The 282,916-nt window shown below is 36.1% G+C and overlaps 3 protein-coding genes and 1 long non-coding RNA gene across 5 annotated transcripts; 1 reads left to right on the top strand and 3 right to left on the bottom strand.

Annotated features, from left to right (window-relative positions):
* Window positions 1–54,012: 54,012 nt before the first annotated feature.
* On the top strand, window positions 54,013–69,182 carry LOX (lysyl oxidase). Of its 2 annotated transcripts, XM_059916936.1 has the most exons (7): window positions 54,013–55,006; window positions 55,359–55,467; window positions 56,602–56,739; window positions 58,397–58,553; window positions 61,939–62,034; window positions 62,393–62,508; window positions 65,664–69,182. In XM_059916936.1, the coding sequence occupies exons 1-7, from the start codon at window positions 54,385–54,387 to the stop codon at window positions 65,668–65,670; spliced, it is 1,245 nt and encodes a 414-aa protein (XP_059772919.1). In that variant the 5' UTR covers window positions 54,013–54,384; the 3' UTR covers window positions 65,671–69,182. The 2 variants fall into 2 exon arrangements, with proteins under 2 accessions (XP_059772919.1, XP_059772920.1); XM_059916937.1 differs by lacking the exon at window positions 65,664–69,182 and having other exon boundaries at window positions 62,393–62,512.
* Window positions 69,183–76,136: 6,954 nt separating this feature from the next.
* LOC132362455 (uncharacterized) lies at window positions 76,137–98,293 on the bottom strand. The gene is made up of 5 exons (XR_009502379.1): window positions 98,056–98,293; window positions 87,142–87,277; window positions 83,855–83,895; window positions 82,881–82,984; window positions 76,137–82,065 (listed from the first exon to the last, which is right to left on the bottom strand). It is a non-coding gene; the product is annotated as an uncharacterized LOC132362455 (long non-coding RNA).
* A 742-nt stretch (window positions 98,294–99,035) lies between these two features.
* On the bottom strand, window positions 99,036–159,498 carry SRFBP1 (serum response factor binding protein 1). Its single transcript, XM_059919436.1, has 8 exons — window positions 159,326–159,498; window positions 148,918–149,006; window positions 147,764–147,836; window positions 122,804–122,875; window positions 105,823–105,904; window positions 104,334–105,045; window positions 103,013–103,050; window positions 99,036–99,758 (listed from the first exon to the last, which is right to left on the bottom strand). Exons 1-8 carry the CDS (start codon window positions 159,359–159,361, stop codon window positions 99,574–99,576), a joined length of 1,287 nt encoding a protein of 428 aa, XP_059775419.1. The 5' UTR covers window positions 159,362–159,498; the 3' UTR covers window positions 99,036–99,573.
* Window positions 159,499–265,444: 105,946 nt separating this feature from the next.
* FTMT (ferritin mitochondrial) lies at window positions 265,445–266,173 on the bottom strand. Its single transcript, XM_059919435.1, has one exon. It carries the CDS (start codon window positions 266,171–266,173, stop codon window positions 265,445–265,447), a length of 729 nt encoding a protein of 242 aa, XP_059775418.1.
* Window positions 266,174–282,916: the final 16,743 nt, after the last annotated feature.

Raw genomic sequence — 282,916 nt, 5'->3', positions numbered from 1 at the left:
TTTATGCATCTCTGTTTATAACCTTGGGGGAAAAAAAGCCTTTATTCATGGTGACAGTTAAACTGCTCACATGTGCTAAGTGGGCAACCAGCAACCAGGGCAAGCTTAAAGATAACGGTATTTCTCCTTCCGTTCCCACTCCAGACACTCAGCTCAACCTCAGATCAAAAACACTGAAGCCCTTACTTAAACAGAGCTAGTCAGGTTTGGTATTGCTTGAGCTATTCTCCCCTAAAACAATCGCAAGTTATTTCAAGTTATTTGACTTCCAATCATGTTTGTGTCACTGTAGGATATGCCAGCCTCCACCAATAATCCAGATCTGACCCCTTGTGGCAACAGCCCCACCACAAGGAATTCTGGCTTATTTTCCCCTCATTAAACCACAGCTGTTGTGCCTGCACAAGCCCCTTTTTTCATTAAAGGACTAAATCATGGTGATTTTATGGAGCAGGCGAAATGCTGCTCCTTGATGGTATCTCTGATTGTCCTGATGTCTCTTCATTGATGAAAAGCCCAAATCTTACTCTGAAAGTTACTGATAGTCCTTTTGAATTTATTTAAACTGTGCAGGGGCTACATTCTGGGTGAAAGATTTTTTTTTTTTTTTTTTAACAGCAGCAGCAGGAACTCAAATAGGATGATTGTGGAATTTGGCAAAATAGGTCCACTGGGCATCTTGGCCTCTTCTACCCAGTTATTGGCCTCTTCTACCCCTTGCCTTACCACCTAACTCAGAAACAGCCAGCGCCAGCCACCTGACATCAGTTGTCTCAGATCCTTTAGAACCCTGCCACAGGAAGCATTAGCAGCCTTGTTTTACAAATGAGGAAACAGGGGCTCCACCGCTTTACTCAGCTTGCCCCTAATTGCAAGGCTCATCCAAAGCAAATCTGGGATTGAAACGTATGTCTTTCGTGTGCTCAACGACTCTCCTTCCACTGCCTCCTGCAAGACCTCTCTTACAGACTGCCACACAGAACAGTCTGACCTCAAAAGAGACAGTCGTTTTTCAAGATATGCCTTTTGTCACAAGAAAAGTCTTTCCATAAAGTAAATTTGAAAATGTCTAAATTTAAAACATTGCAAAATGTGTCCTGTAGTAGATTAGAAAGAAAGGGGGAAGATATACTTTAAATATAGGCTTCTAAAACTTAAAGAAAAAAAAAACCTGTTGTATTTGATGGGTTAAAGTCCTACCCAAAAGATCTTACACCCCTACCCTCCCTCAGGACTCTTTGCCCAGGGCAGTGTTTCTCCATTTATTTTATTATTGCTCCCCTTCCAAGTATTTTTACATTTTTTTTTCTAATTCTCCCCCACACCATCACCATGAAATTTAATTACCACAGATATACCTTATATCTGTTTATGTATCGTGGCCCTTTGGTGGCCTACAAACCAATGTATTATCTAAGATTACATCACCCCCCAAACCAATTTTTACTGCCCCCAGGGGGAATGCACGCCCAGCAGACATATATCCAAAGAGCTGACAATGTTGGCCTCGGATAATCTTATGATCAAGCTGATGCACAGAAAAACTGAGCAAGAGGCCACAGAAACCATGGAAACCCTTCCTAAATTGCCAAAACAAAAAAGCACGGTAAATTGTCCCTAACGGTGTTCAAGAGAAAAATGGATTTGTTTGAAAAGGAACAATAAATGCATTATATTTTCTATGCATCAGAGTGGTTTTATCATAGACATAGAACTCTTGGAGCTCAAGTGGACTTTAAAAATAGCATCCAGCCCAGCCAACTGTCTTCAGGCAAGAAGATATTATTGGTCTATTTTAAACTGAGGAGGCGTCTAAGCTGAGGAGATTGTTATTTGTTTATGTGCCACAGATTTAAACTCAGACTCCAATAAAAAGTTCGTCAAAGGACTCCCTTGCTTTATCTTTGGCACGATGAAAACATTGCCAAGGCAAAGAGAAGGATTTCTTTCTTCTGATCTTCCATCCTACGGGCAGAGGATGTTTCTTCAGTATTATATCCACTACTCCACTGATAATAAAATATTTTGTATATACTGTGCTATAAAACCTCCTGTTTCAAGGGCCTGAGAGTCTAGGCTTTAAATATTTGCTGTGCATCTGGACCACTCATCACAGTTCTGGCTCTCCAGGCCATCCTGGCACAGCTCTCCACCCTGTTCCTCCACCTTTTTTCTGACAGCCACTAAACCAGGACTGAACACAGTACTTGCAAATCGTAGGTGCTTAGTCAATATTCAACCACTTAATTGGGCACACACACCTTTTTCGTTATAAGAGATAATAGTGACCAGCTTGGTTGAAGATGACTAAAAGTTACAAGATGTTAAGTCAGATTAATACTCAAAGTTTTCTATTTAATATAATGTAAACATTTTGAAATAGTTTTGTCTTTCTTTTCAGAGAATTGGCAGAAGTCCAAACGCTTAGGGCATGTGAACAATAAAAGTTTAATAAATACTTAATCACTAGTTTATTACCCACAGATTTCTAAAGCTGGTTTAAATTAGAGTGTTCCTGGCTGATAACAGTCTCATATTTTACTTTTTCATGTGCATTTCATGAAGGGCATTTCAACTTTTTAATTGAAGACAGTAAATTTTAGGGGAATTTCCTCTTATTCTACTTCTTTCCACAAGTCTCAAGGGGAGGGATGTTTCTTTTCTGGTATTTTGCTTCCTTGGTTGGTCCCTCCTCTCTAACACCTCTTCTATTCTACTGGCTTCTTCCCCTCAACTCTCAGAGTCTCAGGTGTCCTCTGTCTTAAAAACAATCTGTATATGCTGTGTGCACCCACCCTCTTCTTCATAAAGAGGCGTCTAAGCCACTGCCCCCATTCTCCTCATATCTCCCTTCATTTTAAACATTCTCTTTGCCTATCTTCTGGTTCCTATCCTCTTCTCTCACTGAAGCATCATCTTACAATATCATGAGTGCCATCCTGATCAACTCACCCTGGAGTATTTCTCAGTTCCCATCACCCAAAGTGACTCTGGTGCATCTAACACTGTCACCCTCCCACCTATTAGAAATGTTCTTCTCTCTTAACCATCCCACTGAGAGTACAAATTCCTCGGCTTGACTTCAAGACCTGATAAATATAAATATCCATCCAAGAAGAGTTCAAAACCTAAGTCACAGCCTGCGGTTCCTGACGTGGATGCTGTTGGTCACCAGCCTGACTGAGAGGGGAGAGATGGCAGTTGGTTGGCAGGGAGCGCTGTATTCTGAGACCTAGAAAGAAAGAAAGGAGAGAGATTACTCTTGTAGTTTGCCAGTTCTTGAGGCAGGCAGTTTGCTACTGAGTTCTCCCTTTTTATGGAATTTTCTGTCTTTCCTCACTCCCTGATTTCCTACAGAGCTTTGCTGAGATAGAAACTTGATTACAGTAATAACATGTGAAAGCTTTACCTAAGAGTTGGTCAATATCAGCAAGACCAAGTTTGTTTGCCTTGTAGGAGCTCTCCCTAAACTCTGAAAGCCTTAACTCTTGGGGCAACATGTTCCTGTCACCCTAGAGAGTTGCCTAATGAAGCTGGATTGAAGGCACAAGGTAAGGAACATCAGAAAAAAGACAATATTGTCCAGATACCCACCCTAGTCTGACTCTGTACGAACCAAAATGAAACTTGATAGGAAGATCATCCTCTGAATCAGTAGTTTTCAACTGGTGGCGATTTCCCCCTCCACCTTCAGAGACATTACATTTGGCAATGTCTGAAGTTATTTTTGGTTGTCACATATGGGTTTGGGGAAGTGCTACTGGCACCTAGTGGGTACAGGCTAGGGATGTTGCTAAACATTCTACAACGCACAACAACAGCCCTCCACAGCAAAGAATTATCTGGTTCAAAATGTCGATAGTGCCATGGTTGAGGCTTGTGCTCTGGATTCTCCGAGTGTTCAAATGAGAATGTTGCCTTTCCAGAATAGCTTGTGTTAACAGTTCTTTCCAGATTCATGGTGCATAACTAAGGGACTACATTACAAACAAAGCAGCAGGCATGGAGATTTTAAGCAGCTTAGTCATATTTCTACAGCCAAGTGAGGAAACCTTTGAAATGTGAATGCAGGCCCTGCCCGATGGGCTTTGGAGCTTAGTCTCTTTTCCATATTATCTGCCCCAAACTATGCGGCAGACATTCAGTCTTAGGTGACTAAGGGTGAAATCACTTCTGCAACTCAAAAGCCAGCTAGAGAAAGTGCAAGGACAGAGAACTGAGCTGTCTTCCCCAGTGGAAGCTATAATGGAACTAGAGTGGGTGAGAATAAAGTTAGGAGATGTCTGAATTGTGGGCAAGTGCGTACACTGAGGTATGAGGACAGAGCCCGGTTACAGGAAACTGCTAAGACAAGGTCAGCTGGGCTGGTCAAAGGCAGCCACACCGAAGTTTTTTTCCAGATAAAGCAAAGACGGGCAGAGGCTCTTGTGAAGCGATGACCCCAGCTAGACGAACATGGTCTTAAGCCATTCTGCCCATGAATGTGCCCTGTTTCGTATTGTCCTTTGGGCCGCTAGCCACCCTGCTCCCCTGTCCACCACAGCTTCCACCCAATAAGAAGCAACTTTTCTCTTCCCCTCTCACCTCCCGAATGTTCCTTCTCAGAGCAGCTGCTCAATATACAAACAATGAATTTTGAATTTTATGGCTAGTAAGTTATGGCTTTTGGTTCATATTATTATTATTAACTATATATGTTGTATCTCTCCAACATCAGACTCAGATGAAAATTTTTATTTTCTATAATTGTGGAGTCCCTGATTTAACAAATATTAGCTATTTCTCTAATCTAAACTCTAGGCCACTTCATTTTAGAAAAGAGGTTTCTAAGGTCTAGAGGGAGAAAATGATCCATCCAGTTTAATGTGGAGTCAAATACACACACACACACACACATATATATATATATATTATATATATATATATAATATATATATATATATTATATATATATACTCATATGTATTCTTTCTCACTCTGTCTTTTGATATCATTATTCATTTTCTTGAATGGGGTATATATATACACATATATATAAATATATATATATATATATATATATATATATAAACATGCAGAAAAGTTTAAAAATGAAAAAAGGGTATACACAAAGAATAACTTTTTTTCCCACCCTAGACTCACCAGGTTCCCACTTCAGGGCCTACTGCAGCAGTAACCTCTGTTACCAGTTTCTTGTGCATTCTTCCAGGAAGTCTATGCATTTACAAAAGTATACTTATGTGTGAATATCCCCTTCTGACCTGCAGGTTTATGCCCTTTCCATTCCTCTCTATGGCCACCACAGCTTCTATTGCTCAAGACCAGCCATGACAAAACAGATGACACATTTGTCCTGTTGAAGGAAAACTTGGTGATTCAGACACAAATTGTTCCGTACACCTTTCATCCTCATTACCAGGTAACTTTGCCAAGGTCAAGTGGTGACATTCTGATTTACTACTAAGCAGACTGAATACAACTCACATTTGATGAGAATCTGAAATTCAAAGAAAAAAAAAAAATATTTCCTTGAGTTTCGTAATCGAACTTGCTTTTTTGCTTTGTTGAAAATATTATTTTCCTTTTGGTTCAATGAATATGGTCTATCTGAAGGAATGAAAACAAGACCTCCCCCAAACCTCCAATTAATCACTAAATCTTTAAATTTAAGATCTAGTTTGACCACATTCCTGAAATCTCCATTTAGCAGCTCAGAGAGCAAGGACCAAGGAGACTCACTGTTTTCACTGGCCAGATTAGGTTGAGCCAAATCCAGACTCCAGGTATGAAATGCAAATTTGGCTGACTGTGGATTTGTCATTTACTAGAACCTGTATTCGAATAAATCAAAGGTACATTTCTCTTGGCTCTTATAGGGAGCCTTTTAAATGGTGACTTCAGCCCTCCTAAGGATTTTGTCCAGGTTGCCTGAAAGTGAACAATTTTCACAAGTTTGTTTTGGCATCCATGGCATAAATTTTTACTGAAAGTCACAGTTGTTTTAGTGGGCACCACAGTCTCCCAAGAGATCTCTGTAGAGGCCTCTCAGCCAACTTGATGAGAACTATGTGCACCTAAAACATGCCAAGTGTTGTAAGGACTGACCTGCCCTCCAACTCTTTGCTCGTATGTACACGACCACTGACTCATTTGTACTTTGGATTTAAGGACACGCTCTTGAGTGTGTCTGCAGCATTTCCAAAATCAAACAGCCATCTCTATACTGAAGATTCTTCTGTTTTTGTTTTTGTTTTTTTTCTGCAAAGATTTCTGTTTCTCTGGAGTTACACCCAATTTATTCTATCATATCAAACAGGTAAGGCAATAGCAAGATGGGTTCATTGGGAACATACATTTTCCCTAGAATTGAACAAAATAAAGATTTGGTTGGGAAGGATAGGAATGTAGCCCCAAACCCACTCTCAAAATGTCCTTTAAACAACCAGTGGGAAAGATCACTGATTTAGGAGACTTCAAACAAATATGTAGAGGTATTTTGAGACAAAAAAGGACATCTGTTATTTCTATACTACCACAGGTAAATCATCGAATAATCACCAGGAAGTCAAACCAAAGTTGGCTTAAATTGGAGTTTACAAGGTCCTTTTCCCATGATTGAGAGGTCCCCCACATTTTTCCTTTATTATTTTTTTCTATATGCCATTTTATCCTTGTGTTATTACTTTGTATGATTGGAAAACTTGTTAGAATTTTACTTTATGAAATACTTAAGAAGGCTTAGCTTATTAATGGCTCAACATTGAAACAACATAATTCTCATTTAAAAAATTAAACTAAAAACCTCTAAACCAGTTATTTCATATTTATAAACAACTTTCTTAACAAATTTTCAATAAGGCCAGAAAACTAATGTGTAGCAAGGAAAAAAAATGTACATGAAAATAAATTTTATTTGCGGCTTTCAGTGAAAAAAATGTTGCATACCAACCAGAGCAGAAGAGAAACCTGCTATTTTACAATTTTCACCTTCCCTTCAATTATACTAGCTTTAATATTTTTCCTTTGAATTCTCCTGGGTTAGACAGTGTTCTTAAACCTCAAGATTATAAAAACAAGAAACCATTCCAAAATCACACAGGTAAAGTCTCAACCTGCTTTTAAAAATACTACTGATGAGGTCAGTGCTTCCTTCTCTGGGTGGGTTTCATAGATTACATGAACCCAGAGAGCCACAGTGGGTAACACTGAACAGCAGGGAGCATGGCATTCTGCAACACGCTTTCTCCAGAGAAATACTATGACAGATCCTGGGAGTTGTTCCGCCAACAGTCATTCGCTACCTCATTTTCCCTTTCCTCTTTCCCACTAAAGAGGCTAAGAAAAGGAAGATTACTTTCCCATCCTCCCTTCCACCTGGGGATAGCTATGTCACCAAGTTCTGGCTAAAAAGACATTAGAAAAAGTTTATAAGGGCAGTGCTTCTCAAGCTTTACTGTGTATGAGAATTACCTGGGGATCTTGCTAAAATGCAGAATCTGAGTCAGTAATCAGGATAGGGCCTCGAATGCTGCATTTTATATTCCTAGGTGATGGACCATGCTGTTGTCTGAGGACCACAATTTGAGTAGCAAGATGTCAGAGGGCTTCTGGCAAGGATTTTCCCCCTTGATTTGGACAGAGGTGTGAAAAGAGAAAGCTGCTTCCTGTCCTTCTCTTCGGCTTCCTGCTTTGAATAGGATTGAAGAAGGAGGTAGGTATGGGGCTGTGTCAGCTATCTTGCATCAAGAGGGATGGAAACCAACAAACTGAGAACAGCAAAGTAGGAGAATGGAAAGTGTCCAGGTACTGTAATTATTTTCTTTTTCTCCATTTCACTCTAATTCAATTCTAGTTCAGTATCTTCTTATATCTGCAACATTCTTGTTAATATGATCAAAGAAACTCAGCAAGCTTGAAAAGTATTTGTAGGTGAGTACACAACTTGGGGCTAACCAATGATCACCCTAAGACAAGTGTGGAGGATGGATAGACTGCATCTATTAAATCATTACATGCAAAAGGGCCTATGGAGACTCCCAGAAGAGAAATTATCTGAAGAGAAGGAAACTTTTAGATGCATTGCTCTATTTGGGGTACTCATTGCCAGGACAGAGGGTAAGGATGATTCTGAGCATAGCCCCATTTATGTCTGTAACTGTGGTCTAGCCACCAAGATCTCATATTTGAGCTCAGAGACAAAGAGGATTGTAATTTAAAAAATGAATAAAAACTAATACAAATAAGATTTTTGAGTGTATATGGCATTGCTATATTGATGCTAGAAGCTTACATGACAATGTAAGGAGGCATTTGTATTAAATGCAACAGTCAGAGCTTTGGTTTAGGTGCCACTGTCATTGGCTTAGGGCACTGCCATCTTGGCTCAGCAATTGCTGTATTGTGGTAGAAACACCTCGGCTGTGCATTGTTAAAAGAGCGACTACTTTGTTCATTGCCATTGCCATAGTGATTTGGAGCAAAAGAGAAGATCACAGATGGCACATTGCAGCCAAAAGATTTGGCTGCAGAGCACAGGAAGAGTTTCCTCGAACTTTCAGGACTACTTTGGAAGAATTTGAGGGTTACCAGCTCTTCCACAAAACAGGTGACATGTGGCTAGAAAAAGACTGATTTGTAATCGTCCATTTTCTTCTTGTTATGATTATAGAAGTTCATTCTTCATTCAATGGTTCTCACAATTCCACATTTCCCAATGGCTATTGTATGGATATGGTTCAAATCAAGCCTGTTTGATTCCATCTTCCACCAGCTATTGCTCCCATCTGAAAAAGGCACACATCACTTTTGTTCCCATTCCATTGGCCAAAGCAAGTACAGCCTTAAGGAGGGCAGGGAATGAAGATAACTACCATATGCCCAGAAGGAAGAAAATCAGAATTTAACAGTAAAATGACTGCCACAGTACTTAAACAGTGAATTACTGTTTAATTACTTAAACAGTGACTATCAAATGTCATATGCTAGGACTGGAGATATTAGTTATGATGATTTTTATAACCAAATCAAAATTAAATTACTCCACCTAATTTTGGGGGTAACAACTGCATTAATTACCATCCTCCTCACCTAGCTCAGCTCTTCATGACTCCCTAAGATACAGGTTGTGCCTACTAATGTATGACCTAATAGCCAAAGAGTATGAAGGAAACCATGATTCTTCTGGTCTATATTACATTGAAAAATTGGCCATGTAACAAAAAAGGTCTCACATCTGATGTTTATAAGAAGTTACATTTCAAAAGTACTTTCCAGTTTCCCCTAGAATGGCTATTGTGGACAGGGCTCAGATGAGGAAAATTTGTGAATAGGGTATGATTTGGAGCCATTTCATTATTGTTTGGAGGTAATACCTTCTTTCCACTCTCTACTCCTGCTTTCCAAGTCTTCTACAAGTCTACGATCCACACTTAAGTTTTCATTTTTCTAAAGAGAAACCCTTTTTAGGAACTAATTTATTGAAATATTCACAATCAAAATTTAACTCTACTGTGACACATTCTTTAAGGACACAGCTCTTTGTTAATCAATATGAAAAGATAATCTATTATAAAGTGTTCATGGCCAAAAGGAATAGAATACATGATCCTTTCCACTAACAAATTTACAAATTAATATGGGCTTTCAATACTTGAAGCCAAAGGAGAGAGAAACAATAGGAATTTCAGTGTTCAGGAAAAGAATTATGGGATACCTTGCTGGATACAGCTTCCCTTGAGGGTTTCCCTCAACTCACTCCATAGATCTTGAAATGATACTTAAAACATAAATAATATCTTTTTCATTCTCCTGCTATCAAAATAACCTAAATGATACCATCTGATGCTGGTAAGTGTGCAGTTTAACTGACCCTCTAATACTTTGCTTGGTATTAGGATAGGATGACTTTTGTTGGAAAGGAAGCTTGGATTATCTGATCAACAGATATGTCAAGGTTTAAATCTGATTGTTGATGAATGTTAAGCAAAATGCAAAAGAAACCTTCAAATATTCCTACACACGATCCCCTCTGCAGGCACACTGCTTTCTTTTTGTTTTTTTTTTCACCACACACATTCCCTTGCTTTGTGGTCTTTCACATGCCATTAGTAGTGCCTGAAGTGCATTACCCTCTTTCCCTATCCCACCCGACATTTTTGCTGACTAATTCTTTATTCTTTACGCTTTATTTAAAAGTTACTTCTTCTAGGAGGCCCTAGAAGTTTCTGTAATTAGAAAGTTGAGCCCCATCTATGCGTTTTTATAGGATATCTATGTCCCCCATCAAAGTACTGTCTCTTCTGTAGACTAGTCTGTACCACCCATAATAAGGAAAGCTTTATCTGGACAGGGATGGTGTCTCCCTTGGTCATTGTTACCTTCCTAACATGTCAGGAATAGTACTTGACATACTGCTCAAAAAGGATATTTTGAGTAAATTAATTAATATATTTAAATTGTAAAATATTATCTCTTCCTAATATACTAATTGGCTGTACCCTTGCCTGATGTTAGGGTTTCAAATTTTAACTATCGTAGTAAATCAATAATAAATAGATATACACAGATATACTCTATTAGATTTAGATCTAGACAAATTAATAGATAGTCTATAAATAGATAAATAATCCCCCATTAAGTTAAACAAAATATGTAAAAAGCTATAAGCACAAAGACGCTCTTAAGAGTCTCGTTTATCAAACTTAAATACCAGATTTATTTCGTATGGTCACCAATAGGGAATTATTTAAATAAATTATAGTGTGCCTCTGAATAGAATAATATATAGTCACTGAAATGATGATTATAAAAAAGAGGGTTGAAGAGACTATGTCATAACTTGGAAAAGCCTTATGATAAAATGTTAAATAATTACAAAATAAGACACTAAATTGTATGGACATCATTATTATAGCTATGTGAAAACATGCATGGGAAAATAAATAAATTAGTGATTGCATTAAAGTGGTGGATTGTGGGAAAATACATTATATTTTCCTTCGGTTCATATTTTAATTCATGTGACTATGTTACTTTTATAACTAAAGTATGTAATAAAGATGTTCATGACTTTAAAAGCAAATTAATATACATTATGGGTGACAAAATAAGAGTTTGACTAACCATTATGATTCAAAGTTTGAAAGACACAATGCTAATAATGGAAACTAATGTTGACTGGATAAAAGTAGAGATTTTACTTAGTGTGACAAATTAAAAGGAAATAAATTACTAGTTTGATAACAACTTTTTCTTTGGCAGAGCTCTTTTTGCCCAATAGAATGAAGGCAGCTGCCTTGCTTACCAAGCAGGGAGGAAATGCAGAAGAAATGGAAAGGTAGAACAAGCAAATAGCTAAACAAGGGAGTGTTTCAGCGAGGAAATAATCATGTCAGGACTTGGCCCAAAAGTAAATGGACTTGCGAAGAGAAGTGTTCACAGCATCTATTAAATGCACACTCGATCCTCTCCATCACAAAACAAAACCCATCTGTTTAAAACTAACATTTGCAATAAACATTTTAAAGGAAGAAATGTAGAAGGCAAATATATATTGTAAAACAAAATCTACACTCTTGGGATAAGTAATATTTCCTTCAAAAGAATTGCAGTGCTCCAGAGCTTATTCTTTATACCAGAAGAAATAACAATTAGATGCACAGTGTTAACAGAGGCATATTTAGTTCTTTGAGAGGAAAGACTATTAAGCTGAGACTCAAGCACATGATTCCATTGTTTAGCATGCCAAACTTCCTTAGATGTAACTGACAAAAGAAAAAAATATGTAACTGGAGTGTATCCTAAAAATTAGAAACACAAATTGCACATCTTAAAACCATGACTTAGATATATTAAATTGTTTGGCTACCCTAAGAAGTTATTTGTCAGGAGCTTCAACACAGAATCATGATTTACTAATTTACATTTGGACACTAGCATTAAATGAATGTATAAGCATGTTTAAAAGGATGTATTTGAGAGAGCAAGGCTGGGGCAATAGAATACTAAAGGTTTAAATTGAGGGTTTTTCCCTTTTTCAGTATTTTTATGGCTAGGTTTCATGCACATGGACACAGACCATATTAGATACTTAGCAAGTGGAAAGAAAAAAAAAACTCCTGTTTTTTATACTCCTGTTTTTTAACTGTTCCTGTTTTTAAATATCTGTGTTGAGAAACACACTTTAATAAGCCTGTCCAGTTCGGAAAGAGTGGCCTCTTGGTCAATGTTGGATGGTTGGGAGCTGTGGTATCCAATATAACAACCATTATAATCGCCACATGTAGCTATTGAATGTAAATGTAAATAAATTAAAATTAAATGTGACATTTAATTCATTTCTAGTGCTCAGTAGGCACATGTGGCTACCATGTTGTATAGAGCAGATTATCGAACATTTCCATCACCACAGTTGGAGAGTGCTGATCTAGGGAAAGCCTGAGAGAGGAACTACTCTATAGGAATCTTAGATTCGAGGGACCAGTAAAACTCTAAAGAAGTGGCAAGGAGATGTGAAGGGTGGGGATGAAAGCTGCAGTGTGGGAGAGGCAAGGTTCTTATTAGAAAAGGGGACCTGTTGGTTATAGAAATGTCTGGAGTATTTTTACAAACACAGGGCTTTCCTGGTGGCGCAGTGGTTGAGAATCTGCCTGCCAATGCAGGGGACGTGGGTTCGAACCCTGGTCTGGGAAGGTCCCACATGCCACGGAGCAACTGGGCCCGTGAGCCACAACTACTGAGCCTGTGCGTCTGGAGCCTGTGTTCCCCAACAAGAGAGGCTGCGATACTGAGAGGCCCGCGCACCGCGATGAAGAGTGGCCCCCGCTCGCGGCAGCTAGAGAAAGCCCTCGCACAGAAACGAAGACCCAACACAACCAAAAATAAATAAATAAATAAATAAATTTATTTAAAAAAAAAAACAAAAACAAACACAGCTAATACGCAGTGTGAAGTGTTCCACCTCATCCTATCCATACCCTTTGTTCCAAATCTTCAGGAAATTCTCCCACACACACAGCAGTATTATTTAGGGGAGTATGAGTCAGTGTCATAGACTGTAGGTGAAATGAAAAGTGGAGATTAGAAATTCAATAGAAACAGGAGCTTAAGATGAAAGATGAAAGCCAGGAAAAAATGAAGACATTCCCCCTCCTCCCCTTACTTCGACCACCCCCAAGTGAGAACCTTCAGAGAGGGGCTTACATCAAGTTTTATTTAAACTAATCAAAGGATAGGCAATCCCAACTGATCCTAGAATTACTTCAGCTTGCCAAATGACACAGGTTATTACACATGAGGGGAAAAAAATTATAAATTACGGTTCCTTTGTCTTTATTTCCTGAGAGACAATAAACATTTTCTTAGGCAATAAGAAGGATAAAATAAAGAACCCAAATGCACTTTTCTCCATTTATTCAACTGAGAAAAGGCTTAAGTTAAAAAGATATAAAGATAATTCTTTTTTGAGGTGGGAATTCCTTGTTTGTTGGTGAGAGATCAATTTTGGAAACTTTCCTCTTAGCTTTATTTTATCTCTGTCTGCTCTTTGCTACCAGTTTCAGAAACGTTAAGAATAGAAAGGGCCTTCCTGCAGAGCCTACTTTTTGAGGTAGATGTTCCAACTCAGAAATAAAATAAGGTTTATGTCATGAGGTTTCTGGGTTATCAATACCAGAAAGTCCGCTAGCTTTTGGGGTTGGGTGCAAGCGTGACTGATTGTTTTTTTGTTTTTCAAAAACCAGTAACATCCACCATATTAAACAGGAATTTGATGTTTATTTGTGGCTTTTTTAAAAAGTCTTTTGGTCAGCCCTGCAAATAATGCAGACTTCCAAAATTAAAGGAATACCAAAATAACTGTGGCATTTCCTCAGTTGAGCAGAATGGTTTCTTCAGAACAGATTTGCTGCGTAAACACTGAACATTTTCTTTCCCTCCAGTAACATCTGTGAACAAGTTTACCACTTGGGAAAATGAAGGACTAATAACTACATCCAGACATGGGTGGGTACAGGTGCTTCAACACACAGTTCCACAAACACATCCCAGTTCTGACAAGTGGGCTATTTCCGACCGACCTCTTAAGACTTCAGTCACACTGTGCATTTGGCCTGGGAGAAGGGTGACCTGCTGGCATGGCTGTCAGCATCATCATCGAAAGGGACTGACTTTTTACTGGCAGAGTGCATTCCTGAACATATTGACTCTCTGAACAGAGAACATCAGCCCAACGATTTATTAAAAGCAATTGTGTGTTTCTTAGGTCTAGCCAAACATTTGGTGCATGTTATACAACCCTCCAAGACCAAACTTCAGTCGTACTTCTTTGAAGAAAATCTTCCCCAAGTAGCCCAGATTTTGATGAGCCTCTGATTTCCCATGGCAACCATTGTCTGGAAGGTTCATTGGACACTTAACCATGTACTGCCTTGTGAGAGGTACCGCTTCCACTTGTAATAAAAGTTATTTAAAAATTTTACTCTTTTTAATTTCTCTCATTTAAAACTTTCTTCTAGCTACCCTTCATACTCTTTAATGGCAAAGATAGCTTTTTATATTTATTTGTTTGCTAAATAATTCTTAATATGATAGGTTGTACCTAATAGGCCTTAATACATTTTTGTTGATTTTTTAAATCATAATGGTGTATCAAACATATATATACACATGAAAATCAATACCATAATCAAAATAGTGAACATGTTATCACTTCTAAAAGTTTCCTTGTCCCCTTTGTATCCCTCCTTCCTGCCCCCCATTCAACCTGAATCTACCATCCCCAGACGACCAGTGCTAACCTTCTGACACTATAGATTAGTCTTCATTTTCTGGAATTTTATATAAATGGAATCATATAGAACATATGTTCTTGCATTTAGCCTCTTTCACTCAACATAATGATTTTGAGATTCACCCATGTTGTGTGTTCATAAATAGCTCAGTTCTTTTTATTGCTGAGTAGTATTCCATTGTATGGATACACCAAATTTTGTTAATCTATTCACATTTCATAGATATTTGGGTCGTTTCCAGTTTTCTACTATCACAAATAAAGCTGCTATGAATGTTTGTCTATAAGTCTTTGTATGGACATACACTTTCATTTCTCTTGAGTAAATGCCTAGAAGTATAAAGGCTGGATCATGATAGGTGTATATTTAACTTCTTAAGAGACTGCCAACTTGCTTTCTAAAGCAGTTGTATCATTTTATATTGCCAACAGCAATATATGAGTGTTAAAGATCCTCCACATCCTTGCCAACACCTGATATGATTAGTCCTTTAATTCCAGCCACTCTAATAGGTGTATAGTTGTATCCCATATTTGTGGTGTAGCTTGCATTTCCTAATGACTAAGGATTTTTGACATCTGTTCAGATGCTCATTTGCTATTCATAGGTCTTTTTAGTGAAGAGTCTGTTAAGATATTTTTCCCAGTTAAAATTTTTGATTGTTTACCCATTTTTGAATTTTAAGAGTTCGTTACATAATTTGCATAGAAGCCCTTTATCAGATATATGATTTACAAATAGTTTTCCCCCTCTCTGACTTGTCTTAATTCTCAGAAGTTTTAATTTTGATGGAGTCCAATTTATCATTTTTTTGTGTGGGGGGGGGGGGGGTCCTGCTTTTGGTGTTGTATTTATGATCTCTGCCTAAACCAAGATAAAAAAAATTTTCTCCTGTGTTTTCTTCTGGAAATTTTATAGTTTTAGAATCTACATTTGAGTTCATTTTTGTATGTGATGTGAGATATGGGTTGAAATTTATTTGTTTGCATATGAATAGCTATTTGTTCCAGCACCATCTGTGGAAAAAACATCCTATCTTCACTCAATTACCTTTGCATATTATTGAAAATCAATTGACCATATACTTGTGGGTCTGCTTCTGGACTCTGTACTCTGTTACATTGATAAATTTGTCTACCTTAAAAGCAATACCACATTGCCTTGCTTTCTGTAGCTTTATAAATCTTCAAATCAGGTTGTGTTTGGTCTCCTGACTTGTTCTATTTTTTCAAAATTGTTGTGGCTATATTAAGTATTTTTTTATTTCCATATGAATTTTAGAATCAGATTGCCAATTTCTACAAAACAGCCTTCTGGGATTTTTTTTTTTTTTTCAGATTGAGCTGAACACATAGATCAATTGGGGAGAATTAACATCTTAACAATATCTTAACATCTTCTGACCAATGAACAAGCAATGTCTGTCCATTACTTTAGGTCTTCTTTAATTTCACTCAATATTCTTGTATAGTTTCCAGTGAATGGGAGGGACTTGTATATATGTTGTCAGATTTATATCTAAGTATCTCATATTATCTAAGGATATTGGAAACGATATTGTTTTTTTACTTTCAGTTGCTGACTGATTGTTGCTAGCATAAAAATACAGTTGATTTTTGTATATTGATTCAGTATCCTACAGCCTTGTTAAACTCACTTATTAGCTCTATGAACTTTTTTGTGCATTCCAATAGATTTTCGACAAAGACAATCATGTTGTCTGTGAATACAGTTTTTTTTATTTCTTTCCAAACTGGATGCCATTGTTTTTCTTGCTTTATTGAACTGGCTAGATCCTCTAGTATAATGGTAAATAGACATGGTGAGAGCAGACATCCTTTTCTTGTTGCTGATCTTTAAGAAAACATTCAGGGCTTCCCTGGTGGCGCAGTGGTTGAGAATCTGCCTGCCAATGCAGGGGACACGGGTTCGAGCCCTGGTCTGGGAAGATCCCACATGTCGCGGAGCAACTAGGCCTCTGAGCCACAGTTGCTGAGCCTGCGCGTCTGGAGCCTGTGCTCCGCAACAAGAGAGGCCGCGACAGTGAGAGGCCTGCACACTGCGATGAAGAGTGGCCCCCGCTTGCCGCAACTAGAGAAAGCCCTCGCACAGAAACGAAGACCCAACACAGCCATAAATAAATAAATTAATTAAAAAAAAGAAAACATTCAGAATTTCACCATTAGGATATTAGCTGTAGTTTTTGTTTTTGTTTTTGTTTTTAATAGATTTCCTTTCTCAGGTTGAATAAGTTTCCTTCTATACCTGGTCTGCTAAAGTTTTGGGGGCTTTTTTGTTTGTTTTTAATTAGGAATGGATGTTGAATCTTGCAAACAATTTTTCTGTCTATTGAGTTGATCATATGTTGTTTGTTTGCTTTATAGTCATATATTTTTTATTGTTTTAATATTTCTCTGCCTTCTTTAGAATTAAATATTTTTATGCTTCCAACTTAATCTTCTTTTTTTGCTTATTACATATAACTTTTGTTTTGCTATTTTAGTGGTTTCAGGTTTATGTATAAAACTTATCAGTCTACTCTCAAGTGACATTACACCACTTTGTGTATAATTTAATAAACTTAAGATAATATACTTCATTTTTCCACTAGGGTCTTTATACTATTGTTTTCATACATTTTTCTTACATAAATATTACTTTTAAAGTAATTATCATTATCTTGTAAAGAAATTCAAATAATAAGAAAAAATCTTGTATATTTGTCCATACATATTTGCATTTTTCTGGTGCTCTTCTTTTGTGTATTCCATATTTCCACTGCTGTTATTTTCTTTCTGAGAGGCTTCCTTTAAAATTTTATGTAATGTAGGCCTGTTTGTGATGAAGTCTTTCAGGTTTTGTACATTTTAGAAAGTCTTTATTTTGCCTTCATTTTTTAAAAACTATTTTGACTGGGTATAGAATTCTAAATTGACCAATTTTTCTTTCTTTCAGTACTTGAAAGACATTCCACTGTCTTCTCACTTGTATTGCTTCATTAAGAAATCTGATGTAATTCTTATCTTTATCCCTTGGTAGGAAAGTTTTCTTTTTTTCTTCTGGCTCTTAAAAAAAAATTTTTTTTTAATAATAGGTTTGGTACAATTAGGTTCTGATTATGATTATGTGGTTTTCATCATTTTTTTTGTGGTTTGGTTTGAAATCCTTGGACCTGTGAATTTATAATTCTCACCAAATTTGAAAATTTTCTGGTATTATCGCTTCCAAAAAAATTTTTTTTTGGTCTTCCCTCCTTTAGAGACTCCAATTATGTTGTATATTAGGCTGCTTGAAGATTGCTCATGGCTCCTTTATGCTCACTTTATATATTTTTAAAGTTTTTTTTCCTCTGTGTGTTTTATTTTGGATTGTTTCTAATGCTATGTCTTGAAGTCGTTAATCTTCTCTTCTGCAATATCTAATCTGCACTCCCTCCAGCTCCATCTTACAGAAGCTGTGACAGGCATTTTTAGGCATCCTAAGAGGGGATATCATGTTTCCTAATCCTCAGAGTAGAGCATCCATAAGATGAAGAAACCTTTTTCTTGCTGGTGTTGACCACCTTTTAGAGCATAATTTCTGTGTTATTATTAGGATAACCATATGTTCTAGTTTGACTGGGACATTCCTTGTTAATGCCCATTGTTTTGAGCTAATTATTAGTATACTCCCTTTCACTATTAAAAATCTCCCAGTTTGAAAATAAAGCATATAGTCACCAAAGCCAATGTTCTAAGAAAACACAATTTCCTTTACTTTCTTTTATTAGCCATCCTCTCAATGTTAAGCAGTATAACTAGAAGTTCCTATCATCTTGTTGGCTTCATGGTGTCTGTGTAGTTGAGAGAATACTGGCTCACTAGTGCTTCTATCAGTTTCTCTTTGGAAAAGCCTCAATGAAGTGGCTGTCTTATTTTATGAGGAAACACCTGTCTGTGGCACTATTTTCTTTATATCTGTGCTTTAATGGGTAAGGGAGACCAAGGAGAGATTATTAAAGCTACTTTGTGCTTGACACTTGAAAGAGATGCATGGGGTTAGTGTGGCAGTGGGTGGGGGGCAAGCTGAGAATCAAAGGGAAACATGTTACCCTGTTTTCCCAGTCTTAGAACCAGAGGGCTTATGTGAGTCATATCTCTCTCAGAATCAATGGGCTGTATCAGATATTGGATATATCCCACTTTTTGGTGTTTTTATTACTCAGTTTTTCCATCTCCCTTTAGTTCACTGGAACCCAGCTTCCCAGAGATCTTTGATTGCTATTCCTTGGATAAGAACAAGGAATGGCTTTGGGAAGGTGTGCACCCAGATAGAAACAATAGGGCTTATAGAAGGCAGGAGGTAATATTTTACCTGGGAAGAATAGGAATTTTTAAAATACTACTTAATGTATTTTTTTCTCACAGTAGTCCAGTTTTCCACCTTCCACTATCGTCCTTTAGCAATTAAGGCTAGACCCAAAGTTTTATTGCCCCATGGAAGGAGGAATAGACAGATATTCCTTAGATCAAAAATGTCATTGCTCAGATTTGAGTATAAAAACAGACTCTTCTGACTCCTTTGTGAAGTAATAGCATTGAAATCCAGGCCTCATTGAAACAAAGTTTTAAAAAAATTTCTAAACTTCCCTTTATATATCAAGAACAAAACAGGAGGGTCTGAGAATATTTAGTGTAAACCACAGTAAAGAGAAGAATGAAGATAGTTGTAAAGGAAGATTCCATCCAACAGAAATAAGGAAAGATTCTTCTAATTTTTGTGGAGCAGAGACAAGAAGGATTAGAGTTGGGCAAGTGGTCGTATGCAAGTATTCTAGCTCCTCTCTCACGTTCAATGTCCCTGGAGTAAGAAGAGGGCAGATATCAAACAGGTTGAGGGATACTTCAAAAGCATAGGAGCTAGTGGTCTATGTTCATAAAACCAAACAGGGAAACTATATTCCTTAACAAAGCCCCATATCCAGTTTGGTGTTGAAGCAACAGGGCTCATATGAGCAGAATAGCAATGGCTGAGTGAGGGGTCTTGAGCTTTCTCACAGAATCCTGTATCCTTCAGCGAGGTGTGGAGAAAGCAGGCAAAGGTTCTGGAGCTTCCCAGTGGAGCACTCATGTACAGGACCAGTAGACCAAGGAGGCCTGTGGTACAGGGTCACTGTACGTAAAGGCAATGGCTAAACCTATGATCATTGACCTGTGAATGCCTGCACAACACTATGTCACCAGTCCAGATAAGACCAGCCACAAATGAGCAGACACCAGTGCACAGCCTCCCAGGAACAAGGCAAAATGAGAGCATCTCATCAAAGGCTAGTGAGAAACAGACTGCCCTCCTCCAAAGCTCTAAGGCTGCATCAGCTTCCCCTTATACCCAGATGCCAGTCTGAGCAGAAAGAAAGGGAGTAAAAATCTTGAAAGTAAGAATTAACCTTCATAATAAATTTGAATTTTAAGAGAATATTTTGCCTTTAATTGACAAGTGCAATTATTTTTCTGCCATCAGCAGGAAAAGGATTTCCAAGGCAGGATGAGATCAATTTTAGAAAATAAAGAAACCACATTTTGTTGCAGACTTGAATCTTGGTGTATGTTTTTCAACCTCTCCCCTCACTGCACTACACATTCCTAAGTGTTAGCAGTCACCTTTAAGGCAGAATTCTGCAGGGAGAGAGCCTCATGGTGATGCAGATGCCTCCAGTTTCCCAGGGTCAGAGCCTGGAGCACCAGGGTTACTCCCCTCTCTGAGCAACTGATCATGCTGCCTTGTACACAACAAGAATCTACTGGAACTATTAAACACAGATAGTGATGCTTTGTTGAATCAGTTCACCCTTTTCTCAAACTTTTTTCTCACATAGGGGAAAGGCAAGAGAATTAGATCCTTGTTCTGACTCTTCTTCAAACATGAAAAGTATACATGAAAGAGAGACCCTAAGAAAGTTTATACAAAACTTTTATACCACTGTTAGTCCTATAAATAATTCTATGTAGAATATTTATTGAAATAACAGAATTTGTACTTAATTTTAAACTTTTAATTGGTTCTAATAGTCACATACAGTAGAAATCCTGTTGCAATCTGGGTCAATAGTTGGTCATTAATCAAAACATCCATTAAAATGCTTACTCATAAAAAATTATACATACCTTTAACTTTTTATTTCAACCTAAAAATATACATTTATTCACCATTGTGCAAAAGAATGCACATTTAGTCACACTCTTTTTATGTACAGCCAATAGGTCAAATGATTAAATACATGCTGTTTTTCAAAGAAATAAACCACTTCATCATGCATTATCTCTAATTTCTAATTTTTATTTCCTTAAGGTAGATTGAGATTTTGAAGATACTTGTAAAGCAATCTGAGCATAAAATCCTTCTAGAGTAAAATGAATCTCCCCTCTCCCTGTTTTTTACACTAATTATCCACATGTAATTCAACAGCAATTTTTTGTGACTCATCTCTCAAATCTTTTAAAAGCTTCAACTTAATTTTCATAGAAACAAGTACATTCCCCCCTTTCACTCATACTTTATTAATTTATGTAATAATATGTCCATTCAAAGTTATAAGTACAACTGACATAAACATATTTAGGAACAAACACAACTGACTATTATTTGTGTGTGTGTGTGTGTGTGTGTGTGTGATTTATTTATTTATTTATTTATTTATTTATTTATTTAACATCTTTATTGGAGTATAATTCCTTTACAATTGTGTGTTACTTTCTGCTTTATAATAAAGTGAATCAACTATACGTATACATATATCCCCACATCTACTCCGTCTTGTGTCTCCCTCCCACCGTCCTTATCCCACACCTCTAGGTGGTCACAAAGCACCGAGCTGATCTCCCTGTGCTATGCGGCTGCTTCCCACTAGCTATCTATTTTACATTTGGTAGTGTATATATGTCCATGCCACTCTCTCACTTCATCCCAGCTTACCCTTCCCCTTCCCCATGTCCTCAAGTCCATTCTCTACGTCTGCGTCTTTATACCTGTCCTGCCCCTAGGTTCTTCAGAACCATTTTCTTTTTTTTATTTTTAGATTCCATATATATGTGTTAGCATACGGTATTTGTTTTTCTCTTTCTGACTTACTTCACTCTGTATGACAGTCTCTAGGTCCATCCACCTCACTACAAAAAACTCAACTTCATTTCTTTTATGGCTGAGTAATATTCCATTATGTATATGTGCCACATCTTCTTTATCCATTCATCTGCTGATGGACAGTTAGGTTGCTTCCATGTCCTGGCTATTGTAAATAGGGCTGCAATGAACATTGTGGTACATGACTCTTTTTGAATTATGGTATTCTCAGGGTATATGCACAGTAGTGGGATTGCTGGGTCGCATGGTAGTTCTTGTTTTAGTTTTTTAAGGAACCTCCATACTGTTCTCCATAGTGGTTGTATCAATTTACATTCCCACCAACAGTGCAAGAGGGTTCCCTTTTCTCCACACCCTCTCCAGCACTTACTGTTTCTAGATTTTTGATGATGGCCATTCTGACTGGTGTGAGGTAATACCTCATTGTAGTTTTGATTTGCATTTCTCTAATGATTAGTGATGTTGAGCATCCTTTCATGTGTTTTTTGGCAATCTGTATATCTTCTTTGGAGAAATGTCTATTTAGTTCTTCTGCCCATTTGTGGATTGGGTTGTTTGTTTTTTTGATATTGAGCTGCATGAGCTGCTTGTAAATTTTGGAGATTAATCCTTTGTCAGTTGCTTCATTTGCAAATATTTTCTCCCATTCTGAGGGTTGTCTTTTCGTCTTGTTTATGGTTTCCTTTGCTGTGGCAAAGCTTTTAAGTTTCATTAGGTCCCATTTGTTTATTTTTTATTTTATTTCCATTTCTCTAGGAGGTGGGTCAAAAAGGATCTTGCTGTGATTTATGTCATAGAGTGTTCTGCCTATGTTTTCCTCTAAGAGTTTTATAGTGTCTGGCCTTACATTTAGGTCTTTAATCCATTTTGAGTTTATTTTTCTGTATGGTGTTAGGGAGTGTTCTAATTTCATTCTTTTACATGTAGCTGTCCAGTTTTCTCAGCACCACTTACTGAAGAGGCTGTCTTTTCTCCATTGTATATTTTTGCCTCCTTTATCAAAAATAAGGTGACCAAATGTGCATGGGTTTATCTCTGGGCTTTCTATCCTGTTCCATTGATCTATATTTCTGTTTTTGTGTCAGTATCATACTGTCATGATTACTGTAGCTTTGTAATATAGTATAGGGATCAGTAGTGGGATTGATTCCTTCAGTTCCGTTTTTCTTTCTCACTATTGCTTTGGCTATTCAGGGTCTTTTGTGTTTCCATACAAATTGTGAGATTTTTTGTTCTAGTTCTGTAAAAAATGCCATTGGTAGTTTGATAGGGATTGCACTGAATCTGTAGATTGCTTTGGGTAGTAGAGTCATTTTCACAATGTTGATTATTCCAATCCAAGAACATGGTATATCTCTCCATCTGTTTGTATCATCTTTAATTTCTTTCATCAGTGTCTTATAGTTTTCTGCATACAGATCTTTTGTCTCCTTAGGTAGGTTTATTCCTAGATATTTTATTCTTTTTGCTGCAATGGTAAATGAGAGTGATTCCTTAATTTCTCTTTCAGATTTTTCATCTTTAGTGTATAGGAATGCAAGAGATTTCTGGGCATTAATTTTGTATCTTGCTACTTTACCAAATTCATTGATTAGCTCTAGTAGTTTTCTGGTAGCATCTTTAGGATTCTCTATGTATAGTATCATGTCATCTGCAAACAATGACAGCTTTACTTCTTCTTTTCCGATTTGGATTCCTTTTATTTCTTTTTCTTCTCTGATTGCTGTGGCTAAAACTTCCAAAACTATGTTGAATACTACTGGTGAGAGTGGACAACCTTGTCTTGTTTGTGATCTTAGAGGAAATGGTTTCAGTTTTTCACCATTGAGAACGTTGTTGGCTGTGGGTTTGTCATATATGGCCTTTATTATGTTGAGGTAAGTTCCCTCTATGCTTGTTTTCTGGAGGGTTTTTATCATAAATGGGTGTTGAATTTTGTCAAAAGCTTTTTCTGCATATAGTGAGATGATCATATGGTTTTTCTCCTTCAATTTGTTAATATGGGGTATCACATTAATTGATTTGCGTATATTGAAGAATTCTTGCATTCCTGGGATAAACCCCACTTGATCATGGTGTATGATCCTTTTAATGTGCTGTTAGATTCTGTTTGCTAGTATTTTGTTGAGGATTTTTGCATCTATGTTCATCCATTATATTGGCCTGTAGTTTTCTTTCTTTGTGACATCTTTGTCTGGTTTTGGTATCAGGGTGATGGTGGCCTTGTAGAATGAGTTTGGGAGTGTTCCTCCCTCTGCTAGGTTTTGGAAGAGTTTGAGGTGTTAGCTCTTCTCTGAATGTTTGATAGAATTCGCCTGTGAAGCCATCTGGTCCTGGGCTTTTGTCTTTTGGAAGATTTTTAATCACAGTCTCAATTTCAGTACTTGTGATTGGTCTGTTTATATTTTCTCTTTCTTCCTGGTTCAGTCTCAGAAAGTTGTGCTTTCCTAAGAATTTGTCCATTTCTTCCAGATTGTCCATTTTATTGGCATAGAGTTGCTTGTAGTAATCTCTCATGAACCTTTGTATTTCTGCACTGTCAGCAACTGACTCATATGGGTAAACATACCTCAACTGGTAGGAGCTCGCCCGACTGGAGAAAAGCCTGATGATTGTCCACCTTTGGCTAACTGTGGGCACCAATCTGTGCTTTATGGAGAGGAGTGGAAAAGATTGGCTAGTATGGCAAGTTTGATCAAATAGTCATAAGTTAATAGAGCTTCTTACAAAATCATTCACAGCAAATTCATTGTATCATAGGAGCATTTTTTTTTTTACGGTGCCCACCAGCAGCATCCTTTATCAACAAAGTCAACTCTGTTTTCATTTACTTGCTTTGTAGTGTTCAGTTCAGGCACAGTATATACAATCCTATTGTGATTTTTTATTGCTGTCTTTATTTTTTATTTAGCCTTAGTCTAGCTTTGAAATACTAAGTTCTGTTCCTTTTATGTACATAGGGAACTTTTAGCCAAGTTTTTTAGTTATCTCCAGCTTGCTTTTCTGGGACTATTCCTTATTTTCCTGTCACTGTTTATCCCACCTTTCATCTACTCCCTGGATCAGTACTATACCATCTTCTAAACTTGATCAGTTTTTCAAAATGTTTAACAATCAGTAAGGCAGGGGCACCTATCTATCAGATTGAGGGCTGCTTATTGCTAGGACAGGGTCATCCAGGTTCTCGGCTGGGCTAAATTTTAACCTTTTAGATGCTGGATCATGGGGAGATCCAGGTGGCCTATTCAGCAGAAACACAGTCAGGAGGTTTAGAACAGCAGCTATTTACCTAGAAGTATTGTTATTTTATTATTTTAGCAAGTACAGCTAAACCTGTGTGTGATTACTGTATATAAGCCAACAAACTACAGAATTTTCTCACAACTCTAAGGCATTTTCACTGTGTGTTTATGCAAACACAAAAATATTGATACATAGGCACACTAATATAACTCTCAAAAAATGTTTCTACTGCCAACTGGACAGCTTAATGTAAAAGAATGAAATTAGAACACTCCCTAACACCATACACACAAATAAATTCAAAATGGATTAAAGACCTAAATGTAAGGCCAGACACTATAAAACTCTTAGAGGAAAACATAGGCAGAACACTCTATGACATAAATCACAGCAAGATCCTTTTTGACCCACCTCCTAGAGAAATGGAAATAAAAACAGAAAATAAACAAATGAGACCTAATGAAACTTAAAAGCATTTGCACAGCAAAGGAAACCATAAACAAGACGAAAAGACAACCCTCAGAATGGGAGAAAATATTTGCAAATGAAGCAACTGACAAAGGATTAATCTCCAAAATTTACAAGCAGCTCATGCAGCTCAATATCAAAAAAAACAAACAACCCAATCCACAAATGGGCAGAAGAACTAAATAGACATTTCTCCAAAGAAGATATACAGATTGCCAAAAAACACATGAAAGGATGCTCAACATCACTAATCATTAGAGAAATGCAAATCAAAACTACAATGAGGTATTACCTCACACCAGTCAGAATGGCCATCATCAAAAATCTAGAAACAATAAATGCTGGAGAGGGTGTGGAGAAAAGGGAACCCTCTTGCACTGTTGGTGGGAATGCAAATTGATACAGCCACTATGGAGAACAGTATGGAGGTTCCTTAAAACACTAAAAATAGAACTACCATACGACCTAGCAATCCCACTACTGTGCATATACCCTGAGAAAACCATAATTCAAAAAGAGTCATGTACCACAATGTTCATTGCAGCTCTATTACAATAGCCAGGACATGGAAGCAACCTAAGTGTCCATTGACAGATGTATCAATAAAGAAGATGTGGCACATATATACAATGGGATATTAGTCAACCATAAAAAGAAACGAAATTGAGTTTTTTGTAGTGAGGTGGATGGACCTAGAGACTGTCATACAGAGTGAAGTAAGTCAGAAAGAGAAAAACAAATACAGTATGCTAACACATATATATGGAATCTAAAGAAAAAAAAATAATGGTTTTGAAGAACCTAGGGGCAGGACAGGAATAAAGATGCAGATGTAGAGAATGGACTTGAGGACATGGGGAGGGGGAAGGGTAAGTTGGGACGAAGTGAGAGAGTGGCATAGACATATATACAATACTAAATGTAAAATAGACAGCTAGCAGGAAGCAGCCACATAGCACAGGGAGATCAGCTTGGTGCTTTGTGACCACCTAGAGGGGTGGGATAGGGAGTGTGGGAGGGAGACGCAAGAGGGAGGAGATATGGGGATATATGTATACATATAGCTGATTCACTTTGTTATACAGCAGCAACTAACACATTGTAAAGCAATTACACTCCAATAAAGATGTTTTAAAAAATGTTTCTATTGCCAAATTATAATATGAGGAGTTTTGAAAAAAATCAATATGGCCATTTTAATAGAGAAAAGTAATTATTTTTCGACCTCCTATCATAGAAGTCAAGTATTAACAATTCTACCCTGAAAATGGTGGTAACTGGAAAATATTCTTTTTTCTGATGGAAAACTTTATTTAGGATTGAAATGGTTTTATTTTGTTTCCATTAATATTGATCTAGTTAAATCAATACATTCTAAATTCAGTGATAATAATTAGGGAATTCCCTGGTTGTCCCGTAGTTGGGACTCAGGCACTTTCACTGTTAGGGTCTGGGTTCAATCCCTGGTTGGGGAACTAAGATCTCTCAAGCCATGCGGTGTGGCCAAAAAAAAAAAAACAAAAAAACAAGGAGAGCTTTAATATATCTCTCTGCTTGAGCAGATATTAGAGCTGACCATACCAAAGAAATAAAAGAACTAAAAAGTACTAAAAAGTGTGAAACACCACTTCTGGTCATGTTTCACTTGACTAGAAATATTAAGTTCATGACAGTCTTCTCTCATTTCTGGAAATTTTTATTCTTTTCACTTAAAAATGTGTTTGTTTTCAAGCATTTATAGATAAACTCTCATGCTCTTATGATTTGTTTCAAAAGAATTCAGTGGAGGAGTGGAGGAATAGGGGTTATAGATGAAATGAGATTGACCATGTTTGATAATTGTTGAAACTGGTTGGTGGGTACCTGGAGGCTCATTATACTATTCTCTCTACTTTTATATATGTTTGAAATTTTCCATAATAGAAAGCTTTTTTCTCTTCCATTTTCTGTTTATTACTTTAGGCATTATTATACTTATGTTTCTAATTCACTTTTTAAAATGGAAAAGAAAGATCATTGGAAGAGTATGTATCCAATTAATATAAAATCAATCTTAAAGGAATGAGTCCTTTTACCATAACCATTCCAGCCATCGTTTGTAACTTACTCATGATGGTCATTTTTATGGTAATTAGAGACATTATCTTGGGCTCATCATTACAGAGTTAACAAAATTTAGAGTATTGCTATTTATTCATTTAAAAATGTTAATTGAACACCTTCTATGTACCAGGAACAGTGTGGTAGGCTCTAAGGTTATCTGTGGTGACTGAATGTGTGTATTCCCTCTTTAAAATTTTGGTGAGGGAAACAGAGAATTATCAAATCTGTGCTGGATTTTAGCTATTTTCCTGTTTAGGGGAGCCAGGTGTACAGTATGTCTCATTAAAATTTTGCTAAAGTTTTGCTTTCTAAGAAGAAATATACTATTTATAAGAGTAACATATTTTTACATTCTGATTATTTTAATTTTATTTATTTTATCTTTCATATTGAAGTATAGTTGATTTACAATATTATATTAGTTTCAAGTATACAACATAGTGATACAGTATATTTATAGATTATACTCTATTTAAAATTATTACAAAATAATGGCTATATTTCCCTGTGCTGTACAATACATCCTTGTTGCTTATTTATTTTATACATAGTAGTTTGTATCTCTTAATTCCCTACCCCTATTTTGCCCCTTTACCCTCTCCTCTCCCCACTGGTACCCACTAGTTTGTTTGTTTTGTAAACATTGTTAACAAAACAATGTTTCTGTTTTGTTATATTAATTTTTTTCAGATTCCACATATAAGTGATAACATACAGTATTTGTCTTTCTTTGTCTGACTTATTTCATTGAGTATAACACTCTTTAGGTCCATCTATGTTGTTGCAAATGGCAGAATTTCATTCTTTTTATGGCTGAGTAATATTCCATTGTGTATGTATATGTGTGTGTGTGTGTGTATATATATATATATCTCACCTCTTTATCCATTCATCTGTTGATATATAATTAGGTTGCTTCCATATCTTGGCAATTGTAAATAAGGCTGCTATGAACATTGGGGTACATGTATCTTTTTGAATTAGTGTTTTCACTTTCTTTGGATATATACCAAGAAATGAAATTACCAAATCATATGGTAGTTCTATTTTTAGTTTCTTGAGGAACCTCTATATTGTTGTCCATAGTGGCTGCACCAATTTACATTCCCAACAACAGTGCATCAGGGTTCCCTTTCCTCCACATCCTTGCCAACACTTAAGTCATTTGTAGCCTTTTTGATGATGACCATTCTTACAGGTGTGAGGTGATATCTCACTGTGGTTTTGATCTGCATTTCTCTGATGATTAGTGATGTTGAGCATCTTTTCATGTGCCTGTTAGCCATCTTATATTTTCTTTGGAAAAATGTCTATCCAGGTTTTCTGCCCATTTTTAATCGAGTTATTCATTTTTTGATATCGAGTTGTATAAATTGTTTATATATTTTGGATATTAACCTGTTATCAGTCATATCATTGGCAAATATTTTCTCCCATTCAGTAGGTTGTCTGTTTATTTTGTCAATGATTTCCTTTGCTGTGGGAAAGATTTTAAGTTTAATTAGGTCCCATTTATTTATTTTTGCTTTTGTTTCTTTTTCCTTAGGAGACCGATTCAAAAAAATATTGCTATGATTTATGTCGAAGAGTGTTCTGCCTATTTTCTCTTCTAGGAGTTTTATGGTTTCTGGTCTTACATTTATATCTTTAATCCATTTTGAATTTATTTTCGTATATGGTGTGAGAAAATGTTCTAATTTCATTCTTTTACATGTAGCTGTCCAGTTTTCCCAGCAGCACGTATTGAAAAGACTGTCTTTTCGCCATTGTATATTCTTACCTCCTTTGTTGTAGATAAATTCATCTTAAGTTTGTAGGTTTATTTCTGGGCTCTCTGTTCTGTTCCATTGATTTATGTGTCTGCTTTTCTGCCAATAACATATTCTGAGTGTTTTAAAATTTGATTTCTATAAATAGTTTATTATCACAGTGGGATAGATGAATAAGATAAATGAATTAGCTTTTGGAACTGCTCTCATTTCTAACATATAAAGAAGGTAAGAATATTAATTATAGAATGCTACAGCGAAAAAATATTTTCAGCTGGGTGGGAGGCTACTGTCAGGTCTGGGATTTGATTTTGCTCTACTTACAGAGTAAGATATTAGCCTGTTACTGTTTCATGGGTGCTGGCTGAAGACACCAGACTTTGATTAGGAACACAGAACTCCATTACTCATGGCACAGCAAAGAGTATGAGTATCTGCATATTTACACGGGTTCTCCTGCCCCCAAGTCCCATCAACATGAACCAATATGCTCAGGTCGATTTGGATTTGATGCACACAGTGGGTTTGCATCACAGCTAAAGTACACTGACCTTGAGGAATCTACTGCTTTTTTAACAAACAGTGAGCAAGCCTATTCTTTGTCTGGGGAAATACACTTACCTCAGATCGAAAGTCTAATTATATCTTAGACTAGAACCTAGGTTAGGTGACATATGCAGTCACTCCCAACTCTGATATGCTAATCTCTCTGATCAAAAATTGTGTTTTTCTGTTGAAGTCATTAGGCAGAAGAGTCCCTCGTTCCATCACAATTTTTAAACGGTATAGAAGATAAAATTTTTCAGTAATAAATTTCACATAATTTCTCATTCTGCAACCACCCCCCATTCTGCCTGATGCCAAAAACTTAAAGTAAAATTCAGTGATTTCACAGATATTTAGGTTTAACACTCAGTCACATTGGGCTGCTCCCTTTCCCTGAGTTCTGTTGCTCCTAGGGCTTACACAAATGCTGCTGTTGTATGAGTGAGCATGGGAGAAGGGGAGGATGTTCATTTCCTCACCTGCTCAAGTTCTAGGCTGCCTTCCTGTTCCACACATCACTCTTGTCATGTACAAACAGGTCATATGCAGAATTCCCTTGGATTGATGGTGAAGTCATGAGAAAAAGAGAAGAGCACACTAGGTAACAAACAAAAGTATTACCCTCCCATACAAGGCTAATTAAATATCGCTTGATGGTCAAAGGTACTAGGGTGAGGGAGGGAAATAAGACGCTAACTTTTGTAAGGTTGAGAGTCACTTTTCTCCAGATTTCTTTCCTCATATAAGAAGCCCAGCATGGAGTACATGTATAGTTGTGCATACCATGTTTCATAGCAAAGCAGATCTAGAAAAAGAATAAGCTCCTGCACGTTACTCACAGTGACCAGGAGAGGGCACTTAGCACAAATGAATGAAATAATTCTGCCAACACCTGGTTCTAAAGCTTCCTCTTTGGCTCTACCATTTGTACAAATCAATTTATTTTATGTGTCCATTGCAAACTCCTTTGGAGCTAAGGATAATTGCAATTACACATTCTTCTTGATGACTGTCCTCAACTATATAATATCCCAGGTGGCTGAGATACTCATTTTTCCATAGAGAGCACAGGAACAAGTCCATATGAATATGAAAAAATTTCAGAGGGAAGAATTTATTTTGGTAGACAATTTCTCAAAATGAGCACTTTAGAGGAATTAAAATGTGTTTGAGCAATCTTTCAGAAGAGGGAAAACACACTTACTGAAACCTTCCTGTAAGGAAAGACTTCTGATATGCTCTCTTTCCGCCATTTCTTATATATATATATACGTGGTTTGGTTCAGATTGTGAGCTCAAAGAATTCACCTTTGAACACACTAAAACAAGGGAAAGAATACTATTCTATCATAAAACAAAATGAGACACTGCATTTCCTAGGGAAAAAAAAAAAAACCCTTGAATTCTATGTATTTCCTTTTAGGCCTACCATAGACAAACAACAATAAATTGGCCAACCATGTTCTTCAGGCATATAATTTTCTTTCTTCCCAAAGTGAACACTCCCTGGGAAAATACAGATAACTTCTAATTTCAAAGTCCTTAAACACAAGAAGAAAGTAGGCCACCTTGACCAGAGCACAAAATAATTTTTTCCAAGAGGACTTGAATGAGTACCTCAGTATCCAAGGAAAAAATACATACCAAGATTTTTTACTACTTTGTTTTGATTCATTTTCAAATACTTTTTATAGCAATGGGAAAAAAAATATCGATGAATCGGTTTTTCCAAAACAAAGCCATTTTGTCTTTTAATTTTAACCTGAAAGTGGCTCCTCATGGTAAGTATTTTAGAAATAATAACACTGTGGCAGAGAGTAGCTGAGAGACTTGCTTGTGGACACCTAATGTTTCCAAATTTGGGAGTAATATTTCCACCCGCGAAGCATTGATTTTTTGCTATGAAGTCACCTACAAATTCCAAACTGTTTCTGTCCTATTAGATATAAAGAAATGTCAATAATCCAAAGAGATTATGGTTTAATTTACATTTAGTTACTATAACCAGCTTTAGTTTGGGAACCTAATTCTTTCTGATTCAAAGGAAGTACATTTTGCTCTTGGTTGACAATTCACTTTCCATGTCACTAATAATAATTAACAATAACATTACTGAGCGACTGTTTTGTGCCATCATCCTCTCAACTATCTTCTAAGATAGTTTTTATTATCCCCATTTACAAAAGAAAAAACTAAGGGAGCTCAGAGATGTTAAGTAACTGTCCCTGAATACAGAGCCATTAGTGGCAGAGGCAGAATTGGTACCAGCTGTATCTGACTCCTAACCCTTGCTGTCTCCACCATGCCTCACTTCTTCTTAATTGCATAAATTATTTTACCAAATTGAAACACAAATGTCACTTTCTGTTAATAGCAACAGTAACTACTTTCTTGACTTTCTATTTTTCAATTTTGGGCAGAAAGGCATTACAAAGTGAATTAATTTTTTATTGCATCTGGTAAGAATCCAGAAAGTACTATGAATTCTTACTATAAAAAGTATACCTATATGACTAGGCCCAGTACACAGTACTACATACATTTTCTAAGAGATCTTGTTTTCAATCAATATTAAGGCACTTTGTCTACTTATTTATTTCATTTTAAACCAAGGTAAAAATCTTGCTGTTGGATACAATACTTAATAATCTAATAGTCAAGTTCTTGAAACAACAATATACAGTTATCTGAAAAAATACGGATTTCAGAAGGTTTAAGTAGATTCCCTCAGAAATCTATTCATGTGCTTACTCCCAGAGGCCCACACAATTTTTTTAAATCTGTTTCACACACTTTAACAAGTTCAAGCTAGGTGATATAACAGGCTTTAGAAAATCTAGGGCTTATTTTTAAAAGGTCAGGCACATAAAATCTCAGAGGTGTGTACAATCCTTTTGAATAGCTGCCATCTTCCTGAGAACCATCAGTATGAAAACAACAGGCAAGGTTTTCCACGTGGTCCCTGGTTGCCTGAGCCATTCCTTGGCAGGTGTGCTCAAGACCAGCTGAGCCTTTGGGAAAATACCCAGAAGATAGATTTCTGGGAGCTCCAAGCCATCTCAGACTAACCCCTGCCTCTGGTTCTGTCCCTCTCCCGTGGGTTGTAGCCAAAGACCCCAGCCTGATGCATGTGTTGAAGACTGTGTATGGGGCTGCTGTGCGGTCAGAGCGCTAGTCTGTTGAGCAGAGGCAAGGGCCAGCCTTCCCTAAACGTCTCCCTCCCTCCTTGTGGACCTGGATCAAGTCCTGGTCTTTCAGCGGGGAGCTGGCCCAGGGGCTGCCTAGCTGGGGGGCATGGCGGGAACTTGCATTCCCTCTGACCAGTCAGCCCACTTGTTCTCTTCAGATGACTACCCCAGTGCCTTAAGGGAAGGAATCCACCACACTTTGTCTGCTGGACCCACCCCAGCTCTGTCCTCTATACAGGGGTTGCCCAGGGGGTGGCTGTGGGGAGATGTGCCCTCCGAGGACCCAGCCCAGGCTCCCAGGCACCTGAGCGGCAGCGCTCCCTCTGTCCTCACTTGCTCCTTCCATCCCCGCCTGCTCACCTCTGAGGCCTGTGATTTCGGCAGCTCCAACCACTACCTCCAGTCTTCACCCTTTCTGTAGTCAGCACGGTAGAGCTGATCCAACCCCAGCTTCTGTACTTACTGCCTGTGTGACATTGGAAATGACTTCGCCTCTTGGCTGAGCTTCACACTTTCTGCAGGATACAAATGACACGTGACATTGTGGAAGTTTAACTTATACAACATATCAAATCAACATTTATGTCTCAATAGAAATAATAAATTAATAATAAAAGAAAATAAAGCTCAACTCTGAGGAAGCAGCTTGAAAGGCACTGATAAATTACTGGACCACGAGGGACACAAGGCAGACAGAACTGTTAAGTTGTTATCGTCTCAAGAAAGCAACATTGCATAAGTTGCAGAAATGGGAAGGTTTTTTTATCTAGAAAGGAAAGGAAAATGGGATCCCAATCTCACTCTTTACACCAAAAAGACTACCATATTTTAAAATACAGCAATAGAAACCATAAGTGAAGTGAAAATAAGATTCTGCCTAGAGTAACAGTACTGTGAACAAATGAGGGTAATATTGGTAACAGAGCAAAATAAAGTTTATTTCATTAATCTACAGTTAACTATCATAAATCAAAGTGAAAGGACTAACAACCCAGGAGATAAAGGAAATGAACGCTTAACATGACTGGAAATACAAATTACTTTTAGACTTAAGAAAAGATGTTCAAAATCACCCATAGTAAAAGAAAAGCAAATTAAACCTATAAGAAAAATAACCATTACCCTTTATCAGATTGATAAAGATCAAAATGTTTGATAGTACCCTGAGTTGAGCAGGATAGTACAAGAAAATAGGTGCTTTCAAATACTGCTGATGGGAGTAAAAACTGAAATCATCCTTTTGGAAGGCAATTTGGCAGTGACTAACAAATTAAAAACACACATACCCTTTTATTCAAAAAGTCTCTTTTTAGGACTATATCCTGCAAATATATTTAAATATGAGAAAAAAGCTATCTGTACAAAGATATTCATTGCAGCATTTTTTAATAATAGCAAAAGCTTGGAAAGAACTTAAAGATGTATAAGTAAGGCTAGTTACACGAATAAAGCTCTATATAGACAATAAACACTGTGTAGATATTAGCAAAATCAACAAGGCCATACTGCTTTACTAATATGTAGTTGTCACCAAGACAGTCAGATGGATATATTTTTTAAAAAGCATAAGATAATCTTATGGTGCTATCTTTTTGTGTTTTTAGGATAAATATTTGTGTATGCTTGTATATGTATGTACATATACATAGGGGATTAAATAAGAAATTGGTGACAGACACTCCAGGTAAACTGGTATCTGAGGGGCAGGGGTGAAGGGGCAATTTATTTTTTACTATATATTCCTTAACTGCACTTTTTAAATTTTATAGCATATGTGTGATTTGCTTACTTTGTTTTCTTTAAGAGTAGGGGCTTTGTGGTCAAACAGCTTTGTATGAAGTCCCATTTCTACCACTCTAGGCAGATTACTTAATCTCTCATCTTTACAATGAGGATAATCCACTAAGTAGAAAGTGTTTGCCGGTTTTTTTTGTTTTTTTTTTTTTGTCTTTTTCTAAAATTAATTAATTAATTATTTTGGCTGTGTTCGGTCTTCGCCGCTGCGTGCGGGCTTTCTCTAGCTGCGGCGAGCAGGGGCTACTTTTCGTTGCGCTGCACGGGCTTCTCATCGCAGTGGCTTCTCTTGTTGTGGAGCTCGGGCTCTAGGCACACGGGCTTCAGTAGTTGTGGCACGCAGGCTCAGTAGTTGTGGCTCGTGGGCTCTAGAGCGCAGGCTCAGTAGTTGTGGCATGTGGGCTTAGTTGCTCCGCAGCATGTGGGATCTTCCCGGACCAGGGACCGAACCCGTGTCCCCTGCATTGGCAGGCAGATTCTTAACCACTGTGCCACCAGGGAAGTCCCTGCCATTTTTAAAAGGGAAAATTTTAAACAACAGTAATTATTTGCTTGTAGTAGATTTTCAGTCATTATGATGGTATAAGGGATACATGGGGCAACGGCTACCTAGGTGGCATGACAGTTGTTTTGCTACCCAGAATTCCCTTCCCTTCTTCTGGCAATCATATTATTCGTTTGGAGAACTACCATCTGCCCACTTCTCAAACCATTTGTTTTGAGTGGACCCGATGCTTGATACTGAGGGTTGACATGGAACTTAGACCTGGCCAATGAGAGCTTTGCATTCCTAGTCATAGTAAGGTAGAAGCAACAATTTGGGAAGACTGTCATCAGCATACCGTGAACAGTGATATTCCCAATTGCACCTCTTTCTTCCCAGACCCATATATACATTGGTCACTGGTTGAGACAAGATTTCATGTTCTCTGTGGACCCCAATTCACAAGGACCCGACTTCTACCTACCATCGTAATTGTTGTCTTCAATAAGCCATTTCATTCTTGTATGAGGCCGGCTGCTTCTGTGCAATGAGCTACACAGTAAGATCTATAAATCTTGTGAGAATCAGCACATTTCTTTACTTCTTTTGGCAAAATTTTGCAGTGTTTTGAAGTGCAACGTATTTTCCTTTCATGTGTGGCTTTGAAATTGGGTCCCTGTGGGATCAGATTCTACTTATAGGTCCAGAAGGACTGCTTTAAGTAGAATGGAACATGAGGCAAATTAGTATCCCCTGGTTAGGTGACAACTTCAACAAAAGTCACCACAGCTTTTTAAAGCAAGGAAAGACTAGAACGCAGGATAGAAGGGGCTACATTTGCTGTCATTGGAAGGTCAATGGGTTTAGTTTTGGGGTAAACAGAATTTTCCAAATTCTTCCAAGGATCACCTCTCCAAATTCCAGAATCTTACTTTTTCCCAAGATATGCATTTTCACATAAGAAACCTGGCAAGTCTTTGAATTCAAGCCATGCTGTAATTTAACAAGCCGTAGGGTCAGACTCTGGTTTCCGGCAACCAGCAGCCACAAGAAAGAAGATTTTTTTAAAGCTAAAAATTTCCTAGTTCTCTAACCACATTGAGTGGATAATTTAAAGCCCTGAGTTTTTCATTTCTCTTTTTAATCTCTCTAACGCAGTATGCAGCAGCCAGTTTACCCCTACCCATCATGTCTTCATACTGTGCCACCTTATCACTCAGTTATCAAAGTCATGTTTCCTCTAGACACCTCAAGCCAGGTGAATACAGGTGATAATTTACCTATTTCACCACTAGCTTCCACAGATTATTATTGTTCCATTGTTTAATGGTAGGTCAATCCTCACTTCCTTCAAACCCAAGTAGGTTAGATACCTAACCTACTACCTCAAACACTATTATCAATCAGAATTCAGTCACAGATAACAGAAGACACTCTATTTCAAGCCGGAAGTAATTTAAATCAGGGAATTAGATACTTATAAAATCATTTACAGAGGCGGAGAATTGGACTCTAGAAATAGTTTCAGAATGATTCTGGCCCACTAAGGCAGCTGCTACCTTGACCACATTTAGGGAAGCTGGAAATCTGGAAGCTGTGCCTGGAACTTTTCCTCTGGGAACACTTACCTTAACTGTGCAATCCAGGGATCTGGAAGGTGTAGCTGTTAGCTCTAGAACCATTCTGCACCTCCTAGGCTCTGTACTATAACCTGGCCCTGCAAAGCTACTGAATAGACCTGGGGCCTTCATCTGAAGCAGGGAATCCTAATTCCTGCGCAATCATGCTTACCAGCAAAATCAGCAGAAACTGAAGAAGGGAAACTTATGCCTTAAGTAAGTTTCAAATTTTGGGCATCCCATCTGACTGCAGAAACTTATCCTTCAGCCCTAGCTTCAGCAGACTCTGAGAGGTGTAGATTTTAGCTTTCTCACTCCTGCAGTTCAGGAAGTCACACAAGAGGGGCCACATCCCCCATAAAGTCCCAAAGCAAAATTCTAACAAGCTTGAAACAGATGACCTCACTTATTCTTGGATTTGTAATAAATGTGGTTCTTGGAAGTGTCATATTTACAAAATGTTAATGAGCTACATTCTGAGTCTAAAATCAGCTTAAGCACAATGTTTTTCTCCGCTGACTTCCAGTGAGTTGGGACTGTACTACTTCTCGAACTTCCTTCTCTATGTGGTCAAGGGCTGAATTCTAAGCAAAGCAAATTAACTTCTAGGGATTTGTGAACTGAAAGGTTCTATAAACATCCCTTTAAACAATGTTTAAATTTATTTAAAGAAGTTCTGGGGTAAAGTTTCATATGTCTCAGTGCAAGGGGTAGGGAAACATTTCCTGTTATATAGGTATAACAGAGGAATATTATCTCCTTGAGTAGCTTTTTTTATCTGTTTCTTAGAAAATACAATGATCTTTTTATTTACATTAATTGACAAGAAAGGCAAATTATATGCTGATTAGGTACAGTAATTTCCTAAAATAATGAATATTAAAGTGACATGTGCAAGGGAAAAACAATGGATGAGAGCCCTGAGGCACATCGACATCCCTATACAGCAGCAGACCCATTGCAAATGGAGCCACATATTTGCAAATTCTCAGATGAGATCTGTACAACCACATCTCATGGTTTAGTGTTTTTAACATATGGACAAATCAAAGAGGAGAACAACTTTATACTATTTAATTGTTTATGTTAATGGCTGGAAGTTTAAAAGCAAAAATGAATTGTGTACAGATATGTTCAACAAACTGAAATAGAAAGGGGGAGGAAACTAAAGGTAGTGTAATCACTTTCAGGACCTAATAAATGTGCAGCGATGAAAAAAACCATTCAAAATTCAAAACTGTTCCTTAATTGTTCTCTGCACTGGGCACATCCTAACTAATACTTTGCAGATAAACCAGCCCATTCACAGATGAATGTTTTTGAATTAACTGTTGCACTTAGGGTGTACCATTTGCAATTTATTTGCTTACATTTATATCCTAAGTTTCTATAAATTTGCTCCACACATTGCCAACTTGGATAGAACGACAAGGAAATTCAGTTTCAACTCAAATTCAGTGAAAGAAGGATGTCAAAATCCAGATCTGGACATCGTGGCTGGGAACTGAGCGTTCTGTGTTGCTTGGCTGAGAAGTGGTATAGTTGTCCTCTGGTTCCTATTTTGCCCTAGTTCCTCATACCTTGTGGTTATTTCCAGTCAATGTGTGCTCTTAAATAATTGAACCCACCCTTCTTAACATGACCTAACTGTGGCCTTTGTACTTATATATCCAAAAAAGAGTATCATTTAATAAATGGATTATTAGTATGGTATAAAAAACACAAAAGGCAAGAAGAGTAGGAAAAAAAGAAACAAACAATCTGTTAAGAGAAAAGGGGAACCAACAGCATAGGTTAATGAAATTCAGTGTTTGATTTGAAGAAAACATAGACCATGTATTTCTTGGATTTCCTGCGTGAATCCATCGATAAATCTCTTCTTCCAGCATATGTGCTTGAACTAACCCACCAACATTCCAACAGACTAATGTCTCCACCCAGCTACTCATTCCAGAGTTATAGTTATTGAGTCAAATGCCTTGGCCATTCTAAGAAAATTCCACAAGTAACAATTACTGTACTTGGCAGGAAGCCTGGTAATACCCAGCTAGAACTTTTTTGTTGTTGTTGATTTAAAAAATATTTTTCAGATTTATTGCTACTTAAGAAAGTGTATCATCAAAATATAAAGTGAAGAAAGAGCTAAAAGAAGTAACTTAGGCTAATAAATATATAATAATATTCCAAGTCAATATACTTTTTAATGTAACCTAAATATAATTGAATCCCTGTCCCCAAATGGCCTATTCTCAAATAGTAAATAAAAGCAATTGGAATCTTTGCGAAGTCTCTTGGTGGGGGAAAAATGCCTGAAAACGGATGGCGTGTTTTTAATACAAGCCACATGACTTAACTTTTTTATTTTTTTGGATAGTTTTCTTGTTCCTCATCACTTTTCAATATTCAACTCAGTCACTTAACATGGTTCTCCCACTGCCACCCTTTCTCTCTCATTTTCCTCCTTCCAGAGGAGGGACCCTCCTTTCAGTCCCTTACCAATAGCTCTAGCTGCCCACAGAGACTTTCCCTGCTGCATGCAGCCCTCTGTCAAACTTATTCTCACCCTGTGCTTTGATTGCTTTTCTCATAAGAATTATCCCATCACTAAAATTCTGCATAGAAAATGAGATCCAATCAGTAATACTTTTTTCTTCTTGGAAGAAAACAAAGTGGTGAGGGAGGCTATGGATACTTTCAAAGTAATTCTATTTCTCTGTTACCCTTTCTCCCATCAGATATTTATGCACCCACGATCAAGAGGAGAATGCCATATGTGTTTGTACAACTCACCACCACCACTCATCACACTCCAACATGCTTTTCTCCTTCTTCACTTGGGTCAGACAGGCTTCCCATCAGGCACTCTGGAAAGTGTACCATACCTGTGTCTGTCTAAGTTTCTCCTAGAAAATTGGAAAGGAAATGCATCAGCATTAGGATTTTAATGCCTACCCACCCTCCTGGGGTCCTTGTTTTCATAACATGAGGATGAAGGTAATTTCACAGAATTCTTTCTATTACACGGGCAATTGACTATTAGATGAACTGTAGCAACATAACTGAGGCAGTATGGGACCAAGCTGAATAATCAAAGTTTTGAGAAATCAGAAGTCGTCTAGAAAAAATTTCTTCCCATCCTGGATACTATAAAATGAAGGGAGTTAGATAGCTGAAAAATCATACTGGAGTTTAATAAGGAGGGACACTCCCCAAAATGGAACTCCTTTGGCAAGACAGGGGCTCCTCAGGGTCAGAAGTCTCACTGTAGAGCATCGCACTTCAAGAGGCTCAGTCAGTCTTGCCCTGTCCCTTCCTCTTCAAGTCTTCTGCACATCTGGGGTTTAGGTTCATTCATCTGTGATTCTCCTTCAGGGCAGCTGCATTCATCAATTGGTCTACCTCAGCACTGTTTAGCTTCACTAGCCACAAAAATTTGAGGGGATTCTGGGGCACTATAATAAAGGTAAAGCCTATTTAAGGTTTTCTCAAGTCTATGACTAATCGTTCTTCATGATCAATCATTCCCTCAGGAACTTGATCCAGAGAATTCTGAGCCTGTACCATGCTCTATTGCCCCCTAGAGGATGACTCATTTTAGTGGTTTTCTGTAGGAATGCAAAAGCGGAGTTTATACCCACTCATAGCTATGAACTTGACATACGAATTCCAAAAAACTCCATCCTGCCATACACTCATTCTAGAGCAGTGAGGAAGTCCACTACAGAAAGGAAAAAACTGTGTGGCTTTGAGTCCACTAGACCTATAGACAGTGTTTTTCTGTCTCCAGGGAAGTCTACTAAAGCAGTTTTAAGTCATTTGCTAGCCACACTTAAAATTCCATTTCTTGGGTTCCTGGTGAGACACCTCCCATGAATTTCTCAAATTCCTAGTAGCAAGTAGCCTGTATCAGTAAATCCAGAAACTGATTTCAAATCTCTCAGCGGAAGCCATGTTCTGAGGACATGAAGTATTTGGAAGAGGACTAGAGACATTATAAGCACATGTCTGCTATAATCTTTTTTTTTTTTTCCTTTCAGGAACTATTACCAAAAATTGAGAAAAATTCCAAGAAATTGAGAGTCTGTTGAGAAAAGATTATAAATCAAGCTCATAGATAACCCCCAATACAATGCTGCATAAATCTAGTCCTATTTTTCGAGCATCCAGTTCCCAAAATTGACATTTTGCTTCAGTACATCTCCACAGCATTTCATTGGCTTTCAGTATTATTCTAAAACCCATTGGCACTTGTTCTCAGACCATTTCCTCCTTTATATCTATTCTGTTAATAGTTTGGCAGACATAGGGTAAGTGTTTAGTTCTAGCAATTATTATGCACTAGGCTCAAAATCATGAAAAAATAGTCCCTAACTTGTAACTCAAATAGAACTTGGGCTCCATACCAGCCCAGCAGGATGTCAATTCAATAAACAATGGCCAGTCATCCTAACAGGTAATTAAGCAATTAGAAACTTTACTCAGTCTCCAAGGAAAATGCCAAAACAGAGAGCACATACTTACGACAGCCAGTTTTCTTTAAAAAAAATTTTCTTCAGACATCACATTTAGTCTCAATATCTAGTCAACATGAAATAAACATTGAATATTTAAGATATATCTCCATTCTCTTACAAAAGTGTTATGGCAGAGCTGCTCAGAAATTAAGTTGGAGTACCATCATGAAAGACGTATCTTTTTTTTTTTTTTTAATATTTATTTATTTATTTATTTTATTTATGGCTGTGTTGGGTCTTCGTTTCTGTGCGAGGGCTTTCTCTAGTTGTGGCAAGTGGGGACCACTCTTCATCGCGGTGCGTGGGCCTCTCACTGTCGCGGCCTCTCTTGTTGTGGAGCACAGGCTCCAGACACGCAGGCTCAGTAATTGTGGCTCACGGGCCTAGTTGCTCCGCGGCATGTGGGATCTTCCCAGACCAGGGCTCGAACCTGTGTCCCCTGCATTGGCAGGCAGATTCTCAACCACTGCGCCACCAGGGAAGCCCCGACATATCTTTTTGTGAAAGATGATTAAATATACTGTAGCAGATATAGCAGTAGTTTATTTAGTGGTCCCTTAGTATCACATACAAAAAATGTATTATTTACTTCCAGAAATAATCAACTTGATAATATCCATTTATTCATAAGGAAATGGGTAAACTGTGTCAAGTTTTCTTACAAATCACTTGTTTATATAGCTGATTATTAGTACAGAGTTATAGCACAGTAAAAATGTATTGATAAATAAAACACTAACTTCTGTTTCTTTATTCTTTGTTCCTATAGCTAGTTGTAAGGGATATTTTTCTTTTGTGAAAGCAAGCCTTTAATGGAGACACTTAGAGAAAAGCCTCTTTGATTGTGTACATAAGTGTCAACACAAGCAAAGTCTGCTGTAGTAATTTGTGAATTTCCTCTGTGGTTTGCTTGAAAGATCACGAAATGATCATTTAGCACTTCTCATATGAAAATATCACCATTTGGATTGCAGCTGGAGCTGCTCTTAGCTGGGGTCCTGTTACTTCCAAGAACAAGTCACGGCATTTTTAAGAGCCCCGTTTCAATGCTCATGCATGCTTTCTGCCTCATAAACCTTGCAATTTAGTGTTAGATCACTTTAAATTATTTCTTCTCCTCATCTCATTCACAATTCACCATGCAGTCATTGTTGAGATGCCCAAACACCATTCTCAACAAAGGGCAGCTCATAAAATAACCAGAGTCCTAAGAAAATGTGAATACTCAGTTAAATGAATTATTCAATTTACAAATGAAAATTTAAATGGGATAACTCTAAAACTATTTAGTCTACTATAAAACTGCATTGTTTACAATTAAGTTACCTTTATCCTTTTTAAATTAATAAACAAGTAGATTTTGGTACATGAAATGTGAGGGCCTGACTAAAGCCAGTTTGGTGTGGTCAAGTATTGGGCAAGATTCCCCATTCACCTCCACCAAAACCTTGTCATTTTGGTGAGATTAAGGTTCCAATTGCTTCAGCCCAAGACCTCTCTGGAGCAGACGCTCTGCTACTCTGGTTAAATTAAGCCCGTTTCTCTCCCAAGTGAGTAAATACTTAAGTTCCCATGCTGAGACAGCTGAAGTGACTTTTCACTTGGCACACTGATTCTGGGAGTGCAATACATATTTGTTGAATCCATGCTAAGTTTGGGCAAAGTATTTTTATTATTACTACTTATTAACATGTATTGAGAATAGATATTGTACTTGGTCCACATACAATGCATAAAGGAAGTCCTCATTCCTACAGATGGAAATAAACAACTTGGATGAATATATATGGATGAAATTTATATCCTTATGGAAACTGTAGTTCAATTGAGAAGACGGGCATTGAGCACATAATTACAGGTGAGGCTAGTTTTACAAACAAGTGCAGTACACTATGTATGTGCAAAAAAGAAGGAGTTGACCTTGTTTTGGGGTGAAAGGAAAGTCTCCAGAAAGAAATGACATTTGTGCTGAGACTTGAAGAATGCGATAAAGTTGGCTAGCTAAAGAGTAGAAGAAATAGTGATTCATGCAAAAAAGACTCTGATGGGAGAGCGTATGACAGTTTGGTCTGGAAACTGCAATGAACAGTAGCAGTGTAGAGGAGGTGGGGCTGTGGGGATGTGGGGGTGGTGGTGGCATTGAACCTACATAAATTGGCAAGAGCAGAGTCCATTAGGCCATAGGAGGAATTTTCTACTTCACTCTAAGGGAAGTGAGCTTCTCCTAAATTGTTTTGATGACAGGAATGACATCGTCATATGTGTGTTTGTAAAAATAATCACCCTAGCTACAGTATGGACTATGTGAGGGTGGGCATGGGTCAATGAATGTGGGGAAATTGGCTAGGAAGTTATTGACTAAGAGAGAGATAATTGGTGACTTTGTTAGGGGTGTTTGAAATGGAGATGGGGAAAAGCAGAAATGTTAAAAGAGGTCCAATGGACCATATTCTAAAATGGATTGGATGTTGGGTTAAAGGACAGGGTGACCTGAGGGATGACTCCCAGGTTTCTGGACTAGCCATCTGGGGTTATGGTTACTAAGATAGAGGAGAATAAAGAAAAAATTTGCTGCAGAAAAATAATCAGTTTGGGACATGTTATATTATATATTAAAAGTATTGGACTAGACATATATGTATATTAATGCATTATTAACATTAATTTAAAAATCATTTCCTTTCTATCCATGATTAAACAAACTTTCATATATACAAATACTACTCCTGATTCCTCTTATGCAACTCTTTTATTGATTCTGTGATGGGTTAAATTTATTTAATAAGTAAATAAAATACTTTATACTTTCTTTTTGATTTTTTATTATGATTTTTTATGAATCACCATAATTAGTTTAGAAGTATTAATATTTTATATTAATTAATAGGTGAATATTTTTGGTATCTTATTATTTCCAATATTGTGGGTATGTGAAATGAATTATTCATGTTCTTTTCAATAGATTTTTTATGGACAAAATTGTTTTCCCCAATAAATTGATTCATTCACAGATAGAATAAAGTATGTACCAGATATGTTTCTGAGACAAAGGTACAGTTGAATGTATCTGTATGAGTGAGTCCAGCTGAAAACAGAATAACCACTCAGCTGACCCAAAGGGTTGTGAAATAATACTATGTGTATTATTTTAAGGCACCAGATTTTGAGATGATTTGTTACATAGCAATAGTTAGCAGATATGGTACTATGTTTTCATTACCTACCCTCTAAAATTGTTCATATACAATCATTCCTTGTGATCATATAGAATCATTCTTTGTTGTTCTCTTATTTACATCCATCAGGTTTCTTTCACAGTCTCTTATTATTCTCCTCCTTAAATCTTAACTAAAACAAAGTTTTAAAGAGGATATAAAGTCAATTTATAAAATCTACTGTGTTTCTATAAACTAGCAACAAACAATAAGAAAATTAAGTTTAAATATTTTCATTATAATAATCGCAAAACACATAAAATACTTATAAATTTAACAAAAGAGATGCAAAGTTTCTACACTGAAAATTACAAAACACTGCTGAAAGAAATTAAAGACCTGAATAAGTGGAGTGTATACCATGTTCATGGACTGGAAGACTCATATTGTTAAAGTATAAATTGTCCCCAAACTGATATATAGATTCAGTGAAGCTTCAATCAGAATTCCAGCAGTTTTTTGGGCAGAAATTGTCAGGCTGTTTCTAAAATGTATATGGAAATGCAAAGAACCAAAAACAGTCAAAATATTTTTGGAGGACTTTCACTATCTGATTGCAAGACTTAGTATAAAGCTATAATAATCATGACAATGTGGTAATGACATGAGAATAAACATGTTAGTAAAAAAGAATAGGAAGTCCAGAAATAGATCTGCACATAGAGGCAAACTGATTTTTGACAAAGGTGCAAAGGGGTGTCTTGGAGAAATAGTCTTTTCAACAAATTTTGCTGAATCAACTGGATATCCATATGAAGAAAACCTCAACGCCTGCCTCATACTATACTCAAAAGTATTTTAAAATGGATCATAGGCCTAAACATAAAGGTAAAATTATAAAACTTCTGGAAGAAAATCTTGTCAATTTGGGTTAGAAAAAGATTTCTTAGGATACAAAAGGAAAATAAATCGATCATCTGGATTTTATCAAAACTACAAACTCCTGTTCTTCAAAAGACATTAAGAAAATGAAAAGGTAAGCCCATGGATGGAGAAAATATTTGTAATACATATGTCTCACATAAGTTTTGTTTCCAGAATGTATAAAAAATTCTTACACCTTAATAAGAATATAAGAAAAAAATTGGGCAAAAAATTGAATATATATTTCACAAATGTATAGCACACAAAAAAGTATCACATGAAAGTAATGCTTAAAATCATAAATCATTAAGGAAATGCAAATTAAAATAACAATCAAATACCACATCACACCCAATGGCTAAAATGGAAAAAGACTGAAATATCAGGGGTTGGCAAGGATGTGGAACAACGGAATCTCTGTATGCGGTTGGTGTGAATGTAAAATAATACAACTACTTATAAAAAGATTTGATAGTTTCTTATAAAAGTAGACACATACCTAACTCTAAAGATGCAGCAATTCCACCCCTAAGTATTTACCAAAAATAAATAAATAATACATCCACTGAATAACTTGTAGATGAATACTCATAGCAGCTTTATTCATAATAGCTCCAGTCTGGAAAACAAACAAGCAAATAAACAAATTATGGTATGTTCATAGCATGAAACACTACTCTTATGAAAGATAAATGAACTGCAGATTGAGCGACAACATGGATGAATCTTAGACATGCTGAGCAAAAGAACAGACACAAAAGGATATCTGCTGTATAATTCCTACTTACATGAAGTCCTAGAGCAGATAAAACTAATCTAGGTGAAAAAAAATCAGATCTGTGGTTTCCTGGGGCAGGGGTGGGGCGGGCTCATGGGGACTTCATGGAATGATGGAAATAGTCTATATCCTGATTGTGGTGCTGATTACAAAGACATATGCATTTGTTAAAACTCATCAAACTGTGTACTTGCAAGTTATACATCTTATTTTATGTAAATTATAGTTAAATAAAGCTGACTTATTTTTTAAAGAGTCTTCTTGCCTCAAAGTAACAAAACAGGCACTTTAAAAATTAAATAATGTCTCTTTTTCCATGTTTAGAGAAAACTTCTTTCTGCATAATTGTTTATATACAAATAGTCTTGCTGACTTTTAAATTGTAATGTCCAAGCACCAAGCATTAACAACAGTTATCACCTACTTACTGCCTAATGTAAGCTAGATTCTCTGCCATATACTTACAAATATTTCATCCTCACAACAATTCCTGCAAGATAAGTCTTATTATCTTTATTTTTGGTTGAGAAACCTGAGTCTCAGAATAGTTAATTCGTCCAAGAACTCCCTGTTAGTAAATAGTAGAGGTAATAGTTATCCAAGGACTGTCTGTCTCCATCAACCAGTTATCCCAAAGCCATTTACCCTTAGGCACTAGGTAAATAGTCATTGCTAGTCATTTAATTGACCCGACCACAATCTCCTTCAGTGAGTCACTAAGCCTAATTTTCCAATAATTAAAACAAAGAAAGAAAATGAAAGAGACTATTACTTACCTTTATTCTACTTCACTTGGCAAGAGTAATATAGTGTTTATAACAGGATAAAACCTGAGGTTCAAGATCTAGTTTTGTCCATTTTTAACTGAGCTTGTTGCTTAATCTATCTAAGCTTCTGTTTTCTATTCATAAAATGGAAGTATTAATAACCAGCTCACAGGGTTGTTGTGAGAATAAAATGAGGTAATACATTTAAGCACTTTACACTGTGCCAGAAGCATTGCAAATGACAAGAAATAGAAATGCTTATTGTTAATGAGAGGACCGGTAGTGTCCTTTAAAGAGAGTGATTAAGTTGCTTATTTTTATTACTATTCATTTCCTTATTATTTCCTTCTTCTACTGAGAATCCATTTAGCAAGTTTGAAAAGGCCCTGTGTATTCAACTCATTATTTGGTCATGAGAGATTCCTTCGTCACGGATCATTTTGAGGTTGTATACATTGATTTACAAGTTTCACTTAATATTCATTTAATATTTTCATTTAATCAATTAATTTAATGTTTTCAAATATGCCATTGTATCATAGGCTCTTGTATTAATTATTTGCAAAAACTTATATAGACTGTTGAGAATAAAGTATAAGAGATGTGTCACTGGCAGAAAAGCCTGTCTTGTTCCCATAAGTAGCCCAGAATAGTGGCCAAACTGTTCAGTGCCATTATGTGATCTATAGGAGACAGAGTTCCCACAGACTTTATGAGCTTCAATTTTTCTCTTTTTATCTGCCCCTTTCTGGAAGGGATGGCTGTGATCCATGAAATAGCTGAAAAGTAGGAAAAGAAAATACATAGAAGCCAAAGAAACCCATGTTTACAACAATGTACTAACTATATAACTAACTGGACCTGCTTTAAAAGGCTCTCATAGCTTTAAGAGCCATGATATAAACGTCTTTGATTCTTTGCTTAAGGTGCTATATAATCAAGAAGAAGTGAGATGGTGAAATAAGCAATTTTCTAATAATAACAGAAAGAGAAAGAACAATGATTCTCAAAGCTCATCTCGAGCAACAATTAGTAAACAGGTTTTCACCTCTAGAGTCCCATCAAAATCCTTCTTCACTCCGCCTCTACTCCAAACATCCATAACACCCTCAAATGTTCTGAGAACTACTGTCTTACGGGAGAGAGAGAAAAAAATACAACTCCATATAATTTGCAATAGGTTGTTAGTAATCTGTGGTCTTAGTCCTCCTGGACACTAAATGAAGGCAGGGCACTTTGGGTTAAGTTAAAGCAGAGGGAAGACAATCTGATGGTGGACTGCAGTCATAGCATGTGACAAGTAGATGGGGACACCTTAGTTAAGCATAAATGTTCTCCTGACCTCTATCCCACCATCTCAGAGGATCATATCCAGGTTGTATTAAATAACTTTTAGGGTTCTGAGACAGTGAAGCTGAATCCAGGAAGAGCTGAGAAGCAGCAAATAAGGCAGGACATGAACCAAAGGACACACTTCATTATATCAATTAAAAACAAGAATGACCCTAGTACAACTCATGGCATGAAGAACAGTGGATTCTTTGTCATGGACAGTCCATCACGTCCAATCGAATCACTTGGACTTCATTTGTAGGCAGTTTTGCCAAAAATAAGGCTGATCCCTTATTTTTGTGGTCATTGTAACAAAATTACTTTGAATTCTGATTAACTGAATTTCAAAGACTCATTCTCCTATCATAACTTCACCCCTTCTCATCTTCCCATTTTGTTATAGTGACTAACATTATTCACTTAATCACATATGAATATGCATTAAAGACACTAGAAAAAAATACTTTTCCATTCCCTAGGGTTAAGCTCCACTTTTCCATTCCCTAGGTGGCCCAAGGGGATAAGTAACCAAACAAGATATATTTAAAATTCATTATTTCTGGAATTCTTCTATCCGGTCTGTTTACAGTTTTTTTTTCATTTCAGCCTTGACACAGAGACAAGTGTGTACCAACAGTCCACTTTTTATATTTGAGTGAGTACCTGGAAGTGGTATGTGGCAGAAGATAAGAACGAGGTGAGGGCTTCCCTGGTGGTGCAGTGGTTGAGAATCTGCCTGCCAATGCAGGGGACATGGGTTCGAGCCCTGGTCTGGGAAGATCCCACATGCCGCAGAGCAACTGGGCCCGTGAGCCACAACTACTGAGCCTGTGCGTCTGGAGCCTGTGCTCTGCAACAAGAGAGGCTGCGATAGTGAGAGGCCCACGCACTGCAATGAAGAGTGGACCCTGCTCGCTGCAACTAGAGAAAGCCCTCGCACAGAAACGAAGACCCAACACAGCTAAAAATAAATAAAAAAAAAAAAAAAGAACGAGGTGAAGGGAACACAAGCACATTGTTAACTTCAAAACTAACTTGCTCTTCTCCTCCATTTTACCCTCAGTAAGATGATTTCTGGTTCAAAGACTTCTGGTTCACGCTGTACTCCTTTCTAAATTACCTTCAAAAATGTGCTTAGTGTCTTCATTCACCTCTCAATTCATCTCCCTTGTGTTGGATATCATGCCTACCTTTTTTCTCAATCATTTCTCACTTACACATCTCCAACTTCCCACTTTCTTTGTTGATTTTATTCTCTGTGATGTTTTCAAACTGCATGGCACCAAAGCACATATGAACATTAGTCTACCAATGAACGACATTTGTATGAGCTTCCTGAACCCCAAACTAAAGAATCTGTGCTCAACCCAGAGTCCTTCCACCAAGGCATTAGTGTTCTGGCTTTCTGTGTAACTCTACTTTCCATTTATATGAATTATCCCACATATATGAATACAGTTTACAAATATCAGAACAGTCTTATAGCAACTTTCACTTTTTAAAAAAAATTTTAAAAATATTTATTTATTTATTCTTGGCTGCGTTGGGTCTTCGTTGCTGTCCGCGGGCTTTCTCTAGTTGTGGCGAGCGGGGCTACTCTTCGTTGCGGTGCGTGGGCTTCTCATTGCGGTGACTTCTCTTGTTGCGAAGCACGGGCTCTAGGCACACGGGCTTCAGTAGTTGTGGCATGTGGGCTCAGTAGTTGTGGCTCGCGGGCTCTAGCGTGCAGGCTCAGTGGTGGCGCATGGGCTTAGTTGTTTCGTGGCATGTGGGATCTTCCTGGACCAGGGCTTGAACCCGTGTCCTCTGTGTTGGCAGGCGGATTCTTAACCACTGCACCACCAGGGAAGTCCCAACAACTTTCACTTCTTAAGCAATGTGACAGACACTGCAGTTTAAATTCTTGATATCAATATTCTAGAACCTTGAAAAAAATAGCGTCATTCCATCTCTTTTCCTCTTATGCTATATACTGTAGAATTGTCAACAAAAGAAGATCTCAGAGTCAAAGTGGAATCAGCTATGGATCTTACTAAAGCTAAAAGCAAAGGTATCTTGATGTAGCTGCAGTTATTCTTGTCATTATTCATGATTATTTCAGTGTTGAGTAGAAGGAACTGTAGTTTCTCCAATTTTGTGAATAATAGCTTTGTCATTGAACAGAAGGCACAATGTGTGGCTAGACTGTCTCTTGTAGGGGTTGCAAACACTTTTATTTGTCCCCAATGTGCTAGCCACATGTTGTTTTCAGCTGGCTGAGTCGTAAGGCAGAGAGAGTTTAGAGAAAGGGCAAGAGAAAGAAAAGCAACTAAACATCTCATTAGGAAGTAAAACAAAGGGTAATGTGTTTTCCCCCCTAAAGTAGTGTTGTGTGTTTAAAAGAAAATATATAGTGCACACATTACTATTCTAGTTATTTTATTCTGACAAGAAATTTTTAAGTCTGTTGGAGCAAATTTGAAAAAAATGATGAACTTCATTCAGCCATAAATTTTGATAATGAGTTAATCAATTGACGTTCATTGAGTGCCCAGGTGTGCAAATCACCATTACGGTATACTACACTTCACAGTATAACTGTATTCAAGAAATATTTGTAAAACAAATGTACACTGAATTTCTGATGGGAAATATGTAAAAAGGGAAAATGGCAGTCTGCACACTCTCACACATAAAATACATCCAAAGCTTTAAAGTCCAACTAAAGGAGTTATTCAATTAAACATTAATAATCATAATGAAACATTATAGTGAATGAATTGAAAGTAACTGGAGTTACTTGGCTATTCACAAAAATCAGTGATTTTAAAACAGGGAAAATACTTTAGAAAGGATTTGAGTTAATCCTTGAATCCTACATAAAACTAAGAGCCAGGGAAAGTAAGTCAGCTGTCCAAAGATACACAGCTTTTTTATGTAAACACCAGGATTGGAAGCAAGAGTATTTTATCCAAGATCCAGGAAAAATTTTCTACCCTCCCATTAAGGGACACTCTGGTCTGCCACTCTGACAGTCTGAACTCCATAACAGAGGTCTTCCCTTAGCAATGTGTGGTCAAGCCCTAGCAGTTGTGGGCTTCTCTTTCCTGGCGAATGAGCTCTTCATGGGTGAACACAGAACATTTTTCTGATGAGAGATAATTACACTCTCTCCCTTCCTGATTCTCCTATAATTTGGCCCATCCATCCAAATTATATACACCTGCTTCTTCTTTTTACTCCTTCTCTTAGTGCGTTTGGGGAATTGAGTAGTTTAAGTTCTGCCGCAAGTCTATAACATGATAGCTAGAGATGTCTCTGAACTTCATACAGAGGGATAGCACTGCTGACCTGCCATCATCCATGGGATTTGCACTTGAATTTTTATCTTCAACATTTAAGTAAGAGATCTGGCAATCCATAGGCAAGCTTCCACCTGACACCCGTTTGTGATCAAGGATGGTGTGTGGACATGGCAGATCAAATCTAACTTGACTCAGTAAAAGCAAAACGCATCACCTTGGGTTCAAAATCATGAGATCTGATTACCTGAGAGAACCAGCCAACCCTCACCTTAGTGTCAGTCAGGGTTCTTGAGTGGTAAACAACAGAAATTGATTCTGACCACATTAAGCCACAAAGGAATGCAGTGGAAAAATGGAAGGAAAAGCTGAAGAACCAAGGTACTGGCCTAAGACACCTTAAGGGGGATCTGTGTAGCAACAACTCACAGAAACTTTCTTTACTAGCGGGAAGAGCGGGCTCCCACATTTCTGACCTTTGTGTACTTCTGCTCAAGATTTGAATTCTAGGGAGATGGCTTGATTAGCCATGCTTGAGTCTAATGACCACCGCTTGAAGTGGGGGAAGTCTCATGAATGCTCAGTCAGTCCCACCATGCAACTGGGTAGGGGAAGTTTCCAAAAGGAAAATACAGTCGTTCTGACCAGAAAACAAGTGAAATGTGTGTTGGGCAGTCAAATCAGCAGAGGTCCACAACACAACCCAAATGTGGTGGTTAATCATCAAGAGACAGAGACCAACAGTGATAGGTGAATATTGAAGTGTATCTAGACAACGGCCCAATCAATGATGAGTCCAATTAAAAGGTTAATAAAACCTGGTTCCGACTGTAGTTTTAAATCAAGCCGTTAAATATTTTTCTTTGAAATGCTTCCAGCACTGCCCAAACCCTGAGTGGCATGTGAACAACTCGTCCATTAAGCATCCCTTTCCAGTCAGAATTACCTACCTCCTACCCACATCCTCCTACACATTCTCCTCTGGCCACTCCCATTCCCTTCTCTTTACCAAAATCTGAAACCCAAGGCTGTTTCTTTTTTTTTTTTTAACATCTTTATTGGAGTATAATTGCTTTACAATGGTGTGTTAGTTTCTGCTTTATAACAAAGTGAATCAGTTATACATATACATATGTTCCCATATCTCTTCCCTCTTGCATCTCCCTCCCTCCCACCCTCCCTATCCCATCCCTCTAGGTGGTCACAAAGCACAGAGCTGATCTCCCTGTGCTATGCGGTTTCTTCATCAACCTCTTTGTTTAGCTTGGAAGATCAATCAAACACCAAAGGATTCTTTACTGACTTTTCAACATTCAACAAATGGTTATTTTTTTTTTTTAATCCAAAGTCAAACCTCCTTATTAAACATATAAAGAGAAAAAAATCAGATGAAATGCATATTTGAAACTGCCTTCTGAGTGCTAAGGCAGACTTGCTCTAGCCCCCTTTACTGAAACTTCCTGAGAGACACTGTGGAAATGAAAGATGGTTCTTCACTTCCACTTAAAGCACAATTCAGGCCGGCATTTTGAAAGAGACAGGTTTATTCATCACTTCAGCGTTAGCTGGCTTTGTTCCCTGTAAAATTTTACTTTTGGTTATTAAAATATTCACTGGAGGAAATAAATTTGTAACCCATTTCTCATATTACCTACACACAGAAAAACAAAATTTGATATCTTGGGGTTTATTTGCTGAAGGCGCTTCCCATAAAAGCGACGCGTGTGCATTGGTAAATTTGTGTGGTTAACTCCTTATGGATAAGTTAGTCACAATCATTCCTCCGCCCACCCCTCCCCCCTTCCCCCATCCCCGACTCTCGCCCCCAGCACCCTCCCCACCTCCCGACTTCCCGCCTCTGCAGGGCTGGTGACCTAATAGCATTTTTCTTCGTGCATATTTTGGCGTCGCCCCATGGCCTGGCTGGCTTTGCCTGTCTGAGTCTTTTGAAATTCCTGCATGTTCGCCCCAGATTAAGCCGAGTGTGTCTCAGGATGTGTGTTCCGTTTTGTTCTTTCCCCTTAACGCTCCCTGTGCAACGTGTCTGGGGGGAGGAGGACAAGACGGGGAGGGGAGGGAGGGGCAGAGGCGAGGAGCTGTCCGCCTTGCACGTTTCCAATCACATTACGTGAACAAATAGCGGAGGGGCGGCCGGGCCAGAACGGCTTGTGTAACTTTGCAAATGTGCCAGAAAGTTTAAAATCTCTCCTCCTTCCTTCACTCCAGACACTGCCCGTTCGCCGGGGCCGCCACGCCGCTCCCCGTCGCCTTCCAGAAGGACTGAGAAAGAGGAGAGAGGCGAGTGCCACGTCCCAGCAGCCGCCTTTACTGGAGAGGGTCTGTAGCCCACCCTTGGCACTGCTTGGTGGGGACTGAGATACACGCGAGCCCAGTCCGCCTCCCTAGTTGAAGATTTCTCCCTCCCTCGCGTGATTTGAGCCCCGTCTTTTTTTTTTTTTTTTTCTCCGAGCTACGTCCTCCCGGAGCGGGGACAATCCAGCAAAGGGAGCGATGCGCTACGCCTGGACCGCACTCCTGCTCGGGCCGCTGCAGCTCTGCGCACTCGTGCGCTGCGCCCCGCCGTCCGCCGGCCACCAGCAGCCCCCGCGCGAGCAGCCGCCGGCTCCGGGCGCCTGGCGCCAGAAGATCCAATGGGAGAACAACGGGCAGGTGTTCAGCTTGCTGAGCCTGGGCGCGCAGTACCAGCCACAGCGCCGACGGGACCCGGGCGCCACCGCCCCGGGCGCCGCCAACGCCACCGCCCCGCAGCTGCGCACGCCGATCTTGCTGCTCCGCAACAACCGCACCGTGGCGGCGCGGGCGCGGACGGCCGGCTCTTCCGGAGCCGCAGCTGGCCGCCCCAGGCCCGCCGCCCGCCACTGGTTCCAAGCTGGCTACTCGATGTCTGGGGCCCAGCGCACCGGTAACCAGACGGCGCCAGGAGAGCTCCCGGCGCTCAGTAACCTGCGGCCGCCCAACCGCGTGGACGTGGACGGCATGGTGGGCGACGACCCGTACAATCCCTACAAGTACACCGACGACAACCCCTATTACAACTACTACGACACGTACGAAAGGCCCAGGCCTGGGAGCAGGTACCGGCCCGGATATGGCACCGGCTACTTCCAGTATGGTAAGCACCCCCAAGTCGCCGGAAACACCCGCGCACCCTTTCCCCAACTCTGTGGCTCCCCGACGTGGCTGGCTGGGCGCGGCAGGCCTCAGTCCATGCAGATCCCATCCCTCCCCCTGCTCCTGCAGAGGCAGCCCTGGAATCTGGTGCAAACCGCGCGCCTGGCCCCTCCTGCTTTCTTTCCACATTGCTTTGCAGCCCTGGGCGTCCCCATTCTTCTGCTAGCCGCAGCCCTACAACCGCAGTCCGGCTGGGTGAAGGGTGAGGAGTAAGGGACCTGGAGGGACCCGGAGCCAGGGTGAGGGCCGCTGAGTTGTCTCACTGTTTTGCCTATCGCCTGGCTGACGTTTAGGTCTTCCGGACCTGGTGCCCGACCCCTACTACATCCAGGCGTCCACGTACGTGCAAAAGACGGCCATGTACAACCTGAGATGCGCCGCGGAGGAAAACTGCTTGGCCAGGTACCCGCTGTATCTCCTCTGCCCAGCTCCTCCGTCTTGGTTCGGGGGGTGCTGCTCAAGTGCCTGGCTCTGACCACTCTTGTTCCGTGCAGACAAGAGCTGGGAAGTGGAATGTGTTCTCCTGGGCATGCTGACCTGGATGGAGAGTTAATTGTGAAGATTTCTGTGGGTTCTGACTTTCAAACTGTGGCACAAGTCAGGGAGATGAAACAAACCCTTATCCTGAAGAGTGTGTGTGTGTGTGTGTGTGTGTGTGTGTGTGTGTGTGTGTGTGTGGAGCGGGGGTGGGGTGGGGGGATGTCTCCTATTCTTTTTCTAAGATCCTTAAACTCTGGAGCCAACTGTTTCCAATAAGGTTTTATTAAACTACTATAACGTGGAAAAAATACTGTAATGGAAGAGCTTGTCAATACCCCTTTAAAAGATTGGGAGCCACTTTGCCAGTACGGCGCCCCTTATTGGGCGTCGTAGTTTTCTTCTTTTATTTGAAGCCACAATTAACTTAGTTATTTTGGTATTACTTCAGCCAGAATAAGAGCATGAGCAAGAGCTTTGTTTTTGCATTAGTCCTAAAATAAAATCTTAGCAATTTGGGGAATGGAATTCCCTGAGTTTGCTGCTGGGAAACCAGCAGAGGGAGCAAAAGATGATTTGATAAGACGCATAAAAATATTTTTTAATGTAAAGTAAGGTCATCAATAGTATTTAAATATATATATTCACACAAAATAAATAAGAAAAAAATTATTTTGTAAATTTCTTCCACTTCCTTTATAACTGTCCAGCTAAAAGAAGAGAAGAAATCCAAGCTCATCATCTTCATTCTTGAGTCTTGCACCACACACCATTGCATTCCCTATGATATTACTACAGTAATGCTGTTGTTTCAAAGATAGTTACTAAATTATTTATCTAATCTGGGAATACTCTTTTATTAGAGTTACTTCCCCACTTTACATCTTATTTAACTGTTTAAGAAAAAAATGTATGCAAAATGCCCTGGTCTCTTGGAACTGATGGCCTAGTTGGGGGAAGGGGGTAGTGACCATTATAGAATGGAAAGGTTTTGCTTGTAATTTTGTCTTTAGTTAATATTCTGTGAAAATAATAATGTTTCTTTTTTCAAAATCACAGCTCAGCATACAGGGCAGATGTCAGAGATTATGATCACAGGGTGCTGCTAAGATTTCCCCAAAGAGTGAAAAACCAAGGGACATCAGATTTCTTACCAAGCCGACCGAGATATTCCTGGGAATGGCACAGTTGTCACCAGTAAGTGGATGGGCCTCTTGGGTACTTTTGAGTTGCTTTTTCATTTTACAGGTGATTCTTTTTTTTTTTTTTTAAATAAGGGTGAATTCTAATTATATATTTAGTTGTTTAATTAATTGTCTCCCACTGGACTGTAACTCCACACGGGCGGGGTCCATATGGGTTTTGGTTTTTTTTAAAATTATTTATTTATTTATTTATTTTTGGCTGTGTTGGGTCTTCGTTTCTGTGCAAGGGCTTTCTCCAGTTGCGGAGAGCGGGGGCCACTCTTCATCGCGGTGCACGGGCCTCTCACTATCGCGGCCTCTCTTGTTGTGGAGCACAGGCTCCAGATGCGCAGGCTCAGTAGTTGTGGCTCACGGGCCTAGTTGCTCCGCGGCATGTGGGATCTTCCCAGACCAGGGCTCGAACCCGTGTCCCCTGCATTGGCAGGCAGATTCTCAACCACTGCGCCACCAGGGAAGCCCTACAGGTGATTCTTGATATGACAAATTCTTACACAAAAGGAGAAAATTGCTGTTATTTACATTTAGAATTTCTCTCTATGTAATTTGACATAATCAAGGAAATCTATCTTTAAGATAGTACATCAACTACTATATCCTGTTATCTTTTAAACTGGAAACTCTAAGCCCAGCTTATTAAAACTGTTGATAGGATGCAGCAATTAGCTTCACTAGAATTTTATCCCAATACACTACAGGTAAGAGTTCTAAAAAAGCCTATTACAGTCAAGATCATCTACAGTTAGGTAGCATTTCATAGCATTTAATAAAGATCACACATTATGAAAAGGATTCCGATACCGTTCTCAAAGAAAGATGGAGATGATTTACTCCATGAACTGAGAAGGGCCTACCTCAATCTTTTAAAAGGCCTGTATCAACCCCAAGGTAGTTGCTTGTTTTATCCTAAATTTAAATATTTTCACATAAGGTAATTCTATAGTTTGACTTGGTAACTTGCCTAGGTGTTTATTGCCAGGAAATCCTGTTTTGTGCCCTTAAACTTTCTATAGTTCAAGCCATTTCTTCTTGTTCTTTCCTTATGTGAGAAGATGAACAGCTCTGCACCTTCACTTTAATGAAAGGAGGAGAATAGATATGAGCACCTAATTTGCTGATAAAATAGAATTATTTCTAAATAAAAGTTTATACTAGTTAAATAATAATGGTGGATAAAACATGCCTTTATTTCTCCTTTGCATTTTAGTAAGGATTTTAAACGTGTGAGAACACAGTTTTTTAAAATTTCACAGAAACCTCCCAAGAGACAAGTGCTCTTCTTTTTTGGAATGAAGCATTGGTAGTGGCAGCCAAAGGAGATATACTAGAGGACATATGGCAAGTTTCACTTAAACAAAGATAATTTACTATCTATCTCTATTTAATATTCAAAGATAAAACAGGGTGAAATAGAAAAGCAAAATACTAAAAGTAGATCTTTTTTTCCTAGTAGCAGAGTTAAAGCCTTACAATTTTGATAGACTTTTTGTCCTGGAAAAAAAATCTAGCATGAATCTACCTTTAAGAAGATCAACTTGATCTCAATTCTGATGTGAAAACAAGTGCGGGAAGCAGTGGGGATGTCATCTAGAATCCTCATTGCTTTCTCTGTATGTTACTGACCACTGTCTCTGTGTTGTGTGGGACATTAGACATTACCACAGCATGGATGAATTCAGCCACTATGACCTGCTTGATGCCAGCACCCAGAGGAGAGTGGCTGAAGGCCACAAAGCAAGTTTCTGTCTTGAGGACACGTCCTGTGACTACGGCTACCATAGGCGATTTGCATGTACTGCACACACACAGGTAGGATGGTAACCTGGAATCAAGAACCCACAGGCTTGAGAGAGAAAACAGTCTTCTATTTTCTTTCCTGCAGCCTGTCTTTGTGAAAAAACTATTTTATTTAGGGGGTCATCTAGTCCATATGGTAAATTATTGGGAAAAGGAAAGAGATGGCTTGATGATCCAAAATTACTTTTAAAGTATTTCATCATCACAGAAAGTCAGTGTGCCTACCTGTTATGTTCTACAGTGAAAAGCAGTAGTTTATTATCTGAAAAAATCCTAATGGTTTCCAGTTTCTGCACTCATTCTGTATTCTTTAACTTGATTGGTAAGCAATTGTGGAAAAGCTATCTCTGTTTTGTCACCTGCAAAACTATTCCTCCCTCTACCTATTAAACTAAAAATAGAATGGTGATTGGGATTAGCAAAAGGCCAGAAAATAAGTTTCTTAAAAAGTACTTTTAAAAATGTCTCTTTTAATCATCTGAAGAAGAGCAGAAGAACACAGTTTCTTTCTCCATGCATGTATATTTAAACCTACAGTATAATTGATGTCAGATGTCCTTTGGATGGATTTTTAAAAAGAGTGCTGTCCTAAGCAGTTTGTATGTCTTATAATGGGAAAATGTGTGTCATTTAAAAGCTGTGCCAGTATTTCCATAAGAAACCCTAATTTGTAAAAGGACATTATAATTTTACTCCAGCGGAAATCTTGGCAGGGAGTAGTGAATGTACATAACTCAGGGCACAAAAGGATCAGCAGCTGGCATCTTGGGAAGCAAATTCCAGGGCTGTGGCAGGAAGCTTTCTGGTGACCTAAATGTTATCGTTGCTTCTTTGTCTCAGCTTAGAACATCATAGCAATTGGAGGGGTAAGGGTTCAATTCCTCCCGCCCTGGGGTAGCACTTAGTCTTTAAGCAAAAGAGATGTAACCTACCCACACATTACACATATGTGTATGTAGAGGTCCCCTTTTCACTCAGTGATCTCCAAGTCCCCCAGCGCCCGGCCTGTGCAGCGGACCTGGAGTTTATTCTCTTCCTTTAGAAAAAGAGGCACTCTGGACAGCTCACTGCTGAAATATTTGAATCTAAGACTATAGGTGTTTATAGCATATGAGTCCCCCAGCTCCGTGGGGGGTGACCCTACTTCTTTTTATGTGGTAGCTTTCTTTTTTTTTTTAACATCTTTATTGGAGTATAATTGCTTTACAATGGTGTGTTAGTTTCTGTTTATAAGGAAGTGAATCAGCTAGGTAGCTTTCTTGTTAATTATCCTCCGTTTGTGTCCTATTTAACCATTATTCACTAGGTCTTACACTACAAATGACTAATGTATTTGTGTTTTCCACTAGACTGGTGTTTCTTGAACATGGGCTTCATTTAAAGGGAAAAAAAATTCTCACAAAGTCCCAGTACTGACTTAGATTAGTTGTATTATAAAGTTTTTAAATGTATCCAAAAGTAATACTAGATGTGACTTCTTTACATTTATACTTTCATATAAGTTATTAGATAACAAATTTACATATTAAATATATATGAAACTGGAAAGTTACATTAACCTCATTAATTTATGTAACAAACAGTTATGTTTTGCTAAAACCAAATAGTTAATCTCTACAGCCTTGGCTAAGGTTCTACATTTTTTTAAAAGTTTTAAAAGTTTGAATACAGGAAATGCCTGTTTGCTTACTGCCCTGAAAAACTCTTTTGTTTGCCAGTTCCAATAATCAAAGCTTATACTTAAATTCTGCCACTTGAGTAAGGTAGAGTGGCAATTTCAGCATTCTTTAAAGCTCTTTTGTTCACTTGAAGGTAAGATAAGCATTGTAGCATTATTTAAACGAGTCTTAAATGGGCATCTAATCCAGTGAATCCCTTACAGTGCCATGAAGGTGGTGGTGGTAGTAGTAGTAGTAGTAGTAGTAGCAACAATGATAGCTAACACTTACTCAATATATATTATGTGCCAGAATCAGAATTATGTGCTGGAAATCAGAAACGGAAAATTCTTCATAATATATTTACTACTCAACATAAGGTTAACGAATGATCACAAGTTGGTATGGACCAAAGTGGGAAAATGGTTCTCACTGCTGTGGCAAAGGTACTTTTTGAGTTTGGCCTATCTGTACTATTGTGTGCTGTATGAGAGCACAATTCTCCCCCATTCTTCCCAAATCAAACCACAGGCAAACCAGCACTGGTAGAACACGCTTTAGATGATTCTACCATCTCTCTGGTGACCAAGGTGATCTTAAGCACCAAACAATTTTGGGTGCTGAAATTAAATCGTGGTATTGAGTTTAAATGATTCTAGCCTATACTTTTTAATTCATTTTGACTACTATTAGGCTGCAAATACGACAGTTAAAACGTCTGATGAAGAACCAGTGGAATCAAGAATATACCTATGGACTCCAATTTGAGCAAATTTCACCAGGCTATAACTTTCTGGAGAGCAAGGACCATATCTTAGTGGTGTTTTTCTCTTCTCAGCCTGTAGAAGGCACTCATTTACTTATGGAAGTGAATATCTTTGCAAGTAGAGTTGATGTGGCAATCATCCCTTTAATACAACAAAATATTCAATGATGATGTGAAAAAGAACATAGTGTGGTGGTTACAATCAGGGACCCTGGACCCCAAATGCTTATACTCAAAACCAGCTCAGCCATTAACTAGCTGTATATTCTTGGGTGAGCTATTTGACCTTATAGTGCCTCAGTTCCTTTATTTGTAAAATGGGTTAATACTACCTCCTGCCTCGTGTAGTTGTGAGAATTAAATTTATATATTTAACATGTTTAATTGATCCTGGCATATAATACATACTTCATAAGTGTTAACTATTCAAAAATGCAATATAGACTCTGTCCTTGTGGAGCTTACAATCTCTAGTTAGATATATTCTTATATAGTATGATTTTAATATAGAGGAGAGAAGGATAAATACCATAAAATCTATACACAGAGTATCTTGGGTATTCAGAGTATAGGAAGGTAATTTCCAAGAAGAGAAATTGGAGAGAGTTCCACTGATAACAAGATATTTGAGTCAAGTTGATTATTACATGGCCTTTATTCCTAAACTGGTAATATTCAAGAATTTTGGTAGAGGCCTATTTTGTCACTAAGATTGTATTTATCACTAGTGATTTATGACAATTTTAAGAAGCGAGATGTACTACTACTTATATTAGTCCTGTATTTTTTTTAGCTGGAGGTGCTATAAGGCTGAGTAATATATACTTCTCAAAGGAGATGCAATATAAGTATAGTTTTATGTCAAACTCTTGTAAGTACTAACTTAAAATTTAATTTGCAAATAATAAGCATATTCTTTAGCACATTCTAGCCATATACCATCTTTTTAATTTTTGCATTTTATTTGTTTCAGGGGCTGAGTCCTGGCTGCTATGATACCTATAATGCAGACATAGACTGCCAGTGGATTGATATTACAGATGTAAAACCCGGAAACTATATTCTAAAGGTAGAGACCTTTGAATATGTACCCATAATTTATTTCAGTTGCAACTCATGGGCCTCTTCTCTGGATTCCAATGTTAAATAATCATGGTCCTTCAAGCAATTATACATCTTCCAGAAGTACTTCTAAACCAAGCTAGCTATATTTTAAAAATTCTTATTTGAAAGAACTTCAGGGAAAAATATACAGCCTCCTTCGATAACTTCTCCAGAGTTGAACCACGTGCCTAACTTAGACCCCCTCCCTGCTTGATTTAGTTGGAGCACATTGCCTCCGTTCTAGCCCTGTGAAAATAGGAAGAAATTAACCAGTAAACACTGTTGATCAAATCTGAAACACAGATGATGCTTGTGTTGCCTAGGTCAGTGTGAACCCCAGCTACCTGGTGCCTGAGTCAGACTATACCAACAATGTCGTCCGCTGTGAGATTCGCTACACAGGACATCATGCGTATGCCTCGGGCTGCACAATTTCACCGTGAGTCCTATTTGCCTAGCTAAGTAATTCTCCTGACAATGAGCTTTAGTTCATTGATAGGCATTATACACGTCTGTTTTCACTACTACTGCAGCTTCCTTGTAAAATAGACCAAAGGTAGAAAACGGTAGAGTCTGTACTATGACATAATTAGAGCTGATCTTTTTTTGATAATGCTAGAGAATGGAGGAGGGGATGTACTCAGGTTTTTATCACCCTGAAACTTAGCTTTTAAGACAAGACACAGAACACACTGTTTACCCTCAAAGCCTGTGGCAGCTGAGTCTGTAAAATATGCAATATGCAGGGTGGATAACCTTGTGGGAGCCCAGAGAGTTGGCTTTCCTGCCTCTTCCCCATAGTCCATGAAGGAGCCCTGAAGAAATTCCTAGAGTTCTTCAAAGTACACTTTGAAAGTGACTGTCTTAAAGTATGCAGCTGAAGAGGTCAGACCACCTGTTCTGTAGAAATCAAGATTTCACATATTTGAGTTCTACAAACACAAGTAATAGGGAAATACCCTGCAAAAGGTGGGTTGTATGGAAGTGCCTTCATAATTTTCCTAGTCCTGAAACCCTTCTTTGAATGAAATCTTAGAAGGAATCCCAGCACATAAATATTGCAGGTGTGGTGCTTTGATGAGAGGAATTAAAGGGTAGTTTTGCGTTCTTGTCTCTTTGTCCCACCCTGACCCCTTAAGCACTGCCTGCTCTAGTGATGCTGGGTTATAGATTCTAACTACATATGCCACCTGTGAGTGATACCTTCCCAACAGAAGAATATCATTAGAGTGATACTGAACACATGTCAGCTTTGCTGTGATGTGAGAGGCACCAGTCAGTGCCCATGGATCATGCAGAAAGGTGTCATAACAGAGCTACACTAGAAACTTAAAATTTATAGAAATTTCTCCCTGCTACACAAACCAGGACAGTGGTTGCTGCAGATGAACCTGTAGTTTGTGGGCTTTCCAAAGTACAGATAAACCTATCTGGTTGTGCATATTTTGCCCACTACTGGGGATCCTAGCCAGAAGGAAGGTGGAGCTTAAAGTGGATTGGGCTACATTCACCTTGGAGGGGAGCCTTTTCCTTATTTCCATAGAGGAGCAAAGCCTGTGCTTTTTAAGTGTCATCATAGCATTAGAGACAGATGTAGTCTATGACAGCAAAGGTGTAGCACTGAAAGAAGATTATCAAATATATTCTGAACATGCCTAAAATACAGAAAACCTGGCTGTTTGTGGCCCATATTGTGTGGAGCTGATCACTGTATAACTGAAAATCCCCAGAAGAGAAGTAACTTAAAGTAAAATAATTTAAAATAAGTGGATTAATTTCTCTTAATTTTTATAATTCCTTAATTTATTCACTCATTATGTATTCATTGGCACTTTCATTTTTGATACAATATGAAAATTCCATGGTGGGGGGTAAAATAAAATGCAGTCAAAACAGGATGACCTCTGCTACAATAAGCTAAGTGACTCTCAGGTACAACTGCTGCCCTCCCGTGAGGAAAAGGTCTGGTGAGGTGATTCTGTTGTTGTATAGAAGGTGTCTTGCTTGTCATCAGTAGAATCCATTGAATTGGATATTGCTAGATATTTAGAACAAATAAAAATTATTTTGTTCCAGCATAGTTTCTTTCTCTTTTTTTAGCCACTTGTCACTGACTATAAATTGCAAGAGTGGTTGATGTAAAATTTTAATGAGCAATATTGATCAGATGAAAATATGAAAAAATGAAAGGACCCATAGGTAGTGATTTATAATAAAATAACGAGCTCATACTTCTCTACGAGTGGAAAATCATGGGAGAAGTACAGAAACCTTGACTTGCAAAAGAAACCCTCACCTTTAGAATGATGCTCACCTCTTATATTTTGACTTTCACTTTCGCCTCCCTTGGTAGGGATCAGAGTTCAGAGGAAGGCGAAATTTTCTCTGGCTGAGATTCAGGAGTGGCTTTAGGACAGCATTTGAATTGGGCCTTGAGGGCTGAGGAGGACTGCACTGGAGAGAGTTAAGGAAGGAAGGGCATGCTGGGAGGAGTCAACATCACCTGCAACTGCATGGCAAGAAGAAATTGCAGGGCATGTTTGGAAAAGCAAGTCTTCTAGTCTGGCTAAGGCATAAGTTTCATGGGCGAAAAGAATGGAAAATTTGGGACCAGATCAAAGCGAGCACTGAAGAGCAAGCTAAAAAGTTTGAACTTCATCCTGGTGGCCACGGGGAGTCTTTGAAGTTTCTTGAGCAAGGTGTGTATCTTGCCTAAAGCCATGTGGTCAGTCCATGGCTCTGTAAGCAAGTGTGTGTGTGATTCCCTTGGTAACGTTATTGTAATTTTTTTTTAACTCTTAAAGACACATCATCTCTTAGTTCACTGATCGTTTTTCATGCTAATCAAATATTTGAGAGCATTCTATTGGTGTGTAAAAACCACCCAGTAAGAAAGTGTGTGCCTTTGATGTGTCCTATCTCCCTCATTTTCCTCACTGTAAACCCAACGTATGAACCAGGTGACTCTGTGGCCCAGTTCAATTCTAAGATACCATGATTAAGTTCTTTTTTCATAGAAATGACTATTTGGAAACTGATGGTTTATGATTTGGACTAAGTGATTCTTATTTCATTTACGTGGGGATCTATGATCACAACATAAATACAATATTAGATTTATTGGCTTTGACCCAGTCTCGGCCTGTTAATGTAACATTCTACATCCAGAACCATGCTGGGAAAGGACTAATGCAGGAGAGTGCAGAGGTCATGAACCTGCTTCTTAGTGGACATGCCACACTTGCTGCATGGAGTGAACTCACCTAGCCAGGGCTGCTGTTCCTATAAATCCTGCTTTAGCCTTGATTGTTTCAGAGGATGTTTCTTTTAACTCTAAACATCAAGTTTGTAGGTATCAGGCATACAATTTCTGCTACTGACGTAGTCACTTTCTTCAAATCAGTATTAAAATAATGTATTAATGGATAATTTCAGAAGGTGACTATCGCTTTGGTGGAGGGAAATTGCTATCTATCCATCTATCTGTATACACACACACACATATTTTAAAAAGGTGACTTTAAACTTCTCTACTATACTCATTCAGAGCATTATCAGGTTAATAACTTGTCTTATTTTGTTTTCTTAATCTAGGTATTAGAAAGCAAGCCAAAACTTCCAATGGATAAATCAGTACCTGGTGTTCTGAAGTGGGAAAAAATAGATTAACTTCAGTAGGATTCATGTATTTTGAAAGAGAGAACAGAAAACAACAAAGGAATTTTTGTTTGGACTGTTTTGTAACAAAGCACATAACTGGATTTTGAACATTTAAATCGGCATTATTTGGGAAATTTTTAATATTATCACTCACATTACTTTGTGAATTAATGCAGTGTTTCAAGTCTGTAATTGCACACTTGGCTCTTTCAAAGAAATCCAAATTTCTTATGCTCCTTCTGAATTTATAGTGCAAAAGGAAAAAAAATATTTCAATGAATGAGTCCAAATTATTTTAAACTGAGAATTTTCTAAAGTTCTGAAACTTTAGTGAACCATAATAATAACTGGCTTTATATATGTCCTAGCATAGATTACTTTAGAAATGAGGCTCCTACTGTTTAAATAGATATGGACACATTTGGTGCTGAGGAAGGAACAAACACGTTACCATTGGTGTCAAGAAATATTACTATATAGCAGAGAAATGGCAATATATGTATTCAGATAGTTACACCCTATATAAAATTTATGTTTACATTTTAAAATTAGTAGATAAACTCCTTTCTTTCTGTCAAGTGTAAAATTTCATTCTGACTTAAGTCAGCTTTTGTTTTGGAATGAATTAAGTAATTGAGCTGCCCAACTCCTGTCTGACCTTTGTTGATGCTCCCCTCTATTCTTTAGTTTTCCTACGGGCAGAGACCTTTTAATTGGCATTCTTAAAATTACTGTTCTGGGGACTGCTATACATAGGACAGCTATGTCAATGGGAAGTCATTCTGATGATAGATGTAATACATCCAGAGATAGTATGCATTTAAGTATATTAAACTATTAGCCAAAAAAGTGTCCTTGCTTACATGAAAATCATTCAAACAAGTCCCCCAAACCACAACTGTCTCTAAAATACTTAGAAATATTAATGAAAAACACCTTAGGATTTTCAACTTTTCTACATTTTTTAAATGATCAGCTTTAAAAAGGATAAGACTGAAAATTTTTAAATTATCCAGAATAAATGACAATGTATATGGATACAAGAACAGTATCCTAGGTCATCCAGGAATCAGTCATACATGTTTTTTTTGTGTGTGTCTGAAATATAATACAAATTAGTGAAGCGCATAGCATTATATACTTGAGATGTTGGTGAATAAGGAAAAAAAACACAACTTTCTGCAAAACCAAGGACTGTGTTGCATGAGACAGCTGTGATTTTATTTTAAACTGTGAAACCATGTGCCACAACAGAATTTGGAGAATTTCTATTTTTCCGAGATTCAAAAGGTACAGAAAGAACTCAAATTACACTTTTAAGTTAGTGGTGCTTAAGCAGAAGTTTTCCTCCTTTAACCAGTATTAAAATCTCAAGCAAAGTATTTCCAGTGCCAGGACACATTAGGTAGAATTTAAAAGTGAGTTGGCATCCCTGTATTATATGTCATAGAGTTGTAATGTCAACACCAGCTACAAATAACCGTTCTGCACTCAACGAGTGCCTAGCAAGGCAAGAGGGGCTAGAGATGGACAGTAATCAAGGGCAGATAGAGTGGGCCACATGATCCTCATCTGCCAGGGCACACACTTACCAAGAGACAATACAGACAGCTTGATAGAGACCCAGAACTTCCACTGAGCTAGTATCTGAGCTATGGAATAGCTTCTTTGATGTACCTCTTTGCCTTAAATTGCTTTTAGTTTTAAGATTGTAGAATGATCCTTTTAAATTGTAATCTTTTCTAACAGAGATATTTTAATATACTTGCTTTTTTAAAAACAAAAACTACTGTCAGTATTAATACTGAGCCAGACTGGCATCTACAGATTTAAGACCTATCATTTCATTAAGATTCTTACCCCTATACTAAAAACTAGCTAATATCATGGCCTTTGGATACATATGAGAAGATGTATTTACTATCATTCCATGGGCCTTCCATCTATCTGTACATCTATCATCATTTAAAGGCCTAATATACACTAGGCACTCACATGCTAGGCATTGGGATATGAAAATGATTGTCCCTAACCTCAATAAGTATTTGAAATGTCATTATTACCCGTGAGGTTCAGCTTATTTCATTTTTAACATCATAAGTACATGTCTAAAAAAATTTCTGTTTTAAGCACTATTGTTTTTCATGACCATATTTTATTTAAAAAAAGTTAAAAATGAATAGATATATGCATGTATGTGTTACTAATAGTTAAAACTATGTTTCCAATCCCTGAAGTGTCTGCCTTTTAAATATAACACGTACTATTTCATTGATTTTAGAAAAAAAAGTTTCAATTAAGAGGCTAAAGATTCTCGCTTATTCCTTATATAAATATTCCTCCCCACCCCTAAACACTCCCAAATAACTCACAAGTATTGATTTAACACTCAATATTTTTGAACCTCAAGGAATCTCTTCTCTGAATAACCACCAAGACCCACAGATAAGGATTACCTGGTAAAATTTATCCATTAATAAAATAAAAAATATAATCCAGTCTTAACAAATTCTAAATAAAAAATCTTTTAAACAGGAAGTAGAAATGATACAAATAATGTTGAGTACTGAAAAGAGACTGGTTTTTAAACTAATAAGAACTGTGAAAAAGTCGGCTAAATGGGAAGATAACTTAGTGAGTCTTCCACATGCCATATTAGTGGCCTCATAATTACTCAGACCACAGTCTGTATTAAAGATGTCTTGACCTTTGAGGCTAGGATTCAGTCTCACAACAGTAACCATAACATACAAACACATAACTTGCCTATTTCCAGGAAATCTTTATATTTTTACATAATGACTTTATTCACAATTGCTATCATCTAATTATTCACTAGGCATTATTTTTAATAATGAACAATTTTTTTTTTTTCTCCTTGACCTCATAGGAGATAATCACACTCATAAACGTTCCCAATACTTAGATTGTAGAGGAAATGCAGTTCACTAAAATTATCATGGTACTAAGAATTTATCTTTACCAAATTTGTTAAAATATTGAATTTCTGGTCAGAAGATATTTTGTTTTAAAAATAGCTTGTTTTGATAGTAACAGTATAACTGATAAGTAAAAATTACCCTTTTCTGTATTTTTTATGTTTAGAATTCATATTCGCAATCAATATGTTCAATCAATAGCCACATTTCATTCCCAGCTACCAAAAGTCCTGGGCCACTTTTGAACACTTAAAGCATTTCATTTATCCTTCTAGCCAAAATGGTGCTGAATTATTTCAACTTGAATGTAAAATGTGTTGTCTTAGCTCACAGGATATAAACATTTAATATATAACTGCTTGCTATGAACTGAGTAACATGTGATTTGGTATTGTAATGTTTTTAATGAAGTTTTAATTTCTCCCAAATTTTTCAGGAATTCTAGTTGTAAAACATTTTTAACTTTTTTGAAGAGCTCTTATTTTAAATGCCCAGACACTGGCTTTATATTCTTCTTTACACTCTCACATTCTTTTATTATATGCCTACACTATGATTGCAAGATTATGTAAAAATGCCTTGAATAAATGATTTCAAGTGTCTAGAGTGGTCATTTATTGTTACATATAAATAAATGATATGAATTTCACTTTAGATTAGGATCTTAAAGCCATGTGTATGGTTGGTGGTTTTGCTTAATTGCCTTTTGTATTAACAAATTGTTTAACGAGCTCACATGACTTGAAACTTGTCTGTGATGGATTAAAAATCTAGCTGATGTTTTGAAAAGAAACTATCATACATGAACAGATTCTAACTTTTGTCATCATTACCAACCACTTCCAAGGATGCAGGGTAAGCATTGTAAGAATAACAGCTCTCTATTTTGATTAGCATTTCTTAGAAATATACAAGAGCATATATACACCCAGGGGACACATCCAGCTCTAGATACAAATTATTTATATGAAGAAAAACATTGCTATCATAGTAATCCTTATTTAAACGTGTACCAGATTAGCCTGGAAGCTGGTAACCTGAGAGGACGAACAGGCCTCAAACTGTGGGCAAGTGTTTTGGGAGGACAATTGGAAAAATTAACCCACGAACAATTCACCTTTAAGGAGCTCTTGCAGGTAAAGTAGACGTAGGCTTGTGTCTGGCAATTTTCAGATTTGACATTAGCAGGACATTAGTGACACTGGAAACCACCAATTTCCTGCTTTCCTCACCTGCTCAAGGCAAAATATGTTATTAGTGTAAAAGATGTTTACCTTTCATCAGTGTTGAGTTTCAGACACTGTTCATTATTATTAGCTCATTAACCAAAGATAGGAGAAGGCAGGTTTTTCCTTCTGTCAGAAACTTTGACTGCCTTAAGTTACTCATTTATTAATATTTCTAATCCTTGCCACAGATATTAGTAGGGAATTAACACACAGGTTGAATAAATCACTTAAAGCATGTATTAAGGAATTCTAGTTTCACAAATACTCTACTCAAAAAGAACCCCACAGTAAAATAACTATGGGAAATGTTATCTTTATGGTGGCGATTCACAATACATATTACCATGTTAAAGATTCTGAGAAGTCCTGCAGGAAAGAAACCAGTTTGTTAGCCAGTGTTTCTCAAATTTATTTTGCCACAAAAGTCTTTTTTTTTTTAAATTTTAAATAGCACTTGTTATCCTGTTAAGCTTTTTTTTCTTCTTGGAAAACTCTGGAATATGACATATTAAGTAATTATCAATTCATAAAAATAAGATCATTTACAAATTACTTAAAGTATGATAGTGGTAGCATTTGTGCTGCAGGACACAGGAATACCTGAAACCCACCAATTTACTGCCTGCCTTGCTTCCAAAAAACTGCATGGTTAAATAGGGTCCTTTCAAAGGAAACGATTATTTCAGCTTCTAAATCATGTTCTCTTTCAGAAGGAAACAGAGATCTTTCTTATTTGTTAAGTAACTTGAAAGCTTTATATACCCCTAATTAAAATCTCTCCTCTCCTACATATTAGTTGTTTATAACATTCAGGATGAACCAGTCATTTTCTTCATGGTTCATTCATTTTGTATAATTGAAATTATTATGTTATACATAATAGCATAGCTTAAGTAAATTTCAATTAAATCTTAGTACTCAACAGTGGGCAGGGAAAAACAAAACTGGTAATGAATGACTTGGAAGGATATATGCATGTATTTAGAATTTGCTCCCAATAATTTGCTGTTTAAACTGTTGATAAGAGGCACCAGCTTTGGAGAGAGAAAAAATAGCCACAAACCACAAGGTGAACCATCAATACAATGACCAAGAACATGTCTTTGCCAATGTTAGAAATACAATATTTCCAGTTCCTAATTCCTTTAAATACCAAGTCAAGCCAGAGTTCATGACACAACTGTATATAACAGGGACTAAGGACAAATGCAATGATAGAAACTATTAAGAGATAACTCCTCTTAAAAATGAATCAATAATGCTGGATGTTTATTCATGTATCTTTACTGAACTAATGCATACATTTGGAGCTTGAAAAATTTGGAGCCAATATTGCCAATCAGTCTTTTGCAAACTAGTGAATTATACCATTGTCATATAGCAAACCATTAGAATCAACCATTTTCAATTATTACGAGTTTTTCAGTGAGATGGTTTTAGGAAAAAAACTTTTATAACAATCTATAGTTGGGTTGATGCTGGGGCTAAGATTCATGGATATATAAACAATCTGATAGTTGTGATCACTTCACTTTTGTTTTAGGGCTCTTTGGTTTCTGGTAACAGGAATATATTTTAAACTTGATTACTCCAAAGAGGAATTTTTAGGCTTATGTAACCAAACAGAAGAGGGGCAAGTTAGGGTTTGCCTCAGGAGCAGAGATGGAACCAGGAAATCAAATACTATCAAGACCACATTATTGCTACCTTTTCTCTGTTTGTGTGTCAACTTCATTCTCTTAGTTTAGTTTCTCAATAAGGATGGAAACCTTATTGCCTGCAGATCTGGGTACACACCAACATAGCTTGTTGATCAGAAAGAAAATGGCATTAGCCTGTTACTCAAGTGTGAAAATTCTAAGGGAAGGCATTTCATAGGCTCAGTCCGGGTCATGTGCCAATGTCAGTTCCAGTCATTGTGGATACTATGACAGGTCCAATTGAGTCAAGTTCTTTACCCTATTAAGTCACCAAAGTCAAGGAGACAGAGTCAAGTAAGAGGATGGCTGCTCCCATCCAAAGCACGTGACTGCATTTTTGGCTTCATGTGTGGGTATAAGGGGAAGGTGGGGCATGGACAATGATAACTCCAGAGGAAGAGGGTGAGTTATGATGGGTATTGTCAATGAAAAGATTACTGGGAGCCAGCAAGTCACTCAATTTATGTCCAGCAAAAAGACTAATAAAATCAGTATCTATAAAATTCAACTCATAACGTTTCCTTCCAAAATACTCACCCACCTAATTTCTGTTAAGAGAACCCAATATTCTCTGTATCTAAGGGCTGACTATTCACCCAGAAAGAAGTAATGCCATCTTGCTCTCCCTTTCAAGATTATTCACCTCCCCTATTGGCAAGTCTGAACAGCATGATCACTCTCACCCTGCCTTCCATTTCATGAAGTCTTTAGTAGGGCATTTCAGGAGGGAAGCTCATCTTTACAAGTGCGAGAAGATCCTAGTTCCTTTTTATTCAACCAGTCACCTTGAAGTTGCAAAAAAAAAAAAAAAAAAAAAAAAAAAGAAAGAAAAAAAAAATCCATCCAAAGAGGAAAACAAATAAGAAAAAGAGCCATTGTTTTAAGATTTTGCTCCTCCAAATGCTACCCATTCTCACTGACCCGTCTACTATCCCTCTTCCCTGTTGTTTGTCTTTGACCATCAGTGAGAGACTCCATCTGGAAGGGATATCTTAGAGAGGGAACATTTCCTTCTTTATTTCTGTTAGTTGCATTATGCTTCTAACACATTTACAGTCCCTGTAGAGTAGGTATAATTCAATGGCAGGGAAAGTGGGGAATGAAAACTCAGAGAAAAGCACAGCAAAATATTAGCGTTCTGGAAGAACTGCAGCTGTAATGAGAGGCTTGGGTGACAGTAATAAGTAGTCAGCTATACCCATCCCTCTCCCAATATTATCTTAGTGTTTTCACCGTTCTTTTTAATCCACAGTGTAGAAAAATTTACATGGGGTTGATGCTGGGGTGAGGCAGGAGTGGTGCACAGGTATGACAACTCATCCCAGATATTTCTGAACCTGAGTCCAAGAGCATCAGCAACTGGGTTAAATTTGCTTTGCAGATGAGGATGAGGTCAGAGGAATGGGATGGAAAACATACATGGTGCAACCTCTTCACTAATTTAGGCAACTAGCTCTCTGGAAAGTGACCTACAAAGTCAAGATATTCTCCAAGGCCTAGGCTGACCAGAGTTGCCTTTTCATCCGCAGGGAGTTATTCTGTTACTCTTTCAGAGTTTGAGAAGGTTTATCAGGAGCTAGGCACACATAACCTTATTTCCTGCCCCCTTCTCCCCAATTTTCTAAAAGGAATACTTTTGAGTATTAGAGATATGGAAAAAAATGACATTCTCCTCTTCTCTCTCATCATGTACAGGATTTCACAATTTAGCAACAGGGGGTCCTCTCTTAATGATCAACAAGAGGCCAATAACAGTGCTTTAACCTCAAACATTGGTCTCACTTGAATGTACTTAGAAAAAAAATCTAAGAGTTAGACTTTGCCCTATCAGAGTATTTTAGATCTTCACTCAAAATCAATACTTCCATCCTGGTTCCACTGAAATCCTTTAAGTTAGTTGTCATCAATAAATAATTTTCATTTCCCTGCAGTAATTACTAAGGTAACAGTTCCTTAATATCATCAGATATCTAGTTAGCATTCAAATTTCACCATCTCATAATTTTTTTACTTTTCTTTTATTTGATTCAGGAGCAAACAAGAACCACACATTGGCTTGGTTATTACGTGTTTTAAGTCTCTTTAAAATATATATATTTCCCTTTTATCATTCTTTATCTTGCTCTTAATGTGTGTGAAAAAATAGGTATTTTTATAGAATACCTACTGTCTCATAGAATTTTCCACATTCTAGATTTTGCAGACTGTATCCTGGTGGTGTCACTTAATACATTCTTCTGTTCCTTGTATTTCCTATGAAAAGTCAAATCTAGAGGCTTGACCAGATGTAGGTTAGGTTTGAATTGGGGGAGCAAGAAGACATGATACATGGTGGTGTGTCCTTCATAACTGCATCATATGAGGAAGCCCAGGATGTCTCTACCATCTATCTTTTGGTGATGTTAAGAATGACTAGTGGGTTCAGTGTTGTCAGTCTGATCCATCCAATATAGAAGTTCCCATCAGATTTTCACCTACTCATTTTAGCAGCCATTATTGATCACTGCTAGATCCATTATCAAATTTTCAAAATAGGTGATTTTTAAATTTTTTTTAAACTTTTTTTTTTACTTATTCCTTCTTTTTAAAAAAATTTTATTGGAGTACAGTTGCTTTACAATATTGTGTTAGTTTATACTGTACAGCAAAGTGAATGAGCTATATATATATATATATATATATATATGTATGTATATATATATATATAAAATATATATATATATATATATATATATATATATATATATACACACACACACACATATATCCCCTCTTTTTTGGATTTCCTTCTCATTTAGGTCAATAAGTGATTTTCTTAAAAAAAGAACAGTGAGTATTCCATAATGGTATATATGCTTTTTTTTTTTTAATTAATTTATTTATTTATCCACGGCTGTGTTGGGTCTTCGCCCCTGTGCGAGGCCTCTCTCTAGCTGCGGCAAGTGGGGGCCACTCTTCATCGTGGTGCGCGGGCCTCTCACTATCGCAGCCTCTCCTGTTGCGGAGCACAGGCTCCAGACGCGCAGGCTCAGCAATTGTGGCTCACGGGCCCAGTCGCTCCACGGCATGCGGCATCTTCCCAGACCAGGGCTCGAACCCATGTACCCTGCATTGGCAGGCAGATTCTCAACCACTGCGCCACCAAGGAAGCCCTGCTTTTTCATTTGAATTGAACTGTTTGTTTCTTTCATTAATGCACTTTATTAAATAACATTTAACATGAAACTTGATAACTGATCTTTTTTTTCTTTTTCTTTTAGTAATTTGAGATAGTTTTGGAACCTTATAAAAGACATTCAAGGTGCTGTGCTCTTTCACAAGAAAGGCCAAAATGTTGTTTTTGGAGCTGTTTTTCTCATGTGCGTGTATATTTTTCTCCCCTTAATGTCAAAGGTAATTTTAACCTTACACAAGTGATCTGTTGACTTGAAATATCATGGGAAAACTTTGACCTAGAACATTTTCAAAGAGGATAGTTACTGGAAATACAGAAAAGCTAAGGACACTTGGCAAGGAGGTTATATTACTTGCTTCAAATCTCTACACAAGTACATAGCTTTCTCCTTCCTCAAATTTTTCAATTTTAAATTTGGTTTCTCAATTTCCTGTAAACTAAATTTCAAGAACTTTAAATGACATTCAAGGCCTACCTTTATCTCACCCTAATTCTCCACTTTATTGGTTTCATATCTACTACTTTTGTGCATTGTCTTCTCTGGCCAAACTAGACAACTGACTATTCTCCTTACCCCTCTTGTCTCTCCAGGAGTTAAGTACTTCCTGGGGTACACACAGGGACTTCACTTCTCTATTAAGGTGTTTGTTTTTTTTTATAGATTCACATATATTCTTGCTCTCTTACTAGACTTGTAGTGGACAGCTACTCTTTCTTGGCTAACACTATGTCTTCCTACTATTTAAAAGAAATTAGCACCCTGATTTCCTTTTGGGGGAATACTTCTCCCATACTGCATTGTTAATGACGGTATCCTACACCAAGCAGGACACAGCTCCAGGTCCCAAGCTCGATGAATTAAAGGAGACTTTCTCCCTAAAATTTTAATTATCAGCAAAGTGACTAAAAGACTGATAATGGTTATAAAGGATTAACTGGCAGCCAGATGAGTTTCTCAAGAACTAATAGCTATTATTTACTGAGTGCTTGCCAAAGAACCCTATATACTATGTATAGACTCCTATTTGCAAATATAGCAGGGCTAGGTCTTAGTGTTTATTTTGTTGTTTTCAGGGTATTTCTTACTCTCTTTTCTTTCTCACTTATCCTCAATTTGTCATTTCTCTACTCCCAGTTCATATTCACTCAGGAACAAAGATTCCAAAAAAACTTACCCCTGAAGTGCCAGATGAGTTCTTTTCTTTTCTTTCTTTTTTATTTTTTTTTAATGAATTACAGAGATTTATGTAAGAGTTCCTTCTCTTTCCCCCATAAAACACACACAAAACACTTCTGAAAATCAGCAATCAGTCACTCAAAGGTTTTTCTTTTTCTGAATTTTATTTATTTTTTTATACAGCAGGTTCTGATTATCTATTTTATACATATTAGTGTATATATGTCAATCCCAATCTCCCAGTTCATCACACCACCCACCTCCCCCTGTTTTCCCCCCATGGTGCCTATACGTTTGTTCTCTACATCTGTGTCTCTATTTCTGCCTTGCAAACCAGTTCATCAGTACCATTTTTCTAGATTCCACATATATGCGCTAATATATGATATTTGTTTTTCTCTTTCTGACTTACTTCACTCTGCATGACAGTCTCTAGGTCCATCCATGTCTCTACAAATGACCCAATTTCGTTCATTTTAACGGCTGAGTAATATTCCATTGCATATATGTAGCACTTCTTCTTTATCCATTCGTTTGTTGATGGGCATTTAGGCTGCTTCCATGACCTGGCTATTGTAAATAGTGCTGCAATGAACAGCGGGGTGCAAGTGTCTTTTTGAATTAAGGTTTTCTCTGGGTATATGCCCAGTAGTGGGATTGCTAGGTCATATGGTAATTCTATTTTTAGTTTTTTAAGGAACCTCCATACTGTTCTCCATAGTGGCTGTATCAATTTACATTCCCACCAACAGTGCAAGAGGGTTCCCTTTTCTACACACCCTCTCCAGCATTTGTTGTTTGTAGATTTTCTAATGATGCCCATTCTAACTGGTGTGAGGTGATACTTCATTGTAGTTTTGATTTGCATTTCTCTAATAATTAGCTGCTCATTGAGCAGCTCTTCATGTGCCTCTTGGCCATCTGTATGTCTTCCTTGGAGAAATGTCTATTTAGATATTCTGCCCATTTTTTGATTAGGTTGTTTGCTTTTTTAATATTGAGCTGCATGAGCTGTTTATATAATTTGGAGATTAATCCTTTGTCTGTTGATTCATTTGCAAATATTTTCTCCCATTCTGAGAGTTGTCTTTTCGTCTTTATAGTTTCCTTTGCTGTGCAAAAGCTTTTAAATTTCATTAGGTCCCATTTGTTTATTTTTGTTTTTATTTCTATTACTGTAGGAGGTGGGTCAAAAAAGATCTTGCTGTGATTTACATCAAAGAGTGTTCTTCCTATGTTTCCCTCTAAGAGTTTAACAGCGTCTGGCCTTACATTTAGGTCTTTAATCCATTTTGAGTTTATTTTTGTGTATGGTGTTAGGGAGTGTTCTAATTTCATTCTTTTACATATAGCTGTCCAGTTTTCCCAGCATTGCTTATTGAAGAGACTGTCTTCTGGATTGTATATCCTTGTCTGCTTTGTCATAGATTAGTTGACCATAGGTGCATGAGTTTATCTCTGGGTTTTCTATCCTGTTCCATTGATCTATATTTCTGTTTCTGTGCCAGTACCATATTGTCTTGTTTACTGTAGCTTTGTAGTATAGTCTAAAGTCAGGGAGTCTGATTCTTCCAGCTCTATTTTTTTCCCTCAAGATTGCTTTGGCTATTTGGGGTCTTTTGTGTCTCCATACAAATTTTAAGATTTTTTGTTCTAGTTCTGTAAAAAATGCCATTGGTAATTTGAGAGGGATTGCATTGAATCTGTAGATTGCTTTGGGTAGTATAGTCATTTTCACAATATTGATTCTTCCAAGCCAAAAACATAGTATATCTCTCCATCTGTTTGTGTCATCTTTGATTTCTTTCATCAGTGTCTTATAGTTTTCTGAGTACAGGTACCTCCTTAGGTAGGTTTATTCCTAGGTATTTTATTCTTTTTGTTGCAGTGGTGAATGGGATTGTTTCCTTAATTTCTCTTTCTGATCTGTTGTTGTTAGTGTATAGGAATGCAAGAGATTTCTGTGCATTAATTTTGTATCCTGCAACTTTACCAAATTCATTGATTAGCTCTAGTAGTCTTCTGGTAGCATCTTTAGGATTCTCTACGTATAGTATCATATCATCTGCAAACAGTGACAGTTTTACTTCTTCTTTTCCAGTTTGTATTCCTTTTATTTCTTTTTCTTCTCTGATTGCCATGGCTAGGACTTCCAAAGCTATGTTGAATAATAGTGGTGAGATTGGGCAACCTTTTCTTGTTCCTGATCTTAGAGGAAATGGTTTCAGTTTTCCACCATTGAGAATTATGTTTGCTGTGGGTTTGCCATATATGGCCTTTATTATATTGAGGTAGATTCCCTCTATACCCACTTTCTGGAGAGTTTTTATCATAAATGGATGTTGAATTTTGTCAAAAGCTTTTTCTGCATCTATTGAGATGATCATATGGTTTTTATTCTTCAATTTGCTAATACGATGTACCACATTGATTGATTTACATATACTGAAGAATTCTTACATCACTGGGATAAATCCCACTTTATTATAGTGTATGATCCTTTTAATGTTTCGTTGGATTCTGTTTGCTAGTATTTTGTTGAGGATTTTTGCATCTATATTCATCAGTGATATTGGTCTGTAATTTTCTTTTTTAGTAGCATCTCTGTCTGGTTTTGGTATCAGGGTGATGGTGGCCTCATAGAATGAGTTTGGGAGTGTTCCTTCCTCTGCAATTTTTTGTAAGAGTTTGAGAAGGATAGGTGTTAGCTCTTCTCTAAATGTTTGATAGAATTCACCTGTGAAACCATCTGGTCCTGGACTTTGTTGGAAGATTTTTAATCACAGTTTCAATTTCAGTGCCTGTGAGTGGTCTGTTCGTATTTTCTATTTCTTCCTGGTTCAGTCTTGGAAGGTTATACCTGTCTAAGAATTTGTCCATTTCTTCCAGGTTGTCCATTTTATTGGCATAGAGTTGCTCGTAGTAGTCTCTTATGATGCTTTGTATTTCTGCAGTTGCCATTGTAACTTCTCCTTTTTCGTTTCTAATTTTATTGATTTGAGTCCTCTCCCTCTTTTTCTTGATGAATCTGGCTTAAGGTTTACCAATTTTGTTTACCTTCTTAAAGAGCCAGCTTTTAGTTTTATTGATCTTTACTATTATTTTCTTTGTTTGTATTTCATTTATTTCTGCTCTGATCTGTATGATTTCTTTCCTGCTACTAACTTTGGGTTTTCTTTGTTCTTCTTTCTCTAGTTCCTTTAGCTGTAAGGTTAGATTGTTTACTTGAGATTTTTCTTGTTTCTTGAGGTAGGACTGTACTGCTATAAACTTCCCTCTTAGAACTGCTTTTGCTACATCCCATAGGTTTTGGTTTGCTGTGTTTTCTTTGTTATTTGTCTCTATGTATTTTTTGATTTCCTCTTTGATTTCTTCAGTGATCTCTTGGTTATTTTGTAGCATATTGTTTAGCCTCCATGTGTTTGTGTTTTTTACTATTTTTTTTCCTGCAATTGATTTCTCATCTCAAAGCGTTGTGGTCAGAAAAGATGCTTGATACAATTTCAATTTTCTTAAATTTACCGGGGCTTGATTTGTGACCCAAGATGTGATCTATCTTGCAGAATGTTCTGTGTGCACTTGAGAAGAAAGTGTAATCTGCTGTTTGCAGATGGAATGTCCCATAAATATCAATTAAATCTATCTGGTCTATTGTGTCATTTAAAGCTTGTGTTTCCTTATTAATTTTCTATCTGGATGATCTATCCATTGGTGTAAGTGAGGTGTTAAAGTCCCCCACTATTACTGTGGTACTGTTGATTTCCTCTTTTCTAGCTGTTAGCAGCTGCCTTATGTATTGAGGTGCTCCTATGTTGGGTGCATGTATGTTTATAATTGTTATATCTTCTTCTTGAATTGATCCCTTGATCATTATGTAGTGTCCTTCTTTGTCTCTTATAGCATTCTTTATTTTAAAGTCTATTTTATCTGATATGAGTATTGCTACTCCAGCTTTCTTTTGATTTCCATTTGCATGGAATATCTTTTTCCATCCCCTCATTTTCAGTCTGTATGTGTCCCTAGGTCTGAAGTGGTTCTCTTGTAGACAGCATATATGTGGATATTGTTTTTGTATCCATTCAGCAAGCCTGTGTCTTTTGGTTGGAGCATTTAATCCATTCACATTTAAGGTAATTATCAATATGTATGTTCGTATTACCATTTTCTTAATTGTTTTGGGTTTGTTTTTGTAGGTCCTTTTCTTCTCTTGTGTTTCCCACTTAGAGAAGTTCGTTTAGCATTTGTTGTGGAGCTGATTTGGTGGTGCTGAATTCTCTTAGCTTTTGCTTCTCTGTAAAGCTTTTGATTTCTCTGTCGAATCTGAATGAGATCCTTACTGGGTAGAGTAATCTTGGCTGTAGTTTCTTCCCTTTCATCACTTTAAATATATCGTGCCACTCCCTTCTGGCTTGCAGAGTTTCTGCTGAGAAATCAGCTGTTAACCTTATGGGAATTCCGTTGTATGTTATTTGTCATTTTTCCTTTGTTGCTTTTAATAATTTTTCTTTGTCTTTAATTTTTGTCAATTTGATTACTATGTGTCTTGGCATGTTTCTCCTTGGGTTTGTCCTGCCTGGGACTATCTGAACTTCCTGGACTTGGGTGGCTATTTCCTTTCCCATGTTAGGGAAGTTTTTGACTATAATCTCTTCAAATATTTTCTCACATCTTTTCTTTCTCTCTTCTCCTTCTGGGACCCCTATAATGCGAATGTTGGTGCGTTTAATGTTGTCTCAGAGATCTCTTAGGCTGTCTTCGTTTCTTTTTATTCTTTTTTCTTTATTCTGTTCCATGGCAGTGAATTCCACCATTCTGTCTTCCAGGTCACTTATCCATTCTTCTGCCTCATATATTCTGCTATTGATTCCTTCTAGTGTATTTTTCATTTCAGTTATTGTATTGCTCATCTCTGTTTGTTTGTTCTTTATTTCTAGGCGTTTGTTCTTTAATTCTTCTAGATCTTTGTTAAACATTTCTTGCATCATCTCGATCTTTGGCTCCATTCTTTTTCCGAGGTCCTGGATCATCTTCACTATTATTCTGAATTCTTTTTCTAGAGGTTGCCTATTTCCACTTCATTTAGTTGTTTTTCTGGGGTTTTATCTTGTTCCTTCATCTGGTACATAGTTCTCTGTCTTTTTATTTTGTCTATCTTTCTGTGAATGTGGTTTTTGTTCCATAGGCTGCAGGATTGTCATTCTTCTTTCTTCTGCTGTCTGCCCTCTGGTGGATGAGGCTATCTAAGAGGCTTGTGCGAGCTTCCTGATGGGAGGGACTGGTGGTAGGTAGAGCTGGGTGTTGCTCTGGTGGGCAGAGTTCAGTCAGACTTTAATCCACTTATCTGCTGATGGTTGGGGCTGAGTTCCCTCCTTGTTGGTTGTGTGGCCTGAGGCGACCCAGCAATGGAGACTACCCAGCTCTTTGGTGGGGCTAATGGTGGTCTTTGGGAGGGCTCACACCAAGGAGTACTTCCCAGAACTTCTGCTGCCAGTGTCTTTGTCCCCGCAGTGAGCCAAAGACACCCCCCGTCTCTGCAGGAGACCCTCCAACACTAGCAGGTAGGTCTGGTTCAGTCTCCTATGGGGTCACTGCTCCTTCCCCCTGGGTCCTGACGCGCACACTACTTTGTGTGTGCCCTCCAAGAGTGGAGTCTCTGTTTCCCCCAGTCCTGTCAAAGTCCTGCAGTCAATTCCCACTAGCCTTCAAAGTCTGATTCTCTGGGAATTCCTCCTCCTGTTGCTGGACTCCCAGGTTGGGAAGCCTGAGGTGGGGCTCAGAACCTTCACTCCAGTTGGTGGACTTCTGTGGTATAACTGTTCTCCTGTTTGTGAGTCACCCACCCAGCGATTATGGGATTTAATTTTATTGTGATTGCACCCCACCTACCAGCTCATCGTGGCTTTTCCTTTGTCTTTGGATGTGGGGTATCTTTTTTGGTGAGTTCCAGTGTCTTCCTGTCAATGATTGTTCAGCAGTTAGTTCTGATTCCAGTGTTCTCGCAAGAGGGAGTGAGCGCATGTCCTTCTACTCCATCTTGAACCAATCTCCAGATCGTTCTTATAGGCGTACTTGTAGGACTGTTTTCTCTGGCTTCAAAAGAACAAATAAAACTGGAACTGGAAAAAGAAAAAGAAAGGTAGAGTGGGAATTCAACCTGATGAGGAAGATGGTTAGAAAGAGGAAGGATTAGAACTTTCAGAGTTTCGGGGAGCAGAATGAAAGTTTCTCTGATTTTTTACCTACAGGTAACCTGTCATTCAACAGTCCTGAATACTTGTGGGTCCTCCTGGAGAAAGGGGTGAGGGAACTTGGATACCTTACATGAAGATGAGGAGAAAAAACAAACAAAAAACACCCTTACTGTAACCACAATAAAATTGGAATAAAATGAATGGGAAATTCCACTATAAATGAGGCAGAGGCAGAAACAATGTTAATTTTATTTCTTCCTTTCCTGTTAGCTATATCTATTGTATTTCTTTTATTTCTAACTACACTGGCTTCAACTTTCTAAAACAATGTGAAGTGAAAATGTAATAATAGTATAATGACAGCCATCCTTGTTACGTTTCTAACTTCCAATATTTCTCCATTAAATGTAATATTGGCTATTAGTCTAAGATACCCATTTTCACATTAAGAAATTAAACTTCTATTTCTAGATTTTTTAAGTGCTTTGTTTAGAAATGGACAGATTAATGAATCTCTTGGGGTTTTAATGGGATGAAAAAAGATTTTTTATTGGTCTTACTGGAATGATGCATTTAGTCAAATTCAGTTCCTATCATTTAATTAACCATGGTAATACTGAACAACACTAAAAAATATAGAGAAGTTAGTTTGTAGTATTATTTGACATTTTCCCATTCACATTTATAGATGATTCAGCTCCTCCCACTCCCCATAATATAATCTTTGTTAATTTTATTACCAAGATTATCCAATCTTCCAAAAAATATGGCAGCATGATGTAGTCGTTAACAACACAGGCTATTCAGTTCACATCTTAGCTTCACCACTTACTGGCTGTGTGACCTTCAACAAGTCAAGTAACCAACAAAGATTAGGGTGATAGAACAGAATGTAAATTCTATAAACCTTCATAAGGTAGAAATGGTATAAATAACAAACAGTGAGAAGGGAAGAAAAAGCAAAGAAAAATTTGCTAGTTTTTCATATTTTTATAGCTGGGTCAAAATATGTAATTGAAATCAGATAAATATATCCATCTGCCTATTCTTAGATTTATTAGTATAAAGATAAACCCTAAGAAAGATAATATCACTGACTAATAGTCAGTAATGGAGGAAAGAATGCTGAAAGGAAGAAGAACAATTTAATTTAATCATTATTCAGAATATACTGTCTAAAGCAAGTCAACAAATATGGACAATTGGCTAAATCAAATACACCACCTGTTTTTGTAGATACAGTTTAGTGAAATACAGCCACACCCACTTGTTCACATATTATCTATGGCTGCTTTTGTGCTACAACACCAGAGTCAAGTGGCCACCAGAGACTTTATGGGCTGCAAGGCCTAGAATATTTACTCTCTCACTTGTTACAGAAAGTGTTTAATGACCCATGTTCTAAAGCAATAGAGTATTAAGTATGTCTGTGTATATATACGATTACAATGATAAAGATAGCCTCTATTAAAAAAATTCAAATATTTCATATTATACAAGAATCATTGACACACACGAAAGTTGCCTAGAAAGAATGACAATGTAACTGACAGCTGACTTCTCAATAGAAACAAAGTCAGAAAACAATGAGATATTTTCATACTAATGAAGAAAATAATTATTAACCAAGATTAGTTACCCTGCTAGAATGTCAGTTGAGAATGAGACTGAAATAAAGACATTATTCTAATAGACAAAAACTAAGAGGGCTTACCACTAACCGATCTTCACTATACAATGTTGAAAAACGTGTACCTAGGAAAGCAGGAAAATGATACCAGAAAGAAGGTCAAAGACAAAAAAAAAAAAATTGGTCAACAAAGAAATTGGTAAACATGTGAGTAAATCTATATAAACATTAACTGTATAAAACAATAATGATAATATCTAATTTGGAGATAAAGTTAAAAGGCAGAACTGAAATTTTTGACACAAATGCATGCAAGATAAAAAAGTGATCGAAGAGTTAGGAAGCTTATGTATTGTTTAGTAGGCTGGTAGAGTTACTGAGGTTAATTTTAATTTTTAAAAATATTCACTTTAAATTTTAAAGGGTAATTACCAAAAGAAATTCCAAAATAGCAGAGAAGGAAAATAGGAAAAACATCTGAAATGCAATTGGAAAAAGGTAGGAAAAGAGAAAACAAGTAGCCTAGAAATCACAATGTATCAGAATCTTTGGTATACGGCTAAAAGACCACACAAAGAAAAAACTGAATACCTTACTTAGGTAAACCATTAACTAATCTAGAAAAAAGTATAAAACATAAATACACAAAATAAAAGACTGAACTCACCCAAATTTGTAGAGGTAATTTTAAAAATCAAGAGATTACATTGTTTAGCTCTGCAAATAAAATATATATCATGGATGAAATGGTTACTTTTTTTTTTTTGTGGGTGCCACACTGTGTGGCTTGCAGATCTTAGTTCCCCAGCCAGAGATGGAAGCCAGGGCCCTGCAGTGACAGCACTGAGTCCTAACCACTGGACCGCCAGGTAATTCCTGAAAAGGTTACTTTTTAAGAAAAATATAAAATTGAGTTCAGGTGAAAATCTAAATAGATAAATTAATATAGAAAAAATAGAGAAATACACCAGGCAGAAATGGTTTTTTTAGAATTATTCCACTAAATCTTTAAAGAACAAAAGAGAAAAATCACATAGTAACTTTCAAAAATGCTTAAAAGGCATGTGTTAAAACTCAACATCCATTCTTGATTTAAAAAAAAATATGTTTTAATAAGAGGAATAGATCATAACTTCATAAAACATATCTTTCTAAATCTAAAAGTCAACTTCATGCTTAAGTGAAAGCACTAAAAGCATTTCCATTAATGTCAGGAATAGACAAAGAGGTCCACTTTCAGTGTTATTATTTTATGTTGTATTGGAGGTACTAGCCATTCTACTTAGGTAAGAGAAATAGAGTTACAAAAATTAGGAGCAAGTAAAATGATCATTATCTGAAGAAGGTATAATTCTGAACCTGGGAAGATGGAGGAGAAACAGTGGAGTTAACTATTAAAAAAACACTGAGAGTTTTGTAAGGTAGCTGAGAAAGTTTTAGCCTTCATATATACCAACAATAACCAGTTAGGAGGTTAAAAATTAGATATCATTTATCACATGAACAAAATCAAATACCTTATTTGGAAAAAAAAATCAAAGTCAAAAGACAAATGACAAAATGGAAATTCTTTGCAAATCATGGTAGGCACAGGGCTTATTTCACTAACATACGAAGAACTCCTACAAACCAGTAGCAAAAAGACTAAGAACCCCAAATAAATATGGTCAAAAAATAGGTCATAGAAAATGAAAATACAAATGGCTGTGCTAATTGTTTTCATTTTAAATTAATTACAGTAAACTTCAAATGGGCTTCTAATGCTGCCTAGTAATCATACTGTTTCTTATTTCAATTATTTTCATACTTTTTCTCCAGCATTAATTCATACTTTCTCCTCTATAATCAAACATTACCTTCTCTCCCATTCTCATCTCCACTGCTACCATCCAAGCCCAAGCCATTCTATCTCTTACCTGGATTATTCTAATAGCCTCCTAACTAGCAGCTTCAGGTATTCAACTATATGAGTCATTGATATGCTGAAAAAACTTGTATATATCCATGATTAGTTATTCAATAATAATATTTATTCAAATATTTATAGAATATGTATTTTAAAAGCAAATATTTAACTGAGCACTACCATGCACTTCTATGAATGTCACAGAAGAAAAACCAAGCAAAGAGGAAGGAATAATCGTTGGTTTCTAAGGGAAATCAGAGAAGCTCTCCCTAATAAGCTGACATTTGAACAGAGACCTGCAAAACTGAGGGAGGGAGCCTTGCAGATATCAAAGCGGAGAATATAAATTCAAGCACTAAAGTAAGAAAATTCTAAGCATTAGTAATGTAATTATAGAACTCACTAAAGTAAAAAAATTCTAAGCATTGATAAGGCAATTATAGCATTACAGGCCTTAAAAATTTGATAGGGCTTGCAAACCTCTCCTTTATCACAGGTGGTACCTATGATTCAAAAAAAAACAAAAACAAAATCAGAACTAGTTCACACCTATTTTAGACCTAAGTTAAACTGGTTGTTGTTGGTATATGTGAAGACTACGAACTCCCGTCCATTACAGAGAGAGCTAAGTTAAACACTGAATATTCATACCATGTTTAGTTTAAAAATAAACACAAATAATCCTCCGCCATTCATTGACCCTCTAAGTTTTGGCTGTCTTTACTGAAAAACATCCTTTCAATTATATCCTGAAGACAGCATGGAGAATGACTTTCTTTCAAAACAAGTTTTCCCTTGAGGAGAAACACATGTTCAAAGTACAAACAACATTCCAGTATTCAACTTAAGGCTACTTAATTTCTGCATGATGATGTCATACTTAGACTACTGAACTTGCTCCTGTTCATATCATTTCTTCTACAGTTCTATATTTTAGGCCCATCCATGGAAGCAGACCCATCATTTTATACAACTAGAGAACAACAATAAGAACATGTTTGCAACACAAATACCTCCCAGGTTACAAAAAAATTCTAAGAATAATCAGAATTAATATCCCAAGACAATTTTTTAAAATAAAACTTAGAAGCTGATTTTAAAATTTGTTTCTAAAGAAAAGACAAAAGACTTGCCAAGAAAATTCTGAGAAAAAAAATTATGCGTAAACAGGGCTACTGGGTATCTAAGGAAAATACAAAGCTATAATAATTTAAAATGTAATATCTGATCAGAGAAACAGATAAGCAGAAAAGAGAGAGAGCCTAGGAACAATGCTGTGCTTATATGGTGACATTTCAAATCAGTAGAGAAGGGATGACCCAACTACTCAAAAATAGCATTAAAACCATATTAATTTCAGAAAAACTAGAATAGTTAGATCCCAACAACATATCATATACTTATTAGCTGCAGTAACAGATAACACTCTAAATCTCAGTGACATAACCAAATACTTATTTCTTACTCATGTGAAGTTCAACAGGTGGCTGGGTAGGGTTGTGGGGATCTGTTCCATGCCACCATGCAGGAACCCTGGCTGATAGAAATTTCACCATCTTCAAAATCTATCTTGCAAGGTTGCCCAAGATGTCAACATCTAGCTGGAAAACAAAGAAAGAAACGTGGAGATTGCCTGGAAAGTTCTGTGGGGCATGTGAAAATCATGTAATCACTTTTAGCCATATTTGGTTACCTAAGTAAAAGAAGAAATAGATTAAGTGAACACCTTATAGCCAATTTCTAACATAGTATGTCCTTCTGGTTACCAGGTGCCCTACCACATAGAGCACATTCCCTCCTTCCCTAAGTGAGACAAGCCAAAATTCCATCCAGTTATTGCAACCAGCTCAATGCCCAGGATCTCTGAATAATGCATGGTTCTTTCCACCAGTTCCGGATATGGCCACTTGAGGTTCCAGTGACACTTGCACCAGCAACAGATGTTATAGAAATCTCTCTACTGCCAGCAGGCCCAATTTATCGTGGTGAAGCAAGGACAGGACAGTTGTAATAAAAACTGCCATCTGGTAAAGGGAACATGGGAGACACACAGAAGGCGATGGTCTATAGTAGTTATGACATCCTTCTGGCAGGTGTTTTGAGGTCCCTCTTATCTGGCAGTGGGACATTTTCCTGATTTCAGTTTTTCTATCTGGAAGAAACTACTTATTCAATGTTCTTCAAAGCTCTGGATCTACCTTTTTGGAGGTTTTTTGGTCCATTATTACATTTGATACAAATGATGGGGATCTTGCCCTCACTGGGGGCCTTTACAGTTTTTGCAACCCATTTCTTTCCTGAGCAAGTTTGGGAGCCCCAAAATACTAGTAATGATAGAACATTTGAAGGCTATTGAAATCCAGTCTTGCAATTTCTTTGGTATTACAAAAAAAGCAGATTACTCTTTTTGAGGGAAAGGTATCTATTCAGTCACATATGCTGATAGCACCCCCAAAGGTCTTTCCTAAATATAATTCTCAAGCCTGCCTTATTTTTTCCCTCATTTGCCAACATGGCTTAAAGTCATCATGTTTAGGAGGAAATGCCACACCCTTACTTAGAACTGTGTGGAGCCAGAAGTCTTAGTGGGCATTTGTCCATAATCTCTTATTATTTGGGGCTAGAAGCCATGGCTTTCTCATCCTTTTACTTTTTTTTCTTTTTTTCTGCTTTCAAACTAACAAGTTTTTGCTACATCCCATTTCTTGTTTTTTGTATCACTTTGATAAATGCAGGTAGTAACAATCAACATTCACTACCAACATTCCATTCTCCAGCCTCTCTCCGTACTATGATGTCAGTAAGCATGTGGTCCACCTTCCAAGTAATTGTAAATGACCATTTAAAATATTGTTTTGTTACTGCATGCAGAAATCTCCAGTTTTATAGCCCTGGATATTAGTTTCCATCTTGACTGTATGGTGGACCAATGCCAAGAATTTTGGATTTTTGTTACAGTAGCATCCTTCTTCTAGCAACAATTTCTGCATCAGAGTAATACCTTGTACTATCAAAAAACAAACAAACAAACAAAAAGCCCAAATTCTCAGTGGTTTTACACAATAGATGCTTGTTTGATGATAACTTAAGTCCAGTTGGCTTAAGTGGAGGAAAAGGTGGATAACTATGGTTTTCACAGTGATTGACGTTCCCACATTGATGGTTCTTTCTTCATCTTAAAAACGGGGTCCTCTACTGTCTCCCTGGGAACTGACACCCAGCTGAGGGACAAAAGAAGGGTGGAGGAGAGAAGAGGATTTCATGGGCCAGACCTGGAAGTGGTTTACATACTTTTCACCCATATTCCAATAAGTAATTCTTGTCACATGACACCAACCTAACTTCAGGAGAGGCTGAGAAATGCAGATTCATTGTAACTAATTGGTTTAAGCAGTTTGCCAATTGGGGTAAATTCCAGAAAGATTAAGGCCTAAAGGTAAACATAAACCTATACAAGTACTAGAGGAAAATATAGTAGAATTATTTAGGGCTGTCAAGTACTCAAAAGGGTATGGGAGTTCCATGGGCCTTCACTGGGCACTCAGGAGAAAGATGGGGGACAGAGCAAAGATAAGAGAAAACTTTCCTTGATGGTGCAGACCTGAAAGAGGAGAGGTTACTGTTACAGGAAGGACACAAATACCCACCAGGATCCTTCTTCCCTACTAAGAAAAAAGCCTTAAGCCACGGTAAGGTCATCAAACAATTAGCCAGGACCCAGGTATAAAGACTCACTGTGGCTTGGAAGTGTACAAGGGAAAACAAAAAACAAAAACAACTCTGTATCCCTGGGAAAGGTCACGAAGCCATCCTTCATCCAGATCTCCTAACTTGGGAAGGAGCAAGAAACTCTTCCAAACAAGATTCCCCACGGATGCAATGAAAGTTTAGCTGCCACAAGGAAGAGGGGCAGGATCTTTGTTCAGAAAGCCACAATACCAAGATCCAGTCATAATGTTTAATAATGAAAACCACAGAAAAATTTTTAAAGTATGAAAACTACAGAAAAAATATTTAAATATCAAGAGCTCAAATAATTCCTTCCATGAGTCCTTTTTTGAGGAATGTACTAGAAAATGAACTTCATCCAAACAAAACATAACTGGGAAAACTTCAGCAATTTAGCTTTAATATACTTAACTGCAAATCTAAGGCTAAAACTAAGGTGGGGATAAGGGCAGAATAATATGTTATATAATAATGTTCAATGTTATGTGTTGTATGTTCCAATGACATTATATTAATGCAATTAAAAATTGGAAGGGAATGCAGATGGAAGAAGGAAAGTAGAATAAACCCATTAGCTGTGATTTAGGCAACAAGTGATACTTAAGGGATGTCATTAAAAATGGACAATACAGATTGTGAATAAAAGAATAAGGGACTAAAGCCATTAAATAAAGGTATAAGCACAAAGATAACCACCAGAAATACTAACCTTCCTAAGTGCCAAATTTAGGAATTTCTTTTTTAAAAAGAGAACGCAGCAAACATTATGAAGAGGAACAAAATAAATATAATAATTACAGTATAAGATAATCTGACAGAATTGAAAGCAATCATAATCATCTTATCAACAAATGTGAAAAGGTTTATTATATGGAAAGATTTTCAACCTGGCTCATAAAGACCCAACAAAATGCTCTATTCAAGAGACACATCTGAAACAATGATTCAGAAAGACTAAAAATGAAAGGATAGTCAAAGGTATTCCGGACAAATGGAAACACAAAGAAAGCAGGGACAGCAATATTTGTATCCAAGTAGAAAACAAATAGTAGGGTAAGATTTTCTAACTATGATCCCAAATCTATATGCAAAAATGAAATAATAGGAAATAAAAAGAGAAACCAGTACATCTGATTACATATAAGTGGCAGACAAACAACATGATAGAAATGTAAATGACATAAATAAAATCAAAAGACAACTGACAATGGATGGACCTAGAGATTATCATACGAAGTGAAGTAAATCAGAGAGAAAAAGACAAATATCATATGATATCACTTATATGTGGAATCTAAAAAAATGATACAAATGAATTTATTTACAAAACAGAAACAAACTCACAGACTTTGGAAACAAACTTATGGCTACCAAAGGAGAAAAGGGGTGAGAGAGGGATAAATTAAAAGTTTGCAATTAGCAGATACAAACTTCTATATATAAAATAGATAACCAACAAGGACCTACTGTTTAGCACAGGGAACTCTACTCGATATTCTGTAATAACCTAAATGGGAAAGGAATTTGAAAAAGAAGAGATATATGTATATGTATAGCTGAATCACTTAGCTGTACACCTGAAACTAACACAACATTGTAAATCAACTATACTCCAATATAAAATAAAAATTAAAAAAATCAATTAGAAAAAGGCAGACAAAACAAAAATAGCTTATAAGCAAATAAAAAGACAATTGACAAAACAGGAAAAAATATTTGCAATACATATAACAGATAAAGGGCTAATATCCCTAAAACATAAATAAATCTTAAAAATTTGGGGAAAAGGACAAAAAGAAAAACCAACTCCTCACCAATGGGAAAATGGGCAAGACAGAAAATATTCACAAAAATTCATATAAAATTGTCCCCCAAAATTTAAAAAAGTACTCAACTATGCCCATAATCAGAGAAATGTATAGGAAAACTACACTGAAGTGACATTTCTCACCTATCCAATTAGCAAAATTAAAAATGTAAAACACCATACTCTACTGGAGAGGTGTTGGAAACAAGTCTGTCTTATATGCTGCTGGTGAAAATACAAATTGTTACAACCCTCATGGAAAAAAAATCTGGCAATTTTTAACTACATATACATTTACCTTCTGACATAACAGTGTTACCTCTAGGAACTTACCCCAAAGGCATACCTCCAACAATATGAAAATACATACTGCTGGTTCATATTTTGTTTGAAACACTGTTTGTAGCTGTAAAATATGAAAAATAATCTATAGGCTCCTACATAGATGAGTGAATAAGTTGATAGATAGGTGCAATGTCATTTTTTATTTATTTATATTCTGTAATGGCTTAAACAACAAAAATTTATTATCTAATAGTTCTGTAGTTTAGACCCATGTAGTTCTGACATGGGTCTCACTGGGCTAAAATCGGGGTGTCAGCAGGGCTGTGTTCCTCTCTAGAGGCTCTCGGGGAGGATCCTTTTCGTGGGTCGTTCAGGTTGTTGGCAGAATTCAGTTTCTTGAAGGGGTAGGCCTGAGATACCCATTTTCTTACTGGATGTAAACTGAAGGCTTCTAGAGGCCACCTGCATTGCTTGGCTTGTGATCCTTTTTCTCTGTCTTCGAAGCCAGCAATAGCGGGTGCTGTCCCTCTCACACATTTTTTTTTTTTTTTTAATTGAAGCATAGTTGACTTACAACATTAATTTCAGGTGTACAACATAGTGAATTGTTATTTTTATAGATTATATTCCATATAAAGTTATAAAATTGGCTATATTCCTTGTGCTGTATATTACATCCTTATAACTTTTTTATACCTAGTAGTTTGTACCTCTTAATTCCCTCCCCCTAAGCCTCTCCCTTCTGGTAACCACTAGTTTGTTCTCTGTATCTATTTCTGTTTTGTTATATTCGTTCATTTGTTTTATTTTAAACAAGGAAGGTCTCTATTGACAGATTTGTAGTGATTTCCAGAATACATTTTTAAATGAAGAAAGCAAAGATCATAAAATTATATAGGAAATGTCAATTTTTATGTAAGAAAGAAGCAGAAATAAGAATATATACATGTTTGTTAATCTGTGCAAACAGAAACACAGGAAGAATACACCAAGGACCAATGAGATTGACTATCTACATGGGGTGGGTGGGATTGGGGTGGAAAGGAAAGAAACAATTGGAAGGGCAGAGTTGGCACTTCTCTGAGTATACTGTTTTGTGCAGCTCTAACATATGGAACAATGTTAATGTTTCACATACATAAAGAAAAAAATAAATAAAATTACCAAGGATGGAGAAAAGAATACTTCAAATTAAATACCATCATAAATATATGAACTAAAATGCATTTCAAATGAAGTACTATATGGAAGGAAGGAGAGGGGGAAAAAAAAACCACTAACCCAGGTAACTTTTTATTATTATTATTTAAAAAAACTGAGATACAATTCACATACAATAATATGCATCCTTATAAAGTGCACAATTCAGTGGATTTTTGTATTCACAAAGTTGTGCAACCAAACTACAATCCAATTCCAGAACACATTCAATCCTAAAAGAAATGCCACACCCATTAGCAGTCATTCACTATTCCTCCTTCTCCCAGCCCTTAGCAATCACTAATCTACTTTTGATCTCAATGGATTTACGTATTCTAGACATTTCATATAAATGGAACCCTGTTTTGTGTTTGGCTTCTTTCTAAGCATGATGTTTTGTCTTTTTTTTTAAAACTTTTGGGTTGGTTTATTTATTTATTTATTTATGGCTGTGTTGGGTCTTCGTTTCTGTGTGAGGGCTTTCTCTAGTTGTGGCAAGTGGGGGCCACTCTTCGTTGCGGTGCACGGGCCTCTCATTATCGTGGCCTCTCTTGTTGCAGAGCACAGGCTCCAGACACGCAGGCTCAGTAATTGTGGCTCACGGGCCTAGTTGCTCCGCGGCATGTGGGATCTTCCGAGACCAGGGCTCAAACCCATGTCCCCTGCATTGGCAGGCAGATTCTCAACCACTGCGCCATCAGGGAAGCCCAGCATGATGTTTTCAAAGTTCATCCATATCACAATATGTATCAATACTTCATTCCTTTTTATGGCTGAATAATATTCCATTGCATGTACAAACCACTTTTAATTATCTAGTCATCAGTTGATGGGTATTTGGGTTCTTTCTTCTTTTTACCTATTACGAATAATGCTCCTATGAAATTCATATTCAGGTTTTTTTTTTTAAACAAGTTTTCAATTCTCTTGCAGGTATACAGCTATGATTGGGGTCATATGAGACTCCCATTATGCCTATGTTGGTACATTTGATGGTATCCCAAGTCTTTGAAATTTTCGTTATTTTTTTTCCCTCTAACTGGATAATCTCAATTGATCAATTATTAGGTTTACCCAATCTTTCTTCTGTCTGCTCCAACGTACTGTTGAACCCATCTGTTGAAAGTTTTGTTTCACAGTAATGTACTTCTCAATTCCTAAACTTCTTTATAATTTTTATCTCATTACTGATATTCTCTATTTGATGAGACATTGTTCTCAGACTTTCCTCTTAGTTTTTTAGATATGGTTTCCTTTTGTTCTTTGAACACATTTAAAATAGCTTAATGTTTTTGTCAAATATATCCAAAGTTTGGACCTGTTTGGGACAGTTTCTATTGATTGCTTCCCCACCCTATATATGAGCCACAATTTATTTCTGTGTATGTCTTACAACATTCTGTTGAAAACTAGACATTTTAAATAATATAATGTTGCAACTCCAAAATCAGATATTCTCTTCTCCTCAGGGCTTGTTGTTGTTGCTATTTTTTGTTGTTGTCCAGTGACTTCTTTGAACTATCTTTGTGAAGTCTGTATTCTTTGTTGTATATGGCCACTAAAGTCTCTGCTTCATTAGCTTAGTGGTACACTAATAACTGGACAAAGATTTCCTTAATGCTTGCAATTGATATTTCTCTCATTTTGCTGAGAGTCGGTATGTGTGTTGGGGTACACCTTCAACACTTGGCCAGGAAGTTGACAATTCCACATCAGCCTTCACTTCCTGCTTATGCAGAGCCCCCAAAGTCAACCAGAAGTGAGGGTTTAGGGCCTTCTCAGCACTTTCCTGAACATGCACATAGCCCTGTCATTCATGTGACTTTTCCTTAATTCCAGGAAATTTGTCAAAACTTATCAAATTCCCTAAAGATATTGAGTTTTCCAGATTTCCTTTTAATTTGATTAACTTCTTGTTTTCCCCAACTGCCTCAGGCAGCTGTGATGTTAACAATTGCCTCTAATTGATTTCAAAAAGTGATCTCAGGAAAAACGCTTTTCACACTGGGAAAGCTCTTCGTCAAGTTAGATAAAAACAGAATTGCCATGGGGTCTCCCAGTGAACTACCATACTGGCCAAATAATGATAGTTCTCGGGGAATGTGTCTTTGAATAAGCTCCAACCCTGTTCTGGCCCCTCCAGTGTCTGCCAGGCTGCAGGTTTTCATCATGACTGTGGGTTGTTGATTTTCAAGACACCATGGATTTGGGGAGTGGGGGATGAAAATAGGGCAAGTTAGAGTGTCACAAAGATACTGTTCCTATCAAGATTCAGCCATTTTTTAATAAATAACATTCCCTGGATTGCTGTAAGCTTTTGGTTAATTCCACAGTTCTGAAAACACTGATTCTGACAATATGGACAGTTTTCTCATTGTTTTTAATGGAGAAAAAGAATTTCTGGATGTCCTTACTCAGCCATTTTTGCTGACATTATCCCAGGTAACTTGCAAACTTAGTTTTGAGACCATATGCCCTCAGGCTAAAGAAAAAAGAACTCTAAACATAAATTAAAATTTGGTTAGTAGACTTGTATTTTGCAAAGGTATCAGTCAGCAATTCTGAAGTTAACTTCTGTGTACTCTGGGGTTGAGAAAATAAGTAAATATATTGTGGAAAATAAGAAACCACCTTCCTCACTATTACAGAAAAGGATTTACATGCCAAAAGGACAGAGGAGACAGCTTGAGGGGGGCTTCCACAACCAAATTAAGGATAATTTGACCATCAAAATAACTTCTATTTCCCACCACTATGAAACAGGGATTAGATTTGTTCTTCTATATTAAACGACTAGAAAACTGGACAAAGTGGATGAAACAAAGGTTTCAGACAATGGACAAAAAGCAGTACAGGATATTAATACCTGAGAGAAAGAACTCAAATGAGTTGAGTGCTATAAGTACACCAGCTCACTGTTTGAAGAGTTTCCAAATTACAGTGCCAGGGGAAGGAAACCCAAAATAGCCCAATGGCCTTTCTGAAGAGACAGTTCAAAGTTTACACAGGTTAATGTGACTAGAATTTGTGAGGTAAAAAAATAGAGAGGAAGGAGATGCACAGAAGAGGAAAAAGTGCTCTGGAGATCTGTACAACGGTCCCCTCAAGTTAACTGTATTATACTGATCTGTGCAATGTATATAAAGAATCTAACAAGGCCAGGGGGGAAAAAGTCACTAGAAAAGAGTTAGTGGAAACATCCTAGGAGCTAATACAGGTCCAGGTATAGTTTGTGTTCTCACCAGACACAACAGAAAAATTTCCTAACAAAGAATTAGGCAGAGTTCTTAGAACTGTAATGCCTCAGTAGTGGCGCCAAATGAGTCCTAGACCAAGATTTCACAACCTTAGTACTACTGAAATTCTGGGCATGATAATTCTTTGTTGTATATATTGTAGAATATTGAGCAGCATCTCTGGCCTATATCCACTAGATGCAACATCTTTCTCCCCAGTTGTGACACAGAAAATATCTCTAGACATTGCCAAATATACCTTGTGGGTAAAAACTGTCCCAAGTTGGGAACTGCTCCAGACAAGATCATTAAAATAGCTATGAATGTTCTGTATGTTCCAGGAAGTAGAGAAAAACATGGACATGATACAAAGACAAGTGGAACATTACAGCAAAATCAGTAACAATGTACTATACGGTTAAATGTAGAAGCAAAAACTATATAAACAATAGTACAAAAGCTGGGGGGAAAAACTGAAGTGTACTGTAGTAAAAGGTACTTGGACTATACGTAAAGTGGTATAAATACTACCTGAGGTTAGGCTGTGATAAATTAAAGATGTATACTATAGTAAACCTCTTAAGCCAATAATAGATAAAATGAAGTAATAAAAAATACCTTATTAATAAAAAATAAATAGAAAAGTAGAAAAAAGAGGTCCCCATGAGATAATACTGAAATACATTTAAAAACTCAATAAACAGGAGAAAATGGAAGACTCTTCCTTATTCTAAAAAGCCATCTAAAAAGTGTAGTAAAAAGATGAAATTAAAAAATCATCATTTACAATTACTATAGCAATAGTTGTTTCAGGTAAGAATTATGAATGAATGTTAAAACTAGTGCATGAAAGTTTCAGGACAGAATTAAACATAGTCTCAAAGTATCTCCTCACAAGATAATTATTAATTACAAAGAGAAAAACAGTAACTTTGCAGTGGAGAAACCTTATAGATACCACTTGAAACAAGTAAGTAAAGTTAATACTACCAGTAATGGGCCAGCCATATCAACATTGTCACCTAACTCCAGATATGATGCACTAGGACAAATACAACATTCCTTCTCTAACATTGCTGCCAAAAGTGCAGAACTTGAATTTGATAATGGGAATATTAGACAAACCCAAATAAAGGGACACTGCAAAATAGATCTGTACTTTTGAAAAATGTCAATGTCATGAAATCCTAAGACAGACTGAGGTACTGTTCTCAACCAAAGAGAGATGACAAGTGAATGTAAGGTGGCAACTGTATGTAAGGCATGATGCTGCACTTTCTGTTGCTGTAAAAAGACACTGGGAAATTGTCAAAATCCGAATATTTGATAACTGGAGTGTGGTAATACAAAAGAATAGAGAATGACTTTGTTTTTAAAGAGAGAATATAAACGGGAGAGAGAAAAAGATGGAAATGATAAAAGGGTGAGAGGTAGAGAGGGAGAGAGGGAAGAAGGGAAGAAAAGAGACGAGAGAAAGGGAGAAAGATTAAAAAAAGGAAGAAGAGAAAGGGAAAAAGGAAGGAAAAAAGGAGAGGAGAGAAGGGAGGATGACAGCCAAGGATAAAGTAAATATAGGAAAATGTTAATATTTGGGAAATTTGGGTGAAGGATATTGTGTAGTAAAGAACCTGGCCTTGCCCAAAGAGAGAAAGTGCCTTTGCCTTCAGCTTCATGGATGCACTCTATGTCATACCTGATAGGAGTGTCTTTGTTTAGGGCAGGAGCTGGCTGCACTAAAAAAGACCTACCATGTAATTTAGGATGGGGACTTCGGTATGCTTAATCCATCTGCAACAATCATGCCGGCAATCAACCGATCATGTCTTCAAATCAAAGCCACAATAAAAATTCGGGACACTAAAGCTCAAGTGAGTTTCTCTGATTGGCAATACTCTGTGCATATTGATGCCACGATGGTAATGCAACCTGAGGACAACAGAAACTTTGCTTTTAGAACCCTCATAGACTTTGCCCTAAGCATCCTCTTCCTTTGGCTGGTTATAATCTGTACCCTTTCCCTGTAATAAACTATAACTGGGAATATAATAGGTTTCAGTGAGTTCTGCAAGCAAATTTTTGAACCTGAGTGTATTTGGGGAACCCTCCCCTGCAATCTCCGAACCTGCAGTTGGTGTCAGAAGTGAGAGTGGTCTTGTATGGGCTCTTTCCTCTAACTTTGTAGGCAAACCCTAATTCCTTGAAGTTGGGGTTAGACGTCTTGAGCCGACAGACAGTGCTCTCAACCTCACAGTTTGGCTAAATCTGGGAAGGGATAGAGACATTATTTTTTAACTTTTCCTGCAGTAATTCTTCATAATTAAAATTTCAATTGAAATTAATTTCAATTTGACATAATTGGAATTATGTAAAAATAAAAATTTAAAAAAGGAGAAAAAACCAAATTTTGCATTTAATACAGCAGAAATAATTTTCTTTCTGTATGATCTCTTGAATTCTATTGCTCTAGTTATCTAAATTCTTAAGCTCTTGAAAAAGATAAAAATGACTTTCCAGAGCTTCTGAATTCCTGTTAACCAGAAGGTTTTTTCTGTCATTAACAGCACCAATGCATAGAAAACAGAGAATTTAGTTAGCGTTACTTAGTTAACCAAGAACCTTAATTTCTCAGAGCAGCAAAAAGTGAAACATTTGAAGTGATTTTTAAAATCCTGTTTTCCTTTTAAATAACAGTACTATGAAGTATAAAGCAGACCCTTCTTCAGTGAGTTATCTCATAACCTCTGCTCAGCTATCAGTACAAATGCTCCTTTAATCACATCTCCTTCAGAATTTGTTCTTATAAATTCCAATCTATGATTCCTCAAAAACTGTTTCTGTAAGAACACATGGGAGAGAGCAAGCAAGGGAACCTGTTGTTGGTTCTCGCTGCCCCCTGCTGCAGCAGGGATCCCAATAAAGCCCTGTCTGAAAAAAAAATAAGAACACATGGTCAAGACATTACACATTCTTGATTTGACAGAAATTTTATATGCAGTAAAATATAAAACACATTTTTGGTTGTGTTGCTGCATTTAAATATGAATGTTGTCCAACTAAGTGAAGCATAATTCAGAAATCCAAAATTTTCCTGGGAACCTATTTTAAAACAGTTAAAAACCAAAAAATTACAAATAATTAAAACTATAACAAGTTAATATTTACTTATATAATTTATTATCTGTATACCCATAATAAAAGTTACCATCTTAGTTTTGCTAACAAGAACAATTTTCAGCAAAAATGATCTATTTTAGATAGCTACAATTCCCTCATATTTTTCCATTATTATTTTAAATATACCTCAACATTTATTTTCAAAGTAAAGAAACATACAGCTAAACTAGTGAAATATGCTTCATGATTAGCACAAATGAGAAAATCTGGGACAGCCAACATCTCAATATTCTTTTATAGAGGGAATAGTCTAGACATATTTAAAATTAATTTAAGTATCCACTTGTTTTGTGGAAGCTTAAACATAACGTGAACACACTTAAAAAAAAAAAAAAAGACAAAACCAAACTCAAAGAGACTTCTTCAAATACATATTTAAATAACGGGCTGGTTAAAAAAAAAGAAGAAAGGTTAAAAAAAGAAAAACAAATTTTAGATAGAGAAGTTCACAAAAAAATAGTACTAATCAATCATCAAAGGTAATTTTTTTCCCCTGAAACACAGCAATTTTGGATTGCTGTTCTTTTCGCCTCCGGCTTGCTTCCCATGAAGGATGAAGAGGCAGCTGTGATTTCTGTTTTGTATTTTCAGATCCTCTTTGTGCACTCTTATTAAACTGATTATTGATCTGAGGTTCAATTCGCTGAAAATCTGGAGGAGAAAGCAAAATTAATGAAAACTAAGTCTATACATAAATAGCATAGAAAACAAATACATTTTATCTTCTCAAATCAGTGTTTAAGGAAGAAATTTAGTTTTACTTAAATGGAATACCTCACAGTGTAAAATCTAAGTCCTACAGGGAAGTTTGAAGTTGAAATACACATATGAGCAGTCAATTTGGGGACACATGCTTTCTAATCGTTGTAAATAGATGTCTGTTGCACGCCTCCTAGTATATGCTGTGCTGTCTTATTTACACTGACATTAAGAAACATAGTCCAGACAACATACAAGGCAAAAAAGTTTAAAAAGGAGGGACATTTTGTATTTTTAAAGGAATATGATTCATTATCATATGATACCTGTGTGAGGAACAATGCAGCCAGAAAATTCACATGTTTTAACTAAAATATTGAATCCAACAGTGTTGATGGGTGAGCTGTTGTAAGGGCTGTTAATTGATTCCACTCCCTTCTGTTATTGAACAAAAAGTTGTGATTGCAAGGTAAACTGCCGTATCTGCTCAAATTTAAGACTAAGCTCTTTTTTAACCATAAAGTTATCCACCAGATATGAGGGTGGCAACTTGTATTCTAGTCCTTACAACCTCTTTTATTATGAGAAACTTCAATTATATTATTTTGAACAAAGTACTGGGAGACATGCTGGCCTGAAAAGACTGAATCAATGCATATTTATAGAATCAGAAAGAAAAAGAGAGGTAAAAAATTTAATACAGATTTATTAATCAGTCCTAGGGGTGTATAATTTCTCCATTGCAAGTTAGCCATCATTGTCAGAAGCCTTTTAAAGATCTTAAAAAGCAAATGTCATAATGTTATACAAGCAAGTGTACAGTTGGGATAACATTTCCAAAACATCACTGCATACAGATTCAAAATGTCCCATATCTTGTACAAATCACATGTGCTCTAGAAATCTGTAATACTCAAAGAATGCCTCTAGTGATAAAGAGTGATGAATTTAAATGTTAAATGAAATTGTTTCATGTAAACTGAAATTTGAATAAGGCAATATTTCTAAACTGATACATATTTTACATAATTATGTAAAGCATATTTGCATGAGCAAATGGATAAATTAAGTATTATAAATTTATAAACTAAAAACAAAAACATGTTTTACTTGGGTTTCCTCATCGGGAAAATGTGGGAGTGTCTTAAATTTATAGTTATTCTGTATTTGTGAATATAAGGCCACGTATTTGCCAAACCTAGTATTTTAATACAGCCATTAAAATATCATAAAAATTTGGCACGGGCTTTGCAGTTCAGTGGTAGGTAGTAAAGAAATGGATACCTGAGGCTGAAAAGTGAGCATCCTATGTATATGTTAAGGAAAAGGTAAAATTGTTGCCAGTGAAAACTTGGGAAGTAGGCTACATGCCTATGGAATTGCAGCACAAGGGTAAGTGGCTGGAAAGAATAAAAAGATTAGTGTACTGATGGCTCTTTGGCAAAGTACTACAAAAAAAAAGAGAAAAGTTCAGGAAAGAACTGGCCAGCTCACAAGCAGAATCAAAAGGGAAGAGAGGGTTCAGATATTTGGGACCTAAAGGTTTAGAAAAGCCTCTGGACTCCTAACAGTAAGAGATAAGACTGAGAAAGATTTTAAGCAGTAAAGGCCCAAAGAGATTTAGCCCTGGAGCAGAGAGAAGAGCAAAGGTATGGCCATCTCAACCAAACCTGAGAATCTGAATGCAACAGACACTGAATGACTGGGACAGTGGCGGAGGGCGGGGGTGGGGAATGACTCACCAACATAAATAAGGCAAGTTTGAAAAATAGCTCTAGGAAAGAATTTTTGGTGTGGTGACTAGCTCATTGATGGACTGATTGGAAATAAAGAGGTCAGAAATCCAGTAAGTTTTGGAGGGAATTTTTATTGTGAAAGAAATCACAAACCTAGGCTGGAAAAAACCTGACTGTTAAGACTTTAAACCATCTTCACGATCATATATTTTTACTAATCACTTGGGGCAACTCCCAAGAAGATCATACTAACTGTCTACTTCAGCTGTGGCCATGGAACAAAGACCCTCCCAAGAACACAGTCAGAGACCATGGAGAACAGTGGATATGAAAATTCCTCATAGATTCTTCACAATCTTTGCTCAGGTAGTAGACATGTTGCACACCTCCCATGTTTCCCTTAACTGATTGAGAGTTTTTATTGTGGTTACCTTGTTCCTGCTCTGCCACTAAATATCTGGTCTGAGTTGTGGGCAGGCAGTGTGTCTTTTTAGTGCACAGGTCACCAAATTTTGAGCAGTTACATCATGAGATCTGATGGAAAGCACTGCATCATCACTCAGGGATTCTAGGCTTTGAACTGGATACAATGACTGGATGGGACTTTGGGTTGGCTTCCTCAGGAAGGAAGCACATAGTGTGCTCTATGTGTTGAGAAATTACCAGAGAAAAAAGTGAAATTACCATCTGATGATCAAAAGGATGGTCAGCAGCAGACAGTTATGTGTTCAAGAAATTCCACTTTCTTTTTCCACCCAGCGCATAGTTAGACTGCATTTCTTAGCTCCCTTTTGCCTAGGATGGGGTCATGTAACTAAATTCTGGCTAATGAAATGTGAGCAGAACTGATCCCTAACACTTTCAGGCCTGGCCCATGAAAACTTCTTACAAAATTCTCCATGTACTCTATTCCCTTTTGTTGGTCAAATGGAGAATACCTGGGAACACGAGTAGAAAGGAGCCAAAGATGGAAGGAGCCTGATCCTTGAATGACTATGTGAAACACAGCCCCTGTGCTGATTCCCTGAGAGTTTGGGATTATGTACAGAAGTCAGACCACCCAAATATATTAAATTTGATTTGTTACGAATTAATCTGAAAATCTGGTTTCACTCTTAACCCTGGAAGTAACATACTTAGTACTGAATGTTTAATGGCATGGCGTTGACTAAGATGGAACTTACATAGCAATATACTTAAAGAATATGTCGATTAGTTCAAGATAAATTAAATAGACCCGATATTTCCTGATAACTTTTGTCTAACATATTTCCTACTGGCAGGACACAGAGGGTAAAAAAAAATAATTAAAATTTAAAAATTATTCTGATTAATTATAAGATGCTCTATTTACATTTCTGTGGGTACATAATTGATTCAGGCTACTAAGCAACCAGAATTTTTCATCTTCCCTCTTTGGCAAAGCATTGCTCAACTGCATATGGAAGTCAGACAGTCATTAATACATACCTGGGGTTTTGCTTCTTGGAGCCTGTTCTCTGTAATTTCTAAAAGAAGAAAAATACCATTAGGACATTTAAAAGATAAACAAATCCTCTGACTTTAAGAAGATAACATAATAAAAATGTTGATAAAACTCATTAAAAAAAACTATCATACTCCTTTACCCCCCCAGAAACAAATAAAAAAATTATGAAAACCCCATGTTTTAGCTACATCAAAGGTTTGTTAGACCCCAATATTACTACAGAAACATGTAGGAATTTTCCTCTCACCACCCGTATAGGGATTTCTGGCCATAAAATATCCTGTCTTGGTTACCTTGTACCTTTGAGAACTATCTAGACAAAGAATTTCAAAAATCTTACAGGGGGAATGAGTCCCATATAACAATCACATATAACAAAAATTAAGATTAACATTTTTCGGGGAGAGGGAAAGGATAGTGGTGCTTAATTTTCAAGTGAGGGAAAAACTGTAGCTTTTTCAGGCACAGTTGGGAGATATATGAAATAATGTAATAATTTTCAAGGCTCCAAAGATGGTTTGTGTGTCTTTTCCATACTCTGACTTTTTTGGAAAATTTCAACATCATATTTTTCTATTCTACTAAAAATTATGCCTGACCTATAAATTATAGAAAAAGTTTATGGAAGAAAATAGCTAACCATGATTTTTATTCTAAAATGTGAAGATATCCCCTACCAGATTAGAATTACAAATGAAGTTAAACTTATTGATTTATAACAAAACAGCTATGAAAAGTAGTGATTAACAGAAGGGATAAGGATGACAGCATCACCAAATACAAAGCAGTCTGGAGAAACTCAGAGTTAGGGCAAGCAGCCTTATCTACTGAAACAGAAATACATAATAAAACAGTTGAGTTTTACAATAATGCCCTGGGTCAACAAGAGAAAAAAAAAAAAACAAAAAAACTCACCACATTCTTTTCAGAAAGCTCTGTTTAAAAAGTGAGGTATGTGAGAAATTTTCAAAAGTTTTCACCAAAAGCTAACTAAAAGTTTCAAAACTTTGATAATCAAAGGAATAAACTTAAATTAGCTAGACAATTAAATTAGACAAATTATTTATCTATATTGTCTCATTTTCTGATGAGCTTGGAAAAATGTGGCATTATCATACGTGTATTTGTATATACTATCCAATATAAACTTGGAGAGGGCCAAGTCTAAACTTTATAGGATGTATTGTACAAACTAGAATTATGTATGAGAGATAGTATCTCAATGTCAGGATGTGTGGTTATTTCATATCTTTTGAAAAATTAAGAACTAACAATTCTTTCAGGATGAAAAAATACTCTTACCTTCCAGAGCTTTTAGATCCAGATAAAGAATGGAAAAACACTGATTCAAACTTCCTTGCTTCTGTACATGGCTTGTTTTTATCACTTCTCATATCCTGATGGGTTTCAAGTATATCTTCTTCAGGCAACAATTTTTTGGGGGGGTTTTGTTCCTTAACTGAAAAATGACAACTACTTTCCTTCTTCCGTGTCCGTTTGACTTTCCCAATGAAGAAGTCATCACCACTATCACTATCCTCAGACATGGAAGACTGTTTGTAAAACCTTTCTTCTGTGCTATCATCAAAATATTCCTTCTCTTCTTCATGTAATTCTTCTCCATCACTGTTAACACCAAGTGAGCTACTGGACTCTTTCTCTTTTTTGGTTTGACTAAATGTTTTCATTTTGGGGTCAGCAGGTATCTTCTGGGGTTCAGAGGGTACTGCAGAATCTTTTTCAGAAGGCTTTGATAGAGAATTTGGAATGTCCACTGTTTTGGGTCCATGTTCCATCTTGGATATATTTTCTTTTGAATTATTTATTGGTTTCTTTGCCAATATTTTGGCTTCTTTCTCTTTTTGCTCACTGATAATAGTTCCTTCATGCTGTAACTTACTGGCATCGTCGTTTGAACACAAAGTGTCCTTGGAATCATTTTCTTCTGAAGCATTCTTTGATGACTTAACTTCAACAACATTTTGTCTTGCATCTTTAAAGGCTTTGACAGCAGCTGCAAGAGAAACAGCATATGACTTGTTTCAGCATTGAAACAAATAATACAAAACATTATTGTTTTAGTACAGTATTTCTTAAATTATTTGGAAATACTTAAGAGAATGACTGGAATTTATATTACATATATATAATGGGTATGAATTTACAAAGAAATCTATTGACTTTTACAAAACCAAACATATACAAAATGCTCAGAGGTATCCATTTTAAATCTCTAAAATTAAAAGAAAATTTATTCCTTCATGTATGGATGTTAAGAAGAACAGTAAAAACTTCACTAAATACAAATAAATAGAATAAAATGGCAACTTTAATTTCTGTAATAATAATGTATTAATACAACTGTAAATACCATAAATTGTGTTTTCAGACATAAAAATAAGTATCTTCTAATCTGTGACAGAAGCATTTAATTCCTTCAATACATTTTAAAATGTACATACATAAATAGAAATTATGTGACTAAGTGGCAATATCATAAGTAATAATATGAATTATACCAAGATTTAGAAAATCAATTATATTCAATATTATCATGAATATATATTTTAGAAATTTAGGAAATAGGAATTTAGAAAAAATACAAAATATTTTCAGACATCAGATAACTTCTATATTGTCAGGTAGCTTCCCACATTTGGAAATATTTGAAAGAGACATTTATAATATAAAAGATCCTCAAAAGGAGAAAAGCACCATAAAAGTAAATAAATGAATGGCCGTTTATTCAAATCATGTACCATAAATGGCTTAAAAGTCATTTAATTCATACCTTTTAGCACATCTATTTTTTTCTTCAGAAGAGGGTGCACTGCTAGTCTGGCAACTGCTCTTTCAGTTGCAGTAGAATCAGGCTGCAAATTGAAGTAACAAGCACATGGGAATAAAAACTACGTAACACTACTAAGAAGTGAATAAAATGCAATCCATTATAATTTTTAAAAGTTAAGAGTTAGGGAACAGGAATTTGTTAATATTCTAATTAGACAACTCACCTGTAATCCATGCTAAAGATAACACACTGACAAAAATACTACTGTTCTTAACAGTTAAAATTATCATGTAATCAATTAATAAATATTCTTTGGGTACTTAATATCTTTCCAGAATTGTGGTAAGCATCGTGTGTGATATTAAAAAAAAAAAGTAATATAGCTCCTGTATTCAGAGTTTAAAAGATCTAGTTAAGAAAACTAAAATAATATGAAAGAATCAAGTAACATATTAGTACTAAGCTGGGTGATATAATCCATGACTACTATAATGCTTGAAGTTCCATTTACTAGAGACCTAGAAACTATCAAATGCTATATATTTTTATTTTGAATGACTAGTACCATTACTGTATTCTCACAATCTTCCACCAGTGCCTGGCTTATAGCCAACACTTTATAGATGTTTGATGATGACTGAATGGGACTATATACATATATATATATATATATATATACATACATTAATATTTATACATTTAGAAAATTCATAATTCAGACTGCTTTAAATATCACCTGTAGGCTGAAAACTTCCAAATTTCTACCTCAAGCTCTAACTTGAGTTCCAGACTCATATATCCAACCACCTACTTGACATGTTAAAAGAGAATGCTGTAACTTTCTTCTTAAACCTACTTCTGCTATAGTCTTTCCCATCTTATTGTATGTAATTTTAATTTTTCTGGTTGCTCAGGCCTAAAACTCAAATGATTCTTCCATTACATTTCTCCTTTCTCCACAGCTCAAATAAATCCTTCAGCAAATCCTGTGGTTTCATCTGCAAAATCTATCCAGAACCAGTCACTTACACCATTTCTACTTACTACCTTTGACCAAATCACCAATACCTCTCACCTGGACCAATGTAATAAGCTCACACCTGGTCATTCTCCATTGCCTCTTGTTCTCTCACAGTCAGTTTTCATATAGCAGTCACAGCAAGCTTTTAAACATAACCAGATCATGTTATTTCCCTATCTGTTCTTTTTAAAGCTTTACTGCCTTCTGATGCTTAGGCTCTTCCTTTGCAAGCTCTTCTCTACTTGGAATACTCTACTCCCAAATACACACGGGCTGATCATCTCATTGTATTCAGGTCTCTGCTCAAATGTTATCTGAACTAAAACACTTTCCATCACTATTTACTTCACATCACTCAACACGGCACGCCAGTGCAGATATTTTCATATCTGTGAGGCAGGGACTTTTGTCTTCCACATTCCTGTAGACCTAGTGCCTAGGACAATAACTGATAATAGTTGGCATTCAATAAATATTCCATGAAGCAAGTAAAAATTTCACTAGTGTGTGAAAGTAGAGCTATCAGCTTTAAACATCTTTACTTTAAATTTACCCTTCATTGTTAACAGCCCAATAAGGCCTTTTCCCTTCCCAGTAATAAACACTTATGAGTACCTAAGTAAAAGCAAGATGATAACAGTTTGAAATCTGTTCTGTTTGGAGACCTTATCTAGGTAGAGTCCCTCAGAGAACAACTCCTTTAAATTAGACCTGGTGCAAATCCTGTGCCAGGACGATTTGCTGCCTAATTACCTTCTGTCCTGGGTCAAATGGTATCCTCCCCAAATTTTATATCCAACTAGAAACTGAGAATGTGATCCTACTTGGAAACAAGGTCATTGCAGATATAATTAATTAAGAGGAGAGCATACTGGTTTAGGGTGGGCCCTAAATCTAATATGACTGGTGTCTTTATAAGGAGGGCACTTGGATACAGAGGCACAGGGAGACAGAAAGGGAACACCACTGAGGCAAAGGCTGCAATTACCCTGCCACAAGCCAAGTTGGAAGAAGCAAGGAAGGGGTCTTCCCTAGAACCTTCTGAGGAAGTACAGCCCTACTGATGCCTTGATTTCAGATTTCTAGTCTCCTGAAACGCAAGAAAATATTATAAACTTCTGTTGTCATATAACATTTAACTTTTGGTATTTTGTTATAAATTTCTGTTGTTATATACCATCTAGTTTTTGGTACTTTGTTACAGCAGCCTTAGGGAAACTAATACACCTTGATTCTGACTCTTAGACACTGTCTCTGTTCAGCCTTCTCCAAGAAATATAGTCCATTTGGAGACTATTCATTAAGTACGGTGTTAAGCCAATCCTGTTTCTTCAACTCCTTGCTGGGTTTCCTTTTTTTTTTTCCCTCTTTGGTAACGATAAGTTTGTTTTCTATGTCTGTGAGTCTGTTTGTAAATAAGTTCATTTGTATCATTTTTTTAGATTCCACATATAAGTGATATCATTTGATATTTATCCTTCTCTGTCTACTTCACTTAATACGATAATCTCTAGGTCCATCCATGTTACTGAAAATGGCATTATTTCATCCTTTTTATGGCTGAGTAATATTCCATTGTGTGTGTGTGTGTGTGTGTGTGTGTGTGTGTGTGTGTTTATCACATCTTCTTTACCCATTCATCTGTCAATGGACATTTAGGATGCTTCCATGTCTTGGCTATTGTAAATAGTGCTGTTATGAACACTGGGGTGCATGTATCTTTTCGGATTAGAATTTTCCCTGGATATATGCCCAGGAGTGGGATTGCAGGATCATGTGATAACTCTGTTTTTAGTTTTTTTGTTTTGTTTTTTTTTTTACTTTGAAGAAACCTTTACTGCTTATTCAAATGATAAATAACAACTCATTACTTTAAGTTGTCCAAGCAGTTTATTCCTCTATAAGATAATGAATGAGCAAAAAAGAGAATACTCAGAATGATATGCTCATTTCCCTAGAATGTTCAATAAGCAACATACTGTGTTCTTTCAGCTTAAAAGGTTCTAACTATATTGTATTCCACACAGCATAGGTCACCTATGCTATGTGTTTTTAGTTTTTTAAGGAAGCTCTACACGTTCTCCATAGTGGCTACAACAATTTACATTTCCACCAACAGTGTAGGAGGGTTCCTTTTTCTCCACACCTCTCCAGCATTTATTATTTGTTGACTTTTTGATGATGGCCATTCTGACTGGTGTGAGGCAATACTCCATTGTAGTTTTGATTTCCATTTCTCTAATAATTAGCAATACTGAGCATCTTTTCATGTACTTGTTGGTGACCTGCATGTCTTCTTTGGAGAAATGTCTACTTAGCTCTTCTGCCCATTTTTTAATTGGGTTATTTGTTTTTTTTGATATTAAGCTGTATGACCTATTTGTATATTTTGGAAATTAACCCCTTGTTAGTTAATTAACCACACTGTTTGCAAATATTTTCTCCCAGTCAGTAGGTTGTCTTTTAATTTTGTTTATGGTTTCCTTTGCTGTGTAAAAGCTTTTAAGTTTAATTAGGTCCCATTTGTTTATTTTCATTTTTATTTCCATTACTCTAGGAGACAGATCCAAAAAATTATTACTGTGATTTACATCAAAGAGTGTTCTGCTTATGTTTTCCTCTAGGAGTTTTATAGTATCTGGTCTTACATTTAGGTCTTTAATCCATTTTGAGTTTATTTTTGTATAGAGTGTTAGAGAATGCTCTAATTTCAGTCTTTTACATGAGGCTGTCCAGTTTTCCCAACACCACTTACTGAAAGAGACTGTCTTTTCTCCACTGTATATTCCTGCCTCCTTTGTCACAGATTAATTGACCATAAGTGCATGGGTTTATTTCTGGGCTTTCTATACTGTTCCATTGATCTATATGTCTGTTTTGGTACCGGTACTATACTGTTTTGATTACTGTTGCTTTGTAGTATAGTCTGAAGTCAGGGAGCATGATTCCTCCAGCTCCATTCTTCTTTCTCAAGATTGTTTTGGCTATTCAGGGTCTCTTGTGTTTCCATACAAATTAAAAATTTTTTTGTTCTAGTTCTGTGAAAAATGCCATTAGTAATTTGATAGGGATTGCACTGAATCTATAGATTGCCTTGGGTAGTATGGTCATTTTGACAATATTGATTATTCCAATCCAAAAACATGGTATATCTCTGCTTCTCTAACTCCTTGTTGGGTTTCCTGAAGTAATACAGGACTTCCTACTCATGTTATCTACCTAGGAGAAACATGAGAGAATCTGGCAAGAAAGCCTATTGCTGGTATCCTGTGTTACTCAGTGACCGGCTGGGCTGCTGAAAGTATGGGTCAAACACACTGGCTTGAGTTTTGTAGAAAAGCTATTAACACAGAAACCTCAATGAAGAACATGCTTTTTCAGGCTGAAAAGGCTCAACACAATAGATGAAAATAGAGTCACATCACAATGCTGGGGTCTACAACTTTCAGAAAGAAAAAATAAAATCACACGCACAAAATTCAAGAATCAGAATTAGAGGTCAGGACAATAAATTTGTAGGAAAATGATTTCCAAACTAGAGAAGAATAAAAATACTTTCAGACATGGAAGTTTTTAAAAGTTTACATTCTTTGAACCTTTCTCCCTAGAAGCTACTGGCTCCACTAAAATGAGGAAGGAAACAAAGAATGAGGTAGGCATGGGATAAAAGAAACAGAAGATCCAGGCAAAAGGAATGCCCAGTATGGTAACAGGAGATTTAGATTTAGATTTACAATACCTAGTGTTATTAACTATCTTGAGAGGAGATTTCAATAACTGATGAGGAGTTTGGTGTTATATAGAGAGTACACAGAAAACAACAAAATAAACATAATAATTACAAACTATAAGTAGAAATATTATACAGAAAAAGAAAAGTAATAATCACTCACTACATGACTCACAGCCAAAATAACATAATCACTAAATGTTCATCTAATCTAAATCTAACCCAAGTATATTAGGAAGATAGAAGGGATAAGGAGGGTACATATACGACACAGGGGCTGAAGGAGGAAAGAGATCTAAATTCTTATAAACCACAGCAGGAAGTCACCAATGCTTCAAATGTACTAATATAAACATACTTATGTGGGGGTAAATCCTGTCAGAATCAACTGAACTTGAAAGTGGGGAAAGACCAAGAGAGAGAACTGTCATTTTCACAAAAAAATCTTGTAGAACTATTTGATTTTCAAACTGGCCCATGGGCCAACTTCTCACCTGCTGTCTGTTTTTAAAAATAAAGTTTTATGGGAATACAGCCAAATTCATTCATTCACATACTATCTATGGCTGCACTATGTCACAATGGCATTGTTGAGTAGTTGTGACAAAGACTGTAAGGCCTAGAAAGCCTAAAATATGTACAGTACTGTCCTTTACAGAAAGAGTGTAATGTTGCTCTACATTACATGCAAGTAGAATCCTCGGTGGAAGTAAACTAAAAACTGAGGAAAACAGAAAAAAAATTTTTTTTAGCAGGCTCATCATGTTTAAAAGTTGAATTTAAAACAAAAACACTGCCACGACAGACTTTTGTTGCCAAATCGAGGCAACAGGTTATAGCACTAAATGCAATAAATGTGCTTCCTGAACGCTGACATAATAAGACATTCGGCTTAGTAGAAACAATTCGGTATTCAGTGCAGAAGCCGTATGTCTTAATCTTCAGGACTAATTCTAGAACATTTTTATGTAAAAACAATAACAGTGACAACAAAAACAACTAGTCCTGACAAATGTTATACACACCCCAGGAATCTTTCCTCAGGTTACAAGGGAAAAAGACATTCCAATAGCATCTGTTTTTTTCTTTAACTGTTTCTTTCAGTATATTTCCCGAGTAGCTACTAAAAATTCAATTCACTTCAAAGAAAATTCCTGATATATGAACAACTGTATCTGTAAGGCAGATAAACTAGAAAGTAATTATTTTTATCATGTGAGTTAATTTCACGTTTTAGATAAGAAGTTCTGGGAATACGAAATAGATTTTGACTGAAGGTATTCATGTATAATTGTTCAAAACCATATTTACTACTGTTACCAAATCCCTGTTTTGACAACTTGCTAAAAGCTTTAATGAACCGGGTATTTTTCTTTCCAGAGTTAGCTATATCTTTCCATCTTAGTTATAAAGTTTTAGAAGAACAGTGGTAATACTTGTGTGTTGTGTCTAGTGTTGACTCAACGTAATACTGCTTTGATAGGAATCATTTTATCTTTGAATTTACTTAGCAATGCTACTTCTCTGCCCTGGAAGATATCCCAGAGTTAAGTGTGACTTAGTGATCTAATTTCAGTAAATTCTCTTAAAAAAAAAAGAGGTGGGGTGGGGGCTCTAGAGTAAGATTTAAAATTGTACAATTATGTATTAGTCTAATAAATGAAGATGTTATTCTTATATGTCATCCTCTATAACTGTGGTGGACTTATTTGGGGAGAATACAGGTTAATAAGAAGTGAGATTGGTTAAAAAATAGCCATTGCGTTGCATAATCCCAGGGTTGGCATTCACACTGTAGTTGTCAAAATTGGAGTTGTACAGTATATTGCTTATGCACTCATATGTACCAGCAGTGAGTTCAAAAAAGAACATGAAGGCTTGAGTCTACAAGCTATATAGGTCTATAAAATTAAGTAGTTACTAATCAGGTATGATTACATAACAATTTGATAAGCAGAATTATGTATACCACAGCTTTAGGTTCTGTGATTATACGTAATTTGTGTTTTTAAAGAAAACAGATAACGGTATCAGCAAATAAAAGTATTATTCTCTTGAAAGTACTTTGTTGATAAAAGTAGGTACTTTAACATAAGATATAAAACATATTCTCATTCTTTATGCTTCTCAGTTTGACAGCTAGTATGTGATGACAATATGGCTTACTTAGGAAATCTAAGAGGTGTGGGCATTTAACTTCCTGTAATCACTCCATACCAGAGAACAATTTTATATCTCTGGGCAAGTTTTGAATAGCTATAAATACAAAATCCAGTTTATAGTATGAGACAGTATCCCTGTCCTTAACAGTGGCTAGGATAGACACTACTCCATTGGTAGGAATGCAATTGTTTAAAAGAACATAAGAAGAAGAATGGGTTGAAAATAAACGGCTTCTCTAATTAATGCCAATCCTTTTCAAACTCTTCCAAAAAAAAACACAGCGGGGGGAACATCACTAAACTCATTTTATGAGCCAGCATTGCCCTGTCATCAAAGCCATATAACGACACTACAGGAAAAGAAAACTACAGGATAAACTATTTACCCCTGATAAACAAAGATGCAAAATTCTAGACAAAATTCTAGCAAATCAAATTCAACAGCACATTCAAAAGATAATACACCATAATCAAGTGGGATTTAACCATGGGATGCAAAGATGGTTCAATATCCACCAATTAATGTACATGATGTACCACATTAATAGAATGAAGGCTGAAATATCACATGATCCTCTCAATAGATGGACAAAAAGACAAAATTCAACATCCTTTCATGATAAAAGCTCTCAACAAATTGGGTATAAAAGGAACATACCTCAGTTTAACAAAGATCATGTATAACAAACACAGAGCTAACATCATTCTCAACAATGAAAAGCTGAAAGGTTTTCCTCTAAAGTCAGGAACAAGACAAGGGTGCCTGCTCTCACCACTTTTATTCAACATGGTACTGGAAGTCTTAGCCAGAGCAATTAGGAAAGAAAAAGAAATAAAAGGCATCCAAATTGGAAAGGAAGAAGTAAAATGGTCTCTGAATACAGATGACATGATCTTATACACAGCAAACCCTAAATACTCCACTAGAAAATTGTTAGAAATAATAAAACAAATTCAGTGAAGTTACAAGATACAAAACCAACATACACAAATCAGTTGCACTTCTACACAATAACAACAAAATATCTGAAAGAAAAATAAAGAAAACAATCCTATTTACACTACCATCGAAAACAGCAAAATACAAGGAGGTAAATGATCTGTACACTGAAAACTATAAGATTTTGATTAAAGAAATTGAGGAAGACGCAAAGAAATGCAAAGATACCCCATGTTCATGGAATGGAAGAATTTATACGGTTAAAATGTCTCTACTATCAAAAGCCATCTAAAGATTCAACTCAATCCCTATCAAAATTCCTCCAGAGTGCCAATTGAGGGATGAATGGATAAAGAAGGTATAGTATATATACAACAGAATATTATTCAGCCATGTGAGAGAAGAAAATCCTTCCATTTGTGACAACACGGATGGATCTGGCATTATGCTAAGTGAAATAAGTCAGATACAGAAAGACAAATCCAGCACAGTATCACTTATATGTGGAATCTACAAAAAGCCAAACTGATAGAAGCAGAGAGCGGAATGGTGGTTGTCAGGGACTGGGAGAAGTTAGTCAAAGGTATGAACTTTTAGTTACAAGATGAGTAAGTTATGGGGATCTAATATTCAGCATGGTGACTACAGATAACAATACTTTATCAAATATTTGAAAGTTGCTAAGAGTCAATCTTAAATGTTCTCACCACACACACACACACACAAATTACGTAAGGTGTTGGATGTATTAACTAACTTTATTATGGTAATCATTTCATACTATATATGTATATCAAACCATCACGTTGTTTACCTTAAACTTATACAATGTTATGTCAATTTATATCTCAATAAAGCTAGAAACAAAAAACTTTTTTACCAAAATATTTAAATATATCAGCATCTTTAGAATAAAAGAAAAAAAAATAAAAAGAAAAAAGAAATGGTTTCTCAAGTTCTCACTTAGCTGGAATCTATTTAACAAAAATGTTGTCTTGTAGGTATGTGCCATACCCACTTTGTACCACAATGGTATTTGTGTATGAACATTTCAATATGTCCCTACTGCTTCTAATTTTTATAAAGTGGAATTTTGATAAAGCTAGCTACACGACACCACTGCTAAATATCTTAGGGAATGAACTATTCTTGTTATAATGAAATATGAACTATTCCTGTTATAATGAAATATGACAATGTCAGAGTTGTTTAAGAATATTTAAAAAAAAATAATACAGTGCAGAAATACCACAAAAATCTTGCTAAGATTGTGTGAGGGATACAAAATATTTAATTTTTTTTTTTTTTTTGGCAAAACAAAACCACACACAGAGAGGACAGCCCCGTCATTTTCATATCTGATGCAGTAAGAATTTTGAAGGGGGACTGAAATGCATTACCAGAATGTTTGATCTGGAAGAGCTGCTTATTAGAGAAATGAGAAAAAACAAAAGCCAGAGATGGTAAGTGACCTGCCTGAAGTCATGCAGTTAGAGGCAGGCAATGATAGCTGGAATGCAAAAACGCCTAAAAATGTAAGCCTCTTCCCTTTGTAAAGGAATCTTTGCAAATAGAAGCATGGTAGACAAAAAATTCCTTTTATTTATTTGTTAGCTGTATTTAATTAATTCATATCTGTTCTTGATGGTCTGTTACTGATTTGCAAATCTGAGTAGCTCATGATTTGGGGAGTAGAAGAAATATTCTAATGGGGAAAAAACTGTGCAAATGGAAAAACTGTTAATGACATACACATTAGTTATATGCTTTATAAATACTCAGGGTTTAAATTTTCATTCTTTTAAGACGAATAAAAGATGTTATACATGTACATGCATACCTTGTTTTATTGTGCTTTGTTTTATTGCACTTCACAGATATTATGTTTTTTTTTACAAATTGAAGGTTTGTAGCAACCCTGTGTCTATCAAGTCTATTGGCACCATTCTTCCAACAGCATTTGCTCACTTTGTGTCTCTGTATCACATTTTGGTAATTCTTGCAATATTTCAACTTTTTCATTATTATTATATTTGTTATGGCAATCTGTGACCACTGATCTTTGATGTTACTACTGTAATTGTTTGGGGCGCCAAAAACCACGCTCATATAAGAAAACAAACAACTGATGTTCTGACTGATCCACTGAACACTGAGATGTTCCCCTGTCTCTCTCTCTCTTTGGGCCTCCCTATTCCCTGAGACAAAACAATATTGAAATTAGGCCAATTAATAACCCTACAATGGCCTGTAAGTATTCAAGTGAATGGAAGAGTCACATGTCTCTAACTTTAAATCAAAAGCTAGAAAGGACTAAGCTTAGTGGGGAAAGTATGCTGAAAGCCAAGATAGGCTGAATGCTAGGCCTCTTGCCCCAAACAGTTAGCCAAGATGTAAATGCAAAGGAAAAGTTCTTGAAGGAAACTAAAAGGGCTACTCCAGTGAACACACAAATGATTAGAAAGCAAAACAGCCTCACTGCTGATAACAGAGAAAGCTATAGTGGTCTAGATAGAAGATTAAACCAAGCCACAACATTTCCTTAAACCAAAGCCTAATCCAGAGCAAGACCCTAACTCTCTTCAGCTCTTTGAAGGCTGAGAGAGGTGAGGAAGCTGCAGAAGGAAAGCTAGCAGAGTTTGGTTCATGAGGTTTAAGGACAGAAGCTGTCTCCACAACATCAAAGGGCAAGGTAAAGCAGCAAGTGCTGATGTAGAAGCTGTAGCATATTATCCAGAAGATTTGGCTAAGATAAACAATGCAGGTGGCTACACTAAACAACAGATTTTCAACGTAGAAACACCCTTTTTGGGAAGAAGATGCCTTTTATAGCTAGAAAGGAGAAGTTAATGCCTGGCTTCAAAGGACAGGCTGACAACTCTTGTTAGAAGCTAACGCAGCTGGTGACTGAAGCTAAAACCAGTACTCATTTACCACTCCGAAAATCCTAGGGCCCTTGAGAATTATGCTAAATCTACTCTGCCCAGGCTCTCTAAATGGAACAATAAAGTCTGGAGACAGCACATCTGTTTATAACAGGGCTTGCTGAATTGAATATTTTAAGCCCATTGTTGAGACTTACTGCTCAGAGAAAAAGATTCCTTTCAAAATATTACTGCTCATTGACAATGCACCTGGTCATCAGGGCTCTGTTGGAGGGGTACAACGAGATTCATGTTGTTCTCATGCCTCCTAACACAACACACATTCTGCAGCCCCATGGATCGAAGAGTCATTTCAACCTTCAAGTCTTCTTTAAGAAATACACTTCATTAAGGCTATAGTTGCCATAGCCAGCGATTCCTCCTATGGAACTAGGCAAAGTAAGTTGAAAACCTTCTGGAAAGAATTCACCATTCTACATGCCATTAAAAACATTCATGATTCATGGGAAAAGGTCAAAATAGTAGCAGTAACAGGAGTTTGGAAGAAGTTGATTCTAACCCTCATGAATGACTTTGAGAGGTTCAAGACTTCAGTGAAGGAAGTAACTGCAGATGTGGTGAAACCAGCAAGAGAACTAGAATTGGAAGTGAAGATGTGACTGAATTGTTGCAATCTCATGATAAAAGCTGAATATACGGGGATTGCTTCTTATGGATGAGCAAAGAAAGTGGTTTCCTGAGATGGAAACTACTCCTGGTGCAGATGCTGTGAAGATTGCTGAAATGACCACAAAGGACTTAGAATATTATATAAACTTAGTTGATAAAACAGCAGCAGTGTTTGAGAGGACTGACACCAATTTTGAAAGAAGTTCTATTGCGGGTAAAATACTATCAAACAGCACTGCCTGCTACAGAGAAATCGTTTCTGAAAGGAAGAGGCAATCGATGCAGCACACTTCATTGTTGTATTATTTTAAGAAATCACCACAGCCACCCAAACTTCAGCAACCACCACCCTGATCCGTCAGCAGCCATCAACTTCAAGGCAAGACCCTCCACCAGCAAAAAGAATACAACTTGCTGAAGACTCATGACGGTTAGCACTTTTTGGCAATGAAGTATTTTTAAATTTAGGTACGTACATTTTTTAGACATAATGCTATTGCACACTTAATAGTCTACAGTACAGTGTAAACATAACTTTTATATGCACTGAGAAACCAAAAATTTATCACTTGCTTTATTGCGGTTATTTGCTTTACTGAGGTGGTCTGAAATTGAGCCCCCGGTATCCCTGAGGTATGCCTGTAGTTCTTAAAATGTTTGATTTGGAAAAAGTCTTAGTTAAAAATACCAAATTTTATAAATTACAGCAATCATTTAAATAAATGTTTAAATTTCTCTAATAAAAATTTGTCAAATTTAACACTTTAAACCTTTCTTTAATTTTATTCTTAAGAAAGCAATTAGAAATCATTCATTTAATTTTTTAAGTTCAAATTTTAACAAGAGGTTAAAGAGGTAAAGGGAATATAGACCAAAGATTTTATCTAACAATTAGACTAACAGTATTGACTTGATCTCAAGACCACTTAGCCAGTTAGGAACAAGCTAGAATTCAAAGTCAGGTTTCTGAATTCAGTCTAGTATTCTCAACAAGTTTTCTTCTAAACTATTTGAGATAACTTTCCCTCATTTTGTGACCCAACTCCAAGCCTCCCTCAAATCGTTTTGTAAAGAAATTAAATATAAACATAAGAAAAGAGGCTTGTTAATCAAGAGGGCTCAGGTTCATACCTTTGGCAGTGTTTTGGGTCTCTGCTGCAATGTGAGATGTCTACATTTTGCTTAAGGCACTGAGCCTAAGTGTAGGAACTCAAAGAGTCAGTACGACAGTCCCTGTCATGAGGGACTTCAAATTCTTTATCCTTCCTTACTTCTTTCCTGTCCATCTTCCTTCCTCACTTAGTTTCTCCCTCTTTATATTTACAGATATTTATATTTACATAAATATGCCTTATTATGTGAAGGCACAGTCTTACACATAAGGACACAAACACCATCTTTTGAGGTTCATGATCTTGCACTAATTTAAAAGGTTAAAACAAATGCACAAATAACTAACCCAAGGTAGAATGTGATAAACTTCATAGGAGAGACTGAAAATGTGGAGGTTTATAAAAGAATTCAAATACAGCCACACTTCTTAAATTTAAATAAAATTATTTTGAAGCTTAAAAGGCTAAGTAATCACGATTAACAAATAGTTTTTACACATGCATGGAACAGTCTTCACAATATTGGGGGATATGAAGGAAACCACAGCTTTCATTACTTGAAGTTGACACAGTGTTTGCCTTGGAAAATTCTCAGGAAACTGTGGTTTTCATACACCTCCAGTTTCTTCCATTTCAAATAAATTAAATTAAAAAAGGAAAACACCTCACTTTTTAATGGACACATTTTATTTTGGCATATGGGTATTTACTGTGAACACAAAGCATTTGGTGTTCAAGTTTGAAAAGAATTTTGAGAATGTACATGTAAATATAAACAAAAGTCTAAAAATGAAAAAGCTCTCTTACACACCATGTTCATTCCTTTGAAATGTTGCCTTAAAACAAACTGACGCTAAATGAACTAGTACAGGTAGAATGCTAGTAGCATACTTTTAACATTAACTGGACTTAAATTCAATTCCAGGTTTTACCTAACGATATAAACCAACACATTCATATTTGTATTTATTAAAAACATTTAGAGATATAATAAGAAACAGTCTATTCAGCTGGATCAGAAGAACTGTGGCAAACAAAGCAAAATACGGCTTAGAGTCCACATTTAAGAGAATGGGAGACTTTTCTGTACTCAATGAACTCTTAAAATCCCTACAACACCATGATTTCCAAAATGCAGTCTTACATATATGGGACTTATTCCATCCTTTTGTCCTAAACTTTCATTTTGTAGGCAGAGACATGGGTTTAGAACTTGGATCTGACATTTCCTACTGACTACCTATGACCATAGGTATATTTTACCTTTCTAGGCCCGTTGTCTCATCTGTTAAATGAGATTATCATCATCTTCCCTGAGAAAGCTAACGTATATAAAGCATCTAACGAGTCAGGCAACTGGTAGATGTTAACAAATATTAATTTGCTTCCTCTCATCCTGTAGCTGATTAATATAACTGTGTTCTATTTCCTTCCTTTCTTCCATAGTGCTTAGCCGATTGCTCTGCATATAACAGATGTTTTGAATTGCGAAGCCCTTGAAATTCTGGCAATAATTGTCTGGAAATGTCACAGTTCTAGTCCCCAAACTCTCTAGCTTTAAAACTCTCGTACAAATATTAACTGGCTACTTAATCTTTCTAACCCCTTTCTGAATTTGGAAAATGAAGACACTACTAGTATTACTACACACACATGTACACACACACATGTGCACACATGAATGTTTTCTATATGAGATCATTGTTGTAAGATCAACTGAGGTAATAATGTATATGCATGAACTGTGCAGGCTCTAAGAAGTTACACAAATTAGTTTGTTCTGCTCTATTCTGATGGTCAGACAGCTTCAAATGTACAGAGCTCTATGTAATAGCCTTATTTCCTCTTTGGTCATCTTTCACTAACCTCCCTTCCTATGGCAAACTAATCAGTCTTCTCTCCATGACACTGCTACTTGCCTCATTTTTATTCCAGAAGTTTAATTTATTAACATATTTTGATACAGAACATGAATCCAATCAAAGAATATCACAAATGACATAAAACAGTAGCAAAATAGTTGAAATCAAATAGCTTGGGAGGAATCTGAAATCATTTTAAGCAAGACAATTTCCCTTGGCTCTAAATCCTCAAGGGTTCCATCAAGAACTCTGATGAAACAGAACTGTTTTCCTTTTCTCCTTCTCCACCTCCCTTTCCTTCCTTCTGTTTGGAGGAAGATACCAAAAGGGCAGAAATGCAATCAGGTTTCGCTTGACAATATGTCAGTTAGATCCTAAACTTTCTATGTGAATATTATAAATCTCATGACTACAAATATAGTAATATGCAAATGAATTTACTATTACAAAATAAAAATGGATAAGTGAATATAGACACATTTCTCCGTTTTTAGGATGACATTTCACACAATGGAAGGTTTAACAAAGGGTTGTAAATGAAAGAAGATACCCTAAAAAAACCTGATGCTACAAATATTACACATACATCAACTAATAGTAACCTTCCAAAGTGAAAAAAATCTGACTGAAAAGTTAAAAAAAAAAAAAAAGGATATTTTATTTTGGATATTTTCAAGTGAAAATTAAATAATATTGTCAAGTTTTAGTGTTGAAATTTAAATGGAAACATAGTATTAGCCAACTAAAAATAAATTGCTTTTTATTCTCATCACAAATTAAATATTATTGAAATACTTTTAGAATGCAGCAACCAGAAAATTCAAAAACATTTTTCTGGTAAAAACCTTAAATTATTATTTTTTTAAACTCTCAAGAGGAAACAAACATGTTCTACCATATTTTTATACAATTATCACTATTCTATTTAACATGTCATTATTTTGTCAGAAATATAGATAGACCAAGACACAAGTTAAAAACTATAACAGAACTAAAATTTTTCCTCTCTATGAATGAATGCTATGAAATAAGAATATTTACTGTAAAATCATGTTAGTATAAAATAAGGAAGCTGTTTGTAAAATTATGCTCATGACTTTGGTGTTGCCTTCCTGACAAGGACCGTGACAACAACAAATCTTCCCTCCCCTCAAACATACAAAAACGTTCATGTTCTGGCCTTCTTACAATAAAATGCTTTAAAATTTAACATGGCTAAAATCAGTGAATTGCAGAGAGGTGAGTGCTAGTGTACATAAACGTAGGATCAGAGTATTTTTTTCCTTAAGGCTGGAATAGGAAAATTGATATTTACAGTTGGAGATTCCAACACACGTCTCTTAGTCAACAATAAAACAAGTAGGTAGAAAGTCAGTAAAGATGTAAATCACCTGAACAACACCATCAATCAGTTTGACCTGAATGACATTTATAGGACACTGATCCCAATATAATAATATTGTTTTCAGGTGCACATGAAATATTCACCAAGATAAGCCATACTCTGGACAAATAACACAAATAATAAAGTTAAAAGTATAAAAATCATAAAGAGTATGCACATGGATCATAAAGAAAACTAACAAAAAGATACCTGGAAACCCCCAATTGCTCAGAAATTAAACAACGTACTTCTAATTAAACCATAGGTTAAAGGTGAAATTTCAAGGGAAATTTAAAACATTTTAAACTCAAAGAAAATAAAATATATCATATTTATAAGATGTAGCTAAAGCAGTGCTTAGAGGGATATTTATAGCATTAAATGCTTATATTAGGAAAAAAGAAAGGTCTAAATCAGTAATTTAAGCTTCCACATTAATAAACTAGAGAAAGAGCAAAGTAAGCACAAATGCAAGAGGAAGAAATAATACAGATTAGAGCAAATGTGAATAAAAGTGAAAAAAGAAATGTAATAGAGTTATAAAAATCAATTAATCCAAAAATCTGTTCTCTGGTGGAACTGTCACGTAGCCTTTAGCAAAGTGGGTAGAAATGAAAAAGAGGAAATACTAAGGATGAAGCAAGTGACGCAAATGCAAGGAGCAGAAGATCTGGGTAAAAGTCCTAACTGTGCACCTAACAGTGGCATACCCTTAATTAGCTCACTTCATTCTTTCTGAGCTTCAGTTTCCTTACTTACAAAAAGGGGGTAAAAATAATTTTCATAGGGTAAATGCAGGGATTAAATAAAATATTCATAAAAACTATTTGGAAAGAATAAAAATAAAGAGTCTTTATTCTAGTTTGTAAAATTAACAGACTAACTGCTATCTAACACACAAATGCCACATTAACTTCAACATACCTGTAAGGTCCTTGAGGGTGTGGTATCACAGCAAAGCAAAATTCATAAATTATCATAAAAATATTTTTTGCTGGCAGTAGTAGAGCTCAAATGGGGAAAAATCATTGTACACTAATAGTAATTGGCTTTTTAAAAATATAATCACACCAGGTGATTGACTGACTGACTGATTTTTTAGTAACTGGCTTTTGCTAAGTTCTCTCTTCAAGGAAAAAAGTGAAAGGAAAAAAGTAGGTCAACAATACAAATAAGGAACTTTTCCTAAAAGAAATACAACCCCTTGCAGAAGTACCTTTTTGCAGGTTTTTTCAAAGTTGATATCATCACCAAGAGCAGATTTAGTTACTATATCAGGTTTCAACTCCTGTAAAAGAATAAAACAAACTAATTTTAGTTATGAGCTTTATTTTAAACTGTCATTATTATATGAGAAATTCCCATGTTTTGCTTTTAAGAAATCCATTATTTAAAGAAACTACTACTTATTTTAATGACATTTCAGGACATCGGCAATTCTATCAATTTATAAAGAAATGTAGAGATTTACAGAGAAACACTTAATTTTAATTCTTACTTTAAAAAAAAACAATATATATTTATTTATTTATGGCTGCATGCGGGCTTTCTCTAGTTGTGATGAGTGGGGGCCACTCTTCGTTGCAGTGTGTGGGCTTCTCGTTGCGGTGGCTTCTCTTGTTGCAGAGAACGGGCTCTAGGCATGTGGGCCTCAGCAGTTGTGGCACGTGGGCTCAGTAGTTGTGGCTTGCAGGTTCCAGAGCACAGGCTCAGTAGTTGTGGCACACGGGCTTAGTTGCTCCGCAGCCTGTGGGATCTCCCAGACCAGGGCTTGAACCCGTGTCCCCTGCACTGGCAGGTGGACTCCTAACCACTGCGCCACCAGGGAAGTCTCTTAATTCTTGATTAAAAAAAAAAAAATCTAACCCACTAAACACTTTTCTATTATGGAAGGAATTAATCCAGATTTATTTTAGAAAATTAAAAAACACAGAAAAACAGAAAGAAAAATAAGTAAAATTACCAGCAATATTTACATGGTTATAATTTTATTATACACCCTTCTACAAGCTTCTTTAAAAGAATTTAAGTTTGATATGCATTCCACTAAGGGAATGAAGGATGACTCTAGATCATATGAAAATGCAATTTTTCTACATTAATAGTTATCAAGTTATTCTAATACGCATGAAAAAAATGAACTTTTTTTTATTATTGTCTAGAAGAAAGCTAAATAGAAAAATCAGTTGATTTTAAAACAACACTGAGTGACAGTAAGGTGTATTGTATATGTGATGTGACAAAAACTGTGCAAACATTAAGTGAAAATGATATTTAAATTATACTTTAAACAAAAACAGGACCATAGTATTTTGTAAACTAGCTTTATTTAATAACAGGGCAAATGTCTATTTTTGGTTTTTTTGCTCTTATTTATTTAACCAAATTCTTACTACTGGACATTAATACATTTTCTGATTTTTGATCTTTTTATAAATAGGAAAGTGATGACTACCCTTGTACATACTGCTTTGTGTAACTCCTCCTGAAAAATTACCACAGATTCTATATTAAAGAGCTATATTGGAGTTTTGGAAGAAGAGTAGAATGGGAAAAAAAAAATCAAATATTGATAATGATGATCCAATGTCAAAAAGATCAGAAAGCACTGTTTCTGAGAGTAAAAACTCAATTTCATTTTGTGTACACTAATATAAATGTGAAAAATGTGTACGTAAAACAAATCCATATAAAAAGTACATAAATAATGGACTCCTTTTAAATTGTATATGTGTGTATATATAAAAAAATTCATTATGTGACATATTTTGGCTGAAAATGTCTTAAGTTTGATGAGCTAATTTAGGAGATGGCCTCCCTTAAGCAGTTTCAAGTTAATAAAGCTATTTAAATTACAGTTAAAAATCCAGATTTTAAGACTTGCCCCACGTTTGTCAATGGCTGGCTACAAGCACCTTTTTTTACTCTGTAAGACAAAAATCAGCCTAAAGAGTGAATTGGTTAAATTTTACTGCTAAAATGAACTTAAGTAAGTGCAGAAGGTAATGATACTACCTAAATCTCAACCCACCCACATATTCCCTCCAAAACAATAAATTCAACAAGGAGTACAAATAAAACCAAACATGAACCGTGCCCTCAGCGTTATTAGTAGATAAATACCTATAAGCAGAGAAACTAACACCAAATTCAACAGCTCTCACTGCTGCTACAAGCTTATGAATATACAGAGCCAGAGAATGAAAGACTAAGATACTAGGAGGAAAAGAAGAGAGTGGAGTGAAGGACATGCATTAATGACAGACAAAAAGCACCACAAGAAAGCAAAAAGTACTACAAAAGGTCAAAGTACTGAACACAAGTCTCAGATTTGGTAATTCACAGCACTACAGAGAAGGAAGGGCTTGAAAGCGAGTGATTTTGAAGGCGACAGCCTCAAGAAGCACTGCTTTGAGGAGAATTAGATAAACAGGGGTTGTGCACTTCCCTTTAGTGATAACAGTGTATGTAAAGGAAAGAAAGAGAAATTAAGGACCCTACAGAGACGAAAGAAAATACATGTAAACCAAGTCCTCCTTCTCATTATCCACTAAAAAAATGTCACTCTGCCATACTGACATAAGGTGGGCCCCGTATAAGAAACGTCTACAGTTTGGAAAAGAAAAAAAGTCAAATTCATATAAAATTAATTTAAGAATAAAAAGGAAAATGTAAATCAAAATATTTTATCTGATTCTCTCCTAAAAACTAAACGTCAAAAAGACAACTGTAACATAACCCTGCAAACTTCATTGGGGAGCCTCAAACAAGTAGTTGGGGCCTATACAAAAAAATTTGCAAAATGAGAAATTAGAACACTGAAGAAGAGAAATAGGTAAAACACAGAAGTGCATCAACAGTTGATAAAGCTTAGGAAATAAAATGCAAGAAAAACAATCTCAGAAAGAGAGAACAGATTTAAAGAAAAATTCAATAAGGAACACTGAAGAAAGTCAAGAAAACTACCAAGAAAATGAGAATAAGATAAAGAAAAAGGGACAGAAAGAAAGTGGCAAAGGATGATCCCACATACGTGTAATCGGAGTCTCTGAAGAAGAAAAACAATAGACAAAAGCCAGTACTTAAAACTACAGTTCTAAAACAACTTTCTGGAAAAAAACAACCAAAAAATTTAACAAAATGGTTTACTATGTACCTAGCTTAAAGAGACCTGGAACAATCAATAATGAAACTTATTCTGGTAAAACTATTAGATTTTAAAGACAAAGGAAAAAAATCTTCAGAGCTTGTGGCCAAAAAGATCAATTTAGTTATAAGGGTGAAAAAACTGAGCTGGTATCAGATATCAAGAACAAAATAAACGTAAGTATGCAGCAGCATTTTCAATATAAGCAAGTGTAAGCCAAGAATTTTACAGTCAAATAGCTCTAAAGAATAAGGTCTAGAGAAAATAGTTTTGAACTTGCAAGAATTCAGGAAATACAGTATACATGTGTTTGTCTCCAGAGGAATCTTCTAGAGGAGGAAGGAGTTCAGCCAGCAAGAGATAATTTTGGTAAAAGAACTGATGGTGAGTATGTATCTGCAGAGCTAGAATTAAAAGAAATGTGGGGGCACAGGAGAAAGAATAACACATAAACTTTGTCCTCATGCTCAGAGCCTGTGAATAAGTTACCTTACATGGTCAAAGAGACTTTATTATGTATTTAAGTTAAGGATCCTAAAATGAGGATCCTGGATTACCCAGAGTGGGCCTAATGTAACCACAAGGCTCCTCCTAAGAGGGAAGCAGAAGGGTATGAGTTAGAGAAAGAGGAGAAAAAGGGAGAGATACTGAGGTACTGAGATCTAAAGATGCTGTGCTGTTGACCTTGAAGACGGAGGAAGGGGCCATGAGTCAATGAACACAGGTGACCTCTAAAACCTGAAAGAGTCTCCACAAGGGATACAATTCTGTCCACATCTTGGTTTAAAACTTCTGACTTCCAGAACTGTAAGATAATAAATCTGTGTTGTTTTTAGCCGCTAAGTTTGTGTTAACTTGTTGCAACAGCACTAGAAAACTAATATACATACGTTTTATCTCCCACCAATCTTCATATTATAAAATAATTCATTACACCATATTATTTGGACAGCATCATATACCATAAATAATGCCTAGAATTAAATACTTACCTTAAAACTATAAAAGTAAAATATAGATGCATTTAGATGGCTTAAACTTTCCTTATCACCCCACTCATACTTCAGTATTTTGGGTCAACTCATTTTTACCTTAATTTTAAATATAAACATATGTGTCATTAAAAGGGAATGCTATCTCCTATGACATAGTTCATATAAAATTTTTAAATGGTGCTTAAATAACAAAACTGTATGGACAGGAATGCTGTGCCATAACTAGAATTTTGGTTCAGAACTATCCTAATTAGACACTGAGGAATTTAATAAATCAAGCAGTTTATTAGACAATGCAAAAATTGCAATAAAATATATATTATGAAGTTATTCTTCCCTCCCTACACTTCTATTCAGAAGAGATCAGGAACTGCCTTTCAGAATAAGACTCTTTGATGTGTTATTCCAAATGGATAGACAGCACCTCAAATGTTAGTATTCCCTTCAGCAGGTAAGACGAAATTTAACCCATAGCCTTTCTCAATCCTTCTAAGAGTCTGCTATGCAGTCTACTAGACAAGTTCGTGGTAAATTGCCAGGACTTTCAAATCATCTCTTAATTGCTCCAAATTCTAAATTTATATACATTCTGACTCAGAATATCTAATACACGTTTAAAGGAAGAAGTCTTAAACAACTATTTTCATTATTCTTGGATTGGATTTAGTAGTTCTAATGATAGGTTATAATTTCGCCACAAAATTTAATTTACTCATATTGTAAGAATAAATTACCCTTCAAACTGATTATGAAAGCCGGTTGCTACAGCAAAATTCACTAGGGTCTAATAGATCAGTAATATAAACCGCAGGGGATAGTGGGAATTTATTTTTTTTTTTAAAGATCTGAAGTAATTCACAGTTTTCAAAGAATGCCTTGGATGATGGATGTTTTACTGGATTTGCAGCTGCGGTACCTTACCTGACAATACATCTACTCTCTTCATTATAAACGAATGGCTTCCCACAAGAGTTTGAAAAGCACATAAGATTGCAAGCTTTGTGGATAAAACTCCAAAAAGCCCTCATTTAGGTAAAACGTAGAGAACTCTAAAAGACAAATGGTATTTAGAGGACAAGAAAGAGTTGCAACAATGCCAGGTTTCTGGCTAACTACTCAGAAGAGGAAGTAGTTGGAACCAGCTTGTTGGGAACACTTCTGCTTAAGCTAGTTTGAACATGGTTAGGTAGTAAGCCATCTGGTCAAAAGGTCTGAGGAACTACATAAAACAGTCAGGGAATAATTTATGCTTATACTAAGCTTAATCTTTCATTTTCTTGATGGGAAAATGGAACGAAGAGCCCAGAGTGTAAGTTCTTCAAGGGTGAGAATGGTCTCTTATCCACCTTTGACTATTTGATCCTAGTATAATGATATCAATACATTTGTTCAACAGAAATGGACCAGAGTGAAAAAATTTTAAATGCCTATTTCTTAGCGATAGGTCAGTAAAGTCTCTTACCAATAGACAGGTCAAATTCAGAATTTCCAAAGAATTTTTAGTTGCCAATGTGGGTTTTTTCTTTAGAAAAGCGAAGATGAAGAGATAAAATACTAGAAAAAATAGCTAGGACTACTAGAGTGTTGCAAAACAGAAGACTTAACTGCTCAAAAGTATTCTACATTACCATAATTTTTATTCATAGTGGGAGAAGGCCAAATACTACTTAAGAACTCACTGAAACGTAGATATTATATTGTGAATGGCTGGGAAACCGCATTAGCTAATAAGCCAGGCAGGTGCCATAAAAGACAAGACTGCTCTTTCTGAGAAAAGATTTCATTATCAACTGGAAAACTAAGATCCATTTCTAGACCCAGCAAAAGACATTTTTACACAGCAGCTCTGTTCCTATTCTAAAGACATTAAACATACTCAATGCAGAAAGGTAGACTTAAACATGGTTAAGAAAATACCAATAAAAATGTGAAAGAAAAGACACCAGTTCAGTGCTTATATGATAATTTTACACTATGCTATTCCTAGTATATGGAGTTAATTCTAAGTAAAATGAATAAGACAGGAACACTTGGCTTTCTTTTATACAAAACTAATTCCAATTCCTTTTTTCAGATAAAATATTTCTCTTAAATTTTAGAGTTTTCTGTACTTTAAATTGAATTTAACCATTTCAAATAATTCTGCAATTTCTAATGCAGAATAAGATGCATTATTCCATATGGTAATTTGCAAAGTTTATACCAAAGTCATACGTTATGGACTTTGGAAAAAAATACCTACCTAGATTTCAACTTAAAAAAGAAAATTTTAAACACTTAAAATTTGACAGAAAGTAAAATGACAAAAGTAAAAACACAAAACCATTCTCAATTAGAAAACCATGGATCAAGAAAAAAACAATGGGAAAATGAAGATACCTGAGTTATGTAACAAATGCTAAATATGGAATACTGCACTAAACAACTTTAAAATGAGTGTAAGAGAGACACATTAGACAAGTAAAACGAGCTATTTTACAAAAATGCTGCAAAGATTTTTCATAAAAAAAGATGTTTAAATATATCATCAAAGGGAAATTAAAAATAACATTAATTGCCACCAATCAAATGCTAACTGAACTTAGTTTCTGAAACTGAGCTTAAGTAGCTTTTTCCCTTAGATTTCCTTAAAATAACTCAAGTCTGAAAATCTTCATCTTCCCACTTGCAAGCTTATTCATCAGTGAGCAGGGCTCCATGCTGACCTGTATAAGACATACATTCTTTTATTTTAGACATTCAATCCAGCTTTATTTCTAGCATCAGTGTAACTCGTTTCTTTTATTTAAGGTTTCAAATTTATAACTATCCAATCCATCTTAAAGATGAAATAAAGCATTAACTTCTTTATAATATATATGCTATGAGTTACTAATCCATTCATAAAACATCAGAATTATAAGGGACTTCAGCTCTCACATAATTCTACACCTGTGTAGGAAAGGGTTAACTCAGCAGGCCTGGGCTGCTCAAACTCTGCACATTCCTGAGAAGGCCCATCTTCAGGACTGACCTTTGGCCAGTTCCTAGGAAATAAGTTCTGAGCCCTTGAGCCACAGGCTTACCAACTTGATGAGGCAGTTTACCCTAACAATGTGATTTATGGTGATCAAGTCTCTGCGCTGGGGAGCTGGAGCCTGAGTAGTTAAGGTGAGTCACGTAGGTGATTCATGGCTATGTGACTGGCTCCCGAAAAAACCCCTGACACCAAGGCTCAACTGAGCTTCCCTGGTAGGCAACACTCTGCAAGTGTTGTCACACATCACTGCTAGGAGTGTGTCCATGCGACTATACTGGGAGAGGGCATCTACAAGCTTACGCTTGATTTCTCCTGGACTTCCCCCCATGTGCCTTTTCCTTTTGCCGATTTTAATCTGTATCCTTGAACAGAAATAAACTGTTGCTCTGAGTATAAAAGTTTTTTCTTTTCCCTAAGTCCTGTGAATCCTTCTAGTGAATCACTTAACCTTGGGGACCCTCAACCACTCAACTTTATAGAAGAGAAAATGATAACCCAATAAAGTTTAAGAGACTCATTCAAGGTATTACAACAGGGCTCAAACTAGAATCCCCATATTTTGCTTTTTGCCATAACCTGTTGTCAGTGGTGATAAAGTAGAAATTCCTTCTTCATCATGTTAAACTAACATTGCTCAAGTTTCCTGCATTAAAGATAGCCATTCACTAATAACCAGATCCAACAGAATATTTCAGTTCCTTTATTTCACACTGTGCCAGATGCTATTGCTTTGCTTATATTCAAAAGAGCAAATTTAATTGAAATTAGTTAATCCCAATTTTGATAATTTGGCTGTCTCCTTGTCTTTCTTCTCTCCAGAGGCTTTCGTTTGAACAAATGAATATACTGACTCATAACTATATAACCAGTGTAATGCTGTCTCTGGCTGAGTGGGTAAAGTATGTTTGCAACCAAACTATTCTATATCAGGCAGTGGGAAGGGACACTGGGTAAAGACAAAAAGTAACTTGGAGGCAGTAATCAAGCTGACATTAATTCCAAGAGGCTCTAAGATTGGGCTTTTAACGCAGTAAAATATAAAACATGTTTGTAGTTTCCAAAATGTGATTTAAATTGGAATATGATATTTAGATTATGAGGGGTTAATCCCAATACCAGGGAATTACAAGGTGACAAGAAAAGTCTGGATTCTTGGAGGTTTTTCTTGTCTATTTGGAAATGAGGCAAGAAATGCACTTCTCTGAAATAAAGAAACTGAAATAACTCGTGAGAGACCTATTGACATCCAAATTCATGCTTTTCCACAGATGGGAATCTCATTATGGTTACCCTTCAGTGACAACAAAAACCTTATTTCCTAAATATTGTTCTACTGTCTCCTAAATACAGTACCAGATGGAACTTCAATAAGGTTATACTCTGTCATCATATTGCCAAGGGATTTTTCCAAATAAAATCTTTGTCTTACTCCTTCACCTATTCCTGTGTTATCTATGGTAATTAATGGCATCTCCAGCCTCTGCTACTCAGGTTAGACAGCTCAGAGTCATCTGACACTGTGGGGTTCTTCGTCATGCTTCTGTTATGCTCCCATCCCCCTTTCCACTTTCTCTGCTGTAGTGTCTGTTGAATTTAGTTCCCTCCTTTGGATTACCATTATCCTACCCACAGCTTCAGAACTTCATTATCGACTGTGTGGATTATAATAGCGTAACTGGGTTTCCTGCTTCCAGAACCAGTTAACTCCAAGGCCCATTACGTCACCGTCTTGAATACAGAATGAAGCCAAAGAACTTAAGTCTGGTCTTTCATTACCTGGTCTCAATGCCTCTTTCTAATATTACATAATACACTTTTTCTAGGAGTCTCATATGCCATTCATTCAGTTTTACACAGAATTCCCTGAATAAATTTCCTATTCTCCCACCTCAGTATCTTTGGCTGGCCGTCTGCTTTTAAATTTTTTATCATGAAATGCCTTTCTCTAACTGGTCACCTACCTTTCTCACTCCCCTTCTCCCCAGTCAAGAGCTATTCAATTCTTGGTTTCTGAATGTCACTAAAATGAAACAAGGCTTCTTAGAGAAATGGCTGATTATGGATCTGAGGCAGAAAAAGTATAATCCCTGCAAAATTTTGTTATGCCAGAAAAGGAAGAACTAATTGAGTTCTCTCAAAAAGTCATAAAAGCTGGCTTAGAAAGGATACTACTGGTCAAATTTGGGTGTCCAAAAGAGTAATGACAGCAAATTATAACCACACTGACCATATCATTTGTTGTTCAAACCAGGACCCATTTGAGAGTGAAATGAGGCTCTATTAAAAATAATGCTGGGACAAGTGATGATTACCAGAACACCAGGGAAATCTAGTCATATGGTCACCCTAATTATAACACTTGACAATTCTTGCTACCTCCAGATTCTCTTTATTTTCTCTTAAAGCCACTTCAAGCAGGCTTTTACCCCACCAATGCTATTCTTGTTAAACTGACCAATCTTCACGTTGCTAAATCTAATGAGCAGATCTCAGCGCTCCTCTTACTCGACATCTGACTCTTACCTTCCTTGGCCTATTACCAACTTTCAGTAAGTTAATTGCTCCTTTTTCCTTGATATACTTTCTTTATTTGACTTACAGGACCCATGCTATTGGCTGTTCTTTCTTAGCTTTCTTTGCTAGTTCTTCCTTAGCTTTCTTTGCTAGTTCTTCCTCTAACTAAATACCTTAACAGTAGACCACGATTCTGTCCTTGGTATTCTTCTCTTCACTATTATCTAATATTTAGTGATTTCATCCAGTTTCATGACTTTAAAGATCACATACATGTCAACAACTCCCAGAAGTCTCTTTCCAGCCGAAACCTCTCTTCCGCACTCCAGACTTATATATCAAACTACTTCATATCATCTCTCCTAACCCTTCGTACCCTGCTCTATTTTTTCCACAGTATATCATCCACTAACATAATATATAATTAACTTATTTATTATGTCATCTTCCCCAATCCCCCAGAAAAATAAATTACAAAAGACCAGGAAATTCTATTTTTCCCCCCTCAGGTGTATCATAAGTGCCTAGAAAAGAACATGTCATTTGGTAAATGTTCAAAAATACTAGTTAACAGAATAGACACTGAAGTTATTTTTACTTGTTAGACATTATAAATTGTTAAACTGAGTATCTCAGTTATCTCAGTATTGGGTATAGCATAAATCAGACCTGCCAGTAAACATTGCTCCTGTTCAGGAGCTGAATGAACTACAAGAGAGTACATTTAATAACTGTCTTTCATCCAAGTTTATTATTTTTTAATTTTCTAAATTAAAAACAAACAAAAAACCCTGTTAATCTTTATCCTTGACCAGGTTGATATGTGAATCTAAATTGCTATCAAATCTAACACATAACTGCATTTAGGTATACTAGTAAAATAATCTAAAAACTTTGTATCTCTTGCTCTTGCTAGTATTTCCTTTACAAAACAAACACGATACATTCTTACATTGTGAAGTTATAGTCAGTCACTTTTTAAGACTCAGCTTCATGCTACGGGAAGCTTTCCTTGAATCCTCAAAGCAGTACTAAGTGGTGCTCCTCCAATACATCTATCAGTGTACTATACACTGTAGTGAAACTGTTTACATGTCCATGTCTCTCATTAGACTATAAGCTTCTCAAGGGCAAATGCCATATTAATTTCTATATACCTATAAACTAGCACAGTATTTGTCATACAAAGTACAGACCTAGTATATTTTTGTTGAGCTGAAATAAAGTACTTTGGTCATGAGGATGGTTCGGAAACGACATTATAAAAATGTGCAAACTTTTCTGGCAAAGTACAGAACTAAACAGTATCAGGTAAAACTTTCATTTCTTGGATCCTACAGTACAAACTAAAATAATAAGAATGATTTCAGCACTGGTCTAAATTCACAATGCAACACGGACAATGATGATGGACTGCGTGGTATAGTACATCTCCAAAAGATCTCTGTTCACGAACTCTGTCGTTGAATAGTTTTGGCCTACCTTAAAAAAAATGGTATTGAAGGCAATGGCTATCTTGAATAATATTTCATCTGTGCTATTTATATGGAGTGAAAGACTACAGAGATTCAAAATCTTAAAAAGTTTATTAAAAGAGTACTATACTAGGAACACTGATATTGCATATTTTATTTAATCCCCACAGAAAAGAAGTCTGACAGGAATTATTTCCAGTTTTAAAATGAAGAAACAGACTCAACGACACACAATTAGTTAATGGTACAAAAACAGTATCAACCCAACTTGTTAAAAATTTCAGGAAATAACACAAATGGCTTTATTCTTCTTTGCTGTTGTAATTATACCCTTCCTCATCTTAAAAGTTATCAACATACTGTTGATTTTAGTTCAAAAAACTCACTATTTGAAACTCAAATTCTTAAATCTGAAATTAAAAATGAACTAATAATAAAGTCTCTAGCATTAGTATTAGATGGAGTATAAGAAAAAGAAACAAAAAAATTACCAAACAACTTTGATAGAGATTTATCTTCATTTTGATTAGAAAAATTTAATGGTACTTTGCTATAACCTCTTTAAATATCTATTTATAATAGATGTGCACATTAATATTTGAAATATGGTACTGAGAGTCTTCTATTGTGCAGAATATCAGGCATTGTTTAAAAATACAAGTAACCAGAAAGAGTAGAGTTTAATTTTCAAAATAACATGCAAATGACCTGACGTAACACAAAGGAGCAAGCACTGCAATAGACTGTTAAAAACTGATCACCCAAGTACTATACATATGAAGATGAAGTAGCAGGGCAACTTCTCCTCAGTGCTGTCGCTCTCAATGGCGGGAAAAATAAAACGATACCCAGAATCACTGGGGGACCTTTCTCAAATCGCACAAACATCCCATTCACTATGATATATGTCCCCAGGCATGAATCTTCGCGCATTTATCCTCTGCCTCCCCCAACAAAATCACTGTTTTGGGGGCTTCCCTGGTGGCGCAGTGGTTGAGAATCTGCCTGCCAATGCAGGGGACACGGGTTCGAGCCCTGGTCTGGGAAGATCCCACATGCCGCGGAGCAACTCGGCCCGTGAGCCACAATTACTGAGCCTGCGCGTCTGGAGCCTGTGCTCGGCAACGAGAGGCCGCGATAGTGAGAGGCCTGTGCACCGCGATGAAGAGTGGCCCCCGCTTGCCGCAACTGGAGAAAGCCCTCGCACAGAAACGAAGACCCAACAGAACCATAAATAAATAATTAATAAATAAATAAATAAATAAATAAAAGAAATGTCCCCCCAAAAAAAAAAAAAATCACTGTTTTGGAGGATGGTGAAGGCTGTGAAAATGATTCACTCTGGTTTTGTTAAGAGCATGTACGAGGTGGTGAATTCTGCCTTGTTATCAGATAAAGCTACAGAAACTTAACAACAGGAATGCACAAAGTATGTGGAGGGGATATAATATTGATTGTAACATGTAGACAGAAATGGTCAGGAAGAGAGAGGCCAACTGATAAAAAAGCTTTTAATACCCACAAGGAATTAGAACTGTTCTGGCAGACAACAGGAAAAGCTAACTTAGGTTGCTGATTATGAGGATGATATAATAAAACAAAGTAGGTTTACTATTAGGAAATTTTACCAGTGTCAGGTTTTTCCTGGCAGCCAGTTAAAAGAATTACTAAATATCAACAAATAGTACAGTAGTCTCCCCTTATCTGCAGTTTTGCTCTTCGTGGTTTCAGTTACCCACGATAAACGGCAGATCGAAAATAAAAAATTCCAGAAATAAACAATTCATAAGTTTTAAATTGTGCACCACCATTCTGGGTAGTGCGATGAAATCTTGTGCCATTCTGACCTGTCCTGCCTGGTAAATCAATCATCCCTTTGTCCAGGTTTCTTGCCCGTTAGTCACTCAGAAGCCATCTCCTACCAAATTGACTGTTGAGGTATCACAGAGCCTCAGAGTAGTGACACTGGCAATTCGAATATGCCAAAAAGAAGCGATAACGTGCTTTCTTTAACTGAAAAGGTGGAAGTTCTCGACTTAGTAAGAAAAAAATCCTAAGCTGTGGGTGCTAAAGAAGAAAAAGAAATTCAGGCTAGTTTTGCTGCTGCACCTCAAACTGCAAAAATCACGGATAAGTGCTCAGTTAAAAGGGAAAAGGCATTAAATCTGTGGATGGAAGACATGAACACAAAACGCGTTCCAACTGACGGGCACGTGCTGCACCAGAAAGCACTGAGCCTATAGGAAGACTGCAGCCAGGGATCCACTGAAACAAGTGACACTAGCTTTACTGCAAGTAAGGGATGACTACACAGATTGAGTAATAGGTTTGGACTGAAAAATATAAAAATTACTGGAAAAGCTGCATTTGCCAATGATGAAGCCTCTGTCACATTTTTGGCAGAGTTAAAGGGGTTGATGAAACAGAGAGGCCACGTTCACATAACTTTTATTACAGTATATTGTTAAAATTGTTCCATTTTATTATTAATCTCTTATTGTGCCTAATTTATTAATTAAACTTTATCACAGGTATTTACGTTTAGGATAAAACATAGTACTTATAAGATTGAGTACTATCTGCCATTTTATGCATCCACTGAGGGTCTTGGCATGCCTGCAGATAAGGGACTACTATACTGTCTCATTTTACTTCCAACTTGACTTTCATGTTTAAAGTTGAATCTTCATATTCTAAAAACTAAACGGAATTCATCTTTCAACTATAAATTATTTTCATCAAGATATGAAAATAATTACTGACACAAAAATAATCACAATATCAGTGTGCTAAAAACAACTTGCATAATTCAATAGTCCAAAGATATACATTTCACTTAAAAATAGATATTAACTAAGCATAAACATCGTCAAATAATTTGGTCAAATGAAGCTCCAAAACCACCTTGTCACGATATACTCCTATCTCTCACAATAGAAATACCTTTTAGAAAACAGAACAAAACATTTTTATCCTCCCCTCCCCTGATCTAAACTGTTCTTGGCACATACAATGACCCACTTCTGTCATGTTCAAAGAGGCAGGCAGAGAAAATGAGACAGAGCAATTATATCAACCCAAAGATTCTACACAGAACACTTCTGCACTCTAAGGAATAAGTCAGAGTGGACAGATTCTTTCATCATTCTAGAGATTCTCTTCTAACAAAATGGCTGGCTTTGGGGATAAAAGTTAACCATTTTGAAGTGGAATCCAAACATTTGTTTAAAAGGGCATTATTTCGTGGCAAATTTATAAGGAGTAAATAAAATACTTAAAACCACTTTATTTGGAATAAAGTGTTAAGAATAAGAATAATTAGAAGAGGTGAGATATATATAGGTATTATTTTTTATTATTTAGTATATCAAATTTAAAAAATGACAAAAATTACCGCTTGGTATGAATATACTATATTCACTTTTATACTCCTGAATTTTTTATATCTACATACCCATGCAAGTTTAGGTTTCCTTAGCCAACCACAAAGAGTTAAGGAAACAAAAAAAGAAACAAAATCTCAAATTTAATGAACAATTACATAAGCTCATAGCACATTTTCCCCCCAAGAGTGTAGCACCTAGGAAACTCATCAAAAGGCCTTAGGAAAATTGTATTAGGTGACTGAGGCAGATTTTCCCTATAATTTTAGAATTATGACTAAGATATAGGGAGGTACTCTAAAGGGTATTGGTATGTGTTAAAAGAGAGCAGTCTTTAACTGAAAGAATAAGGAACAATCTTTCAAAGTCTCAAGAAAGTCAAACTATTTGTTATTATAAGTTCTAATTCCTTCAAAGTATTTTCTCTAGAACCTTCAAGTTTTCAGTAATCTTTTTCAAGGGCATATATGATAATAAAATACATACTTATTTCTTAAATATATTTCTATGTGTTAATAATTTAAAGAAACTGCATCAAGTAATTCTAGAACGTTACATTCAAATGTTTTTAAAATATAGCGCCAAACTGAGTAAGGAACAAAAATGTTTTGAAATATAATCAGTTACCAATTCACAGTCCCAAGGGAACTGATTATTTTGGTATTTAGCTTCCAGATGTTATTTCTAAATGTTAAATGCACACACAAAATCCTTTATGGATAACAAGACACTCTGTATCTTTAGGGAGGCCCAACTATTCTAATTATATCAAATTAAAAATAAATCCTATTTTTTTCCAAAAGAAGCAATGATGATATATTATTTCACTATTATTTTCACTTTTCAATTAATAGTGATCATTAAAAGCACAATGCAAAAGCACATTGATCATACCTAATTATTCCTGATAAAATTGTGCACTTAATTCTTAAGAGAGGGTAGGTTAGTAGAGTGTTAAGAACATGGGTTATTGATTCAGATAGATTTGGACTGAATCCTGGCTTTGCCATGCTCTAGTAGTGTAACTCTGAGCAAGGCAATTAACGCGTAGACCCCCAGTTTCCACTTCAGTACAACAGGGCTAATTAGGAACCGTGAAGAGCTACTATGAAGATTAGAGATCATATATGTAGGCTGTAGCAAAGAACATGACATAGAGTAGGTGCTCCATAAAAACTAAAATTATTATTAAGTTATTTACGAGCAGTATTCTTATATCTGAAATTGAGCTTCCTAGTGCTATAAATAATATTTAAGTCTGGGAAGTAAAGTTGTTACATGACACAGTATCCTTGCTATCTAATTGGGATTCAATTAAATACTATCAAGGAAATCATATCAATTTGATAAATCAGTAACATTAAAATTTTTTATTAAACTTTTCCAAGAAACCTTCCCTAATTACTAGCTAGAAGCAACCTTTTGCTCTTTTAAGACTTTCAAAGACCCTATCATAACTTACCCAGTTTTTAAAACTGCGCATACCAGCTCCTTTCTCTGATAGTGTACGATTTTTGCAGAGCAGGATCAATGAATCACATGGCATATTAGCTTTCATAAAGATAACCTTAATAAATGTCTCCTTAATGAATGAAAAAATTAAGCCAGTAATTGCTTTCTAATCAGGGATCTCACCTCCAATCTTGTTTCCTTTTAATCAATCTTCCACTCTCCTCCAAATTTCTCTTTCAAGAAAACACATATGATTATTCAAAAACCTTTGATTACCCACATTTCCCAAAAGGCTTTCAGTTGTAATCACATCTTCCATCTAGCCACTATCTTCAGCTATTTATTCTTCCTCTCAATCTATATTCCAGCCACAACATCAATTCATTAATGAAATACTTGCTGAATGTCTGTTTTATGTCAATTAGTGCACTAAGCACTGGAGACAGAAAGATAATATTCTATCCGTAAAAAAGGAGTCATATAAAGAAATTATTACAGTTCAATGTGCTAAATGAATACTATAATAAGAACAGAGTCCTAAGCAGCCCTTCCAAATCACACAATGTACTTGCAGACCTGTATGCTTTGTTCTTGTGCTCTATTTACCTAGACTACCTTTTCTAAAACAGAATCATATTTATTCTTCAGGTTCCAACTCAGTGCCACGCATTCTGTAAGATCTTCCCTAAATTCTGTAAGTAATGAAATAAATCGATCCCTTCTCGAGGTTCCTACAAATCTTTGACTGTAACACGGTATGGTATATATCATACAGAGACTCATACGTTTGTTTCCCACAGAACAGTATGTTCCCTGACAGCACAAACCTATTAATCTACATACATAATAGGTTCTAATTTAAAATGTATTTAACTAAACTGAGTATATGATATGAATTTATAATAGCTGTACTGTAAATTCTTAATCATTTTTTTATTTGTACATTTTTCTTTTCTGGTTGCAAATTTTATGGGTCTTAGAAGATATATGATCATTAATAAACTAGGAGGCTATCTTAGATTGTGATGAACAGAAGAATAACTGTAGTTATTGATTCACTACCACCAAAACTCATAAGTTCTACTTTAATATACTGAGTTTCAACAAAAATCAAGAATTAAAAAATTGAGAATTTCTCTCCCTACCTCACCCATACATAAAATTAATATGCCTTGTAAAGAGTTCAGTTTTTATAGAAGGGGAGAATAAAAGAACTACACATTTTCAATGTAAATTGCTAAAAAAGCACTTTTAATTGGAGCAATCACTACCCTTGGGATTATTTTTATTTCTTAGAAGACTATATAGTTTACATAATTTAGTGGCAGGTAGAGAAAAAAATAAAATTCTTCACAGCCAAGAAAAAAACAGAACATTTACTGAGTTTTTCTCGTCACAAAATACTAATTGAGTAGCAAAACACTAACATGAGTTATTCTAACATATAGGGGAAAAAAACGTAAAGAATACAGAGTTTCCATTACAACAGAAATCTAACAACATACAACATATGTTCAAGTTAAGGAGTGTAAATGTTTAAAAATAATCTGTCTCCATTTAACCCAAAATTCAGGTGATATCGCAGTTGAATAAAAAGAAAATCTCATTTAAAAAAAAGTTATTTACTGTTCTTATTGCTGCTTTTCTTTGGGGCCCTTGTCTCCCACTGTGTGTTTCCAACAAAATATGTTGTAATATTTGCCCCTTTTCTTAATCACCACATTATTCCATATTGGAATTAGGATAGTACTATTAGTTGTCCAAATTTTTTAAAATTAATAGTTGAAAAGGGCTTTGGATACTTTCACAGTTAGTAGGAATGTCCTGCCAAGGTTGTAAGTTCAAATTTCCAAAATTACAAAACTTAAAAAATCAAATCAAAACAAAACAGAAAGCAATAAAAAAAAAAAATTTTGGAAAAAAGGCTCATGTGATACTCCTTCCTTCCTACCCCTAAATCCTGTTTACACACTCAGTAGCCTTTGAACTAGGCTTATCTGGACTGAAGCAATTCCAAAGTCGGTTTTTTATTTTAAAATTAAATGTATATAATGACTCAGTAAATGGTAATAGCACTTCACTTTTACCAACAAGGACCTGTACCTTTTCCTTTGTTTTCAAATAGAAGCAATAAGGTTAAAAAGCAGAGAATGGATACCACTTTTATTTGCTACCACTGCTCTTATTTAAAAGACAAAAATATTTTAAGGCCACCATAGACTTGATATAACATCTTTATATCAACACAGCTTACAATGAAAATCATGACCCCTACACATTAAAAATGCAACACTGCTAAGGATTTCAGGATTATGAGCTATTCAAAACACTGGCTTAAAGCTGCAGAAACCACATGCCAGGAAAGCAAACTAGAATTCCAATGTGATGATCTGTTTCTAAACACTGTTGCATGAGTGTGAGGAGAGTGGTATATACTGACCCCTTGCCCTTTTAAAACACCACTATGACTTCCTGTTTATCATTTCAAATGTCATAAGTTGAGTATAGAGGATATTAAATCAGGGCATCTTGCTTTGCCTTCAGAGGCAATAAAAATTCTCCCTTAAAGAAAACTGAATTAGAAGTTAACCGCTCTTAGAGCACCGGCTAAGCTGGCTGTAAAATGGAGAGCCTATTCATTCTTCTGTTTCTGATAATTAACTTTAAAACCAACAAACTAGACATACTACCCTAAGTTGAAAATTTTTATTGAGGATCTTTAAAGTTACCTAAAGGTTTAAAGAAATTCTTTATTACTTGATTTCTATAATGCATTAGAGAAAAATAATCTAAATTAAAAGTGCAGATTTATAAAAGAGAATTACAGGTTATAGTGCTGATCTTGTAGCTATAAAAGACCATAATGTGGGTATGCTCAATGAGTACGGGGAAGCAAACAAGAAAGAGAAACATTATGCCTCTTTCATACTTGGAACAGTGTTTGCAGCTTTTAGGTTTCAGACGTAAAGGAAGAAAATATGAATGTGGAAACAATTTCAGACTTTTGAGATTTAAATATACTTTAACAGAAAGAAATAGGACAGGGAAGGGGAAGAAGGAGAGAAGGCATGCTTAGGATCACATGAGCAAGAACAAAACCATTTCTAATTCTATCAGCACAGTTCTGCAAAGTATTCTAGACCACAGAAGAACGACAACTTGAAAAATTCATCAATAATTATGATCTAATAAAGGAGTTTACACTTTAAAAATAATATTGCTAATTTTGAAAACAAGAACAACAATATTAACATAAACACCTAGTTCATCACTCCGTCCTCTTGAAATAGTCTCTTCACTTGGTTTCCTAGATACCATACTCTCTTGGTTCTCTTTGTCTGCCTACACTTTCTCAGTCTCTTTTACTTATTCCATCTCTCTAAGACCTAAATTTACAGTGTCAGTGTCGTGGGTGCTCAGTCCTCTTTTTCAGCTATTTACAATTACTTTTAACTTTCGCTACTTCCATTTCTGGGTATAATAGACTAAGGTACTAACAGATAATATGATTAACCCTTCCTCCAAAAAAACAAAATAAAGCAAAACATGAAACCTGGACACACTACAAAAAAACCTACCTGAAGGTAAAGCAGAGTAAATGAAAGAAGACAGGCTCTGATGTAGAGTCTAAGCAAACTAGGAGTAAAGATGGGAAGCTATACAACTAAGACATCATCTCTTCAGAGTGCAACCTAAGACTAACTGCAGTCGGCATGGTTCAGGAGCAGTGGCTGAGGAACATATGGAACAGTGAAGCCTGGGTCCATTATCCACTTAGAGAGCAGGGGAAACCCAGGAGGGAAAGAACCACACGAGGAATCCTTAAACTTAAATAACTCATCCAAGGAACAGATTCAAAGCATCTCACTAAAAGGCAAAAGATCTGAACTGAGGCCAGAGGTGTTGTCCAAGAAACATTGTTTGAAATTAAAGCCTATTCCAAAAGTTAACTGATAAAGCCACCACTCAGTGGAGAAAAATAACCAAACACAGAATCTCTGCTTAATCTTCATAATGTCCAGAGCACAATTCAAAATTACCTAGCATATGGGAATTCCCTGGCAGTCCAGTGGTTAGGATTCCGTGTTTCCACTGCAGGGGGCACAGGTTCGATCTCTGGTTGAGGAATAATTAAGATCCCGCATGCTGCGCGGCATGGCCAAAAACAAAAAAACCAACAAAATTATCCAGCAGATGAAGAACCAAGAAAAAGAAATATCTTTTCTTCTCCACAAGCACAAATGGCTATTATCACTATCCTCGATATTAAAAAAAAAAAAATTCCTCTCAATGGATTAAAATCTTATCAGAGAAATAAAAAATCCCAGCAGAGAAACAGAAACAATAAAAAACTGTTAACTGATTCAGCCAAGGAACATCAGTCACTGCGTGAAAAGACCACAGGATATTCACATAGTCTCAAAGTTATCATCTCATAGATTACTTAACAAATGCAAACAGAAAAAGGTACCTTTAAAAGGGAGGAATCTGGCAGACAACATCTAAACCAAGTGCCTGGAACTCACCATTACCAGTAAAGGGACAAACATGTATGGGATACAATGTATTATTATTATACTGTAACATTACAATTTTTCTATAGGTTTGAAATATTTTCCAAAAAGTTAGAGGGAAATACAAACAAAAGGAAAAAATGCCAAAAGGCATACTATTATAAATCAGAGAGGGGAAGAATTAAAACAGCTGTCTTGGGATCTATTCACGTCCCTTACAAGGAAGAAACTCAGGGAAAAGTAGGTGATGGAGTTTAATCTACTTGTTAATATGCTGATAACTGGTTCTCCTGGTAAATATGCTAATGATTTTTGTTAGGAGTAAAGTCCTTATCTAATGAATGCTCTCAGTGGGATGTCCTGTTGTTAAGGATGCTTACAGTAAACTAACCCAGAATCTATGAATTTATGAGGGATGGCACATTGGAGAATATCATGTAAGCTACACAACCTTGGGGTACAGAATGTGTAAGTTTCAAAATCTAAATGCTCGCTGCTATTAGGTAATACCTAAACTTCCTCATTTAAAGATCTCATCTACTCTGTGCCAGAAAGTACATGTCTGATGCAGAAAGGAAGGACCTATGGAATCATGGAGAGTCCTAAATCTCTCCTATGTTCACCTATGCCTTCTGATTGCATGTATCTTTGAAACTATTAGTAAAGCTGGATTCTAGGTAAGATCTCTAATATATGAGTCGGATTTGATGATATGATTCTTTGGATTGGCTTACAAATAAAAGATGAAACTATCAAAAATAATTACAATCTCAGAATAACAATAGTATTAATACTATTACTTTAGTAGAATAAGTGAATTAAATGTTAATTTGACACAAATAATTAACACAGTATACTTACAGGACAAATAAGGCATCTTTTACCCTTTGGCAAATTTCTTTTTAAGCATTCATAATGGAAAAAACTTAACAAAATCATAGTATGTGAAATTACAGAGAAAAATCTCAATAAATTTTTAAAAAGCATATATAACCTGAAATACCATAAAATTCGAATTAATATATGACTATATATGACAAACACGCAACCAAGGGGTGTGTGCAGTCTAGAACATGTCTAAATATGTCCTTTAAATTAAGATTTTGCCCACTTTAGAGCTGTGAAGTTCAAATGATATGATATATAGTCGACCCTTGAACAACATGGGTTTGAACTGCATTGGTCCACATACACGAGGATTTTTTTCAAGAGTAAATGCCATAGTACTATACAATCCAAGGTTGGTTGAATCTGCAGATGCAGAACCACAGATACTGAGGTCCCACACTAAGTTATACCCAATTATTCCCCAGATTTTCAACTGTACAGAGGGTCAGAGCCCCAAACCCCATGTGTTCAAGGGTCAACTGTAGTTATCATATTATTTTGATAATGTATTACTTTATTTTATATAATGCTTCTAAAGATCATAATCTACACCATTTTCCTATCTGTGATCCACTAATGACAACCACTTAGAAACAGGCCATGATGGAGCATGAGACAAGGCAATCCTAAGAGCTGATAAAGCTCAAAGGATGCTTTTAATAATAGAGAGTAGAACATGTAAAAACAGAAAAAAAAAATGTAACAAAAGGTGAAAGAGGTTTAAAATAGAGAAGTAAAAGGTAGCAGGCAGAGCAAGATCTCACAGGATATACAAATGATCATTGCATAGGAATATTCAGCATAAGGAAAATTAATGGCCTCAGAGAGGAGAAAGTAAAAAAAACAAAAAAGAGGTAACTGGGTATATTTAGCTGTGAGGAATTAAAGAATGTGAAAACTTGTTACACATCTTTGGGCTTTTTTTTCCTAGAGGGAAAGTCTCATGCTTATTATATTACTTAATCCAATCTTTAGGAGAGTAGAGACTAGATATATTTCAGAAGTTCTCATCTTAATGAAGCAGTACAGTGAAATGGCTAACAGTATCAGCTTTATAATTAGTTACAGTTAGTTCACCACCTAACAATTATTTGACTTTGAACAAGCTGCTGAACTTCTCTAAGCCTCAGTTTCCTATTCTGTAAGATAGGGGTAATAATATCTATTTCATGAGATAGTGAATATAAAACATACAGTATAGTGCCTGGCACATAGTAAATAATAAAAGCTAGTTATATTACCTTTATTGTTGAGAAAAAGATTTCTTGTACATTTTGATTAATTTCACTGTATGCTTTAATTTTACCATCTCCTTCTCTAGCTAAATAACTTAGGGATCTGTAAAAGTCAGTAAGCTACTTTAATATCCAAAGAAAAAGGAACTGTTTCAAAAGCCAGTGTATATACTAGTATCAAAGTTAAAAGTGTGAATACTATTAGAAAAGGTAGCAAAGATTTCTTTCGTATTTATACATTACAGTCTATAAAACTGGAATCTATCATTTTATAGTATCATAAAGATCAGGCCATTTTCTTCCCCTTGGCCAGAAAAAACAAACTCCCATTTCTAAAAATATATCAGGTTTTCTTCTTAAGGAAGTCCTCTTGCAACAAAATACCCTATTATCATATAAAGCAAGTATAGGACAGTATGTCAAGAACAAGACTAAAAATGTAATGGTATATGAGCCAAGGAAAAAATTCATTTGGAAAAATGAGTAAGAAGAGGTTTTTCACCAAATTTAATTGAGACTGTGAGCTTTCTGTTTTGTGACTATTTCTTTGATACTCCCATGTACACGATAAACACTCCCTTAAGAAATTACAAATGACCTTTCAATTTTAAAAAATGCTTTATGTATTTGCTTCTTTTAGAAAAGTAGACCAATTTTGTAAAGGAACCATGGATGAAGAACGAAATTTGACATGTAAGGAGAGCAAACATATAGACTTACTCTTTTTCTGGTTTTTATACTTAGATTTAATCCAGTTTTTAAATACCATTACAAAAGGAGTTGAAGGCAGAGTATCCAAACTAAACCACGCTAACCACTGACATTAACTCAAGGAATATATATACTATTAATTTTATGAATTCAGGACTATAGCAGGCTAGGAATTTTAGCTTTCTATGAGGCAACAATTCCATAGTGGTCTTTATAAACACAAGGAAAAACAGAAACAAAACAAACAAAAACTATGATCATGACATAGTAATCTTGTAAACCTATGAACTTTAATTATCACTGAGTCTGATTTTCTATTGCTGATGAGGTTTACGAATTACAGAAAATAAGTTTCACATACAGATAAAATAGGACAACTTTTCTTTCTAATTAACTAAATTAAATTCATTATTGAGAGTTATGGGAGGGAAGTATTTTAAAAATTAATGAATACCTTTTGTTACCAAACTCCTGATATACTGTACACAGGCTTATTATATATAAGCCATCCTTTCCATGGTAAAATAAAATCAGCAATTATATAGTAGCTCAAAGCCTCTGAATAATTTAGGACTACAAAAATGACTATTCAGAAGAAATTACAGGGAAAAATTTAGGTAAGGAATGTAATTTAGTAAGGAGCTTGGTTAAGAGAAAGTGAAAGACAACGGCATAAACCATAACTTCCTACCTTAGTGTTATCCTCAAAAACAAAAATCTCTAAAGATTTTATTTCTCACAGGAATTTTATGGAAAAAAAAAGAAAAAGTCTAAATGATGTGTAATACAAAGTGATACAAATAATAATTAAGAGTCAAATACAGAGTATTTTGAATGAATGACTGGGCAACAAGGGTATTAAAACTTATGACATATCAAATGGATTCCATGAATTTTACAGTCCTGTGAAAATAAAACAAATTTAAAAAACCCCCACAAAAACCATACCTCACACCAAAGAATCATGTCCTACATCGGTTTCTATTCAGATTAACTATGATAACTTTGTCTTATAGGACACTTTATCATCCTTCAAAAGGAAAAAATTGTGAGAAGCTTTGATAATCTAACTCAACTAAAATATTGTTAGAGATTTCTCTTGCTCTTTTATCTATCTCAAAACTTAGAAGTTCTACCAAAATGTAATAGTCAAACATACATGCAAAATGACCCTGCAATTAAGGTAATTGCTGGTACCAAATGTTGTTTTTCAGTTCTGCAATAAAACAGTCTCCCAGACATTTAATAGTATGTCATTTGGTAAATGAAAGTTTCCACAAAGTAAGAACAGAGAGAAGACCTAAAAATTATGCTAGTGAAGAGTCTGGCTGAAGAAAAACAAAAATACGGATCATTTTGGTCCAATACTAATTTTATTTCAAGTTACTACAGAGCTGAATAAAATGCTGACACCACCACACAAAAATTTATTGAGTTGGCAATAGGCAAAGCATGATGTCAGCCACCAATATCACCATCCACATTACCAAACAGCATGAACTTAACTTAGACTTGATCTTAACTTAGACTTCATGCCTGAAGTTACAGTAAAAATAAAAATCTTAGGTATGAAGCATTATTAAACATAGGTGAGTTTAGTTTGGCATAGTTTTGACTCAAATTAGTCTAGTACTTTAACAACTTCAGTAAAAAACATAGAATAATGCAAACAAACATATTACAATTTTCTAAACGTGCTACATTCGTCACCAAACAGACCCACACAAATAAGTCTTGGTAAACTCACAATTATATTCAAATAAGTATCACCAAACACACACAGAATGCAGGCTGACAAGAGACATGGAAACACACATATATACACATCCACACAATTTCTTACCTTCATGGCATGAATTTCTTCGAGCAATCGTTGTGCTCGTCTTTGGTTTTTCAACAGTGCATCTTTGGTACCCCTGCAAAAGACACATTACAATATGTAGCCAGAAAAACCATTTATTTTAGACTAGTATCATAATGAAAAGTCTCTCCATTTCTTTTAGAAGAGCTTAATAAATCTCTAAGTAACAAACATTCTGTTATCCTGCACTGCCCTCTCCCCCATCCAACACATACCCCAATTCCACCAACAAACCCAAGCTTCTGGCAAAAATAAGCACTGTCCAGGTATTATATTAATGACTATTACCACTGATAGACAGTTTGCCTTCTAATTCCTTAATGGGAAAGCCAAATAATACTTTCTAATCAATTGATTAATAGCACATTGTATTTCATGTAAGTTTTAAAAGCTACAGTTAAGTTTCATAAGCTACAAGGTTGGATATAATTTTATTAAATGACAACTGTTCTCTGGAATTAAATAAATACATAAAGATGTTAAATACACGATTATATCAGAGAGAAGGGCTATCTTATGAAACATTTACAAAAGAAAAAACAAGAAATTAATCAGAAACAAGACACATTTGAAGACTTTGTAAGTATTCATGCTTAAAGCATAAGAACTATAAACAACATACTTTTTCTCTAATACTAGTGATACCAAAAATACAAAACATTATTCTTTCAAAAAAATTAAATGGAACACAATGTTTTGATAAACACTTCCAAAAGGTACTAAAGATTTCAAGTTAATTATCAATTCAAGGAATAAGGTGATATGAAATCTTTATAACTGATTCAAAGTATCACTTGATTTATTAAACTATATCAACATCTTAAAAAAATAACTTCTAATAACATAAAATACATCAGTAACCCCAAAGGATTTTCACTTTGAAAAAGGCACAAGAAGAGTTTTGAAAAAACAGAATTTATCATATATCTTAATTGAATATGGTCCAAACTATGTAAGGACATGCTGACAGAGCACATTTTATCTCACTCAGATCCTATCTACATATAAAACAAAGTGCTGTATGAGTAAGACATTTAATTACTCCTCTAGGTCCTACCCTCAAACTTTCTAAATACTGAATAAAGACAACTTTTGACATTTTATTAGTCATAGGACCATTACTTTAAATGACTAACTTTTTTGACTTCAGTCTGCCAACACTCCTGACAAGTTTTCGGATAACCAAAACTCGGATTCTCTTCACTTCTTTTCTCATCTTCACAACCTTCAAGGAATAAAGCCAAAATTAGAGAGGTTCTTAATTCAAGAAGAAACATACCTTATTTTGAGTATTAATATGATAGAATAAGTCTACCACTTTAATCAAAGCTTTATTTAACTATATTCATAGTTTGATGAAATCAAACTTCTTCCATAAACAGTGAAGGAATAAGAAATCAACATTCTAAATATGCGTCTGAGGACTTAGGAGAAACAACTTATTAAAAAAAAAAAAAAATCACAGCATTCCCAGTGGCTAGTATTTTAAATTACACTTATGTCTTGTTGGGCTTGGAACATAATAAATTGTGAGCTCCCTGACATCAGAGACCACCATGTTTATCTTTGAATCCTTGTGGTTTAAAACAAAGCTTCACCAATAATCGTAGGAATTTAATTTACTGAATGGGCATTTGTATTAACAAAAGCAAATGCATGAAAGTGATTTTATTTTACTTGTTTTTAGCACACCCCTTTCATTTATATTCAGTAATAAATTATTTCAAGCATAACTCAAAAAATACAAGGGCACACACGCAGGTGCACACACACACACACACTTTAAATCGCCCCATTACAGAACAATGCTGAGGTCTAAGAACAAAGAAATAGAATTATTGGCCAAGAGACAGAAATATTCCAATGATAAAGAACTACATGTTATAATAGTACTTAGTGCAATGGGATGCTATTGAGATTATGTTTTATCTATCATTGTTAAGAGGCATACATCTTATAATTCATCATGTAATGTCCTTCACCCCTCCTCCACTTCAGGAATTACATGAAATTCAGTTCAGAGATAATCACTCCGGTGAAACCTTCAATGACTTCTTCAGTTAGATAACCATTCCATCCTTGGAGTTCCCACTATACCTGTAGATAGCACCTATCACTGTACTGTCACTAACTGCTCATGAGGCTGTCTTTTTCTCTTGTCTATAATCTCCTGAAGGGCAGGGGCCTTGCAATATTTACATGTTTTCTGTACCTCGCAAGAGTGCTTGGCACACATAATCCTCAAATTCTTCTTGCCAAAATAACAGTATCAACATCATTCTGTTTTTACAAGGCTCTTGCATTTAGCTGTTACCTCTTACCCTTCATTAATATCTTTCACCCCCTTATCATTGACAATATTGGCAACCAACTTACAATTTCTCTCCACCCTAAGTTTTGCCATTATTCTGGGTGATGTAGGTGTCTACTTGAATAACCCACCCCAATATTATATCCTCACTTCTTGACTTCCTCCTTTCTAATGGCCTAATCTATTCTATCACAGCCACCCACTTCCATGGTCACACTGTAGTTCTAGTCATTGCTCATAACTATTCCATTTCTAAAACCATCAATTCAAATACTCTGCACTGAGATCACAACTTCTTTCAGCTTGCTTGTTCAACCCCACCCACCATAATGGTCTTCGACTTTACTGGAACCACTAGTTCACTGACCCCTATACATTCTCTCAAATGATTAGTCCTCTTCTTTTTAATTTTCCTTCTCTTATCCAGTTTAGGTACATAATCAACACTTGCCAATACCTTAAACTCATCCCTCTGGTTAGCAATCCCTCTAGTGAATCCTGGATAAAAACAACATTCTGAGTTCTTTTATCACAGTACCCCAAGAGCCAGGAAATATTTGAGGCATTCTATCTACTAGATATTCATCATAACTAACCTCAAATGGGTCCTTACACTTCCTAGCAATCCTATTATACATATGTATTTTGGTCAATTCACTTTATAATGACTATTTTAAATCTGTGTCTGCTTTCCTAAAACATCTAACCTTTCTCTTCTCTCTTTTTCAATTTCATGGAGAAAATAAACATCAGATGGGAAACATCGTCTTTCTACTACCATGAATGTAAATTTACTTGCATCACCCATCCTCCTCTATTAATAAAGTTACAATATAAGAAATATCCCTGAACTTTTCTGAGGTTAATCTTTCAACTGTATTTTGGATCCCATCCTCTTCTGCCTTCCTATAACCCTTACTACAAACTATCCATTTACTCTAGCATTGTCAATCTCTTAAATGGATGTTTTCCACTAATCTTTAATCATGTTTGAGTCATTTTCATTAAAGAAAAGACAAACAAAACATCTCACTACAAAGTTCACTAGGAGCACCCTCTCTCTTCAACTGCCCCAGAGTCAAGCTTTTAGAGATGTTCAAACTCACCATCTCCTTATCTGCATGCCACATAATTCCAGTTTAATTTCCGTTCTCATCAGTCTACTAAAAGCTGTCACAATGATTTCTAGAAGTCACCAATGATGTCTAAAATTCCCTGAATCCAACAAGAATTTTTCAGACTTCATTTTGCTTGAAATCTCAGCAGCATTTGATACTGCTGAACACTTTCTCCTTCTTGAAATACTCTCCCTTTGGTTTCCGTAACAGAATACTATCCTGGCTTTCCTGCTTTCTCTCTAGCTACTTCACTTTGGTCTTCTGTGAAGGCACATCCACCTCTAATCAGTCTTCAACTGATTAGGCCAGCTCTTCTTTTCAAGATATACTTTTTAGCCCTAAGTGATCTTATGTGTGTATACAGTTTTAATTTGCTACCTAAACAAAGATGACTCGAAAATTCCTACCTTCACATGAGCTCTCCACTTTAGCTCCAGACCTAAATGTGTAACTGCCTACTTGACATTTCAAGTATGCTTAAAACCACCTCCAACTCACACCTGAACCCATGTTCTTCACTCCCAACTGGATCCCTTTTTTGGTGTTTCATATTTAAGGGAATAGAACAATCCTTTCAGTTATAAACCTAGGCTCATTATAGGTAGCTTTCTTTTCTAAATCCCTCACAATGAATCTATTATCAAGTCCTGATAATTTTATCTCCTAATTACCTCTCAAATTGTACCATTTTTCTTCTATCTTGACTTCTTGGCTCTCTTGGCTGAGTTACTGGCAACTGTTTTCTCAATATCCATTCCTGCCCTTCTCCAATCAGTTACCCACAACTCAATCAGAATACATTTTTTAACACTTAGATCTGATGTAACACCTTTACTTAACTCTCTTCACTGGTTTCCAATTGCTCTTAGAATGGCCACATGGGCCACCTTTTACTCCATCCTCACCATGCTTACAACTACAACCACATCTTTACACCTGCTGTTTTCTCTGATAGGACTGCTTTCTCTCCATGTTAGCTTAACATCTTATCTTTCTGATTTTGGCCCAACTGTCATTTCTCAGTAAAGTGTCTCCTGGCCTCCCTCAGGGGTCAAAAATGCTTCTAGAATTATCATGACCCTTATTTTAAGTTTAATATTTTACTTTTAATCTGATTATGCTTAATGTGTCTTTCTCCCACTAGGTTATAAATTCCACGAAGGTCAAATATCTGGTTTTCTTCAACATTGCATCTTAACACCCAGCATGGTAGATGGCATACAATAAGCATGTTCAATAAATATTTGTTAAGTAAATGACCAGAAAGGGAGCAATACTCACTTGTTCATTCACTGTTTCAAAAGAGTAATATAATAACAGAATGTAATCAGATTTCCACTAGATATGTTAACCTCTCTGAAATTTGTTTCAAAGTTAGATCTATTTAGAAAAAAAATCATACTTGCATAAACAAAAGCCATTTAGAGCAGGTTTAAGTGGAAAAATGAATTGCTATATTTCATAAGCAGCATAATAGGGGGTTATGATACATTTTTTGAAAGTTAAGTCATTCATAAAATAAACAGCAAGTAATAAATTATGCATTAAAATATAGTAACAAATATTTCTAATTGCTGTTCCCTGTAGGTGCATGAGATGATTATATACTATTTGCTAACTGCTCTTAACCAAACTTAATTAATAAACTGCAGTGGGCAGAACTGGTCCTCAGTTACATTTCAATCTTGGGAAAGCTAGACTCCAATTTTAAAATTCCAATTTAAGAAGTACTATGTTTGTCATTACTGCATAAGGGAATTCTGAAAAGCAAAGGGAATGTTTCATGCCAATGCTAAAAAATGCTTTTCTAGCTTATTAACTTTTCCAGTATTTGTTAAGTTTAATATACTAAAAAAATAAGTATATTCACTTCATGTAAAAATGGAACTATTACTTTTATTTTCCTCACACTGCCTGCCCCAAACACCTAGCTTTCTCCAAGCATTTAAATTTATTTTTGTAAAACTGACAAACAGCTACCAGTAGCCTTTTAGTTAGGATTTAAAAGGTTGTCAATTCATTTGTCACCCAGGAATTATGAAGCTGGTTGACAGATAACCCAGATGTCAACAAATAGGCCTAAAACACTCAGTATTGTCAGAAGTCCAATGTACTGCTTAAGGGCAACATGCTTTGGTGAATTCTTCAACCAAAAGCAAATAGAACTGTCATTGTTAGAAATGTGAAAAGAGTATAATATTGTTCAGGAGGAAAAGAAGGAAAGAGAAATAAAGTAAGCAAGGACAAAACAGGCAGAATAATGAAAAGTGCTAAAAGAGAAGAGACAAAGTGAAAAAGAAGTGGAAGGGAAGAGTTTGAAGTCAAAAATTGAAGGACAAAACTCTGTAGGTCATCATTACCAAGACTGATAAGCCCAAGCTGAGTGCTTCCAAGCTGCAAAAGAATGCATTTAATAATCTATAAGAGCACAAGAAAAAGAGGTAAAACACACACATCCACACAAAATACACGCACTGAAAATGAGGTGTCGCCTAGAACCTAGGCATAGAGATGCCCTCAGTTAACCTGGTGAAATCTGAACACAGTAATGTAACCTGGATCAACTCTTAGGTAGACAGTACAAAAATACAATCATAAATAAATAAAAAGCTAATATACCTGACTGGGAAAAGACCATGTGAACATATGGGCAAGAGTCAACTTAAACACACAAAGAACCACAAAGAGCAAAAGCTGGCAGTGTCCGAATCAAGAAGATTCCAAAGAAAGGTTCCCCAGCTCAAAGACCTGGGAACTCCAATTTGTACTGGAATAACTCAATTATGGGGACAGATGTATCACAACCCAACACTGAATCATGCACCTGAAACCCTTTTTGTGGTTCTGTATTTCAAGTAGCTGATGTGGATCAGTAGACAGGAAAAGAATGTGTCTTACAATGTGAGCATTAGTATCCGCATTAGATATTTTTCTCAATAAACTAGCTTTGTTATTTATATGGTCTCTTATAAGTTTATGGTTGATATGAATTTGCTTTTGAGAGAATACTTTTTTGAGAATACTTTTGGGGTGACAACAATAGCAAGTTTCCGATCTACAAAGCTGAGAGCAAACTTTGGTTCACAAACAAAAGTAAACATAAATGTTACCTTGAAATGACTCGTAGTTGGCTATCTGCTAGCCAGTCAATTAGCCAACCTTTTTTGGTAATGGACTAACTTTGCTACACATATGAATTAACTTATAACAAAAACCCATGGTTATTAGAAAACAATTATTCTAAGAGCTAGTTGCTCTAGAGAAGCCTGCAGTGCTAAGGAAAATCTGAGTATATCTCTTTTTCTTAGAATATATTAAAACTTCTGCTTATTCATTACCCACCTGTCAGACTGGCAAATACAAAAAAATATGACAACACATTCTGTTTGTGAGACTGTGAGGAAACAGGCACTCTCATACATTGCTGGTAGGAATGCAAATTGGTATACTCCTGGAGGAAACTCTGGTAACACCTAACAAAAATTCTACTTCTAGGAATCTGTCCAGAAGACATACCTCCAGCTAGAGCAAAAGGCTACGCACAAGACTATTCAATGCAGCATTTTTACAAAATGTTGCATAAGAGATAAAATATTGTATATAAATAAAGCATAAGCAATGTACCATTTTTAGATCAATGCAGGAAATCTGCATGTATTATGGACAAACCCTGAAAATACTGTTTGGTGAAAAAAGTAACTTTTAGAATGATACGTATGATACTGCATTTATACAGTATGACACCACACATGCAAAATGTAAAAATACACAACACAATACTATACCCTGGGTATGAATATGGGTACATGTTATGAAAATTATAAAAAATACATTTGAGAAAACACACTGAATGAGTAATACTTCTAAGGTGGAAAAGAAGATGGGTGGAATTAAGCATTACAATATGGCAAAATATTGACACTTGCTAAATATAGAAAATAGATTATAAGGACATTTGTTACATCATTTTCCATATGTTTGAACTACTGTATAGTTAACAATATTAATTACAGCTTTATACAGAGGACTTCTAATTTGGCCATTTGGATGATAATTTACTACTGAATTATACTTTTTATTTCTGATGAGCAACAATTTTAAAATTCTAGAGTGCTTGGTGATTATCTACAACTTGAGCATATGCTGCCACCTAGCAAAACTTCCCAGAATTGTTTAACAACCAAACAGAAAATGGTTCTCTTCTTAAGGATGGACCCTAGTTTACTATTTCAGTAAAGAATTATTAAAAATATCACATATTTGATTATGAAACTGGAGCTTTGAAACTTCAGAAGCACATACAAACACAATTCTTGACATTCTTATCTTTTACAAATAAGTAAAGGCAAATCATTTTGTTCTCTGGCATTTTAGTTTCTACCTTTACTATCTTGCAGGACATGGAAAGCAATTTTCTAATGAGCTTCTTAATAATTTGCTATCAAGAATAAAATAATGTAAGTTTCATACAGTAGCCTTTGGCCCTACTGTGGAATTAGAGTACCAGGTCAGAATGTTTCACCTCCTAATTCTGATTTTATATATCACTGCTGCCTAAAGAAACAAATGACTGGAGGAAACCCAGCTCTAGTTCTGCAAATTCTTTACTCACTAAACGCTTACTGTTGTTTTCAATTGTACATCCCTTCTCTGGTTCTAATGGAAAGGGAGAAAAAAGTCTTCATTTAGCAGATTTCTCCCCCTCATCTGAACATTAGGTGATTCAAGTTGAGTTAGCCATACTTTTGTATGCCCAGCAAGTATATGGTACTTATTATACACAAGGTACTATGTTAAAGATTAGGGAAGCTGCTATAATAAATCAATTAAATATTCTCTCTTCAAAGTCCACATGAGTGCTTGTGAAGATAAAATATGCAATAAATAATCATAAGATAAAGTAAAAAGTAATACTTTATTTAAAAAAAAAGTAAAGGTAGAATTTTACATTATTTCAGAAGAATACATGTATTTTAAGAACCTAGAGCCAGGAAGTGTTTTATAAATGTCAGCCTTTAGCCCTGGAAAATTATTGAAAAAAATAGAATTAGAGCTGAAGACACTGAAAGTTAGCATAATATAATAGTTGTGTCTGCAAGCTGACTTTTATTTTCACAAAAGACATTTTGGGAAATTAAATATACTGTAAATTAGCTAGCCACATAACTTTTTAAAAGAAAAGACTATAATTAAAAATTATGGAAAAAGGATTCCAATCAAATTAATCACAGATATGAGTACCAATATTCCAAAGCTAATACCAGAGATTTACAAATTTTTGCAAATGTGATAAAACCTATGAAATATTTCCCCCTCCCCCAGAGACAGGCTAAATACAACAAATTACACATAATTTCAGGCAGTTATACGATCCCTGAAATTCATTCCTGAATCTCAGTTAAGGAGACCTAATTTAAGTTATTAAGGATCATAAAAATGATGCCTCAAGTTACTCATTTAACAGACAGGCACTGAGGATATGATGGTGAGCGAAAATTTAGTCAGGCTGAGGGCATAAGAAATCTCTCTCTCACATTCACATGCCCCACACATTAAGCAATTCTTACACGTGCTAAAAAGAAGTAAATAGTGCTACAAAAGCTTACAAAAGGAGTAAATAAAAGTCAAGAAGCATTTCCCTGAGAAAGTGACTAAGTAGAAGTATAAAATGTACTGAGAGGAAAAGGAGCTGTGGGTAAAAGGAACAGCAAGTGCAAAAGATCTGTAGAAGGCTATGCTAGATAGTGGAGGAAAGCCAGTGTGGCTGAAGTACACAGCCTGAGGGCAGTGAGGGTAGTGGTATAACAGTGGAGACTGGCTTTGTGTAGACTGGTCTTGACCAAAAGCAACAGGAAGCCACCAAATCAGTTCTAAGCAAGGAAACACATGATTAGATTTGTTTTGAAGAGAGCACTCCAGCTATACTAGAGAGATGAGATGAGAAAACAAGTCAAAGTAGTTGGGAGGCTAGGATAGCAGTTCTGCTGGGAGATATAACTTGGACTAAGATAGGGGTGATGATGGAAAAGTAATGGAAAGATATGAGATAACAGTGAATTTAAACTCTTTTTCATATATATTTCTTCCATGAAGAAGTTTTAATTCATTTCTTTTACCAATTTTCTATGAGATGACTTTTCTTAAGTTCCATGAGCTATTTTATAGCAATGACATTAGCCATTTATCTGTCATATTTGCTGTATTTTTTTTTCTAATTGGTTGTCCCGTTTTTCCCCCTTTGTTTTTCAAATTTTATGTAAACAAATGTTTTCCCCTTAGTAGTGTTTCTCCCATTAATTTTAAATTATAACACTTTTCTTCCACCATCTCCACTTTCTTCTGTCTTTTCCTACTTTCATATTAGAACATGTAAGGTTTACTTCAGTGTGGGATGTATAAACTTCCTAATTGGATAAGTTCATTCAATCATCCAGCAAACAGTTACAGACCACATATGTTGCAGGTGACAGACATACACACCAAAAGAGAGAAACAGGTAAACAAGTGTTTTCAGAGTAGAAAGCATCCTGGTGGCATAAAGAATAGACACCTAGCCCAGACTGAGGTGAATTAGTGAAGACTTCCTAAAGGTCAAATTTTAACTGTTTTGAAGAGGCCTGGAAACTAAGTGGAAAAAGAAAGAGCCTTAAGTGAAGAGTGGGGTAAATGACCGTCACCACTCCTTTCACAGTAATTTCAAAATTGAACAGGAAGTTCACTAGTATTTCCAGTGAATTTCCAAGGACATCACTCTGATTAAGATCTTTTATACCTCCTAGGGAATCTAATGGAAAAAAAAACACACCGAATGCTTTCTGTAACTAGCACAAGCTTAACATATGTTTATCAATATAAACACCTTGAAGAGTTCTCTTCAATATACCCCGTTCTCCACTGTCAAGTGAAATCCAGACTTACTAACCTGGTAGTAAGGCAATAATACATTTCAGTTTTATTTCCTACTTTATCTCACAAGTTCTCATCAGTAGAGAGTTATCTACTCCTATACAATCCAAGGGGCTTCCCACTCCCATTCTTTCCTCCCTTATACTGGTCCCTCTGGTTAGAACACCTTCTTTCTCCATCATTGAATTCCTGAATGCAATCCTGTGTAGGACCCTTAAAGACCAAGAACAAGTATCACTCATTTCATCTTGCCCTCTTTGGAAACTTTTCTGCACTACGTAACTTTTTTCTGTGATGAGCATTATCCTGTATCATTGATGGATGTTGCTTGCCCTTTCCTACCTAACTACAGGTTGCTTACAGAACTGTGTAATATGAACAGTGGCTTGCTCACAAAAGACTCATATATCCACTGAATAAAAACGGCGAATAATTTCCTTTGCTGTAGCTGTGAGGTCCTCATTTGATCCCCGCTTTTCCAGCTTACTTTAAGTCATTGATGACTACGACTTCCTTGAATAGATATAGAAACTAGAAAGGGGCTAATGACAGAAATGGTAACCTGGTGACACGTAATTGTGGAGGTGATGAGGGCAAACGTCTGATGAGACTGGATTTAAGAGAGAAGGAGAGATGAAAACTTGTGGACAGCAAGTATTAAAGTTTTGCTGTAAATGGAAGCAGAGAAATAGGACAGTAGCTGAAAGAAGAAATGAGGTACTGAGCGAGCGTACATCCTTATAAATGATACGGTCTCATTCAAGATGAACAATTTCTTAGGAAAAGCTACAGCTCTCAATCTCTCCCTTTCATTTTCTGCAGTCAACAAAAGGCAGGAAATATATACTGAGAGTTTACTGTCAGGCACTGTGCAAACACTACATACTCCAGTTAATTTAATTCTCACTCTAGCCTTGTTGGGGAAGGTACTATCATGAGCTTCGTTTTACAGATGGACACTGAATAAAGAGATTAAATGATCTTCCCAAAGTACCACAAATAAAAACTCACGAGGACTGAGGGCCAGAGACGCTTCACCTAGAAACAAGGCGGTGAGAAGGTGGGGGTGGGGAGTTACGGTTGTCAGTCTCGGAGTTCCGGAAAACTCGCCTGACTCCCGCCTCGCCCAGGCCCTTCAAAAAGACGCAGCAGAGCTGTTCTGAGGGCCCTAAAGGTCAGTCCCACAGGTTTCTAGAACTCGGTGCTCACCTCGTTATTGAGGTTCAAAGTCCCCGGCTGGGCCATTGTAGCTCCAAGAAGATCCCCTGCTGCCCGCACGTGAACTGCATCGGCCAGAACGCTGGTGCGTTGCCACGCCCCTCCAACGGCGGCCTCGTTGGCCCAAAATTCATCCGCCGACTGCTTCAGCCGAAGCGCGAGTAAAAGGTACACCTACTCTGAGGTGAAGGACGGAAGTGACGGAGAACAACTTCCTGCGTGGAGTGCTCCCCGTCTGATTTGCGCGTTCCTATGGAAACCAGGCAGGGGCCGGTGGCAAAGAGGGCGCTCCAGAAGCCGTTGCCTTGTTTAGAAGTTTTTCAAGATGCTGATTTTCTTATATTCGTTCGCAGAGTGGGTCCAGCTGTGTAAGGACCTTGTTTTTCATGTCTCAATGGGGGTGAAAGCCTTTATGAAATGATCACTTGAGCGACCAATTTTGCTCCGAATTTTTATCTAGCGTTTGTGAAGATTTTTGCGCTTCTAACAAACACATCTGTTAGATTCAGCTTTTTTACCAGCCTCACTTTATAGCTCAAGCATGGACATATTTTTCTGCACACTGTAAGGTCTAATGAACTTATAAAGCAAAACCAGGATGCACATTTCATGCTGCCTGTGAGATTGGCTGTTTTGAAGTATTAGGCTGCGTGTAGAGGACACATGAGGGACTGGGTCGGAGTTAAATAACATATTAATAGTTAACACCTGGTAGTATAAAGCTTTAAATTGGGTCAAGTGCTGGGACAAACCCTTTGCGTGAATTATCTCCAAAATAGTCAAATCCAATGAGATAGGAAATATTATTCTTATTTTACAGGTTTGGAAACGAACTTTCGAGGAGCCAAGTGTCTTGTCAAGAGTTGCCCAGCTGGAGCCGACCACTGCTACAGGATTCCAAGCCTGGTTACATAATTTAAGGGGCCCAGTGCAAAACGAAAATGCCGGACCCCCCCCCCATTCAAAAAGTAGGAAAAAGTTTCTTCTTTTCTTCCGTGGTGTCTTTTGACCTGTCATGTGCTTTCTATTTGGTATTTAATGTGATGCTCCCTCAAGCACAGGGATGCCATGGGGTTAGTGCACATCTTCACAGGTGCCTGGGACCCATGCTTGAGGACTCAGGGAGGAGTGGCTGTACTGGACCAAGATGGCAGTAGTTGCTGGGCAGAGACAGGGAAGTAGGAAGCCAGAGAACCCAAATGGAAGTATGTGGCAGGGAAGACCACACTTGACCTGAGACTAAGCCCTTGACATATGTTTCATTGTCCCACTGGGTTTCACTTACAAAACTCAAATTCACAGATAAACTTATTAAGTATTTAAAGACTGTGTTGAAAGAAAATTTAAGCCAGGCCCACTTCTGAGGTTCTGTCCAGGAAGACAGTCCTGTGCAGGGCCAATGCTCTTGACTCCTGATTCTGTACTCAATTTACAATAACTCAGTCTTGTGTTTGGATTGGTATTCTTCAGTGTGTGATTTGGGCACAATCGGATTAATGTGTGACTTCCTGTTTGACTAGCGTTGCATAAAGGTAGTTTTTGCATTCATAAATCATACACTGAATTTTAATTGTCTCCTTATTCAGCTACTTCTCCTCATTAAAACTGATCTCCTGGAGTGCAGGGGTTTTTCACCCCAGGTGGCTAGTAGGCACTTCATACATAAATACTCAGGAAAGGTTGTTTTAAAGATAAATGTAAAGCTTTATGGAAAATGTGTCTTCTAATTTAGGAGAGAGGTGTTAGTATGATTCCATAATGCTTCAAAAAATGTATTAATATGAAGTTTGTCTGTAGCTGTTAAAGTCTCTGTAGTGTTTTCTCTTGACCACTCCTCTTGTTCTCCAACATCTCATTTCTCTAGCCACCACAGTCTCTTCAGGCTCAGCATTTGTTTTCTACCTTCTCTTAGCAGAAGCTCTCTCCTTTGCTTATGATGCTCCCTCTGCCAGATCGGTTTTCTCAAGTGCTACTTTTCAAGACAGGTTCACATTCTATACATGCTTTTTTTTTTTAAAATATGCTTCCTAGGTGTAGAGTAACAGACCGACTTGGGCTCGCCCCCTGGTAAACCTGTAACTACTACTTCCCTGTAACTACTACTTACTTACTTACTTACTTACTTATTTATTTATTTATTTATTTATTTATTTATTTATTTATTTTTGGCTGTGTTGGGTCTTCGTTTCTGTGCGAGGGCTTTCTCTAGCTGTGGCAAGCGGGGGCCACTCTTCATCGCGGTGCGCGGGCCTCTCACCATCGCGGCCTCTCTTGTTGTGGAGCACAGGCTCCAGACGCGCAGGCTCAGTAGTTGTGGCTCACGGGCGCAGTTGCTCCACGGCAGGTGGGATCCTCCCAGACCAGGGCTCGAACCCGTGTCCCTTGCACTAGCAGGCAGATTCTCAACCACTGCGCCACTAGGGAAGCCCTATACATGCTTTTTTAAGAATTATTTTCATAGCCCCCCAACAGAAGTTAATTTTTCTCATCTGCAGTTCATTCTTATATTATTTACAATATTCTACTTTAACTTGAAATTTCTTATGTACTGTCTACTCTTTTACATGATAAGCTCTCAGCAACCTAAGATATTCATTTTTAAAGTGACTCAGTTTTTCATTGTACCTGATATATCACTTCAATATCAATCCATCTCTATCTTTTGATGTTACAACCTCAAAAATCATTTACAGAGGTGATTCTACTAACTAACCTGCTTTCATTAAGCTATACACGTGTCCTCTAGTAATAATAATGCATTTGTGTTCATCAGGCTACAAGTTTCTCTAGAAAGCAACACCTGCCCCTTTTATTCCTGAAGGGCTGGTCCTGGATCATTTAAATGCTGTCAGAGATATGAAACAACAAAACTATTATCATTAAAAGCAACTGGTATAAGATATTTTTCCTCTTTATTGCAGTGTTACATTTAGTGGAAGTAAGGATTCACAAGCATATACAATGGGGACTCAGGTTTTCCAAATTCACACTTCTTAAGACTTTCTCAAATCCCACTGTATTTGTCTACTCAGGCTACAACAAAATACCACAGAATGGGTGGCTTAAACAACAGAAATTTATTTTCATACAGTTCCGGAGGCTAGAAGTCCAAGATCAAAGTTGGACTTGATGGTTGTTTCTATCATGGTTGTTTCTCCTGAGAGTTCTCTTCCTGGCTTGCAGAAACAGCCTTCTTGCTGTGTCCTCACATGGCCTTTCCAATGTGCATACCCGGAAGCACCTTCTCTGATGTCTTTCCCTCTTCTTATAAGGATGCCAATCCTATTGTATTAGGGCTCCACCCTTATGACCTCGTTTCACCTTAATTGACTTCCTAAAGACTTTATCTCCAAACATCATTATATTGGGGATTAGAGTTTCAATATATGGAGACACAATTCAGTCTATAACACCCACGTTCTTTGAAAAAAGGAAATTACCTCAAAAGTAATAGTCTCTTTATCTAACATGCCTGATGACTGACATTTCTATCATTTTGCACTTTCAAAAATTATAATCATACATTTCTAGATTACAGCTAAACTCATGGATGTTTAGCATTCAGAATAGAATTGAGGAATAAACTCATGCATATATGGACAACTGATTTTCAACAAAGTTGTAAAGATAATTCAGTGGAGGAAAGGTAGCCTTTTCAAAAATTGTGCTGAAACAATTGGATACTCATATAAAAAATTAACTTTGACCCACATCTCACACCAAATACAAAAAAAAAATGTAAAATGTATTATACACCTAAATGTAAAGCACAAAACTGTAAAACTTCTAGAATAAAAGATAGGACAAAGACGTTGTGACCTAGGGTTAGGCAAATATTTCTTGGATATCAGAACAAATGCAGAATCCATATAAAAATGCACTGATAAACTGGACTGAATCAACATTAAAACTTCTCTTCAAAATGCACTGTTAAGATAGTAAAAAGATAAGCTCTACATGGAGAGGAAAATTTTGCAACTAACATATTTTATAAAGGACTTTTATCTAGAATATGTAAAGAACTCTCCAAACTCAATAAGGGTAAAAAGAACCCAATAAAATAAGTGGCCAAAAGATCCGGACATAAAATACACTTAAAAAGATATGTGGGACTTCCCTGGTGGTGCAGTGGTTAAGAATCTGCCTGCCAATGCAGGGGACAAGCGTTCGAGCCCTGGTCCGGGAAGATCCCACATACCGCAGAGCAACTAAGTCTGTGCACCACAACTACTGAGCCTGCACTCTAGAGCCTGTGAGCCACAACTAGTGAGCTTGCATGCCACAACTACTGAAGCCTGCACGCCTAGAGCCTGTGCTCCACAACAAGAGAAGCCGCTGCAATGAGAAGCCCGCCCACCACAACAAAGAGTAGCCCCTGCTCACCGCAACTAGAGATAGCCTGCATGCAGCAATGAAGACCCAATGCAGCCAAATATAAATAAATAAATAAATAGTTTAAAATGGCTAAAATGGTATATTAAAAAAAAAGATATGTAGATAGCAAATAAGCACATGAAAGTATGTTCAACATCATCAGGGAAAAGCAAGTTAAAACCACAATATGATACAATTACACACCTATTAGAATAGTTAAAAAGTGATCATAACAAGTGCTAGTGAGGATTTGGAACAACTGGAACTCTCAAGCATCATTTGTGGGAATATAGAATGGTAGGATCACCTGGTAACTGAGCCCACTGCAGCATTATTCACAGTATCCAAGACATGGAAGCAATCTAAATGTTCATCTGTGGATGACTGGATAAAGAAAATGTGTTATACACAAACAAGAGATTGTTATTCAACTTTTAAAAAGAAGGAAATTCTGCCATTTGTAACTACATGAATGAACCTGAAGGACATTATGCTAAGTGAAATAAGCCAGACACAAACAGACAAATACTACATGATACCACTTATATCAGGAATCAAAAGCTGTCAAACTCATAGAAGCAAAGAATAGAATGGTGGTTGTCAGAGGCCCGAGGGAGGGGAAAATGGGAAAGTATTTGTCAAAAGGCACAGTTTTAGTTATACAAAATAAGTAAGTGCTATGGATTTACTGTACAGCATAGTTCTCATAGTTAACAATGCTTTATTGTATACTTAAAAATTTGCTAAGAAGACAAATCTTAAAAGCATTTAAGTGTTTATATCATCACACAAATAATGATAGAGGGGGCAGGAAGAAACTTTTGGAGGTGATGGATATGCTAATGGCACAGATTGTGGTGATGGTTTCACGGTGTATGCTTATCTCCAAAGTCATCAAGTTGAAAATATTAATTATTTACAGCTTTTTGTATGTCAATTATACCACAATAAAATGGTTTTTTTTTTTTAAAGAAAGCTATGGGGTTTAAAAAAACAGAAATGTTACACCTTTCTCATACTTGAATAAGTGCTAAAGAGAAATTATTATTGGCAAACCTGTCATTTTTTTTCAGCATGTCATTTACAATCTTTAGTACTTGAGCTATTATTAGTAATTCACCTCACAACAGATTCCAACACAACTGTTTTCAATCCCAGCTAAGAACCACTGCATTAAGTTTCTCGGTTATTCTGGCTCTGCATTTTCTTTCTTTTTTTTTTTTATTATATATATACTTTTTTGAATTTTTGAATCTTATTTTATTTATTTTTTTATACAGCAAGTTCTTATTAGTTATCCATTTTATACATATTAGTGTATATATGTCATATATCAATCCCAATCTCCCAATTCATCACTCCCTGCCAACCCCCCACCCCCACCCCCACCAACGCCCAGCCTCTTTCCCTCCTTGGTGTCCATACATTGGCTCTGCATTTTCAATCCTCTATCCCCTGGATGGCAGTGTTGTTCTCCACATTTCACATTACAGTTGAAACTTGGCATCTTAAAGAAATCAATCTGAATGAATGGCTTACGATAGCATTTTTGAATTAGAAGGAAAATAGATGGATCTATCAGACTTTATATATATATTTTTAATTCAAACAGAAAGTCACAAAAATTATAATCATCCTCATCAGTTCACTCAGTCCCATGTAATTAATTTTTTTTCATCTTGATCTTTTGTTAGCACTTTTATGAATTCATCAGTTTTCAATTAGAGTTCTGAAAATGCTTATTCATTCAGTTCAGCAGTATAGTCAGTTACCAGAAACCTGTACTTGTCAGAGTCTTTTCCATGAATTCCTTGAACATGAAACCCTTTTATAGGAACATTTTTGCAAAAGCATCAGAGTACACCCAGAACTGTCTGTAAATGACAAAAGACTTGAAAATGACCACGGTTAAAGAATTGATGAAAGTTCATAATAATGCAATTGACAAGGAAATTTAGTTATTTCTGAGATATACATTTTAAAGTAATAACTAGAATTATGACTTATAACATTATACCAGAACATATAAGATTTTTAGGAATTTCATGTAATGTCTGAAACATTTATATTAACATATTTCCATACAAATAACCCAAAGAAAGTTTAGTATTAGTTTTTTATTTTGATTTTTGAATTTTATCTTTTTATTTTTTTATACAGCAGGTTCTTATTAGTCATCAGTTTTATACACATCAGTGTACAGACTTTATATTTTTAATGTCTAAGATTAACTCCTCAGGTTTCAATTTTTGACTTGAAGTGAATTCCTAAACAATAATAAACCCTCTAATTGAGCTACTAATGGATTTATGTAAGATTCCATGTTTTATATATATAACATACCGAAGAGTGTAACTAGTTACTGTATAGGAGACAAGTAGTTGGCAAGTTACTAGGCTAATATGTTTCCTAAATCAATCTTCTAACAGATTATTTTTTGCGTAAATTTCATGTCAATGTTTATGGAGTGTTTTGGTTAGATTTGTTACTTTATATCTCTAGGAAATTTAAAGAAAAGTTTCTGTTGTAGGAATTTTAGATCTTAAAAATTTTTGAAATAGCTAGTTAATATTACATAGACAAGTTTTATAAAATCTGAAGGGATGGAGCTGACACTTAGCAATTTAGCATTTTGGCCTAGAGCTTTGGCTCTGGAATCAGACGGATATCAAATTCTAATTCTATCTTTTAATAACTATGTGCCCTTGGGCAAATTATATTAACTCTCTGTGGTAAGGCTTCTTTTTTTTTTTTTTTTTCTTAAATTTTATTTATTTATTTATTTATTTATTTATTTATGGCTGTCTTGGGTCTTCGTTTCTGTGCGAGGGCTTTCTCTAGTTGCGGCAAGTGGGGGCCCCTCTTCATCGCGGTGCGCGGGCCTCTCACCATCGCGGCCTCTCCCGTCGCGGAGCACAGGCTCCGGACACGCAGGCTCAGCAATTGTGGCTCACGGGCCCAGTTGCTCCGCGGCACGTGGGATCCTCCCCGACCAGGGCTCGAACCCGTGTCCCCTGCATTGGCAGGCAGACTCTCAACCACTGCGCCACCAGGGAAGCCCTTCTTTTTTTTATAAAAATGGGAATGGTAATCACCCTGATAGGATAGTTGTGATGATTAAATGAAAACACAATGTAGAGTTCTTGAATATTTACCTCTCAATAATTTAATCTGCTATTATTTTCCATTATCTAATTTGATCTTGACAGTAACTTTGGGAGATAGGCATGGTACATATGAAGGATGCATGTCTTACGAATAACAAATATGCCTGAGGTCACAGAGGTAATAAGAGGGCAATCCAAGTATCTTGACATAAAATCACTGGTGGCAGTTTTACAACAACTCTATGATATGAATGTGTAAATTACATTAATAATTTATGACCACTATTCTTTCCCATTCACCTAATTATTTATTGATCAGCAATTAATGAGCTAAGGTACTTTATAAACTATAAATCTTAACATATATATGATTTATTTTTTTAAATTATTTGCCAATTAGCCCAAGATAGGCTCAAGATTATGCAACAAAGCCTATAATATTTTAAAGCTAAGTTCAGAAAACATTATTAAACATAATATAAATATAATATATATATAATACATATATATAAAATATATCAAATAAAAAATATAAAAACATTATTAAAGCCCAATTCGGATTCATTTTCAATAAAGTGATTGGCTTTGATTCACTTAAATCAACATTTTTGACCATCTGTTTTGCAAAACATGGAGATTTTGAAAAATGATTAAGACATTGTCCTTGTCCATGTTCACCATAGACTTACAGAGTAATAACTTTAATAATTCTAACACCAAGGCCAACTCAATATATTAAGTGCCAGAGAAAGAATATTACAGGGAAGTGAGAGCAATTTGATTAGAAGGCTTCCTAGAGGAGGTGGGTTTTGAGTTCTGTTTTGAAAGAAGGGTGGGACTTCAATAGGCAGCTGTAGAATAGGGAGAAAATTCCCCAGCAGAGGAAATTAGTTAAATAAAAGCAAGGTAATAAAAGACACTCTATTTCATAAATAATGTAAAGCATCTAAAAGATTTTTTATATACTCTTAAAGTTTCCAAAAACATTGTTAGACAGACGTAGAAATTAAAACCTTTTAAATTTCTTAAATATATCTCCCCTACACATATCTCTGAAAAAGAAAGTTCTCTTAAGTTATTGAAATTTTTAAAAAGTGAAGCAAAATCTTTTGAGGCAAAAACCAAACTTCATGAATCATAATAGACTGGAAGGAGGTGGGTTTTAGAATACCTGGGAATTTGCAGATTTGTAAATGAGTAATATTTAAAGGGAATTTTGCTGCAGTTATATTTAAACATAAAGATGGAAATTCGAGATAGAATGAAGTGAATGGTGTAAAAGCCAGTTCAGAGAAAACGTTTTTAATTGAACATACCATCAAGAGCAAGGTATTTATAGCAAATATTTCTGGTTACATGTCCATCAAGACCAAGAGAGAGAGAAAATATGTAGCTTGGGAGTTAAATTTAGCAGGTCGTATAGCTTCTCCTAGAAGGAATTCAATGCCTTTTCTCTGGCAAGGATTAAGGTTAAAGAAAGAAATTCCATTATTTTCCCCAACTCATACTCAAGGTTCTTGAAAGTGCTGTCTCTGCTTCTTCACTTTTTAGCTGTTGCATAGTTTTGGAATCCCCTTTTAAAACCCCACTGAAGCTCTGCTGGTCAGAGTCACCAGTAACCTCCCAGGTACTCAACTGACCTTGGGGTACAAGATATCACCTCTTTTCTTTGCCAGCATTGACTCACCTGAATGTGTTGGCTGAGCCAGTGACTCCTTTCCTCTTTCGTCTCCCCACATGTATCATTGTCCAAGCTAGAAATCTTGCCAGATAGATTTACCTATGTAGTGGCACTTCATACCAGACTTTTTTATACCTGACCCTAGCCATATGAACACTATTGATTCAACAAAGAATTACCCAGCCCAAATGTCACTAGTGCTGAGACTGAGAGCTGCTAATCTATGTTCATGTCTGTAACAATCCATTTTATAGTGTGGTGAAGTACCAAGGGCCAGGCTGTGGGAGAGGTCAGGTCTGGGTACAAGAAATGAGGGAGGGTGCTGGGATTGGTCTGTATAGAATTTTTTTTGATGTGGACCATTTTTAAAGTCTTTACTGAATTTGGTACAATATTGCTTCTGGTTTATGTTTTTTTGGTTTTTTGGCCATGAGGCATGTGGGATCTTAGCTCCCTGACCAGGGATCAAACCCACATCCCCTGCATTGGAAGGTGAAGTCTTAACCACTGGACCGCCAGGGAAGTCCCTGTGTAGAATTTTAAACCAGTTATAATCCTGACTAAAAGTCAATCTGGTTTTATTATCACCATGCATTAGAAATTCTAAAAAAAATTCAGTGATAAAAATTCTCGTCCCTGAACAAATATTTTATCAGTCTAAGTATAAATAACTAGTTCAGTTTTACTGTTAAGTTTTAAAATTATATATGTAGGCTTCAAAATTAGTAAAGTTTTATTAACTTTAATAAACATTGTATTCTATATGAAAGTAAGTTTGGAGAACTGCCAGTTATGCAGTAGGCCCCTGACACATGTAGACCTAGGGACACCTATTCAGTAATAAGTTTGTAATTGTTTGGAATCAACTGAGCTCACTTTTTGACACAGTTCATTTGCAATCTCTGTGATAGGACAAATTCCTGCATTGAACAGTGATTCAAAATAAACAATGATAGCTGTGTGTGATTTTTTTTTTTTTTGAGTTATCTTGCTTTTTCTAGTGTGAGGTTTTAGGTGAGGTTAATCTGACCAAAAAAAAAAAAAAAAAAAAAAAAAATCACAAACAGCTGGAATTATCCTGGAGCACTGTACAGTGAAACACCAAGCTTTAAAATCATTTCTTAAAGAGAGGCGTACAGAAAATGTGGGAAAGGATATTAACTATTTAACAACAATGACCAACAAAGTAAGAAAATGGACATTCATATAGGAAAAAAGAGTCAAATTTCAGAGAAGAATGCCAGAAGAAACAACAGAAGATGCTAGTATTACATTGCCATTAAAAATAGCAACATGTGAATGCCTTAATTGTTTCCATGAAGAATGGACACTTGTTCTAAAGCAATGGATCAAATAATGTCCATGTTTGTTATCATTCGGCCATTTTCTTTCACTTTTGCAAAAGAAGAAAAAATTTGTAGTTATAACCAGTGTTATAGAAATTTATGATGCATTTTATGGTGAAAATATTGTAGTGGAAGTATTTTTGACTGAAGAGCCGTTCAAAACCACCAGCATACATTCTGAAGAAACAAAGACATGGATAGTATAACAATCTTTGGAATTTATTGTGAATCAGATTATTATAAAGTTTAATTTTTTTTCACTAGTTGCATATATTTTGCTTCGTGTGAAAGAAACATAAATGTTAAAATTAGTTAAAAGTGCTCTTCAATTCTAAGTGAAGAGTTGACAAATCTGGCTATACTATCTTGTAAATATGAATATGTGAAGAAGATCAATTTTTGATGAAGTTTTTGACAAATATGCAGAAGTTTGGGCTTGAAAACAAAAACAATTATGTTATTATTGAATGCTGTGACAGACCAATATGTAGGAATAAATTTTACCCTTGTTAACACATTATTGACCGGGGGATTTTTGCAGAAACTAATGCCCGTAATGCGTCTCTGGTCAAAAATGTATTAAAATATAATTAAAAATCATTAGTACGTTTTCTTTTATATTTTTATATTCCAGCATTTAATTAATCATTTTAGTTTTAAAATTTTTTACTACATGATTTTATATACGAAATTCAATAAAAAATAATTTCACTGTGTGCTTTCTCTTCTGGCCATTATTTGTTGTTTCTTTTTACAACGTTTTCTGAAAATATTTTTTTTTGTATAGAGAATGGTAATATTAAAAATGATTTATTATGGAGGTACAATAGGTTATGCCATTGGTGTTCTAATATCTGAGAGGTACTTGAAGTTGATATGTCTGAAACTATTGATAAATTCACTACTTACCCTTCATGAAGTCATGTTTAAAAAGCAAACAAATTAAGAACTCCTGATTCCAGTAAAGGGCATTATCATTCACACCATCATCCTTGACTTCTTCCTTCATTCAGTCCTCACTCCCACATAAATAGTCAATAATAACATTGTTTAGCTTCTCCTTCTTTCATCTCTCTCCTGAATCTCTTCATTTCTATCCACACAGCTGCTGATTTCAGTTAGGCCCTACCCTTTTCTCTCGTGGATTATGTAGTAGTTTCCCAAGCTGTCTCCCTGCCTTCACATTTACCACTGTCTATCCATTCCTCACATTGCCAGGGATGTTTTCTAGATAACTAATCACATCATTCCCTCCATAAAACTTTCACTGGGTTTTCACTACTTTTAGGATAAAAACCAAACTTCTTGGTATGGTATATCAGACTCTTTATGATTTGGTCCATGATGACATCTACAGGTATATTCCCTGCTAAAACTTTATAGTTATAAAATGTACCCCCAAATTTGCATTTCTTTTAGCATTTTCTGTTGGATATGTCATTGTAGATATGGATTCTTGGCCCAAAACACTTAACATTTCACTCCTCACGCTTGCCCAGGGGTCCATTTATCTACTTCTATATTTATCAGTCTGGATTACTTAACTCTGATGCCATTTTCCCACCAGAAACTGGTGTAATTTCAGGTTAGGTTTAGTCATATTTCTCAGTTCGTATACATTTTCATCATTGGTCAGGACAAGATTCCTTTCTTATTTTAGTTATGTATTTCCTCTATCCACTCCTATTTCCACCCTCCACCCTGGTAAGTAACTATTCTAGTGTATTTAATATGTATCTTTTTTGAGGGGGCAGGTGTCTTTACAAAATGTGTATTACCTAATTCTATTTTAAAATCTTCACATTCCACCATACAGATCAAACAGTCAGAAGCTCAAAAACATAGATAATAGTATGATGTTTGGACTTCGCTGGTGGTGCAGTAGTTAAGACTCAGCTTGCCAATGCAGGGGACACAGCTTCAACCCCTGGTCCAGGAAGATCCCACGTGCTGCAGAGCAGCTAAGCCCTTGCACCACAACTACTGAGCCTGCGCTCTAGAGCCCGTGAGCCACAACTACTGAGCCCATGTGCCACAACAACTGAAGCCCGCATGCTGAGAGCCTATGCTCCGCAACAAGAGAAGCCATCACAGTGAGAAGCCCGTGCACCGCAACGAAGATTAGCCCCCACTTTCTGCAACCAGAGAATGCCCGTGCACAGCAACGAAGACCCAACATAGACAAAAATAAATTAATTAATTAATTAAAGAAAAAGAAGTATGATGTAGTAAAAAGTAGGAAGGGATGAGTTTTGAGTATCTATTACCTTTGTTTCTAATGCAGTTTAATTATAAATTTAGATAAATTTTAATAATGGTTTTTTAAAAATTTATTTATTTATTTATTTTTGGCTGCGTTGGGTCTTCATTGCTGCACATGGGCTTTCTCTAGTTGCAGTGCATGAGCTTCTCACTGCAGTGGCTTCTCTTGTTGCAGAGCACCGGCTCTAGGTGCATGGGCTCGGTAGTCGTGGCTTGCGGGCTCTAGAGCACACGGGCTTAGTTGCTATGTGGCATGTGGGATCTTCCTGGACCAGGGATTGAACCCACGTCCCCTTCATTGGCCAGCAGATTCTTAACCACTGCGCCAGCGGGGAAGTTCCAATAATGGTTATGTTTTGCAACAGATTATATTCTTGTTTTTTTTTCCTCTTTTGGTGTATGTTTACTCTTTGAGGAATCTCATCTACCCCTAATGTTTCACCTTTCTTTTGAAACATTTCCCAAGTAATGTTCTATGCAATATCTCACGGCATTAGGTCTAGCTAGAAAAATAGTTCTATACTCAAATACATTTAGAATTTTCTGTGTGATTCATGATGTAAAGTAACATTGGTAATGTAAAGTAAATCCTAGATAATTCTGAAGTAATGAACCTTCTCAACCATGTTTAAACTAATCCTTTCCTATATCATTGGAGTATAGATCACATCATGGTGCATTTATCAAATCTACTGAAACTGTGTATACTAGTTTGGGAAATATTGGCATAAAAGTTGATAACTTTCCAATATATGTATCCAGTCCCTCCTGTTATCTGAACTCCAAGACTGAATTTCCAACTGTCTCTTATATACCCAGAGGTACTTCAACATTATATAGTCCAATATTAGGCCTGTTGCTGTATCAATGACCTGAAGCCAAAGACCACCAACATACACTTACAGTTAAACAAGTTGAATTTATTACTGGTTACAGTGAGGGAAAATGCACAACATAGCAAAATGCAGGGTGTCTCACAAAGAGGATGTTAGAAAGAACTTACTGTAAGATTTTAGTTTAGTTTGAGTAATTTTGGAGAGGATCTAAGGAAGCAGAGACTAGCTCTAGATTGGGTGCTATCAGAAACAGAGAGCAAATCTATTATTGAATATCTCAATAAATTTTATGTGTAGGAGGGCTGGCTAGAGTGAGAATAAAGCTGTATTTGGTAAAGAAGTAACAGTCATTTATTTTAGCTGAGGGAGGGGAATATTTGGTATTTTGTGAATTTCCTAATTCATCTTTTTGTCTTATTTAGTCATGGTTACAGAGTTATTGTGTTTGATATTCATGTTTGGTGAGGTTGTTTATGTCCAAGAGCAGAACAACATGGCTTAACTTTTAGCATCAAAAGGACTTGTAATAACATTGAGAATAGGTGTGTATTAGAAGAGGTCTCCAATATCAAGAGCTGTTTTGTCCTTCCTTAGATCCATTACAGTACTTGTTCTTTGTTTTGTATTATTTAGTGGCATAACCTTAGTCATCTAAATAAGAAGCATATGGTTAACATTCATCTCTCATCTCTCATACTCCTGACATTTTAGAGGATTATTAATCACCAATTTTACTCCTAACTATCCATGAAATGCCTTTCAAAATTATTCCTGCCCCTCTTATCTCAATATCTAGATTCAGGCCCTTATTATCTCTTACCTGAAGAGTTGCAATTGCTAGCAAACAGATCTTCCTGATTCTAGTTTTATAGCTAATCATGTTATCCTCTCACTATTATCAAAGATTTCTTCCCGAAACATAAATAAGATCATGTCCTTCCTCCATTTTACAACCTTAAATGGCTCACTTTTTCTATACATTTTCTTATGCATGGTGTAAATACCTATGCTGCTATTTAAGGCCCTTGACAATTTGGTACATCTTAACTTTAGATCTCACTTCACATCTAGTCCTAACTGTCATCATATATGGTCTGTGCCCTAAAATTCATTCAGTAAATATTTATTGAAATTCTTTATTACTAATTCAATAATAACTGTGACAGAGATTAAGAGTTTCTTCTATTACTTCTTTTCCTCATCTGATATTGTAAAAGAATCGTTGATTTTTTTAAAGCTGGGACAACTAAAAATATATTCAGCCACCCAGAGTATAGATTCTGTGTTAGCCTCCTTAACAGATAAGCTAGCCACATTATCAATTTCTGACCAAAGGGTTATAAATGAAAGTGGTTGGTAGTTTATGTTAAAGTGAATGTGCCTCTTGCTGTGCCTCCTTACTACTGGCTGGAATGTTGACATAATGGTAGGAGCTCCAGCAATATTTAAGAACATACAGGTGAAGGCTACATAAAATAATGATGAAGTCAAAATTTGGAAGGAGTTTGGGTCCCTGATTACTTCATTAAACTGTCATACCAAGACTGGGCTATTCCTTGGGTGAAAAGAAATATAAGACAAAACTTGTGTGCTTGAGCCTCTTAAATTTGGATGTTTTGTAACATTGGGGTGAACTTAATTTTCTCTGATATAATAATAATGGTAACCGTATTTTTAAAAATTTCATTTGATTTAGCTACCCATTTGTCACTTTCCTCCCCATACAATTATCTATCTATCCAAAAGAACTCAATGCAGTGTGGTGGGATAATATTATAAAACATCAAAATTACATAATATAAGAATATCTGCCTCCTTTCCCCGTCTCCCATAATACTTTCATCTGAACCCTGAAAGCTTCTTCCCTTCCCAGTCAAAAGGACAAAAATTACTCAGAGCAAAGCATAAAGGCTACAGAAAGTATTAAGAAAACAAACAAACAAACAGAAGAATTAAAAAAAACAGCCACTGGTCAAAGCAGCATTTAGAAATCTTAGAATATACACACCCCATGTTAATTTTCTTGCTTAGATAAACTGAATAGAGTGCATGGGCAGAGGAGGGAAAAAGTTGAGAGAACCATGGGGTAAAAGAGAATGTGCTGGAGAAACTAAGAACCTCTGCCGAAGCTTCAGAAAACTGTGTTTCTTGATTACCAAAAGCTAGCTTTTGCCTATGGAATATTAGGTTTCAATTAAAACTTGACTGTGCCAGTGTCACATCTCCATCCAATACATCCTTTAAAGGCAACCCTCTTTCTGACGGCTCAGGACGATTGAAAGCCTCTACAAATGTATATGAGAGACCTGGACCCTGAGGTTTGATTTTTAATGTGAAAAGAAACCTTGCCTCTATGCAGGAAAATAAGATGGAAGCAGAACAAAGGTTAATATACAAAATGGATGGCACAAGGTCCTATATGTTTTTTAGGGATGAGCCATGAGTTAAAATCTAAAATTACAGTGCTAATATACAGGGAGAAATACAGTAATTTTGATGCTTTAAAAGTCCATAACATAACATATTTCCTGTTGTTTAGAAGGATAATTAACACTGATACTAAGATCACAGAGAACCAACCTCAACTATATCTTCCTCCCTGAAGCCATCACGTCAATGAAGACATTGTGAAAATTTTTATAGTCAACACTGTCATTTTTCCTGTTGTTTACTATTTATCTGTCCTTAAAAGAGTGCTTATATTTTGTGTTCTACAACTGGAGGGCATCCAAAGTTTTGATTCACCAGTGTTGTTTCAAAATGTTGAAGATCAAGTTAAAAAAAAAAAAGTGGGGGGCAGGGTGGTTCATCTCCCAACCTTGAGAGACTAACAGGATCTGGGATTACTTTCTGCTGTAAACAACTAGAAAACTGTATGAAATGTATGAAATGTATGGAAATGTATGGAATTGGGCAATAGGCAGCACAGGCCTGTAATCACTGAAAGAAAGCAAACAAATGAATATAGACCTATTTAAGATGTTCTTCTACGATGGAATATTACTCAGCCATAAAAAGGAACGAAGCTGGGTCATTTGTAGAGACATGGGTGAATCTAGAGCGTGTCATACAGAGTGAAGTAAGTCAGAAAAACGAAAGTCAGAGAAAAACAAATAAAGTATATTAACGCATATATGTGGAACCTAGAAAAATGGTACAGATGAACCAGTTTGCAGGGCAGAAATTGAGACACAGATGTAGAAAACAAACGTATGGACACCAAGGGGGGAACGTGGGGTGGTGGTGGTGGTGTGATGAATTGGGAGATTGGGATTGGCATGTATATACTAATATGTATAAAATGGATAACTAGTAGGAACCTGCTATATAAAAAAATAAATAAAATAAAATTCAAAAATTCAAAAAAAAAAGATATTCTTCTATGCTCTCAGTCAGTATTAATTGTACTTCTAAACAGCAAGATATATTTTATGTTATGAATATTTTGAGTTTTAAAATTATTTTATTATGTTTTTTTAAGTACTAAAACCACCTCTAAATACCATAGTATCATTTAATCTGTCCCCTAACCCCTATATTTTTTGTGATTTACTACTTAGATCTGGAGGCTAAATAGGATTTTGATTTTTTTTAAAAATAAAGATACTTCATTTGTAATAATGTGTACCTCCATGAGAAGGCATGGATATTTGACTCCTGTGACATAATGTAGCTATTTTCATCATTGTTTAGCTCAATTCATTTCTTAATGGCTCCAAAATGGTGATATTTTAATTCCATCGTTTATTTATTTAGGAGTTTTCATACTTCTATAAAGAGAAACTTTTTCCTTTTCAATTATTTGATTATCTTAGGGTACAGTCATGGAGAATCCAAGGGTTATTTTCATTGAGTCATTTACACACGGCTTGAACAGAAAGGTATGGAAGGAAGAAATTCTTAAAATGCTAAAGTGCCCAGTCTTTAATTTATTCTGGGGTGACCTAATTTGTTTCAGATTTTGGGGATATGGTTGATTATGTTTGATTATATGCTGATTGAAATCCTATATATATCTTTATGAGAATAGAACTCAGTTTTAAATGGAGTTGCTCTTTGGATGATAAAAAAGACTTTATCTTTTTGCTATTTGGATGATTAAAAAAACTGTTAATTCTAATAGTACTTAAATTAAGCAATCATGAATAATAATCTCTTGTCAGAAATGCTAGATGGAAGGATAACAATTGCTTGACAACATCATCAGCCTGCCATGTTACAAACTACCTTCTTTACTTTCAACGTTGAGATTCAGCAGCACTAATCCAGTGCTAAAAATGAAAGAAGCTACTAGAATTTTTAAAGTTGCCTTGGTTTTGTTACATCTTTTGTAACTGAAAGAGGATTATATCTTATTTAGCATATGTCCTTAATACATAAGAAATACTAATAATTAAATAAATACCCCCTCCCCAACTGCAAATTCAATAGAGGCCAGAAGAGCAATAGTATAAATAGTGTTCTTTCAGTGGAGACAGGTCAGCAAGTTTGAACAGGTAGAACAAAACTAGATAATTAAGAATCATGCAAAGGTTTTAAAATAAATTTATTTTATGTGAGAATGCTAAATGTGTCTGCTGCTAGTAGTAGGTCAAATCTAAGTACTGACAGAAGTAGTTTAAAACATGTCAATTTTGATTAGAATTTTGACAATTTTCTAGCCTTAAATGATTTTATGTCCATCCAGCATAGAATACTGTATCTAAACAGAAATCGGAAAAACGGACTCATGAACTTGGCAGAATGATGAATCATTCATCTATAATATATTTGTGTCAAAAAAGAAGCCCAAAGCTGTAGTTATAGATTTTGATTTTACCTTGTAATTAAGATTTTTGCAAGATAGCTTCCATAACAAAGTAAAGAAATGACATTTCCCTTTAGGATAAATGTGACTTTTTTTTTCAGTTCTCAAGAAGTGAACTTTAAATTTTCATTTTTCATATTTAAAACAAGAAAACCTCATAATATTAATATTTTTAAATGTAGGAATCACTTGCAGTGTTGTATGATTTTATATTCTTAATGAAAAGTTACCTCTACGTGGATCCACTGATCAGAGAAATTTTATACACTAAATGTATTGGAACATGATACCAAAAATAAAAATGCATTTATGAAATGGTTCTTAATTTTTTATTTGAGCAACGGTTTCCTATGGTCAGGCATATTTAGTATATTTACTAGGGCTTAAGTCCATTCTTCATTGACTTTGCATTGAGGTTTTCAGGATAGCACCCCTCCAATGCCATAGCCAAAAAAATTGGGTCATCACTGCTTGTAGAGTAAAGGAGCCATGTGAGTACCTAGGTTAAGGCAAGCAAAGGTATTGGAATAACATTAAGTTTTGTTCAGTTCAACTCTGCAGCTATTCTAAGAAAGTGAAGACTTTGCTTCCAGTTTTGTTGACTCCGTAATATATCGGGGTACATAATAGTAATAGGCTCATAATTATAATGTTATGGCTCTTAAAATTATTAATCAAAAATATTGAGATAAAACATCAGAACTACTCTTTTCTAGCTATTTGCATATTTTAACTTATTGAATACTACATTTTTTTTCAAGTGAGTGTCTTATAATGTATTAATCTTGTATATCTCTCTTGATTTCCATGCTTCCCTCCTGGTAATTTGCATTCTTTGATTGTAATGTTTGGACAGGCAGGGAATGATCAGATTTTAGTTCAATATTTAAAAGCTACTTAGCAATCCACACACATTCCCTGATTCTAAAATCCAAATTGTCACCATACAAGTTTACATTTGTATTCAGCCTCATGTTACAAAAGCAATCCATTATATTTCCCTTATTCCAAGCCGTCTGAACTTCCATTAAATCCTCAACTTTCATTACGTCCTGAATAGTGACTGGCTCCAGGATCATCCCAGAAACCTGAAACTGTCGTGAATTTTTCTATTTATCTTGCTTTTTGCATCAGTTGCTGCAGCCTGTTGGTCCTTTTTCTTAAACACATCTCATTTCTCTCCATGCTTCTCCATCCCTACTGCCACATTTCTAGCTCAGGCATTAATCATCTGTTACCTGCCTTTGAAACAATCCTCTTAGCTGGCCTTTCTGTTTCTGGAATAATGCCATCCAATCCAAAGCTCTATCCTGCATCCAGAGTAATCTTTGAAGCAAGGATGTGTTATCATATCACTTCCCTCTGTACAATTTTTCAGTGGTTCCCCACTGCTTACAGAATAAATTTTAAACCCTTTCCACATAGCATATAACATCTTGCCTTTCTCTGTAGCTTTAACTTTTAGGACTCCCACCTTTGCACTTGTAATATACCACAAATGCTCAACTACTTGTAATCCCTGGAACATCTGAGACTCACAAAACTCTGAGTCTTTGCTCAGGCTGTTCCCACTTCTTGGAAATCCCTTCCTCACCTGTCTGCCTAATAAATATCTACTCTTTCTACATGCTTTTTGGCAATATACCTACAACTCGTTCTCCTCTTCCATCATTCAGAACTTTATCAGCTCAGTTAGTCTTTGAGACCACCAAGACTATTCCCACCGCAACTTTGATTTTTGTGTATTCCAGTCCCCACTGGAAGCCCCAGACTCTCATAACCACTACACTATTTTTCATGTATGTTTTTCAGGTAGTGGTTATTTTTCTTCTCCTATGGCCCTTGTGACTCTGAGCCTGAAATTGAAATAAATGGCCTTTTTATTTCTCTCTGTTGTATTCAGAATACTGTCTTTCCCTCTTTCCAAAAAACCTCCAGCATTGAAGCTTCTGCCATCAGACTGTGTCACTCATTATTATTTCTGTTAGCTACACACAGGCCAGTATCTCCATTTCTTGAATACTTAAGTACTGGTTCACTGTCACACTCCAGTACAACAAACACAAAATTTGATGATTTCAGTATCCACATAGATTCAAATAGATGGACCTTCCACTTCCTTGTCCTGGTTTCTCAATTCTTTGACTTTCCTTTATTAACCATATTTTTCATCTTAAAACAGGCAACTCTCATGTTTTTACTCTAAACTAGTCATAACCAACAATTGTACTTCTTCCTCCATCATTTCATGTTTAAGTATACTGCTTTCTTTTCCTTTCCAGCGTTTTATTATAAAAAGTTTTCAAACATACAGAAAAGTTGAAAGATTTTTTACAGTAAATATCTGTATACCCACCACCTAGATTCTATCATTAACATTTTACTGTATTTGCTTTACAACATTATCTGTCTATCTGTCTGTCTATCTATCCATCCCTCTCTCCATCATTATTTCATCTTATTTTAAGTGCATTTCAAAGTAAATTGCAGACATGAGTAAAACTTCTTTAGTACCTTAGAATAAATATCATTAACTATAGTTTAATATTTGTTTACAATAATAGTGATTCACACACACACACACATTACACAGGATGTAATTATTTGCATCCTGCTCCTGCTTTACCACTGAACTGTGATCTCCCTGAGGGCATGCACAATGATCCACTTATATTTGTATCCTTAGGGGCTAGCACAGGAAAATTTTGTAGGTGGTAAATAAATGCTAGTTGAATGAATGAAGGTCTCTCCTCACAGTCATACCAATCTAGTCAGTTAAGATAATAGGATAAATCCCACTGGATCACTCAAATCCAGAATTAAGTTATCTTGACAAATCAGGCAGGGAACATTGCCAGGATATCAGGACACTTAAGACTGAGTTCATGGACAAGTTGGGCTCTTTCTTGAACCGCTTTTCTTACATTTCATTACATCCTGAAGAAGTGACAAAATTGAAATTTATTGCATGAACAAAAGGCATAATGCTTAATTGCTTTCTTCAGAAAGCCATACTTATCACTGTAGTCACATTTACTTTCTATTATGGCTAAGTAGAGACTAATATTTTTATTATTAGATTAGTATGTCTAGAATAATTATGGTTATAGCCTCTTAATATAGAATTACTTTCAGACTGCTTTTTACTTTTGAGCTTGGTTAAGCAAGACTATATTATATATAGCAGAAAGACACCATTAATGAATAAAATGTTCACATCAAATCTTCTTAGGTTACATGGATCAGGGATTTAATAAACAGGTTGCAGTCTGACTTGGCTTTATACATCTTGTTGATTTTCCATGGTTGCCTATAGTGTAAGTTATACTGATGTCATCATGTTAATCAGAAAATTAAGACTGTGTAATATACCATACTTTCAACAATGTAATTGGATGATTTATCCCTCCTGTTAAGGGAATCAGTAAGCATACTTACAGAACAGATGCAAAGAAAGAGAAATGTGTGAGATGCTCTGACAGGATGACACCATCCACAATACTAAACAAGAAGCATGTGTCATAAATGTGAACATTATATAATAGAATAACACCTTTCAACACACAAGTGTGATCGTAAAACCATCTGCTTCATAATCAGCTTCTCAAGTACATCTGGTATTGCTATATTGCTCACTAAATTGTTCCTAAATGCATTTTAAAAACATAAAATGAATACAGATAGTCTGTGGGATGAGAGACTAAATGTCCAGATGGCTTCCTTTAGTACCTTTACTAATTTCATCATTGTATTTCTTAATTAAGCTCTCTCAGTAAGCGTGTAACTGTTACCATTAAAAACACACATTGATTAAATGAGTGTTTGAAAGACTCAGGTAAGTGGTGGTTTCAATTTAGCTGTGTAAATTGAGTACAATTTTATTTCTACTCAATTACTTCTTTCTATTAAAATAAAAGAAAATACAACACCACTAGAGTCCTTATTTCAATCATAGTATCATATACAGTATGACTGTATTGTTAGAAGTAGCCAAGCTTAAAATGATAAATTAACGTAGAGCAGAAAAGGGCTTCTGGCTTTAAACATTTTTAAAAAGACAGTTAAAAACTTAGTCTAAACTCAGAAGACACCCTTAGCTTTTATTATTGACATCAGATAATTTGTTATTATATCTTTTTAAGAGTAACGTTTGAGTTGGAAATAATTATTTCCTGGTTGATCTGTATTTCACAGGCAAAGTTCTTCTTTATACTAGCTGAAGAAAAACTGCAAAGAATCTATGCATGTTAGGAGGTTATTTTAATAATCATGTGGACTACTCTTTTTATCGTATCTTTTCTGTGAGAGGTTGAACTGTTTCCTTGATTAGGATTCTAGGATTTACTTTTGCATGTGTGTCTCTCTCCCGTCAATATTGTTGTTTTCAGTACAATCCTTTTTTTTTCTCCTGTCCTGGGAAGAAAGGCGGAAGTGTTTCTATTAGAATGTTTTAACCATTTTTAAAATAAACATTTAAAAGTATTTAATTTTTTATCTGGTGTCAAAGATGGTCATATAGGAAGACCCTCAACTCACTTCTTCCTATGGACACACCTAATCTACACCTACATATAAAGCAATTCCTCATAAAGAATAAATGAAGGCTGATTGAACAGCTTCTGAACAAATGATAGAGGGACCACATAGAGACAGATAGAAGAGATGGAAACATGGAATTAATGGGAACCCCCACTCCTGATGTAGTGACCTGTAGTAAGAGGAGGTAATAGTAAGGGGCCTGCATGCAGACTTGCCTGTTCTGGGGTACAGTGAAAAAAACAGTGGTTTAAAGGGCACCAAACTACACATGAAGGAAATCCATTAACTGACCCTAGAGAGTCTGCCAAATGGGCCAGGAACTATTGGAACTCTCTCCGGGGTCTGAGGCACCAAGAGTGCCATTTTTTGCACTCCCCATCCACCTTGATAGTGCAGCTAGGAACATGGTCCATGCCCTCTAGCCAGCCTGCTAGAACTGCCCCATCACATCCCAGGCCCCCTGCTTACACCAGCTCCAGCCACATCCCCACAACCCAAGGCAACCCCAGCCCAGGTCTGCTCCAACCCCAGTCATCCTGAGGTGGACTTGGTGCAGAGCACCCTGGGACACCCTCAGCCTGTGCCTGCTCCAGCTACAGCCATCCCATCAGGGTGGCCTTGGAGCACAAGGCTGCAGGACCTCCTGGCACACACCTGCTCCAGCTCAAGCTGTCCCACTGGGTTGGCTCTGGTGCAGCATGCCCTGGGACACCCTTGGCCCACACTTGCTCCAGCCCCAGCTGGCCTGCTGAAGCCTCTTGGTACATGCAGTCTACACATGGGATGCTCTTACTCTAAGCCCTGTCTTTAAGACCAAGTGAGGTACCTGTTTTGCTTAATTCATAGAAACAAACACAGAAAGTCAAACAAAATAGACATGAGAATACATTCAAAACAAAAGAACAAGATACGATCACAGAAAAAACACTGATGAAATGGAGATAAGTAATTTATCTGCTTCAGAGTTCAAGGTAATGATCATAAAGAAGCTTATCGAACACAGGAGAAGAATGGAGGAACACAGTGAGAATGTCAACAAAGCATTAGAAAATATGAGAAAGAACTAATCAGAGATGAAGACTATAACTGAAATGAAAAATACATGAGAAGGAATCAACAGCAGATTAGATGATAAGAACAGATAAGCGATGTAGAAGACAGAATGATGGAAATCACCCAATCATAACAGCAAAAAGAAAAAAGAATTTAAAAAAATGAGGATAGTTTAAGGGAGCTCTGGGATAACATGAAGCATATCAACATTTGCATTATAGGGGTCCCAGAAGAGCAGAGAGAGAGAAAGGGGCAGAAAAATTATCTGAATAAATAATGGCTGAAAATTTCCCTAATCTGGGGAAGGAAACAGATATCTAGGTGTAGGAAGAACAGAAAGTCCCAAACAAGATGAACCCAAAGAGATCCACATCAAGATATACCATAATTAAAATGGCAAATGTTAAGAGTATCAGAGTGGGAAGAAGGGTGCTAGGTGCCAAGAAATTCAGTCAGCCTCTAGAAACTGGGAAGATGGAATGTTCTGGAGGAGATTAAGATGGCAAAGTAGCAGGATGTGAAACTCGCCTCCCTCCAGGAACACATGAAAATACATCTATATGTGGAACAATTCTCACTGAAAACTAACAGGAGACTCGCAGAAAGACTCCTGTACAACCAAGGCTGTAAGAAAGATCCATGTGGATTTGGGTAGGAAGAGAAGAGAAGCAATCAGGTAGGGACCTTTGCCCCTGTGAGGGGACACAGAGGAAAAAGGAGATTACACAGGTGGAGATCCTCCCTGGGGAGTGGGTGGTTCAAGGCACATATTGGGTGTCCAAGCTCTGGGGCCCAACACAGGGAATACAAGCCCCCTTCGTTGTTTGGAAGGCTGATGAGACTAACAGGGGGGCTGTGGGAAGCCTGAACTCTGCTCATAAGGAGCACACACACGTTTTCTTGCTCCCAAAACAGGGCAGAGAGGTTGGATTGAAAACTGCACCAGTGGCTGGAAAATTACCTATGATTGCCCTGGTGTGTGCCGCAGCCTGAGCCAAGTGAATGGTCCAGCCTGAAGCTTCACGAAACAACTCCACACTGGGGCAAGGGCTTGGCTGTGAGACACAGAGGCAGCTCAGAGCCAAAGCTGCATCTCAGCAGGGTGGGGCAGCCATTACTGGCATTTACACAAGCAGTGCATCAGAAGTAGTCCAGATCTAGACCCAGGCTGGACTGCTGCAGCCTGTGCCTGGACACGCACCAAATGACCACACCACACACTTTTGCTCCAGCGCTGTTCTCCTTCTGGATGAGGGTGCAGGTGCTAGGAGGGGGGAGAGCACACACCTAAAGAGAATGGAGCCAGCTTGGACATGACCCTCAGGGCTTCTACTCATGCAAGTTGGGACCTGCCTCTGCCCCTGATAAGGTGGTGACAGCCATGGATCTGATGGGTAGCCCTAGCTCATAGCTGGCTCCAGTGCTAGTCCCTCCATTTCCAGCCCCACCTCTCACCAAGTGATAGCTGGCAGCACACTCAGAGGAAAGATGCGACTTGTGTTCACATCAATTCCAGTTCTCCCACCAAAGCACTGGGCATATGCAGACTATACAGGGATGCTCCCACATGAGGAAACCCATTCAAGACTGCCAGAGATAACTGTTTCACTTAATTTCATAGATACAGAAAAAGTTAAGCAAAATGACAAGACAAAGGTATTTCTTTCAATAGAAGGAACAAGAGAAAACCCCTGAAAAAACAACTAATGAAACAGAAAGAAATAATTTACCAGATAAAGAATTCAAAGCATTAGTAATAAGAATGCTAACTGAATTAGGAAAAAATAGATGAAAATAGTGAAAATTTTAATAAGAAACTAGAAAATATTAAAAAAGCAGTCAAAACTGAAGAGTACAATTACTGAAATGAAAACACACTAGGAGGAATTAATAGCAGACTAGGTAATACGTAAGAACACATAAGTGATCTGGAAGATAGAATAATGGAAATCACCCAATCAGAACAGAAAAAAGAAAAAAAATTAATAAAAAGAGTTTAAGGGATCTCCGGGATAACTTCAAGCGTACCAACATTCCCATTATAAGGGTACGAGAAGAAGAAGAGGGAGAGGAGAGGGTTGAAAATGTATTTGATAAAATTATTACTGAAATCTTCCCAAACCTGAAGAAGGAAACAGATATCCAGGTACAAGAAGCAGAGGGTCCCAGACAAGATGAACACAGACCCACATCAAGATACATCATAATTAGACAAAAGTTAAGGGTAAAGAGAATTCTAAAGGCAGCAAGAAAAAAACAAAGAATCATATGCAAGGGATGCCCTATAAGGCTACCAGCTAATTTCTCTGCAGAAACTTTGCAGGTCAGAAGGGAATGGTATAATATATTCAAACTGCTGAAAGAGAAAAACCTGCAACATAGGATACTCTACCCAGGATTATATTTAGAATCGAAGGAGAGATAAGGAACTTCTTAGACAAGTAAAAACTAAAAGAGTTCATCAATACTAAACCTAAAAGAAATGATAATGGGTCTTCTCGAAGTGGAAAAAAAGAAGGCAATAAAAAGAGGTAAGAAACTAGAGGAAAGGAAAAATCCCACTAGTAAAGGTAAATATATAGTAAATGCTAAGGATAAACCACTTAAATAAGCTAGTATGAAGATTAAAAGACAAAAAATTGTAAAAGCAACAATAACTACAATAAACATTTAAGGAATAAACATGAAGATTTAAAATATGACATCAAAAACCAAAATGTGGGGGAGAGGAATGAAAATGTAGAACTTTTAGAATGAATTTGAACTTAAAGGAAAACCTACTTAAAACAAGTAGATATAGTTATAGTTCAACATTTAAGAACCCCATGTTAACCACAAATCACAAACCTATCATACAATAGATGGGCAAAAACTAGAGAGAAAGGAATGCAAGCATAGGACTAGAGAAAATTATCAAACCACAAGGGAAGAAACAAAAATGAGATGAAAAGAACAGAAAAGAACTTTAAAAACAGCTGGAAAATAAGTACTAAAATGGCAATAAGTACATACTTATCAATAATTAAATGTCAATAGACTAAATCCTTTAATCAAAAAACATAGGGTGACTGACTGGATAAAAACAAAACAAAAACAAAAACAGAACTCATCTATATGCTGCTTAAAAGAGACTCACTTTAGAAAGAAACACACACAGACTGAAAGTAAAGAGATGGAGAAAGATAGTAATGTGAATGGAAACGACAAGAAAGGGAAGATAGCAATACTCATATCTGACAAAACTATAAAAAAGACAAAGAAGGGCATTAAATAGTGATAAAGGGATCAATAAAAGAAGAGAATATAACACTCATTAACATATATGCACTCAATAAAGGAACACCTAAATATATAAAGCAAATACTATCAGACATAAAGGGGAAAATTGACAGTAATACAATAATGGTAAGGGACTTTAACACCCCTCATATCAATGGACAGATCATCCAGACAGAAAATCAAAAAGTTAACAGTGGTCTAAAATAAAACAATAGGTCAATTGGACTTAATAGATATCTACAGGACATTTCATCCAAAAAAAAAAAAAAAAAGCAGAATACACATTTTTTGAAGTGTACATGGAACATTGTCCACAATAGCTCACATGTTAGGCCACAAATCAAGTCTCAGTAAATTTAAGAAGATGAAGATCATATCAAGCATCTTTTCTAATCACAACAGTATGAAACTAGAAATCTATTACAAGTAGAAAACTGGAGAAAAATCACAAATATGTGGAGACTGAACAACATGCTACTAAATATCCAATGAGTCAATGAAGAAATCAAAAAAGAAATCAAAAACTACCTTGAGACAAATGAAAATGGACACAAAACTTTCCAAAATTTATGGAATGTAGCAAAAGCAGTTCTAAGAGAGAAGTTCATAGCAATACAGACCTACTTCAAAAAATAAGAAAAATCTCAAATAAACTAACTTTACACCTACAGAAACTAGAAAAAGATTTTTAAAAAGCCTATAATTAGTAGAAGGAAGGACATAATAAAGATCGGAGTGGAATTAAATAAGATAGAGACAAAAAATAATCAATGAAACTAAGAGATAGTTCTTTGAAAAGATAAAGAAAATTTACAGACCTTTAGCCAGATTCATTAAGAAAAATAGAGAAAGGGCTCAAATAAAGAAAATCAGAAATGAAAGAAGAGAAGTTACAACCAATACCACAGAAATAAAAAAATTCTGAGATTACTATGACCAATTATGCACCAACAAATTGGACAACCTAGAAGAAAAGGATAAATTTGTAGGAACATACAATCTTCCAAGACTGAATCGGGAAGAAATAGAAAACATAAACAGACCAATAACTAGTAATGAAACTGAATCAGTAATCAAAAAGCTTTCAACCAACAAAAGCCCAGGATCAGAGGGTTTCACAGGCCAATTCTGCCAGAATTCAACATTCATTTATGATAAGAACTCTCATATGTAGGTATAGAGGGATGATATCTCAACATAATAAAGGCCATTTATGATCATCCAACAGCTAATTTCATACCCAATGGTGAAAAGCTGAAATTATTTCCTCCAAGATCAGGAACAAGACAAGAATATCCACTCTCACCACTTTTATTCAAAATAGTATTGGAAGTCCTAGCCACAGAAATCAGAGAAGAAAGAGAAATAAAAGGAATCCAAATTGAGAAGAAAATAGTAAAATTGTTGCTGTTTGCAGATGACATGATATTATACATAGAAAATCCTAAAGATGCCACCAAAAAATTACTGAAGCTCATCAAAGAATTTGGTAAATTTGCAGGATACAAAATTAATACACAGAAATCTGTGGCTTTTCTGTACACTAATAATGAACAATCAGAATGAGAAATTAAGAGAACAATCCCATTTACAATTGCATCAAAAAGAATTAAATACCTAGTAATAAATCTAGCTAAGTAGGTAAAAGACCTGTACTCAGAAAACTATAAAACACAGATGAAAGAAATTGAAGGTGACACAAACAGATGGAAAGATATACTGAGTTCATGGATTGGAAGAGTTAAAGTGTAAAATTACTATACTACAAAAGGCAATCTACAGATTCAATACAATCCCTAACAAAATACCAATATCATTTTTCAAAGAACTAGAATAAATAATTCTAAAATTTGTACGGAAACACAAAGAATGTCAAATAGTCAAAACAATTTTGAGAAAGAACAGAGCTGGAGGTATCATGCTCTGTAACCTCAAACTATACTACCAAACTATAGTAAACATAACAGCATGGTACTGGCACAAAAACAGACTCATAGATCAATGGAACAGAATGGAGAGCCCAGAAATAAACCCACACACTTATGATCAATTGATCTATGACAAAGGAAGCAAGAATATACAATGAAGAAAAGACAGTCTCTTCAATAAATGGGAGCTGGGAAAACTGGACAGTCTCATGTAAAAGGATGAGTTTAGAACATTTGCTCATACCTTATACAAAAATAAACTCAAAATTGATTAAAAACCTAAATGTAAAACCTGAAACCATAAAATTCCTAGAAGAGAACATAGGCAAAACACTCTGACATAAATTGTAGCAACATATTTTTTTGGTTGTGCTTCCTAAAGCAAAAGAAACAAACACAAGAATAAACTAATGTGCTGCTGGATTCTGTTTGCTAGTATTTTGTTGAGGATTTTTGCATCTGTGTTCATCAGTGATACTAGCCTGTAGTTTTCTTTTTTCATGACATCTTTATCTGGTTTTGGTATCAGGGTGATGGTGGCCTTGTAGAATGAGTTTGGGAGTGTTCCTCCCTCTGCTATATTTTGGAAGAGTTTGAGAAGGATAGGTGTTAACTCTCCTCTAAATGTTTGATAGAATTCACCTGTGGAGCCATCTGGTCCTGGGCTTTTGTTTGTTGGAAGATTTTTCATCACAGTTTCAGTTTCAGTGCTTTTGATTGGTCTGTTCATATTTTCTATTTCTTCCTGCTTCAGTCTCGAAAGGTTGTACTTTTCTAAGAATTTGTCCATTTCTTCCAGATTGTCCATTTCATTCGCATAGAGTTGCTTGTAGTAATCTCTCATGATCCTTTGTATTTCTGCAGTGTCAGTTGTTACTTCTCCTTTTTCATTTCTAATTCTATTGATTTGAGCCTTCTCCCTTTTTTTCTTGATGAGTCTGGCTAATGGTTTATCAATTTTGTTTATCTTCTCAGAGAACCAGCTTTTAGTTTTATTGATCTTTGCTACTGTTTCCTTCATTTTTTTTTCATTTATTTCTGATCTGATCTTTATGATTTCCTTCCTTCTGCTAACTTTGGAGTTTGTTTTTGTTCTTTTTTCTCTAATTGCTTTAGGTGTAAGTTTAGGTTGTTTATTTGAGATTTTTCTTGTTTCTTGAGATAAGATTGTATTGCTATAAACTTCCCTCTTAAAAGTGCTTTTACTGCATTCCATAGGTTTTGGGTCATTGTGTTTTCATTGTCATTTGTTTCTAGGTATTTTTTGATTACCTCTTTGATTTCTTCAGTGATCTATTGGTTATTTAGTAGTATATTGTTTATCCTCCATGTGTTTGTATTTTTTACAGATTTTTTCCTGTAATTGATATCTAGTCTCATATCATTGTAGTTTGAAAAGATACTTGACATGATTTCAATTTAAAATGACTATACTACCCAAAGCAATCTACAGATTCAATGCAATCCCTATCAAACTACCAATGGCATTTTTCACAGAAAAACAAAAAATTTCACAGTTTGTATGGAAACACAAAAGACCCCAAATAGCCAAAGCAGTCTTGAGAAAGAAAAATGGAGCTGGAGGAATCAGGCTCCCTGATTTCAGACTATACTACAAAGCTACAGTAATCAAGACTGTATGGTACTGGCACAAAAACAGAAACATAGATCAGTGGAACAGGATAGAAAGCCCAGAGATCAACCCACACACATATGGTTACCTTATCTTTGATAAAGGAGGCAAGAATATATAATGGAGAAAAGACAGCCTCTTTGATAAGTGGTGCTGGGAAAACTGGACAGTTACATGTAAAAGAATGAGATTAGAATACTCCCTAACACCATACACAAAAATAAACTCAAAATGGGTTAAAGACCTAAATGTAAGGCCAGGCACTATAAAACTCTTAGAGGAAAACATAGGCAGAACACTCTATGACATAAATCACAGCAAGATCCTTTTGGATGCACCTCCTAGAGAAATGGAAATAAAAACAAAAATAAACAAATGGGACCTAATGAAACTTAAAAGCTTTTGCACAGCAAAGGAAACCATAAACAAGATGAAAAGACAACCCTCAGAATGGGAGAAAATATTTACAAATGAAGCAACTGACAAAGGATTAATCTCCAAACTATACAAGCAGTTCATGCAGCTCAGTATCAAAAAAGCAAACAACCCTATGCAAAAATGGGCAGAAAACCTAAATAGACGTTTCTCCAAAGAAGATATACAGATTGTTGAAGATATCAACAAGCACATGAAAAGATGCTCAACATCAGTAATCATTAGGGAAATGCAAATCAAAACTACAATGAGGTATCACCTCACACCAGTCAGAATGACCATCATCAAAAAATCTACAAACAATAAATGCTGGAGAGGATGTGGAGAAAAGGGAACCCTCTTGCACTGTTGGTGGGAATGTAAATTAATACAGCCACTATGGAGAACAGTATGGAGGTTCCTTAGAAAACTAAAAATATAACTATCATATGACCCAACAATCCCACTACTGGGCATATACCCTGAGAAAACCGTAATTCAAAAAGAGACATGTACCACAGTGTTCATTGCAGCACTATTTACGATAGCCAGGACATGGAAGCATATATATACAATGGAATATTACTCAGTCATAAAGAGAAACGAAATTGAGTTATTTGTAGTGAAGTGGATGGACCTAGAGTCTGTCATACAGAGTGAAGTAAGTCAGAAAGAGAAAAACAAATACTGTATGCTAACACACATATATGGAATCTAAAAAAAAAAAAAAAAAGTTCTGAAGAACCTAGGGGCAGGACAGGAATAAAGACACAGACATAGAGAATGGACTTGAGGACACGGGGAGGGGGAAGTGTAAGCTGGGACAAAGGGAGGGAGTGGCATTGACATATATACACTACCAAATGTAAAATAGATAGCTAATGGGAAGCAGCTGCACAGCACAGGGAGATCAGCTCAGTGCTTTGTGACCACCTAGAGGCGTGGGATAGGGAGGGTGGGTGGGGGCTCAAGAGGGAGGGGATATGGGGATATATGTATACATATAGCTGATTCCCTTTGTTTTACAGCAGAAACTAACACAACATTGTGAAGCAATTATACTCCAATAAACATGTAAAAATAAATAAATAAATAAATAAATAAACTAATGGTACCTAATTAAACTTAAAAGCTTTTGCACAGCAAAGGAAACCATTGACAAAAATGAAAAGACAACCTACTGAATGGGTAAAAATATTTGCAAATGATATGATGGATAAGGGGTTAATATCCAAAATATATAAACATTCCATACAACTCAATTTAAAAATGCCCAATTAAAAGATGGGCAGAAGACCTGAATAGGTATTTTCCCAAAGAAGACATACAGATGGCCAACAGGTGCCTGAAAAGTTGCCCAACATTGCTAATCATCAGAGAAATGCAAATCAAGACTAGAATGAGTTATTACCTCACATCTCTCAGAAAGTCTATCATCTAAAAGTCTACAAATAATAAAAGTTGTCAAGGATGTGGAGAAAAGTAACCCTTGTACACTGTTGGTGGGAATGTAAATTTGTGCAGTCATTGTGGAAAACAGTATAAAGTTTCCTCGAAAAACTAAAAATAGAACTGCCATATGATCCAGCAATTCCACTGCTGGGTATATTTCCAAAGAAAATGAAAACACTAATTTGAAAAGATACAAGCACCCCAATATTCATGCAGCATTATTTACAATAGCTGAGATATGGAAACAACCTAAGTGTCCATCAAGAGATGAATGGATGAGAGGATGTGGTATATATACACAATGGAATATTACTCGGCCATAAAAAAAGAATGAAATGATGCCAGTTGCAAAAATATGGATGGATCTAGAGGGTATTATCCTTAGTGAAATAAGTCAGACAGAGAAGACAAATACTGTATGTTATTGCTTATATGTGGAATATAAAGTATAAAACGTGAATGAATATAACAAAACAGAAACAGCTTTATATATAAAGAGAACAAACTAGTGGTTACCAGTGGGGAGAGGGAGGAGGGAGGGTCTAGATATAGGGATAGGGGATTAAGAGGCACAAACTACTATGTATAAAATAAATAAACTACAATGTTACAAGGATATATTGTACAGCACAGGGAATATAGCCAGTATTTTATAATAACTTTAAATGCAGAATTATTTGTAAAAATATCTAATCATTGTGTTGTACACCTGAAACTAATATATTATAAATGAACTGTACTTTGATTAAAAATAAATAAATTGAAGCCTACAGAACTTTTGTGTTCAGTCCCTCCCACTGGCCCCTCCTCTGGGAATAGTGGGAGAGAGATCAAGGTGATGGATTTCTGCTGATGACTGTTATGTGTACATGTTGTGTTTCTCTAACAATTAGCCTTAGTGACTTTGCCTATCCCTTTGCTGTATTGAAGCTGTATACATTTGTCTCACTGGACATATATTTGATTAATCTTACAAACAGACCAGTGTGCCTGAGGCTCAGCTCTCTAATTTGCCCCTCAGCTACTGTCTGTCACAATTTTTATGACAAAGTGTTTTAAAGTATAATTTGTCATTTTTGGATTACTTCCATGAAATAATTTTCAGTCAGTGCTCACCATTACCAGGAGTTGGCTAATTCTGTAATTCTCCTTTCAGTTTTACTACATATCTTTCTAAAATTTTTCTCAGTGAGTTTTATTTATTGAAGTTTCATTACATACAGTAAGCTATACAAATTTTATGTGTGGAATCATGTATGTGTTATTTGCTTCTGAATTATGATACTCTTGACTTTTGGTATTGAAGCACTTGTATCTAGAATAATTTAATGTAGTCTGTATTTACTTAATATTCATAGTATTTATAATTTAACATTTTTCTCCTAAAAAGAATGGCTCAAAGTGGAAGCTTATATCCAAAATAAAAACAAGAGAAATAATTCACATTTTAAGAATTTTATTTTTGAGAATTAGTTTTATTTAATTTCCCTCTACTAAATAAAAAAACCACAAATTCACACAACTTGAGAGAGCTAAGAGTGGACAAAATCAAAACTTTACCTAATCTGATTTACAGAAATGATTTCTACCACTTTCGCCTTTTTGCCTATTAAATGGAACCTGCTTTTTCTCACATTCTTAATACGATGTAGCATCAGGAATGGAATCTACTTTACTCCTAGTTTTCCTTTATTTTACATGGTTCCTCATATTTCTGCCTCAAATAAATTTCTACAAAGCCTTTTAAGAAGCATTTATAAATCTTTTCAGGCCCTTGGTATTTTTGTCTTTACAGAATAAAGCACACATTTGAGTGGGAGAAAAATCTGTAAAAATTATACATTATTTAAAAAGCTGCAGGGCTTCCCTGGTGGCGCAGTGGTTGAGAATCTGCCTGCTAATGCAGGGGACACGAGTTCGAGCCCTGGTCTGGGAAGATCCCACATGCCGCGGAGCAGCTGGGCCCGTGAGCCACAATTACTGAGCCTGCGTGTCTGGAGCCTGTGCTCCGCAACAAGAGAGGCCGCGATAGTGAGAGGCCCACGCACAGCGATGAAGAGTGGCTCCCACTTGCCACAACTAGAGAAAGCCCTCGCACAGAAACGAAGACCCAACATAGCCATAAATTAAAAATAAATAAATAAATAAAAATTAAAAAAAAAAAAAAAAAAAAAAAAAAGCTGCAGATTTTATTTCTTTGCTTGGTTTGTAAAAGTTAATGCTTACAATGTCACATTGAATAAAACACTAGCTTTGAGATATGCCTGAAGATATTATCCTCTAATATGGAACCAAATTATTCTTTTTTTTTTAAACTTCAATAACTACCATGAGTTAGTTACAGTAATTTAGGTTGGCCTAATTTTGATGCTTCTTTTGAGACCATAGTCAACTTTCAATTATTTTAAAATTATATCTGTTTTTCAAACTTAGGTAATTCTTATAGAGTTTTCATAAGTTTTGACTTGTCCATTTACATCCCCTCCTATTATTTACTTAATATTTTCTGTTAAAATGACTCTCTTAAAAAGAAAATAAAACCTAAGGAATGTTTTAGCCTTTTCCTTATAATAGTATCACAGTTTTGATGTATTAGTAATATGTTTTGATATATATATTTAATAAACACATTACAATTAAAATGAAAAATGTTTATCTGTGTACTAGCTAAACCATATCAAGTCCTTAGTATTAAGTATAGCACATTTTGGGAATGACTCTATTATATTATGCATTATTGTGTTATGAGGGAATGAAGTTGTTTAGGTGTATCTAGCCTCTGAGTATAGTGCTATACAAGTCTGCCATCTTTGTGTCTGGCAAACGTGGGGCTACTAAAATCTGGTAAAAGGATCAACCAGTCGGAAGCACAGGTTTCAGTGTAAGGAAGTCTTAGACAAATATAGATAAACTACTTTAAATTTCTGTTTTAAAAAATGTATGTTACATTAAAATATAATTTAAGGTATTATGATCTGGACAAGTGGAGAATGGTCCCACAAAAATATATATTATCTTTGTGGAAATACTGACCACAAAATCTTGCCTGCTAACAGTAGTGGCATATTAACTGTTTGTCAGCAGAATTAAGAGTCAGGAAAAAAGGAGATGAAGCTTTTCAAAATGGGGAAAATAGCCATCTACAATATTGTTAAGGAAACAATAGACCATCATGTGGTTTCCATAAGAGCTAGATTTTCATGATGCTTCTTAATTTTCCATTTTTGTGGATTTGGGAAGAGTTAGGTTAGGTGTAGATACTGTACTATTTGTACTGAGGTTGTATTCTTTGATAAGTTCTAAGTATATAGTTAGATAGAATTCAGAAGTTCTCAGGAAGATAACTGAAAATGCTTTTGATGTAAAGCAGATTAAAAAAATTGTAAATTAGAGAATTCAGGGAAGCCCATGGGAAATATTGTGTATGATTTAAGAGATTTAGGATGTATTAGACATTATCAAGTTTAGAGAATACTATGCAGAGCTATGTAATGTTTGAAATGTGTTTTTGCTGAGATTTGATCTTATGAGATTGAGATTCTCTCTTCTGCTCTAAATAATGTATTGGTGTCTGTAATTTAGAAATTAATGTTTAGTAATTATTATGCATGTATATTTTAATAAAGCATCTATTTCTATGGAATAAGCTGAGTTGAACTGAAAAACTTGCTCCGACCTGTGGTACAGGATGTTTATGAATCTGGTATAAATTGCTAACTGTAATACTCTGAAAAGATCAAGATTTAACAGCAGTTTTGCTCCGTCTTCTTTCTGCATTTCAGAATTTCATTTTACTGTTTATAGTCTAACTTAAAATAAAATCCTGTTTATAGTCTAACTTAAAATAAAATGAACATTTTATGAATAACAAGTGACTAAAATGAGACTTTGAATGGTACGATCATGTTCTCTCTTCAAGCAGTTGAGTTTGTGACTAAGAGTGTGAGTTCAGAAATCAGACAGATCTGGGACGGGCTCAGTTTCTGCCGCTAGGCAGATCAAGAAATCCTTTCTAAGCCTGAGTTATCTCATCTTTAAAATGAAGTTAATAAGAGCACCTGTTTGATCTGTTTTTTTGTAGAGATTAAATGAGATAATTTGCAAAAAATTCTTGGCTTAGTCCTAGGGACAGAGTAAGCACTCCACAAAAAGCTACTATTTTAAATAATAATATAAGAATAAATAGTTAAACTGAAGTAAACTAAAACTGATGACATGATTCAAGAAAACGTAAAATGTGTATGTAAGTAATTAAAGAGCGATTTCTGGTTAAGATTATTATTACCATATTGAAAAAGACTTCATTAGCAATCTGTCTAAAACATTCAATTATCAGGTAAACAAACTCTCCTTGTGGGGAGCCAAGAAGATAACTATCAGAGCTGTGAAAGCCAAATGGTGACAATGTAATTTTTGTAACTTATCAATATCCTTTGATGATTGTTGAGAAGAGGTAAAAATTTTTATTTTTAAATCAATGGCCGTGAATTTCTTTAGGTAAGAACCCACTGTCGTTTTGAATAGCAATTGTCAAATAAATACTGTATAAAGTAGTGACTCACTGTACTCTTACTTGTTCATTCATGACATTTTCTTTTTGCATAATCTGTACAATCAGATTTGCTGCCTTCACACCTCTCCTCAAACTTATAGTTGCCCCGAGCTGTCCCAAATGTTAGAGAAAAATATATATAATCCTTAAATCAACTCATTTGCTGATACATGTTAAGAAACAAATATGAAAATCGAAAATAAACACAAATATGAACAATATACAAGGCCAAAGAATAAATTGTAATTGAAAACTTCTTTACGTTGACTGCCTTTTAGAGGTTTTCCAAAAGCGTCTATATTATTACTCAGCTTTTCCAGAAAAACTGTAATGACTGTAAGAAATAAGCTTTTTGGTTGTGTATCTTCTCCCTTGTTTTCTGCTTTTGCATTGCTCTTTGTAAATTTATAAAATCTACTGAAATTTTAGGACAGTGGTCATCACGTTTGCTGATAAGGAAGAAAAATTTTTGATTCTCAAATTTTCAGCTATTCTTTTTCTTCTATTTATAACCATTGTCAAAAATAAAATAACATCTTGTCAACCCACTCTTGGTTTCCAGATACGTAAGTTTTTGAGATATTGGAAACAATGCAATGCAGGCTTAGACCATGAAGCATATTTTCTTTCAATAGTAAAATATAGAGGAATGATAAAAACAAACATCACCGTGAATGGTATGCCTTATTTGTTATGGTAAAATTCCAACCAATAACAAATATTTGAAACTTTAGCAAGTGATTTCTTTTTAGGCTTCAAATAAGATATACTTGATTTTACTACTTTTATACTAAAGAAAACTTGAAATGGAATTCTATTAAAATATGTTCCAAAACTAAAATGTTAGTGATATTGTTAACATTGGCATTTTTCTGTTATGTGACATTAAACACTGTTTTATTGATAAAACAATGAAAAAATATGAAACAATATGCCTCCTAAATGGCTCTTAAATTTTACTGTTGTACACTGCTAATTTATTATTCAAAACTCATTATAAAAATTGCTGTGATGGTGATGATATTCATTTTTTCTGTTAACTTCTGCATTCATCAGAAGAAAGTATTTATAGTGAATTGACTGCAGATAGCATAATCGTGTTTATGTAAATACCTACATTATAATTAAGCTGATCTAAGGACCACAGAAACAATAGATCCTGCGTGTAGTCCTCTTTTGTCAGGAAGGGATGCAGCTGGATTTCTTTCCTTCACTTACATTTTGTATTATAATGAGACCAAGCATTATTCCAGAGGTTTTTATATCTGTAGAATAATATTTATCAAATATGCCATTTGGTCATTAAAAAGCCACCAGTATTAGAACAATCTGTTATTTTATTCATCCATCCATCCATCCATCCATCCATCCATCCATCCATCCATTCATCCATCTATCTATTCATTAATTCACATATTGAGCTTCTAACATGTACAGGCACTGTGTAAATTAATAAGAATAGCATTAGGAATAAGACACAGTCCAGACATTCAAAGAGCTCTTAATCCAAAAGAAGAGATGGATAGATCAACAAGAGCACTGATGATGTAGTATGATAAGAGTTGTGAGAGAGACACGTCCAGGATGCTATGGGAGCAGGGGAAGGGGAACTAGGGCAGTCTGGGAGGCTTCTAGGATGAGTGTTGATTGAATGTGGGCAAATTAAATAAAAAGTTAGCCAGGCAATCATCAGGAGGCAAGAACATTTTCAGCATGTACAGAAGTATGAAGGCCAGAGGGAGCATGATATGGCCAAAGAAAGTTTCTTCTTAAAGTGTAAAAGTGGATAGGTGGATAGGCTGGCAGCTGAAATTCAGAGATATTAAATAACTTGATCAAGGTCATAAATATAGTTAATTGCAAAGAAAGAACTAGAACCAAGTTTTTTTGTTTGTCTTGATAATCAGATGCCTCAGGGTAAGAAGTCTTTAATTTCTTCCTTTTTTTTTAAAACAGAAACTGTTTATTTTATTTTTTTATTTATGTTATTTTTTTCGGCTGCGTTGGATCTTCGTTGCTGCGTGCGGGCTTTCTCTAGTTGTGGTGAAGCGGGGGCTACTCTTTGTTGTGGTGCGCGGGCTTCTCATTGCAGTGGCTTCTCTTGTTGCGGAGCATGGGCTCTAGGCACGTGGGCTTCAGTAGCTGTGGCACGCAGTCTCAGTAGTTGTGGTGCACGGGCTTAGTTGCTCCATGGCATGTGGGATCTTCCTGGACAAGGGCTCGAACCCGCGTCCCCTGCATTGGAAGGCAGGTTCTTAACCACTGCACCACCAGGGAAGCCCCATGGAGTCTTTAATTTCTACTTTGGATTTCAAATCCCACAGCTCCAAGGAGTAGAGTGACTTCACTAAGTTCAGAAGTAAGTATACTCGCCACATCTTTGTTCAGTTTTTGGGACCACTTCCTTTAGAACTTTCTCACCGACATCCATTTTCTAAATGACAGTTTTATTGAGAAATAATTCACATATATAGAATTCACCTATTTCATATGTACAATTTGATGGTTTTCAATGGAGTCACACGTATGTGCAACTGTCTCTACAGTCGATTTTAAAACATTTTCATTACCTCAAATAGAAACCACATCCCTTTTAGCTATCACTCCCCTATCCCTCCCATGCCCCTCAGGCCTAAGCAAACACTAATCAACCTTCTTTTTTTTTTTGTTATTACTATTAACTACTTTTTAATTTTTTTTCTTCGTATTTTAATTGAAGTGTAGTTGATTTACAATGGTGTGTTACTTTCAGGTGTACAATAAAGTGATTCAGATATATATATATATTCTTTTCCAGATTCTTTTCCCTTATAATTATTATAAGATGTAGAGTTTCCTATGCTATACAGTAGGTCCTTGTTGGTTATCTACTTTATATATAGTAGTGTGTATATGTTAACCCAAACTCCTAATTTATCCCTCCACCCTGCTCCCTTTTGGTAACCATAAGTTTATTTTGTATGTGTGTCTATTTCTGTTTTGTAACTAAGTCCATTTGTATCATTTTTTTAGATTCCACATATAAGAGATGTTATATGATATTTGTTTTTCTCTGTCTGGCTTACTTCACTCAGTATGATAATCTCTAGGTCCATCCATGTGGTTACAAATGCCATTATTTCATTCTTTTTTATGGCTGAGTAATACTCCATTGTATATATGTACCACATCTCCTTTATCCATTCCTCTGTCAATGGACACTTAGGTTGCTTCCACGTCTTGGCTATTGTAAATAGTGCTACAATGTACATTGGGGTGCATGTATCTTTTCAAATTATAGTTTTCTCCAGATATATGCCCAGGAGTGGGATTGCTGGATCATATGTTAACTTTATTTTTAGTTTTTTAAGCAAACTTTTTACTGTTCTCCATAGTGGCTGTACCAATTTACATTCCCACCAACAGTGTAGGAGGGTTCCCTTTTCTTCACACCCTCTCCAGCATTTATTATTTGTAAACTTTTTGATGATGGTCGTTCTGCTTGGTGTGAGGTGATACCTCATTGTAGTTCTGATTTGCATTTCTCTAATAATTAGTGATACCAACATCCATTTTTAAGTGAAACATAATATACATAAGACCAAGCCTCAACTCTGCTGAGCATCTCATGAAAGTGATCCATTTGGATCAGGATGGTGAGATAGGGATGGAGTAGAGGTAAGTGTAAGGCTAGCTGGTTCTTAAAGCTCTGTGAAAGAATAACCTAGGTCACAGAAATTTTATATATGTTATAGTGATTTCTGGATCATGCGCTTCAGCAAAAGGGACTGAGAATATCTTAATAAAGCTGTTGATAATGGCAGTACTTCTGACAGAAATCAGTGCTACTAATTAATTTAATATTCAGTGCTCCATGGTTCTCACCTTAGACCTCAACAGACCTAGTATATTGTTAGAGAATTGGAAGAACTGATGCTACTGTATGACATACGTGATAGCCTTAAGGAGAAATTTTGGTAAGTAACACAGATAGTTTGGGCAGAATGTTAGGTGTGAACTAGAGTAGGATACAAAGAGTGTCTACAAAATCAAGTCACATTAATTTATATCATGAAAATTCTACAGTGCTGTATCTAATTTCAATATACATTAATTTACTAAACAAATAGTTATTGAATGACAGCTATGTACCAGACACTTTTAGAGTTCTGGAAATACAAAAATAGAAACTGTTTTCTATTTTTGGAGCTTACTATAAAGGAGCTTACTTAAAGGAGCTTACTATAGAGTGAAGGATGTTCATGAGAGCAAAAATCACTTTTCTAAAGGGCATTCTCCAATAACTGGAAAACTCACCTGTGTCTCTCTTTACAGCAAACTCAGTGAATTTTAAAAGGTCTTTGTTTGTTGACATATTCTTATATCTGTGAATTTTTGTCAGTTCAAAACGTATTTATTGACTACCTGCTATGTATGTCAAGCATTTTGTGAGAGGCTAGAGATACCATATGATTAAAATTTCATTCTTGCTTTCAAGAAACGTTTAGTCATGTGTGATATATTATAGAGCTGAATACATGCCGATTTTAAAATGTATTAGTACGTGCATCCAAAGTCAGTCAGAGAAAGGAATAAAATGTTATGCACAGTCTTGTTTTACTCTTTTCTATCCTTTTCTCAACTCTTGAGTGCTTTTTGGTCTTCTCCTTTGATGTTTGTGTGTTTGGATTTGTTTTGTTTAGGTTAGTGTATCAGTTAGGATTCTTGGCGGTGACCAATAGAAACTGACTTTGATTAACTTAAGCAAAAAAGAAAAAAGGAATTTAAAGGAAGCATAATGTATTACTCATAATAGAAAATGGTAGGTTCAACAACATAGGCTTCAGGAAAGAACAGAAACCCACTGTTGCTCCAGGGATCTCAGTAGTGAGGACCCATAATCATTTTCCTTGGAAATAACTCAGTTCCATCTGTCTTCTACTTTTTATATGGCTCTATCCAATAGTCACATTCCTAGGAGGGAGAATTTTGGTTGTTCTAATGTGAGTTATGTGTCCATACCTTGGATAAGGGAAAGAGTAGCAGCATGATTTATAGTTCTACTAGAACCACATGTAATAGAGGAATAGTTTTCCAAGGGAAGAGTGGGATGCTATTACTAAAGGCAGGACAAAAGATGCTGGGTATCTAAGAACAGTGTTTCTCAAAGCTGAGACATGCATGGCCTCTTTTAAATGAAAAAGAAGTGATCACAGCCCTCCTCAGTGTAGTTTAAAATTATTTTTATTCATCACTATTTTCAATATTTTTAAATGTTCAAGCATTTTGTGCTTATGAAGAAATATACTACCTTCTTTTATAAGTGTGTTGAATGGGGAAGAATAGAAACATGATCACTATTTTTTGTTTCTTGGTTTAAAACAACATGGAAAATTACATGTAATAGTACAGTAATACTGTGTTTCTGGTTTCCTACCCAATGGGGCTGTCAACTGGTAGCCGAGGGTGGAGAGTAGTTCCCCACAATCTCCATACAACTCTTCCACATAATCTTCAAAATAATCTTACCAATCAAATGCAAACAGAACTAAAAGAGAACATAAAATTTTATTTAAAAACATTGCTTTGCTATGACAGATGATGTTGTTTGCTAAAACAGAATCATTGCTCAAAATATAAATATGAAACCAGCTGCTACAAAGGCAGGTTCTATTAAATTTGACCTGCCTATATCACCATATGCTCAGGGATACCTCAAAATTTCCTTCACTTTTCTTCATTGAAACAGCTTCATAACATTGTTTTGAGAGTGTTTGGTGACATCCATCTAACCTTCATTTGGCACGAAGATATTATTTGTATATTAAGTCCACATCTGTGCTTTTGTCATTAGCTTCAACAAATAAAGCAAACTGTTTAGTTTCATTTTGATAGTACAGAAAATTCAACAGGTGCTGAAATGATATGGCTGCACTCAAGTATAAGGCAGATATCCAGAATATGCTTATATATAAAATTTTAGATTATTATCAAAATAAACATATCAAATTAAAAAATTAACTTGAATAGAACTCACATACCCTAATTGGGAAACACTTCTTTGGGCAATCTGGTTGTGAAGGATGGAAGGACTGGAAAGATAATCACTAGGGGCGCAACATGCCCTACATCTCTCTACAGTAGCTCTCTTCTCTTTTATTTAAATTTGGTTCAGTAGTCATTAGTGAATGGAAACAGCACTGATTGTTTCCTTTTTCTTTTACAAAGGATTTTATTATGTGGATAAGAATGAGCGAAACCATGCATTTTATAAGATGATTTACTATATATTATTTGTTGATGCAGATCAGGAAAGCACTGCTTCTCCAAATAAAAGAAGTAGACTTTCATTTATTTGTAAGAGAAGACAGTTATCATGAAATTATACCTGCAATAGATCCTGTTTCACACTTGGATAGTTCTCAAACAATTGTTGTTAATAAAAATTATTTTAAATTTGAACTTTGAATAAGCAGTTTGACCCAAGGTGTAATAGAGCAACCAATTCCTTACTAGTAAATATACTACCCCCTTTACAAGAATGAAGAATGATTACCTCTGAAGGAAATGAAATCAGTATCTTGAAGAAATATCTGCACATGCATGTTCATTGCAGCATTTTTCACAATAGTCAGTATATGGATACAACCTAAATGTCCTTCGACAGATGAATGGGTAAAAAAAATGTGATGTATATATATATATATATATATATATATATATATATATATATATATATATACATATATATATATAAAATGGAATATTTTATATATAAATATAAATATAAAATGGAATATATATATATAATGGAATATTAGCAAGCCATTATAAAGAAGAAAATCCTGCCATCATTTGTGATAATATGGATGAACTTGGAGGGCATTATGCTAATTGAAATAAGACAGACAGAGACAAACAATACTGTATGGTATCACTTATATGTGTAATCTTAAAAAAAAAAAGCTAGCTTCATAGAAACAGAGAATAGAATGGTAGCTGCCAGAAGCTGGGAGGAAGGTGAAAAGGGGAGATGTAGTCAAAGTGTACAAACTTCCAATTATAAGAATAAGTTCTGAGGATCTAATGTATAGCACGGTGAATATAGTTAATAATATGGTATTGTATACTTGAGAGTTGCTGAGAGTAGATCTTAAGCATTCTCACCACACACACACAGACACACAGACACACACACAAAGTTAACTATGTGAAGTGCTGAATGTGTTAATTATCTCAATATGGGTAGTCATTCCACAATGTATATCAAATCACCATGCCGTCTACTTTAAATACGTACAATTATATCTGTGAATTATTCCTGAATAAAGTTGGGGAAAAATGATTGCCTAATTTTTGCTTCTAAAGCAATGTGAAAAATTGTCCCTAAGTATAGTAATGCTAGGTCTTTCTTGACCTGACTGGCGGTGCCATCAGTTGTCGGTGTGAGAGTATGTTCCCCACAATCTACATCAGCTTCCATCCAAGCCACTCCAAATGGACATAGAGTTTACATAAAAATAACACACTTATTATGAAATCATACCTTTAAGACAAGTCCTGTAGCTATATTCAACCATGTTGCTCTATTTCCATATAGAAATTTGTGAGCTTCTGTGGAAATTCTAGAGCTGCTGGCACATTGTCAGCCCTCAAGAAAAGCTGGTTGGACTGATTTGACACGAGGAGACCCACATATCTAGCAAATATTTCATGTTGCTGAAAAAAAATTGGCCTTTTAGCAAACTGACATATTTCTATGTGAAGAAGTCTAGTATATTTACATGCGAAAAAGTTTAACAGACTTTGAAAAGGAACTTGAACTATACAAATGTGAAATAAACTCTATTTGCAGGGTAAACACAATAAAATCAAAATGAATTTATTTAGAAATGATTAGGTTAGGGTTTAAGACCTTCACTTTAATGAAATGGCAGAAAATGTAAACTTCATTTATTCTCACTTAGACAAGAATTTATACTGATTATCTGAAGTCAGAGCTAATAATCCCAACCTTCCAAAGGTCAATTCCTACATGTGGGTTTTACAGTGTGAAAAAAGCATTCATTTAATGATTTTTCCACTCAACTAGATTGAACAAAGATTTACTGAACACTAGCTGCACAGATTTGTGCAAGGTGCTGTCAGGGAGACAAAGGTGAACAGAACAAGAAGGCTGCAGATAAGATGTATACACACATCATCATTTCATATTACTGCAGTGCACATTCTGTTTGAGAACTCCTCTAGTACAGGAATAGAAACTTTGCACATAGGAGGTAAGAAGGGGGAGTGATTGCTACAGGTTCTGGTAATACAGAGAAAAAATAGATACCAGTCTTTGCCTCTATGGAGCTTACTGTCTTGTAGCAGAAACAGAAGTAGACAAGTAATAATGCAAATTTTTAATCATACATGCTATGAACACTACAAAGGAGAAACACAATGTCAGGAGAGTATGAAACAGAAGACCTAACCTACTCTGGGGTTTTTAACAAAGCCTTTCCTGGGGAGATGGAATCTGAGCAGAGACCTAAAGGAGGATAAGTGGAATTGGCAAGGGATTAGTTGATGGTATTGTTGAGGAGGCCGACCACAGGAAAAGAATCGTGGGCAGTGTATACAGTGGACTCAGCAAGAGAAGGAGAGGCTTGCAGGACAGATCCAAGAGAGCATTTAATTGTTGGGATCATAGCATGATTTGAAGGAAGCAGTGGGAAAAAAGTATGGGAGAAGTTAGGGTCAGATCTGAGTGTGGACTTGAATGCCTTCACTGAATACTTACCAAGGGACTTGGACTTTATTTTGTAGGTGTTCAGGAATTGTTGAAGTCATTTGAGCAGGGGGTATAACCAGAAGGAGGACATGAAAAGGTTACTCTCTTATGAATGTGCACAATGCATTTATGAGAATCAGAGTTGCAGTTGGAGGTGTTACTGGACCTGAGAGCCAGAGTGCTCTCAGGTGAATGAGAGTAACTCCAGTGGAAAAGGAAGGAAGGTTGAGGTTAGATGTAAGTGTGAATGGAATGGCAAAAAAGGTGACTTCCAGGCTTTGAATTTAGATGATTGTTTGATGCCAGAATCAGAATTATGGGGCACACAAAAAAGGATGAATTTTTGCTGAGACATGAATGGAGTTTGTGAACTTCAGCTAGTAAATGCTTTTTTTGTTTTTAAAGGAAACAGTAACATCTAACACATAGAATGAGTAAATTCATGTGACAAATTTCAATTAATAACAGATGTGGGGGGGAAAAGTCTAGTTTTTTTCTGCAAATCTGCTTATATGAATGGAATATAAATTATCTTTGTTTAGAAATCACATTAATTTTTTAACCTTTTTCCCTTTTTTTCTTGTTTCCCAAAACTATTAACACTCTAGGGTTGTTAAAGAGACAGGGAAGAAATATGTAGAAAAGGTTGTTTATATTGTAATTCCTGCCACTTAGCCAGCAGCCTAATGGCTATTCGCCAGGGAGAGACTGACAGCTGGTTCAATAGTATGAGTCAAAGGGCTAGGGTAGAGCCAGATAGCTTGGCTGTCCCTTTAATGAGGGACATCTTCACGCACATTCATAGTGGCTTGTCTACACTCTTTCCAGAAGCTTAATTTGTAAACCCAACAATTAATAAGTGTTTATTTAATTCATTTAAAAAGAAACATCAACTAATCCCAATTTTAGGTGGAATAACCAGCCAGGTTGAACCAATTCCAGTCCTCTTTAAAAAATTTTTATTTTGCACTTATACAATTTAAGAAGAATGTCTTGCTAGTCCACAATTGCTTTTTTTTTTTAATTTTTTTTTTAAATTTATTTATTTATTTATGGCTGTGTTGGGTCTTCGTTTCTGTGCGAGGGCTTTCTCTAGTTGTGACAAGCGGGGGCCACTCTTCATCGCGGTGCGCGGGCCTCTCACTATCGCGGCCTCTCGTTGCGGAGCACAGGCTCCAGACGCGCAGGCTCAGTAATTGTGGCTCACGGGCCCAGCCACTCCGCGGCATGTGGGATCTTCCCAGACCACGGCTCGAACCCGTGTCCCCTGCATTAGCAGGCAGGCTCTCAACCACTGCGCCACCAGGGAAGCCCCACAATTGCTTTTTATTTGTTCATTCTTGGAACTCTTATTCTGCTTACCCTGCAGTATGGAGAAAGTCAACATTTTCACTCAATCTGCATTCACATTTTATCTTCAACTGTGGAAGCAGCTTAGTGAATTGACTCTAGGTTATTGGATGGGAAAATGCTCTGCTGATCGGTTTTAGGAATAGTCCTAACACTGATCCAGAAAATACACTTTTTTCTTATTTCTAAGATATCTATGTGTCTGTCCCATAGAAGATTAAATTATTTTAGTTTTAGCTTGGAGCAGCTTCTGGAGCTCACTTGGGGTGGACATGGGGGCCAAATAATCATTGATGCTCTCTCAGTATTTAGGAGTGCATCTTCTGAATCTTTCAAAGAAAAAGTACAACTGCTATAATTAATTGGAGTTTGGGGGTCAGTTTTATATTCATAATAAACCTACTTTTGAATTGAGATTTCCATACTGTCGCTTGCTGACAGCAGTAGAAAGACTTAACCAGCTAAGTAAGACAAAGCATGTGTTTTTGTCTTTGCTATTTTTCCATTTTGAGGATGACAGAGATGAAATCATGTATAATTTGAAGAGAATAGCACAAGGTTAAAAAGAAAAGTTGTTCAATCCTTACTGTGCATGAACTTGAACTTGTGTCTCTCCTCTTTCCCCTGCGGCACTTACTTACCTTCTCTGTGAACTGAGTGTAGTAATCATGCTTCACTCGATTGAGGACACACCCTTATGAAAATTTACTTTAAAGGCAACATTTGGCAGACAGAGTTTTCCTTCCATTAAAATCCTTCAGACACTCCTGATGATACAATTTAAAAAGCATAGGCTCAAAATATGGAACTTCAAGAATTTCCACGGACTGGAAATCTGCTGAAAGATCATTTGGCAAGAAGCACTGTACCGTTAAGCAATTTTCAGAGATTGCGAGTTGAATTGGGACTTGGATAACAATAAAATGATGTATTCAGTCAACTAGGGGTAAAGAGGTAAATGTAAATTCCATATATCTCCAAGTATTGGATTTTGGCTTATTTTGCTCTCTGTATTGCGGTGTGGGAAGAAATTTTATTTTACTATTGGATATTCCACAGGAAAATGGGTTTCTCTAAAATATAGGCAGGTTTTGGTGAAAGAATATGCTCAATTTACAAGGATGATGTGAAGCTCTGCAGTTTTGACAATGTGTTCTCACATCTTATCAAAATACACTTTCTCTCCAGTGTTCTAAACTCTTAAACACTTTAAAAGTATGTAATCCAGGGTGAAAGCCTGGAAAAAAATTGTTAGATTCTTTTGTTTGCATTATAAATTCCTGGGGGAAATTGCACAGAGAAATATGTTTGTAGTGTATCCTATAATGTCATGTATTGTGCTGTTATGGCTGAAGAATTTCATAAATACTTCCTTGTATAAACAAAGATCAAAATAGAAAATCACCTGGAAAACTGTTTAAAGTTTCCTTATCTCCTTTTAAAGATGAAACGCTCTAGTTTAGTAGAATTCAAATAAAAACATATAGAATGGTTTTTATTTTTATGTATTTCATTCCTTTCACTGGTGCATCTTAGCCTTGAGACAATTTTTCTACTCTGCAATTCAGAAAATGGCATGGAGGGTTCTTTATGAAGACAAATTGTCACCAGGTCTTGCCAGGCAATAGATTAAAGATGATGTTATTCTTTTAAAGTACGTATGGGTTATATGGCCACAACTGAGTAAGAGTTAAGTTTATAAAATAATATATCCACAGTTACATAAAGTGCTAATAAATGTAAGAAATCATTTACTATTTTGAAAGTTTACTGACTTTCATAATCTCTCTCTTAAAAAGTAAGTCATATTCTGAAGAGCTGTGGTCTTCCTGCTGTGTGCACATAATTAGCAGTAATGTGAATTAGATAAGCACATGTAGTGCAAGCTCATCCTTGCTTTTGCACTGTGCTTGTCAAGTGGGGATATAAAATGAGATGTGCTGGTAATTCTTCACTGTGTTGTGGACATATGGTAGGCTTTTAGCAAAGTGGCACCCTGGGAGGATATTTGCTTATTCTTTGTACATGGCATTGAGACTCATAGCACCCTCTCTCCTAATGTCTCGTAGAGAGTACTAAGAAAAACAAGTGGCTGTATTTATGACCTAACACAGTGTCCCCATTCATCATAAATTATGTCTAATATGAACCTTTATAATTGAAGGTTATTTAATACATTTTTCAATCCATGGTACTCTTTTTTTCTGTCCAAAATTTTTCTAGAAAAGACTATAATCTCAAAAATAAGAAAAAAAACTTTTGTTACAGAAAGATTGGGGAATGTAGGATGGAGGAGAGCGTGTGGTTAAATTTTTTTGAGAATCTACTAAGTTCAGCAATGTTTTAATGTTATTTTGTTTAATCTTTACCTTACACTTTTGAGTTAGGAATTATTCTCAATTCATAAATGGGGAAACAAGCTGGTTTTGTTCCTTGCCAATAATCACAAAACTTGTGAATGACAAAGTTGTAATTAAGCCCCAAATCTGTGGAACTATGCTCTTTCACTATGAGTATTGCTCACAGCTCTTAAATCACCCTTAACTTCTGCATCCCTGACTTGGAGGGGTGAAGTTAAAAGTCTGCTAACTTTATACCATGATTCTCTCATCCTGTCACAAAATCACTCTACCAATGAATATTTACAGTCTATGATTATATAGTTATTGATTGACTTTCAATTTTCTCCCAAAATTCAGTGAGGATATTGAAATGGGTTCAGTATCTATTCTTTGCAAATCCTACTATTATCCTAAATACTTTCAACGTCCATGAGCATAATCCATCCAACTTCCTCACCTCAAGTGTTTCCAAGCTCCTCAGCATCAATGTCTTTTATGTTCTCTATACTTTAGCAGATTAATACTCCTGAACATTATCATCGTCCAGAACTGCTCTATCTCTAAAATGCTAAATACTAACAGAACTATGGTGAAGGTTGCTAGTTACCTATGTTCAATGTTTTTTCTCCTTCACCTTAAGCATAAAACCCATGATCTGTGGTAAACATGACTATCCAGAAAATATATATATATTTTCCAGGTTCTCTTACAGGTAGTCTTAGCCAAATTACTTAGTTCTGGTCAATAAGACATAAGCAAAAGTTTGTGTAAAACTGTCCTTAAAGGGAGTTGGGGAAAGAGATTGCCCTGTTTCCTACTTCTTGTTGGCTTGACAACAAATGTGATGCCTGGAGCTCCAGTAGCCATTTTGAATCATGAGAAGGAAAGCATGAGCTGAAGATGATAAAGGACAAGAAAGAAGGAGACTGGTTCCCTGATTCTATAGAGTGCTCTTATCAGCTCTGGGCTATGTATTTCTAGACTTGCTTTACATGAGAGAAGGAAAGAACTCTATTTTGTTTAAGCTAATATTAATTTATTTCTTCAGATTCAACAAAACCTAAACCTGATATGTTAACTCTCAGATTCAGTATCAAGTTGTCCATTATCTCACACTTCAACAGCTCTTTTCTGATGTCCATTGTTTTCCTAGCCAGTCTGGCACTCACAGTTAAACACATGAACAGCTCTTTCACCAGCACTGTACTTACTTCTTCCTAGAAAAATCAAATACCATCCTAGACTTAATGCAGCCATCTGGGATTGCATAGATTTTCTAGAGTATACCATATATTTGCACATGTTTTTCCTTGGTCTAGAATGCCAACCTCTTCTTGACCCTTTGGAAAATCCTAGTCTCTTAAATATCACTATATATAGTATAGTAATATAGTAATATATAATATAGTAATATATAATATATAATTATATATGTAATATAATATAATCTCTGATTATAACTTTATTGACATAATTATATACCACTTCCTCCTGGCCCAGGATACCTAGATGTTTATATTGTCAGACTTATTGATTTTCAAAATTTATTTTTCCTGGGTTTTCTATTTTCAACAATTCTGACATTTCTTAAGCTGTCAACTAAATAGCCTGGGAATTTAATTGATGCTAATGGAAGAGAGGTGTATACATTTATCTTCTAGTATTTTTGTAAGGAGTGTAGCAGTGGTAGGAGGATGTTCAGGGATCTTTCAAACATAATGTTCTATATTTGCATTTAAATCTGACAGACATTTTCCTCCTTTATTTCTAAGGAATTGAAACATTTCAAATGACCTAGTGAAATATGACTTTCAACTTCAAAAATGAATATGTCTACCCTTTATTTAAATTTTGTTGTTGATAACGTCAGATTATTCCTATGTAATTGGAAGAAAAAAAATCTTTTAATTTAATTTTGTGTAACATTAAAATGTACAGCATAGTATTATTTTACTATAGTATCTTGTTTTATTAAGGAATAGTAGATTCTCATCAAAAGTATTTATTATCTAGTATTTATGAAACCTCTAGTTTAAAAAGCTGTAAAACAAAAGTGGGGCAGTCTTTGCAAGCTATGTTAAAGTCTCTACAGCTTTGCTAGGTATGATACTATATCAGCATAAATAGCGTTATCAGTAAATGGTATAAATGCCTGGATTTTCAAGTTATTTACAGAATCCTTAGGAAATTTGACAAAAATTAAATTTCTGAGAGGTTCAAATGAATCTATTAAGCAGTAAACTCATTTTTCTGATAATTTCTATTTCATTTATTTCTCTTCTAGTTTCTCTACTATCAGGGATTATTAATAGCTGGTTTATCTCCTACAGACTATAGAAGATTCTTTAGGTAAGATATGATTTCATTAATCATTACTAATGATTAAGAGAGTGTTTTAAAACCTAGAAATATTAGCATTTAGCAAAATATAGTTTAGACCACATTTTTACAGATGAGAAATATGAATACTTTAGGAGGCGAGTGAATTGCTTGAGGTCACATTTTTTTCTAGTGTAAAAGATGGCACTGAAATCCAGATTTTTTTGATTCCTTATAATCATAAAGTTGCTTTTTTCCCCTATTACTCATGCTGATCAAAATCCTTTAGAAGAAAATGAAATAATTCTATGGATGACTATTGAGGAGGATGACCATGAAGGAGTAGGCACTGATAATTGGTCAAGACCAATGAAAATATTTTTTAAAAATTTACTTACATGTGTAAGTTGCCATTTTCGTGCTTTAAAATAATTTTACAGTCCAACTAGTTTTCTGATCACACTTGCTCTTTTTATTTCTATTTATTTATTTCTATTTTTATACAGTTTTAAAGGTTACACTCCATTTACAGTTATTACAAAATATTAGCTGTATTCCCCATACTGTACAATACATCCTTGTAGCCTATCTTATACCCAATAATTTGTACCTCCAACTCCCCTACCCTCATATCTCCCCCGACACACTGGTAACTACTAGTTTGCTCTCTATGTCTATGAGTCGTCTTCTTTTTTGTTATATTCACTAGTTTGTTGTATTTTTTAAACTCCACATATGAGTGATATAATACAGTATTTGCCTTTCTCTGTCTGATTTATTTCACTTAGCATAATACTCTCCAAGTTCATCCATGTTGCTGCAAGTGGCAAAATTTTGTTTTTTTGTTTTTCGGTTTTTTTAAATTAATTAATTAATTAATTAATTAATTAATTTATGGTTGTGTTGGGTCTTCGTTTCTGTGCGTGGGCTTTCTCTAGTTGTGGCAAGTGGGGGCCACTCTTCATCGCGATGCGCGGGCCTCTCACTATCGCGGCCTCTCTTGTTGCAGAGCACAGGCTCCAGACGCGCAGGCTCAGTAATTGTGGCTCACGGGCCTAGTTGCTCCGCGACATGTGGGATCTTCCCAGACCAGGGCTCGAACCCGTGTCCCCTGCATTGGCAGGTAGATTCTCAACCACTGCGCCACCAGGGAAGCCCCTTTCTGTTTTTTTTTATGGTGGAGAGGTATTCCATTGTATATATATATACCACTTTTTTATCCATTCATCTGTTGATGGACACTTAGGTTGCTTCCATATCTTGGCAATTGCAAATAATGCTGCCATGAACATGGGGGTGCATGTATCTTTTTGAATTAGTGTTTTTGTTTCTTTTAGATATATACCCAGGAGTGCAATTGCTGGGTCATATGGTAGTTCTATTTTTAGTTTTTTTAGAAACCTCCATACTGTTTTTCACAGTGGCTGTACCAATTTACATTCCCACCAAGAGTGTGCAAGGGTTCCTTCTCTCCACTCCATGAAATGCCTATTCATGTTTTTGCCCATTTAAAAATGAGTTTTGCCCATTAAAAAATGAGTTGACCTTTTCTTATTGAGTTTTAGAAGTTCCTTGTGTAGTTTTGTACATGAACCTGTCACAGTTTATGTTCTAGGGAAGCAGATACTGAGAGTGAAAAATGCAAAATTTTATTAAGGAGTAACACTTTGTAAAGTCACTAGGTAGGAGCCTCACCAAGAAGAATGTGAACTGGGCTACTACTTTCTTGGCAAGTATCACCCTAAAAATAGCATGACTTTAGCTCAAAAGCTGAAGGAGACTCTGAAGGTGTTAATAGCTGGAGGCTGACAGCTAACCATACTCCTCGTAACAAGGTGAGTCCTTTCTTAAAGGGGATATACATCTCTGCATGTGTTACAGAACCCTTTTGTAGTTATATATATTGCAGATATCTTATCCTCTCAGTATTTTCACACTTTTAGTGGTATTTTTTGATGAACATGAGTATCTAATTTTAATATAGCTTAATTTATTAAAATTTTCATTCATGTTAATTATGAGTTCTGTTAAAAACTGTCTGTTCCAAATTAATTATGGTATTCTCTTAAAGTTACTTAGTATTATTTGATCTTTTACATTTAGATCTACACACCATGTGGAATTGATTTTGGTCAATAGAGAAAAATAGGGGTGAAATTATCTATCTATCTATCTATCAATCTATCATCTATCTGTCTATCCATCATCATCCTCATCCTCATCATCATCACCATCTCTCTTTCTATAACTATCCTTAGACAAGAAATAGATAGACATCCAATTAACCCAGTGGAATTTATTGAAGATCATTCTTTCTTACTATTCTGCAATGTCATCTTTGTCATACATTAATGGTCAATAAATGTGCAGGCTTGTTTCAGGGCATTCTGTTCTATTCTATTAGTCTGTTTAATCTCTCCCTGCAATAACCCCCTGACTTAATTACTGTGGTTTCAGAACTAATCTTATTATCTGGTGATATCATTCTTTGTTCTGTTTCTTCAAAATTTTCTGCCATCCTTTCTCAATTCATGTTCTCATCTGAACAGAGAAAATAAAAAAATGACTTGAGTGATAATTTTCTCAATTCTTTCAAGTATGCTACCATTCTAGATGCACAGGAGAGACATTAACTCATGAAATGGAACTTTTAGGGCATTAGAGTTTAATCCTCTCTTAAAACTCTTGTTGAGAAATCCTGGAGAGCTACTTATGGTTCCTTGCATATTCATGTAGAATTTAAAATAAGCTTGTAATATTTCCACAAAAATTTTATTGGGAGTTTTATGAGGGCAGAATTTAATCTATACCTCAATTTGGAGAAAACCAAAATCTTTACAATATTAAGTCTGAATTCATTAATTTGATATATTGCTCCATTTATTTAGGTCTTCTTTACTTTCTCTCATTAATGCTTTATAGAGATCTGGTTCATCTTTTGTTAGATTTGTTCATAGATATTTGTTATTTTTGATTCTACTGTAAAAGTAACATTTTAAAAATTTAAAACTTTTCATTGTTTGTTGGCATTATTCAGAAATAAATTAATTTTTTGAACATTGACCTTCTAATCCGTAGCCACAATAAATTTACATATTACATCTCATAGTTGTTCTGTGAGTTCTTTTAGATTTTCTATGTGCACAATCATCTTTTGGATCTATCTGTGAACAACTACAGATTAATCTTTTTCCAATCATTTATTTTTCTTATCTTGTGGCACTGGCTGGGATCTTCATTACAGTCTAGAAAGAACTATAATCACACTCATTGCCAATTTCATGAGGGAAAGTTTTCAATATTTTCCCTTTAAGTACAGTGTAGATTTTTTTTTTTTTTTTACAAAGGATTCTCATTATATTAACAATGGTCTTTCTCCTCTTAATTTCACTAATTTTTATTATGAATGGTTATTAAATTAGAATCATCATGTAATTTTTTCCCTTTAGAATATTAATGTTATGAAAAACATTGATTTTCAAATTAAAATAACCTTGCATTCCTGAAATAAGTGCAACGTTGTCATTTTTTCCCCCATTTTATATCTTACTAGAATCAGTTTGCTAATACACTGTTTAAGAAGTTTGTACCTGTGTTCTTGGGAGAGACTTGCCTATAAATTTCTTTTCTTGATGTGGCTTTCAGTGATTGCTATCAAAGTTATGCTAGTATTGTGAATCCAAGCAGTCTCATTTTCTGTTCTGAAAGTAAGTGACTGTATAAAATATATTTGATTTCCTTAAAATATTTCTTAGAATTAATTGGTAATGTATTCTGTGCCTGAAATTTTCTTTGTTTAAAGTGTTTAATTATACATTCAATTTTTTGATAGATATAGGACTATTTAGAATTTCTATTTTTTTCTTAAGCCAATCTTTGTAAGTTCTATTTCCATGAATTTATTCATTTCACTTAAATTGTCAAGTTTTGGACATAAAATCCTTTGCCTGTTTCTATCTTCCCACTATCTAATGAAGGCTTTTTGAAGTTTTCAGATTTGGTAAGTACTTTTTCCTACTTTCCAATGCATATTTTTACATTTTATACTTTCTGGTTTACTTCAGTTGGGATTAATAGAAAGGAAGTCAGCTACTCAAATACCTCACAAAGCCAGCTGCTCCTCTTACAGCACAGAGCCCCATATCAATAATTTTAAAAGTTGTGATTTATGATTTTTAAAAATTTTAAATGGAATAATAAATAAATAAACTAACAAATAGTGTGTGCACACACACACTCACACACACATAGGAAGAGAGAGAAACAAGAAAGAAAGCCTGAAGCCTCTGACAAACTAATCAATTTGACAGTAAACATTGAATAGGTTATTATGCTTTCTAAAAAAGTTTTTCATAATTTTAATATACTTCAACAAGTCTTAATCTAAGCAATTGTGTGAATAATATAAATAGATTGATATTGTATGAGTTATCCAGGTGTTGATTCCAGCTTTTTATAAAAGTTCTTCTCAAAATATGACCCCCAAGTCAACAGCAAGTTGAAGGACTTATTAAAAGCAAATTCCTGAATCCAACCCCACATCTACTGAATCAGAATCTCTCAGGGTAAAACCCAGAAAACTGTCCTTGTAACCAGCTCTCTAGGAGAGTTTTAGCTATTTGAGATTAATCTCTTTAAGATTAAGTTTTTTAGGTTAACCATCTGCTGGTAATACACCCGACTGGCTTTACCTAATGTTCAAAGCTGCATAAAGATACACTCAACATGCTTTTTGTACAGAGAAAGGAGAGTATCTTATCTGAGATGTAGGATAGCTGTCTCTAAAGATAGACGAGTATTTCAGCACCTGTGCAGATATCTGTACAACTGAGGTTATAAGAGTAAGACCTTTTCAGGCATTTCATTGATCCAATTTAAAATGGAAATTGTTTATCTAACCCCAAACTGTTTATTTGATTGACTAAAGCCTCATTCTATACCTTTTTTTTCAGATAAAGGAGAAAATGAATTAGGTAGTTGTACTAAAACTCAGTCATAATGAATCAAAGCTGGATGTGATATATGTCCAGATGTTCAAAAGGAAACAATTATCATTTGTCATTTCTCAGTCTCTACTAAAACAATGCCAGTTTAGAGTGGGGGAATATGATCACACAAAACATATCTCTTTCTAATAACTAATCAAGGTTTCTTTTCACATATTGGTGCTTAATGAGTTGTCTACCAGTGCTTCAATATTTTGGCATTCAAACAATATACCTGATGACAGGAAAGCACAACCATTCTCTCTGTTTTTCCTTTGAAATTAAAAAAAAAAAACCAAGAAAACAGTTTTCTAAGTAAATATTAGAATTTCTGATGGTAGTTTCTAATGATGACAAACTAACAGCTATTAACCTGGGTGCTGGGTGCTGTGTGATATCAATAAGATGCTCTGTAGACCACATACCTGGGTTCCCTCTCCGCTGTCTCATGTCCTGTTCTAGAATACCATTCTCCAGGACAAAATCATGTAATAACTTCATTCTATCTATAAATACTGTTAACTTGTTTATTCTATAACCACCTGGGTTGAACTGTCCTTGAAGCATTGGATGGTATGAAGCTGAGAGAGAAAGTCTTCTCTTCTGCATTGAGCTTAGCTTATACATGAGGATAAGAAGATAGCTAGAAGATATGGTTAGGTGAACATGAATGCCTTGACCAGCAGTTTACAGAATGTGCTAAAGTAATTTTCTGCATTTGGTTTAGCAACTCCTTCTTTTGGTCTCTGGATTGGAAAAAAAAAGTAAAAGTAATTTAATAAAAGTAATTTAATTCAACCACACAAGGAAGAAACTTCTAAACTGTAGATTTAAAACCCACAACATGCACAGACACAAACACATACACCTATGTCTACCTATATATTTACTTAAATTAGAGCCCTCGGTTCCTTTTGTAAAATATATTTTTTATAAAAATTAAAATCTCATCTCTTAAAAAATGTGGCCATTCATATTACAAATTGACACTGAATATCTTTACTTGTATAACTGCTATGGAGAACTGTAGGAAGTCTTTGCCCTTGGAAGTTGTATGAAAAATTTATGCCTTAATCACTTTTGATTTCATAAAATGTAATAAAGTTATATTTTGAAGTTTTAGGTATCTCATTGAGATTATTGACTAAATGATATATTACTGTTATGACAAATTTCAGATGATCCTCTTTAAAAAGTAAAGATAGTAAAACAACAAGGAATACTTAAGAAAGTTTTTTCATTAAAATAATATTTGAATTAAAAATATATTCTTGTGGATTTCTTTTTATTATTTTTTCATGTACATTAATTTTTATATTAGAACATTATCCAAAACAGAAATAATATTTTTCCTGTTAAAATATATGTGAATTTATAATAAATGGCTGCTTTTAATACAAGACCTATTTTAACTGCTAATAATTGTTCAAAACCCCAGTGAAAAACAGTTATGTTGTAAACCATTTAGATATACTAAAACACCAAAGTGAGCATCATAAAATATTCACAGCAGAAATCTTTAAAACCTTGTCTAAGATATGCTTAAATTTGCCAATGCAGTATTCAAAGAAAACAGATCGGTTACCTTATAACTGAAATTAGTATTCAGTTTGATTTTGTTTAGTAGCTGCCCATTAAAAAATATATCTTGATATTATTTAAATGAATATATTAGATATTTAATGATGAAATAAATATATTAGATACTTAATAAATCAATGGAATTATTTAATAGAAAGGAAAAGAATTATTCCCCCCTTTATTTTCATCTTCCCATAAGCCCATTATATAGTCAGTGTTTTCTCCAAAAATATGAATGGAAAGAATCTTGCAGAATATCTTAAAAATTTAATCATATCCATGGCAGGAACATTTAGAGACAATTGCTATACGCTGTAATCACTTCTTTCAGTCCTGTTCCTTGAGGTATGTATGAGGTAACATTATTAATGTCCTTTGTCTTTTGGGAATTATGTGTAATTATTCTGTGCCTCATCGATCTACGACTATGTGCTCAGCACTTTAATGAGAATTGCTCTTGCCTTGTCTGCACAATACACTAAAAGAGAGTCAAATCCCCTTTCTGAACTTTAGGGACCCATTCCTTGCCATGTATTATTCATTTTAAGTAAGTTAATGTCATTGGGAGACAGAGTTTCTGCCTTGTATGATAAAAGATTTTAAGTGAGGTGCAGTTAATTACTTACTGCCCATGCCCTGGTGTGCTTTTCCATATGGCCTTTTTTGGCATATGAGTGACAAGAAGTCATCAGGGCAAAGTCATAAGCAGAATTTTTATACTAAAAACTTTGATGTATCAGTGCCCAGGGCACCAGCTAATTCCAGTTTTCTAGTTACAGAACCTGAGCAAATTTAGCATCTAGTGCTTCTTAACATGCTTACTTTAGTTCAACTTCTGTCTCTTAAATCAAACACAGAATTATCTCCCAAGTGCTTCAATTGCCTGTGTTAGTGACCTTGAAAGGAAAGTTTTATTAGCAGAACTCCAGTCTCCTCCTGGGAAAGATACCAAAAACTTTTAAACCACAGCTGTGGGTATAGTTTTGGAGTGAAGAAAATCCAAAATGTGCATAGTGGAAAGAAAATTATAACATTTCTTTTCGTTGTCTCAGAATATAGGAAAGAAGATAAAATGCTCTTTTACCTTTTATAATTAGGAAGGTGTGCTTTAAAATATTCCTTGATCGACAAATACTTGTTCTGGTACAAGTATATATATAATAATATATATAATATATTATATACAATATATATAATAATTATTGTATTCCAATAATTATTGGAACTAAAGAATAAAGAGTGTGAGCAGTTCAGCTCTAGAATGTCTACATCAGAGAAGCTTGGGGCCAGCAATCTTGCTGGGTGGGTGTGTTATGACTTGGCATCATATTGCACTTGCATAGTAGACCACCGTTTTTACTTCATTGGTTGGTTCATTTGGGAGTAGTCTTGAGTCCTATTGCAAATTTGGTTTAAAGCTTCTCCCATACTAGGCCTTGGCACTCCTATGTTATATTGAAATATTAGATTTAGAAAGGGCTTCAAAATTATTTTAGAGTAACTCATTTTATTGTTGAGAAAATTGAGGGCTAGAAGTTGGAGTCATTCAGTCAAGATTACAGTTTAATTGTTTATGCTTTAATGACATTAAAAGCTCTCTTTATTCTAAAATAAATTAACATGCATGCGTGATTCACTATTCCTAAATAAGTATCAAAAAAGCACAATCAAACCATAATTTTTATTTTTTCTTATTAGACTATTGGCAATGATTTCTCTACACCTGGTATAAGAATGTAATTACCAAGAAAGCGAGTAACAACATAATGTGTTTTTTAAAGCAGAAATTTTATATAATTTAAGCACAAATGTGAGATATATTTTAGTTTCATAATTTACATATTATATATTAGTGAAGTTGGTTTGCCATACAAAAGGGAATTTGTGCTTGGAAAAGACTTTCACTAGTATTACATTTGACTTATATGTTTATGATACTTAATAATAGCATTCTTTTAGTTAAATGAAAAATGTACTTAACAGGGAACTCTACTCAATGCTCTGTGGTGACCTAAATGGGAAGGAAATCCAAAAAAGAGGGGATATGTGTATACGTATAGCTGACTCATTTTGCTGTACAGTAGAAACTAACACAACATTTTAAAGCAACTATACTCCAATAAAATTTTTTTAAAAAGGTACTTAATCATAATCTTATTTGCCTTATGCTGTAGTCATCATTTTATTAAAGAAAATGATATTTTGCATGTTGTCATTTTAGAAAGAGATGTTTGGTAGAAGGTAAGAAAAAAAGAAAGAAATTTAGTTAATTGCTAATTAAATAAAACTTGCCAGGAAATCAAGGCCAAGTCCAATTTAGTAGTGATTAAATAGCAATTATAATTTTAGAGCTATTAAGACAACAGTGTGAACTGATTTGGTTTCTATTCAGTCCCAAGGAGGGACAGATGCACACTGTGTCGACAGAGGCCGTCACTTCACTGACTAATACTCTGGAGTGGGAATCAGGAGAGCTGAATCTATGTTCAGCTTTACCAGTAATTTTGCAGAGCTCCTATTTTGCATCACAAATTTTTAATCTATGGCTGGTATTGCTATTCTTTCCTTTTTCTTAAAGAGAGATTTTGATGATCAAAGAATTCTTTAAGAGGGTGTTTGGTAAATTTAGACAATGCTTTGCATGTTTTCAATGCATTTCACTACTGAGAATATAGTCAAGGACTGAAAAATGTCTGTCATTAATGGATATTATGACACTACAGTAGTTGGCACAGTAAAGTAACTGTTACATGGATTAAAATTGTTGTTTTTTCAAGGACTAAAGACTTAATCCAATATCTCTAACAGAAGCTCTTCCTTCTCTTTCTCTTACTCCTTTACATGTTTTCCCTGTGCAAACCTTTCTTTCCTTATGCTCAACTGTCACCCAAAGCTCGATATCTCAAAAGTCTCTCTTCCGGTTAATCGTTTTGCTAAGCTTCAAGCTCTATTTCTACACGCCAGTTGGATCTTTCCAAATGTATATCTCACATGCACTTCAGACCCACCAAATCTCCAAACTAACTTTCTTGTTATCTTTCTCATTAAACACCCTTCTTTCATCCAGAAGCTCATTACTCATGCTAGGAAATTTAGAACTGTTTTGTATAAAGTTCCTAGCTCAGTGTTTGATACATAATAAGCCTTAAATGGCTAGCAATGATAGCCATGTAAGTACACTTACCATCTTTCAATGAATTTGGCTGCTACAATTATCTCATCTTTACCTTGAGTAGCCTTTATAATGCTGCCCAAGTTCTTTCTATATAATATGTCTAGCCAAGTCTTTCTCAAACTTAAAAAACCTTCAAGAGCTAAAACTGTCTGAAGTTTGGTGGCATTTGAGGTCCTTACTCATCTGAATCCCAACCTCCAAGGTTCTGGGTTCATTCTGCACCATGACAGGTCTACTCCCCACCCTTGGAGTACACCAAGCACCTTCATGTCCCGTGATCTTGTTTGTTCTGCTTTTCCCTTCCTGAATTGCCCTTTCTCCATTGTATTTAATAGCAAAACTTCAGACCTAACCATTATATCTGCTTCAGAGTTTTTCCTGACTCCCACCCCTTGCTATACAGAGAGGTGATTACTTCCTGCTCTGGAAATCCTTTATCATTTGTTAAGACAGCTAATTCTAATTGTTAACTTTTGTTGATTTTATCATGTTTTTGATACTCCCACAAGTGTTTAACATGTATAAATTTATGTACACTTTATGGGAAGACACTATTATTATCCACATTTTACAGATTAGAAACTCAGGCAAGAGTGGTTAAGAAACTCTGCCTAAGTTCAGACAGCTAGTCACTGATAGAGTCAGGCTTTGAGGCAGGACGTCTGGCTCCTGTGTCTATAAATTTATCCCCTTTTTATTGCCTCCCAATAGTATTTAACACTAGCTGGACTGTCATGTGCCCCAGTCATATCCTTGACATTAAGGGAAGACCCCAGCCCTGTGTAATACATGCATTAGTTTGGCAGTAACAAGTAAAATTAGGGGCAGTTAGGATGTGAGCCCTTAGGACTATGCAGGTGGTAGCTGATTGCAAATGATTTTCACTGTTAACATGCTTTTGAAAGTATAATTATCCATAATACTGAATAATCAACTTACATTACTAAGGGAGTGATTATTCATTCTTGTGACTTGCTTCTTTGTCATTTACTGGCTTTTCCTCTGGCCCATCATCCCACTTTTTTGCTATTTCTCCGCTCATTAGTATGCCCCATAGAAGAAGAAAGAGAAGATGAATTCTAACCATTCATCTTTGTTGGCTACTAGAATAAGGGAAGGTTAAACCATTGGACAACATAATGCTTAGGGTTATAAGGTAAAATTTTATGCATACATACTTATTTTCCATTATTATCAATAACCAAAATTCATTTAAAATTTAAGAACCATGTGTTGAATATTTACTATGTGCTGGGCTTTGTGGGCTACATTAATTGCTAGTTTAAGAGCCAGGAAGGGTAAGCTTTTTCTTATATTTTCAACTTTTAATATAGAACCAATCTGAGAAATCTCACTAAATAACTTTTGCCAATGTGTATTAATTAACTTAGCAGTGTTCATAAATACACCTGTACAAAAATTCTGACTTTAGGAAACTTCATTCACTTCTCATTGGCTGAATATATCCGAACTCCTTGTTTTGACATTTACAGCTTCCTCCTATCTTATATCTACATTGTGCTTCGATTGCAGGTCCCAAAATATTCCCCAAGAGAATTCTTCTCGCCACACTGTGGGGGTTCCCAAACACACCATATACACATGCTCCAGGAACCTTCATCATGTCTGGTGTACTTTCCATCCCTCGTCTGTATTGTGAGTTTTCCTCTGCCTTTGAAACCCAACCAAACAGCAAGATCTCAAGGAAAACATCTCTGGGGAATTGCCTTGTTACTGGCTTGTCTCCCTACCATGAACTCCCGCAACACTTGTTATATCTATTGCTGACACTTATCCCTGATACATTCTATTTTATGTCCATTTCCGCCTGTCCTGTCTTACTTGTTAGTTTTATTTATATAATAACAGTAATATAAACTGTCATTTATTGGGTACTTTCTCAAAGTCAGACACTAGCACTTTAATTTTAACAAACTTTATCTCATTTACTATTCACAACCTTAGGAGGTAAGCATTACAAAAAACTAACAGAGTCTCTGAGAACTTAAGACCCTTGCCCTAAATTTCACAATGAGTGGTGGAACCACTGTTTTTCACGATTCCCTCTAAGACCAGAAATTTGCTTCATGTCTCATGTCTTTCTCTGAGAGTTATTGTGAAGCAGCAATAAGATAAACCTCATGCACAAAAGGGGCGCTAATCATCTGTGGATAATCATACTATCTCTTAAAGTACAAATAAAAATTGCATGAGTAAGGACTTCCCTGGCGGTCCAGTGGTTAAGACTCCGGTGCTCCCAAGGCAGGAGCCATGGGTTTGATCCCTGGTTGGGGAACTAAGATTCCGCATGCCGTTTGGAGCAAACAAACAAACAAAAAAACTGCATGAGTGAAGAGGAATAAAAACACCAAGTCAATGCTTCTTTATTTGCATAACTGAAAATTCCTCCTAATTACATAGCACTCTATATAATTTATTGATGGAGAAATTATATGAGAATACCATAATTTTGTAACTTACTGGTAACTATATAATGGTAAGCAGGAACAGTGTATTTTTTAACATTAGGTGGTCATCTAGATCATTATCATATGACAGAAAAATTATGGTTTTTGAAAACTTTAAATCATCAATTTGATTTTATAGTTTTTTTTCCCAATATCTTACATCATCAATGAACCATTTTGCAAAACATTTTTCCCTATTGCTTTCCACGTTTTGAGAATGTTCAACTTGAGAGATATGTTATTTTCCAGTTTTCACTAACATCTTCAACAGTGTCTCAATTAATAGGGAGTAACTTGTAAAAGATCGATCAATTATGTTAAGAACTATCTCTGAATTTGAATATACAAACCTATATTTATCCTTTATCTAATTGTCACATTCCCTGATTTTCCAGTTGATATGATTTACTTTTTAAGGTAGAGACCAGCAATTGTACGAGTAAAATCTGTTTATCATGTGTAGGCTTTGATGCTGATTTTAAAGTTGCAGCCATGTTTAAGGCATATACAGCAATAACATTTTTCTTTCTTGTAACTTAATGATTTATGACACCTTTCTTTTCTTTGACAGACAATGTAGAGTATTTTCAGTTTATTTAATATATGTCTAATAAAAATCAATTCATGTCCCTATGGTGGGCACAGCCAAAGCATGGAATAAGGCTGAGTGTCAGCAGTGACCCTCTTATTAATAAAGATTCTGGAGAAAAATTGGACTCAAACATCAGGGATTGGGGTTCTCTTTCTTGTCTCTTTTGAAATCTACCAAGCCACTTTTATTGGAACCCTTTAAATCTTGTTAAGAAGCTAAATGCTTAGTTACCTTAACATGACAATCTTTTTACTATGGGCAGTTTTATGTGGTTATTAATAACTTAAAGTCTCACACTTTGTGCATTTGGTCCAGGAGATGTCTTTTTCCAGTGTTTGTTTGCTTAAAAAATGTATCTTTCATTTTTAATCAACAATAAAAATACAGACCCTCAAGATGGCGGAGGAGTAAGACACAGAGATCACCTTCCTCCCTACAAATACATCAAAGTTGTTCTAAATGTGGAACAACTCCTACAGAACACTTACTGAACGCTGGCAGAAGACCTCAGACATCCCAAAAGGCAAGAAACTCCCCACGTACCTGGGTAGGGCAAAAGAAAAAAGAAAAAAGAGAGACAAAAGAAGAGGGACGGGACCTGCACCAGTGGGACGGAGCTGCGAAGGAGGAAAGGTTTCCACACACTAGGAAGCCCCTTTGCAGGCGGAGACTGCGGGTGGCAGAGCGGGGAACCTTTGGAGCCACGGAGGAGAGCACAGCAACAGGGGTGCAGAGGGCAAAGCGGAGAGATTCCCGCACAGAGGATGGGTGCCGACCAGCACTCACCAGCCCGAGAGGCTTGTCTGCTCACCCGCCGGGGCGGGCGGGGACTGGGAGCTGAGGCTCGGGCTTCGGTCGGATCGCAGGGAGAGGACTGGGGTTGGCTGTGTGAAGACAGCCTGAGGGGGCTAGTGCGCCACAGCTAGCTTGGAGGCAGTCAGGGAAAAAGTCTGGACCTGCCTAAGAGGCAACAGACCATTGTTTCGGGGTGAACGAGGAGAGGGGATTCCTTCCCCATCTGCACACAGAAGGCAGAGCACCGCCTAAACGAGTTCCAGAGACAATCAGCTCAGACCCCAGAGACAGGCATGAAATGATAATGCTGCTGCTGCAGCTACCAAGAATCCTGTGTGTGAGCACAGGTCACTATCCACACCACACCCGACCCGGGGAGCCTGTGCAGCCCGCCACTGCCAGGGTCCGGTGATCCAAGGACAACTTCCATGGGAGAACACACAGCATGCCTCAGGCTGTTGCAATGTCATGCTGGCCTCTGCTGCTGCAGGCTTGCCCTGCATTCCAATTATAACTACTGTACCCCTCCCTCCCCATGGCATGAGTGAGCAAGAGCCCCTTAATCAGCCGCTGTTTTAACCCCGTCCTGTCTGGGTGGGGAACAGATGCCTGAGGGCGACCTACACACAGAGGTGGGGCCAAAACAAAAGCTGAACCCCAGGAGCTGTGCGAACAAAGAATAGAAAGGGAAATTTCTCCATGCAGCCTCAGGAGCAGCAGATTAAATCCCCACAATAAACTGGATGTACCCTGCATCTCTGGAACACCTGAATAGACAACGAATCATCCCAAAATTGAGGCGGTGGACTTTGGGAGCAACCGTAGATTTAGGGTTTGCTGTCTGTGACTGATCTGTTTCTGATTTTTATATTTATCTTAGACTAGATTTTAGCTCTTGTTATCATTGGTGGATTTGTTTATTGGTTTGGTTGCTCTCTTCTTTTTTATTATTATTTTTTACTTTAATAAATTTTTAAAATTTTAATTTATTATTATTATTTTTTCTTTCTGTTTTTTCTCCCTTTTATTCTGAGCCGTGTGGCTGACAGGGTCTTTGTGCTCCAGCTGGTGTAGGGCCTGAGCCTCTGAGGTGGGAGAGCTGAGTTCAGGACACTGGGCCAAAAGAGACTTCCCAGCCCCATGTAATATCGGTGAGAGCTCTCCCAGAGATCTCCATCTCAACGCTAAGACCCAGCTCCACCCAATGACCAGCAAGCTCCAGTGCTGGATGCCCCATGCCAAACAACTAGCAAGACAGGAACACAATCCCACCCATTAGCAGAGAGGCTGCCTAAAATCATACTAAGTTCACAGACACCCTGAAACATATCACTGGACACAGCCCTGCACACCAGAAAGACAAGATCCAGACCCAAACACCAGAACACAGGCACCAGTCCTCTCCACCAGGAAACCTACACAACCCACTGAACCAACCTTACCCACTGGGGGCAGACACCAAAAACAGTGGGAACTACGAACCTGCAGCCTGTGAAAAGGAGAGCCCCCCACACAGTAAGTTAATAAAAATGAGAAGACAGAGAAACACAGCAGATGAAGGAGCAAGGTAAAAACCCACCAGACAAATAAATGAAAAGGAAATAGGCAGTCTACCTGACAAAGAATTCAGAGTAATGATAGTAAAGATGATCCAAAAACTTGGAAATATAATGGTGAAAATACAAGAAACATTTATCAAAGATCTAGAAAAACTAAAGAGCAAACAAACAATGATGAACAACACAATAAGTGAAATTAAAAATTCTCTAAAAGGAATCAGTAGCAGAATAACTGAGGCAGAAGAAAGGATAAGCGACCTGGAAGAGAAAATAGTGGAAATAACTACTTCAGAGCAGGAAAAAGAATGAAAAGAATTGAGGACAGTCTCAGAGACCTCTGGGACAATATTAAATGCACCAACAGCCAAATTATAGGGGTTCCAGAAGAAGAAGAGAAAAAGAAAGGGTCTGAGACAATATTTGAAGACATTATAGTTGAAAACTTCCCTAACATGGGAAAGGAAATAGTCAATCAAGCCCAGGAAGCACAGAGAGCCCCATACAGTATAAATCCAAGGAGAAACACGTCAAGACACATACTAATCAAACTATCAAAAAATAATACAAAGAAAAATTATTAAAAGCAGCAAGGGAAAAGCAACAAATAATATACAAGGGAATCCCCATAAGATTAACCGCTGATCTTTCAGCAGAAGCTCTGCAAGCCAGTAGGGAGTGGCAAGATATATTTAACGTGCTGAAAGGGAAGAACCTACAACCAAGATTACTCTACCCAGCAAGGATCTCATTCAGATTTGATGGAGAAATGAAAACCTTTACAGACAAGCAAAAGTTAAGAGAATTCAGCACCACCAAACCAGCTTTACAACAAATGCTCAAGGACCTTCTCTAGGCAGGAAACACAAGAGAAGGAAAAGACCTACAAAAACAAATCCCCCAAAATTAAGGAAATGGTAATAGGAACATACATATCAATAATTACTTTAAATGTAAATGGATTAAATGCTCCAACCAAAAGACATAGACTGGCTGAATGGACACAAAAACAAGACCTGTATATATGCTGTCTACAAGACACCCACTTCAGACCTAGGGAGACATACAGACTGAGAGTGAGTGTATGGAAAAAGATATTCCATGCAAATGGAAATCAAAAGAAAGCTGGAGTAGCAATTCTCATATCAGACAAAATAGACTTTAAAATAAAGACTATTACAAGAGACAAAGAAGGACACTACCTAATGATCAAGGGATCAATCTAAGAAGAACATATAACAGTTGTAAATGTTTATGCACCCAACATAGGAACACCTCAATACATAAGGCAAATTCTAACAGCCATAAAAAGGGAAATCAACAGTAACACAATCATAGTAGGGGAATATAACACCCCACTTTCACCCATGGACAGATCATCCAAAATGAAAATAAGGAAACACAAGCTTTAAAGGACACATTAAAGAAGATGGACTTAATTGATATTTATAGGACATTCCATCCAAAAACAGCAGAATACAGTTTCTTCTCAAGTACTCATGGAACATTCTCCAGGATAGATCACATCTGGGGTCACAAATCAAGCTTTGGTAAATTTTAAGAGAATTTAAATTGTATTAAGGATCTTTTCTGACCACAACACTATGAGACTAGATATCAATTACAGGAAAAAAACTGTAAAAAATACAAACACATGGAGGCTAAACAGCACGCTACTAAATAACCAAGAGATCACTAAAGAAATCAAAGAGGAAATAAAAAACTACATAGAGAAAAATGACAATGAAAACATGCCGACCCAAAACCTATGGGATGCAACAAAAGCTGTTCTAAGAGGAAAGTTTATAGCAATACAATCCTACCTCAAGAAACAAGAAACATCTCAAATAAACAACCTAACTTTACACCTAAAGCAATTACAGAAAGAAGAACAAAAAAAAATACCCAAAGTTAGCAGAAGGAAAGAAATCATAAAGATCAGATCAGAAATAAATGAAAAAGAAATGAAGGAAACAATAGCAAAGTTAATAAAACTAAAAGCTGATTCTTTTAGAAGATAAACAAAACTGATAAAGCATTAGCTAAACTCATTAAGAAAAAAAGGGAGAAGATTCAAATTAACAGAATTAGAAATGAAAAAGGAGAAGTAACTGACACTGCAGAAATACAAAGGATCATGATAGATTACTACAAGCAACTATATGCCAATAAAATGGACAACCTGGAAGAAATGGACAAATTCTTAGAAAAGTACAACCTTCCGAGAATGAACCAGGAAGAAATAGAAAACTAAACACAGACCAATCACAAGCACTTAAATTGAAACTGATTTAAGATTTTTTTAATTAAAACTCTTCCAACAAACAGAAGCTCAGGACAGGATGGCTTCACAGCCGAATTCTATCAAACATTTAGAGAAGAGCTAACAACTATCCTTCTCAAACTCTTCCAAAATATTGCAGAGGGAGGAACACTCCCAAATTCATTCTACAAGGCCACCATCACCATGATACCAAAACCAGACAAGGATGTCACAAAAAAGTAAACTACAGGCCAATATCACTGATGATCATAGACGCAAAAATCCTCAACAAAATACTAGCCAACAGAATCCAACAGCACATTAAAAGGATCATACACCATGATCAAGTGGGGTTTATTGCAGGAATGCAAGGATTCTTCAATATACACAAATCAATCAGTGTGATACACCATTTTAACAAATCAAAGGGTAAAAAGTATATGATCATCTCAATAGATGCAGAAAAATCTTTTGACAAAATTCAACACCAGTTTATGATAAAAAGTCTCCGGAAAGTAGGAATAGAGGGAACCTACATCAAAATAATAAAGGCCATATATGACAAACCCACAGCCAACATCGTTCTCAATGGTGAAAAACTGAAACCATTTCCTCTAAGATCAAGAACAAGACAAGGTTGCCCACTCTCACCACTATTATTCAACATAGTTTTGGAAGTTTTAGCCACAGCAATCAGAGAAGAAAAAGAAATAAAAGGAATCCAAATCAGAAAAGAAGAAGTAAAACTGTCACTGTGTGCAGATCACAAGATACTATACATAGAGAATCCTAAAGATGCTACCAGAAAACTACTAGGGCTAATCAATGAATTTGGTAAAGTAGCAGGATACAAAATTAATGCACAGAAATCTCTTGCATTCCTATACACAAACAATGAAAAATCTGAAAGAAAAATTAAGAAAACACTCCCATTTACCATTGCAACAAAAAGAATAAAATACCTAGGGATAAACCCACCTAAGGAGACAAAAGACCTGTGTGCAGAAAACTGTAAGACACTGATGAAAGAAATTAGGGACGATAGAAACAGATGGAGAGATATACCATGTTCTTGGATTAGAAGAATCAACATTGTGAAAATGACTGTACTACCCAAAGCAATCTACACATTCAATGTCATCTGTATCAAATTACCACTGGCATTTTTCACAGAACTAGAATGAAAAATTTCACAATTTGTATGGAAACACAAGAGAACCCAAATAGCCAAAGCAATCTTGAGAAAGAAAAACAGAGCTGGAGGAATCAGGCTCCCTAACTTCAGACTATACTACAAAGCTACAGTAATCAAGACAGAATGGTACTGGCACAAAAACAGAAATATAGATCAATGGAACAGGATAGAAAGCCCAGACATCAACCCATGCACATATGGTCACCTTATCTTTGATAAAGGAGGCAAGAATATACAATGGAGAAAAGACAACCTCTCAATAAGTAGTGGTGGGAAAACTGGACAGCTACATGTAAAAGAATGACATTAGAACGCTCCCTAACACCATATACAGAAATAAACTCAAAATGGATTAAAGACCTAAATGTAAGGCCAGGCACTATAAAACTCTTAGAGGAAAACATAGGCAGAACACTCTATGACATAAATCACAGCAAGATCCTTTTTGACCCACCTCCTAGAGAAATAGAAATGAGAACAAAAATAAACAAATGGGACCTAATGAAACTTAAAAGCTTTTGCACAGCGAAGGAATCCATAAACAAGATGAAAAGATAACCTTCAGAACGGGAGAAAATATTTGCAAATGAAGCAACTGACAAAAGATTAATCTCCAAAATATGCAAGCAGAACATGCAGCTCAATATCAATAAAACAAACAACCCAATCCGAAAATGGGCAGAAGACCTAAATAGACATTTCTCCAAAGAAGATATACAGATTGCCAACAAACACATGAAAGGATGCTCAACATCACTAATGATTAGAGAAATGTAAATCAAAACTACAATGAGGTATCACCTCACACCAGTCAGAATGGCCATCATCAAAAAATCTGCAAACAATAAATGCTGGAGAGGATGTGGAGAAAAGGACACCCTCTTGCACTGTTGGTGGGAATGAAAATTGATACAGCCACTATGGAGAACAGTATGGAGGTTTCTTAAAAAACTAAAAATGGAACTACCATATGACCCAGCAATCCCACTACTGTGTATATACCCTGAGGAAACCATAATTGAAAAAGAGGTATGTATCACAATGTTCATTGCAGCACTATTTACAATAGCCAGGACATGGAAGCAACCGAATTGTCCATCGACAGAGGTATAAAGAAGATGTGGCACATATATATACAATGGAATATTACTCAGCCATAAAAAGAAATGAAATTGAGTTATTTGTAGTGAGGTGGATGGACCTAGAGTCTGTCATACAGAGTGAAGTAAGTCAGAAAGAGAAAAACAAATACCGTATGCTAATACATATATATGAAATCTACAAAAAAAAAAAAAAAAGGTTTCTATGAACCTAGTGGCCAGACAGGAGTAAAGACGCAGACGTAGAGAATGGACTTGAGGACATGGGGTGGGGGGAAGGGGAAGCTGGTACGAAGTGAAAGAGTAGCATTGACAAATATATACTACCAACTGTAAAATAGATAGCTAGTGGGAAGCAGCTGCATAGCACAGGGAGATCAGCTCCGTGCTTTGTGACCACCTAGAGGGGTGGAATAGCGAGGGTGGGAGGGAGACGCAAGAGGGAGGGGATATGGGGATGTATGTATATATATAGCCAATTCACTTTGTTATAAAACAGAAACTAACACACCATTGTAAAGCAATTATACTCCAGTAAAGATGTTAAAAAATAAATAAGAAGATTCCACAAAAAAAAAACCCCAATAAAAATACAAATTAACTCTGTGAGTACACTTCTGAGGAATTGTTTTTGAATAGTAATTATCTTAAGCTATATTTTATTTAAAGGAATTAAATTAGATAAATTTCAGATTGGTTTCAGGTCGTTCAGTGAGCTGAGGTCCATGTCATGTAGTTATATCATAATTTATTCTTTTTCAAAACCATCATCCTCACCTCCTTCAGGACACTCCTCCATATTCAGGAAAGATTTTGGCAGTTAAGACAAGATTTTCCTTTTCATTCCATCCTCTGCCTTTGCTTGGGTCATTTGATGTGTTTCACCTTCTCAAAACCCTAGCCTTATTGTCCTTTGACTTTAGTTTAAAAATCTTAGAAATCTGATCAAGTTCAGCAATTCCCACTCAACATTTGAAAATTTTCATCACCTACAACTGCTGAACTTGAAAGATCTCATGTCTTTGATCTCAAACTTTCATTCTTTTATTTCTGCCACAGAACTTGTTCTTTTCCTTTGCCTGACCATCAGTTGCTTCACTGAATTACGAATCTCCTAGTCCTCTAGGCATTTCTAGATTTCACCTGTGTCTCTGTTCAACATAGACTCTTCTAGCAACTGGATCATATTCTCTCACTCTTATAAACTTCTGGTGTTCCTGCTTTGTCAATATCCAAACATATTATTTGTTTGTACCTGCATTCTAGGCTAATTTTGTGGCCAAAAGTCACATGACTTGATAAATTATCTCTAGCACAAACCCCATAATTTCCAAATAAGAGTATTATAAAAGGAATAGAGACTTGAAAATGGATTTTTTTTTCAGAGAAGTGTGAGTTGTTCAGCTTGACAAGTTTGGTGGAGAATGAAAGAGAATGTTACTGAAATGGTGAATTAGACCTAAGTCATAGAAGGGTCTAAAGTATCATGCTAAGGAGTTGAAATTCATCCCATAAGTAGTAGGGAGTAGTTGAAAAACATCTAAGTGGATTAATAATATTCCTAGAGCTGCATTTTTAGAAATAAAATGGTGGCAATAGTGTGGGTGATTATTGTCCTGTGAAGAATAATTGAAAGCCATCAGACTAGTTTGGAGGCTATTGAGATTGTGCAATCATGAAGCTTTATGGCCTGAACTGGGAAGCTGGAATAGGAATGAAGAACTGTTTCTCCTTCACTGTGTTCTTCAGCAAATTAATATCTTGCATAATATTTGTAATGGTCTATATCTCTATATGAGACCTTCAGAAAAATCTCTGGCTCTTTAACAACATGACATGTCAGTTCATTTTTTTCATAGGAAACAAATGAGTTTACCATACTATCTTCCCTGGGTAAAACCTGCTATGTATCTTTCCATAGATGGAATTATTATACATACTGCAACAAGAGGATTTAACAGGTAATGTTTGTAAAATTTTTTGAGAAGTATTTTATTGTGCAGAAGTTATGCCAGCTTGCTATTTAATTTCTATTATAGAAGAGACATCGTCTTTCCCCTCAGTGTTCTAAATGAGGTAAGACCATTGAACCAACCTGAAACGATTTAAGAGGGTTATAATTGAATTGTCACCAAGATCATGCAATCTCTGCCAGGGAGCTAATAAAAACGTTTGGAAATACTTTCTACTTTTAAAGCAGCCACTGAACTTGAACATAGAGCCCAGCTAGGGGTTGTTGGCAGACCTCTCTGTGTTGCTCCTATGACCCCAGTGAGCTAGGCAAGTTAAGAGTCCTAGATAACTCTGGATGAAAACTCACAACTGTAGAAGAAAGATGGCAGCAGAAAGAATAGACAGAATGTTCCTTGGCATTGCCTTGGATAGGAAATAAATGTATAGTATAAGTTCTTTTGTGTGTCTCTCTATCTTTTGTTACCCTGAACTTTCCAACTTACTGTAAAAGAAAAAAAAAATTCTAAGGTCTGAGCTGAAAAGAAGAGAAATTTCTAATTTTGTCAGTACTGTCAGGTGCTACTTTTGTCATTGCTTATAGTCAAATGTTTTTTCCCTAATTTAAGATGATTTATTGTCTGCACTGGTAGAATAGAAGTGGCTAGAATCTTTCAAATGGCAGCCTATTTTGAAAAAGAATAACAATAAATCAAAATTGTATTCTGACTACTCTGACTCAAGTTCCTTGCTACATGACTTTAGTTTTATATTTTTCCATACTTTTGAGGATTTTAGGAGGGTGCATAAGTAAGTTTTTGTGTCCTTTAGCCATTATGGAGCAGAAAATCAATCAATTAATCTTTAACAAAGTCCGTGAAGCAGACATTTACTAAAATCAGCCTGCTCTAATTTGATGAAATTGATGCTTTATATAAAACTTTATTTATCTCTTATTGTACAATAGTTCTCTTTTTCTCCCTTCTATTATAGTTTGTGTATACTTGCTGTATTCTTCCCAGCCTTCTGCCATGCTAGTTGTTGGAAGGCAGGGATTGAATCTCTCATTTTTGAATCAGTGCAGCCTCTACACAGTATCACCACCTTTTTGTCATTTAATAGGATCAAAATAGTGTGAAATCTATCTCAATAGTACAACTGTTATCCCAGGTAAAAAAGCATTTTTATTAATATGTTAACTCACTTGGACTTATGTCAACATGGTCATGTAAATATTTACAGGGCATCTTTTAAATTTCATTTTATTCAACAACACTGTCTTGAGCACTTATATTTCAAATTTTTTGTTAGGAACTTGAAATGCAAAGAGAGAGAAAATGAAGTCCTGGTTGTCTAGTAAAAGTAATACTTAATTAGGAATTGGAAATCCATTTAGTTTTTCTCAAAAATAATCTTTGAATTCTTCCTTGACTAGCTTCCTATTGCATGACATTAGGTACTTACTCTATAGTGGACTTCAGCATGATAGAAGTACAATAATTAATTCTTGCATAGTGAACTGTGTGGAAAATAAGTTAGTCTATCTGAGTAGGGAAGAGTTATGAGTTCTGATAGCTTTCAGTATTTCAGAGCTTTTATTCCTTATCTCACACACAAATACACACATAAACCCATACAAAAATGGCTTTATATATATGTATATATGTACACACATTTATATATATATATGCTTATATGTATATATATGCATGTATATGCTTACATGTATCTATGTATATGTGTATATGTATATATGTAATATGTATATATGTATGTATATGTGTATGTGTGTATATGTATGCTTTTGACCAAAGCTGTTTCCGTTCTAGCATTATCATTGGAGTGGGGAGGAATATGAAAAGAAGAATGTATGTTCTTCCTCCCAACAACAAATTCAACTAAAGGATGTATGAAATCCTAGGTACTACACAAGTCAAAATAAGATCTACTGGAAATAAAGGAAACATCCGTTGAAGTTTTTTATGATTTCAATTAATGAGATAGTGGGAATGAATATTTGTGGTTGAATTGGCCTCAAAGAACATGAACTATAGTCATAGCTTAGCTCATTTTGGGTTTGGATGCTTCACATTTTTTATTTCAACAATTTTCTATGGGTCTCATGCATTTCTACATGTCTTATGAAACAAGGCACTGTCTGCCTTATCTTAGACTATCTGTTTAAGGATGTTTGTATAGCAAGCATCCTTGGAAAAGGAGAACGATGTCTTGCTCCAGAGCAAAGGGCAGGTTGGTTTACTGTTCACTATAATAAAGATAACATCTGCTTCTGGGGCAAAGTTCAAGCAGGTTTACTGCCCATTACAAGATATTTGGGTTTCCTAATTCCAGAGTTCCTTTCCTGTAATGTACCCTGCTCTGTGTACAGGTTTACCCAGCCCTCTTTGCAGTGACTCATGGGAATTTGGGCTCAGAGAAGTGGAGCAAAAATGATGATATTCTGGCTACTGCTAGTACTATGAGTAACAAATCGTGCTTTGTTTCTGACTCAGGAGCATAGTTTCTTGAAACTCTGCCCATGAAACTATGGCAGGCTAACTTGTAAGCTTGCAAGTAGGGTAAAAAATCTCAAACCCTTCACAGTTCTTAACAGATACAAGAGGTTGATTTCCTATTATATTTAGAATCAAATGACACTAAAAAGTGGACCACCCTTAACTATTTATCAGTGATGATACCAAATTGTTTCTTTTTTTCCAAAAGTCATACAGCCTTGTTACTGTTATTATTATAAATACAACAAAAGCAAGGATAATGACTTGAAAGCTGCAGGTAGAACTATTCCCCCAAGAAATATTATAATAGGATAATTGCATGTTTTGTTGTTGTTGCTGTTTTTCTTTTAGTTAAACTTTTAGGCTCTTAGCCTTCTACACAGAGATCTATTTTATCATTTTGACCTCTCCACAATGTTATTCCTTTTGAGATTCTTAGCAGACAAAGCCTAGCATTACAGGAGCTAGGTAGGACTATAAATACAGACTATTTGCAGACCAAGCCTCATTCACAACCCTGTGGGGAATCAAGCAAATAGCTAGAGTGTTCTAAATGCAAGGCTTAAAATTTCAGTCATGTTTTGCCTTTTCTGTACTGGGGGGGATTTCCATCACCTATTTCACTGGCATCCTTACTGAAGTGAAACTTTGCCAAGTATTTCATTGAACATTAGGTGAGGATTAAAAGAAAAATACTGTACGTTTTAAGTGTAGAGTGTGTGTGTATGTGTGTGTGTGTGTGTGTGTGTGTGTGTATGTTATGAACCCATATAGGAAGCTTGCAATGATTTCCCCAGGTCTATTATCAACACCTCTCTTCATAAAGAGAGTTCTTGACAGACAAATGCGTGAAAAAATACAATTATTTTGCTCTTTGTTTTCTCTGCATTGTCATTGACTATGGGCTGTTCACTGACACATTTTTAAAGTAAGCCTGTGAATCACATAGTGGGCTAAAGCAATTTTTTGGTGTGTAATTTGGTTCTGTGCCAATATCAATTTTTCTTTAGACCAGTAACTTTTTGAGGGCAGAGCCTCTGCCTTATTTATCTTTGAATTTCTACTCTTGACTCCATTGGCTCTGGATCATAGCATGTGCTCAGTGAGTGTTTGTTTAAATTAATGGAAAAAAATGTATTAAAAAATAATAAATGGGCATATTTTCAGATGAATTATTGACAAGAGAGAATTAAGAAAATGGTTTACTTCTGGCAGAATAACGCCTCTCGTTTCAAATATCCAGTAATGTTTTAAAAATGTGGCTTCAATAATCTTCATCTGTTGTTTTTATAATCGTTTAATTTTTCCTCATTATAATGTGTCAACAACAAATAATTATAGCAAAAACTAACTGAGAACTTACCAAGTGCCAGGTATTGCTCTAAGCTCTCTCCATATTACCTCATTTACCAATCAAAAAGCTAATAGAACTATTATTTTTATCTCTATTGTGCAAATGAGGAAACGGGTTATAGAGAGGATAGATAATTTGCCCAAGGGCACACAACTAGTTTTGTTTTGTTTTTTTTTAACACAACTAGTTTTCAAGACAATATGGAGTCAAAGGAAAACTTGATTCTAGGTTGGTGTCTTAATCCATACTGCCTCTTAGAGAAAGGTGGATGTACAAGTGCATACATTAAAGATGATCCACATTTGCAGGAACTAGCCAGAAGAGGTTAAAAAGAAACTGAAATGCGAACTATTTTGCAACTTCATTTTCTGTTGTAGCAAACTAGAATTTGGCTTTAAAATCATTCTTGTTTCTTCATTCTTGGCAAAAGTTTACTTTCCAGAGAATCTGGCTGGAGCCCATTAAACCTGTATACTGGTAGGGAGAAAAAGCACACATTGTACTTAACCCGAGATGGAACTTTATAAAGATCATGCCAGGGCTTCACTGTTGACACAGTGGTTAAGAATCTGCCCGCCAATGCAGGGGACACGGGTTTGAGTCCTGGTCCAGGAAGATCCCACATGCTGTGGAGCAACTAAGCCTGTGCGCCACAACTACTGCACCTGCGCTCTACAGCCCGCGAGCCACAACTGCTAAGCCCACGTGCCACAGCTACTGAAGCCCGTGTGCCTAGAACCCGTGCTCCACAACAGGAGAAGCCACTGCAATGAGAAGCCCACGCACCACAACGAAGAGTAGCCCCCACTCGCCACAACTAGAGAAAGCCCATGCACAGCAATGAAGACCCAATGCAGCCAAAAATAAATAAATAAAATAAACTAAAAAAAAAAATCATGCCACATAACAGGTGTACAATAAATGCTTTTACGGTAGACCGAGGATGGTATTAGATTCTAAATTGCTATCTCATTTTAAACTAATTAGTTTAAACTGATTCCAGTTTACAGACTATCTCATTCTCATTACTGCTTTGTGGGAGCATATATCCAGATCTTAGGTTAGAATACAACATTGATTCTGCAGTAAATATTATGTGTCTTTTGTATGGTATCATAGTCAATTAAGTAACTGGCAAATATTTTCTGATGGTGATTCAATTTACTGACATTTTAGAGTAATTCTATATGTGTATAAATATACAGGCTAAATAAATAGGTCAAGAATCAGAAGTCCTAGAGCTTGGTGGGAATTTTATAATATTATGTAAGGAGATTATTTTTGGGTCATCCAGAGGACAACTTATAACCTGAAACAAGATGTGACAGTTGGCAGTTCGCTTTTACCTTGAGTGGGTTTTTCAACTTCCTCACTACCAACACTTTGGACTAGATGGCTCTTTGTTGTGGATCTGCCCTATGTGTTTAACGATGTTCATCTAGACACCAGGGACCAGAATCCCTGGTGTCTAGATGATAGTAGCCCCCCTTCCAGTTGTGACAATCAAAAATGTCTCCAGATGTTGCCAAATGTGCCCTAGAGGGCAAAATTGCCCTAATGGAGAACCACTGTTAATTGGTGTCTAACAATGTGTTTAAGCGAAGAGCTACTTTCTTTTCTTTTCTTTTTTCTTTTTTAATTTAAGTATAGTTAATTTAAATTATCATATTAGTCTCAGGTATACAGAGTAGTGATTCAGTTTTTTTTTACAGATTATACTCAATTAAAATTTTTACAGGATGATGGGTATAATTCCCTGTGCTATTCAATATATCCTTGTTGCTCATCTATTTTATACATAGTAGTTTGTGCCTCTTAATCCCATACCCCTATCTTGCCCTTCCTCTCTTCCCTCTCCCACTGGTAACCACTATATTGTTTTCTATATCTGTGAGTATGTTTCTGTTTTGCTATATACTTTATTTTTTAGATTCCACATATCACTGATATACATTATTTGTCTTTGTCTGATTTATTTCACTGAGCATAATATTCTCTAGGTCCATCCACATTGCGGCAACTGGCAGAATTTCATTCATTTTTAAGGCTGAGTAATATTCCATTGTGTGTATATATATACACCACATCTTTATCCATTTGTCTGTTGATGGACACATGGATTATGTCCATATCTTGGCTATGGTAAATAGTGCTGCTATTGAACATTATGGTGCATGTATCTTTTTGAATGAGTGTTTCTGGTTTTTCTGGATTTATACCCAGGAGTGGAATTGTTGCATCATATGGTAGTTCTATTTTTAGTTTTTTGAGGAAACTCCATACCGTTTTCCATAGTGGCTGCAACAATTTACATTAGCACCAAAGTGTAAAAGCGTTCCTTTTTCTCCACATCCTTGCCAACACTTGTTATTTGTAGACATTTTTTTTTTTTTAAGGTAAGAAATGGATTTATTTAGATACACATTCTATAGACAGAATGCAGTCTGTCTCAAAAGGCAAGAATGAACGCCCTGGGAGAAACACACTCCACAGACAGAGTGTGGGCCATCTCAGAAGGAGAGCATCCCCAAAATACGGGGTAGTTAGTTTTTATAGGCTGGGTAATTTCATAGGCTAACAAGGGGGAGGATTATTCCAACTATTTTGGGGAAGGGGTGGAGATTTCCAGGAATTGGGCCACTGCCCACTTTTTGACCTTTTAAGGTTAACCTCAGACTGTATCATGGCACCTGTAGGTGTATCTTTTAGATGCTAATGTATTACAGTGAGTGTATAATGAGGCTATAATGAGGTTCCCTAGAAGTCTAATCTTTCAACATCTTGGACCTTGTTTGTTCTAACCAGTTTATGTCATATCCTCAAGGGCTATGTCATTCTTTTAGAGGTTGTGCCCTGCCCCTTTCCCTCCTATTTCATTCCCCCCTTAGAGATTTTACTCCCATATTCTTATGCGAAACAGAGGGGTGGCTTTTTGACAATAGCATTCTGGCATATGTGAGGTGATATCTCACTGTGGTTTTGATTTGCATTTCTCTGATGATTAACAATGAACAATGCTGAGCATCTTTTCATGTGCCTGTTAGCCAACTGTATGTCTTCTTTGGAAAAATGTCTATTCAGGCCTCCCTGAATGTTTTCAGGGAGAATATTTTCTCCCATTCAGTAGGTTGTCTTTTCCTTTTGTTGATGGTTTCCTTTGATGTGCAAAAGCTTTTAAGTTTAATTAGGTCCTGTTTGTTTATATTTGCTTTCATTTATTTTGTCTTAGGAGACAGATGCAAAAAAATTGCTATTATTTTTGTCAGAGAGTGTTCTGCCTATATTCTCTCCTCAGAGTTTTATGATTTCAGGTCTTATATTTAGGTCTTTAAACCATTTTGAGTTTATTTTTGTATGTGATGTGAGGAAATGTTCTAGTATCATTTTTTTATGTGTAGCTTTCCAGTTTTCCCAGCACCACTTATTGAAGACGCCATCTTTTCTCCATTGCATATTCTTGCCTCTTTGTCATAGATTAATTGACCATAGGTGCATGGATTTATTTCTGGGCTCTCTATTCTGTTCCATTGATCTATGTGTCTGTTTTGTGCCAGTACCATGCTGTTTTGATGACTGTAGCTTTGTAGTATAGTCTGAAGTCTGGGAGGCTGATTTCTCCAGTTTTGTTCTTTTTCCACAAGATAGCTTTGGAAATCAGTCTTTTGTGGTTCCATATGAATTTTAGGATTATTTGTTCTAGTTCTGTGAAAAATGTCATGGGTATTTTGGTTGGAATTGCATTAAATCTGTAGATTGCTTTGGGTAGTATGGTCAATTTAATAATTTTAGTTCTTTCAATCCAAGAGCATGGGTTATCTTTCCATTTCTTTGAATTATCTTCAATTCCCTTCATCAATGTTTTATAGTTTTCAGAGTATAGGTCTTTCACCTTCTTGGTTAAGTTTATTCCTAGTTATTTTATTATTTTTTATGTGATTTTAAACAGGAATTTTTAAACTTTCTCTTTCTGATAGTTCATTATTAATGTATAGAAAAACAACAGATTTCTGTATGTTAATCTTATATCCTGCAACTTAGCTGAATTCATTTATTATTTCTAATAGTTTTTGGGTGAGGACTTTAGGGTTTTCTATGTAAAGTATTATGCCATCTGCAATGAGTGACAAGGTAAGTCTTACTTACCTCTTTCCTTAAAATTTGGATTCCTTTTATTTCTTTTTATTGTCTGATCACTGTGACTAGAACTTCCAATACTATGTTAAATAGAAGAGGCAAGAGTGGACATCTTTGTCTTATCCCTGATTTTAGAGGAAAGGCTTTCAGCTTTTCACCATGGAGAATTATGTTGGCTGTAGGTTTGTCATAAATGACTTTTATTATATCGAGATAGTCCCCTCTATACCCACTTTGATGACAGTTTTTATCGTGAATTGGTGTTGAATTTTGTCAAATTCTTTGCCTGTATTGAGATGATCATGTGATTTTTTTATCCTTCCTTTTGCTAATGTTCTGTATTACATTGATTGATTTGTAAATATTGAACCATCCTTATGTTCCTGGAATAAATCCAACTCCACCATGGTGTATGATTCTTTTTATATATTGTTGGATTCAATTTGCTAATATTTTGTTGAGGATTTTTGCATCTCTATTCAGCAAAGATATTGGCCTGTAATTTTCTTCTGTTGCAGTCTGTTTCTGATTTTGATATGAGGGTAATGCTGGTAATCCATCCTTGTAGAATGGATTTGGGAGTGTTCTGTCCTCTTCAATTTTTTAGAATAGGTATTAGCTCTTCTTTATACGTTTGGTAGAATTCCCCTGTGAAGCCATCTGGTCCTGGACTATTATTAGCTGGGAGTTTTCTAAATTACTAATTCAGTTTCACTGCTAACAATTGTGTACGTCCTCCAGGAGTGGAGTCTCTGTTTCCCCCAGTCCTGTGGCGCTCCTACAATCAAGACCCACTGGCCTTCAAAGCCAAATACTCTGGGGGCTCCTCCACCCAATGCCGGACCCCCAAGCTGGGGACCCTGACGTGGGGCTCAGAACTCTTACTCCCATGGGAGAACTTCTGCTATATAATTACTCTCCAGTTTGTAGGTCACCCACCCGGCGGGTATGGGATTTGATTATGTCACAAGTGCACCCTTCCTACTGTCTTGTTGTGATTTCTTCTTTGTCTTTGGATGTAGAATATCTTTTTTGATAGGTTTCAGTATTTTTTATTGTTGGTTGTTCAGCAGTTAGTTGTGATTTTGGTGTTCTCGTGGGAGAAGGTGAACTCAAAGTCTTTTACTCCACCATCTTGTCTTCTCTCCCCATCATATTTCTGGAAGAAAGAGGAGCTGATTTGTTAGCATCCTTTGCTCCAGCTCTGAGGAATTTAGGGCTCAGTTGAAGGGGCCTGAATCATGGGAGGTGGGGCTCACAATGGTTTTAATAGAGAAAAATCTTAGAACACTTGAGTCATCAGATATCACAGGATAGTGTAAGCATTCTGAAATAAGGTGACAAACCTGTACTGAAGCAGTTAAGTATTATATTTACATTTCATTGCAGTGTAATAACTTCATCTATCACACTAAATTAATGTTTATTTGAATTTTATTGTTTTCATAATTTTGTTTGTATACATTGTTAACTCATTTCGGTTGTAGAATTAAAGCTCTAAGCATAAGGAGTTTATACTTAATTTTGTGTTTATACATATTTAACCACCATAATAGTAAAAATAATTTGTCAACACCAGAAAGCCTCAAAGATGATTTTTTTCCACTAGAAGGGATTAGTGCACTTCTGAAGTTTGAGAAACATTGGATTTGAGGTATCAGAGGTTGAATGGAGGGAGGGGTAGCAGACCAATGGGAGGAGGTCAGTGTTGATAAATATGGGGAAAACTCCAGACTTAGATGCTGAACTTATGCCACATCATTTTAACTTGTGCCAAGTACATAAGAAATAAAAATCAGTGTCCTCTTTTTATAACTAGCTCACAAAATTACAGAGACTGCTAACTGTGTTATTCTATGTTTTTCCTTTCGACAATATTAAAAAGTTTATAAACACACTCTTGCCTTGTGTAAACTGCAATGTGGAAAGAATGATTATTCAAGCAAGATAGCTTCAATTTTGATCACAATTGAAGACATCAGAATCAGAGATAGAATTGGGTACGTTTTCAGGTCATTTTGACAATTTATTGTGTCACACTGTACAAACAAATCACCCCTTGTGATTTTAGAGGTAGTGTAATGGCCTCACAGGCTGAAGAACATGCTTCCTTTATCTGATACGCTCCCATTCTTTTCGGTTTTTGTTACTTTACTTCTCCATTGTACTGATTTGCTTGAAGAATCGTTGAGACTTCACTGCTCTATATACCAAAGGAACTGGAAAACCTTCCACTTCCAGCCATAATCCTTTGCCTCTTTTTCCTTTTATTATCTTCCCTTGCAGAGTGTTTTGGACTGGTGGTCAATAAAGTACAAGCGTAAAATTGATCATAAACTGGTCATGGTTTCAATGGTTGACGTGGAAGAGCCCAGTCCTTCCTACCGAACCCATCTCTCTCCATTCCCAGAGAGGGGAGATCCCTGGAATGACTGAGTCCTCCAGCTCCAGAAGAGCTGTAGATTATACTCTTCCCTGGGCTGCAGGACAAGAGAATGTGGAAAAGTAATTAGGTATCAGATAGCATTTCTTAGCTTCCTGGGAGGAAGAGACTTCCTTTTAACCTGTGTACCATGGAGATGATGGGCCCCTCTCCAGCAACAGCCTGGACATCTACATTGCCATAAAAACAGCTGAGCCAGAATTTCTTAGTTTTAATCTAAGCTCTAACGAAGCAACACTGGTTTTGAAGACTAAAGAGAAAAAACCCTGAAAGAAAGAGAAGGGGATTTCTGAGGAGAGAGTTTTGGAGAGTGTTTGCAGTACATTGGGAAGCTTTTTGTCCTTTCTCCCTTTAGGGGGCAGTAAGATGATCACTTGTTTCATGTGTCTTCATGGAATTTGGGGCCATCTGAAGATTTGTGTTTTATTGCATCTCTAAAAAGACCCAATAAAAATACAAGCAATAAATCAAACAAAAATTTTACTACATCATTAGGATGGCCCTCAGCTAATTAGGCTCACTCCTTCAAAAAAGTTAGATGACTCAGTTTACATTTTAGATGCAACTTTTTGGAAAGAAACATTCTTTGGTACTTAATTTGACATTATTATCACAAAGTCTTAATGAAAAGAAGACAGTTTATGAAGGAAGTTTTATCTGTCACTGTATAAGCTCTAATGTATAGTATTCATACTTTGAGGTCCTGATGTTTGAAAAAGGAAATTCTCCAAATTGCTGTGATTTTGGAATCAAGTCTCTCACTCTTATAAATAAACTAGCAGCATTATTTGATAGAAAAATTTGAGTCACTGTTTCATAATGTCAAACTCCAGTAAGACAAGTGAAAATGTAGGCCTAGTTTCTTGTAGGCACAGTTGTCTTGTAAACACTAACATATTTGGTGAGTGTAACTTGTACTGAGTTTCTTAAAGCTATAGAAAGAATCCCTGAGAAACAGGAATAGAGACTTTAACCTTCTGAAAGTTCATAAGCTCATTGAAAATTTTTTGGACTCCTGATTATCTTTGTAAAAGAAACAAGGTCTTATTTCTTCCAAAGGCCAGTCTTCCAGGAGATGCACAGGTGTGCTTTATATATTGACATATTTCTCAGAACTTTAAATTGTTAACACCAAGTTTATCTGAAATTTTATGAAACAAATTATCTCTTGACTATTTTATTTGTTGTCTCTTGAACTTTATATATATTATAAGGGAACAGGCTGTCATGGTTACATTATGGGTAAATCTGGTTCTATAGGGATAAGAAATAAAGTTAAATGATGCAAAATTCACTCCCCTTAAAGATGCAAAAATCCCTCCTTTTAAACATATTTTTATTTTATGTTTTAAATAGAAGTAACTTCTAAATAGAATGCTTTCAGGTATGTGCATTACCAACTACCTATTATTCTGTATCCTTGAGGAAGAATTCTTTTCTAAGAAGATAATGCTCATGACTGTGGGCATTAAAAACTGACATTTCAGGTATCAGAGAAGAAAAAATACTTTCAAGTCTTTGATCTGGAATAAAGAGCCATCTGAACAAAGCAGAGAATGATCCTTCATCAACCACAGAGAATCTAGACAACCCGAGCACCTTTTTTTTTTCTATTGTAACTGATCATGTTATGCATGTTTTCCAAATACAGACTAAAATACCATGTTGTTATATTTCATCTCTGCACCAGAGAGGAGTACCTGAGGAATATGGAAATATATTTTCACAGCTAAGTTTTGAGACATATACTTCCTTTCTCCTCTAATCTTCTCCACTTTCTTACCTTTCTCCTCAATTTGGGGAGATTTCTCCATCAGTTATAGAATTAACTTTGTGTGTAAAGGAGGGCAAATGGTGTCTCAGTTGCTAATGAAGTTTAATTTCCACTGAAGCATTTTTCATAAGTACTTGAAACATTAAAGAGAGATCTCAATAATCCTGTCAGAGAGGGAGTTATAACTTTCATGAACTTGGCATTCATTCATTCAACAACTACTTCCTGTATGCCTGAGATGTACAGGGAACAGTGTACAGGTCCATATATTAATTAGAAATTGTCCATGCCTTCTTGTAGGAGGAATAAATACTTAACTGAAATTAGAATTATGTAAAAGTATCATAAACCCATTTGAAGAGCCAAGAACACTTCCTAGAAAATAAATGGCATTTGAGCTGGATCTAATATATAAAAAACAATCCTATCATGGAAAATAGAGGAAAGGACAACCCAAGAAGAGAGAAGAATGTATTCAAATGCAGAATACATTTGAATGTATTCAAATTCAAATTAGTATCAGGAAATATCAAGAAGGGTGGTAGATTATATATTTAAACTTTTTTTTTCAGCTCAAGACAAATCTTATCACTGACGTTTTCCACTCTTAACCAACCATCTGTATCCTGTTATGGCCAGCTTCTCCCAGCCCTACCTAGTCACCCCAGCTGAAAGACCTGGTGCAGCTTTGCCTAGCCCTTGGTACATTCCTGACTAGAGTTGAAAGTTTTATTGACTTCTTTGTTCCCAGCAAAAGGGGAAATCTTGAATCAATCCTGTTATCCTGAATCCAGGCTCAGCTGTACTAGGGTGAGCTCTTACAGTTAAGGGGGCCCTGAGCTACATACCACCTCTACCCACTTCTTTGGTCCCTTGTGCTGAACTTCCGCCCATGAGATCACTAATATACTGCCAGTCTCTTCCTCTAGCTAGGGGTCCTACTCCCAACATCCTTGTTCCTGGATGCCCTACTATTTTGAAGGGATTGATTGGTCTATACTGACAATACGATTGCTTATGTAAAAGTATAGTTCCTGCTATTTGTTCTCCTCCTAATGTGCATTTTTCCCTGCAGTGAATCACCTTTGATGTCAAACCTTGACATAACCAAGACTGACGAGGCCTCATCACTTTGATACTGCTCTTGGAACACTGACTTTGTCTATCAGCATCTCTTCTCTCTACTTCGAGGTCAGTTCTGGACGCAGGCCAACTTCTCAGTGAAACACTTAGGCTATTTGGATAACAGTAACAGAAACTTATTTGAGCTAATCTAAGAGTGAGACTAAGAAACATTTATTGGAAGAATATGGGAGTTTCTCACACACAGACAAAAAAGCTATAGGATTCGGTCTTTAGAAAGGTAATACTGAAGCTAGAGGCAGCAGGAAATGATGGGCTGTTTGTTCAGGATGCCATCACCATGGGGACGAAATCAGCTGCACATCTTTTCTCTTGAAATCCTGAGCTCAATTACAGGGAGTTAAATTCCTTAGAGTAATTGTGTATGGTTGAATGGTCTAGATTAATCTATATTTTCCCCTCCCCTTTGGGCCCCTTAATTGACATCCTACCAAGATCACAGTCAGTGGGAACAGAGTAAGCCTCTAAACAAAATGATAGTGCTGCATACTAATGGAGTTGTAATGGAGATTGGGCGAACAATACAAATACAGTCAACTGTACTCAGCCTCTCTTTGTATCTGGTCTAAGTTGTTTCCTCCTCACTGGGTGATACTATTTGGGTCCAGATGCATCAAGACTAAGCTCTCCCAATTTATGACAATATTGGAATCTCTAACATTACTTTTTTCTTTATAAGGCCTCTTGGAGGATTCTTTTAAAGTTTGGTCAGACTTGGGTTGCTTGCCTAATGAATCAGAATCCAAAATTCTCTAGTCAAGGGATCACATTTACTTTACTTCTGTTAGATTTGAGAGGAATAACAAGTTGTGATATCATATCTATCTGTAATTACAAAACTGCAATCAGGTTTTAAAACTCTTAGTTTCTGAAGCACAGTATCAAGATTTTCTAAGCCTCTAAATTTAGATTGGGTTAAAATTAATTACAACTATTTCGGATAATATCTACTGAAGCCTGAAATTGAAGAAAGTAATTTTAATACAAATTGCATTTGTGCTTGTTGTAGTTTAATATATTTTGCAACTAGTAACTGTATTTAATAAGATTTGATGTTTCTTATTATTGACTTGAAAATCCAATACATATTTTCAAAAATTCTTTTTCTTAAACAATAAAATTGTAACATTTTAAATATATGAAGTCCTTGTTAAAAAAAGTTATTTCTCATACTTGTCCTAAAGCAGTTCTCACTCTTCTCAATTTGATCAGTCATGAATTTATTTATTCTTTTATTTCACTCGAACAAAAGCTGAGTGGTTAACATATTAGGACAAGATGATATTTAAAGACATTTTCAGTTAAAATAGTCAGTGACTCTATGACTCTTCAGTATGTTGCTGGGCTTTTATCTTCTCCTGTTGTGATGAGCATCTTCCTACACATAAAAGCGTGCTTGATTTAATAAATTATAGCCAACTTTGTCTCCTAATTTAGTTCAAATGTGATGCTAAGTAGGTGAAAATGATTAACTTTAACATTTTGTAAACCAAGTACTTTTGCAGAGAACTTCTTTCTCCTTTGATTACTCACCAATTACATATCGCCCCTCAACCACTTTCTATGTGTCAATGTGTGTATCCTGGCACCAGGAGAAGGAGTATCAGGTGGGTGAACAACTCAGCATAACCCATAACCAGGACTGGAGAAAAAACAACTTAGACTTGCTTTGTTCTCTAACAATAGTCTTGTAATATTAGCTCAGCTGTTGGATTGTGGTGTACATGTGAAATGTCAGAATTGTCAGATTATAAGAACCTCAATTAAAAAATAAACAGCAACAAGAAGACATTTTTAATTTATTTCTTTTATTGTAACTACTATTGATAGCAATAATCATCTGGTACTCTCTTTTTTTAATCCCATTTTATTTATTTATTTATTTTAACATCTTTATTGGAGTATAATTCCTTTACAATGGTGTGTTAGTTTCTGCTTTATAACAAAGTGAATCAGCTATACATATACTTATATCCTCATATCTCCTCCTCTTGCATCTCCCTCCCACCCTCCCTATCCCACCCCTCTAGGTGGTCGCAAAACACAGAGCTGATCTCCCTGTGCTATGCAGCTGCTTCCCACTAGCTATCTATTTTACATTTGGTAGTATATATATATGTCAATGTTACTCTCTTACTTCATCCCAGCTTACCCTTCCCCATCCCTGTGTCCTCAAGTCCATTCTCTACATCTGTGTCTTTATTCCTGTCCTGCCCCTAAGTTCATCAGAACCATTTTTTTTTTTTTTAGATTCCATATATATGTGTTAGCATGCAGTACTTGTTTTTCTCTTTCTGACTTACTTCAATCTATAAGATAGACTCTATGTCCATCCACCTCACTACAAATAACTCAATTTCATTTCTTTTTATGGCTGAGTAATATTCCATTGTATATATATGTGCCACATCTTCTTTATCCCTCTGTCGATGGACACTTCGGTGGCTTCCATGTCCTGGCTATTGTAAATAGTGCTGCAATGAACATTGTGGTACATGACTCTTTTTGAATTATGGTTTTCTCAGGGTATATGCTCAGTAGTGGGATTGCTGGGTCATATGGTAGTTCTATTTTTAGCTTTTAAGGAACCTCCAAACTGTTCTCCATAATGGCTGTATCAATTTACATTCCCATCATCTGGTACTCTTGACTAGAACTTAGCTTTCTGTGTAACACATTTCAGAAATATTTCATGAAAATGAGAAATGATACTATATTGTCTTGGGTTAAAGACAGTGTACATGTTGTAAGGAGGCAGAAGGTGAAAGACGATCCTGATATTAAATATAATAAGTTTTATGACTGTACTTCTTAGAAAGCAATGGAGCATTCTTAATCTGGGCTCAGCTCCATTGCTTTCAATGAAGAATTCTTACTATAAATGTACTGGATCAATCTGGATTCAGTTGCAAGCAATAATGTAATATGCAAAATGTTTCTCTCAAATCTTTGCTGCCAGTGAATCAGCTCATAATAGAATGCACTATTGATTTCAATTAAAAAGTTAAGTGCATAGTGTGAGTATATAAAAGCATAATTAAAAAGTAGTTTAACCAAGCAGCAAAAATGCTAATATTTGAAATTATTGAAAGATGTATATTAGGAATTACCTTAAAATATGACTTACTGAAAAACATGATTCTTTTGCTATGAGACATAGTATAGAGATATGTTAACACAGGAAGAAGGAAATTTAAAATTGTCATGAAAGCAGTAGGTTCATGGAAAGTCCTTATGAAATCCACAAATCTATATTAAATATCTATTATAACTCAACATTGTGCTAACATGCTAGGATAATGATTTTCAAAGGGTAGAGGTGGGGACATAACAGAATTTCTCATTGATTTTTCAAATACACCTATTTTGGAAAAGAATTTGGAACTATATTCCTGTATATTACCTTCAGTATTTTTGAGTGTGAATAATGTGATCCAGTTGTGACTGAGAAAAATATGAAATGAAATATAATCCAAATGAGTTCAAATATTATGCATGTAGCAAATCCTTCAGTCTGAATATGAAAAAATATGTTTATACTTCTATGAGCATGAAAAAATCAGGTTTTCTCCCTCCAAGGTAAATGTTAAATTTATATTTAAGGGCTATGGATTTGATGGAATCCTAGGTTTTTAGTTTGCTTGGAGTGTCTTGATTTGACCCCAACTTATAAACGTGGAATCAAATCTAGTATAAGATGGCTTAGTACAGTCATTACTAATTGTGATGGATAAGGAAGAATTAAGGGAAATGTTGAGAATTGAGCTGACCCTTAAAGGGAGTTCAGAAATTGATTTAGAAAAGAAAAGAAAGGTGATGAGGGGCATGTTGACTTATTTCCTGAGACTTCTTTTTGTCCATTTATGAAATGCTTTTGTTTTAGTTGACTACATTTTTAGTTCAATAAAACTATAGTCACATATGTGGCTGCAAACAATGCATTATCAAATTTCCAAAATAGCCAATTGGCTTTTTTGCTTTTTAAAGGATTGTATAGTAAGAGAGAGACTAAGAGTTATCTTTATATTGCTCTGTTTCCTTCACCAAGATATCTGATCACTTTTGTGACTAAGCTATTTGAACAGTCTGCAGTTTGCTGAACCTTGACCCCATATTAACTGAAGCAGTTTCAAATCCATTACAGGGAAGGTAAGTCACCTTTGTAAGTCAAAGATTCTCATAAATTATTTTCATTATAGACTAATGGTCTGTGGAGATTCAAATCTATCCAAGAGTTGAATGTACTGTTTTCTGTGTACTGTGGTGCAGTAGGGAAATTACAAATTGTTTTAAAGCTTCAGCCCTTTAGAGAAAATCAATTCAGACTCCATCAAAATACCATTTAAGTCTTCTTCTGACCAGATATTTTGCGGGCATTAGTGCAGAACAGCATTATTTCTTTTACAAATATTGTGAATGATGGATATTTCATGCTCTGGTTTATTTTTGAGTTGGGAAAGAGGTCAAATTAAATAATATCCATTTATAATAATTATGAGAAACTATTATTTTTTGCCATATCCTACTTGACACACTCCAATCACTGTGATAAATGTGTTACACACTTTAAAGTAACACCCTTCAGAACCCTTTCAGGAAAATTAGAAAACCAAGGGAGAGAAAGCTCAATAACTTACCCAAAGTAATCCAACTGGTAAGTGAAGAAGTCAGATTTCAAACCCAGACCTGAATTTTTAATCCCTTGTCCATTAAATGGGTGTAATTTCTTTCCCTAAGTCACATGGCTGGTGTTTTGGCCAAGAGGGTTTATTGCAAGTAATAGACCCCGCTCAAAAAACCTTATGAAAAGAAAAAAAGAAAATGTGTTGGGAGCATATAGGGATGATCAGCAAAATTTTAAAAAGTGCCGAAGAAACCAGTTGTTTCAGAGTTCAGGAACTGGAACCAGGAATAAAATGAGATCCATTTCTCTTTTCATTTCCTATATTATGGTAGGCTCAGAAATTTGACACATACTGTTTTATATCTTTGCAAATATTGTTTGGTTAAGCTGCCATTATTCCTTTTGACAGCTGTGATAACTAAGACATAATATGTGAATTGATTTGTCCAAGGTGGGTGGCTGATTAGTTCCAGAGGTAGTGCCCAGCCCTCCAGACATTGTACTGTGCTCTGCTAATTTATTTCTCGTTTATAAAGCCCTAATGTATCAGTATTCCTGTAAGTATTAAAGACTTTGTAATTTTAGAGAGACTAATGGAAATATTAATACATTTTAAAGAGAAAACCAATTTGATATTTGAGATTCTCATATAGCTCATACATCCTTATCGATATTGACCATATGAAACCCAGGGCAATTAATCTATAACTTAAAAAAAAAGTGTTTGGCACTAAATTATAGTATTAAATGAAAAGTTACCTTCACTAATATGGATTTCATTAATTCTCTGGAAAAATTTTTCATTAAAATGCTTTTCTAACAGATAGCTATTCTGAAATATAACATTTATTTTGCAGCTGATGCACAGTGGGAAAAAAGCTCTTTTGATAAAAATTATTCCGTATTCTTTTCTTAACCTTTACCTTACGTAGACATGCTAATAAAATAAAGATGAAGCTATGGATTAGTTTCTATGATACTTAGAACATTTTTTACCTTTTGCTTTGCAAGTGATTTCACATAGACATGTTTCCAAATTAGATGCCTTACCCACAAGATGGTGTCCTAACATTAACTACCAGTAGGTTGAGCTTACAAATAGTATTGACTTTACTTGACAAAAATGTTTTTCAAGTTGAAAATGCCAAGTGCCCATGCATAAAAATAATTACTCCTCAGCCTGTGGTTTTGTGCAAAATGTACTTGGGAAAATGTATTGTTCAACTCAATTTGATTAACTCTCGTCATAGATTTGTATTTATTTACATTAATGCTACACTGGAATATTCAGTTCATTAACTTCTAATTTAGCTAAAACAAAGGGGAAAACTGTTTTCCTTGCAAATCTTGACAAATTTTCAAATGGCACAATAGTTGAGGTTTGTGTAATGTACATTTTATTTTGTCATGAGAAATACACTTAAGAACTTAATATTTTTATCATGTTTTTTAAAATTTCCATAATGGTTTGCTTTTGAAATCATGGATGGTCACATTTAGTTAATCTTGAACTTGAGTGCATTTAAAATTTGAATATGGTAAGTTGTATGTTGTTTTCTGCTTTTAAAAACCAACATTTATTTCCAGGATCCTGAGAAATCCCTGGTTCTAATAATTTGTACTGGTTATCACTGACTTTTGAATACATATAAACACTTTCTAATACCAATTCTTGGGGGAAAAGAGGTTGAATGCATTCTACTGCTTTTAAGAGCGTTTGAATAAAAAAAAGAAATTGTCTCAGATAAAATTAAGTAGACTGATAGCCTATAACTTTGTTATTTATTTATTTATTTATTTATGGCTGCGTTGGGTCTTCATTGCTGCACGCGGGCTTTCTGTAGTTGCAGCAAGCAGGGGGCTACCCTTTGTTGCAGTGTGCGGGCCGTCTCTTTGCGGTGGCTTCTCTTGCTGTGGAGCGCAGGTTCTAGGCACGCGGGCTTCAGTAGTTGTGGCTCGCAGGCTCTAGAGCACAGGCTCAGTAGTTGTGGCACATGGGCTTAGTTGCTCAGCGGCATGTGGGATATTTCCAGAGCAGGGATCGAACCCGTGTCCCCTGCACTGGCAGACGGATTTTTAACTATTGCGTCACCAGGGAAGTCCCTCTAACTTTGTTTTAACACTAACTTAAAAGAAAGCTAGACTTGCCCTACATTGAAAGCAGTACTTTTTGCTTTTAAAAAGATATTTTCATATGGGAAAAGAATTTAAAAAAGAGTGGATATATGTATATGTATAACTGATTCACTTTGCTGTACAGCAGAAACTAACACAACATTGTAAATCAACTCTACTCCAATAAAAATTAAAAAAATAAAAAGATATTTTCCATGTTCTGTTAGTTGTTAAAAAGTTGTCAAAGTGTGTTTTGGGGACCTTTCTGTATTTTCACCCTGAAAAAGAAAGTTCATACAAAATCACTTGGCTATGTTAGAGGGCAAGAAAGAAGTATATCAAAATGAGATATACAGAATCAGTTCAAAAGTTATCACCTGCATTAGTGTGAATTTTATAGAGTTTTGAAAATAAATCTGGCAATATATGTTTGAAAAAAGTATATACATACTCCTGAACTTTGTGCCACCATTAGAAATCTATCCTACAGAAATAGAGGTACCAGTCTATTAGGGTATATGTACAATAATATTTATTCCAGCATTGTTCATGGAAGCCAAAGTAAAATAATACTGTAAGAAGGTGAGTGCCCATCAAAAGATGAATAATTGAATATATTATATATCTATACCATGGAATATCATTTAGCTGCTAAAAGAACGAACTAAAGCTATGGAGCTATAAAAATTGCCTAGAGGAAATTATATAGGTATTGTTGAATGGGAAAATAAAGGAATTTATAATGAGACCTCATTTTTAAAAAAACAAAAATCATATATTTATTATACATATGTACATTTATATGCCCATATATGTTTGTATATAATTAAATATTCATGGAAGGGAAGCACGGAAGAATTCATATTAGCTTATTTACATGAGCTCCTTCTTGAGGGCTCTCATAGTTTCCCCAGAAAGCAGACTCTGAGATAGTGCTTGGCATGCAGGAAGTTTATGGAGTGCTCTCAGGGTCAACCACTGAGGGAAATGAAGGAAAGTAGATTAAGCTGAGGGAGGGACTGGGCCGTGATACAGTCACCGCAGCAGCTCAGCTGATCCCATGGAGACCTCTGGAGCTGGGATGTTCCTGCATAGTCATTCATAACCAGAGCAAGGGAGTCATTTTGCTCTACATTCTCTATTTGCCTTCCTCCTCCTAACCCTCCACACTGACAAGTCGTTGCACGTGGACTGCCCCCAGGAAGGAGGTGTGATATAGCTACAGCTGTGCTCAGCTGAAGGTAATCCTTAGAAAGGAGGATTCAGCTGTGAGCATCAACTGTCAACATTCCCAGCAATTGAAGGAATAAGCGCTCTACTCCTGAAAGTGGTAAGGAAATTTAGTTGGCACACTGTAACATTCTCTAAAGAATAGGGTGAAGAATAATGTGGTTGAATGGGGAAGGAGAGAGGAAGAGGTAGCCATACAAGAGAAGAGAAAAATAGCTTTAATAAAAGCATGTAAACAAGTGGTAAATGTGCATCAATACTGCAAGTGGTGTGGGAGTAGCAATGCTATGAAAAATTCATAATATTTAACCTAGAAAAACCTTCCAAAACCTTTCTTGACCCAATTTTTGGGGTTCTCTTTGCTTTTCAATGTACCGGATTTTCTTTGACAACACTGAAGGGATAAAATGCTCAGTGAAGAAGGATTGAGAAGTAAGCTTAAAGATTTTATTTTCAGAAGGAATAAATGTCTGATGAAGGAAATGACATCATTCTGTACACTTATTGCAGTATTTTGGCTATGGTAACTGTATTCTTACTAAGATGCTATATTTGGAGAAAAAAAATTGTCTTGGGAAAAGAGATAAACACGTTGATAATTTATTGTTCCTTAATGTATCATAGTAAAGCTCTGAACTACTTTAGCTCGACTTTATATACAGCTTTGTAGTTTTCATTTATTGAATAGCTATCATATACCAGGTAGTTTATTAGGCCCTGGGGGACTAGAAACTACAGAATTAGTGGTTCAGAGCCTTGTAGGAAAGGCAAACGAATAATCAATCACAGAGTGATAAGGTTATGGTATAGATAGAGTGTTATGGGAGCTCAAATGACTACCCAAACCAGAAGGTTGCAGGCTGAGGATGTCAAAGCTTTCAGGAAGAGAATACATCTGAATTGTGGGTGGATACTGGGGCAGGTGAATAATAAGGAAGAAGATCTAAGTGTAAAAAGGGCACCGTCAAGGAGCTGTAAGTAGTCCAGTATATTGCAGTTGAGACTGTAAGCTGTATGGATTGGGATGAGGGTCTAAGTCTTAGGAGACCATGTTGGAGAAAAAAGCAAGAACAAGATCATAGTTAGGATCCTGACAGGAAACACAGGGCACAAATAAGGTAATCTGAAGAGAGTATAATAAAGCAGCTATGTTTAAAGAAGTGGTTGGGGGGTAGGGCAAAGGTTGGACATTCCCACCCTAGGCCTAATACAGCAAGAGTTAGAGGGGCTTATTAGAGCCTGGAGACAGATGGCTAATTAGAGGGAGCTGCCTTCCTCACAGGAGGAATGTTACAAACCTGCAGTGACATTGAAAAGAGGGAGCTGGGAGAACAAATAATTTGATGGGACCACAGGGAAGGTGAGCCCATTGTTATGTCCTTGCAGGTTAGCATGGAGAAAGGTGAAGAAGAGCAGAATGCAGTTCTGGAGGGGCAAACAGAAGATCTCTTCCTTGCATAAGTGACAGTTGCAGAATTGGAGATTAAGTAGGAGGTAAGTAGATGAAAAAAGGGAAGGAAGCAAATGGAGCAACATGGCAAGATTCTGTAGCAGGAGTGTGCATGGTGAATATAGAGACTAAAATAATGCCAGTACAGCTAGGGTAGAGAGCAAAGACGTGGGACATGAAGTTATAAAGGCAGACTATACAGGGCCAGTCATGCCAAATTAAATACTTGTTATATGACCTTTAAACATTTTTTTGGTAAAACATTAACTACTCCCTTACTGTTGGTTATAAATGTAAAGGGAAATGAACAAAAAATGGTAAAACCAATATTCATTTAATACTCTGAAATTTAAAACATTAAACACATTGGGAATTAAAGTGCTTTATTTCTTTGAAAAAAGAGTCAACTGTAGTTTGATCAGTGTTTGCCTTTTTCTTCTTATAATGTAACAGCATATGGGACAAGAATCTTTTTTTCATGTCTTAGTGAATTGTCATACTCCTTTCAAAATTTGGATTCATTTCCAAAATTTTATCTTTTGCACTTTGAATGTTGTGAAATATCTCCAAGAGCTCTTTCAATGAGAAACTTTTTGCAGGTGTCACTTCTCTGGGATATCTTAATCTTTTTCGTTGTAACTGCTCATTTAGGACAATGAGTTCTAATAATATCCAATTTCACTTCTAGTAGTATTGCTTTTCACTTCTTTCTTGTACTTTCGTATTTTGACCAATTCTCTCTTCAGATTATTCAATATTATAAAATGTTACTGGGTTTGTCACTGAGAGACAAGGAGACAACACAACTATGTGCTTTACTATCTGAAGGTAAAGTGAATGACAGATGCACAATGACCAATCACCAACAGACTTTAAAAGAGTTGACATGATTGGTAACTGATCATGATGTGCAGTTGCTATTTATACAGTGATTTGTAGGCTAAAGAGCTAGCAGCAAGTCTGTTCTTCATGCAATTTATTCACAGTAAAGGTACCACGGTAACTAAAATTTGAACCAGTTTGTTGAGGAACTGTTGTTATTTAAACTATATTAACTGAAATTCATACATTTGAAACAATGTGAAGCCAGGACTACCTATGTATTTAATCAATGGCTAAGCAGAGAGCAAAAGGAACAAACAATTTTGGGAAATGTATTAGGGTAGATAAAAAAAGAGGGAAATATGAGTCCTCGTCCAGCTTTGTATTTGGATTACTTCTTAATTTAATGTGGGACACATTATACAGAAATGCATCATATGTGCTATGCTTAGAAGTGAGTAAAATTAATAGAAGCTCCTATTTGCTACATTAAAATTTTATGATTCTTTAAAAGGTGATAATTTCAAGTGGTTAAAATTTCAAGAGACACAAAAGGCGATACAATGAAAAAAGTCTTACTAGCACCCCTTTCCCAGCTACCAGGTTCTCTTCATTGAGGGCAACTGACATTATCCTTTCAGAGGTAGTCTTTGCATATACAAGCAAACATATTCACAAACACACTGACAAAATTTTCTCCCTTTTAAAAACACCCATTCTAAGCAGCTAATATTTATTGAGCATTTGCTATGTACCAGACAATGTGCTGACCTTTATATTCTTTATTTCATTTAGTTCCCCAATAAACTTTGAGATAGGTTGTTATCATGGCAGAGGGAAATCCATCTCCAAAAGTTTAACTTCTTTTCCCAAAATCATGCATTTGGTATGTGGTGGAGCAGTTATTGTCATGTAAGTATTTTGAATTCTCAAGTGCAGGCTGTTAATTACCAGACTACACTATCTAGGATCTGTGTAGAGGTCATGCAATACCATTTTATTAGCCTAACAGTCCTTTTACAGTACAGGAAATTCTTTTTGCTAATTCAGTCTATGAAAATATGGTGCTCAGGAGGTTTAAGAGAGACTGAGGTTTGTCCAAAAGCATTAGATATCTCTCTCAGGAGACTGGCCACCATCTGTACTGGGAAATCGGCCAGGTTGCTTGGAAGGAGCCCAACCCTGAGTGCATGTCTATGGTCTGTTCTCTGAGACTGTCAGGCAGTCCCTCTCCCTGTTGGTTATTGGCATTCCGCCTGACACTCAGCAAGCACGGGAGCATGCACACACACCACACACACACACATATACACACACACAAACATATCATTGTGTTCATTTCTTCATTCCAAAACAAATATACCTATTAAGTGTCTTAAACTTGCACAATAGAAATATGAAGTTTAGGAAAACTAACAACCCATGCCAAAGCCTGTGAACCTTCTTGATTTCATAAACTGAGTGCTGCTTGGCAGTTTATGCTTAACAGTCTGTTGTGAGCAGAAAGACTACCCTGGTCAGGTCTGGTTAGCAGTTGTACGTGTTTTCTAGTTGTCTGCTTCCTGAATGTGTCTTTTGGAGCACTCTTGGAGTGTCTCAGGCTCCCTTTTCTCCACCATGGACTCCTCTCACCTTTCTTTGTTACAGTGGTGTTGCTGAATGTTTTCTCTGATGCTTTTATTTGAGAGTGGAAAGCTTGAATGAAGGTGAAGTTCAAATTTTTAAAAAGTCAAGTGAGCTTTATTGGCTTCAGGAACTCTGGGTCAAATTTCAGTAAGAAATTTACACACACACACACACACACACACTCTGTTCTGAGATATCTTGTCATGCAGACTAAGTGCTTCTCCAAGGAAGCTTTTAAATGAACTGCACAAAACCTGGTTAACAGTTGAATGTGAAAGATGATGATTTTCAATAGCTGCTAATGTTAGGGGGAATGTGCTGTATTTTCCTGCAAGTCTGAAGGCCTTGGATCTTGGCATCATTTGGTGTTTGTGTTCCAGAGCAGAACAATGTCTCATGATATTTAGGGGTTTGGAGTCATTTCTTTCTGTAAACTAGGTTTTTGTTTCAAAATCTAGTCTCCACTTGGCTGGACTCCAGGTGTATGCTTTTTGATTTGTAGTTTTATGAATATTAGACAAAGAGTAAAGATTATATCCCATCTGTAAAATGACTTATATTTACTATTTTGTAATAATATCTGATAAATGAAGTTAATTAAAATATTTCTAGAGAGAAGTAGCTGTATATCAGTAGATGATCTCATTTGCTACTTTTGGTCTCGGGTGGCCTCAGCCTGCAGCGGCTTGAAGCAGGATTTTGGTTCCCTGCAGAGATTGAAGTTAGCCTGTGAAGTTAGTGAGAGCACTGAATCCTAGCCACTAGACCACCAGGGCCAGTAGCCAGTGGTAATGCCCTGGCCCTTCAGCTGTGTAGAAATGAACTTCCACATAGAGACAGAAAGCAGTGAAATGAGTGAAGTGTTTATTAGGAGGAGAAAGAGTACGTGTGGATAGACAGACGGGTGGCCTCAGAGAGAGAGTTTCGCCCTCGTGGTAGTTGGAATCACTTTTATGGGACATTTCTTCTGGGTTTCCTTTGGCCAATCATCTTGCTTTGCCTGGTTCTGAGTCCGTATTTGGTATATCTGAGGGTCCTCCCATGTGTGAGCATGCATCTCTTAGCCAAGATGGATTCTAGCAAAGAGGGCTCTGGGTAGGTTGACATCACTTACTATGGGGTGGCGCCCCCTCCCTTTTTGACCTCCAAAGAGTGTTTCTGCGCATGTATAGTTGGGAAGGTCTCCTTGACTTTGAGAATGAGAAATATGTGGTCTCTTATCTGGGCAGGGCTTAGCTCCTCCCTCCTCTTCATCTTGGAGTATCTGTCCACAGTGGACAAGCTCCAGCTGTTCAGCCTGGGGCCCATCTATCTCCTGCCTCACTTTATTTGGAAGTTTGAGCTCAGCCAGTGTAAGTACCCTCAATTTGCCCTCTTCTCATCTTAAAGTTTATGTTACTTTCTTCCTCTTTTATGCATTCTGTTTTCAGAGGACATGTCCTTCCAGATCATACCTAGGTTCTTTACCTTGTGTTCCATTCTCCCCTGGAACCTCATTCTATCACTTGCTTCTCAAGTCTTTCCATTTTACTAGCTTCTTTTCTTGTCCCAAAAGCAATCACAGCCATCCTGTACCCTCTAGTATCTTCAATTACTTAAAAAAGAAAAAAACTTTTCAAATGAGAATTCTATATTCTCTGTTTACCTTAGCCCTATGAATATGGTCTTCTGTTTCCACCACTCCTAAAGCCACTATTCTGAAATAACCTATGAGCTACAGAACTGCCAACTCTGATGGCCTTGTTTTTTAAAAAAAATTTGAAGTATTGTTGATTTACAATGAAAGCAAACTACTGGTTACTAGTGCGGAGAGGGGAGGGGGGAAGGGCAAGATCGGGATATGGGATTAAGAGACACAAACTACCATGTATAAAATAAATAACCCACACGGATTTATTTTACAGCACAGGGAAATATAGCCACTATTTTGTAATAACTTTAAATAGAGTATAATTTGATGGCCTTTCAATCCACAGCCTCATTAAGCTCTGCAGCATTTGATGGAAACTCTTTCTCCTTCCCTGGTTTCCAAGGCAAGTGTTGTTTTTTTTGGTCTTGCTATTTTTTTGTTCTTTTTCTGTATCCTGTCAAGGCTTCTTAATCTAATCACCCCTAAATATAGAGCTCCTCTAATTTTCCAAGTGTCTATATTTGGACCCCTTTCCACTGTCTCTCTTTTATCTCCTCTCTTTGTCAGTTCAGCCTTTTCAGTTTTACTTATGATCTCTATATGAATAACTTCCAGATTCACTTCTCTGATACTTTTTGAAAGATGAAGACCAGCACTTCCAACTGGCTTCTGGATGTCTTCACTCACTCACTCCCTCATTCATTCACTGAGAACCTATAAAGATAAGTACTGCTGTAGAGCTGTGGAGTTGGTAGTGAATAAAACAAAGTCCCTGCTCCACAGAAATTACATTCTAGTGAGAAAAGAAAGTATAAGCAAATAAAAAAATGTGGCAGGTGGTGGTAATTGCTGTGGAGAAAAGCTGAGTAAGAAGATGGAGAGTGATGGGAAATGTGGTGACTAATTTAGATTGGATAATCAATAAAGACTCTCCATAAAATGCCATTTGAGCAGAAACCTGAAGGAAGTGTGAGTGCAAACCATGTTCACATCTGGGGGCAAAGTGTTCTTTTCTAGCAGAGGGAATAGGCCTGAGGGGAAGAGAGAGAGAGAGAGGGAGAGATACCTCTCTGACCTCATTTTAAATATGTATCTTATAATCATACCACTTCTTACACTTTTACACACACACACAAAAAAAACACATCTATGTTACGCATAGTGATGATATCAGGGTTTCAAATCACATAGGACCTTGTGGGGCATGTTAAGGACATTGACTTTTGCCCCAAATGAGAGGAGAAGCCATTGAAGGACTTTGAATGAAGAAGTAACAAGATCTGACTTACAAAGAAACCCTTTGGCAACTTTGTGGAGTAATGATTGCATGTGCTCAAGTGTGGAAGCATTTAGACCAGTCAAAAGTGTAACAGAAAATATAATAATGCAGGGAGAAAAAAGAGGGGAGTTTGTACCAAAGGGGCAAAGATGAAGATTGTTAGCACTGGTTAAGATTCAGGATTTTACTGAAGGTCTGGTATAAGGTATAAGAGAAAGGGAGTAGTCAAGAATGACAGGGCATTAGAAACTGGTAGAATGGAATTTCCTTTTATTATGATGCAAAAGAATTTGAACAGGTTGTAGAGGATGGTGAAATCAAGTGTGTGGTTTTGAACATATTAAATATGAGATGTCTATTAAACATCTGAAGGGAAGTATCAATAAATATTTAGATATATAAGTCTGGAGGCAAAATCAAGCAAACTATATAAGCATGTTATTTGTCAACAGATATATAGTTAAACAAAAGTCACAGGACTGGATGAGATCTTTAGAAAACAAGTATAGATAAAGAAGAGAAGAGATCCAGATGTGAAGACTGATTCTGAAATGTTTAATGTTTAAAGTTCAAGAAGATGAGGGGGATTAGAAAGGGAGAGGGAGATAAAGAATAGTAAGCAAGGGTTTTAAGAAATAACAAGTCCCGCTAGCTGGTTGAGTGAGAGGAAGGCTGAGAAATGACCACTAGATTTATTATTATAGAAGTCACTGATGATCTTGACAGAAAAATAACAAGGTTGGTGTGGTGAACAGTGAACACAGCCTTACTTAGGAGGGACCAAGAGAGAACAGAAAAATTGGAGACAGGAAGCAGAAATAACTTTTTCAAGAACTTTTGTTGTAAAAGAGAGAGTGGTAACTTAGTGTTTGCTTAAGGGAATGTAGGTCCAAAGGTGACATTTAAAAAAAAAAAAAATTAGAAGAAATAACACTATTTTTGTTTCTCATGGGAACCAACTAATAGAAAGAGCAGAATCCATGATGCAAGTGAGAGAATAATTGTAGGTGTGATGTCCTTTTGCCCTTGAGTGTGTGGGAGGGTTGGGATTCAGGCACAGTGGGAGATGGGTTGGTTTTAGAGAGCAAAATAGATGCTTCTACCATTGTATCAGGACAAAGTGCTTTGTATGTGAATACAGATGCAAATATGTGATCAAGTCAATGAGGAGAAAGTGTGAAGTTCTCCTGTGATTACTTCTAAATTTTCAGTGAAATAAGAGGATTATCAATTGACAGTGGGGAGGGGAAGGAGATCGAGAGATCTGAGATGAGAATGTAAAATAATTATGTAGGATAATAGCTATTGAATGTTTTTGACAGCAACATAGAATAAGACATATCACTATCCAGGATGTAAATACATGAACACACACACGCACACACACACACAAAAACACAAAAACTAAGAATTTCAGGAGACATTCTTACTTCACTTACTTTCACTTCAATTCTATTTTGTTAACAAAAGGTGAATAATAACTCACTAAATAATTTCATGACCCACTAATAGGTTGCAATATGCAGTTTGAAAGACACTCAACTAGAAGAATTGAAGAGGACATTTTCTGCAGAAATGTAATAGCATTCCTGTGCAGCAAAATAAACCAGCTTAAGTATAGAATGTATAGAGATTGATCAGCATAATCAAAAGCAAATCGTTATGCACTGCCCCACCCCAATTATTCCTCCTATTGTGATTCTTATTTTTTTTCAAGTCCTCTATTCTCTGGTAACACAGATTTGAGCTCTATTAGTTTTCTTCTTATACCTCATTTCTTTTTTTTTTTTTTAAACTTTGGGTTTATTTGTTTATTTATTTATGGCTGTGTTGGGTCTTCGTTTCTGTGCGAGGGCTTTCTCTAGTTGCAGCAAGTGGGGGTCACTCTTCATCGCGGTGCGCGGGCCTCTCACTATCGTGGCCTCTCTTGATGCGGAGCACAGGCTCCAGACGCACAGGCTCAGTAGTTGTGGCTCACGGGCCTAGTTGCTCCGCGGCATGTGGGATCGTCCCAGACCAGGGCTCGAACCCATGTCCCCTGCATTGACAGGCAGATTCTCAACCACTGCACCACCAGGGAATCATTTGCAAAATTAAAAAGATTCTACCTCTAAGCTCTCACCAACATTTCCTTGTTTCTATATCCATTGATTTCACCATGGTTCAGGACCTTTTTGCTTTCTTTTTATTTTATATTTTTATTTTTCTTATTATGATAATAATTGGTACCCATGACAAGAAATTTATTTAAAAAAGAACAAGTAGCTTAAGAAAATAAATATCAAACACAATATCACTAAGAGATTATCTAGCTACATTTGTTGGTATATATACTTCCATTTTATATGCATATATTTTATATAATTTTCCCTGGAATTCTATATATATGCAATTATATAATGTAAACCTGTCTTGTAATAAGCTTGTTTTTAAGATAACACATTGTGAATTTCTGTCCACATCATTATGTGTTTGATAAAATCATATTTAATAGCTGCAGAGAGTTCCCATGCATGCCATTTTAATTTAAACCATTTTGTTGAGTTTGTGCAGTCGTGTGTGTGTGTATCTCTCAGATCTGGTACTGCAGGGTGTACAATTTTCCAAGGACCCCAGCTGCTGTGCTCTAAAATCCATTCATCTCTTAGTTTGTTGCAAGGCTGCACTTCCTGTGGGTCACTCCCAGTCAATAACTGAATGCCGGAAATGTACTTAAGCAGGCCCATTTGGACACTTAGGATTCCTCTGATGAGCGATTTTGGCTGGAGGTCTCCCAGACGGCCTTGCAGAAATTTCTGGAGAACTGTGAACAACTTTCCTTTCTTCCTTCCCTCAGAATCAGATTCACACAGAGTCTGAAGTCTCTCCCTGCTTCTCCCAGCTCTTTTCCCATTTTCTCTCAACGTCCTTTCTTTTTTTCCCCTAATAAATTTCTTGTGCACTTAATCCCATCTTGGCATCTGTTTCTCAGAGGACCCAAACTAACACCAACATTGAGGTTGTTTTCAGACTTTTATTCTGTACAACTACACTTCTGATTGCTCAACACTTAAGCACAGCATTCTTCTGTTGGAAGCCCTTTGAAGCATTGCCACTGCTCACCAAATTGAACCTAATCCTTCCTTCTCACGTCCATAGTTGGGCTCTAGCCCATCTTTCCAAACACCACCCGGCACTCTTAGTCTAGCAGAAGGCCCACTGACCAAATATTCTCCTACTCACTTTATTGCACCTCCTCCCCCCCACCCCAAGAAAACATCTGCCCAGCTGATGCCTCCTTCATTCTGGATCCCTTCTTGACTTTTCCATCCCAGTGTTCTTTCCACTCCATTTTAAAGGCCACAGGAAGGTGTTTTCTGCAGCGTATTCACTCTTTTTGGTATATTAAAATGGAGGCTGTATAGTCTTTTATCAGACATATCTGTATAGTTATATTATCATTGTTAAAACACATGCACAAAAAACTAGCTGATATTGGGTTTGTTTGGGAAACACTGAGCTAAACAAAAAATGATCCAAGATTTTTTGTTTGGTTTTTGTTTTTAATTTCAAGACTTCCAGAGCCCTTAAAATGCTAACATACATTGTGACTTTTCAAGACCAGCACTGATACCATTTGTAGCTTCTCTTGAATTTATTTGATCACAAAATCCTTCAAAAACAGATCACAGATTTGAGAAATCTGGAACTGGAAATAGTTGCCAGTATATTGGGCACATTTTCAAGAGTCTGTAATAAGATAATCCTTCAAAAACAGATCACAGATTTGTTATAGAATTTTGTATGTATGATTTTTACAGTATTATATATTCTTCATCTTGTTATAGTTCTTTGCATATTTATCTTACACATTTTCCCACTCTAGCCTTTAACATAAGGTCTTGAAAATAACAGGCATTTGTTGAGTTAAATATCATGGAATTTTAGTGAAGGGTCATGGTCTGGAATAATATTTGGTAACCAGAGAAATTTAGTTTGCATTTATTTCAGTAGCTTTTTTTTTTTTTTTGCAGTCTTTTTTATACCATCTCATCCTGAGCTGGGAAAATTATCTTGATGCTGGGCAAAAAGCCATTGTTAACATGGGGCTACATACATATTCTCTACAAATCACTTTATTGGGACATTGTAACAGAAGAATATAAAAGGAAAGGAGGAACAATTGGTATAAAACTATGGTTTGAACCACAGATCTCTGAACACTGTCCGTAAAATAAGCCGAGGAAGCAGCTGCCTCTGGGTCCTGGCACACCCTGAGCGGTGGAGAAGGCAGCCTATGGGTTAGTTCTGATTGTTTTCCTTTCCAAGGGTATGTCTGTCAAAAAGGTACTCAGCCAGGCCAGAATCCGGGGCTCCCATCTTAACCAAGTTGTGCACGTGGTCACCTAGTTGTTTGATAGACTTCACCTGCTCATTCAGATAGTGGGTTTCCAGGAAATCGCACAAATGGGGGTCACCTTTGTCTGAGGCCAGAGTGTGCAATTCCAGCAACGACTGGTTCACATTCTTTTCCAAGAGCAGAGCACACTCCATGGCATTCAGCCCGCTTTTCCAGTCGTCCTGGTCCGGTTTCTTGATGTCCTGTAGGCAGATCTGTCCTCCCCGCTGGTTCTGCAGCCTCATCAGCTTCTCCGCGTGCTCGGTCTCCTCCCGGGACAGTCGAAGGAAATATCTGGCGAAGTTGTGCAAGGCCACGTCATCTCGGGAGAAGTAATAGGCCATAGACAGGTACACGTAGGACGCACAGAGCTCCAGGTTGATCTGGCGGTTGATGGCGGCCTCGGAGTCCGGGTGGAAGTTCTGGCGCACCCTGGAGGGGGCGCCGGCTGGCCCTGCTGGTCCCCGCGAGGAGGCGGCTGCGGCCAGCGGGCGGCGGGGGGCGGCGGGCGGGTAGCCCCAGGGCCGCCTGGGGACCCAGCGCGGCGGGAGCACGAAGCCGTGGCGCGCCCTGCGCAGGGACACCAACGAAGTGCTGATGTGCTTGGAGAGGAACAAGAAACAGGGCAGCATGGCCCCTTCTCTTTAGAAGCGGGGAAACTGAGGCCAGGCCGGCTCAGCGCGCCGGAGCGTCAGATCTGAATCAGAATGCAGCTTTAGGTGACGGCGACTGCGTCACACTCCCCTTCCAGAGGCACCGAATTCCAGGCGGAGGGAGGCTGGGGGCGCGCGCCAGTCGCGGTTGGGAAAAGGCAGATGACAGTTACAAACATTGCCCCCATCGTCGCCGAAAGACTTCTGCTCTTGGGCATTTGTAATTTACTATTTCACATAAGTTAAAAATACTGTCAAAAACTAGACGCTGTGACTTGCAAAAGAAAGGATGGAGCCAAGCGACACTTGCCCTCCCTCTCTGACTTTTTTCTGTCCAAGGACCAAGGGGTGGGAGAGGCAAGGCAGTGAAACAGGGTAAAACAAAAGTCACCACCAATTCATCTGAGAGTAAATAAAGGTCTACACCCAAAGAGGATGTTTATAAATTGACTTTCTGGTTATTTTAACAAATTTAAGTATGGAAATAGTTGCCAGTATATTGGGCACATTTTCAAGAATCTGTAGTAAGATAATGCTTTCTTCTAAAAGGACATATTTTTAGATACAAAATTTATCTTCATTGTAAAAAATCAGATATATAAAATGTAGGAAGAATATATAAACTAGCTCTAAACTTGTTACTTGATGTAGATACATACCTATGATGTAGATACGTATTTTTAAAAGGACAGTTAAAAAAATTTAAGATAGCCTTTGGTTTTAAAAGAATATATATAACTGTTGTAGTGTATTGAGAAAATGATAATTAACTCACAGAAGAAAATTGAAGACATTCCTAATCCTTCCTTTACCCAGAGAGAACCATTGTTAAAATGTTGATGTTAATTCTCACAGATTAAAATAACATAAAAAAATAGATATCACAGATGCACCAAAGTAAATATATACACTTTTAACAGCTTATAGAGGTATAATTGACATAAAATAAACTGAAGATACTTAAAGTGTACAACTTGCTAGAGTTTGACACACACACATATATATATATATACACACATCTTGAAATCATCACCAAAATCGAGCTAATGAATATATTCATCACCTCTCAAAGTCTCCTCATGCCCCTTTGTATTTTGTAATACCTCGTTTCTGCCTCTCTCTGCTTCACCTCATCCCAAGCATCCACTGATCTGCTTTTCCTCAGTAAACAGATTAATTTGCATTTTCTAGAATTTCATATAAATGGAATCAGTATGTATACCTTTTTTGCCTGATTTCTTTCATTCAGCATAATTATTTTGAGATCCACTCAAAATTGTAGCGTGTATCAATAGTTTTCATTGCTGAGTAGTATCCCATTGCTGAGGACATACCACCGTTTGTTTATCCTTTTACCCATTGATGAACATTTTGGTTGTTTACAGTTTTGGGCTATTAAAATAATGCTGTTATGAACGTTCCCGTACAAGTCTTTGTGTGGTTATATGCTCTCTTTACTCTTGGATAAATACTTTGTGTGGAAAGGCTGGATCATATGTGACACATGAATGTTTAACTTTTTAAGGAATTTCAAATTGTTTTTCAAAGTGGTTGTACCATTTCATATCCATTGATACTAGGGAAGCCAGTCCTTTATCTGTAACAGCACCTTTTCTAGTCAGTCCTGGCCTATGCTGCTGAGCTTCTGATTAAAGTTGGCGACTGCCTCCCCATCACATCCTTTTTTGTCTTGTGCAAACAGTGAATGCCACCAGCTGGTGGAGTCTTGGATCTTATGTAACAGATTCAATCTAGCATGCTCACTTTCTGAGCCTTTCCTCATTTAGAATTCTGCATTCTCCATTCTGCATAGGTGGCTCTGCTCTTTCCACCTCATTTAACGTGGACTATCAGTATTTTCAAACTCCAAAGAGCCATCCCAGTAGAGTATTAATACTGGCTCTAAGGTCTATTGTCAGGAAATTAAATCCTGAGTGTCCCCACATCAACAAAACTCTACCTTACTCAATCTTATATTCCAACCTCCACTATCCTAGAGTCCAACACCCTCAGAATCCACTCCTAAGCCACGCTCTCCCTGTTCATGCCAGTTTTTAATAACCAAGTTTTGTCACTCCTTCTAAGTATAATCCCTCTATTCCTTAGCAGGGCCAGCATTTTCCTACTTAGACCATGCTGAGATAAGAGCTTAATTGTTGATGTAAAGGTGAATGAGTTGAATAGTATTCCCTTAAAATTCATGTCCACCCAGAATCTGTGAATGTGACCTTATTTGGAAATAGGGGTTTCGCAGATATAATCAAGTTAGCATGAGATCATACTGGATTTTGGTGTGCTTTATTTCAGTGACTGGTGTCCTTAAAAGAAAAGGGCAATTTAAAACTAACACATAGACACACAAGGGAGAAAGCCATGCAAAGTCAGAGGAAGAGATTAGAGTGAAAGATTCATTGGCTAAGGAATGCCAAGGATTACTAGAGACTGCCGCAAGCTATAAGAGATAGAGAACGATTCTTCTTTAGCGTCTTCAGAGACAGAGAGTATGGCCCTGCCAATATGTTTTGAATTCCTAGAATCCAGAACTATGAGAGAGTTGAGTCTCAGTCCTTCTCTATCAGGGCCCTGATTTTGGTGAAGGCTGCAAATTCAGGCTTCACTGAAATTCTCCTACTTTTATAATCAAGTCCTGTGTCTTGTCTATAGCTCAGGCTACTCTCAGACTCTAGGACAGGGATTTGCAAACTTTTTCTATAAAGGGCCGATATGCTCCAGTCATTATGAACTTCTTTTTAGACCCTGGAATTTACCCTTTGTTCCTTTCCCACAGGCTTCTGCATGCTGTGTCCACTACCTGGAGCACTGTTCTACCCAGAAGTAATCAGAGAGGGTTTGTGGGCAGAGGGTTAACAAAACCTTCTCCTCTTCTGCATGAGATTATGACTGCTGGTTAGTCTAGTTCTGTTAAGATGTGGAGTGTATGTCTAGGCAATCTTGCTTGTGGAAAAATGACCCCTGATTGGCAAATTAACATTGAGCTTCCCTGAGTGTGGTAACTCTTGTTCCTGGGAATGCCCTTAGTGGATTTGCTACAAGAGATATTGGCTCCTCTGGGACATGAGGCTTTTTAGCCAGGTTATCTTACATACTCATTTTATGGGGATCTTGAGAGGAAGCTTGGTATTTTCTTCCAGGAAGCTGTGGTTCTTATTCTATGTCCTTCTGCGTGGCATGGCACTAGTCTTGTAAGTACGAATGTTTAGTTGAACCCAAGAAGGCCCTTTGGTGGTTGCTACAGGGAATAAAAAAATTTACATGGATTTATCTTCTGACAAGCCCCTTGCTGCTATTGCTTTCCCATAGCTATGCAACTGTGTCTACCACTCCTCCTTTTGCATCTGTGTCTTCTGGCTCATTTCCACTGTCTTTTTTTTTTTTTTTTATCACATTTTAGATGGTTCTTAGAAGCCTTCAGGGAGTCCCCCACCCTTTCTACTTACCCTGTTGTGAGAATGAATTATAATTATCTATTTAGGGTTTTTTTTACCCCATTAAATTGAAAAATTCTGATTGTTAGGGGAATGTCCATCTTTTTCACTCCTATGTAGCTAGTGTTTAAGATGCACTCAATAATACTGTTAATAAAATGAATTAGGGACTAAAATTTCCTCCAGTCTCCAAACTTTCCTGGTTCCAAATAATACTTAAGGAACAAAGTTGAGGGGAGTTATAATTTGTTTAATAGTTAAGTTGTAGTTCATTTATTAGCTTAGTTTTTGTCAAGCTCCACTACTAGTAGAGGCCAGTGAATAATTATTAATTTTGAGTCTTATATTCTTAAAGGTTGAATAAAGAGTCATCTTCAATTCAACTGACTTGATTGGATTCAGTTCTATATATATATATATTTGTTGACCAACTGATGTGGGAATAGTAAGAAGCACATGATATGGTTAGAGTAAAAGAGACTTGGATTTTAGGGCCTCTGTGGATTCAAGATAAAGTGGCAGAGCCACATTCAGTCATTGAAGGTCAACTGTATTAGCATCTCAAACCAAGTGCAGGAGGATTGTGACTGCCTTGTAGAGAAGGTCAGATTTGACTGTGGTCTTAAAAGAGGATGGGAAATCTATGCAGAAAAAACATCATGGGAAGCTCCCAAAGGTGAGAGGGTAGAGTTTCATTTGGAGCAGAAAGAGTGTAGACAAAACTTCTGTGGTGTTTGGTTGCAATATGGACAGTGTGTATATTGTACCTTAGGAGAGGATTGATTTAAATTGGATCAAAGTTTTGAATCTTCTACCTCTAAAAAATTTAATGATTGACTCATATCCTTTCTGGCTGTAATATGGTGCAGTTTGAAATCTTATGAAATAATAAAGTGCATAAAACATACATGTGCTGACCTTTATATACGCTTGGGGTAACTATTTTAAGTGCTAGAACCCTGGGATGCCACTTCCACCAAAGATGTGGTTTGCCATTATTACTTAAGTTATATAACACAGGTTTCTTTCAGTTAATGGGTTAGACACTGACAATGATTGATGACAGTAAGTGCATTCTTTTTAAGTTCTTATGCTCTCTCAGTATTAGCTCAGGAATAAATATGTTTGAAAGTATTATTTTCTTTATGAAAGGAGCTGGACATCACATATTTTATGTCATAAAATTTTTTTGATACTGATTAATTATTTACTTCTGCTATTCTGAATAATTTTATAATTTAAAACAGGATATAGTGATACAGCATTTACGCATAAGCTCTAAACCTTCTCCAATGATTATAATGAGAAAAGTGGTAGTCACTGATTAGCTGTATGTGGTAAGCCCTATACAAATTATTCTAAGTACTTTCTCTCTCTGTATCTTCACAAAAACACTGTAGTAGGAATCAGTACGTCCATTTTGACTGTTCACAAATTACAGAGAATATATGCACATTTATCCCCATTTTTATACAATCTGAAGGAATTTAGGAAAAATGTTTCTAATAATTCCATTTTCAATCAAAATAGAAGGAATATTTTAAAAGTTGAATAGTATGGCAATGCTATCTTTATTGACATGATTTATAGTAGAGAATTTTAGAATCAGAAAGGACCATAGAATTTGTCTATTTCATTTATCTTATTTTATGAACGAAGAAGCTGTGTGCTACAGAGTACTGGCACAGAGTGACAAATCTGCATAGCAACAGGCTTGCCTTAAGACAATATTCTTTCAAGTATACTACACTCACCTAATACATGCTGTATTTTCTCAGTAATGCTGTAAAATCATGAGATGTTAGTGCTCACTCAGTGACAGTGGAGTGTGGCTTTCCTTTCTATCAAACAGAATAAAGCATTGCTTTTCAATAAAGAGTTGCCTATCACCAGAACCTCCTAAACTGAAGATTTAGATGGCTGTGGAGAATCTATTGCTGTAGGGAAAAGTGAAATGGTCATTCAATTGTATCTGTTCAGATTGTTTACAAAGGTCAGTGTAGTCAACCACTAATACCATTTAGTAACAACCATATTTTAGAGTGTTATATGAAGCCTGTGGGAATCTACAAATAAATCCTGGTCTCAAGAATCTCATAAAAACTTTTGACTTAGCAATCCTATTTGGAGAAATTTATTATATGGAAAAAACATGGTACATAGTGAGTACATAAAGACATACGTTAACTTAATTGCAGGGTTGTACATAAAACTAAAACTAAAACTGTCTTTCAGTGGCGCACTGATAAGCTATAGGAGAGTCATACAATGGAACATCATACAGCCCTTTAATAGAATAAAGTAGTTCTCTTTGTGTTAATATGGAGAGGTATTCATAAGATATTTTCAATGGAAAAATCAATATATAATTGTGTGTGTGTGTGTGTGTGTGTGTGTATGTATACAATCCCATCTTTGGAGGAAAAAAAGAGTGTATATGTAAGTGTAAAATATTAGTAGAAAATTAAGATGGAATAGGTGTGAGAAAGATTAAGAACAAGTGTGCTTGCTGGAAGGGGGAATGAGAAATTGTGATAGTCTAGAATATAGATGCAAGATGATTGCCCTAGAATCTAGTGCTATTGTATGGTCATAGGTATTGCAGTGGTTTTGATTTTAATCACATTTTTAAAATGTTATTCATATTTTGTCAGCATATATTACCAGAGATGTTATCTATTACTCTTATTATAATTTGTCCACCTAAATATGACTTATAGTTAAGAGAGTACAGGTTTTACTAACATTTTTTTCTGGGTTAAAAATAATATCAATACAAATTTCAGTTCAATAACCTTTACAATAATTTCTTCTTGCTTTTGAACATGAAAAACTTTCTGTCCAAAAATCTGAAATGTATTTTAATAAATGAGTTTCGTGGTTCATTTAATTATAAGCCTAAAGCTAAGTTGTGTATTTATCTTCATGATATAGAAAAATGGTGTTATCAAACTACTCACTCACTGAATTGATGACATGCAGTCATGCATGCCTACTGGAAAGACACTAACTAAAATAAATGAAATATGGAGATATTTTAGAATAGTGTATGCAGGACACTTTTGAGACCGCTCCTTTTCACACAATAATTGTTTCCATAACTGTAGAGATTAGTCATTTTTACCCAACTGATTAAAAGAAAAAAGCTCACTTTCTCTATTTTCCTCTGCATAAAATAGGATTTTATTGCTTTGCATTTAGTAAGTACTCATAATGTACATGGCATTCATAGCTTAGGTCTCTGTTCATTTGTAATCCAACCCAGAAAATAGATGGCTGGGACAAGCATGCTATAAAGGTACTCTTCCTTTCTTTTTTTCTCTAGCAGATGAAAGAGATCCCTGGTATAAAATCAATCACAAAGCTTGCTGGAATTTCATTGCTGTGGAATTCATAGCTATTCACATTTTTTGACTTTTGGATTCTCCTGACTATGCTCCCTGATCTCTGGATTGGCCTCAAAATCTCCTAAACTTTAATCTTCTCAGCTTAATTGTCTGGATTGCAAGGGTGGCATTAAGTTGGAATGTTTTCTGGGGGCCTGTGTTGCTCCTCAATATGTTCTAAGTCCCACCACCTGGAAGACGACTGCCACGTATGATTGATTGTGCAGTTTATGTTCTGTGGACAAGAAGGTATAACCGAGGGGTCTATAGGTGGCCAAAATCCTGCATGGACGTCCTGCTTAGCTTGTGTCCCTTGAAGAAAAGGGTGCTCATTGTACAACAGCATTGTTCATGTGTCAGTCTGGGCCAACTGGGGTTCCCATTTTGGCATGAAAAAATGAGGGGTTCCCATTTTTTAATTTGTACAAAGGTGCTGTATGGCTTAGCAGGAGTCCTGACTTGGAAGAATTTTAATTTTGATCCACCTTTTAATGGTATTGAAATTGAGATAGTGATTATGTACTTCAAACTTAGGTCCAAAGGTCCGAATTTTAAAAGTTCAAATTTAGTTCTCATTTATGAATTGTTCAAGGACAGGGACCTTATCTTCCTTGTCTCTGAATTCCCAGTGTCTTGGATATTGACTAGCACATTCAACAATAAGTAGTTGATAAGTGAATGGGTAAATGAATAAATGATTGATTTACTCAGATGGCTCCAAATGTGTGGATGGATATTTATGTGATGGGGAGTGGCACCCTTATAGGATAGTACCCTGGATTTCTGTGAGTGACTGGTAAATGATTTGCTTTATTTCCTGAAGTGTAAAGGAAAGGTTACAAGAGTTTACTCTAGAAGTGCCACTGGTTGCTACAATTATGCAAAGACAGGAGTCCATATATACTTGGTCTATATACCAAGACACAAGTCCAGAGGTAGCTGAAGATCTGTGATGGGGTTAGCAAATGGAAAGCCACAGGCCTTCTAGAGCTGAATGAATCCTAGATGAAGCATAGGGTTTCCTGTGGGACTCTAAAGATTTGACATCACTAAGAGCCAGCACTTTAAGATTCCAGCATGTTGCCTAGTGTTATGCACTGAATTGTTTTCCCTGCAAATCCACATGGTGAAGTCTTAACCCCCAGTGTGACTGTATTTGGAGATAGGTTTTTTCATAAGATAATTAGGTTAAATGAGGTCGTAAGGATGGGGCCCTAATCTGATAGGGTTGGTGTTCTTATAGGAAGAGGAAGAGACACCAGGAACGTGTTGCACAGAGGAAAAGCCATGTGAGGACACAGGGAGAATATGGTCATCCGTAAACCAAGGAGAGAGTTCTCACCAGAAACCAACCCTGCTGGCACTTTGATCTTAGATTTTTAGCCTCCAGGACTATAAGAAAATAAATTTCTGTTGTTTAAACCACCCAGTCTGTGGTATTTTGTTATGACAGTCCTAGCAGACTACTACAGCTAGTAATCCTTTGTTACTAATAAGAGTTAACTTACTTTCACAAAAAAATCTGTAGAGGCTACTCAGGAGCAGATAATACTACTTACAATGGTTTGTCTTATGATATTTTGACTTTACGATGGCGTGAGCTCTATAAGCATTGAGTAAAAACTGTACTTTGAAGTTTGATCTTTTCCTGGACGAGCGATATGCTGTACAATACTCTCTTGTGATCCTGGGCAGTGGCAGTGAGGTGCAGCTCCTAGTCAGCTCTGCTACAGAGACATATAGAGTCATTCTGTAATCCATATAGCCATCCTATTTTTCACTTTTAGGACAATATTCAATAAATTGCATGAGGTATTCAATCAACACTTTATCATAAAATAGGCTTTGTGTTAGATGATTTTGCCAACTGTAGGCTAACGTAATTGTTCTGTGCACATTTAAGTAGGCTAGTCTAAGCTATGATGTTCCGTAGGTTAGGTGTATTAAATGAATTTTCAACTTACAGTACTTTCAACTACGATGGGTTTTTCAGGACTTAACCCCATAGTAAGTCAAGGAAGACTTGTAATTTAAATATGGACTCATCAAGACCACGTAGGACCATCACAGATATGAAAGCAGAGTATATTAGAGCTTTTTCGATTCAGGCTTTTTCCAGAGGTTAATTACAGTAAGAAATGGAGAAAAGTTAGTAAAGGAGGGGAAAACTACTGAAACTATCAGTTCTCCCCAGTTAAAATCAGGTAAGTGGTATGTTACATCAAGGAAGAGTAATGGCTGAATTGAATTGTTAGGGGAAGACACACAAAAGGGCAGTGTAGAGACAAAATGTAGTAGGCAGTTCAACAAAATGTTCACTGTGACACTCTTATCTTTGGGTAATATATGTTCCTATATGTGAAAGTTATTATTTTTGGGAAAGCTGGTAAATAACTGCTAACTCACATAAGATACTCTTTCTCAAAGCACTAATCTTCTCATTGCCAGGGTAAGCTAATCGCTTATGTTTTTATAAAGGTCTTGAATGAAACTTTGTTTTCACGTTAAGGAATCACCACCAGAGAAAAGGATAACCATACGGTTTCAAATTTAAAGCTGATGAATTCAAACAACAGTTAAAAGAGTTATTTTTCTCTTAGGAATTAAAATTTTATGTTTTTTTTTGGTAATCAGATTTTTTTTTGGTCCTATGGAGTGAACTTGAATTTTTAAGTGACACTTACTTCTTAGCACTCATTATTTCCTTTTAAAATTGTTTAACTTGTAAATCTTAGCCGTTTGATGCACATAAATTCATACATGGGTCCTTTATGCTTTGGTAAAAGTACATTTCAGAATCATTTTAGATGAAAAGCAGTTTCATTATTCTTCACAGTAAGTGCAAGCCTGAATATACAATGTATGTGTGTGTACATATATATACAAATATTACATATATACATTTGTGAACAATTCTTATGTCAACTTGTATTATCATTTATTAATAACTTCTAAACAAATCTTCCACTTATATAATGAAAGCAGTTAGGAAAATAAAGTTGCCTCTATGTATTTAAAATTATCTAATTCTTAGCACTCTCAGCATGTGCCTTACATGGTTGCTAGAAAAATTTTAAAATGGCATTCTTGAAAGTGATAAATCATTTCAACAGAGGGTATTCTGAAAGCCTTGAGAAGACTATTGTGTTATGAGGTGTGATTTTTTGCAGATATGCATGATCATTAGAATCTGTTTTTTTGTCACATCCAACAGTTTCAATTTAGGGCCAACCACAGGCAAGAGCCAGGTCAGGGAGACAGATATTCTGAAATGAGCACAACATCCTCTGAAATACCAATGGGTCACAGGATTGGTCTGACCCCTTCTTACTTAAAAAAATAAATAAGTAGTAGGGATCCAATGTGATTCTGATGGTCTGATACCATTACTTGGCTCAAGAAAGAGAGCTAAAAATGTAATAGCCTGATACAGAATGTATAGAGAAAGATCCCTTAGAAAACTGTGAAGGGTCAGAGGTGGCGACTCATTATTAATATTTAAATTTAATCCTTGATGATGCTTATATAAGGAATAATATGAGTGACTTGGAGCAAGACTTGAATAACATTTTTTACTTTGAGAAATAATGAATTGAATGACAGCTATATGAATGGCAGATATGGATATTATACATATTTTTGATTGGTACTCATTTTCCATTTTTTATTTTTAAAAATTAGAGGTAATGATATATGTGGAACGAATCAAGTTTTCCAAGTCTTTTCCATTTTTGTCTGTTTCCTTCCACAACCCCTTTCTACTGAATCAAAAGAATATTCTTGCCAAACTGAAAGAGAAATTATTCTCATCAGATTTGATTTATGGTTTAAACTTAAGTTTACTGATACTTTACCAGAGGATTTCATAATCTCATTTGCAAACAATATAATGACATCTAACAATTATTGATAAGTAGAAATTACTTGTGAAGGCGATTATAAATAGTACAAAAAGTTCAAATTATTGTCTTACAGTGCTAAAAATGGCCCACATTGGAAGATATAACTTACTCTGTATAAAATAATAAATTATATTTAAATGTGCTTATTGGAGCCCTTAGTCCAGGAGGTGCAAATAACTGAATTAGTCATACTGATATAGGATATTTTAATCAATTGTCACAAATGAGCAATGGCTGCTGACTGAGCAAAACTGAGACTTACAGGATATATTTCCAAGAGAGTTTCAACACAATATATGTGAAAGGCAGCCTTTACCTTCACCCCAGTTATCCACACTTTTGTGTAATTCCCTTCCCTTGAATGTGCACTGGACTTACTGACTTGCTAATGAACAGAATATGGTAAGCAATATGGAATGACACTTCCAAGCTTGGATGAAAAAAGACTGACTTTTAGTTTGGATGTTTTTTCTTGCTCTTTCCACTTAGAAATAAAGTAGAAATAAATTGCCATGTTGTGAGGCAGACCTGTGGGGAGGGACAAGTGAGTGAGCTTGGATGCAGGTGTTCTGAGGCCTGCCGGCAGGCACCTAATGCACCTTGGAAAGGCATCCTCACCGAATCCAGTCTTGTGATAAGAGCTTGACCCCAGGCAGCAGTTTGACTGCAATTTCATAAAAGACTCTGAACCAGAGGCACCAAGCTATGCCGCACCTGGATTCCTGATCCACAGAAACTGTAAGATGAATGTTTAGCGTTTTCAATCACTGATTTTGTTATATAGCAATAGATAACCAATACACCATGTTTATTAATTCATTAACTAATATTAACTTATTAAGCCATGTGTCACCTTCTTATTTTAATTGATATACTTTTCAAATGTTTTCTTACTAAAGACAACATGAGTTGGATATTGCAGACATTCTACATACCATTTGAATTGATTAATATTACATGTTACTGGAGAAATTATGTTTATAAGGGAAAGTCTTATATTTGTTAGAGTACATTTGATTCCTAAATTTCAGGCATGCTTACATCCAGGGAGGGAAGGGTGAAAAATTTAGAAATGGAAATTATAAAATGGTGAGATTAAATCCATTTGCTTTAAAAGACTATTTGTCTTTTGATCTATCAGATCACCTTTGGATATCTCTTTATCTAAAACTAATTTTCTGTGGCTATTTATAGCATAGAGTTGAATATGTTGTTTATATACAGAACATGATTTTTCTGGCCCTCCCTCATAACTTGCTTCAGTGGATCTATGTCTATTGTTTCTCAGGATAAATAAATAGAAATATATTTCCAAGTATGTTCTACTAAGGGCTTAGGTTACAGATAAATGAGTATTTTACATGAGAACATACTGTCTTCTAACAAATTACAGAGTACATAAAACATTCATAATATTTCTGAATGTATATCAGTATAATAAATGATGACAAATTGATTATGATATTTTCCACAAATGATCTCAAAGCACTTTTTCAGAGTAAAATTCCTATTTCTGATGCAGTCTGTAAATAGGGCAATGGCCGTTATCTTTATGAAAAATACACCTGAATTTTAAACTTCTATTAATAAAACAAAGAGGAGTAGCATAGAGTGAGAAGGATACAGTGACACGTGCATATGCTTGACACCTCTCAACTTCCAGAGAGAACCTAAGCCTTAGATCATAATGATAGTTTAGCTGGATTCAACAGTCACCCTACCCCTAACAAACCATTACTCTGTTTTTCCCATGGCTGCCAAGTACCCTCTGGTTCGGTCTCCATTTCTAAAAGTGAAACAGACACTTAATGTCCTTGAAATGGAAGTCAGAATATAAATCAAGGAATTTAGACAAAACCTTTGACCATGGAGAATGCAGGCCATTTTGGAATAAAGTGTAGACAAAGCAAATGTGCTTGGCTTTCTGGTTAAAGATCACCCTGAATTATCAATTATGTAGGCTGGTCTGGTAGCTGGTATTCTAGGAGCTGTCCATGGTTGTCTGAAAACTGGCTCAGTTGCTGCTTCTCGTTGGTAACTGTCATAAATTGACCTTAGCTAGAAAGTATACATTAAGAAATCTGTCACTTGCTTTCCTTTCCTTTCTTTGTACTGTGTTGTGTATTGGGCAAAATCTCATACCCACAGTCCAGTGTAATCATAGGCTTTTAGTTTGCAACAAAGCACTGAAATGTCAAGCTTGATGAGAAAGGAAAGGATCATGCAGAGTGTGAGCACTTCCACGCTTTAGGAAAAGCATCTTCTTAACCAGGATAATCAGGTTTCGCCGTGACACCTGTTGTCAGGAGCATGAAGAATCTGAAATGAATTCTTCTTCTTCTTCTCTCCTGGTGCACTAAGTGAGCTGTCAGAGGAATCTGTCTCGAAGAAACAGCTAAATAAGTGATTAAATTTCTTGATATAACGTGAAACAAAATGTAATAGTCACAATACTCTGTATTGAATCATTGCTTTCTCCCAGAGCTATTATCAGCCTTCTGTCTATCAACTCAGTGATGTGACAAAGAACAGTGAGGTACGTGAAGCCATAGACATGGGAGAGGTAGTATGGCAGAGCTCTGACACTTGCTGCTTCTACAGCATTGTCTAAAACCTGTCATAATTGGTCATTTTACCAAGGCACAAACTTGAACTGTGTGCACGGTTTGTTAGAATGAGGTGGGGAACGTGTGGCCTAGCTTTCTCGGGAGCCTTGTCTAGTGTTAATATCTGCAGTTCAACCAAGTTACACTGCTCCTTACTAGCATTCAGTATTGCTTTGAAGTGCTCAAGTATTTGATAATTTGGGGAAGCACCAAGTTATTCAGATTAATTTCATATCAGAGGCCTACTGGCAAGTAGAATTAAGGCTGCCAGAGATCCTCTGAGACCAATAGAACCATCTTCCGGGATTGGGCATATAATTTATATAAAATTCTAGGAAGACATTAGGCCTTTACAATTGGCTTAGAACATTCTTTCCGATTAGAGAACTGCACAAAAACTGGCCAAAGACAAGGCTGCTTTCTTGATTAAAGATCTGTAAGGAGTAAGCTTTCATAACTCTCTGGATACCCTATTATTTGAGTGCTGCTATCCAGAGTGAAGAAAGTGGCCAGAGAGTTTCTGATGGTCATAGTTTTAAGTTTATAGAAAATGTAAAATTTTATGGTCTTGTTTTGTACTTCAGGGTCTACTTAGACAAGCACATTTTCTGGCACTGAGAGGGTCCTTGAAAATCATGGTATATTTTTGTTCTGTTTTCTGCAGCTATTCAGTGGAAACAATTTCCCTCTTAAAAAATTTCAAAACATATTCTTCAAGCTAACTTTTAGTGTTTTCCTAGGAGGTAATAACAGTGGCAATTTGCAGAAACTATACTGTAACTGTTAAAGAGGTAATGTTTTCAGCAGATGCTTTGTAAATCAAAGATAAGCAAAAGACCATTTTGGGAATCTTGTCATTGCACTGTTGGATGATAATCCAAGAAAATATTGACATCCTTGATAGAAACCTACAGTCTATATTTATTTTTTATTTTAGATATGTAGAATTCAAATACAGTAATTAATTAACAATAAAAAGAGAAAGAAAATAGTTAAATTATGCTTAGCAGTGATAACAAGATTTTGAGGAATATGTATGATAATGGCAGATCCCAAATGGAGAAAATAGGACTCTACATCTTGGCCAATGGTTGTTAATGTTAAAATTACTATCTTGTTCCCAAAAGGGCAAAGTATTAAAAAAGGTCAGTAATTTACTGTGAAGTTCTCAAGTTTGTTGGCTAGGAAATTTCTGTGAATGTTGATGGTGCAATATTGTGTTACACATTTTTTCTCCACCAAACCCTGGTAACTATTTCTCCCTGGAACTAGAAAAATGTCTATGTTAAAATGGGAAAAATCAAGACAACTGTAATGGCTACTGCTCTGTAGTAAGGAGCACTGAACACAATTGTAATATCTCTTAATGGTCATAAGTGATGAGTCTTAAATGGTATCCTAACTCAGCCATTCTTTGAAAGTTCAAAAGGAACTTTATGGGAACTGTCACATTCCCAGAATGCAAAGGATATATCTATTTACTTATCTCAGTCGCGTCTACACACCGAATTCGTCCCTGGTGCTACAAGACATCCGCTTCCTGAAGCTTATGGGCCACTGAAAGCAAAGGACAAGACTTGTTCTGTTATTTTCCATTAATGGCCCTTTAAGAGGTATATCATCTCTGTCCCTGTGGATCTTCTTTCTCTGTGACAACTCAGTTATGGTAAGTACGCATAGCCTCAGCCAAGAGCAGAAACGTAAATCAAATTGACGTAAGTCCAATTCAAAATCATAAATCAGTCTGACAGAAGTTGAATTTAGAAATGTATGAGTTATCCAAGATTAACCATGATCCTTTGAAGCTGTTTAAATAGAAAGATTTGGGCATGGTAAATCATTTTGGGAAGGTCTTAGGAAAGGTTGAGATATATGCCAAAAACACACTTGGGCCTCTAGAAAACGTAGCCATCATTAAAATAACTCCTCTATAGCATTTTTGTTTTTAAAATTGATCATGGAAGCAATTACAGTGACTTACTCTTACATTTGACTTCATTCAAGTATATATTTCGTATGTTAGATATCTTTAACGAAAAATTCTATTGTTCACCTTATTTTAAAAATTTCTGTTCACCTTATAATGTATCCTTAATTTGCAGATGTCTTATTTTTTCATGTTATATTTTTACCTTCATATATAATTATTGTCCAGGCAGAGAAAATAAACTTTCAAATTGAAGGTTTTAATATTTCAAATCTTCTTACACTCCTTGAATAAATCACTCTGTGCCAGCGGAATCTCTCCAGTGACTAAAGCCGTGTTCTCGTACTATATCGAGATATAATTTTAGACTGCAAGTAAAATACAGTTCTGAGAACTTTGTCCTCTTATAAATGATTACATGTTGTGTTAATATTGATTTTTTTGACTCTTTAAATCATATCCTAGGAGCCCATGATGTATCTGAGTTTAGTAGAATTTTGTTCCTCTGTTAGATGCTTATTCTTTGGAGGATTACTGGTACATGGCTGCACTTAAAATTTTAGTCTCACTCTTTATTACCAAACTGGGGAAATCCAGTTTTTCTCCCTTAAATGCTATATACCTTAATGTACATATAGAGCACAGTAGCAGAATTCTCTGGAAATGTTTTTGTTGTACTTCTTCAGAATTATAGAAGATATGAAAATGGAGAAAGAGGGAGTTCTTGCAGGAAAATATTTATATACATTTTAAGAAGGTGGAGGTCTTTTCATTCTGACTGCTGACTTTTGTCTTCACTTGTAAATCCATTTTCCAGGGGCTGATTATGTCCTGTCTGGATGAAGATGATCATGCCGATCCCCATTTCTTCTTCTTCTCCTTCTTCTTTTCCCTCTCCTTCTCTTCCTTCTTCTCTTCCTTGTCCTTCCCTTCCTCCTACTCCTCCTTCTTCTTCTTCTTCTCTTCTCCTTTCCCCCTCTCCTCTCCTTCTTTTTCTTCCTCTTCTTCTTTCTTTTCAAGGTGAAAGCCATGTTAGTGAAGAAGAATGTAACGGTAAAAAGAAGACTGCGGCAAATGTTAGGAGACTCAGACCCCTGATGGCTGTGAAATTTTGGACAAGTGATTTAACTCCTCTCAGGTCCAGTTTTCTCAAGTAAGATGGTAATGGAAATATTGAGTGCTAAAACTTTGTGAATCTATGAATTTATTTTGAGAGCTACAAAGCACCAGCTCTCACCATATCTCTCCCCTTTTGGCCATGGTGTTCTCCAGAATTTGCTTGTATCCTCATCTCCATGTCCTTCTCTCTCTCAGCTCAATGAGCCACTCAACCAGACACTGTAGCAGACAGTCTTTGTGCCCCTCTCCCATCCCCTCAGCCACCCTGAAATTCACCTTCAGGGAGAAATGTCAATGGCTTTCTTGGTCTCTGCTTGAGGCATTCTCTGGTCCTCG

This window comes from Balaenoptera ricei, chromosome 3, assembly GCF_028023285.1.
Source record: "Balaenoptera ricei isolate mBalRic1 chromosome 3, mBalRic1.hap2, whole genome shotgun sequence".
Lineage (NCBI taxonomy): Eukaryota > Metazoa > Chordata > Mammalia > Artiodactyla > Balaenopteridae > Balaenoptera > Balaenoptera ricei.
This window is presented reverse-complemented; position numbering and strand designations above follow the sequence as displayed.

Excerpts from the sequence above, each read along its gene's own strand:
- LOX (XM_059916936.1), top strand. The coding sequence starts at position 54,385 with ATGCGCTACGCCTGGACCGCACTCCTGCTCGGGCCGCTGCAGCTCTGC. Across the intron at positions 56,740-58,396 it reads GAATGGCACAGTTGTCACCA|ACATTACCACAGCATGGATG; the intron begins GTAAGTGGATGG and ends GTGGGACATTAG. Across the intron at positions 62,035-62,392 it reads CCGGAAACTATATTCTAAAG|GTCAGTGTGAACCCCAGCTA; the intron begins GTAGAGACCTTT and ends TGTGTTGCCTAG.
- SRFBP1 (XM_059919436.1), bottom strand. The coding sequence starts at position 159,361 with ATGGCCCAGCCGGGGACTTTGAACCTCAATAACGAG. Across the intron at positions 147,837-148,917 it reads GGCAGACTGAAGTCAAAAAA|GGGTACCAAAGATGCACTGT; the intron begins GTTAGTCATTTA and ends TGTCTTTTGCAG. Across the intron at positions 105,046-105,822 it reads AAAAATAGATGTGCTAAAAG|CTGCTGTCAAAGCCTTTAAA; the intron begins GTATGAATTAAA and ends TTTCTCTTGCAG.
- FTMT (XM_059919435.1), bottom strand. The coding sequence starts at position 266,173 with ATGCTGCCCTGTTTCTTGTTCCTCTCCAAGCACATCAGCACTTCGTTG.